This window comes from Schistocerca cancellata, chromosome 6 (assembly GCF_023864275.1).
Source record: "Schistocerca cancellata isolate TAMUIC-IGC-003103 chromosome 6, iqSchCanc2.1, whole genome shotgun sequence".
NCBI classification, from domain to species: Eukaryota; Metazoa; Arthropoda; class Insecta; order Orthoptera; family Acrididae; genus Schistocerca; species Schistocerca cancellata.
The window spans coordinates 398,948,110-399,236,467 of record NC_064631.1 but is presented as its reverse complement, the minus strand read 5'-3'; the positions used below and the strand labels follow the sequence as shown (position 1 = coordinate 399,236,467).

At 44.0% G+C, this 288,358-nt stretch overlaps 1 protein-coding gene across 1 annotated transcript; it reads right to left on the bottom strand.

The window, feature by feature from the left end:
• Nucleotides 1-21,109: 21,109 nt before the first annotated feature.
• LOC126088347 (uncharacterized) lies at nt 21,110-33,276 on the bottom strand. Its single transcript, XM_049906483.1, has 2 exons — nt 33,123-33,276; nt 21,110-21,456 (listed from the first exon to the last, which is right to left on the bottom strand). The coding sequence occupies exons 1-2, from the start codon at nt 33,274-33,276 to the stop codon at nt 21,110-21,112; spliced, it is 501 nt and encodes a 166-aa protein (XP_049762440.1).
• Between the last annotated feature and the right edge of the window lie 255,082 nt (nt 33,277-288,358).

The following is a 288,358-nucleotide window of genomic DNA, read 5'->3' as shown; positions in this document are numbered from 1 at the left end:
AACAAGGTGTGCAAGCCTCCTCCATGATAAGCACGACCACACCATAAACACCACCGCCTCCGAATTTTACTGTTGGTACTACACACGCTGGCAGATTACGTTCACCGGACGTTCGCCATACCCACACCCTGCCATCGGATCGCCATATTGTGTACCGTGATTTGTCATTCCACACAACGTTTTTCCATTGTTCAGTCGTCCAATGTTTACGCTCCTGAACACCAAGCGAAGCGTCGTTTGGCATTTACCGGCGTGATGTGTGGCTTATGAGCAGCCGCTCGACTATGAAATCCAAGTTTTCTCACCTCTCGCCTAACTCAAAATGGTTCAAATGCCTCTAAGCAGTATGGGAGTGAACATCTGAGGTCATCAGTTCCCTAGACTTAGAACTACTTAAACCTAACTAACCTAAGGACATCACACACATCCATGCCGGAGGCAGGATTCGAACCTGCGACTGTAGCAGCAGCGCGGTTCTGGACTGAAGCGCCCAAAACCGCTGTCACAACGGCCGGATCCCGCCTGTAATAGTACTTGCAGTGGATCCTGATGCAGTTTGGAATTCGTGTGTGATGTTCTGGACAGATGTCTGCCTATCACACATTACAACCCTCTTCAACTGTCAGCTGTCTCTTTCAGTCAACAGACGAGGTCGGCCTGTGCGTTTTGTGCTGTACGTGTCCCTTGACGTTTCCACCTCACTATCTCATCGGAAAGAGTGGACCTAGGGATGTTTAGGATGTGGAAATCTCGCGTACAGAGAATGACACAAGTGACACCCAATCGCCTGACCACGTTCGAAGTCGTGAGTTCCGTGGAGCACCCCATTCTGCTCTCTCACGATGTCTAATGACTACTGAGGTCGCTGATATGGAGAATCTGGCAGTAGATGGCAGCACAATTCACCTAATATGAAAAACGTATGTTTTCGGGGGTGTCTGGATACTTTTGATCACATAGCGTATGTATGTTCCATATCTCCTCCTAAAACACTGGACCGATTTTAATCAAACGTGGTACACATCTCACTTACTGTCTAGAAAGAATCGCTGAGGGGATATGAACCACCTACGTACCAAAGCGATGGAGGTAGGGGTGAAAAGAAAGAGTAGGCCTCGACATGCGAATACCCAGACTGCATTCATCCAGTATTTCAGAACGAAGTTCTTACTGAATTGCAACAAACTTTACACGCTATTTCACATCTTTACGACACTTTTTATCGCTGATAGTCCCCATAAAATGATGAAAAGTTGGAAGTTTATAGCTTATTATATTTTCGCTGTTCAGGCAGTAAAACTGTCGCATTAGACATCTACATCTACATGGATACTCTGCAAATCACATTTAAGTGCCTGGCAGAGGGTTCATCGAACTTGTTTGCTACTAGCTCTACTCTCAACAAACTTCGCGGACAGTATCCACATAAGCCGCTGAATGTACCTGCAAAATTATATCATTTTACAGCTCATAGTTCAGGAGATGTGTCGTCATAAACATTGAGCTGTGTGAAAACGAAGCTGCTACAGATAAAGGTCAATCACGTGTATATATATGTGTGAAATATGTTAAATGTATGTGACATGTTCGTACGTGAACAAAGCCACTGATAAGAAGCTCCTCCTGAACTCCTGGATCGAATTCACTGAATTTGGTACACATACTACTTACCACAGGGAAACAAATACTGTGGTGGTAAGAACCAGCAACGTCCTATTGGAAGAGAAATGGTGACAAGAACACGGAAAAATAGAGAGGGGGAAGGAGGAATTGGGCACAGATGGGGAGGAGGAGACATGGAGAGAGTGGAGGGAGAAATTGACTGAAAGGTAAGAGGAGGACCAGAGAGAAGGAGAGGAGGAGGTGGACAGAGAAAGGAAAGAGGAGGAGATAGGTGGAGACAGGTGGAGAGGGGGAAGAAATGGATGGAGAGAAGGGAGGAGGAGATGGGTTAAGTCAGGGGGAGGAGCATATGGGCCTAGAGGATGTGAGAAGCAGATGTTGGTGGAGGAGAAGATTGACTTAGAGGGTAGGTGGACATGGGCAGAGGGGGAGATGGACTTAGAAGGGGTGTGGAGGAGATAGAGAGGGAAAGGTGATTGACTTGGAGGGGGGCAGGAGGAGAAGATGGATTAATATAAGATTAGAATAAACACGTAGCTGTGCAATGAATCAGTGTATTCTAACAGAATGCCGAACAAAGGAAAGCGAGAAAGTTCTGCTTAGTAAGTGAAGGTTCAGAAGAATGGATGAGGTGCCACTGACGCGCAGAAGAGCTCGTGCCGCAGGAGGTGGTGTTTGCAGCAGGTGAGAGGCCGGAGCGGCCGCATTGGCGGTGGGGGCAGCAAGGCCGCGGATTCCTGCAGCTGCGCATACCGCTACGACCCGGTTATTGTCCGCACCGACCGACCGCCTGCCGGCTTTCCCGGCAGAAGTCGCCTCTCGAGGAGGGGCTCACCAGGCGTGCCACAGGGTTCCGCTTACGGTCTTCTGCTGTGCGCTCCGTAAACGGCGGGCTATAAAGCCTCTTCTATAACGACCGGCTTTCGTGTCTGAAGCGTTACTTACTTGTAGCAAGAAAGTATTCTGTTGCACTCTGACGTAATATTCCTTACTGGAAAACACTTGTGGTCAGTTTTTTACACGTCGGCGCGGAAATCGCGTGTACTGTGAGAGCTGCCTTTTGTGTAATTTGGCACCTGACCGGTGACGGTGAAGCAATGGGAAACCGTGCTTCTTTCAGAAATTCGAAATATTGCAACAGCAATAAGGAACTAGCAACAATAATAGACTTTGTCAAGGACTAAAGTAAAATTCGTGTTGAACCTCCCAGACGATATTCGCATGGAAAACTGTGCACAGTGATGAGTAGTGAAAGAATAGGAAACAGCTCAAAATCCCGAGACTGTTTTGCTCGAAAATATATACCTACAAAAACATTCCACAAAAGAATTAAAGTATAACTTTTTAGAAGCACCGTAACTGTCTCCCGTTTAGAAGCATAAATTAGAAATATGTATCAAAGGTGCCTACAACCTTCCTCTGTTCTGCTGCAAAAGCGTTGTGCCTCACGACGTCACCCTCTGACTCGGCGAGGCTTCGGGCAACAGGGCGTCGACACAGGCGAGAAAAAATCCACAGCTCACAAGCTCATCTGACATTTCAAGTGGGTTAATGATATCACATTGGCACCAAATTTCACCACAGTTCTTCCCAACGCCACCTGGATGTGTCACACAACGGGAAGGTCGTCACCGACTCTCTTATTCACATTTCACCTCCTCTTTTGACACCTCTGCGATGGAGATCAGAACCGCGACGCCCAGAGTTGAAATCGCGTGATTTTTTTTTATGGGTAACCGAGAAAAATGTTTCACGACACACCGCCGCTCAGAATTGGCACGTCAACGACGCAGAGTGTGGGAAGAAGGGCATCAATGACACCAGTCCTTTCCTCGGGACTTTGATTCCCACACACTTCGCGGTCGAAAACGACATTTCGCAGTGCGACGATCAATAGGAAGACGTTCTTGACGCTGCTGACACCCCTGTGTGCAACAACCCCTCTCTACGGACATTGTGGTGCTGCATCCCCATTGAACACGATCTTACGCCTTTGGATTCTAGTGCGGCCGCAATCTTTGCACTAGAATACAGGATGGAACCATTAGGGACCATTCAAAATCATTCGGGGAAATTTGAATGCGATCCGAAGCAGCAAAGGGTGTTTGTGCTTTTTCAGTGCTCCTTTTTCACGCCCTCCTGTGGCGTGACCGAGAAGGGGTGCGACATTGACATATGTCTGAATAAAAGGGCAAAGTATCTCTCTAAGACCCACATTTCGACAACAGCCTCGTTGGCATCACCCACGTTTACCGGAAATCTTAAAAATGTGCCTGGATTTTATGTATGTCCTGTAGTTTTCTCGCACTCGTCATCTGAAGTCTTGGAAGTACTACTGAATAACACTATATCTGTACACAACTTAGGCCTTTTCTCTTGCCGGGTAACGTAAAACCCAGATAACCTTTCGCTTTCAGGTGTTTGATCTCTTTGGCAGGAGAAAAGTCGCAGAATGGACAATCGAGCCCTCACGAAACGTTTCACTAAACAAAGTTACCAATCAAATGAAGATGAAACCCGTTTGGGAAAAGACGATGGTTCGTACGGGAGAAAAGACACAAAATCCACTATAACATTGGTAAGCGCGTCGAGTGTTTGTTAAATTTCGATGTTATAGCAGACAACGCCTGAATTCCTCCCTTGTGCCACCCTCTTCAACCTTTGCATTTGCACCCAGCGTCGTAAATTATTTATTGGATGTATTTAAATCTCTATTATCCCCTACAGATTTTACCCCGTACCGCTCTCTGTAGTACCATGGAAGTTATTTCTTGAGGTCTTAACACATGTCCTGTCATCCAGTATCTTCTCCTTGTTAGTGTTTTCCACACGTTCCTCTCCTCTCTGTAGTACCATGGAAGTTATTTATTGATATCTTACCACATGTCCTGACATCCAGTACCTTCTCCGTGTTAGTGCTTTCCACACGTTTCTCCCCTCGTTGATTCTGCGGAGAACTTCCCCATCATTCCAACTAATTTTCATGACCTTTTAATAGCACTACTTTTGAATCTCTTCGATTCTGTTCTTTTCGATTATCCACAGTCCATGACTCACTTCCATACAATGCTGTACTCCAAAGGTACATACTGAGAAACTTCTTCCTCAAATTATGCCCGATGTCTTACACTAGTAGACTTATTTTGCCTGTGCTAGTCTGTTCGTATGTCCTCCTTGTTCTGTCCATCATTTGTTATTTTGCTTCCAAGGTACCAGAGTTCATTCACTTAGTCTACTTCGTACTCCTGAATTTTGATGTTAAGTTTGTCGTTAATCTCATTCTCCTACACCTCATTACTTTCGTCTCTCGTTGATTCACTTTCAATTCACTTACTGTACTCATCAGACTGTTCATTCCATTCACCAGACCTATAATTCTTCTTCACTTTTACTGAGGATAGCAATGTCATCAACGAATCTTATCATTGATATCATTTCATCCTGAATTTACTCCTACTCTTGAATCTTTCTTTTATTTCCGTCATTGCTACTTCGATGAATAGATTGAATAGTAGGGACGAAACACAGCTTCCCTGTCTAATACACTTCTTAATTCGAGCACTTTGTTCTTGCTCTTCCATTATTATTGTTCCCTCTTGGTTCTTACAAATATTGTATATTACCAGTCTTTTTCACTTTAGCTTAGTCCTGTTTTTCTTAGAATATCAAACATCTTGTCCCATTTTGCATTACCAAACGGTTTTTCTAGGTCCACAAATTCAATGAAAGTGTCTTGATTTTTCTTAAGTCTTGCGTTCATTAACAATGGCAACATCGCAACTGCCTATCTGGTGCTTTCTATTTCCTGCAGTCAGATTATTCGTCACGAAAGATATCCTCAGTTTTCTTTTCAATTATTCTGCATATTATTCTTTTGAGCAACTTGGATGCATGATAATGTGGAATAGTTTTCACATTTATCTGCCCTTGCTATAAGGATTGCGTGGTTGACATTTTTTCGAAATTCACAGATTCTACCACCAATTTGAATAGTCCTTTCGTTGCCAGTACCCATGATAATTTTAGAAATTCCGAAGGAATGTTAACTGTGCCTTTCACCTTGTTTGATCACATGTCTTCCAAAGCTCTGTTAAACTCTAATACTAAGTGAAACCCCGATGTCTTCCATATAGACTCCAATTTATTCTTGTACATGTTCCCAATTCTTTTTCTTTATTTTGAAACAATCCTTCCGTCAATCATTTCTTTTTCGATGTCTTCACACTTTTTATGTAGCCACATCACATTCTCATTCCTCATGCCCTATTTACTTCATTGCTAAGTGAGTTATACTGCTGTATTCTTTTCCGAAACAATTTTTCACTTCCTTCTTTCGTCGATCAACTGAAGTATTTATTCCGTTATACACGGTTTCTTCGCAGTTACCTTCCTTCCACCTACATTTGTCTGTCCCTTTCTGTGACTCCCCTCTTTAGAGCTGCATATTTCTCTTCAACCGAACTGCCTGTTGTGATATTCATTACTGTAGCCTACGGACTTAGAGAACATTAAATACACCTTCCTGTAATTCACTATTTTCCACTTTGATTCTCCCAAACACATGTCTTACACTTCAGTCTGCTCTCCACCATCGGTAAATTGAGATCATAGTCTATATCTGCTTCTAGATGCGTCTTACAATCCAATAGCTGATGTCTGCCAATGATGTAATCCAGCTTGAATCTACCCATTTCTCCAGGCCTTTTGGAAGTATACCTCCTGCTCTTCTGATTTTTGAACAGAAATTTATTGTAGAACTCAGTCGGCCTTTTTCTGCTCTCTTTCTTACTACTGCGCCCATATTCTTCCTTCTCTGTCTTCTACTTTTTCCCCTATTCCAATCACCAACGATTATTAGATTTTCATCGCCTTTCACATGCTGATTTCATGTTTAATATCTTTAATATCTTAATCATCAGTGTGTGACCGCTGGCTGGTATATCTTACTACACACTTAGTTGACAAAAGTCTTGGGATAACGATATGCGCATATACAGATGGCAGTATTATCACTTACGCACGGAACTGTGAGTTTTACTCGGATGATTCGCGTGAAAAGGTTTCCGAAATGATTATGGCCGCACGACGGGAATTAGAAGACTTTGAACGCGGAATGGTAGTTAGAGCTAGACGCATGGGACTTTCCTTTACAGAAATCGTTAGGGAATTCAGTATTCCAAGACTACAGTGTCAGGAGTGTGCCGAGAGTACCAAATTTCAGGCATTACCTCTCATCATGACAATGCAGTGGCCGACGGCCTACACTTGGTAACCGAGAGCAGCGGCGTTTGCGTGGAGCTGCCAACGCTAACGGACAAGCAACACTGCGAAATAACTGCCGAAATCAGCGTGGAACGTACGACAAACGTACCCGTTGGGACAGTGCGCCGGAATCTGGCATTAATAGGCTACGGCAGAAGACGACCGACACGACTGCCTTTGCTAAAAGCACGACATCGGCTGCGGTGCCTCTCCTGGGCTCGCAACCGCATCGATTGGACCTTAGGCAACTGAAAACCGTGGCCTGGTCAGATAAGTCCCGATTTCAGATGTTAAGAGCTGATGTTAGGGTTCAAATGTGGCGCAGACCCCACGAAGCCATGGACCCAAGTTGTCAACAACGTGCTGTGAAAGCTGGTGATGGTTCTGTAGTGGTGTGGTCTGTGTTTACATGGAATATAGTGCGTTCTTTGGTAGATCTGAACCGATAATTGACTGGAAATGGTTATGTTCGCCTTCTTAGAGACCAGTTTCAGCCATTCATGGATTTCATGTTCCCAAACAACGATGGAATTTTAATGGACGACAATGCGCCATGTCACCGGGCCCCAGTTGTTCGCCATTGTTTTGGGGAACATTCTGGACATTCCGAGCGAATAATTTGGCCACCCAGATCACCTGACATGGGACATAATCGAGAGGTCAATTCGGGCACAAAATTATACACCGGCAACACTTTCGCAATTATGGACGGCTTTAGAGGCTGCATGGCTCTGTATTAAAAAAAAATGGCTCTGTGCACTATGGGACTTAACATCTATGGCCATCTGTCCCCTAGAACTTAGAACTACTTAAACCTAACTAACCTAAGGACATCACACAACACCCAGTCATCACGAGGCAGGGAAAATCCCTGACCCCGCCGGAAATCGAACCCGGGAACCCGGGCGCGGGTAGCGAGAACGCTACCGCACGACCACGAGCTGCGGACTCCTCGGTATTTCTGCAGGGAACTTCTAACGACATGCTGAGTACTTGCCACGTCAATCTGCGGCACTACGCCGGGCAGAAAGAGGTCCGACACGATGTTAGGAGTAAGCGCAAGGCCTTTGTCACCTCAGTGTATACCTGATGAGTTGAAATGCGAGTGAGGTCGCCCCACACTAGTTCTCAAAATGAAATAAATTCATAAACGGAAATGGCCTCTTGCTGGGCACTATAAGTTTATGAAAAATTCTAATTAATAATAAATACATGGAAGTATTTACATTTATTATTATAATCTTGCTTTCACAAATCATGAATACGAATATAAACTCAGGACCAGATTGAATGGGCGTAGGCATGGCTCAGTAATTGGCCATATTTGGGGGAGGGGGATTAACCACTTTATCTTACCACGTGATGGAATGACCATTACGTGGATGCAGGGGCGGCTGGTATAATGTTGACGAGACGTGTCGATTTCCTGCCGAATGTCTTTTTACCTCAAATGTCTGCTGGTTGACAGGTGGCAGCCTTAATTTCTGTGTTCCGACGCATTAAAATGCTTTTCCAGGCAGCTTAACTCTTTCATTCCACACTCCCGGCCTAATCTGCCTCCATCTGAGTGCTGCGCAACGGCATAAGCGGCGTTTCTGTCCTCGCTCACGGCGTCTGTTGCCTGCACTTATTAGCTCGCACAGATGTTGTCGACGTTATAATCGGAAGCTGATGTCAGAAAAGGAAACACAAATTGATACTTCAAGAATTGGCCCTTAAGAAGGATCAATGAAACAGAATGGAAAATGAGAGCGTCACAAAAGTGGCGATAGACACCAGAACGGTGCACAAATCCGACTCACAGTCTGAAAATTGAGTAGACAACAGGTTGACATGCCTCCAGAAGGAACGATCATTACCCTTTATGCAAAAAGCATGACGCATAACGCTTCATGAGCATCTTCTGAAAGGTTCTCCTGCGCAACTCTCAAGTCACTTCAAAATGAACCTGTATTCATCTCTGAAGCAGAGTCTGTGTGGGTACGGACATCAGTCCCGTCCCGGACAGGTCGAATCTACTCTTAAGCACCTTTGTTCCAGCGAGTTAGCGTCACTGACGGGGAAGTCACATTGTACTAGAAGGGAGTAGTATGATACCCGCCGCTTGGTTTGGCGCGGAATTAAGTGAGTCGAGTCTGACCAAATCTGAGGACAGATCCCGCATGCTCGCATTCTGCGCGTTCATGAGAAAGAGTGAGATAATTCGTGGCAAGATTAATACTACTGACGTAATACCATCTCCATGTTAACTGAGAGCTAATTAGAGTTCAGCCTGAGCCTTCATAAAGGAAGGGTCGCAATGTGCGCGATCCGGTGTAAAAGTTATTACTTTGTAGAAATAAGGTTATTTAGCAAGAAAGGGATAAACTATTAAATTAAAGCCGATTGTAAAGAACCTATGACCAATGGCAAACTCGATACAAACGGTGTTAAGCGGATGAATGTGATTGGAGAGCAATTGTGACTAGGCTCATAGGTATACTCTTGCTAGTGTTAAAAGTACAGCGTGTCCCACTCAAACCTCCCTGATTTCACTGTCGTATCTACTGTTGTTTTTCTCTCCTGGGCTCTTGAAATCAGCGAGATTTTAGTGGGACACCCTGTATAATATACTGAACAACCAAACAAACTGGTACACCTGCCTAATATCGTGTAGGGCCCTCGCAAGCACGCAGAAGTGCCGCAACACGACATGGCATGGACTCCACTAATGTCTCAAGTAGTGCTGGAGGGAATTAACACCATGAATCCTGTAGGGTTGTTCATAAATCGGTTAGAGAACGAGGGGTGGAGATCCCTTCTGAACAGCACGTTGCAAGGCATCCCAGATATGCTCAGTAATGTTCATGACTGGGGAGTGTTTAAACTCACAAGAGTGTTCCTGGAATCACTCTGTAGCAATTCTGGACGTGTGGGGTGTCGCATTGTCCTGCTGGAATTGGCCAAGTCCGACGTAATGCACAATGGACACGAGAGGATGCAGGTGATCAGACAGAATACTTACGCACTTGCTACCTGTCAGAGTCGTATCTAGACATGTCAGGGGTCCCGTATTACTCCAACTACACACGCCCTTCACCATTAGAGAGTCTCCACTAGCTTGAACAGTCCCCTGCTGACATGCAGAGTCCATAGATTCATGAGGTTGTCTCCATACCCGTACGCGTCCATCCGCTCGATACAATTTGACACCAGACTCGTCCGACCAGGCAACATGTTTCCAATCATCAACAGTCCAATATCGGTGTTGACGGCCTCAGGCGAGGCGTAAAGCTTTGTGTCGTGCAGTTATCAAGGGTAAACGAGTGGACCTTCGGCTCCGAAAGCCCTTATCGATGATGTTTCGTTGAATGGTTCGCACGCTGACACTTGCTGATGACCCAGAATTGAAATCTGCAGCAATTTGCGGCAGGGTTGCACTTCCGTCACGTTGAACGATTCTCTTCGGTCGTCATTGGTCCCATTCTTGCTGGATCTTTTTCCGACCGCAGCGATGCCGGAGATTTAATATTCACGCTACACTCTTGAAATGGTCGTACGGGAAAATGCCCACTCATCGCTACCTCGGAGATGCTGTCTCCCATCGCTCGTGCGTCGCCTATAACACCACGTTCAAACTCGTTCAGATCTTGATAACCAGCCATTGTAGCAGGAGTAATCGATGTAACAACTGCGCCTGACACTTGTTGTCTTATATAGGTATTGCTGGCCCTAGCACCGTATTCTGCCTGTTTACATGTCTCTATATATGAATACGCCGGCCGGAGTGGCCGAGCGGTTCTAGGCGCCTCAGTCTGAAACCGTGCGACCGCTACGGTCGCAGGTTCGAATCCTGCCTCGGGCATGGATGTGTGTGATGTCCTTAGGTTAGTTAGGTTTAAGTAGTTCTAAGTTCTAGGGGACTGATGACCTCAATTGTTAAGTCCCATAGTGCTCAGAGCCATTTGAACCAGTTTTATATATGAATACACATGCCTATGCCAGTTACTTTGGCGCTCCAGTGTAGCTCGAGTGCTGTCAAATCAGTGTGAACTCCATTGAAACTCGTCATATTAATGATAGTACTTTGGTGGAAATTTTGATCGGAATTGTTGGAGTGGTAGATATGGCACGCATCAGCAGGCACACGGCTAAGAACTTTCTGTACATGGCGGATGTACCGTGGATGAAAGTTCACCCCCTATGCTGTCAACCAACATCGATTGTTTACTAACATTCAAACACGCAAAAATACGCAGACTGCCTTAATAAAAAGAAGGAGGGACTTACAGTGCTCATATATGAACTCCAAATGCTTCGACTGGTCGATTCATCTCATTCTACAACTCACTGATTGATCCATTTTGCTGCAGTTTTTGGCTGACTTCTTCCTCATTGTTACCCAACTGATTGCTCCCAAGGCTGTCACTAACTGGAAGTTTTGTTCATTTCCCTTCACTCTGTCCTTTAGGGTGCCAAATTTCTTGTTTTATCGGTAATGTCATTGGTGGGCTAAATTTTTAATGTAAGTCAACGAACGATTGAGGCTGGTTACCCACCTCTCCCCGTCTACGTACAGGACGCCAAAGTCTCTGACCTCCCGGATTAAAAAAAAAAAAAAATTGTTCAAATGGCTCTGAGCACTATGGGACTTAACTGCTGTGGTCGTCAGTCCCCTAGAACTTAGAACTACTTAAACCTGTAACTTAAGGACATCACACACATCTATGCCCGAGGCAGGATTCGAACCTGCGACGTAGCGGTCGCGCGGTTCCAGATTGTAGTGCCTAGAACCGATCGGCCACTCCGGCCGGCCCGGATTCAAAAGCCACAGGGCGGCGGCTAGCCTGTGACATGGTAATTCACGCTGTCCCTGCTGCGGCTGTTCTTACCGTTAGCTTTTGGTTCCCAAGTGGATTACAAAAATTTTATTTATGTGATTTTAATTGGCATACATGATCTATGAAATACAAATAACTTCTCAGTATGTTATTCTGGATAGCTGGCTTATCTGATGCTGTTTTTTCTGCTGGTGGTCTCGGATTTTCGCCTAACCTAAAAATATAACATGTGCGTTCCATACGTACTTTGCCACTTGAGCGTCCGTTTCTGGTATTTAACACTTTTCTGTCTTATGCACGACGGCTTTGCAAGTCTGGTGCTTAGAGCAGATCGAGAAATTTACAGAACCGGGGATATATGGTTTCGACTCTCCACTAGGCTCCAGAACAGAAGATCCTACACAGTCTTCAGAACGAAGCTGGAAATCTTCAGCTTTGCCCAGACCACAAAGGTGAGACTATACTCTGTTTTCATCTTCACTACTTTTTCCAGTTTCAGGACAGAGCCGCTGACAGTATCATATCCCAGACAGCGACGCTGGTACCGATAAGAGCGACGACTTGCAGCTGACCTCAACCTGTGCTCTTGTTTTCACCTGGGATCTCCTCCTCGTGGACAATTTCTCCTGGTATACTCACCGAGTGCACTGTAGGTTCCTTCCCATGACTTAATGTCATTTCCCTAAAAGGGACGATACCTACCACTGGAAATGCTCAAATTGATATTGCTGAACATTTTGGGAAGATGTTTGACAGAAGATGAGCTTCCAAAATGGAACACATAGGGTTACTACGAGTTTTTACTTTAAATTGTGTTTTTATTTTATTTTATGCCAACCACAGTGTTAAAGAAGGTAAACTCTTTAATATAAATTTTTTAATTATTTTAGAAGCCCTCTGAGTCTATCGAGGAGTTACACAACTTGTCCCACTTAAAAATAACGATAATTACGTCAAACAGGAAGAGGCTAATATGCTGAAGAGAAAGATTAGAACTGGACTGAGGTATCGTAGTTGGATTGTGCGTTCATAATTACAGAGCCGTAATGGATTTACAAGATAATACTGTAACAGCGTAACGAACACTTGTAGTGTAGTAATTTGTTTGGACATTTTTTAATGTCTCATATCGCAGTCGTGATGGTAGAAACAGGGGTAAGGTCCAGTGACATAAATGCGAGCCGAGTTTGTTGTTGAAAGACTTGAAGCGATCTTTGTTGCATGTTGCTCGTCTTACTATGCGCTTTCAGTTTCTGAAAATAACTGCGCTAGTTGTACTTTCATTTTACGTTGTGAACGAACTGCGAAACGTTTGAAAATTTTTGCGTAGCTTAAAAATAAGTGATCTATCTCATCATGTTTGTCTTCTGAGTTTCGTTTATTTTCCTAGGAACTGGTTGTTCATAGATCACACACTCGCCTTTTTAAATCTTTATTGACGGCAGCTTCATCTGCCACGACGTGAATGGTAGCAAAATGTTTTGTGCACAGTCGTGCTACGATGGCATTTCGGTGTCAGATGATAGCGATCGTGCTGAAGAAACAGCTTCAGATGCTGGCGATGGTCTGATCGAGTTTCGCTGTTACCGGTACAGTATGGCCAGCATTAAGGAGGATCATTTGATTTCGTCGGTCACGCTTCAAGTATACAGTCCTAAAAATTCATATTTTTGGGTCCAGTGTCATGATTTGTATCTAATCACACTCTTGGTCGTAGCACCTTAAGCAGTCCTTTTGTATTTCAAGTACACTTCACTACAGTTCCTCCTCTTGATTTTTACAGTCTCAGCTGCAAAGAAACAATATATCAACAGCATATGCTCTTGTTGTTGTTGTTGTTGTGGTCTTTAGTCCTGAGACTGGTTTGATGCAGCTCTCCATGCTACCCTATCCTGTGCAAGCTTCTTCATCTCCCAGTACTTATTGAACCTACATACTTCTGAATCTGCTTAGTGTATTCATCTCTTGGACTCCCTCTACGATTTTTACCCTCCATGCTGCCCTCCAACGCTACATTTGTGATCCCTTGATGCCTCAGAACATGCCCTAACAACCGGTCCCTTCTTTTTGTCAAGTTGTGCCACAAACTCCTCTTCTCCACAATTCTATTCAATACTTCATCATTAGTTATGTGATCTACCCATCTAATCTTCGGCACTCTTCTGTAGCACCACATTTCAAAGGCTTCTATTCTCTTCTTGTCCAAACTATTTATCGTCCATGTTTCACTTCCATACATGGCTACACTCTATTCTTCAGAAACACTTTCCTTGCCATTCCCAGTCTACATTTTATATCCTCTCTACTTCGACCATCATCAGTTATTTTGCTCCCCAAATAGCAAAACTTCTTTACTACTTTAAGTGTCTCATTTCCTAATCTAATTCCCTCAGCATCACCCGACTTAATTCGACTACATTCCATCATCCTCGTTTTGCTTTTCTTAATGTTAATATTATATCCTCCTTTCAAGACACTGTCCATTCCGTTCAACTGCTCTTCCAAGTCCTTTGCTGTCTCTGACAGAATTACAATCTCATCGGTGAACCTGAAAGTTTTTATTTCTTCTCCATGGATTTTAATACCTTCTCCGAATTTTTCTTTTGTTTCCTTTACTGCTTGCTCAATATACAGATTGAATAACATCGGGGAGAGGCTACAACCCTGTCTCACTCCCTTCCCAACCTCTGCTTCCCTTTCATGTCCCTCGACTCTTATAACTGCCATCTGGTTTTTGTACAAATTGTAAATAGCCTTTCGCTCCCCGTATTTTACCCCTGACACCTTTAGAATTTGAAAGAGAGTATTCCAGTCAACATTGTCAAAAGCTTTCTCTAGTCTACAAATGCTAGAAATGTAGGTTTGCCTTTCCTTAATCTTTCTTCTAAGATAAGTCGTAGAGTCAGTATTGCCTCACGTGTTCCAATATTTCTACGGAATCCAAACTGATCTTCCCCGAGGTCGGCTTCTACCAGTTTTTGCATTCGTCTATAAAGAATTCGCGTTAGTATTTTGCAGCAGTGACTTATTAAACTGATAGTTCGGTAATTTTCACATCTGTTAACACCTGCTTTCTTTGGGATTGGAATTATTATATTCTTCTTGAAGTCTGAGGGTATTTCGCCTGTCTAATACATCTTGCTCACCAGATGGTAGAGTTTTGTCAGAACTGGCTCTCCCAAGGCCGTCAGTAGTTCTAATGGAATGTTGTCTACTCCCGGGGCCTTGTTTCGACTCATGTCTTTCAGTGCTCTGTCAAACTCTTCAGGCAGTATCATATTTCCAATTTCATCTTCATCTACACCCTCTATCATTTCCATAATATTGTCCTCAAGTACATCGCCCTTGTATAGACCCTCTATATACTCCTTCCACCTTTCTGCTTTCCCTTCTTTGCTTAGAACTGGGTTTTCATCTGAGCTCTTGATATTCATACAAGGGGTTCTCCTTTCTGCAAAGGTCTCTGCAGAATTTTCCTGTCGGCAGTATCTATCTTACCCCTAGTGAGATAAGCCTCTACATTCTTACATTTATCCTCTAGCCATCCTTGCTTAGCCATTTTGCACTTCCTGTCGATCTCATTTTTGAGACGTTGGTATTCCTTTTTGCCTGCTTCATTTACTGCATTTTTATATTTTCTCCTTTCATCAATTAAATTCAATATTTCTTCTGTTACCCAACGATTTCTACTTACCCTCGTCTTTTTACCTACGTGATCCTCTGCTGCCTTCACTACTTCATCCCTCAAAGCTATCCATTCTTTTTCTACTGTACTTCTTTCCCCCATTCCTGTCAATTGTTCCGTTATGCTGTCCCTGAAAGTCTGTACAACTGCTGGTTTAGTCAGTTTATCCAGATCCCATCCCCTTAAGTTCCCACCTTTTTGCAGTTTCTTCACTTTTAATCTACAGTTCATAACCAATAGATTGTGGTCAGAGTCCACATCTGTCCCTGGAAATTTCTTACAATTTAGAACCTGGTTCCCAAATCTCTGTCTTACCATTATGCAATCTATCTGAAACCAGTCAGTATCTCCAGGCTTCTTCCATGTATACAACCTTCTTTCATGATTGTTGAACCAAGTGTTAGCTATGATTAAGTTATGCTCTGTGCAAAACTCTACCAGGTTGCTTCCTCTTTCATTTCTTAGCCCCAATCCATATTCACCTACTATGTTTCCTTCTCTCCCTTTTCCTACTCTCGAATTCCAGTCGCCCATGCCTATTAAATTTTCGTCTCCCTTCACTACCTGAATAATTTCTTTTATCTCATCATACATTTCATCAATTTCTTCATCATCTGCAGAGCAAGTTGGCATATAAACTTGTACTACTGTAGTAGGCGTGGGCTTCGTGTCTAATTTGGCCACAATAATGCGTTCACTATGCTGTTTGTGGTAGCTTACCCGCACTCGTATTTTTTTATTCATCATTAAACCTACTCCTGCATTACCCCTATTTGATTTTGTATTTATAATCCTATATTCACCTGACCAAAAGTCTTGTTCCTCCTGCCACCGAACTTCACTAATTCCCACTATATCTAACTTTAACCTATCCATTTCCCTTTGTAAATTTTCTAACCTACCTGCCCGATTAAGGGATCTGACATTCCATGCTCCGATCCGTAATACGCCAGTTTTCTTTCTCCTGACAATGACGTCCTCTTGAGTAGTCCCCGCCCGGAGATCCGAATGGGGGACTATTTTACCTCCGGAATATTTTATCCAAGAGGTCGCCACTATCATTTAACCATACAGTAAAGCTACATGCCCTCGGGAAAAAGTACTGCTGTAGTTTCCCCTTGCTTTCAGCCGTTGGCAGTACCAGCACAACAAGGCCATTTTGGTTAGTGTTACAAGGCCGGATCGGTCAATCATCCAGACTGTTGCCTCTGCAACTACTGAAAAGGCTGCTGCCCCTCTTCAGGAACCACACGTTTGTCTGGCCTCTCAACAGATACCCCTCCGTCGTGGTCCCACCTATGGTACGGCCATCTCTATCGCTGAGGCACGCAAGCCTCCCCACCAACGGCAAGGTCCATGGTTCATGGGGGGGGGGGGTCATATTCTCTTATTAAACACGAAAAACCAAAGTATTTAATGATTGGAAATGGTGGCTTAAGGAGAAATATCAATTTAAAAATCTTGAACATGGTTGGACGCAGCGTAGAATGCAATCATAGTGAAGAAAATGTGACAAACAACCAAATCAGTTGCAATGGTAAAAAGGTTTATTAAAACTCCTTGACCTAGTTTTCGACTCATTACAAAACGCCTGCTTCAGAAGGATCCATGTTTGACACCTAAAATAGCTAAAATTATGTACATGTTAAATATGGGTATAAAATAGCAGTGACAACAAATCACTGACTTACTAAGGCTATTGGTTACATAATGTTGTGGAGATAAAAATGTAGCCATAAGGCACAAACGAAGATAAAATTCACCTCCATAAAAATAAAATCGCAACATATCGTGCTGACTGGCATTAGAAAGTGCTCCACAACAGAACCTGGTGAACTGACGTCGATGTCTCTTGAGTTGAAGTAAATTTAGGAAGCGAGAGGGCAGTACATGTATGTGTTATTATATAGGCCAGACGATGAGATATTTTAAAGTAAGATACAAAGAACACTTGCTAGATAATGGACGTGGAATTGTATTCAGTTCTTTGCCGATAATTTGCTACTTCTCGAACATTCGCTGCAAAACTTAAAAGATTTAGTCCTCTTACATAGCATGTTAAAAACTACAAATCTGATTTGTTGGGGGAATTGGCAACCTTTAAACATTTCGCTCAGAAAGACGGTTTTATTTTAAATGAACAGGCGCAACCTAAAAACAAGGATTTTTTAGATAGTTTCAAGCCCTTATTTTTGACAACTGGGTGGCTTCTAGTCATGCAGGCTGTAATGAATATGTCATTTTCCTCTTTATCCGTTTTCCTGGTATTGTTGCTTCTTGCATCGAGATGTTCGTCAAATAAAATTTTTGGTTTGGACCTGTAGTACTTATTCCTTTTGTGTAGAACATCATATTTCAATCTTTGCAGTATACCGCAGATTACATGATACTTAATTTTTGTTGATGTATATTTATGATATTTTTATCCTAACTTTCGTATATATTTTGTGAATTTTTACTACGAAATTTTTCCTCCCTCTTTCCCCTCTTTTTTCGATCTTTTCCCATCATTTCTATTACGTTCACCCTTCAACCTTCCGTCTTTTTTTTCCCTTTATCACTTACAAATAAGGTATTGCAAGTTATTTTATATTTGACTAATTTCATTGGTCCCAAAAAATAAAATAGAAATTGTGCGACGAACAGTGCGTTTAATTCCTCTACTTTTGTGCGCTTATTCCACGCATCATGTACTCTCGCATTCTAAATTTTCCTAACTCAAGAGACACCAGGGTGATGTCAGTTCACTAGGTGAGGTTATGAAACACCTTCTCATGCCAATCAGCACATATTTTGCGATTTTATCATTATGGACGTAAATTTTAACTTCGTTTGTGCCTTATTCCTGCATTTTCAACGTATCTCAACAACATTAGTAGCCAGTAAGTACAAAAATGCTTTTTTAAGTCAGTGATTTGTCACTTTTACTTTATACTTATATTTTAACATATATACAGGGTGTTACAAAAAGGTACGGCCAAACTTTCAGGAAACATTCCTCACACACAAAGAAAGAAAATATGTTATGTGGACATGTGTCCGGAAACGCTTACTTTCCATGTTAGAGCTCATTTTATTACTTCTCTTCAAATCACATTAATCATGGAATGGGAACACACAGCAACAGAATGTACCAGCGTGACTTCAAACACTTTGTTACAGGAAATGCTCAAAATGTCCTCCGTTAGGGAGGATACATGCATGCACCCTCCGTCGCATGGAATCCCTGATGCGCTGATGTACCCCTGGAGAATGGCGCATTGTATCACAGCCGTCCACAACACGAGCACGAAGAGTCTCTACATTTGGTATCGCGGTTGCGTAGACAAGAGCTTTCAAATGCCCCCAAAAATGAAAGTCAAGATTGTTGAGGTCAGGAGAGCGTGGAGCCCATGGTATTGGTCCACCTCTACCAATCCATCGGTCACCGAATCTGTTGTTGAGAAGCGTACGAACACTTCGACTGAAATGTGCAGGAACTCCATCGTGCATGAACCACATGTTGTGTCGTACATGTAAAGACACATGTTCTAGCAGCACAGGTAGGGTATCCCGTATGAAATCATGATAACGTGCTCCATTGAGCGTAGGTGGAAGAACATGGGGTCCAATCAAGACATCACCAACAATGCCTGCCCAAACGTTCACAGAAAATCTGTGTTGATGACGCGATTGCACAATTGCGTGCGGATTCTCGTCAGCCCACACATGTTGATTGTGAAACTTTACAATTTGATCACGTTGGAATGAAGCCTCATCCGTAAAGAGAACATTTGCACTGAAATGAGGATTGACACATTGTTGGATGAACCATTCGCAGAAGTGTACCCGTGGAGGCCAATCAGCTGCTGATAGTGCCTGCACACGCTGTACTTGGTTCGGAAACAACTGGTTCTCTCGTAGCACTCTCCATACAGTGACGTGGTCAACGTTACCTTGTAGAGCAGCAACTTCTCTGACGCTGACATTAGGGTTATCGTCAACTGCACGAAGAATTGCCTCGTCCATTGCAGGTGTCCTCGTCGTTCTAGGTCTTCCCCTGTCGCAAGTTATAGGCTGGAATGTTCCGTGCTCCCTAAGATGCCGATCAATTACTTCGCATGTCTTCCTGTCGGGACACCTTCGTTCTGGAAATCTGTCTCGATACAAACGTACCGCGCCACGGCTATTGCCCCGTGCTAATCCATACATCAAATGGGCATCTGCCAACTCCGCATTTGTAAACATTGCACTGACTGCAAAACCACGTTCGTGATGAACACTAACCTGTTGATGCGACGTACTGATGTGCTTGATGCTAGTACTGTAGAGCAATGAGTCGCATGTTAACACAAGCACCGAAGTCAACATTACCTCCCTTCAATTGGGCCAACTGGCGGTGAATCGAGGAAGTACAGTACACACTGACGAAACTAAAATGAGCTCTAACATGGAAATTAAGCGTTTCCGGACACATGTCCACATGACATCTTTTCTTTATTTGTGTGTGAGGAATGTTTCCTGAAAGTTTGGCCGTACCTTTTTGTAACACCCTGTATAACGTTAACCACAAGGGTGAGACTATATTCTGTCTTCATCTTCACTACTTTTTCCAATACAGGACAGAGCCGATGACAGTCTCATATCCCAGACAGCGACGCTGGTACCGATAAGAGCGACGACTTGCAGCTGACCTCAACCTGTGCTCTTGTTTTCTCTTGGGATTTCCTCCTCGTGGACAATTTCTCCTGGTATACTCACCGAGTGCACTGTAGGTTCCTTCCCGTGACTTAATGTCATTTCCGTAAAAGGGACGATACCCACCACTGGAAATGCTCGAATTGAAATTGCTGAACATTTTGGGAACATGTTTGACAGAAGATGAGTTTCGAAAATGGAACACATAGTTACTACGGGTTTTTATTTTAAATTGTGTTTTTATTTTATTTTATGTCCAACACAGTGTTAAAGAAGGTAAGCTCTTTAGTATCCATTTTTTAATTATTTTAGAAGCCCTCTGAGTCTATCGAGGAGTTACACAACTTCTCCCACTTAAAAATAACGATAATTACGTCAAACAGGAAGAGGCCAATATGTTGAACAGAAAGATTAGAACTGGACTGAGGTATGGTAGTTGGATTGTGCGTTCATAATTACAGAGCCGTAATGGATCTACAAGATAATACTCTAACAGCGTAACGAACACTTGTAGTGTAATAATTTATTTTGACAGTTTTTATGTCTCAAATCGCAGTCGTTCAAAATGGCTCTGAGCACTGTGCGACTTAACTTCTAAGGTCATCAGTCGCCTAGAACTTAGAACTAATTAAACCTAACTAAGCTAAGGACATCACACACATCCATGCCCGAGGCAGGATTCGAACCTGCGACCGTAGCGGTCGCTCGGTTCCAGACTGTAGCGCCTAGAACCGCACGGCCACTAAATCGCAGTCGTGTTGATAGAAACAGGGGTAAGGTCCAGTGACATAAGTGCGAGCCGAGTTTGTTGTTGAAAGACTTGAAGCGATCTGTGTTGCATGTTGCTCGTCTTATTCTGCGCTTTCAGTTTCTGAAAATAACTGCGGTAGTTGTAGTTTCATTTTACGTTGTGAACGGACTGCGAAACGTTTGAAAATTTTTGCGTAGCTTAAAAATAAGTGATCTATCTCATCATGTTTGTCTTCTGAGTTTCGTTTATTTTCCGAGGAACTGGTTGCTCATAGATCACACACTCGCTTTTTTAAATCTTTCTTGACGGCAGCTTCATCTGCCACGACGTGAATGGTAGCAAAATGTTCTCTGCACAGTCGTCCTGCAATGGAACTTCAGTGTCAGATGACAGTGACCCTGCTGAAGAGAGAGGTTTAGGTGCTGTTCGTCCCTCTGATCGACTTTCACTGTCACTTGAAGGAGAATCATTTGATTTTGCCAATCGTGCTTCAAGTATACGGTCCATAAACTTCATATTTTTAGAATAAGGCCATGATTTGTACATAGTCACACTCTGGCCCGTAGCACCTTTGACAGACTTTTTGTGTTTCAAGTATGCATCCCTACAGTTGTTCCACTTCACTTTTACAGTCTCAGCTGCAGAGAAAGAATATATCAGGAACATACTTTGTTGTTAACAACGAAAAGTCAAAGTTATTAATGACTGGATAAGATGGCTTAAGCATAAACATGAAAGATAATTATTTGGTTTTAGATGCTCTATTAATAGGACTCAAGGGAAAGGATAAATTGTACTTAATAAGCAGTTAATTTCATAGCTTCATTAAGCCAATAACACTGGTCTACCCTCATAATCCGTCCGAGTTAAAATGTTTAATTCTTCTTCATTTCGATGTGAAATATACGAATATCATGTTTAAAATGTTTTATTAGATGTCATTCCCTTGAATAAACAGGAATTAATTTTATGGAAGAGGGAAATTTTGCAATGTTGGTACCTTGTTATTGTTACATATAGAGGCTGTCCACACGGGGCATGCCATATTTTGCTCCTAGAGAAGCCATGTGTTTACAGAAATGTTCTTTGCTGGGCTTAGAAAATCTGTCTGTTCTTCTTTCTTAGTAATTTCCTTTGTTGGAAGTTACATTTTTACAGGTAAATAAGAAATCAAGCACAAAACTTTATTTATATTCTTGGATGTAAAAGTCATATTCATAACCTATATTTTTCTTAGCAAATTTATTTCATTTACATTTCAGATAAATTCACCTTCAAGATGCCACGAGAGTCTGTTAAGATCGCGAGTAATTTTTGCTATGTGTGCAGTGAAGTGACTTTTGCTTCTCAGAAACGTGAATTCAGTCCATTAATAAAGACAGCATATTACCATTACTTTGACTGTAAAATAGATGAGGATAAACCCTGCGAACCAAACATTTGCTGCAATTCATGTGCAGTATATCTGCGTTGTTGGTTAAACAAAACAGTAAAGTCATTGCCATCTATAGTTCCCAAGACATGACGAGAAGCTTCAAATCATGTCAGTGATTGTTATTTTTGTATGGTGGCTCCCTTTAAACATGCAATGTAGACAAAGAAAAAGCGGGCCATCGTGTTTCCAACATGACATCAGCTATACGATCAGTACTGCATTGAGAAGGTCTGTCTGTTCCTATCACTCCAGAACACTGAGTACTACAATACCATGCAGACATAAAGGGCGAATGAAAGCAAAACCTTGTCTTTACATCAGAATCGATATCGCCCAGTAGCCGGCCGCGGTAGTCTAGCGGTTCAGGCGCTCAGTCCGGAACCGCACGACTACTACGGTCGCAGGTTCGAATCCTGCCTCGGGCATGGATGTGTGTGATGTCTGTAGATTAGTTAGGTTTAAGTAGTTCTAAGTTCTAGGGGACTGATGACCGCAGATATTAAGTCCCATAGTGCTCAGAGCCATTTGAACCATTTTGAACCATATCGCCCAGTAGGCTACACAGAATTTCTCAAGAAGAACGTCTTGATTTAATTCGTGATCTGGAGTTATCAAAAAGCTAGACCAAACTTCTGGGCTAGTGAACATGCCTCTATACAGACATCGGGAAAGAGACTTAATGTCACTTTATGTAATGGAAAACAACCTTTTGGAATAGATGATGTAAATGGTCTGATGGTATATTTGAGAATGGAGCATAGTCCCGAGGACTGGAGACTTCTCATTAACTCCTCTAATTTAAGCTCGAAAGCTGTTCTGTTTCACAACAGAAACGCGTTGCCATCTATTCCTGTAGGTCTTGCTGTAAACGTGAGGGAGTGATGCGGTTCAAATGGTTCAAATGCCTCTAAGCACTATGGGACTTAACATCTGAGGTCATCAGTCCCCTAGACTTAGAACTACTTAAACCTAACTAACCTAAGGACATCACACACATTCATGCCCGAGGCAGGATTCGAACCTGCGACCGCAGCAGCGTGGGTCCGCACTGAAAAGCCTAGAACCGCTCGGCCACACCGGCCCGCAGTACTATGAAAATGTAATATTGTTTCTTGAAAAATTAAATTATAAAGACCATCAATGGCAGATATGTCGCGATCTGAAGGTTATTACTATGATATTCGAAATGCAGTTAGGATATACCTAGGACTGCTGATGGTAGTGAGTCACTGAGCATTCTAGCAGAATGTGCTGACTCAGCATAGGTGAGCACTTTTTCTACATCTACATGGCTACTCTGCAAATCACACTTAAGTGCCTGGTAGAGAGTTCATCAGACCACCGTCACACTAATTTCTATTATTTCAATCTCGAACAGTTCATGAAAAAAAGAACATGCAGGCTCTGATTTCGCTTATTTTATTATGATGATCGTTTCTCCCAATGTAGATCGGCGTCAAAAAATATCTTCGCGTTTGGAGGAGATAGTTGGTGATTGAAATTTCTTGAAAAGATCCTGCAACAACGAAAAACTCCTTTGTTTCAAAGATTTCCTCTCCAAATCCTGTATCATGTTCGTGACACTCTTTCGCCTATTTCTTGATAATACAAAATGTGCTGCCTTTCTCTGAACATTTTCGATGTACTCTGTTAATCCTATCTGGTAAGGATCCCACACAATGCAGTAGTATTCCGAAAGAGGAAAGACACCATAGTATAAGCAATCTCTTTAGCAGATCTGTTGCATCTTCTAAGTGTTCTGCCAGTAAAACGCAGTCTTCAGTTTACCTTTGCCACAACATTTTCTATGTGTTCTTTCCAATTTAAGTTGTACGTATTATAATTCCTGAATATTTAATTGAATTTATGGCCTTTGGATTTGGTTGATTTATCGTGTTACCTAAATATAACAGATTAGTTTTAGCACTCATGTGGATGACCTCACACTTTTCATTATTTAGGGTCAGTTGCCAATTTTCGCACCATGCAGATATCTTATCAAAATTATTTTCTGGTGACTTTACTAGACCAGCATTATCTGCAAACAATCTAGGACAGCTGCTCAGATTGTTTCTGAAATAGTTTATATAGATAAGAACAGCAGAGGGCCTATAACTCTACCTTTGGGAATGGCAGAAATCACATCTGTTATTACTCGATGACTTTCTGTCACTTACTATTAACTATGACCTCTCTGACATGAAATTATGAATCGAGTCACATAACTGAGATGATATTCCATAAGCAGACAATAGGTTATAAGCCACTTGTGAAGTACAGGTCAAAATCGTTCTGGAAATCTAGAAAAATGGAATCAATTTGAAATCCCTTGTCGATAGCACTCAACACTTCGTGTGAGTAAAGGGCTGTTGTATTTCAAAGGAACTATATTTTCTAAATCCATATCGATTAAGCGTGAATAGACCTTTCTCTTCCAGGTAATTCATAGTGTTCGAACACAATGTATGTTCCAGAATGCTTCTGCATATCGACGTTAATAACACGGGCCTGCAATTTAGAGGATTAGTGCTGTTGTTTTCCTGGAATATGGGTATGACCTGTGCAAATTTACAGAATTTGATTATGCATCTTACAGCGAATGAATGGTGGTATATGACTCTTAAACATGAAATTATTGCATCAGCGTACTCTGAAAGGAACCTAACTGCTATACGATCTGGACCAGAAGACTTCCTTTTATTAGGTGATTTAAGTTGTTTCACTACTCCAAAGATATGTATCTCTAAGTTACTTTTGTTGACAGCTTTCTTGATTCTAATTCTGGAATATTTACTTCGTCTTCTTTGGTGAAGGAAATTCGGAAGGCTGTGTTTAGTAACTCTGCTTTGGCAACACTGTCATCGATAGTCTTTCCATTGCTGTTGCACAGAGGAGGTAGTAATTGTGTCTTGCTGCTAGCACACTTTACATACAACCAGAATCTCTTTGGATTTTCTGCCAGGTTTCGAGACAAAGTTTCGTTGTGGAAACTATTATATGCATCTCCCATTGAAGTCAAGTTCAACTTTCGAGCTTCTGCAAAAGATCACCAGTCTTAGGGATTTTGGGTTTGTTTAAAATTTGGCATGCTTTTTTTGTTGTTTCTGCAACAGTGTTATGACATGTTTTGTGTACCATGGGTAATCAGCTCCATCTTTTGTTAATTTATTTCGTATGAATCTCTCAATTGCTGCTGATACTATTTCTTTGAATTTAAGCTACATCTGGTCTACACTTACATTGTTGATTTGGAAGGAGTGGAGATTGTCTCCCAGGAAGGGCTTCAACCGAATCTGCATTTTTGAACAAATGTATTATTCGTTTCTTTTTGGTGGGTTCAGGAGTTACAGTATTCAGTCTTGCTACAACAACCCTGGGTTCATTAATCCTTGTATCCGGTTTGATGCTCATTGTTAGCTCAGTATTATTTGTTGCTAAGAGGTTAAATGTATTTTCACAACTGTTTACTATTCGAGTGGGCTCATGAACTAGTTGTTCGAATTAGTTTTCAGAGAATGCGGTTAGCACAATGTCGGATGATGTTTTGTATGTATCTCCAGATTAAAACACTTATTTTCGCCAACATATCGAGGGAAAGTTGAAGTCGCCACTAACTATAAATGTAAGAGTCGGATATGTGTTTGAAGTTAGACTCAAGTTTACTTTGAATCTTTCAGCAATTATATTATCTGAGTTGGGATGTTGGTAAAAAGTTCCTATTGTTATTTTACTCCAGTTGCCAAGATTAACCTCTATCTGTACTAACTCGCAGGAACTATCTACTTCAATTTCGCTACAAGATAAACTACTTCTAACAGCAACAAACACGCCGCCACCAAGTGTATGTAGCCTATCCTCTCTGAACATCGGTCCTTTGCGAAAAATTTCGGCTGAACTCATTTCTGGCATTAGCCAGCTTTCAGTGCCTATAGCGACTCTAGCAACAGTACTTCTATTAGCACTTGGTGCGCTGGTACTTTCCTAACACAACTGTGACAATTTATAACTATTATACCGATGGTACCTAGAATGACGTTCTTTCTGTGTTTGAGATTGAAGCCCTTTTTATGTTTCTCCAGGACCTCTAACCTAAAAACCGTCCAGTCCATGCTGCACAGCCCCAGCTATCCGTGTAGTTGCTTCCTGCGTGTAATGGACTCCTGATCTACACTCCTGGAAATGGAAAAAAGAACACATTGACACCGGTGTGTCAGACCCACCATACTTGCTCCGGACACTGCGAGAGGGCTGTACAAGCAATGATCACACGCACGGCACAGCGGACACACCAGGAACCGCGGTGTTGGCCGTCGAATGGCGCTAGCTGCGCAGCATTTGTGCACCGCCGCCGTCAGTGTCAGCCAGTTTGCCGTGGCATACGGAGCTCCATCGCAGTCTTTAACACTGGTAGCATGCCGCGACAGCGTGGACGTGAACCGTATGTGCAGTTGGCGGACTTTGAGCGAGGGCGTATAGTGGGCATGCGGGAGGCCGGATGGACGTACCGCCGAATTGCTCAACACGTGGGGCGTGAGGTCTCCACAGTACATCGATGTTGTCGCCAGTGGTCGGCGGAAGGTGCACGTGCCCGTCGCCCTGGGACCGGACCGCAGCGACGCACGGATGCACGCCAAGACCGTAGGATCCTACGCAGTGCCGTAGGGGACCGCACCGCCACTTCCCAGCAAATTATGGACACTGTTGCTCCTGGGGTATCGGCAAGGACCATTCGCAACCGTCTCCATGAAGCTGGGCTACGGTCCCGCACACCGTTAGGCCGTCTTCCGCTCACGCCTCAACATCGTGCAGCCCGCCTCCAGTGGTGTCGCGACAGGCGTGAATGGAGGGACGAATGGAGACGTGTCGTCTTCAGCGATGAGAGTCGCTTCTGCCTTGGTGCCAGTGATGGTCGTATGCGTGTTTGGCGCCGTGCAGGTGAACGCCACAATCAGGACTGCATACGACCGAGGCACACAGGGCCAACACCCGGCATCATGGTGTGGGGAGCGATCTCCTACACTGGCCGTACACCACTGGTGATCGTCGAGGGGACACTGAATAGTGCACGGTACATCCAAACCGTCATCGAACCCATCGTTCTACCATTCCTAGACCGGCAAGGGAACTTGCTGTTCCAACAGGACAATGCACGTCCGCATGTATCCCGTGCCACCCAACGTGCTCTAGAAGGTGTAAGTCAACTACCCTGGCCAGCAAGATCTCCGAATCTGTCCCCCATTGAGCATGTTTGGGACTGGATGAAGCGTCGTCTCACGCGGTCTGCACGTCCAGCACGAACGCTGGTCCAACTGAGGCGCCAGGTGGAAATGGCATGGCAAGCCGTTCCACAGGACTACATCCAGCATCTCTACGATCGTCTCCATGGGAGAATAGCAGCCTGCATTGCTGCGAAAGGTGGATATACACTGTACTAGTGCCGACATTGTGCATGCTCTGTTGCCTGTGTCTATGTGCCTGTGGTTCTGTCAGTGTGATCATGTGATGTATCTGACCCCAGGAATGTGTCAATAAAGTTTCCCCTTCCTGGGACAATGAATTCACGGTGTTCTTATTTCAATTTCCAGGAGTGTATAAAAGATTCCACTGACAGACATCGAACCGATCTGGAACCTCAAAACCATTAGAAGACACATCAGACGATGCTGGAATACTACTGTCACGTTTACGAATTTCAGAAAAAGCTCACTATTGTTCAAATGTTCAAATGAGTGTGAAATCTAATGGGACTTAACTGCTAAGGTCATCAGTCCCTAAGCTTAAACACTACTTAACCTACATTATCCTAAGGACAAACACACACACCCATGCCAGAGGGAGGACTCGAACATCCGCCGGGACCAGCCGCACAGTCCATTACTGCAGCGCCTAAGACCGCTCGGCTAATCCTGCGCGGTAGCTCACTATTCTGATGACAGACAAATCCTAGTAGAAGTAAAAGTTGATAGAAAAATTAGGACTGTCATCCAGGAAACATGATCGGAAACAACCTCAAAAGTGAAATTCATGTGAGAAATCTGAAACTCATTCATCGTTCACACAGCAGTCTGACAAGAAGATGGCTTATTCCCACTTTTGTTCACCATCATGCTGGAAAAAATAATCAGAAAAAGGGAAAAACGTGTAAAAAGCATCCAAATTGGAAAGGAGAAGGAAAAAAAGTCACTGAAATTCTGGGCGTCTGCAGATGACCTGGCTATATTCACGAACAACAAAGATGAAACCCAATTAGCACTAGATAATCTGCATGAAATCTCCTGTAAAACTGAACTCCCTCTTGTTAGTAGGAACCTTCTCACTGAGAAGACAGTTTGAAAAAATGTGAGAGTTCACTCACTTTAAGTATTTAGGAGAAACCATCCACCCCTCAGGACTGAATACAATTTGCAACATGGAAAGAATATTCAAACAGCGAAAGACATGCTGACATGGAACCGCTACAGAAAAAGAATGCAAAACTAAGATACTACAGCAAGGTTTGTTTCACCGGAAGCCTTGTAAGCGAGAGAAACCACAGTTATTAGAGGGATGGCAGAAATTCACGACATCGAGAAACAAGAACGAAAAATCCTTAGAAAATTCCACGACGCTGTTCTTCCAGACGGAACTTGGGTCAGACGACCTACAAAGCAACTCGACGAAAACACAGACGTTGTTACATTAAGTTAGGAAAGGACGCCTACAGTTCTGCGTACACCAATGTAGAATGGATGAAAACAGACGCACTAAATAATTATAACATCGTTGACGCAAGTAAATTAAAGACCACTAGGTGAAAGTCCAGAAACAAACAGATTAAACCAGTTTCAAACGAAGAAAATAGAGAGAAAAAAGGAAGAAAAAACACAGTGAATTAATGAAGAGTTTTCCCGTTGAACAGAAGAGAGGAAAAGGGAGTGAACCTGTGAATGGCTGATGTTTACATGCTCTTCTAGAGGAGAATAATCGAAAATAAAACATCACGGATGAGCCAAAACATTACGACCAGTGCCCACCGCGAGGCTGAATGCCTCCTGGTGTTGTTGCGGGCACGTGACGCAGCAATGATAGAACGTAAGCGTAAGAGAGACGAACTGGCAACCGAAGATACGTACCGCAAATGCGGAGGTCCACTGATTCACATGGTTTTGACAAAAGGCACAATGTTATGACGTTGCGGCTGGAAACGGGACTGTCTGAAACGGCGAAACTGGTCGCCTGTTGGCGTACTGCTATCGTGAGCATCTATGGAAAGGGTTGAAGGACGGTGAAGAACGAGTTGGTCGTGTGGTTTTGGACGACCACGTCCCACCATAAATATCATCCTTACCATATCAGTCTCCGCCAAGAATTAACTGGTGCAGATTGTACGTCTCGCATTGAATTCTGCCTATGGGCTCAAATTCAGATTCAGAGGGATGACACATTTATTAATTTGATTGTATTTACTGACGAGGCTACATTCACGAACCGTGGGAATCATAATTTGCATTATTGGGCAACTGAAAATCCATGTTGGCTGCGGCAAGTTGCACACCAAAAGCCGTGGTCGGTGAATGTATGGAGTGGGGTTCTGGAGTACAGAATTATAGGCCCCTATTTCATCGAAGAAAATCTGAATGGTAAGAAGTACACCTTATTCCTGTAAGAAATATTAGGTCTGTTATTGGAAGAAATACATTTAGGAGCAAGGAACAGAATGTGGTATCAACACGATGGGTCTCGGGCACATTTTTCGCTGATGGCTAGAAATGAGTTGCAGACACAATTCCCAAATCGTTGGATTGGACGCAGAGGAGATGTGTCGTGGCCAGCTCGTTCGCCAGACTTGACGCCTCTGGATTTTTTCTTGTGGGGATTCGTAAAAGATGTTTATAAAGTCGTTCCAAATACGCCTAAAGATATGCGAGAGAGAATTGTCAGAGCATGTGCTTCGATAAGTGCCGATGCGATAAGGAATATCATTTAATCCATGATAAGAAGATTGCAGCACTGCATTGATACCAATGGTCATCACTTCGAGCACGTTCTGTAAATAGATGTTCATGCCACTTTTGTGACCTTCGTTGACCTTCAAAGATCTTACAATTACACATCACTGGATTCGTCTCGATACCCGCTATCAGAAAATAAGTACCAAACTATAGCAACCAATTTTAAAAAATAAAGTTGACCTTCATATCTCTGAAGCAACCCCACCTAGCAACAAAAAACGAACGTCATATTATGGCCCCGGTTGTCCCATGCAATGTTTGTCCCACAAACTTTTCAGCTCCTATCATACTTTCGGAGTTATTCTAGGTGGCAATAGTTAGTGACTCAGCCTGTATGTGGAGTTAGAAAAAGCGAAATCGTCAGCTCCCGGCTGGGAGAGAAGGCCAAATTTCCGCCGAACGCGACACGCCAGTGTTTGGGTCACTAACAGTCAAAATCACGCAGACTCAAAAGGAATTGAAATCCCTACCCTAAATAACAGCCGGCCGGTGTGCCCGAGCGGTTCTAGGCGCTTCAATCTGGAACCGCGCGACCGCTACGGTCGCAGGTTCGAATCCTGCCTCGGGCATCGATGTGTGTGATGTCCTTAGGTTAGTTAGGTTTAAGTAGTTCTAAGCTCTAGGGGACTGATGACCACAGCAGTTAAGTCCCATAGTGCTCAGAGCCTAAATAACATTCCAATCAAATAATTGATAGTTTTCCCCCTCGTCTCGACTCGACTCGACAGTGACATGTTACACACATAATTATAGAACTAAAAGCTCGATTTTTACAAAGGAGGTTGTCCTTTCCCTTTCCTTTTTCCGTTCCTCTGATTTACGTTTTTTGGTGGGTTCATCATGTTATACTTGCAGTAACCGATAATAACATTCTGACATAGCAATCTTATTGGAAGAGAATAATTCAGTTTAATACCTCATACTGAGTTAACTTTACAGATGGAAATGCAAGAAAGTAGCCGAATTAAATCAAGCGATGGCCTTCTCCAATCTAGGACACTTTCGTAGCTATATCTGCGGTTGTGTTTTGTCACCTGAAGCCCTTGCGCGCTGTCAGTCACTTCTGTTGCTTCCGTAGGAAGGTACGAGCACATGGAATAAGTTCACAGATAAGTGAGTGGCTCGAAGACGTCTTACGTAATAGAACCCAATATGTTTTCCACGACGGCGAATGTTCGTCAGAGACAAAAGTATCGTCAGGAGTGCCGCAGGGAAGTGTGACAGGCCCGCTGTCGTTCTCAATATGACTTAGCGGACAGGGTGGGCAGCAGTCTGCGGTTGTTTGCCGATGATGCTGTGGTGCAGGGTAAGGTGTCGAAGCTGAGCAACTATAGGAAGATACAAGACGACTCAGACAAAATTTCCAGTTGGTGCGATGAATGGCAGTTAGGTCTAAGTGTGGAAAAATGCAAGTTATGTGGATGAATGGGAAGAACAAACGTGTAACGTTCTGTTACAATACTATTAGTTTCCTGCTTGGCACAATCAAGTCGTTTAAATATCTGGGCGTAACGTTGAAAAGCGATATGAAATGGAGCGAGCGTGTGAGAACTGTGTTAGGGAAGTGGTATGATCGACTTTGGTTTATTGGGGGAATTTTAAGAAAGAGTGATTCACCTGTAAAGGAGACTGCATATGTCGCGCAGGATTAGCCGAGCGGTCTATGGCGCTCCAGTCATGGACTACGCGGCTGGTTCCGGCGGAGGTTCGAGTCCTCCCTCTGGCAGGGGTGTGTGTGTTTGTCTTTAGGATAATTTAGGTTAAGTAGTGTGTAAGCTTAGGGACTGATGACCTTAGCAGTTAAGTCCCATAGGATTTCACACATTAAAAAAGAAAGACTGCATATGGGTCGCTGGTGCGACCTGTTTTAAGTACTACTCAAGTTCAGTCGGATTGCAAGAAGACATCGAAGTAATTCAGAGGTGGGCTGCTAGATTTGTTACCGGTAGGTTCGAACAACTCGAAAGTGTTATGGCTATGCTTCGGGAACTTAAACGGGAATGCCTGGAGGGAAGGCGACGTTCTTTTCGAGAAAATTTAGAGAACCAGCATTTGAAACTCACTGCCGAACGATTTCACTGTCGTCAACATACATTGCGTGAAATTAGGGTTCGTACGGAGGCATACAGGCAGTCATTTTTCCCCCACTTTATTTGCGAGTGGAAGAGGAACGGAAATGACCGGTAGTGGTACAGTGTATCCTCCGCCATGCACCTTACGGTGGTTTGCGGAGTATGTGTGTAGATGTAGAATTCAGTATAGACTCTGACAGGGATTCCATCAGGCCCTGGAGCTTTTTTCAACTTTAACGATTTCAGCTGTTTCTGAACACCACTAATACTTATTTCACTCGTCTTTTCTGTGGCACGAGGATTAAATTGGGGCAATTCTCCTGGATTTTCCTCTGTAAAGTAACGTGGGAAGACAAAGTGGCTGCGCCTTGTCGGCGGCCAGTCTCGCCAAATCCTCAGTACGGCCCTGCAGGAGTGTAGCCTTGCAGTGGACAAGTAGTTCTGACAAGAAAAGAATAGGAGCTTTTGAAATGTGGTGATACACAGGAGTAACTAATGAGGAGACACTGAGCCGAACTGGAAGAAAAAGAAATTTATGGCACAACTTGACTAAGAGAATGGATTGTCGCAGGGCGCATCCCGAGGCATCCAGGTATCTCGTCATTTTGGCAATGAAAGGAAAGAAGGTAGGTAAAAGTGGTGATGGACACCAAGGCTTGAAAACACAGCAGGATCGGATGGATATGGGTTGCAGCAGGCTGGCACGGATGAAGACGGATGCACGGGATACTCTAGCCCGGAGCGCTGCACCAAACCACTTTTCTTACCGAAGACCACAACTACAACATCAAAAGAAAAGTACTTACGGTCTTCGTTGAGTTTCTTGGCAATATCTCTCCACGTCTCGGCCTTCTTCAGAATGTTCTTGTACTCTGCGTCGCGAGTGTACAGAAAGCTGTACTTGTTCACCTCTGCGATCACTTTCTCGGTTGCGACGTTCCCAGTCACCAGTCGCGGCATAGCTCTCCCGCGTAATCGCCAGGCCGCTTCCCTTGCGCCGGCAAGAATTGTCTTTGGAAATCTTTTTAAAACGATTAAAGATAAATGATATTTAGTTTGATTGTGTGTGTGTGTGTGTGTGTGTGTGTGTGTGTGCGTGCGTGCGTGCTACACTGAAGCGCCAAAGACACTGGGATAGACATGAGTATTCAAATACAAAGATACTGTATGTAAACAGACAGAATACGGCACTGCGGTCGGCAACGCCTGTATGAGACAAGTGTCTCGAGCTGTTAGATCGGTTACTACTGCTACAATGGCTTTAAGATTTAAATGAGTTTGAACGTTGCGCTATAGTCGGCGCACGAGCGATGGGGCACAACCTCTGCGGGGCAACGATAAAGTGGGGATTTTCCCGTACGACCATTTCAAGAGTGTACCGTGAATATCAGGAATCCGGCAAAGCATCAAATCTCCGACATCGCTGCCGCCAGAAAAAGATGCAAGAACAGGACCAACAACAGCAGAAGAGAATCCTTCAATGTGACAGAAGTGCAACACTTCAGCAAATTGTTGCAGATTTCAATTCTGGGTCATCAGCAAGTGTCAGCGTGCGAATCATTGAATGAAACATCATCGATAAGGGCTTTCGGGGCCGAAGGCCCACTCGTGTATCTACATCTACATCTACATGACTGCTCTGCAATTCACATTTAAGTGCTTGGCAGAGGGTTCATCTACCATTCCACTCCCGAACAGCGCGCGGGAAAAACGAACACCTAAACCTTTCTGTTCGAGCTCTGATTTCTCTCATTTTATTTTGATGATCATTCCTACCTATGTAGGTTCGGCTCAACAAAATATTTTCGCATTCGGAAGAGAAAGTTGGTGACTGAAATTTCGTAAATAGATCTCGCCGCGACGAAAAACGTCTTTGCTTTAATGACTTCCATCCCAACTCGCGTATCATATCTGCCACACTCTATCCCCTATTACGTAATAATACAAAACGAGCTGCCCTTTTTTGCACCCTTTCGTTGTCCTCCGTCAATCCCACCTGGTAAGGATCCCACACCGCGCAGCAATATTCTAACAGAGGACGAACGAGTGTAGTGTAAGCTGTCTCTTTAATGGACTTGTTGCACCTTCTACGTGTCCTGCCAATGAAACGCAACCTTTGGCTCGCCTTCCCCACAATATTATCTATGTGGTCTTTCCAACTGAAGTTGTTCGTAATTTTAACACCCAGGTACTTAGTTGAATAGACAGCCTTGAGAATTGTACTATTTATCGAGTAATCGAATTCCAACGGCTTTCTTTTGGAACTCATGTGGATCACCTCACACTTTTCGTTATTTAGGGTCCACTGCCACCTGCCACACCATACAGCAATCTTTTCTAAATCGCTTTGCAACTGATACTGGTCTTCGGATGACCTTACTAGACGGTAAATTACAGCATCATCTGCGAACAACCTAAGAGAATTGCTCAGATTGTCACCCAGATTATTTATATTGATCAGGAACAGCAGAGGTCCCAGTACGCTTTGCTGGGGAACACCTGATATCACTTCAGTTTTACTCGATGATTTGCCGTCTATTACTACGAACTGCGACCTTCCTGACAGGAAATCACGAATCCAGTCGCACAACTGAGACGATACCCCATAGGCCCGCAGCTTGATTAGAAGTCGCTTGTGAGGAACGGTGTCAAAAGCTTTCCGGAAATCTAGAAATACGAAATCAACTTGAGATCCCCTGTCGATAGCGGCCATTACTTCGTGCGAATAAAGAGCGTTGCACAAGAACGATGTTTTCTGAAACCATGCTCATTACGTATCAATAGATCGTTCCCTTCGAGGTGATGCATAATGTTTGAATACAGTATATGCTCCAAAACCCTACTGCAAACCGACGTCAATGATATAGGTCTGTAGTTCGATGGATGACTCCTAATACCCTTCTTAAACACTGGTGTGACCTGCGCAATTTTCCAATCTGTAGGTACAGATGTATCGGTGAGCGAGCGGTTGTATATGATTGCTAAATAGGGAGCTATTGTATCAGAGTAATCTGAAAGGAACCAATTCGGTATACAATCTGGACCTGAAGACTTGCCCGTATCAAGCGATTTGAGTTGCTTCGCAACCCCTAAGGTATCTACTTCTAAGAAACTCATGCTAGCAGCTGTTCGTGTTTCAACTTCTGGAATATTCCATTCGTCTTCCCTGGTGAAGGAATTTCGGAAAACTGTGTTCAATAACTCTGCTTTAGCGGCACAGTCGTCGGTAACAGTACCATCGGCACTGTGCAGCGAAGGTATTGACTGCGTCTTGCCGCTTGTGTACTTTACATACGACCAGAATTTCTTCGGATTTTCTACCAAATTTCGAGACAATGTTTCGTTGTGGAACCTATTAAAGGCATCTCGCATTGAAGTCCGTGCCAAATTTCGCGCGTCTGTAAATTTTAGCCAGTCTTCGGGATTTCGCGTTCTTCTGAACTTCGCATGCTTTTTCTGTTGCCTCTGCAACAGCGTTCGGCCCTTTTTTGTGTACCACGGGGGATCAGTTCCATCTCTTACCAATTTATGAGATATGACTCTTTCAATTGCTGTTGCTACTATATCTTTGAATTTGAGCCACATCTCGTTTACATTTGCACAGTCAGTTCGGAAGGAATGGAGATTGTCTCTTAGGAAGGCTTCTAGTGACACTTTATTCGCTTTTTTAAATAAAATTATTTTGCGTTTGTTTCTGGTGGATTTGGAAGAAACGGTATTGAGCCTAGCTACAACGACCTTGTGATCACTAATCCCTGTATCAGTCATGATGCTCTCTATCAGCTCTGGATTGTTTGTGGCTAAGAGGTCAAGTGTGTTTTCGCAACCATTTACAATTCGCGTGGGTTCGTGGATTAACTGCTCGAAATAATTTTCGGAGAAAGCATTTAGGACAATCTCGGAAGATGTTTTCTGCCTACCACCGGTTTTGAACAAGTATTTTTGCCAACATATCGAGGGAAGGTTGAGGTCCCCACCAACTATAACCGTATGAGAGGGGTATTTATTTGTTACGAGACTCAAATTTTCTCTGAACTGTTCAGCAACTATATCATCGGAGTCTGGGGGTCGGTAGAAGGAGCCAACTATTAACTTAGTTCGGCTATTAAGTATAACCTCCACCTATACCAATTCGCACGGAGTATCTACTTCGACTCCACTACAAGATAAACCACTACTGACAGACACAAACACTCCACCACCAATTCTGCCTAATCTATCATTCCTGAACAACGTCTGAGACTTCGTAAAAATTTCTGCAGAACTTATTTCAGGCTTTAGCCAGCTTTCTGTACCTACAACGATTTCAGCTTCTGTGCTTTCTATTAGCGCTTGAAGCTCAGGGACTTTCCCAGCACAACTACAACAATTTAGAACTACAATTCCGACTGTTCCGTGATCCAAGCACGTCCTGTATTTGCCATGCACCCTTTGAGATTGCAGCCCACCCCGTACTTTCCCGAGGCCTTCTAATGTAAAAAACCGCCCAGTCCACGCCACACAGCCTCCGCTACCCGCGTAGCCGCCAGCTGAGTGTAGTGAACTCCTGACCTATTCAGCGGAACCCGAAACCCCACCACCCTATGGCGCAAGTCAAGTATCCTTGATGACCACACGACACAAAGCTTTACGCCTCGTCAACACCGACATCGGACTGATGACTGTAAGCATGTTGCCTGGTCGGACGGATCTCGTTTCAGATGTATCTAGCGTATAGACGTGTGCAGGTGTGGAGACAAGTTCATGAATCCATGTACCCTGCATGTCAGCAGGGAACTGCTCAAACTGGTGAAGGCTCTGTAATGGTGTGGGGCTGTGGGGCGTGTGCAGTTGGAGTGATATGGGACCACTGATACGTCTAGATACGACTCTGACAGGTGACATGTACGTAAGCAACCTATCTGATCACCTGCATCCATTCATATCCATTATGCATTGCGTCGAACTTGGGAAATTCCAGCAGGACAAAGCGACACCCCACACGTCCAGAATTGCTACAGAGTGGCTACATGAATACTCTTCTGAGTTTAAACAGTCCCACTGGCGACCAAACTCCCCAGACATGAACACTATTAAGCATCTCTGGGATGCCTTGCAACGTACTGTTCAGAAGAGATCTCCACCCCCTCGTACTTTTACGGATTTATGGACAGCCCTGCAGGATTCATAGTGTCAGTTCCCTCTAGCACTACTTCAGACATTAGTCGAGTGCATGCCACGTCGTGTTGCGGCATTTCTGCGTGCTCGCGGGTACCCTACAAGATATTAGACAGGTGTAGCAGTTTGTTTGGCTCTTCAGTGTAGTTTGGTGTAATGAACCATTGGCGCATGGTAGTACAGTTGACAGGAATAGTCTAGCCGGGATCGAGGAATTCTCCGGTTCGTCACAGAATATACACTCCTGGAAATGGAAAAAAGAACACACTGACTCCGGTGTGTCAGACCCACCATACTTGCTCCGGACACTGCGAGAGGGCTGTACAAGCAATGATCACACGCACGGCACAGCGGACACACCAGGAACTGCGGTGTTGGCCGTCGAATGGCGGTAGCTGCGCAGCATTTGTGCACCGCCGCCGTCAGTGTCAGCCAGTTTGCCGTGGCATACGGAGCTCCATCGCAGTCTTTAACACTGGTAGCATGCCGCGACAGCGTGGACGTGAACCGTATGTGCAGTTGACGGACTTTGAGCGAGGGCGTATAGTGGGCATGCGGGAGGCCGGGTGGACGTACCGCCGAATTGCTCAACACGTGGGGCATGAGGTCTCCACAGTACATCGATGTTGTCGCCAGTGGTCGGCGGAAGGTGCACATGCCCGTCGACCTGGGACCGGACCGCAGCGACGCACGGATGCACGCCAAGACCGTAGGGGACAGCACCGCCACTTCCCAGCAAATTAGGGACAATGTTGCTCCTGGGGTATCGGCGAGGACCATTCGCAACCGTCTCCATGAAGCTGGGCTACGGTCCCGCACACCGTTAGGCCGTCTTCCGCTCACGCCCCAACATCGTGCAGCCCGCCTCCAGTGGTGTCGCGACAGGCGTGAATGGAGGGACGAATGGAGACGTGTCGTCTTCAGCGATGAGAGTCGCTTCTGCCTTGGTGCCAATGATGGTCGTATGCGTGTTTGGCGCCGTGCAGGTGAGCGCCACAATCAGGACTGCATACGACCGAGGCACACAGGGCCAGCACCCGGCATCATGGTGTGGGGAGCGATCTCCTACACTGGCCGTACACCACTGGTGATCGTCGAGGGGACACTGAATAGTGCACGGTACATCCAAACCGTCATCGAACCCATCGTTCTACCATTCCTAGACCGGCAAGGGAACTTGCTGTTCCAACAGGACAATGCACGTCCGCATGTATCCCGTGCCACCCAACGTGCTCTAGAAGGTGTAAGTCAACTACCCTGGCCAGCAAGATCTCCGGATCTGTCCCCCATTGAGCATGTTTGGGACTGGATGGAGCGTCGTCTCACGCGGTCTGCACGTCCAGCACGAACGCTGGTCCAAATGAGGCGCCAGGTGGAAATGGCATGGCAAGCCGTTCCACAGGACTACATCCAGCATCTCTACGATCGTCTCCATGGGAGAATAGCAGCCTGCATTGCTGCGAAATGTGGATATACACTGTACTAGTGCCGACATTGTGCATGCTCTGTTGCCTGTGTCTATGTGCCTGTGGTTCTGTCAGTGTGATCATGTGATGTATCTGACCCCAGGAATGTGTCAATAAAGTTTCCCCTTCCTGGGACAATGAATTCACGGTGTCCTTATTTCAATTTCCAGGAGTGTAGATCCGCGGGCGGCCGCAGCGGCTGCGTGCTCTTGCTGGCGACTTGACCGCAGTGTGTAGAGAGGCGGCTCTGTCTCACAGCGATACACAAGCGAGCTGCTAACGAGTTTTGGCAGCTTCCACTGCGTGGCGTGATAGCTGATGCAGCAACAGCGTCCGCTGACGCCTGCCGCGCCGCTCTGGGCTGTGTGGCGTCCCCCGCCGCTGTACGTCCTGGCCAACGTAACGGCCCGAGCCCTAAACGCCAGGCCGTGTTCTGTTACACTATACCGTCTGTGTGTCAGTGTTATTGATCTGTTTGATAGACGCAATCAAGAATCTGCGACGTTGATGTACTTATTTGTCCTCTTTTTTTTTTGACCAAGTTCCTTGAGAAAACATTACCTTACAATGAAGCGTAGCTTCTCGAGCATCTAGATCGGAACCGCGGGATTGGAGCCATGTTAACTTGTCTCCGGGATGAGATCAGAGCGTTGTACAACCAAGAGAAATGTCTTAAAATAGTTCGGCCAGAAAAGGGCAATTATACGTTATATGTGGTAATTGTGAAAGCCTTTTTATAAGTTACTAGCTGACCCGGTGAACTTTGTTCCGCCTTAAAGCCAATAAATAATCAGATTTTGGATGTTTAAGTTCAATTTTTTATTAGGAAATACAAATAAAAAATTAAGTATTTTAATGAATCTTTCTTCTTTATGCTTTTTGGTGCATAGCTTCCACTTTTCAATTAAGTACCTTGTGACACACGACATTTTTTTTTTTATTATCAGGCGCAAGAACAAACAACGCAGATGGTCTTCTGACCCGTGAGCATGCCACATACAACTGACCATATGAAAAACATGGATATTCCAGATTTAAACCACAAACTTTCAAGCATTGGCCTTGCGATTTGCTAATGGTCATGGCGAATGCAAGACGGATCGGAAATTGAAGTCTTTCAAACTCAAACGGCATGTCGGTTGGGATTATCGGAATCCTCGGAATGAGAACATCCTCACCTTCGAATTTTCCTTTGAGTATCGTCGCGTAAATAACATTGTTCATCAGTTTACTTACCACCGAACGCGTACCGTTGTACAGTTTTGGTTGGTTTATGTTTCAAAGCATGATTACTACGGAGCCAACTTTTAGGCGTAAATTGCGCTGTGGTAACCCAGGCACATCCAAGGAGTTTAAAAATTCAATTTGATAGTTGGTGGCTTATTCTTCATTTGTTACACACTCAATAGATTTGAATGAATCCATTTTACCAATGATCTCATTCTGAATTATGTAGTTTAGGTCATCTACATCTTTATTCTTAGCCTCTAAAATTGCTCGCTCACTCAACCATTCATTAATTTTGTAGTTAATGATATTTGGGATTACTTTGTTGATAAGTTCGTCTTTCGATACAAATTATTTCTTTAAATTTTTAATTAATGATATATACTGATACTTAACCATAGACGTTTAGCTGTCATTTACGTTTTGTTATTCCATGTCAGATGCGTTTTTGTTATACCACGTTTTATAGTGACGTTTAGCTGACATTTTCGTTTTGTTATTCCATGCCAGTTGCGTTTTTGTTATGCCACGTTTTATAGCTGTCGAACGGGATAAAAAGTATCCTATGTCCGTCTCCTGGTTCTAAGCTACCTCTCCACCAATTTTCCGCCAAATCGGTCCAGCCGTTCTTGAGTTATAAATAGTATAACTAACACGACTTTCTTTTATATAAATAGATAGCACAAGAAACATAACTCGCCTGAGAGCGGGCCTGACTCTTAGAACTCTAGCGCTACGTTACTCTGTGAACAATATGTCCTTGCTATGTTAATGTTACAAACAGACTCACTTTTGTCTTGGGATCTCGCTCGAGAGAGCTTTAGTCTCATTTTGTGGTATAATCGCACTGTTGGCGGCAGCTATTAAGGGTTCTCGGAAGTTGATTCAGTTACAACGGCGAAATTACTTCGCCCCCAGACTTATGCAAGGGTTTCAAGAATATACACTATGTGATCAAAAGTATACGGACACCTGGCTGAAAATGGCTTATAAGTTCGTGGCGCCCTGCATCGTGGAATTCAATATGGTGTTGGCCCACCCTAAGCCTCGTTGACAGCTTCCACTCTCGCAAGCATACGTTCAATGAGGTGCTGAAAGGTTTCTTGGGCAATGACAGCCCATTCTTCAGCGAGTGGTGCACTGAGGAGAGATATCGATGTCGGTCTGTGAGGCCTGGCACAAAGTCGGCTCTCCAAAACATCTGTGGGAATTTCGCGTACAAACGTATGACGCAAATGACACCCAATCACCTGACCACGTTCCAAGTCCGTGAGTTCTGCGGAGCTCCCAACTCTGCTCTCTCACGATTTCTAATGGCTACTGAGGTCGCTGATATGGAGTATCTGGCAGTAGGTGGCAGCACATGCATCTAATATGAAAAACGTATGTTTTTGGGGGTGTCCGGATACTTTTGATCACATAGTGTACTCGTATATTTATGTAGTGAAAAGCTATAGAACAGTTTTTTTCTGAAACAATGACCGATATTCACTGAGGTGACTAAAGACATGGGATAGCGATATGCATGTATACAGATTCAGGTAGTATCGCGTACACAAAGCATAAAAGGGCAGCTGTCATCTCCACTCAGCTGATTCCTGTGTAAAGCTTTCCGAAGCGGTTAAGGCCGCACGACGGGAATTAACATGCTTCGAATGTGGAATTGCAAATAGACCTAACAGCATGGGACATTCCATTTCGTAAATCGTTAGTGAACTCAATATTCCGAGATCGTCAGTGTCAAGAGCGTACGTAGAAGACCAAATGCAAGCCATTACCTCTCACCACGGACAACGCATTGGCCGATGGCCTTAACTTAACGACCGAGAGCAGCGGTGTTTGCGTAGAGCTGTCAGTGCTAACAGAAACAACGCTGCGTGAAATAACAACAGAAATTAATGTGGATCGTACGACGAACGTACCCGTTACGACAGTGAGGCGAAATTTAGAGTTAATGGGCTGTGGCAGCAGATGATCGACGCGAGTGCCTTTGCGAATAGCACAACTTCGCCTGCAACTCTTCTCCTAGGCTCGAGACTATATCGGTTGGACTCTAGACGACTGGAAAACCGTGGCCAGGTCATACGTGCCCGATTTCAGTTGGTAGAGTTCGAATTTAACGCAGACTCCACGTAGCCAAGGACCCAAGCTGTCAACAAGGTACTTTCCTAGCTGGCAGTTACTCATAATCGTTTGGACTGTGTTTACGCGGAATGGACTGAGTCCACTGGCCCAATTGAACTGATCATTGACTGGAAATGGCTATGTTCGGCTACTTGGAAACCATTTGCAGCCATTCATGGGCTTCAAGTCGGCAAAAAACGATGGAATTTTTACGGACGACAGTGCGCTACGCCAGCCGAAGTGCCCGTGCGGTTCTAGGCGCTGCAGTCTGGAACTGCGAGACCGCTACGGTCGCAGATTCGATCCTGCCTCGGGCATGGATATGTGTGATGTCCTTAGGTTAGTTAGGTTTAATCAGTTCTAAGTTCTAGGGGACTAATGACCTCAGAAGTTGAGTCCCATAGTGCTCAGAGCCATTTGAACAGTGCGCTATGTCGGGCCACAATCACTGATTAGTGATTTGAAGAAGATTGTGGACAAGTCTAGAGAGCCGGCCGGAGTAGCCGTGCGGTTCTAGGCGCTACAGTCTGGAACCGAGCGAGCGCTACGGTCGCAGGTTCGAATCCTGCCTTGGGCATTGATGTGTGTGATGTCCTTAGGTTAGTAAGGTTTAATTAGTTCTCAGTTCTGGGCGTCTGATGACCTCAGAAGTTAAGTCGCATAGTGCTCAGAGCCATTTGAACCATTTTTGAACGCTAGAGAATGGTTTCGCCACCCAGATCATCCGAAATGAATCCCAACGAACATTTATGGGACGTAATCGAGAGCTCAGTTCGTGCACAAAACCCTGCCCGAACAACACTTTCGCAGTTATGGACGGCTATAGAGGCAGCTTAGCTGAATATTTCTGTGGGAGACTTCCAACGACTTGTTGAGCCCATCCCACGGCGAGTTGCTGCGCTACTGCGGGCAAAAGGATGTCCGACGCAATATTACGAGGAATCCCTTAATTTTTGTCGGGTCACTTTACTAGTGTGCGTATAGACAACGCCTGCAGGATCTCCGGAACGATGTTGGTTGGATGTTTCAACGGCCGAATCTGCACGCTCGGCCGCAGGTTCGAATCCTACCTCGGGCATGGATGTGTGTGACGTCCTTAGGTTAGTTAGGTTTAATTAGTTCTAAGTTCTAGGCGACTGATGACCTCAGAAGTTAAGACGTATAGTGCTCAGAGCCATCTGAACCATTTTTGAACCCTAGAGAATGGTTAGGCCACCCAGATCATTATTATCACGTTTCCTGATTTTATAAAATCCTACGCTGCTGTAAAGATGATCCAATCTCATTGTAGACTTTAATTGCACACATACGAACTCCATTCATTCTATATGGACAAACAAGTAAAGTATCTTTCTATATTACAGACGACCGGAGAATTTATTTAGCGGAGTCGCTGCTGAAGTATGAGATCTTCGGTATCAACGCGGCGATTTCTAGCTAGTTTTCGAATACGTGAGCTTCATTAAAAGCACTTTATCATTAAACACATTAATGCACTTTGTATCGTCCCCTTAGAAAAATTTCTGAGTTACTGTGCTGATAAACCTCTTACATTATTTGCTTTTCAAACAGCTGAGCAAAACTGAACGTACTCAAACATTCACTAAAGTGACACACAATATTTTTAGCGCAACGCAATCTGACTTTCAAAAATCCCTACAAAAGAATGGCCCTGACTAACATTAACCTATACCTTTCACAAATCACTTACCTGACCAAAAATCTTCGTTACTCGAACTACTGCAATACAGCGAGCGCCACTACTGCCAGCTAAATAAAAGATTCAAACTACTGAAGGCACTAACTACTGATAGGCATAGTTAGCAAAATAAAAGATTTTGATAGAGAACAAACAATGTATTTACCTTAATAGTGTTCAAAAGTCATAATATATATAGCAGTTCATGACATCCAGTCTTACAAATTTCTAAATTCCGCCATTTCTCTCCCCACATCCACCACTGCTGGCGGCTCACCTCCAACTGCGCAACGGTACGCGCTGTTCACATCCAGCTGCCCAACACTACAATGGCAGACAACAATGCAAACTAGCCACAGACTGCACACAGCACAGCCAGTGATTTTCATACAGAGCGCCACGTAACTTTGCCAATAAGAAAACATAAACAGCCTACTTACATAGCCCCCATGCTCCCCACAAAAAATTTTACAAATTGTTTTGGGCAGTGGCCAATACAGATTTGAAAAAATTTTTCATAATTACAACAACAAAGAAATCAAATGCATACACTTATTGATACAATGTTGGTCAAAAGTAGAAGATTTCCATGCAGTCTTGAAGAAGTAGTGTTGTCCTTCCAACAGAAAGACATTGCTGACTCTTGACATGCAGACAGGTAATGGGCCACAACAGAGCAAACCCACAGCAGAGACAGTCGAAGTTTTGAAGAATATTGGTAGGTAGGTCATCACAGAGCAGACCCACTGTAGTCCTGGTAGAGATTGTGGTATTGGTGGGCCACCAGAGGTGCAGACCAACTGCAGTCCTTGTAGAAATAATGGTACTGGTGAGTCAGCAAAGGTGTAGACCCACTGTAGTCCTTGTAGAAATAATGGTATTGGTGAGTCAGCAAAGATGTAGACCCACTGTAGTCCTTGTAGAAATAATGGTATTGGTGAGTCAGCAAAGGTTTAGACCCACTGTAGTCCTTGTAAAAATAATGGTATTGGTGAGTCAGCAAAGGTGTAGACCCACTGTAGTCCTTGTAGAAATAATGGTATTGGTGGGTCATCAAAGATGCAGACCTACTGTAGTCCTTGTAGAGATGGCTAGCAGCCATCCGTTGCGACTGTGCAGGTGCACAATCACCATCAAAGAGTCTTACAGACAATATAGCAAGTCCATAAACCACCATTTGTGCACTCACAAAGTTTTTGGAATTGTCCTTAGAACCAGCAATGCTGTTATCCAGTCCCTTGCTGAATCATTAACACACGTGCAAACACTATCAGTCCCTACTTCTCACATATTGTTCATATACTATGACCATCAGAAACATGTGCAGTGAAATGTAACTTACAAGTTACTTAATTTGATGAACTGGTGTCAATTACAATTTTATAACATAAGAATACAATAACAAAGGTACAAAATACATCATTAAAGAATATAACAATACAGATAATATTTGTAGTAATAGGGGCTTTACAAAAGAATAGAAATAAACAATACATCAGTGTTAAAGGAATTATGACATAAGTAAATACATAAAATATCAGAATAACTTTCGAAACATCAACTTCACACATGGGCATTAAAAAAAAACAGAACAAATAATGTCTAAACATCTTTACAAAGTAAATAACATAGTATTAGAAAAATTCTACAACATAACAATATCAGCTAACCACATAAAGACAGGAAAAACACAAATACACAAGGGTACACAAACACATAGAGGGATAAGATAAAAGGAAAGGACAGGCTTTGTTTTACTGCAGTATTTTGCATGGAGATCTCCCTTCGTTCATCATTATTCTCAAAAAGTCCAATCTAAGCCTGCTTTCTGTATTCTGTTCACATCCTCTTTCAAAAATAGTTTTTCTCCACTGTACACAACTTTTTTGGCCAAACCATTTTCTTATAGATTCTCAATGCATTTCTTCCAATTCATCATAGTTAGTTTCTTACATAGTCTACCCCCTCTTAAGCTAACTTAAATCTACTGAGCTCAGATGCTAAACTAAGGGATGAGGCAATGCAGCAGCACAAAACAATTAATACAAACAGCAATGACAAAAAAATGCAAATTGGCAAAGCAAGCAGCAGCAAATGCAATAACTTATATTTAAACATGACAAAGCTCAAGCAGAAAAAATATTACAGTAAAAATGGCCATGTTTAATACCTATGTCACATCTTAACACTAGAGTGATGCATCACAAGAACTTACTCTAGCAGTCAAGTTACCAAATCGTTAAAAAATTATTTATGCAGTTCCTGTGAAGGGAAATGTCTATTTGTGCTCTCTTTTCTAAGAAAGTATATCATAAACGTATTCTTTACTGGGTCTGTAGACAGAAAATAGTGATATTAGTACATCTATTAAATTTTACTTTAACCAATGCTGCATTGCAGCTAGAAACTAGATATTAAACGAAATGAGCAAATATATATATATGAAGCAACATCTGAAACGTGATTCACTAGGCAAATGGCGTCTCCAAAGGCAAAAAAAAAAATCTCTCAACTAGAAAGACAATAGATGTAAAGTGTTGCTCATCATTTCATTAGGTATTTTACTAATTATCATAAATTAAGAGCTCCACAGTGTAATCATATCTTTTCAAGTTTCAGCGTGTCGTATTTGTGATGCTTTCTACAAAGAAATGTCAATAGCGAGGATAATGGCCTCTTTTTTTTCTCCACCGGTGCCTCTGAAAGGCACACACTAATGACTTTTTTCCAGGTGACTATAGTTCGGATGGGCCTCCACGGCACATTACATGAAGGTCATCTACCTTTTTTACCGAAATATTTACGGCAGCAGTTTCCAGTACAGTGACAGTCTCATATACAATAAAAAAAATCAAAGGTTAGAAATTTACATTAGAAGTGTGTAGAAACAAAATCTCATATATAACAGTGTCCAAAAAATTTTCGCCGGCATTGTGATACATTCACTGATTTACACACATTTCATAACTCTTAAAGTATGATTCTTGGTTTCCAACATCCTTTTTCACACATCAGAGTCCCTAACCACTACTCATTACTCCTTACCTTATTATACATATACATATTCGTCGACACTTCTTCAATATTTCATCATAAGAAATACGTAGCCTAATCAAATTCCTCATATATGGTAGCATCATCTTATTGATCATAAACATATCTCAACAACATAACACACATCGTCGTCGTAAGAATATCATAACATCTCAGTCAATTCTCAAAATCGTCATAGCTTCCTCCAATAATTTCAAAACCTAAAAAAAATTCTCTGCTTATTTCAATAGTGTCATCTACCTCAAACGTACTTTAAAAATCATGATCCCATACCAAATACATCATTCAAAGCTCTCATAGTATCACAATGGTTCCGAAAAAATATCAACAGTTCACAAAGTACAGACAAAATATAATTTCATAAGTGTGAAGTTATCCAGCTGTGTAATTGCGTAAACATGTGTCACTGATGTAGTAAAATAAATGTTGGTCTCTCTCAGTTAAATGATCAGTTAGCTGTGTAATTTATGTGTTAGAGAAATATGGTACCGATGTGTAATGTTGTATAAGCAAATACCATATTAGCTAGGGCTCCTTGTGCTTGCCAAACACATGGTACACCAAGTAAGCGTGTACCCCCCTGAGAATTAATGTAATTATACCCTCAGATGTTACAGATTACAGCAATGGAATGAAATGTATCACGGAAAACCTTTGTATCATTGTAATTCAAAAATCTTTAAAAATAAATGTTTTAAGTACAAAATTAATCACTCAAATGCATGTCCTGTAGCGCTAAATTGTGTGTCTTGTTGTTACATAATCTCTGTCAATACTTAAGGGTAAAAAATGTGCCAAGTGTCGTAATTATCGTCGTCCGTAAGCAAAGTTCTGTGGAAGTCAATGTACTTACCTCATGATAAACGAAAGTGAAATGCTTTGCTTATAGATATCTTACTTATTACGCTTATTGCCGTGATGAACAAAGTATTGTGCTGTAACATATTGTTGTGCTACGGAAAAGGCTGTCTCATTGTAGCTATACCACAAAAGTTACTACTAAAACATGTTTTACTTTCCAGAATAATACAGAAAAACAGTGCAGATATAAAACAAATACAGTGCAAAAGCAATAATATAAATTGTGTCACTCATTAGTAGCAGCGTGATATAATGGTGTAGCTGCCAAAGAAACCAAATACTAAGTCATCTTTAATCTCACAGAAAGTACTTCAAATAAAGAATGTCTTTTCAACTAAACCAAAATGTTGCATTAAAATCTCATTAACAGTATATGTTCTAAGTATGTAAGCTGTATATTCGTTACGTAATCATGCAACTAATAAGGAAGAATGTACAAATAACAACACTGTGTCATCTGTTCACTAAACAATGCATTCGTAATTACTTGTCTAAGTTCCCTAGGTTTTTGACTGGATAGTTAACTTTAAAACATTGTTGTATGTTAACAGTTTCTCAGTGTGACAAATTCTAGTAGCGTGAAGTGAAAAGTTTTATGGCAAAGACTAAGTTAAAAAGCAGATTATCTTTCAATAAACGGTTTTACATGTGAAATGTGGTGCAATCTTTTACCCTTTCAACTTGAATGCAATTATCATGCGGTATACGTCGGTAAGGAATACTGGAATTTTTCTCAAGGTTAGCGTCTATGTTATTTTCCTCAAGCCGAGCCGGCGCACGTAGCTGCCTGTGCTGCAAGTCATTGTCTGTTTCTTTGTTGGCGCGTGTCGTTATTGGGATTTAGAGGTCTAACTTCTACAAATTCACATTGTCGAGAGGGCCCTGCCCTGTTTGAAACCTGCCAGTTCTGATGAAATTCAGGTCTATCGTTATGATTATATCGTCTGTCGTCATGTCGGTAGTTCCTGTAGTTTCTTTCTTGTCCGTTAAGTGGTGGAGAATTTCTCCCAGAATTATCACTGCATGGTGGACCGTTGCGTCTGAAGTTATTCTGTCTCCCGTGATAATAATAGTTCTGGTTGCCATATTGTCTGTTTCTATGAGTGTCTCTGTAATATTCATTATTATCGAAATGTGATCTTTCTCTGTAATTATTACTACCCTGCCAACGGTTGTCATAGGGGTAGTGTCTGTTTTGGTCACGATTTGTGTTGTGAGAATAGCCTTGTCGTGTCCAGTTATTATTTCTTTCATCACGAAATTGTGACGGATGTGACCTGTAATTGTTGTACTCCTGTTTTCGCGTTCTGCGATTGTCAATGTCAATTTCCAATTCTTGTAACAGTCCCTGAAAAGCTTCAATGTCGTCTTTGCAACGTCCTGCAAAATTGATATGTCGTAAATGTTCAGGCAATTTGATTAAGCAAATGCAGATGAGTTCTGAGAGGCTGTATGGGTTTGACAGGTACTGATTCTTGTGCAACATGTCTTCAAAATATTTCACAAGACTGGAAAATTCAGATTGTTCGAAATGTTTCGTCATTATGATGCTATGTTTTACTCGGTCTTGTGTAGCTTGAGACCAATATGCTGAGAGGAAGGCATGATAAAATTCTCCTTCACTGTGACAATCGTGAATGACCGATCGCATTCTTACAGCTGGTTCATTCTCTAAGTAACTACACATAAATTCTAATCTGTGCTACAATGGCCAGTTGGGAGGAAAACAATGAGAGAATTGATGGAGCCACGCTTGTGGATGAATGTCGTTGCCAGAATTCTTAAATGTTTTAAATTTACGTGTAGTAATGAACAGCTTATAGTCAAAATCATCATGTCGGCGAGTCGCATATCGGTCATTGTTACGTCGTTTCGGCGGTTCCATTTCAAAATTCGGTGCACCTTGCCAATTTCTTTCATAATTTCCAAAATGCGCTGTGTTATTATTTTGTGGCTGTTCCGTATTTCTATGTCCCTCTTCCCGTATTGGAGCGCGAGAGTCCTCTGAAATACGTAATTCTTGTATTACCTGTGTCAGCTGATCTTGTACTTCCCGGATTTCTCTTTGGTGTTGCGTATTAATTTGATTCTGATTTTGTTTGAATTTCCTAATTTGTTTGCACTCTTCTGTGTCATTAAAGACTACCGGTTTTGTGTCATTCAGATTATCAACTACCTTCGTAGATACATTATTTAGCTGATCCGAAAGTTCAACTACTTTATCTGATAATGAACTAATTTCCTCCATGTGTCTTTCTGAACCAATTTTCAGAGTATCTACTGTGTCCTTTAAGTTTTCCTGAGTTTTTGCAAGTTGCATAACTGAATCAGTCCATGCAACTGACTCAATTTTAGCTTGTAAGGTCTCATGATTTTCATGAACAATAGTTTGCAGTTCTTTTATGGCTGCTTCGTGATTCTGTAATGCATTTTCATGCCGCGAAAGTATAGGTTGAAAATGCTCACAAATTTGTGTTTTTACGTCATTACAGACATTTTGATTCAATATAATGTAACTCAGTAGTTAAATCTTCAAGTGTTTGTTCAAGCGTGGTGTCTAACTTCCGAAGATTTTGTTCCATTGTGTCTAACTTTTGAAGATTTTGTTCCATTGTGTCTAACTTTTGAAGATTTTGTCCCATTTGTTTCTGATTTTGTTCAAGCGTTGTGTCTAACTTTTGTAGCCTTTGTCCCATTTGTTGCATTAACTGTAAAAACAATGCACTGGTGTCTGAAACATGTTCCTCAGTGCTTTTCGGCAGTGAATTTGCACCGGCAAAATTCACATTTTGACAAGCAGAAAATGTGTCTTGACTTATTTGAGAAAACGGTGATGACCCAAAACCTGAATCTATAGTATTTACGAGATTGTGTCCTGTCATTTCGGATTCCTGAGGCGAGCTATTGCCGACCGATCGATCGATAATGCTTCCCTGTTCACTAATTGTTTCACTTTCTATGCCATTATTTGCCAAACGCTCCATTTCCCTGTGCACAATTACCAAATTACTAGTTTGAACATTAGTTTATTCATTACACGGAGGTGCTAACACACTGCTTTCGTCTTCACTGTCATTTCTCAGTTAACTTTGGAGCCTAGTATTACGTTTTTCACACGCCATTATTGTCACAATATTTCACACGATAACACAGAAAAGCACAATTTGAAGAGCAAAAATAAGAGAACACATTAACATAGCACTGAAAATAATATCTCGTTAATTGCAAGCGCAGCTGCGAAATACTTGGTGAAAAACTACATGCATGCCACAACTGTTATACTGTACAACAATGAAAGACTGCAACTACAAAGGAGATTCTCTCTACAATTACGCACTAGCAATAAACAAAAGCTACACTAATTACACAAACTACAAGAAAAAATCAGAAGATTCCAGTGAGGTATCCTCGGCTAAGGATCGTCATATGAAACGTCCCCTTAGAAAAATTTCTGAATTACTGTGCTGATAAACCTCTTACATTATTTGCTTTTCAAACAGCTGAGCAAAACTGAACGTACTCAAACATTCACTAAAGTGGCACACAATATTTTTAGCGCAACGCAATCTGACTTTCAAAAATCCCTACAAAAGAATGGCCCTGACTAACATTAACCTATACCTTTCACAAATCACTTACCTCACCAAAAATCTTCGTTTCTCGAACTATTGCAATACAGCGAGCGCCACTACTGTCATCTAAATAAAATATTCAAACTACTGAAGGCACTAACTACTGATAGGCATAGTTAGCAAAATGAAAGACTTTGATAGAGAACAAACAATGTATTTACCTTAATAGTGTTCAAAAGTCATAATATATATAGCAGTTCATGACATCCAGTCTTACAAATTTCTAAATTCCGCCATTTCTCTCCCCACATCCACCACTGCTGGCGGCTCACCTCCAACTGCGCAACGGTACGCGCTGTTCACATCCAGCTGCCCAACACTACAATGGCAGACAACAATGCAAACTAGCCACAGACTGCACACAGCACAGCTAGTGATTTTCATACAGAGCGCTACGTAACGTTGCCAATAAGAAAACATAAACAGCCTACTGAAGTGTCAACAAACTGTAGCGAGTTCAAAATGCTATCCAGTTCGCTTTTTGTTCCTGTCCTGGGATACAGGGAATATCATTCTTCCCGGACATCATAACCGCTGCTCTAAGCATGCTTCTTAGGGAGATAATCTTCTGTTGTACTTTATTTGTTAAGGACCAGTACATGCAAGATTACAAGCGACAGAGAAGATTAGCAACATTAACTAACATCATTTTGAAGGGAAGAAGGGAATTATAAAGCTATTTAAGTTTGAATTAAAGACAGTTGTGAAGACATGGTCCTGAAGCTGTAGGGAAACACAAACTGACCTAAGGATACTGATTTACAGAATGGAGGTAAGATCATGAGCATAGGAAAGTTAAAAGTGTTGTAATTTTTGCTGCAATGGAGTTATGTAAAAGAGGGGTAACTACTCAAAGCTGTCAGGCGAAAATGTATTTGTCGTTGTTACTTAGCACACACAATGTAACTACAAGTATCAGGTGTCCAAAATTTTTTTTATGACGGAACGCATTTTGTCCACCGTAGTGGAACGAATATTACGCTGTAATCTTACAAATTGTTTCATAAAACCACTTTTTTTCATGGCCTCAATTGATTTGGAGAAGTGATGCCCACCTTTAGTTGGCTCAGTTTATGTCTCACACTAGATTTTTACTCGCGGCTTCGTACGCGTACACGTATTTCACATATATTGCACACAACGCCTGCTCCCCCCCCCCCTTCAGTCCATCTGCTCTTTCCCCTTTTTCCTGTCTGTCTACTCCTCCTCCTGTCTCTGTTCGTTTCCCACCCACTACTCTATCTGTCCATCTTCTCCCTTCCCTTCCCTCTCTCTGTCCATCTCCTACGTGGGCCATTTTCACTCCCAACCCCGTCCTTGTTGGAGGCCATTCTTACCCATACAGCACTTCTTCCAGACAGTAAGTGGTATGTGTAATATCTGAAAAAAATTGAAAAATAGCATTTATAGTGTACCGCTTCAAAATGAGCCATGTTCGAAAGTGGTAACAATACATAAAAAATAATAAATAAAATATATAAAAATCACCTGTGGTGGACTATAATTACGATGTATTTCATACAATTTCGGCTGCACAGCAGCACACAAAATAAATATTCAGTACATACATCCCTTTTTACAAGGTTCATTCAAGTTCTAAGGCCTCCGATTATTTTTTCTCCAGATTGGAAAGAGATAGAAACATGCGCATTGTTTTAAAATGAGGCCGCGTTCATTGTCAATACGTCCCAGAGATGGCAGCACCGTACGGCCGATAGAATTTTACCGCCAGCGGCGAGAATTAGAACTGTTTTAAATACTTAAAATGGCGACGTTTTCCTTACTTGAACAGCGTGCAATCATTCGTTTCCTGAATTTGCGTGGTGTGAAACCAATTGAAATTCATCGACAGTTGAAGGAGACATTTGGTGATGGAGTTATGGATGTGTCGAAAGTGCGTTCGTGGGTGCGACAGTTTAATGAAGGCAGAACATCATGTGACAACAAACCGAAACAACCTCGGGCTCGCACAAGCCGGTCTGACGACATGATCGAGAAAGTGGAGAGAATTGTTTTGGGGGATCGCCGAATGACTGTTGAACAGATCGCCTCCAGAGTTGGCATTTCTGTGGGTTCTGTGCACACAATCCTGCATGACGACCTGAAAATGCGAAAAGTGTCATCCAGGTGGATGCCACGAATGCTGACGGACGACCACATGGCTGCCCGTGTGGCATGCTGCCGAGCAATGTTGACGCGCAACGACAGCATGAATGGGACTTTCTTTTCGTCGGTTGTGACAATGGATGAGACATGGATGCCATTTTTCAATCCAGAAACAAAGCGCCAGTCAGCTCAATGGAAGCACACAGATTCACCGCCACCAAAAAAATTTCGGGTAACCGCCAGTGCTGAAAAAATGATGGTGTCCATGTTCTTGGACAGCGAGGGCCTAATCCTTACCCATTGCGTTCCAAAGGTAACAGGTGCATCCTACTAAACTGTTTTGAATAACAAATTCCTTCCTGCACTGCAACAAAAACGTCCGGGAAGGGCTGCGCGTGTGCTGTTTCACCAAGACAATGCACCCGCACATCGAGCTAACGTTACGCAACAGCTTCTTCGTTATAATAACTTTGAAGTGATTCCTCATGCTCCCTACTCACCTGACCTGGCTCCTAGTGACTTTCGGCTTTTTCCAACAATGAAAGACACTCTCCGTGGCCGCACGTTCACCAGCCGTGCTGCTACTGCCTCAACGATTTTCCAGTGGTCAAAACAGACTCCTAAAGAAGCCTTCGCCGCTGCCATGGAATCATGGCGTCAGCGTTGTGAAAAATGAGGACGTTTGCAGGGCGATTACGTCGAGAAGTAACGCCAGTTTCATCGATTTCGGGTGAGTAGTTAATTAGAAAAAAAAAAAAAAATCGGAGGCCTTAGAACTTGAATGCACCTCGTATATAATATGTAGATATACCACGTGTAGAAGTATGAAACCGCAGTTTCCCTATAGATGGTGCTATCGGTCAGTGTAGTCGCCCGTGAGGCCTGATCTGCAGCGCCATCTGCTTCCTGTAACGGCTGACGACCAATGTCAACACACAGTAATCCACGTTCCATCCATTGGTATCCGTTTCAAACGCGTAAACATGTCGAGTTTTGCGTCTAAGAACTACGATTTGCGGACAGCACTGGTTTTTGTTCTCATTTGAAGAAAACTGCAACAGAATCGCATCGAATGCTTGTCTGAGCTTACGGCAAACACACTCTTGGGAAAACAGAGTGTTTCGAATGATTAAAAAAATTCAAAAGTGGTGATTTTGCCGTGAGAAACGACGAGCGCGGAAAACCACCGGAACAGTTCGAAGACAACGAATTGCAGGCCTTATTGGATGAATATGATACTCGAACTCAACAGGAACTCGCGGAACAATTGAATGTGACGCTGGAAGCTATGAGAAAGGTGCAGAAAGTGGGAAAATTGAAGTCATGTGAACAGCCGTCTGATGATGAACTTGCCAGTTCGAAACCGGTAACGGCGCTATTTACCTAAATAAATAGCAGTATTAATAGTGGCTGGTTGTTGTCTTCTTCTTTGTAATCACCGTGTCAGTTTTAGACCAAAAACACAGTTTTAACCTGCCAGGAAGTTTCATATCAGTGCACACTCCGCTGCAGAGTGAAAATCTCATTACAGTACAGTGCTGTTAATTAGGATACGAAGCAGAATGATGATGATGATGTTTGGTTTGTGGGGCGCTCAACTGCGTGGTTATCAGCGCCCGTACAATTACCCAATCTTTGCTCAGTCCAATTTCGCCACTTTCCTGGATGATGATGAAATGATGAGGATAACACAAACACCCAGTCATCTCAAGGCAGGTGAAAATCCCTGACCCCGCCGGGAATCGAACCCGGGACCCCGTGCTCGGGAAGCGAGAACGCTACCGCGAGACCACGAGCGGCGGACGCGAAGCAGAATGGTGCCCTTATTTGGGACTGAGCCACAACACTTCGGCTGGACAGGGACGAAAGTGAGAATTTCATCCTCTGTGCGCACTACACGCAGCAGGCAGCACTTGCAGTGCAGAGGATCCTGCTGTTGCTGAATCCGCAGCTCATCCTTTCGACTCTTGAAACTTTGTAAGTTTTGGCAGCAAGGGGAGGCAAGATGTTAGTGATGAGGCAGGGGTAGGTACGTTTTCAATTAATGCATGGGTGATCTCATTTGGAAAGACCCTCTGGCAGTCGACAGACCCAGTTATTTGTGTTCCTAAATGTACTTTACTAATTCCATCCAAACAATGCCGTCATAATCTCAGATGAGAAACCGTCTATTTAATCTGCTTGAATGATCTCGCGAGCTAGTTGTCGGACTAATTTCTTCCCTTCCTCGCCGACTTTCCTGCTCAGTTTCTGGCAACTATTTAACTGTATGGGTTTCATGTTACGATTTTTGCTCATTCCCAGTATGTGAGAGTTAACTATTACGTCGTTGTATCATGTAATGTTCCTCCTGTGGAATATATTGTAATAAACGATGGTGCAAGTTACCGCTATGGTGTAAGTTACCGCTTTTCTCTTCAGTATTTGGAGATGAACCCTTGGCCCCTATTATCTCTATTAACTCCAACAAGAACCACACCCACAGCTCATTTGTCAGAGCGACCCCTTCTCTTCGGTTTCCACGCATGCAGTTTATTAAATACATCTGAGTCACAGAAAGGCGAACTGCATATCGAACAGATTCATTGGATGCAGATCAAAGGCCTTGTTTATTTTCGGGTGTAGCTCAGTGGCGTCTTGTAATAATAAGATTAAAACTGTATGGAATTTTGTCAAACAGGAGACAGAAAGCCAGTCCGTGAACACGATACCATAACAGTTAAACTAAACCTCAATGTTGTGACTAATAATTCTCAAGTTACAAGTACTTTTAACAATAACTTTCTATATGCACCAGTAAAAATAGGATTTAATGGTTCCGCTGAAGTAGCGAGAGTCTATTTTAAAAATTATTCCACAAAACCTAAACAACCAGAAGTAGCACCAATATCCTTCACTGAAACTAATAGAAATATTAAAATTCTAAAAAACAAAGGCTCATATGATAAGGATGGAATGTCAAACAGAATTCTGAAAAGCTGTTCTGACTTAATAAGCAGTATCCTTAGTAATATACGTAATGCATCACCGAAAAAGGGAATGTTTGCAGACAGGTTGATATATATGCAACTCTTAAGCCTCTTTATAAGAAACGTGACAAGAATGACGTAAATAATTGTTGTCCAATTTTCTTGCTGTTATCTTTTACCAAAATATTAGAAAAAATATTTTATTAAAGAGAAGTCTCACAATTAAGCAGAAACGATTTATTTAGCATTTCACAATTTGGATTCCAAAAGGTTGCTCAACCGAGGATGCTACTTAGAAATTGACCCACCAAATATTACGAGCCTCAAATAATAAAATCTCGCCACTTGTTGTTTTTTGTGATCTTTCCGATGGGTTTGATTGTGTAGCTCGTTTTACACTCCTGGGAAAACTTAAGTTTTATGGAATTTATAGCATTACACACAATTGGTTTTAATCATACTTAACAATCAGAATTCAAAAAGTTGCGCAGAATAATCAGAGCAATGTTGGAAAGGTGGAAAATTTTAGTGACTGGGTATAAATCACAATGGGACAGTGTTCAATTGTCGGTCCACTGCTATACGTTATATATGTGAACGACCTTCCACTTAATAGTCAACAAGCAGAATTGGTACTTTTTGTGGGTGATACTAGTGTTATAAAAAATCCCATTAGAGAGGAAGCAACAGCAGAGATTGTTAATGACGTTTTATAAAAAATTATTAAGTGGTTCTCTGAAAATGGACTGAGCGTAAATTTGCAGTGAAAACACTGTATTCCTTTCTTTACAACAAATAGAGTTATAACAGCAGTTGATGTAACACATGAACAGGAGTCTGTATATAGGGTAGAATGCTCCACATATTTAGATGCACTTATTGATGAAAACTTGAACTGGAAGAAACATATTAATGAGATTCTCAAACAATTAAGTTCAGTTACTTTTACTCTTCGTATAATTGCTAATCTTGAAAACAAACAAGTCAGCATCCTGACATGCTTTACATATTTCCACTCAGTAACGCCTTATGAAATAATTTGTGGAGTAGCTCGCACCCAAAAAGAAACTATTGATTGCACAGATGCGAGCGATAAGAATAACATGTGGTGAAGATCACATGCTATTCTTATCGCTCGCATTTGTGCAATCAATGGTTTCTGTGGTCATCATGTATGTCCCTCTTCAAGGGATTGGACATTTTTAAGTGTACCTAAATCTATCTCAATTTAAAAAAGGTTAGTGATATCGATACGTACAAGTCTAGAGGAAAAGATAACATTTATTACGCAATATTAAAAGCTGACCATGGCTCAGGAATGAGTTCAGTATGCAGAAATAAAAGTTTTGTTTTTTGCCCAATACCATAAAATATCTGACAGGTAGCAAAGCAAGTTTTAAAGGCGACCTAAAATCATTTCTCCTAGCAACTCCCTCTGTTCTCTGGATGAATTTCTATTTACAAACTGGTAACATGTAAACAACAAGCCTAGTTTTTTCGGTGTAGCGGCGTGAGTAGGACTAAACAAAACTTAACAGCATTCATATTAACTGAATCATTCGATAAAAGAATCGTTTAAATGGTCTATGGAACATGTTATTAATTACGACCGAACAGGGTTTTCTGTTTCGCAACTGAAAAACATGGCTGTTCTTTGAGAGGAAGTATGGCTTGGCATATATCTGCCACGTCCTTTGCTTTTTTGAATACATTAACATTTTTCAATTCTTCTGTTTCAGAGTAAGACATTTTAATGGCTATTTGAGATGGTTGACTATGAGCCACTGCATATGGAAATCTTCTACGCTTGCATTGACGACAATGTGTCAGCAGCATTGTTAAAATCAAAGAAGTTAGTTGTACGCATTAGAATTATGTGGAATGGGTTCGTAGCTTTAGCCGACTCAACAACTTTGTGTAAAACTTAAGGATCAAAGACTTTGACACATGGCACTTGGAAACTCTGAGAGAAGCACTGCATGGCACAAAGACCATGCACCTTCTAGTAAATGCCTTTGTAAAATAGTGGCAAAACACGCTTGTGACAACCAGGCCCAAATAACTGTTTAAATAATATTTAACGACGATCTGTTGCCATTTATCGTGAGCGCACTTGTGCAAGAATACTGGCTTATTTATTTACGGACAAATCTATGTTTATATTTGTAACGGCCTTGCCGCAGTGGATACACCGGTTCCCGTGAGATCACCGAAGTTAAGCGCTCTCGGGCGTGGTCGGCACTTGGATGGGTGACCATCCAGCTGCCATGCACTGTTGCCATTTTTCGGGGTGCACTCAGCCTCGAGATGCCAATTGAGGAGCTACTCGACCGAATAGTAGCGGCTCCGGACAAAGAAAACTATCGTAACGACCGGGAGAGCGGTGTGCTGACCACACGCCCCTCCTATCCGCATCCTCAACTGAGGATGATACGGCCGTCGGATGGTCCCGATGGGCCACTTGTGGCCTGAAGACGGAGTGCTTTTATGTTTATATTTATTGTTAATGGTCTGTGTGTAACTGAATTTTCTTTACTTAAATATCGTCGTAATCCATTAGTCTCGGAAGTGGTCAAATTGAGTCAAATTGTGTCTGTAGAACCTAAGAACGATGCTTTATTGCTGGGAACAGATTTCAACAACTGAAAAAGCAGACTTCAGCGGAACACTGCGGGAGTCAAGTGGAGACTGGGACGTTTTCGAGTTAAGAGTTCAAGACAGCGATTCTGGACACTTTAACGCAAGTTCTGGGAGGTAGACATGCCTTTGGTCACGAGTGGTATTCGATCATGGAGGTATTCGATTCTGAGTGGTGATCGGGCACGAACTTCTGAAGGGAGTTTTTATTTTGAGAGGTCTGAATGTGCTACAGAGTAAGACTCAAAGTTTCGTGCTTGTATTATGGAACTGAAGATAGACAGAGTATGAGATGAGTTACTATTCTTGTTTCGCAAATGATAATTTGTAAATCACCTTGTTGAACACTGAACTGTTTTTAGCTGGTGGATGTTTCGTGTATTGTGATTGTGCAATGGACTTAGTTTTTGCGTATCTTTGATTAAAATTTAGTTCACGGGTTTTGCTACCAGTCTCTCAACGTTACGTTATTGCGTTTGATAAGGGTATTTTCTGTCTGCACTGTAACTAAATATCGTAGGACCACTTCCCGTTTATTTGAGACACCCTTTCTTGAACAAACATTATTCAACATAATTCTCTGTCGTCTGCATCAATTGCAGATGTTGGAATAGAACACTTGCTATTAAATTATTCATTTAACTTTTATTTTTTACTTCTGTGTATTTTATTAACTCGCAATTCTAACCAATGCATAGACTATTTGACTTCAGGATCACAGCTACAGGTTATTTTTTGCACTGAATTGGCTGAGGGCAAGAAAGCAGACATGCCCGAATCGACGGTATGACTACATTGAGCTTTTCTTTTTAAACAGAGCCGTGCTCAGCCCAAGTGCCTAAAATACGAGTGACCACGGGTAAAGATGTAACTGGTTTGCTAGTATGGGATTCTGTTAGGAAGAGCAACTCAGCAGCAGAAAACTGTTAGGTATCGTCGCACCATGTCCTTCTTCCCCTCTCTATGCTCATTTCCCCCTCCCTCTGTGTCCATTTCCTCTCCCCCCCCCCCCACCACCACTCCAATCCCCTCTCTGTCTTTGAGCTTTCTTTATTGTTATTGCAAAGGAAACCTTGATTGGAAACTGAAGTCACTCAAAATGAATGCATATATCGGTTTGGATCATTGGTATACGGCGTTTGAGAGAGACCTCTCCAACTACCGTATCTGTGAGGATAGTAGTCTCAATGACAGCATACAGGGTGGTCCACTGATCGTGACCGGGCCAAATATCTCACGAAATACGCGCCAAAAAAAAAAAAAAAAAAAAAAAAAAAAAAAAAAAAAAAAAAAAAAAAAACCGGAGTTGATATCCGTTTGACCTAAGGCAGCGCCATCTAGCGGGCCAACCATAGTGCCATCTGGTTTTTCGTTTGATGCTTATTTCGTGAGATATTTGGCCCGGTCACTATCAACGGACCACCCTGTTTTAATTTGCGATCGGGTAGGATTACAAAGTTTCGGACTTTCAGATTTCGTGATTGTGGTAAGTTTATACGGGACGAAACTGCTGAGGTCATCGGTCCCTAGGCTTACACACTACTTAATCTAACGTAAACTAATTCACGCTAAGGACAAACGCACACGGCCATGCCCGAGGGAGGACTCGAGCCTCCGGCAGGGGGAGCCGCGCGAACTGTGGCGAACTGTGGTAAGGCCCCTAGGCCACACGCGTACCCCGCGCGTCTTCAGATTCCGTGGAAGTAGTCTAAAGATAAGCCGATGAGCCGTAATACAACTTCTTGTTTTTAGTTTAAACCGACTATCAGGAGTAAATCGAAACAGCACATTGTTGTGTATGCGAGTTTTTTTTTTTAAACTGCGGATAAGAAGAAAATATATATAGGAAAAATAATTTGCCTAATGGTTTCTATGTCCTGATATCGTAGTTAAAATTGACTGACAGAAAGAAAATACATATTTTCACAGCACAGTACAGCATTTTTTTTGTCGTAGTCGGTTTTAACAGGAAACTTCTACACTCCTGTTTAAATACAATACACAGCTGACGTTCGTCCAAATGTCTACTACAGTATTGTAAAAAAATGTGAAGTAAACTGGTCAATAACTTTTAGTGATTTTTGCTAATATCATTTCTCTGTTATTATTATTATTATTGTTGTTGTTATCGTTAATTCCCCCTTAAGGAGAGCGCTAAAACACATTTTTCATGAAATTTTTTTCTGCCTCTTTCTTTTTCTTCCAAAACACCTCTCATATGGTCATTTTGTTTCGTCTTATTCTCGTCTGTCCACTTATTTCCTGGTTTCTTCTCTTTCGGCGTTTGCTCAAATTTTGTTTTCTAATTTTTTTACTCTGTATTTTTCCCTATCTGCCATGTCTTCTATGGAGATGTTCCATATCTTGAGGTCTCCCACTTTCCTTTACCCAATCTTTTACACGGTGTCAGTTGTCACTGTGTTCAAAACCTTTTTGGTCTATCTGTTTTCGTTCATCCTATGAGTGTCCTAAGAACTTTGACCTTCTTTCCCTGATGCTGTTTGTAATCGTTTGTGTCGATTCGTACAGTTCTTTTGTCCGTTTCTTTATGAAGATCCGCTCTTTCTGAATCGGCTGCTAGAGCTTTCTCAATATTTTCCTCTCTTGTTTTTCCATCTCCTTGATTTTCATTCTTCCCTTGATTACCGTTGTTCCTCACGCATACAAGACCTCTGGGAACACGGTTGTACTACAGTGTCTAAATCTGATGTTCACTTCTTTTGTTGTAATGGCTGTATATAAATCTGCATGCTTTTTATAGTTCTGTGATCCTTTCTTCATTGGATGTCGAGTCCAGTTCTGTTTCTGTATAGTCTCTCCCAAGTATTTGAAACTTTCTTCTTGTATTATCTTCCCATACTTCCATACCTGTGGGTGCTTATCCGTGGATTTTGTGTCCACGTTCTGCGTTTTTTGATACGAGATTTGTAGCCCAGTTTTGGCTGAGATTTCGTGTAGTGGGTATAGAGCTTCTTTGGCTCCTGTGTGGTAGCTCTATCATCATCAAAGGCCGGACGTTTTATGTTGGCGGTTCTAGCCTTGTGTCTTCCCTTCTGTACCCCATTGACTCCTTTGTCCAGTGTGCTGATCATTTTCTCCAAAACCGAGTTAAATAGATTGGATGACAGGCGATCTCCTTGTCTCATTCCTGTCTTGATCTCGATTGGTTCCGAGATCTCTGGCATAATTGGTTCGTCTCAATATCCTTTATAACCTGGTCCTCCAAATCTGGTGCACGCGCTGTCCGCCACTTCTGCGTTCGTCTGTCTGAAAGGACCGATGATCACACAAACGTCCAAAAAGGGCTTGAAATGTCGTGTGGTGTGGTTGGTGTCTGTGAGGGCACCTGTTTTGGTACAGCCGTGCTGCCTCTCGACCGTTCCGATCTGCTTGGCCACACATAAACACCGTCTCGGCCTGGTCCCGGCATGAATACCGGACCGTACTACTGCTTACACAATGCTGCGTCAATCGCACAGCGTGCAACACCAAAGAACACATGGCACGTGGTCAGAGGATCTTTCATTCGTCGTCACCGTCCACCTTGGCAACGATGTATTGGCCCGCATCTCGTGGTCGTGCGGTAGCGTTCTCGCTTCCCACGCCCGGGTTCCCGGGTTCGATTCCCGGCGGGGTCAGGGATTTTCTCTGCCTCGTGATGGCTGGGTGTTGTGTGCTGTCCTCAGGGTAGTTAGGTTTAAGTAGTTCTAAGTGCTAGGGGACTGATGAACATAGCTGCTAAGCCCCATAGTGCTCAGAGCCATTCAACGATGTATTACCGGACAAATGTTCTAAGGAATTTTTCTTTTAACATTTCCACTGAGGAATTCGTCCCTGCAGTTTGTCGGTTTTATTAATGTAACTATGTATATAGAGATAGATTTCCCTGTGCGATGCTGAGGAACGCGAAGACGTTTCCTTGCCCTGTGCAAAGTACAGTGGTACCTGACGCACTCGCTGAGGGGGCGGCCCCGTTTGCGTGGGGGGCGGGGGCGTCGGTTAGTCACGGCTGTGCCGTCGCTGACGTCAAATTGGCGGCGCCTCGCCTATTATTAGGGCGGCCGGTGCGCACCGGTATATCGGTCGCCCACCGCCCGGCGGGCTTATTCGCGCGATTAAACTTAGCCCTCCCTCACAAGGCCGGCGGCTTGTCGTGGGCGCTACGGCTTTCTGTTCAAATTAAGCCGCTTAGCCGGCCTGCTCTTACCGCAACACCGGTCGACGTGGCGAATGACGCGTACCCGGGAGCATGGTGGTTCAAATCACCGTCCGGCTACCCACATTTAGGTCTTCGGCGATTTTCCGAAATCGCTTAAGCTGAATGCCGGGCTCGTTCCTTCGAAATGGCACCTCCATCCCCTTTTCATTCCGTGTTCCTTCCCTAATCTTCTTTCCTTCCTCATCCAAATATCCAATCCACTGATTTACATTGTTGCTATGTTGGGAAAAGCTTACAAGATGTGAGTTCCTGTCAGAAAGGTCATGGTTTAAAGTAATTGACGGAAAGTGCTATAAATCCTCTGCTGTTTCTGATCTACATAAACGACAAATTAGACAATCTGAGCAGTCCTTTTACATTGTTCACAGATGGTGCTGTCATTTTAGCCGGCCGCTATGGCCGAGCGGTTCTAGGCGCTTCAGTCTGGAACAGCGCGACCGCTACGGTCGCAGGTTCGAATCCTGCCTCGGGCATGGGTGTGTGTGATGTCCTTAGGTTAGTTAGGTTTAAGTAGTTCTAAGTTCTAGGGGACTGATGACCTCAGATATTAAGTCCCATAGTGCTCAGAACCAATTTTTTGCTGTCATTTACCGTCTTGTAAAGTTATCACATGATCGAAACCAATTGCAAAACGATCTAAACATGATATCTGTACGGTCCGAAAAATGACAGTTGACTCTAAATAATGAAAAGTGTGAAGTCATCCACATGAGAACTGAAAGAAATCCGCTTAATTTCGGTTACACGAAAAACTACACAAAGGTACTGGCTGTAAATTCAAAAATGGCTCTAAGCACTATGGGATTTAACATCTGAGCTCATCAATCCCCTAGACTTAGAACTACTTAAACTAACTACCCTAAGGATATCACACACACCCATGCCCGACGCATGATTCGAACCTGCAACCGTAGCAGCAGCGCGGTTCCGGACTGAAGCGCCTAGAACCGCTCGGCCACACACGGCCGGCACTGTAAATTCAACTAAATACATAGGGATTACAATTACGAATAATGTAATATGGAGCGAACGCGTAGATAATGCTGTGAGAAAGCAAACCAAATATTGTGATTTGTTGGCAGAACACTTCGAAAGTGCAGCAGTTTTGCTGTGCGGTGTGGGATCCACATCAGATCGGGCAGACGGAGGACACCGAAAAATACATGAAATGTATTCGCATTTGCGAATATAGACAACCACCTGCTGTATATGTAATGAAATGAGGACACTGAAAGTTTTTGCCGAACCGGGACTCGAACCCGCATTTCCTGCTTATCGTGCCCGGTCGCCGTACCACCAGGCTATCCAAGCACGACTCGCAGCCCGGCGCAGGCTTATATATGTCATCAACCATGTGTGTGCAACCTCTAACCGTAAATTCCTTATGTATATCCCCGTACAGCGGGGACATGTCCGAAGTAACGTTGCATCGTAATTTGGAATAACACAGGCACTACAATATCTCATCGTACACATCGAAGAACTTCAAAGAAGGACAGCTTGTTTTGCATTATCCTGAACTAGGTGAGAGAGTGCCACGGTCATGATACATGAATTAAGGTGGCAGTCATTAAAGCAAAGGCGTTCTTGGGGGTGGCCGAGCGGTTCTAGGCGCTACAGTCTGGAACCGCGCGACCGAAACGGTCGCAGGTTCGAATCCTGCCTTGGACATGGATGTGTGTGATGTCCTTAGGTTAGTTAGGCTTAAGTAGTTCTAAGTTCTAGGGGACTGATGACCTTAGAAGTTAAGTCCCATAGTGCTCAGAGCCATTTGAACCAAAGGCGTTCTTGATTAGGGCGAGATCCTTTCACGAAATTTCAATCACCAACATTCTCCTCCGATTGCGAAACTATTTTTTGGTGTCAACCTACGAAGGGAGAAATCATTCCTCATAATAAAATAAGAGAAATAAGAGCTCTCGTGGAAGGACTTACCTCCTTGCTTTTCCCGCGCGCCGTTCGAGAGTGAAACGATAGAGAAGTAGCTTGAAGGTTGTTCCGCCACGCATTCAATTGTGAATTATGTGAATTACAGAGCAATCGTGTAGATGTAGAAATAGAACGTTCTCCGAATTACCATTAGTATCCGAAAGGCAAGCAATAAGAAGCTTTTCTCGAGCTCCTTAAATACCCTTCTTTCGACAAATAAGGGTAAATGATAATACCACATTAACCCAGGGAAAACATACAACACTTCACGGAGAAAATGTCATGCTAATGGCGCCCAAGATTATCAAATAGCCGGCCGTTGTAGCCGATCGGTTCTAGGCGCTTCAGTCCGGAACCGCGCTGCTGCTCCGGTCGCCTCCGGTGTGTTGGTGAATGCCTGCGACTGTAAAAACAAAGGGTTTGTTTACAATACAACTTTTCTGCAACCAGTCATGATTTTTTTAAAAATGTATACCGGCTGTTACCTGAATATCAGTAGTTTCGATATGATAAGTGATGGTGAGTAAGTAAGCTATTGTATGTGCAGTAACGTCAGCTGCCCTCTCATGTCTGCTCCCTCCCCACCCAACTGCCCCAATTCATGACACGGAGGTACAACGCAGGTTCGCTGCCAAGGGGTGTATGTAGAGTGGCGTCGGCAGAAGCGTGCAGCTATACACCATGCTCTGAAGTGGTTAGCTATATACATAGCATGTACATTATGCAACAAAGTTAATATTTATTTAACATGGTTTACGTTCACTAATGAAAATGAAATCCATTCTTTACTTCATCCTCTTAGGGTTTGATTTTTAGTTACTTTCTAAAATAGCCTCTTTCTCCCTTATGGTTCAATCTATCTCCATACCAAATTTAATCAAAACTGATTCAGCAGTTTAGTCGTGAAAACATAACAGACAGAATTATTTTCACATTTAAAAATATTATTATAGAAGTATGGCTTAAACGCGTTGAGTATTGTATAAGCGTAGTATTCATTAGGTGAAATCGTATTTTCATAAGTATGATAAAGTTCAAAGGTCAAAGAAGAAGAAGTTTTTTTGAAGAGTAGTTATTTTTCGCTAAATCGCGTAATATTCTTCAAATTAATATATATCTTGTACTACACAGTATCTGAAGTGAGCCAATTTCTTTCTCAGGTTTCAAACTATCTCCATATCAGAGTTCATCGAAATCGGTTCAGTGGTTTAGTCTTCAAAACATAACAGACTTACTTTCGCATTTATAATATGAGTATGTATTGAGCACGACGCCTTTCGTGAAATGACTTCCATCTTCAAGTGCGAGGCCTTAAAATGGATCCTCTGGAAGAACTGGAAGCATAGTCACATCATGAAAAAGAAAGAAGACAAACTTACATTAAAAAGCTGGAAAGTAATTCAATGAATTAGTATACTTAAAATAAAAACACATAAATAAGTACCTTTGTAAAAAAAATATATAGAAGTAAATAATGATACAGATTATTATGATAAATACCCTCTGTACGAAAGAACAGTACAATATACTCTGCAGACGAGCTATAGTATCTTTGCTGAGTATCTATATGTACGTCTACATCCATACTCTGCAAACCACCGTGAGGTGCATGGCAGAAGGTACGTCCAACTGTGCCGGTTATCAGGGTTTCTAAATGTTCCATTCACGAATGGAACGTGGGAAGAATGATTGTTTGAATGCCTCTGTGTGTGCAGTAATTATTCTAATCTCATTCTCACGATCCCTATGTGAGCGGTACGTAGGGGATTGTAGTACGTTCCTAAAGCCAGCATTTAAAGCCGGTTCTTGAAACTTTGTTAATCGACTTTCTCAAGAAAGTCTATGCCTATCTTCAAGAGACTTCCAGTTCAATTCTTTCAGTATCTCTGTGGCACACTTCCGCGGAGTGACCATTCGTACTGCGCTTCTCTTTGTACGTCCTAATCCCCTTTTATTCCTATCTGGTAAGGGTCCCACATACTTGAGCAATATTCTACAACCGGTCGACAAGTGATTTGTAAACAATCTCCTTTGTAGACTGATTTCACTTCTCACTATTCTCTCAATAAATCGAAGTCTACCATCTACTTTACCCACGACTCTGCCTATGTGTTCATTCCATTTTATATCCCTACTAGGTGTTACACTCAGATATTTGTATGAGCTGGCCGACTCCAACAGTGACTCACTGAAATTATAGGATACTACGTCTTTTCGTTTTGTGAAGCACAAAATTTTACATTTCTGAACATCTAGAGCAAGTTGCCAATCCCTGCACCATTTTGAAATCTTTTCTTTATAGATAACTGCATCATCTGTGAAGTGCCTGATTTTGTGCGTAAAAATGTCTTTACATCTGTTTTGTTCTTATGTAACTGTTTTGTTCTTGTTCATTTGCTATTTTCATTGCGTTCTACCCACAGTAAATTGTGTCTAATGTCGTTTATGTGTGAGTTTCTGCTCAAAGGGACGACAATAGGATCGTTGGAAGAAGTTCCTTCCAAATCCTCCATTAACTCCATACAAAGAACGATCAGTAATTAAAGATTGCACGTCGAAAGGATCGCGAAGAAATGGCATAGCACACGAAAACGAAAACGGGAATCATTTCCCGAAATGGGTCGTACGAAATATACATAAAAAGGAAAATCGTGATTGGTAGCAGAAACGTTATTTGTCAAACAAACACGGAAAGAGGACTTGAGTAGACAGGGACGCGTGAGTGAACCGTGAGTGCAGACAGCTACTAGGGGAGCTGAGCCGCGGTTCCTCCGCGGTCAGGCTGCGGTCGCGGCAGCGAGTGCGCATGCGCACGCCTGCCACAGATCGCGTCCTTGCCCGCCGCCGGCGAGGCCGAACGGCCGCCGTACCGCCTACCGACACGCCCCCTTTTTGTGCTGCAGGAATGCCTCGTCCGCTTCACCGACCAGAAAGCTCCTTATCCCAACGGAGATGGTCCACTGAGCGAGCTAACACCACGAAATCAAAGGCTAGTGTACCAACTACGACCCACCGGTTTCTGCACTGTAGGTTAAAAGAGTAAACCATGCACATTGTCCAGGTAACGTGCTGTCTTATACAATACTGTCTTCGCCTCTCTAGCGGTTCTGGCGCTGCAGTCCGGAACCGCGGGACTGCTACGGTCGCAGGTTCGAATCCTGCCTCGGGCATGGGTGTGTGTGATGTCCTTAGGTTAGTTAGGTTTAAGTAGTTCTAAGTTCTAGGGGACTTATGACCTAAGAGGTTGAGTCCCATAGTGCTCAGAGCCACTGTCTTCGTCTTAAGAATAAACCTGATGTAAACATTACGCCATTAATCTTCCGCGTTTGCTAGAATCTCATTAGATTTCGTTTCACGTGGAGATGACTTCAGTACAGTCGAGTACGATAATAAGGACGCTTTTTATGATGTGCATTACGCGTACATCGACTGAAGGATAATATAGGACAACAGCTATACCGGCGCATCTGACGTAGACAGTACTAGCTAGCCAGCTGGTCCAACTAACCTGCATGATGTAAGAAGTTGCGGTTAACGACGTACAAAGAGACGAGCAAAGCAATAGTATCGCTTTGAATCTCATTTAATCTTAAAAGACAATAAAATAATATTTGACAAAACTCCAGCAACACCGCACGCTCCTTAGTGGACCAGACGGGAAGCGTAACGTGCTCTCGTTCTTAGGTAACATAGTACTGTAACAAAAAACAAGAGTGATGAAAATTCCTAACTTAAACACAGGGTGATCGTTCTGCGCGAGGTATGTGTCACGCAAAACCGTATTGCGGTGATTTCACCGTATGCCACGGGAGGTATTACCTACATTCAGTAGTCTGGTATTCTCTCAAATCTTTCCATATGCGAATGCGACAAATACATTTCAATACTGGAACAGTCACCTGCTAAAATGACAACAAGTAGGTCAACAATGAAACCCACGAAATCAACCAAACGCCATATTTTCTCCTTTTATGATGTGCCGTTCCGTATCACGCCAGCGTTCGGCACTGATGTGTGACAAACCTTCGTGCATTACTTCCAATACGTCTGACAGTTTAAATGTGTCGTTATTTCTCTCGACAAATCCCGTAACTTGGCTCCAGATTAGTTCTGCTGGGTTCATATTGGAGTATAAATGCCGCATTTAAGTGGTTTTTTCAATTATTGTTGTCCATTTTTCACTAGGCTTGTCACTTTGACTCGTGTGAGACCGCATCTCTGGAATAAAACGCTGGAAATAGCTCAAATAAAGAGATTTGATTTTTATTTTTGTCGTAAAAATTTACTTTTTTAAGTTTTTTAAAATTTAAAAAATCTTTATTAACAATCGTTTATAAAACATTGATAATTAAGAATTCGTATTAGCAAGGAAAACTCGAACTTTGCGCTCAGTATGTAAAGCAATTACAAACAAGAAGATGTGAATTTTTTTTACATTTAAAAGATGTAGATGTTCCAACTACAACGAAAAAAAGACGACACAGCGAGATCTTAACCCTCGATCAATGAATTGGATTACAATGCTACCGATTCACCTATGCACTCCATGTTCACAATGTCCATCTCTTTAATAAAAACGGTTCTTCTGAAAAGTTCAAAGCTGATTTTTTTCTGTAAATTTGTGAAAAACGCGAAGAACAACTTGTCTTTCGCCACTTTCTGACGGTGTTTCATGCGCATGTTTCACTACGGAGTAGGCAGCAGTGCGACAATCAGAGCTCAACAGCGCAGAGACTTGCGACTGTATACGAGTTTTGAAGTAAAAGCTGCGTAGCTAAAATGTGATTAAGAAATATGCTGGTGGCTGTTAATATATTAGAATGTCTTAAAGTCTCATCTACCGTAAAATAACAATAACATATGTAATACAGAAGTAGGACCTACTTCGAAGAGCCTAGCAACATCAGTGTGCTACGGCTGTTGACAACCATCGCGCTTGTGTTTGTTTACATCAGGTTTATTCTTTTGATGAACGAAGTGTAGATGTATGTGCACTTGTGATGTAATAGGTGTTTTCTCTTCAACTTACAAAATAATAGGTAAGAGGAATATTTATTTAGGTTGGTAAACATAAGAAATGTTTGTCTTTCTGCAGAGCTCTGAATGTAGTTTATTTAGTTATTTTACAGATTTGCGGCACTGTCTTATAATTTTTTTAAAATAGAACATTTTTTTTATTATGTGGCTGATGTATTTAAACCAACTGTATACAGACCAGTTAAAATCTACATCTACTTCCACAAGACTACTTCAGAGCTTGGCACAGGATTCATAGAAACACTTTCACACTATTTCTCGATCGTTCCACTCTCGAACAGTACTATGAGTGAGGTAGCGCAGTGGTTACCACACTGAGCTTGTATTCGGGAGGACAACGGTTCAAATTCACATCCAGCCATCTTGATTTTGGTTTCCGTGATTTCACTAAATCACTTAAGGCAAATGCTGGGATGGTTCCTTTGAAAGAACAAGGCCAATTTCTTTCCCCATACTTCCTCAATCTGAGCTTGTGCTCCTTCTCTAATGACCTCGAAGTCTATGGGACGTTAAACCCTAATCTTCCTCGCTTCTTTTCGAACAGCAGATAGGAAAAATAAACGCTTAAATCTTTCTGTGAGAGCTGTCATTTTTTTTTTTATCACGATGGTCCTTCCTCCCTATGTAGGTGGGAGTCAACAACATATTCTCGCATTCGGAGGAATAAATTGATGATTTAAATTTCGTGAAAAGATATCGCCGCTACGATAAACACCATTGTTTCAATGATTTTCACCCCAACTCACTTGTTTCATTCGTGACACTCTATCCCTGTTTCGCGGTAATACGAAACCTGCCCTTCTTTGGACTTTCTCAACAGCAAAGGGCCCATGACATTCCCCAGAGGAGCCCCAGTTTTCATTTCTGTTTCACTCGATGACTTCCCGTCATTTACTACGACCTTTCTGACAGGAAATTACAAATCCGGCCGCACACCATTTGATTAGAAGACGTCTGTGAGGAAATCTATAAATATGGAATCAACTTGAGAGTCCCTGTCGATAGAACTCATTACTTCGTGAGAATGAAGAACTAGTTATGTTTCTCAAGAACGAAATTTTCTGAATCCGTTCTATCTATGTGCCAATAGATCGTTTTTTTATTTTTTTTGAAATATCTCATAATGTTCAAACATACTGTATGATTCAAAATCCTATTGCAAATAGACGTCAGTGATATCGGTCTATAATTTAGCGGACTACTTCTGTTTTCTTTCTTATGTAGACGTGTGCAATTTTCCAGTCTTTAGGTATTGATCTTTCGTCGAGCAAGCGTTTTTATATGACTGCTAAAAATGGAGCTGTTTCATCAGCATACTCCAAAGGGAATCTAGCTGATGTACTGGCTGGACCGCAAGAGATGCCGTTATTGAATTAAGTTACTTCACTACACTGAGGGTATCTACTTCTAAATTAATCTGTCTGGTAGCTGTTCTTGATTTGAATGCTAATCAGTTTTACTTAAGGAGCTAGAGACTTTGAAGGTTTTAGGGGTGGTTGCAACATGTACGTAATTGGCTGTTGCCTGATGGATGTCCTGATGGCGGAATGTTCACTTAAGTGAGGTGTTCAAACGAATGGCATTCGGGAGAGCGCCGGTTCGTACCCGCATCCGGCCATCCAGATTTATGTTTTCCGCGATTTCCCTAAATCGCTTCAGGCAAATGCCGAGATGTTTACTTTGAAAGAGCACGGCCGATTTTCTTCCGCATCCTTCACTAATACGCGCTTGTACTCCGTCTCTAATAACATTGTTGTCAACGAGACGTTAAACACTAATCTCTTCGTCCCCCTTCAAGCGAATGCCTATTTTCCTGGATTCACAACTCATTGCACCTTCAAAACGACCTAAGAATGAGATTTAAAGCTGCTCTTTATAATAAACCCGTACTCCCAGCTGACTTTAAATGCCGCACCGGGGTAACTTGTTGCTCTGTGACGCCAGAAGCTGTGCATTTCGTAAACCATATCAGTTGTGTATTTTACTCCACAGGAAGAGTAACGACTGTTACGTTCATCTGTAAAAATGAAGATTCTTTTCACTGGCGTTACAGAGAAAAACAACACACCTGAAACACCATGTATAAAATAACACATAGTGCACGTGAGAAAGTTGAGCTGCGTGTGAAACTGAATCATCCCTCCCCTTAGAACGCTGGTGAACTGATGCTAGAGACAAAAAAAAAGAAAAATGATAGAGACAGGAGGCGCCAAAAAAACCTCACAGTGGACCCATAGGGATCGGAATGCATTGTGTAATGTGAAAAAGGACGAGTCAATACAAATTGTAAATATAATGTGGATGCACTGTGTGTATGTGTGTTGCACATCTCCTCCCATCTCACTGGACCAATTTCAAGTAAACCTGGCATAAATATCATTTACTGTCTGGAAAGAATCGCTGTGGGGTGTAAGAAACACTCACCTGTCAAAAGGGTGGGGGTAAAAAAGCAGTAAAACTAACGACGCGAGAATCCCTGTTCTCCAGTCATGCAGTATATAAGAGTGAGAATACTTCGAGACTTACAACAAACTTTACACATAATTTCAAAGCTTTATTAACTTTTTCTTCCTGACGACCGCCACAAAATGATGAAAGTAAACATTTTGTCGCATACTACCGGGTGATCAAAAAGTCGGTATAAATTTGAAAACTGAATAAATCACGTAATAATGTAGCTAGAGAGGTACAAATTGACACACATCCTTAGAATGTCATGGAGTTTTATTATAACAAAAAAAAAAAAAAATACAAAAGTTCAAAAAATGTTCGACAGATGGCGCTTCATCTGATCAGAATAGCAATAATTAGCATAACAAAGTAAGACAAAGCAAAGATGACGTTCTTTACAGGAAATGCTCAATATGTCCACCATCATTCCTCAGCAATAGCTGTAGTCGAGGAATAATGTTGTGAACAGCACTGTAAAGCATGTCCGGAGTTATGGTGAGGCATTGGCGTCGGATGTTGTCTTTCAGCATCCCTAGAGATGTCGGTCGATCACGATACACTTGCGACTTCAGGTAAACCCAAAGCCAATAATCGCACGGACTGAGGTCTGGAGACCTAGGAGGCCAAGCATGACGATAGTGGCGGCTGAGCACACGATCATCACCAAACGACGCGCGCAAGAGATCTTTCATGCGTCTAGCAATACGTTGTTTTTTTTTGGTTCTAAAACCCCATGTCATTCCAAGCATGTGTGTCAATTTTTACTTCTCTATCTACATTATTCCGTGGTTTATTAAGTTTTCAAATTTATACTGACATTTTGGTCACCTGGTATATTTGCGCTGTTCATGCAGTGAAACTGCACATGAAGCGTGAGGTTTTAATTTACTACTGTTTTATTATTAATTGTATTCATTACACAGTCTACAGACAGTATTCACGTATATCAATAATTTTACCAGCTAAATTACATCGTTGTACAACACGTAGTTCAGGAGATATGGCGTGATAAGCTCTGAGATGCGCGAGGCAGTGTTGCATCATGCATTACGTCTTATTTTGTTATTTCTTTACTGCCTACTCTGTGCATAAAAATTTCAGAGACAGTATTCACATAAATCAGAGAATGTACCACAAAAATTGCATCATTGTACGACACACAGACCACGAAATGAGTCAGTGCGGATTGCATAAAACTCATAGGTAGAACAGCTGAATGACCCCGAGTAAGCGTCTTGATTACAGCATTATCGAAGGAGAAGAGAAAGTAGCTCTACAGAAATTTTCAGACGTAAAAATAACTTCCAGTGTGCTTTAATGAACTGTAATAGGTCCATTACTGTACAGAAAATATGTAAACGACTGGATTGCGTCGGAAGCTCTATAAGGCTGTTCGTGCATGATTCTGATGTATATACAGGGTGTTTCACAATTCCTATTAAAGGCTTCTAGGGGACGTAGAGGGAACTTAGTTGACAGTGGAACGGGTACACAAAACTACATCTACATCTACATCCATACTCCGCAAGCCACCTGACGGTGTGTGGCGGAGGGTACCTTGAGTACCTCTATCGGTTCTCCCTTCTATTCCAGTCGCGTATTGTTCGTGGAAAGAAGGGTTGTCGGTATGCCTCTGTGTGGGCTCTAATCTCTCTGATTTTATCCTCATGGTCTCTTCGCGAGATATACGTAGGAGGGAGCAATATACTGCTTGACTCTTCGGTGAAGGTATGTTCTCGAAACTTCAACAAAAACCCGTACCGAGCTACTGAGCGTCTCTCCTGCAGAGACTTCCACTGGAGTTTATCTATCATCTCCGTAACGCTTTCGCGATTACTAAATGATCCTGTAACGAAGCGCGCTGCTCTCCGTTGGATCTTCTCTATATCTTCTATCAACCCTATCTGGTACGGATCCCACACTGCTGAGCAGTATTCAAGCAGTGGGCGAACAAGCGTACTGTAACCTACTTCCTTTGTTTTCGGATTGCATTTCCTTAGGATTCTTCCAATGAATCTCAGTCTGGCATCTGCTTTACCGACGATCAACATTATATGATCATTCCATTTTAAATCACTCCTAATGCGTACTCCCAGATAATTTATGGTATTAACTGCTTCCAGTTGCTGACCTGCTATTTTGTAGCTAAATGATAAAGAATCTATCTTTCTGTGTATTCGCAGCACATTACACTTGTCTACATTGAGATTCAATTGCCATTCCCTGCACCATGCGTCAATTCGCTGCAGATCCTCCTGCATTTCAGTGCAATTTTCCATTGTTACAACCTCTCGATACACCACAGCATCATCTGCAAAAAGCCTCAGTGAACTTCCGATGTCATCCACCAGGTCATTTATGTATATTGTGAATAGCAACGGTCCTATGACACTCCCCTGCGGCACACCTGAAATCACTCTTACTTCGGAAGACTTCTCTCCATTGAAAATGACATGCTGCGTCCTGTTATCTAGGAACTCCTCAACCCAATCACACAATTGGTCTGACAGTCCATATGCTCTTACTTTGTTCATTAAACGACTGTGGGGAACTGTATCGACCAACTAGTCGTAGCAAAGGCAACTGCCAGGCCGATTCACTGGCAGAAGGCTCGGAAAGGATATAATATACAAAACCCTCGTTTGGCCAATATATAAGTATTGCTCGTCGGTCTCAGACCTTTACCAGGTAAGATTTATAGAGAACGTAGAGCAGCGCACATACTCACTGGTTCATTTAGTATCCTCAAAAGAGCCACTGAGATGCTCGTCCAGGGCCAAAGGCAGATGCTAAACGTAATGCGTTGGACATCACATTGTGATTAACTATCAACTATTAGAAAGCGATTGTTCATAGAAGAGTCAGTGTGAATACACTATTGGCCACTAAAATTGCTACACCAAGAAGAAATGCAGAGGATAGACGAGTATTCATTGGACAAATATATTATACTAGAACTGACATGTGATTACATTTTCACGCAATTTGGGTGCATAGATCCTAAGAAATCGGTACCCAGAACAACCACCTCTGGCCGTAATAACGGCCTTGATACGCCTGGGCACTGAGTCAAAGAGAGCTTGGATGGCGTGTACAGTTACAGCTGCCCATGCAGCTTCAACATGATACCACAGTTCATCGAAAGCAGTGACTGGCGTATTGTGACGAGCCAGTTGCTCGGCCACCATTGAGCAGACGTTTTCAATTGGTGAGAGATCTGGAGAATGTGCTGGCCAGAGCAGCCTTCGAACATTTTCTGTATCCAGAAAGGCCCGTAGAGGACCTGCACCATGCGGTCGTGCATTATCCTGCTGAAACGTAGGGTTTCGCAGGGATCGAATGAAGGGTAGAGCCACGGGTCGTAACACATCTGAAATGCAACGTCCACTGTTCAAAGTGCCGTCAGTGCGAACAAGATGTGACCGAGACGAGTAACCAATGGCACCCCATACCATCACGACGGGTGATAGGCCAATATGGCGATGACGATTACACGCTTCCAATGTGCCTTCATTGCGATGTCGCCATACACGAATGCGACCATCATGGTGCTGTAAATAGAGCCTGGATTCATCCGAAAAACTGACGTTTTGTCATTCGTGCACCCAGGTTCGTCATTGAGTACACCATCGCAGGCGCTCCTGTGTGTGATGCAGCGTCAAGGGTAACCGCAGCCACGATCCGAAACAGCCATTCGGATAAGATGCCTGTCATCTAGACTGTTAGTGATACGAGGCCGTTGGAATCCAGCACGGCGTTCCGTACTACCCTCCTGAACCCACCGATTCCATATTCTGCGAACAGTAATTGGACCTCGGCCAACGCGAGCAGCAATGTCGCGATACGATAAACCGCAATCGCGATAGGCTACAATCCGACCTTTATCAAAGTCGGAAACGTGATGGTACGCATTTCCCCTCCTTACACGAGGCATCACAACAACGTTTCATCAGGCAACGCCGGTCAACTGCTGTTTGTGTATGAGAAATCGGTTGGAAACATTCCTCATGTCAGCACGTTGTAGGTGTCGCCACCGGCACCTACCTTGTGTGAATGCTCTGAAAAGCTAATCATTTGCATATCACAGCATCTCCTTCCTGTCGGTTAAATTTCGCGTCTGTAGCACGTCATTTATGTGGTGTAGTAATTTTAATGGCCAGTAGTGTATGAGAAAGCGAATGTTCGTAAAAAAATCAGTGTAAATATTCCTTTCCATGACATAAATCCCATGAAAAGACCATGAACTAAAATGAGAGAGATCCAAGCTTACGTGGAAGCTTGCCAACAATCCTTCCCTTCCCGCAGCTTTCTCGACTGGAAAAAGAAGGACAGGAAACATTAGTACACAAGTCAGCCACCGCCACACACCATAAGACGGCTTGCAGCCTTAATATGTAGATGTAGAACATCAAGTGGGTTATACGATACTGCCAAAATATTTTGACACAGAACTGAAATTTCTAAGTCGAAATAACGCACCTGGAGTAGATGACATCCCATCAGAATTATTAAGGTCCTCAGGAAACACAGTAACAAAATTTCTTTATTTGTGTGGCTACAGTGTCCGAAGTCATCTTTCAGTTGTGAAAGCTATTTAAAAACCTTGTTTGCAAGCCAGATTATTGACAAAGAGTGTGGTGCAGAGGAGACAGACAGAGAGATGTGGAAGAGTCCCACTTGAGTTGGAGTAATGAATGAGGCTGGCCTCCCCGATCGACTGGCGTCTTGAGTCGAATCGCGACTGGCATGGAACTTGATGCATCATTCCACAAATGTGGCTTTCTATAGACATGCTGCTTCATAAACATTTATCATTCTCCGATGCATATGTAGGGTCATGACTTTGGCGTTGTCTTAACTTGAATCGTGCTGGGTTTCATATACACTGCAGCAAAGCCCTCAAACCGAAACTTTTGATCACCCGTTATAATTTTCTTGTTTCTGCATTTGCATGATTCGGCAAAGGTGCAGGGCGAGTAGAGACATGTTGATTTTGAGTTGGATATTTATTTCCATTCTTTTTACCTCTGAATCACACGCATGACTCTTGACTAACGCACTCAAATTCACTCAGTGTTACCGCAGCTCAGCTGAAGTCCCGCTCCGCTCAGCAGGTCGTGCCAAGGTTGGAGATCTCTCGCTGCAGCAGAACGGATTGAGGTAACCGTTGCCAGCGCCACCGGTGCCAGGGTGCCAAGAAGCGGCCCGCCGCATTGACTGTGGGCAGGTCTGTCGCGGAGCAGCGAGCACCTAGGAAGACACTGGCGGTTCGCAGCCGACAGCACACGGATATGGCCGCCGAATGCACGGAAGACAGGCTGGCCGGGGTTGTCTTGTCCCCGACAAGACTATTCTACATCTACATTTACACTGAAGATACAAAGAAACCTGTCGAATATCGTGTAGGGCTCCCGCGAGCATGCAGAAGTGCCACAACATGACATGGCATTGACACGACTAATGTCTAAAGTAGTGCAGGAGGGAATTGACACCATGAATCCTGCAGGCCTGTCCATAAATCCGTAAGAGTACGTGGGGATGGAGGTCTCTTCTAAACAGCATGTTGCAAGGTACCGCGGATATGCGCAATAATGTTCATGTCTGGAGAGTCTGATGCCCAGTGGACGTATTTAAACTCAGAAGATTGTTCCTGGAGCCACTCTGTAGCTATTTTGGACGCGTGGGGCGTCGCACTGTCCTGCTGGAATTGCCCAAGTCCGTCGGAATGCTCAATGGACATGAATAGGTGCAGGTGGTCAGACAGGATGCTTAAGTACGTGTCAGCTGACAGAGTCGTATCTAGACGTATCAGGGGTCCCATAACACTCAAACTGCACACGTCCCACACCATTAAAGAGCCTTCACCATCTCGAGCAGCCCCCTGCTGACATGCAGGGTCCATGGATTCGTGAGGTTGTCTCTATACCCGTACACGTCCTTCCGCTCGATACAATTTGAAACGAGACTAGTCCTGCCAGGAACCTGTTTCCAGTCATCAACAGTCCAATGTCGGCGTTGACGGACCCAGGCGAGACATAAAGCTTTGTTTCATGCAGTCATCAAAGGTACACGAGTGGGTTTTCGGTTTCGAAACCCATATCGATGATGTTTCGTTGAATCGTTCGCACGTTGACACCTGTTAATGGCCCTGCATTGAAATCAGCATCGGTTTGCGGAAGGGTTGCACTTCTGCCACGCTGAACGATTCTCTTCAGTCGTCGTTGATCCCGTTCTTGCAGGATCTTTTCCTGGCCGCAATGTTGTCGGAGACTTGATGTTTTACCGGATTCCAGATATTCACTGTACACTCGTGAAATGGTCGCACAGTAAAATCCCCACTTCATCGCTACCTCGGAGATGCTGTGTCCCATCGCTCGTTCGCCGACTGTAGCACCACGTTCAAACTCACTTAAATCTTGATAATCTGCTATTGTAGCAGCGATAACCGATCCAATAACTGCGCCAGATACTTGTTGCCTTATAAAGACGTTTCCGATTGCAGCGCTGTATTCTGCCTGTTTACATATCTCTATACTTGAACACGCATGCCTATACCAGTTTCTTTGGTGCTTCACTATATATTCTGTAAGCCACCTTGCGGTGTGTCATGGAGGGTACTTTGTCTGCCACTGTCACTCCCCCATTTCCTATTCTAGTCGCGAATGGTTCTCGGGGAGAGTGATTGGTGGTAAGCCGCCTTGTGGGCTCGAATCTCCCTAATTTTATCGTCGCGGTATTTTCGCGAGATATATTATGGAAATGGAAGAGGATGTAGATGAAGATGAAATGGGAGATACGATACTGCGTGAAGAGTTTGACAGAGCACTAAAAGACCTGAGTCGAAACAAGGCCCCCGGAGTAGACAACATTCCATTGGAACTACTGACGACCTTGGGAGAGCCAATCCTGACAAAACTCTACTATCTGGTGAGCAAGATGTATGAAACAGGCGAAATACCCTCAGACTTCAAGAAGAATATAATAATTCCAATCCCAAAGAAAGCAGGTGTTGACAGATGTGAAAATTACCGAACAATCAGTTTAATAAGCCACAGCTGCAAAATACTAACACGAATTCTTTACAGACGAATGGAAAAACTAGTAGAAGCCGACCTCGGGGAAGATCAGTTTGGATTCCGTAGAAATACTGGAAAACGTGAGGCAATACTGACCTTACGACTTATCTTAGAAGAAAGATTAAGGAAAGGCAAACCTACGTTTCTAGCATTTGTAGACTTAGAGAAAGCTTTTGACAATGTTGACTGGAATACACTCTTTCAAATTCTATAGGTAGCAGGGGTAAAATACGGGGAGCGAAAGGCTATTTACAATTTGTACAGAAACCAAATGGCAGTTATAAGAGTCGAGGGACATGAAAGGGAAGCAGTGGTTGGGAAGGGAGTGAGACAGGTTTGTAGCCTCTCCCCGATGTTATTCAATCTGTATATTGAGCAAGCAGTAAAGGAAACAAAAGAAAAATTCGGAGTAGGTATTAAAATCCATGGAGAGGAAATAAAAACTTTGGCGTTCGCCGATGTCATTGTAATTCTGTCAGAGACAGCAAAGGACTTGGAAGAGCAGTTGAACGGAATGGACGGTGTCTTGAAGGGAGGATATAAGATGAACAGCAGCAAAAGCAAAACGAGGATAATCGAATGTAGTCGAATTAAGTCGGTTGATGTTGAGGGTATTAGATCAGGAAATGAGACACTTAAAGTAGTAAAGGAGTTTTGCTATTTGGGGAGCAAAATAACTGTTGATGGTCGAAGTAGAGAGGATATAAAATGTAGACTGGCAATGGCAAGGAAAGCGTTTCTGAAGAAGAGAAATTTGTTAACATCGAGTATAGATTTAAGTGTCAGGAAGTCGTTTCTGAAAGTATTTGCATGGAGTGTAGCCATGTATGGAAGTGAAACATGGACGGTAAATAGTTTGGACAAGAAGAGAGTAGAAGCTTTCGAAATGTGGTGCTACAGAAGAATGCTGAAGATTAGATGGGTGGATCACATAACTAATGAGGAAGTATTGAATAGGATTAGTGAGAAGAGAAGTTTGTGGCACAACTTGACCAGAAGAAGGGATCGGTTGGTAGGACATGTTCTGAGGCATCAAGGGATCACCAATTTAGTATTGGAGGGCAGCTTGGAGGGTAAAAATCGTAGGGGGAGACCAAGAGATGAATACACTAAGCAGATTCAGAAGGATGTAGGTTGCAGTAGGTACTGGGAGATGAAGAAGCTTGCACAGGATAGAGTAGCATGGAGAGCTGCATCAAACCAGTCTCAGGACTGAAGACCACAACAACATATGTAGGTGGAAAGAATATTTTTGTTGATTACCCTGGGAACGTACGCTCTCGGAACTTAAACAATAAACGACGCCTCTACTGCAGCCCCTATCACTGGTGTTGATTGATCATCTCTGTAACGCTTTCGTGCTTATTAAACGAAACGCGACACTCTTCTTTCCCCTATCAGTCCTACCTGGTACGGATCACACACAGATGAGCAATATTAACGTATTGTTTCAGTGAGTGTTTTGTAAGCTACTTCCTTTGCTAATGGACTACATTTCCTGAGGATTGTTCTAGTGAATCTCAGTCTGGTATCTTCCTTACTCGCTATTAATTTTACACCGAAGCGCCAAAGAAACTGGTATAGGCACACGTATTCAAATAGAGACATATTTAAACAAGCAGAATACGGCGCTGTGGTCGGCAACGCCTGTATAAGACAACAAGTGTCTGGCGCAGTTGTTAGATAAGTTAGTGCTGCTACAATGGCAGGTTATCAAGATTTTAGTGAGTTTGAACATGGTTTTTTCGTCGTCACACGAGCGATGGGACACAGTATCTCAGAGGTTGCGTTGAAGTGGGGATTTTCCTGCACGATCATTTCACGAGTGTACCTTGAATATCAGGAATCCGATTATACATCAAATCTCCGACATCGCTGCGAGCGGAAAAAGATCCTGCAAGAGCGGGATGGACGAAGACTGCAGAGAATCGTTCACCGAGACAGAAGTGTAGCCCTTCGGCAAATTGCTGCCGATTTCAATGCTGGGCCATCAAGTGACAGCGGGCGAACCATTCAACGAAACATCATCGATATGGGCTTTCGGAGTCGAATGCTCACTCGTGTACCCTTGATGACTACACGACACAAAGCTTTACGCCTCGCCTGGGCCCGTCAACACCGATATTGAACTGTTGATAACTGGAGACGTGTTGCCTGATCGAAGAACGAATCTCGTTTCAAATTGTATCCAGCGGACGTGTACGGGTATGGAGACAACCTCATGAATCCAAGGACCCTGCATGTCAGTAGGGGATTGTTCAGACTTGCGGAGGCTCTGTAATGGTGTGGGGCATGTGCAGTTGCAGTGATATGGGATCCCTGATACATCTAGATACGAGTCTAACAGGTGATATTGTGTGATAACCTGCATCCATTCATGTTCGTTGTCCATTCCGCTGGCCACCAAACTCCCCAGACACGAACATTATTGAGCATGTCCGTAATGCCTTACAACGTCTTACGAATTTATGAACAGCCCTGCAGGACGCATTGTGTCTGTTCCCTCCTGCACTACTTCAGACGTTACACGATTCAATGGCACGTCGTGTTGCGGCACTTCTGCTTGCTCGCGGGAACGCTACACGATATTAGGCTGGTGTACCACTTTCTTTGGGTCTTCAGTGTATATGGTCGTCGCATTTCAGGTCGCCTCTTGCACCTACACCTAGATAATTTACGGAAGTAACTGCTTGCAGGTATTTTTATAGAATTACAGAATGAAGGTCCTTTCTGCCTACTTTTACACAATACTTTGCATTTATTTATGCTGAGAGTGAAAGCCGGCCGGAGTGACCGTGCGGTTCTGGGCGCTACAGTCTGGAACCGAGCGACCGCTACGGTCGCAGGTTCGAATCCTGCCTCGGGCATGGATGTGTGTGATGTCCTTAGGTTAGTTAGGTTTAATCAGTTCTAAGTTCTAGGCGACTGATGACCTCAGAAGTTGAGTCGCATAGTGCTCAGAGCCATTTGAACCATTTGAACCTGAGAGTGAATTGCCACTCCATGCACCAGGCATCGATTCTCTGTAAGTTTTCCTACGTTTTGCTACAAATTTCTATCGTCGTGTTTTCTCTGTATACAACAGCATAAACCGCGAAAGCCTCATTTGATTATCCAGTGTTATCTACTAGGACATTTATACATATCTTGAAAAGTAAAGGTTCCACAATACTCTCCTGTGGCACGCCTGAAGTTACATGTACGTCTGAAGATTTATTTCCGTTCAGAACGACAAGCTGTGATATGTTTGTTAGAAATTCTTCAGTCCAGTCACACAGTGTGGTCTGATATTCCGTACTCTTGTAATGTGTTCATTAGGCGGCAGGGAGGAAATGTTTCGAATGTCTTCTGGAAGTCAATACCTCGTGTGTCTCCTGGTTTCTGGATCTCGTGGACGAATAGATTGAGATAGGTCTCACACGATCGTAGTTTTCGGAGCGCACGTTTGTTCCTACTGTTCCTGGAGTGCACACACAGTGACTGCCCCTTGTGCTGTGTACCCGGTTGTAGGGTGACGGTTGTGGTTGAGTACATAACCCTATATTGCACAGGACCAAACTTCTGTGACCAACATAGTGACAAATTAATTGAAAACAAAGATACTGTCGCGCAAGAGAAAATGTCTTACTTGAATGTGTATTAGTATGGATGGCCCAATTAAGCATGAAACAAATGATTATCAGACCATTGACACAGATATATTAAAGGGAGGAGGGAACTATGAGTGGAGGCAAATGGGCACTATAAAAATAAGATTTATTACCTTTAAACATGAGAATTACCCACTGACATTCATAACGAACCATTGACAAATGAACAGGGGGATGTAACTGTAAAGTATAACACTGGCACAGGGCCAGTGAACCCAAACGTTGTTGGTTACTGAAAGCACTCGGAAAGATAGGAGTGAACACTATAAGATTGTCAAAGTGCCCATTGAGAGCAACAAGCTCGATGCGTGACTTTAAGATGGCATCTCGGCTCCTGAAGGGAGCGAATTAACTTCGCTTCTGAATGATGGCCGCGCGTGCGACGATGGTCCATGTTACGAAAACTCACTGAGTGTGAGTATAGTAGCTGGCGGCAACAGTTAGTGGAGAATACGATTTCTTCACTCTCTTCGTACGTAGTGCTTAAGTACAGACATTCTTTTTGTGGCAACAGTTGGTGCTTAAGTAGAGACATCCTTCTAACGGCAGCTCTTGGTGCCTTAGTACAGACATTCTTTTAGTGGCAGCGCTTAGTGCCCTAGTGCCGACATCCTTCTAGTGGTAGCGTTTAATACTTAATTACAGACAACCTTCTAGTGCAGTACTTAGTGCTTTAGTATAGACATGCTCTTAGTCGCAGCATTTAGTGCCTTAGTTTAGACATCCTTCTACTTTCAACGCTAATGCTTAAGTACAGACATCCTTATAGTGGCAGCACTTAGTGCCTTAGTATAGACATCCTTCTAGTGGCAGCGCTTAGTGCTTAAGTACTAATATCCTTCTAGTGCCAACACTCAGTGTTTAAGTTCAGACATTCTTCTAAATGGCAGCACTGAGTGCCTTACGTACAGATATCCTTCTAGTGGCAGCACTTACAAGGGCACCTCCCCATCGCACCCCCCCCCCCCCTCAGATTTAGTTATAAGTTGGCACAGTGGATAGGCCTTGAAAAACTGAACACAGATCAATAGAGAAAACAGGAAGAAGTTGTGTGGAACTATGAAAAAATAAGCAAAATATACAAACTGAGTAGTCCATGCGAAAGATAGGCAGCATCAAGGATAGTGTCAGCTCAGGAGCGCCGTGGTCCCGTGGTTAGCGTGAGTAGCTGTGGAATGAGAGGTCCTTGGTTCAAGTCTTCCCTCGAGTGAAAAGTTTACTTTCCTTTATTTTCGCAAAGTTAAGGTCTTTCGTTCACTGACGTCTCTGTTCACTGTAATAAGTTTAGTGTCTGTGATTTGCGACCGTACCGCAAAACCGTGCGATTAGTAGACGAAAGGACGTGCCTCTCCAATAGGGACCGAAATCATTTGATCGCAAGGTCATAGGTCAACCGATTCCTCCAAAGGAAAACACGTCTGATATATTCTATACGACACTGGTGACGGCATGTGCCTCACATGACAGGAATATGTTGTCGACCCACCTAACTTGTACACTTGGCGAATGGGTAAAAAGATTCTTCTACCTTGCCCGATTTAGATTTTCTTGTGGATGTGATAATCACTCTCAAAAAAGTGATGAAAATATAAGAGTTTGTCACATAAACTGAAAATAAAAAGTTAAACTACTCACTCGAGGGAAGACTTGAACCAAGGACTTCTCGTTCCGCAGCTGCTCACGCTAACCACGAGACCACGGCGCTCCTGAGCTCAAAGTCTCCATGATGTTGCTTATCTTGCGCATTGACTACTCAGTTTGTATATTTTGCTTATTTTTTCATAGTTCCACACAACTTCTTCCTGTTTTCTCGATTGATCTGTGTTCAGTTTTTCAAGGCCTATCCACTGTGCCAACTTATAACTAAATCTGATGGGGGTGTGATGGGGAGGTTCCCTTGTTAGTGTCTTAGTATAGACATCCTTCTAGTGACAGGGCTTAGTGTTTAAGTACAGACAGCCTTCTAGTAGCAGCAAGGCTTGTGTCGTCAATCCTCTCTTTTCCTAAGCTGAAGTCTTAACTCTCCAAAAATCAAAAGTGAAGTCATTACTCTGCAAAAGCCTAGTGTGAAGTTATTATTCTGCAAAGCTTAGACCAAAGTGTTTTCTCTCCGAAAGCCTAAAAAGAAATGTGCTCCTTCTGACTGCTGTGGAACTTTGCTGTTTTTCGTCAGAGCAGGTATTTGCTGCCAGTGTTGGCAAAGACTGCGAATGCCAACCAGTAAAACTCAAATGAAGATGTCAAACAACCTCCTCATCTCTTATATTTTCTCTACGTTGAACCGATAGGGCACCTAGGTGTGGAGGAAGGCCATAAATCTCTCTCACACCATGGCACAATTCTGAAAAGAACCTGTCCGATGCTCTGCATACAGGTACAGCGATAAGCCACGGGCTCTCCGGAAAACAGCAGAGTGACCCAATCAGAAAGTTGGATTTTGAACGATTAATTCAAACGTTATTCCGAGATGCCATAACGAAAATTCACACTTGCCTACAGAGCTCTCATCTTGCTAAAAGCCTTCTGCGAAGAGTTCCATATTTCCTTAGGCAGAAAAATGCGTGTCCCATGTCCCTTCTGAAGAGTAAGGGCTGGAGGCGAGGATGGAAGCCGACGCCGGTCTGTATGCCTGAGACTGCATCTCTGCCTACGGCCCAAGAGTTGTAAGACGGAAAATTCCTCTTAAAATTACTCTTATCTCGCGCAGCTGGCTTAAAAGCTTTCAGCTCTTCGAAATCTCCACCGTACTATATAGGAAAGACAGAACAAGAAACAGTGCAAAGATATCAGCCATTGGCGGTGCTAACTCAGAATTACTATTGCAGAGTAGTGTAAATGAACGACCACTTGATAAAGAGGATTTGCATATCATGCTCTGAAATACAAAGCGAATCACTTAAAACTTGCACCGGAAATACACTACTGGCCATTAAAATTGATACACCACGAAGATGCCGTGCTACAGACGCGAAATTTAACCGACAGGAAGCAGATACTGTGATATGCAAATGATTAGCTTCTCAGAGCATTCACACAAGGTTGGCACCGGTGGAGACACCTACAACGTGCTGACATGAGGAAAGTTTCCAACCGATTTCTCATACACAAACAGCAGTTGACCGGCGTTGCCTGGTGAAACGTTATTGTGATGCCTCGTGTAAGGAGGAGAAATGCGTACAATCACGTTTCCCACTTTGATAAAGGTCGGATTGTAGCCTATCGCGACTGCGGTTTATCGTATCGCGACATTGCTGCTCGCGTTGGTCGAGATCCAATGACTGTCAGCAGAATATGGAATCGTTGGGTTCAGGAGGGTAATACGGAACGCCGTGCTGGATCCCAACGGCCTCGTACCACTAGCAGTGGAGATGACAGGCATCTTATCCGCATGGCTGTAACGGATCCTGCAGCCACGTCTCGATCCCTGAGTCAAGAGATGGGGACGTTTGCAAGACAACAACCATCTGCACGAACAGATCGGCGAAGTTTGCAGCAGCATGGACTATCAGCTCGGAGACCATGGCTGCGGTTACCCTTGACGCTGCATCACATACAGGAGCGCCTGGATGGTGTTCTCAACGGCGAACCTGGGTGCACGAATGGCAAAACGTCAGTTTTTCAGATGAATCCAGGTTCTGTTTACAGCATCATGATGGTCGCATCTGTGTTTGGCAACATCGCGGTGAATGCACATTGAAAGCGTGTATTCGTCATCGCCATACTAGCGTATCACCCGGCGTGATGGTATGGGGTGCCATTGGTTTATACGTCTCGGTCACCTCTTGTTCGCATTGACGGCACTTTGAACAGTGGACGTTACATTTCAGATGTGTTACGACCCGTGGCTCTACCATTCATTCGATACCTGCGAAACCCTACATTTCAGCAGGATAATGGACGTCCGCATGTTGCAGGTCCTGTACGGGCCTTCCTGGATACAGAAAGTGTTCGACTGCTGTCCTGGCCAGCACATTCTCCAGATCTCTCACCAATTGAAAACGTCTGGTCAATGGTGGCCGAGCAACTGGCTCGTCACAATACGCCAGTCACTAGTCTTGACGAACTGTGGTATCGTATTGAAGCTGCGTGGGCAGCTGTACCTGTACACGCCATCCAAGCTGTGTTTGGCTCAATGCCCAGCCGTATCAAGGCCATTATTACGGCCAGAGGTGGTTGTTCTGGGTACTGATTTCTCAGGATCTATGCACCCAAATTGCGTGAAAATGTAATCACATGTCAGTTCTAGTATAATATATTTGTCCAAAGAATACCCGTTTATCATCTGCATTTCTTCTTGGTGTAGCAATTTTAATGGCCAGAGTGTATTTTGAATAGCTGTGGCGTGTTTAGGTTTCGTTTGCGTTATTGACAAATGTGGGCGCTGTCTGGTAGCGAACGATGACACACTGCTGGAAGCTGTGACTCGGGCGGCTGTGCTGTTGGCAGCAGGGAGCACGCTCCGCGGCGCGCTGTCCTTCTCGCGGCCTTGTGGTGACTCGGCCAGCCTTCAGTCCTCCTCCCACAGCGCGCCGGTACTGCGTCGGAGCGCCGGCCTGAGGTCACCACGCAGTATAAGCCCTTCTAAGCTTTCTCTTGTAAATTATACACTAGGGATATATAGTTCGTGAACGAACTACTTCAAATGAACTTTTCCGGGAAAGCAAGTGTTCGCAGCCGGCCTTCTTTTGGCAGACTGTCGTTCTTTTACTGGACGCTTCTCCTACCTACTGGAAATTACAATGCGCAGGTACGAATCTTCCCTTCATTGATACTGAATACTGTATCGCCATTCTTCTTTTATTTAAGTGTGTCGATAATTTTTTTGTATGGGATTTCACACGTTCGTATGAACGGCTAGTTTTACATGCGAGCAACAATGAAATGTGCTACGTAGGCGAAAACAGATTGAATTAGAGCTTTGCGAAAGTTCGCTTCTTAACAGAAATGCGCTCCAATCATTTACCATACACGTAGCTTCTCGAACAGGCCGACTCGTTTGTAAAACAACTAGTGTCTGGCGCAGTTATTGGATCAGTTGCTCCTGCTACAGTGACAAGTTATCAAGGTTTAAGTGAGTCTGAAAGCGATGTTATAGTCGGCACCAGAGCGATGAGATACAGCATCTCCGAGGTAGCAATGAAGTGGGTATTTTCACGCACGACCATTTCACGAGTGTGCCTTGAATATCAGGAATCCTGTAAAACGTCAAATCTCCGACATACCTCCGGCCGGAAAAAGATCCTGCAAGAACAGGACCATCGACAATTGAAGACAATCGTTCAACGTGACAGAAGTGCAACCCTTCCTCGGATTGTTGCAGATTTCAATGCTGGGCCATCAACAAGTGTCAGCGTGTGAACCATCCAACGAAACATCATCGATACGGGTTTTCGGAGCCGAAGGCCCACTCATGTACCCTTCATGACTGCACGACACAAAGCTTACGCATCGCCCAACACCGGCATTGGACTGTTGATGACTGGAAACATGTTGCCTGGTCAGACGAGTCTCGTTTCAAATTGTATCGAACAGATGGACGTGTACAGGTATGGAGTCAATCTCATGAATCCACGGATCCGGAAGTCAGCAGGGGACTGCCCAAGCTGGTGGAGGTTCTGGAATGGTGAGGGGCGCGTGCAGTTGGAGTGATATGCGATCCCTGATACGTCTAGATGTCGGTCTGACGGGTGACACGTACGTAAGCATCCTGTCTGATCACCTGCGTCCATTCACGTCCGTTGTGCATTCCGACAAACTTGGGCAATACCAGCTGGACAATGCGACACCCCAAACGTCCAGAATTGTTACAGAGTGGCTCCAGGAAAACTCTTCTGAGCTTAAACACTTCCACTGGCCATCAGTCTCCCCGGACATGAATATTGTTTAGCGTATGTAGGACGTCTTGCAACGTGATCTTCAGAAGTCTGCACCCGCATGTACTCTTACGGATTTACGGACAGCCCTGCAGGATTCATGGTGTCAGTTCCCTCCAGCACTACGTCAGACATTAGTCGAGTCCATGCCATCTCATGTAGCGGCACTTCTGCGTGCTCTCGAGGGCCCTACATGATATTAAGCAGGTGTACCAATTTGCTTTGCTCTTCAGTGTATTTCCCAGAATAAAACAATGATACGAGGAGAGACGATACATCCACCTACGTAGTATATTGTTGCAATGGTAATAGTAATATCCTTTTCTAACCTGGTTTTAGGGGTTAATTCTTTTCGATAACTTCATAAACATTAAATTCCCTTTTTAATGAAAGCGGTTACCTTAGTCTTGTTGAGCAAAGATGTTAATGCTGACACGGGCTAAAGCTTTGAAATTTATTCTTACTTAATTCAAACTGTAATCAGCCTGGCTTAAATGTAATAGCTTTCAAATGTTAAGCAGAACTGTTTAAAGTTATTTCCTTTGTTTATTTTGTCAATGGCTGCCTGTGCCCCATCACGACAAACGAAAGATATATAGGCAAAAGAATATCTATACGACATTTCTCATATTATTATCTTGTTAATTATCTCATATGGAGGGAGATGAAACACACAGATACGTTTAATATATACAATGGGAAAATACTCTACATACATCGAACTCTGCAAGAAAATTTTGGTTCAAATGGTTCAAATGGCTCTGAGCACTATGCGACTTAACTTCTGAGGTAATCAGTCCCCTAGAACTTAGAACTACTTAAACCTAACTAACCTAAGGACATCACACACATCCATGCCCGAGGCAAGATTCGAACCTGCGACCGTAGCGGTCGCGCGTATCCAGACTGTAGCGCCTAGAACCTCTCGGCCACCCCGGCCGGCCATTTGCAAGTAACTGACGAAAAAGATATTACGGAATTTTGTGTCGCAGTCAATAGCGTTAATTGAGTTACATGAAGTTACGTGGTTGTGAGGTATAATGGATAGGAGAGTAGCTGCACATGCAGGGGGAAGTGCGTTCGAAGCTCAGCAATCACACGGAAACCATAGAACACAGGTTCAAATGCAGAGCGAGCAGGGAAATGTGGACGATAAGTAAAAAATGATTGCCCACAGCAATGAAAGCGACAAATGGTCAATAGATGTTACGCCAGTCACAAACCCCGAGACAAAACCGTTCCCCAAGGCAAAACGCTTGGCCACGATTTGGATTCTCACCATTGGAGCACACGCCATCGTCAACAAACGGCAGACGGAGGAGGTGCACTTCCTCACGGACATGTTGGAGAAACACAAGACGGTCACACAACGCGCCAAGTACCGTGAGACTTATTCCACACGCCACGACCGTCGCCCTCCCACAACACCCACGCGCCCGTCGCTCTGATGTTGTCCTCCCATCCCTCCAACTCCGCAACGTCAAAAACAGTGTAGTGTACCTAAGTGTATGTCCAAGCGTGCAGGAGTACAAAGCGAAAGTGTTCAAGTGTCATTGCCCCAAAGTGCTTCTAATATATACAATCGTAGCTCTGTAGTGCCACCTTCCTCATTGCCATATATACGAGGCTACAAAATGCCAGCCAAATTCAGTGCAAAAGAGTAGACAACAATCGTTTTCAAGGTGACAATGCGAAGTAAATAGTGTCTTTCGTGTAAAAATGTTCTCTCTCCCTCTCTCTCTCTCTTTCCTCTCCCTCCCTCCATCTCTGTCTCTCACTCTTTCTCTCCCTCTCTCAAACTCTCCCTCTCCCTCACTCATATTTTCGTTTTGTCCTCTCCATTTCTCAATTTCATACGCCTCCCCAATCGCCTAATAATAAAAGTTTATCATAAAACAATTATGTAGCTTGCTCTAGTGACATATGTGTAAATTTCTACATCTACATCTACATCCATACTCCGCAAGCCACCTGACGGTGTGTGGCGGAGGGTACCCTGAGTACCTCTATCGGTTCTCCCTTCTATTCCAGTCTCGAATTATACGTGGAAAGAAGGATTGTCGGTATGCTTCTATGTGGGCTCTAATCTCTCTGATTTTGTCCTCATGGTCTCTTCGCGAGATATACGTTGGAGGGAGCAATATACTGCTTGACTCTTCGGTGAAGGTATGTTCTTGAAACTTCAACAAAAGTCCGTACCGAGCTACTGAGCGTCTCTCCTGCAGAGTCTTCCACTGGAGTTTATCTCTCATCTCCGTAACGCTTTCGCGATTACTAAATGATCCTGTAACGAAGCGCGCTGCTCTCCGTTGGATCTTCTCTATCTCTTCTGTCAAACCTATCTGGTACGGATCCCACTCTGCTGAGCAGTATTCAAGCAGTGGGCGAACAAGCGTACTGTAACCTACTTCCTTTGTTTTCGGGTTGCATTTCCTTAGGATTCTTCCAATTAATCTCAGTCTGGCATCTGCTTTACCGACGATCAACTTTATATGATCATTCCATTTTAAATCACTCCTAATGCGTACTCTCAGATAATTTATGGAATTAACTGCTTCCAGTTGCTGACCTGCTATTTTGTAGCTAAATGGTAAGGGAACTATCTTTCTATGAATTCCCAGCACATTACACTTGTCTACATTGAGATTCAATTGCCATTCCCTGCACTATGCGTCAATTCGCTGCAGATCCTCCTGCATTTCAGTACAATTTTCCATTGTTACAACCTCTCGATACACCACAGCATCATCTGCAAAAAGCCTCAGTGAACCTCCGATGTCATCCACAAGGTCATTTATGTATATTGTGAATAGCAACGGTCCTATGACACTCCCCTGCGGTACACCTGAAATCACTCTTACTTCTGAAGACTTCTCTCCATTGAGAATGACATGCTGCGTTCTGTTATCTAGGAACTCTTCAATCCAATCACACAATTGGTCTGACAGTCCATATGCTCTTACTTTGTTCATTAAAGGACTGTGGTTCAAATGGTTCAAATGGCTCTGAGCACTATGCGACTTAACTTCTGAGGTCATCAGTCGCCTAGAACTTAGAACTAATTAAACCTAACTAACCTAAGGACACCACACACATCCATGCCCGAGGCAGGATTCGAACCTGCGACCGTAGCTGTCACGCGGTTCCAGACTGAAGCGCCTTTAACCGCACGGCCACACCGGCCGGCAAAACGACTGTGGGGAACTGTATCGAACGCCTTGCGGAAGTCAAGAAACACGGCATCTGCCTGTGAACCCGTGTCTATGGCTCTCTGAGTCTCGTGGACGAATAGCGCGAGCTGGGTTTTCACACGACCGTCTTGTCCGACGCTCGTGGTCTCGCGGTAGCGTTCTCGCTTCCCGAGCACGGGGTCCCGGGTTCGATTCCCGGCGGGGTCAGGGATTTTCACCTGCCTCGAGATGACTGGGTGTTTGTGTTGTCCTCATCATTTCATCATCATCCAGGAAAGTGGCGAAATTGGACTGAGCAAAGATTGGGTAATTGTACGGGCGCTGATAACCACGCAGTTGAGCGCCCCACAAACCAGACCAAACAAACACGACCGTCTTTTTCGAAACCCATGCTGATTCCTACAGAGTAGATTTCTAGTCTCCAGAAAAGTCATTATACTCGAACATAATACGTGTTCCAAAATTCTACAACTGATCGACGTTAGAGATATAGGTCTATAGTTCTGCACATCTGTTCGACGTCCTTTCTTGAAAACGGGGATGACCTGTGCCCTTTTCCAATCCTTTGGAACGCTACGCTCTTCTAGAGACCTACGGTACACCGCTGCAAGAAGGGGAGCAAGTTCTTTCGCGTACTCTGTGTAAAATCAAACTGGTATCCCATCAGGTCCAGCGGCCTTTCCTCTTCTGAGCGATTTTAATTGTTTCTCTATCCCTCTGTCGTCTATTTCGATATCTACCATTTTGTCATCTGTGCGACAATCTAGAGAAGGTACTACAGTGCAGTCTTCGTCTGTGAAACAGCTTTGGAAAAAGACATTTAGTATTTCGGCATTTAGTCTGTCATCCTCTGTTTCAGTACCATTTTGGTCACAGAGTGCCTGGACACTTTGTTTTGATCCACCTACCACTTTGACATAAGACCAAAATTTCTTAGGATTTTCTGCCAAGTCAGTACATAGAACTTTACTTTCGAATTCATTGAACGCCTCTCGCATAGCCCTACTCACACTACATTTCGCTTCGCGTAATTTTTGTTTGTCTGCAAGGCTTTGGTTATGTTTATGTTTGCTGTGAAGTTCCCTTCACTTCCGCAGCAGTTTCCTAACTCGGTTGTTGTACCACGGTGGCTTTTTTCCATTTCTTACGATCTTGCTTGGCACATACTCATCTAACGCATATTGTACGATGGTTTTGAACTTTGTCCACTGATCCTCAACACTATCTGTACTTGAGACAAAACTTTTGTGTTGAGCCGTCAGGTACTCTGTAATCTGCTTTCTGTCACTTTTGCTAAACAGAAAAATCTTCCTACCTTTTTTAATATTTCTATTTACGGCTGAAATCATCGATGCCGTAATCGCTTTATGGTCGCTGATTCCCTGTTCTGCGTTAACTGTTTCGAGTAGTTCGGGTCTGTTTGTCACCAGAAGATCTAATATGTTGTCGCCACGAGTCGGTTCTCTGTTTAACTGCTCAAGGTAGTTTTCATATAAAGCACTTAAAAAAATTTCACTGGATTCTTTGTCCCTGCCACCCGTTATGAACGTTTGAGTCTCCCAGTCTATATCCGGCAAATTAAAATCTCCACCCAGAACTGTAACATGGTGGGGAAATCCACTCGAAATATTATCCAAATTATCCTTCAGGTGCTCAGCCACAACAGCTGCTGAGCCAGGGGGCCTATAGAGACATCCAATTACCATGTCTGAGCCTGCTTTAACCGTGACCTTCACCCAAATTATTTCACATTTCGGATCTCCGTCAATTTCCTTCGATACTATTGCACTTCTTATCGCTATATACACGCCTCCCCCTTCACTGTCCAGCCTGTCTCTGCGGTATACATTCCAATCTGAGTTTAGGATTTCATTACTGTTTACGTCTGGTTTCAGCCAACTTTCTGTCCCTAGTACTATATGGGTGTTGTGACCGTTTATTACCGAGAGCAGTTCTGGGATCTTTCTATAGACGCTCCTGCAGTTTACTATTAGCACATTAATATTGTTATTCCCTGTTGCATTTTGCCTACTCCTACCTCCGCGTCTCAGGAGGCGTCTTGTCGGGCCTAGGGAGGGAATTCTCTAACTTAAAAAACCCCCATGTGCACTCCACATGTACTCCGCTACCCTTGTAGCCGCTTCCGGCGTGTAGTGCACGCCTGACCTATTCAGGGGGACCCTACATTTCTCCACCCGATAGCGGAGGTCGAGAAATTTGCACCCCAGACCTCCGCAGAATCGTCTGAGCCTCTGGTTTAAGCCTTCCACTCGGCTCCAAACCAGAGGACCGCGATCGGTTCTGGGAACGATACTACAAATAGTTAGCTCTGATTCCACCCCGCGACCGAGGATTTCCGCCTTCACCAGTTCCGCGGACCGCCTGTACGAACTGAGGATGACCTCTGAACCCAGACGGCAGGAGTCATTGGTGCCGACATGAGCAACAATTTGCAGTCGGGTGCACCCAGTGCTCTCTATCGCCGCCGGCAGGGCCTCCTCCACATCTCGGACGAGACCCCCCGGCAAGCAGACAGAGTGAACACTGGCCTTCTTCCCCGACCTTTCCGCTATTTCCCTAAGGGGCTCCATCACCCGCCTAACGTTGGAGCTCCCAATAACTAATAAACCCCTCCCCCCGTGTGCCTGATCGGACCTTGCTGAAGGAGCGGCCACGTGTCCACTCATCCCGGGTTCGATTCCCGGCGGGGTCAGTGATTTTCTCTGCCTCGTGATGGCTGGGTGTTGTGTGCTATCCTTAGGTTAGTTAGGTTTAAGTAGTTCTAAGTTCTAGGGGACTGATGACCATCGATGTTAAGTCCCATAGTGCTCAGAGCCATTTGAACCATTTGTCCACTCACAGGCAGAGCGAGCGATGCCACACGGCCAGCCTCCACATTGACCCTCCGCCTCGTGCGCCGTGAACGCCGCTGAACCCGCCACTCCCCTTGGGGAGAGGGTGGCCTAACCGCGCCCGGTACCCGCGAAGATGTCTCGACAGCAGGGACAGTGGGTGGAGCATGTAACACCTGGGGTGTACAATGCGACGCACCAGACTCCCCACTGCCGCTACACTCCGAGGCAGCAGCCTGAAGACGGCTGACCGCGGCCATCAACACGTTCAGCTGTTCGCGAACAGTGGCCAGCTCCTCCTGCGTCCGTACACAGCAGTCACACATCCTATCCATCCTAAGAACCAATTTATTGTAAAGAGTTAATCAACTTTTAACTAGACTGCTAATTCACTAAAGGCGGCTGATAGTTGACTAAACTGTGGTTACTAGACAATTCTTGTGGAAAACAAACCTGTCTCTGGACTGTATTCAAAACAAACACTAGCACTACTGGCACTATGGTTGACTAAAGGGACTCTCTTTGACTGTATTCAAAACGGACACGAAATCTATGGAACACTATTACTAGCACTCGACAATTAAAGCTTCCTAAAGCAAAAACACACGGAAGAAGAAGTGACAAATAAGAAAAATACAGTTAATACTTAAATTAAGGTAGCTCGCTGCACAGCAGAGGTGACACAGACGGCAGTTACGACGACACTGACACTACTGGCACTATGGCTGACTAAAGGGACTCTCTCTGACTGTATTCAAAACAAACATGAAATCTATGGAACACTATTACTAGCACTGGACAATTAAAGCTTCCTAAAAGCAAAAACACACGGAAGAAGATGTGACAAGTAAGAAAAATACAGTTAATACTTAAATTAAGGTAGCTCGCTGCACAGCAGATGTGACAGACGGCAGTTACGATTTCTGTTCATGATGTGCACAAATGTTGTAGGTTTCGTAGTCCTTTTAGTAATCATTTGTATATTTCAACTTATATACCCATAGCCTCAGCAATACGTATGTAAAATTGATTCGTCCACCAAAATGTAGCACAGTACTACCTCTCTCCTTTGCCGCCTATCGCGACCATACCTCTAAATGTGCAGGTTCTGTGATATTGCAACATAGATGTGAAGCCTAAAAATCATTACATTCAAACTAAACAGAGGAAAGCACAAGACAATACAAGAAAACCAACAACAAGGTAATGTCTGTCTCCACGTTCATATCTGTATTTGTTAAAACCTGTACATAAGAGTTTATAAACGTTACAAAAGAGTACAGTAAATTTTTTTTATTTTTAAATTTTTACCGAAGTGACTTTGATCATCATTTTCATTCAGATGACTTATTTAAATTATTTTTTTACTGCCATTCCTTTGTCATATCATTTTAAACATAATATCAACTTCTTCATTTGCTTTCATTTTTCTTTCTCTCATTCTTTTTCCACTTGAAATGTTTGTTCATGTATCTTCCATTAAATTTATGTATTGATTTCGCTTTAATTTCTCGTGTTTTACCACCCTATTTTTTCGTCCACGTTATTGCGTTCATTGCATCTATTTCTCGTTTTGTTTCAATTTCGTTATACTTATAAACCCTTCTTTCATTTAAATCTTCATCTGCGTTATTTTGACCGTAGTGTAATAGGTATTTAGGTACTTTTTAAATATTTGTGTGACAATTATCACGCAAAAAATTGCACATCTAGTAACGAAAAATACATTTTCCACACCACTGCACAATCATTATAAATAGATTATTTGGTATTTTGTTTTTTACCTGATAGGAATTTTCAAATAATTGAATATTATAATAGATAAATGTAATTATATTCATATATACAAAAAACAGGAAAAAGAATAATATAAAAAAATAAAACAAATGAAAAAAGCTCATACGCCGATTAAAATAACGTGACAGCGGAATAGAAATAAAAAAATTTCATTTAAACCAATTAACTGAATAGAAATAATGATCAAGACCATTTTCATAAAGATTTAAAAATAAAAAAATTACTGTATATTACGAGATTCGAACTTACAACCTCTTGCATATGACGCTATTATCCTAAACAATACACCACGGAACCAAAGTATGTAATACGACTTTTTAACGTTATTGAGGATCACGCAAATTTCCGAAATTTTTTTCGTCAATTACTTGCAAACGAGGGTCCACCAGGATGAATGGCTGCAGGGTGTGATACCTGCGACCCTAACCTACAGAACTGTATATTTGGCTTCAAAAAGTCGATCCCAGCACTGGGGCCTCTCCTTGTAAGTTATATTGGAATATGTGTTGTTATAATTGAGTCTACGTGACTACCTCTAACACACTGATGGTAACTGCACTCTTACGTGAGATCTAGATCTGCAACAAAAAGGGCGAATGATTTTACGAGTGATATCGTCTTCTTTCTGTCCTAGAATGAATGTTTCTTTTTTCCAGACCTCGTCAAATAATAAAAGGAACTAAGAAGCAGATAAATGCTCTTTGTGACGATGACAATAATTTAATCTTTAGTGATACTAGTTTAATTCCTAAAGATTGCTCAGTTTGTGTAGACAATAAAATTTTGCTTTCTGATTTATTAGTTTAAGAGTTTTCCTAAGCGCTCCTATTTATTGGTAGTATAACGTTAAAAATGACCTAAGTAGTCCATTTTAACTATTTCATCGACGTAATTCAATAACTAGTTCATTGAAGTAATTCAATAAGAACTAACTCAAAAAAATGATTCCATATAAAGAACAAATTTGCCCATCTCTAGTATACACAGTACCTGGTAACCTTGTTGACTCAAGTTGACATCTGACGCAGTGGTTAAGGCGCTTGTCCCATATGCAGAAGGTGCAGAGAGATGGACGTCCGCAGAAAACTGTCCAATAGGGGGGAAGTTTCTGAAACGGCCATTTTTATACAACTAATGCGCTCAATGTGAAAAGACTCGTGCCTCAAGAAGCAAACTGTATTTGTATCTCGAACGATTGATATCCATTTAGTATTCGTAGAGTACATTACTTCCCCCATGAACCATGAACCCAGCTGAGGTGGGGTGGTTTGCGTGTCTCTACGATACAGATAGCTGTATTGCAATGGTAAATGTGGACTGGTCAGACAAACGTGTGTTTCCTGTAAAGACTCAGCAGTCCTTTCAGCTCTTACTAGAACGTTGTACTTTCTGTTGAGGCAGGCGGTTCAGCTGCGTCTGCTTTCGTGTGCACTCAGTAAACGTGCTTCCACTATGAAGTATTAGTTTCTGTTGACAATCATGCTATCGTAACTGGTACTTTATTACGGGTTCTGTGCGACAATATTGTAGAAATATAGCATAAAATACCATTGTAAAAGTAAAGCAGTTCTGTAAAAAGATAATGTTCGCACTGTGTTCCAATAGTTATTAGACCTGTTCGTGTAGACTAAAGCGTACAGCACTAGTTTGACGGCGGGTTGAGGCAATTCCTTGTACCATATTAATGTTCCTGGCTTTCGTAGATTAGTTACTATGAACAGAGTTTTAGATTGATTTAGACGAAAGTATGAGTGGTTCGTCATACAAAATACTTTAAAACACATGCTACAGCTATCGCAGACTGCTGCGTGCATAACATTCTTGCCCTGAGACATAGGTAAAACTGTGATATCAGGAATACCATACGCCCCAAAAAATATTGTATGAACAAAGAGTGGTTAACTGCAGACCATAAAAAGTGGGAGACTACAACGTAAGAAATAGTACTAGTAGATATCTTAATGCACCATCTCTTCCTGAGTCAAGCACCATTACGGGTTATTCATGCACTTCGAAACTGTATTGGAGGAAATGCTGTATGAGAAGGGTGCATTATATAGTCGTTCATACCCTTGGCGAGACTTACTTACAGGTGAGGTAAAATGAGATATCCCTTGACTTCCAGAGAAGGTCGATTTTTCGAGTATGCTTCAAATGATAAAGCTTAACAGTTGTATAGAGAGCTAAAGTGTCCACACTGAATGCCACACTGCATTTGGGAACACTTTAATTCACCGTCTGTCCGTCCAGATTTAAGTTTGCGTAGCATGCATATATCACTTAAAGCAAACGGTAGAATGTTATCTGAAAAGCTCACGGCATGTTTGGTGCACTATTTCTAATCGTGTCGTCGTCGACTGAACGTTAAATCCAAATCATGAGCGAAGAGTGACAATAGACTGGACATTGAAAAACAAGAAATGACGGAATTATACCTATGACACACAACATGATGGCCCGATAGCGATTGGGAAACAGTAATATGCAGACGGCTTTACGCCTCCCTCCACCTCGTACTGTAGTAGGAAAGAAGGAAGGAAGGAAGGTAGAAAGGAAGATAAAGGTTTAACCTACCGTCGACGCCACGGCCAATAGAGACGGAGCACAAGCTCGGAGCGAGGAAGGAAATTGGCGTTGCTCCGTCGAAGCAACCATCACGCCATTCGCCTCAAGCGAATTAGAAATCTACATCTGGATGGTCCGAAGCGTATTTTAATCATTGTCCTCCTCCCAAGGACGGGTCCAGCGTCTTACCGCTGTGTTATCGCCCTCGCAGTGGCACGGTAGGACTCGTTCCGATGGTGTTTAGTGGCTAACGATGGCAGAATACGTGGGACTAGATTACTGACTGAAATAGAGCTAAGTGTTTTTTTTTCCTTCCCTTTTTTTCTTGTTTTGATTCATCAGTATTCTAAATGTTTTGATGCGAACCTTCCACTTAACATTCAACAACAGAATAGGTACTTTTGCTGATGACACTAGTGTCATAATAAACCTCATTAGAGAGAAAGCAACAATAGAGATGTTAAATGATATTTTCCAAGGAACTGTGAAGTGGATCTCAGAAAATAGGCTCTCCCTAAATTTTGAAAATTCGCGGTATATTCAGTTCTGTTTTATGAACAGTAGCAGGAGTTAGTAAACGGGGTAGATTGCTCCAGATATATATTGATGAAAATTTGAACTGGAAGAAGCATTTTACCGATATTCTCAAACAATTAAGTTTAGGTACTTTTCCTCTTCATATAATTGCTGATCTTGGAAACAATTAATCTCCTGGAATATTTTGCATATTTCCTCACAATAATGTCTTAAGGAATAATTTTCAGGCGTAACTCGTATCTTAGAAAGAAAGTATTGATTGCACAAAAGCGAGGAGTAAGAAATATATGTGTTCATCCACAGACGTCATGTAAGTACCTCTTCAAGAATCTGGGTATTTTAACTGCGCTGTCACAATAGGTGACTATTTTCTCAAGTGAAATTCGTCATAAATGATCCATCACAATTTGAGAAGAACAGTGATGCCCATACCTACGACTCTAGAGGGAAAACTGACCTGTCTGACAGGTAGAAATGCAAGTTTTAAATCTAACTTAACATCGTTTCCCCTGAATACCTGGTTCTAAACCCCTGACGTATTTCCACTTAAAAACTAGTAGCCAGTAAAAAGCAATTAAGATTTAAGTGTAGTTGCATGAATAAGACTTAAAAAATATGGTGTTCATTAACGTTAACAATAATTATATATATATATATATATATATATATATATATATATCCTCCAAATTGACTCGTTCCACATCATTTCGATAAAAGAATCGTTCAAATGGTGTATGTAACACGTAGCTAACTAACTAACTAACTAGCTGCATAGATTTCTCTGTTTGTTACGACGCTATTACGTCAAAGTAAAAAGTTGTAAAACGACCTTCAGTGTCAGTTTCAATGATAACCTGTGCCTAAGGAGGGCGTGACCTTGACGCTTGACTTAGGCGTAAGTTTGATTGAAACTGACCGTTGCTCTACAAGTTCCAAGTTCTGTTTCCGTCGTTATAGATGAAGAATTATACTAACCAATCTAGACGGCTTTATTCGCAAAAAAAAATAAACATAAGAAATAAAAAATACAAAATAAAAAAATTAAAAAGTTTGAGAGTGATTGTGAATTATTTCAATAATAAGTAGGAGGGCAATAATTTTTTATCTTATTGAGGAACAACAGCGAATGTACTGGATATTTTTTTGAAAATGCTGTCTAGATCTCAATTTTTTTTAAATTTTGTAGTACTGGTATCCGGTTCGGTCTATAAGACCATCGTCAGACCAAAGGCACCAGATGACGTGAAGAGCCGGTGCACGGAAGTGCTGTGTAGTGCCGACTGGTATCTGTCACGAACTGTAGTTCTATTTACCAGAATAACAAAACAATTTTTTTGAGATTTCGACTGCATTATATTAAAAATCGGTGAAGTGCGTGTAGCACTCGCTCTCTGAAGCTCCTCTTGAACTTAATTGTGTATGGAGATAGCTCATCTATAGATTTTGATAAGTGAGTTGGCGAGTATGTAAATATCTGACATACATGGCAGTATCTTTTGACTGCATTGACTTAAAACCTTAGTTTTTTCACACCGAGAAGGGGTCGTAGACCTTAGTATTTCAACTTGAAACCTCTTCCCGTTCTTGAGAAAAAGGGGTCTTAACAGACGTATCCTCGGACAGACAATAAAGTGATACAATAATGATTCCGTTTTTACCGACTGAGGTACGGAAACCTAAAAATTAAAAAGAAAGAAATAGAAGGGTGATCTTAGAAGGATGCCGAGCCTCATTACCGATGGGCAGACATGTGTTGAGGCCGGCGAAGCGCGCCTGGAAAAAAGACATTCTGCAAGACTTCTAGCGGAGTTTTCGTATGGACTTGTTGTAAAGCCGGTGGTAGGTACCTCTCAGAACGCGTTTGAGCGAACAGCTTTTAATTGTTACCATGAAGACAGTTTTGATCTTAATGTGCTTAAGAAACAACTGTGAGAATCAGCAATAGTCATGAGGCGTGGTGCAACCGCTATGAACAGTCAACTTATCGCTTCGTTTGGAGTGAAGGCTGTGTTAGATGTTAAATAATTTCTTTAAATTTTCGGGGAAGCTAAACGGGCCATGAAGGTCCAACGGTACCGACCGGCCGCCGTGTCATCCCCAGACCACAGGCGTCACTGGATGCGGATATGGAGGGGCACGTGGTCAGCACACCGCTCTCCAGGCCGTATGTCAGTTTACGAGACCTGAGCCGCTTCTTCTCAATCAAGTAGCTCCTCAGTTTGCCTCACAAGGGCTGAGTACACCCCGCTTGCCAACAGCGCTCGGCAGACCGGATGGTCACCCACCCAAGTGCTAGCCCAGCCCGGCAGCGCTTCACTTCGGCGATTTGACGGGAACCAACGTTACCACTGCGGCAAGGCTGTTGGCTTAAATCTTCGACTGCCAAGAATTAATAAAGATGTTGGTAAGAGTAAACGGAGACAATAAAATAATTGTGTGACTTGTATATGAAAACTGTTTTGTAATAACAGTGCATCATGAAAGTTACTATTTTTATTGAAGGCCATAAAAAGTATAATGTTAACAAGAGAGTGAAGCGTAGTGTGCAGGACGTTTGTAAACTCTGAAACAGGGTACTGATCTGATATTTTCTTTTGTAACCAAATGCCTTGCCTCGTCGAGTACACCGTTTCCCGTCACACCACCGGAGTTACAGAGCGCCGGACATTACCGGTGCCGGGATGAGCCACACACTGTTCACTCACTCCCTTGCCTTTCCGGCTAAGGTGAGGAAGGGTGGCGGCATAGAGTTCCCGGTCGCTAGACTTCCCGCCAGTGTCCTGGATGAAACTGCAAGCCTCTCCACAGTATCTCACGTGGTAAGGGGAAATGACACCGTCCGACGGAAGCCCGACAGCCCTCTTGGGGTTATTCGAGAGCAGTAGACTACGTGGCAGCACCGGCTTTCACCTTCTCCATTCTCTCGTCATTACACAACGCAAACATGTCACTACACTGCACATACACCCCTTATAGTCCTCTACACGTATCAGATATAGGGTGACAATTATTGAACTATATGAAATAAAAGTATCATAACTTCTGGACGATTGTCATTAGGACGTTAAAACTGCACCATTGGCCGCGGGGCATGATAGGAATTTAGTACGCGCATGCACACGCCCCTTATTATTGGCGGCTATTTTCACATGAAAATGGCCGACGAAGTCTCTTCACCCTCAATGGGTGACTGTGTGGTGTGCAGTGTCCAGTCACGGAACAATCAGTGCGATATTCTTTGATGGCACGGTGACTGCCGAAGGTTTTGGAAGCTGGTTTCATCCTCATGATGTCCTGGAGGAGCAATTTGGGAGTTGCGTTCTGGCTCTGGGGTACCCAAAGGTCACTGGCATGGGCCTTGATTGGCCGCCATATGTACAAGGTGTACAGCAATAACCTCAAAACCATTTCTGAGCTGAAAACAGCCATTCAGGAGGTCATCGGCAGCATCGATGTCCCGACACTACAGCGGGTCATGCAGAATTTCGCTATTAGTCTGCCCCACATCATCGCTCAATGACAGCAGGCATATTGAACGTCTCATAACCTAAATCCGAATATCTGTAGTGTCCTTTACATGTTGAATAAAATGTGTGCACTCCGTAGTTTGTAACTAATTTACGTTTTTTTCATATAATTTAATAATTGTCACCCTCTACACTTAACACAGGATTCTCATACTTCGTGAAGGAAAGGTGCCAGTATGCGTGAAAGATAGTAAACATCTTTCCAATTAGTCGGCTGAACCTGCCCTATGTAGTCTCCCAAGCAACAATGGCCTAGGACTTTAATTTAATTTTCTTTCGTATTCAGAATGATATTGATTACAAGAAGTGGAAAAATTGTTGACCTCATCTCGCGGCCAGTAGGGAGACAGGGGCACTAGATATTGTACTGAGAGTAATGGCAGATTGGACTAGAAGCGGGTTGAGCTCTACTGCTCAAGTGCACTTCCGTCTGCGGTTGCGCCATCGCGTCAGAGCGCACTTTGCAGGCGGAAACCGTATAGCTCTCGGGGCGTCTCCCGCGACGCAGATACTGCATCGGTAAGCAGGAGTAACGCCGAGACCTTGCTGTGAGCAACAGGTCGGATTTGCGACTTGTTGATGCGTAGTGAAGTATGTGCGTTAGACATCAGACGTCCTACCACTAAACACCTGAGTTGTCCTGTGACTGCGTGTATTGCAGTTTCAGGGTACACCGTTGTTGCTTTCAAGAAGCCGTTATTTCCAGTATAAATAGCAGTTGTTTCAAAGAAAATGCCTTTTTTGCTTGCTGCACATTGAAATTTTTATTTTTATTTATGCTCCCAGACGCGTTTCGCCTGTTTTACAAGGCATCTTCAGTGGGTGTCCTGAAATATTACATGATTTGTCCATTTTTAAACATAGTTTATGGTTTCACATCTAGGTTATACATTTAAAAACAGTTCCTTAACGTTTTTTTATGAAATGGAAATGTACTTACGGGTAACTTCTAATTCATTGCATCGAAGCAAACTGCTTTTTCTCATGTGGCAACCAGGTGGACATCTTACAGTTCACTTTCGGTTCACTGTTCACATTACACATCACTGTAACTGCCATCTTTTTAATATAGAGTTTCATTTGTTTTTCTAAGTGTTTCCAACATTCTCAGTTTTCTGCATTAAACTGTTTTGCGAATGTGTGTGTGTGTGTGTGTGTGTGTGTGTGTGTGTGTGTTAGAGAGAGAGAGAGAGAGATTTTTTTAATAAAATAAGTAATATTTATTTTATTGTTATTCCTATTTTTATATACTTAAAATAATAATAATTATTATTATTATTATATTTTCCTGTATATACTTATGAGAGGAATCAGATGTGTAATCATTTGTTTGGATTTCTGTCTATTATATGATAAATCAATGTAAACAGTGAGTTGTTAGTCGTATTTACTTCGTCATTTTGTAGTTGTTTCTTTTCAGCCTTTGTTTTGTATATATGATAATTTTCCTGTAATGTTAGGAGATGTCTTTCATTATTTATTCTAATTAGTTTCATATCATTTTCTCTTGTAGTAGGTTTGTAGTTATTTTCTCTCAAATGTTCTGCAAAAGTTGAGTGGCTCGTTCCATATTTCCATGCTCTGATATGTTCTTTGTACCCGGTGTCAGATGTTCTGCTGGTTTGTACTATATACCTTCCATCACATGTGATTGGTATATTCCTGCTTTTTGGTAGATATCAGTGTTTTTTGCTATTTTTGGAATGTGCCTTTGGATTGAATTGTCTGTTTTGAATGTTATGTTTATGCCTTGTCTTTTGAAAATGTTTGTCATTTTATGTGTGAGTTTGTGCCTTATGTCATTGTGTACCATCTTGAATCTCTTTTCTTGTTTTCCAGTATTCTTTGTGTCGTTATTGTTCTGTCGCTGTTTGTGCCTGTTTGTGTAGTGTTTTGTTGTACTGTTGTTTGTGGGTGTTTATGTACTGTGTTCACTGATTGTATTTGTTTTTTAATTTTATGTTTAATTTGGTGACTAGATCCCTATTGTACCCATTGTTTTTTGCTATTTGTGTGATACTGTCTAGTTCTTTCTGGTAAATTTCTGTGCTCTGTCGTACTGTGTTGAGTCCACGAAGCATGTATCTGAGTGCTGATTGTTTCTGTTAATGTTGGCGATTAGAAGTCTGATGTATGACTGCGTCAGTTGTTGTAGGTTTACGGTAGATTTCAAAGCTATGCTGCCGGCCGCGGTGGCCGTGCGGTTCTGGCGCTGCAGTCCGGAACCGCGAGGCTGCTACGGTCGCAGGTTCGAATCCTGCCTCGGGCATGGGTGTGTGTGATGTCCTTAGGTTAGTTAGGTTTAAGTAGTTCTAAGTTCTAGGGGACTTATGACCTAAGATGTTGAGTCCCATAGTGCTCAGAGCCATTTGAACCAAAGCTATGCTGATTGTTTTCTTTAAACAAGTTTATTATTTTCGGTTAATAGGCAAGTGACGGTGTTGTCTGAAGTTAGTAAAATTATGTGGATGCTTGGTACGTAGTAGTCAATGAAACAGCAGCTGGGTGGTGTAAGAGAGAGAGGAAGTGCTTATTTGAAGGTAACTCCCTTTTGCAGGTCCCAAACTCATCACTGTGAGTAGGTGAACATAAGTCATAATTGGCTACATTGGCTGTTTCTGCTAGTTGATGTCTAACCTGGCTTGTACTACATTTTTGCTGGTATCTGTCTGATCACTGGATTTATAGGGCGAAAGAATGAATGAAAAGGTGGCTAAATAAACCGCGCGGAATGTTTAACGAGCGATCGCGCTGCAAGGCAGCTCGCTCTGAATGGTCCCCCTGTTAAGGCGCCGCCCTCGTTGCGTGGCACAGCGGGAAGGGGCGACCGGCGCGGCGCGGCGTGGGCGCCGGCGGAATGCGCCGCGTTATTTACGGCGCGGCGCGGGTTTAATTCGGGCGCGGCGAGCAGCCGGCTTTGTGGCTCGGGGAGAGGGCAGAGCCAGCCAGCAGCCGGCCGGATGCGTTTCCGCCCGGGCCCCGCACTCCGCCGGACACCTCGAGTCGGGGCAGCCCGAAGCCCGCAACTCCTCGCTACGGGTCCGTCCAAATCCCCCGATCTGTAAATGGCTCTCCCAGTCATTTACAGCGACGTACAGGTTATATACTCTATTTGAAATTTTGATTGCAGGCGTGCAGGTGCCCTGCTCCCCGACAACCACCCCTCTCTGGGTCCAGGTCCGCTGACTAGGGCCTTGTACCCACTCTTCCGCAGTAGGGAACTTAACCTGCATGCCGAGCTCCGCATCTACCGAACAGTTATCCAGCCTGCCCTCACGTATGGATCTGCTGCATGGGCCACGATAAGTGTAACCAGGATGCGGACGTTTGCACGCCCCGCCACTCACGCGAATAGTCACTCTCCACCAGGAAGCGGATATCGTCCCCCTCAAGACGACCTGAAACGTCCCCTTAGAAAAATTAATGAACTACTGTGCTGGTAAACTCCTTACGTTATTTGATTTTCAAACAGCTGAGCAAAACTGAACGTACTCAGACATTTCTCTCTTTACTTATTCTGATCATCACTAAACTGACACACAATATTTTTATCGCAACGCAATCTGACTTTCAATAATCCCTACAAAAGAATGGCCCTGACTAACAATAACCTATACCTTTCATGAATCACTTGCCTCACAAAAATCTTCATTACTCGAACTACTGAAATACAGCGAGCGCCAATACTACCAGCTAAATAGAAGATTCTAACTACTGAAGGCACTAACTACTTATAGGCATAGTTTAGCAAATGACAGATTTTGATAAAGAGCAAACAATGTATTTACCTTAATGGTGTTCAAAGGTCATAAAATATATATCAGTTCATGACATCCAGTCTTACAGATTTACTGTCTGATGGACACACGTCCAGATCATCCGCTCTCAAAACTCCGCCATCTCACTCCCCACGCCTCGTGATGACTGGGTGTTGTGTGATGTTCTTAGGTTAGTTAGGTTTAAGTAGTTCTAAGTTCTAGGGGACTGATGACCATGGATGTTAAGTCCCATAGTGCTCAGAGCCATTCATCCCCACATCCACCACTGCTGGCGGCTCACCTCCAACTGCGCAACGCTACGCGCTGTCACATCCAACTGCCCAACACTACAATAGCGACTATTCCAACAATGCCAACCAGCCACAGACTGCACACAGCACAGTCAGTGATTTTCATACAGAGCGCTACGTTCCGTTACCAATATAAAAACCTAAACAGCCTACTTACAGACCATACGCAACAACGCGCGGCTGCTCTATGACAAAGTGGATGGCTTGCGGGACACTCTCTATGGGTTACGCCACGTTGGGACCACACTTCCACGCCGCTGGCATCGACATCCGGTTCCCCTAACCATCCTAGAGGAATCGGATTCCGACCATGGCTAACAATAGCCCTGGTACGCCCACCACCGATGCATCCTTTGCCGGACCGAGCGGGGTGGCGCAGTGGTTAGACACTGGACTGGCATTCGGGAGGACGACGGTTCAATCCCGCGCCCGGCCATTCTGATTTAGGTTTTCCGTGATGTCCCTAAATGCCGGGATGGTTCCTCTGAAAGGGCACGGCCGACTTCCTTCCCAATCCTTCCCTAATCCGATGAGACTGATGACCACGCTGTCTGGTCTCCTTCCCCAAACCGACCAACCATCCTTTGGCGGGACCAGCCCCCCTTCTACGTCCAATACTTTCCCATCCTACTTGCCCACGTTAGGCTAAATTTTTCTGCCTGACTGATGTAGTACTTCACCGTCGGATGGTGGTACGCGACTCCAAGTCCCACCGCCACACCTCCAAAGTGTATTGCAGTGAAGCAGTGTCACTGCCCTGTGGATAAATTTATTACGTCACCAACACAGTTAGACCGCAAAAGACCGGTGATGCTGTATTGTAACATATCACAAAAAAAATCTGAAGGTAGCAGGCACAAAATACAAGGAGCAAGAGGCTGTTTACAACTTGCGCAGAAACCAGACGACAGCTACAAGAGTCGAGGGGTAATAAAGAGATGGTGATGGAGCATGGAGTGATACAAGGCTATAGCCTACCGCCATGTCATTCAGTCTGTACATTGAGCAAGCACTAAAGGAAACCAAAGAAAAATTTGGAGTATGAACTAATGTCCAGGTTTGCCGATGACGTCGTAATTCTTTCAGAGAAAAGCAAAGGACATGAAAGAGCAATTGAACGGAATGGACAGTGTCTTGAAATGTCGGTATAAGACGAACGTCAACAAAAGTAAAAATGGATAGTGGAATGTAGTCAAATTAAATAAGGCGATGCCGAGGGAATTTTCCGCAGCTCGTGGTGTAGTGGATAGCGTTGCTGCCTCTGGATGACGGCGTTCCAGGTTCGATTCCCGGCCGGGTCGGGGATTTTCTCCTCTCGGGGTCTGGGTGTTTGTGTTCTCCGCATCATTTCATCATCATGCGTGAAAGTGGCGACACTGGACTATGTAAAGACTGGGAATTTGAACGGACGCTGATAACAGCGCAACTGAGCGCCCCACAAACCAAATATCATCAACATCACCAAGGGAATTAGAGTAGGAAACGAGACACTTAATGTAGTAGATTAGTCTTGTTATCTGGGCTGCAAAATAACTGATGACGGCCGAAGCAGAAAGGATATAAAATATGGGAATGGCAAGAAAAGCATTTCTCAGTAACAGCGTAAGTAAGTCTTTTCTGAAAGTATTTGTATGGAGTATAGGCATCTATGAAAGTGAAACATGGACGATAAACAAATAATCGGAATAAAGAGAGTAGAAGCTTTTCAAATGTGGAGCTCCAGAGGGGTGCTGAAGATTAGATGGGTAGATCACGTAATTAATGAGTAAGTACTGAATAGAAACGGGGAGAAAAGAAATTCGTGGCACAACCTGAATAGAAGAAGGGATCGGTTGATACGACACATTCTGAGACATCAAGGGATCACCAATTCAGTACTGGATTGAATTAAGGGCAATAAAAATCGTAGAGGGAGGCCAAGAGATGAAAAAAGTAAGCAGATTCAGAAGCATGTCAGTTGCAATAGTTTTTGGGAAATGGAGAGACTTGCATAGGTGTAAGTAGGCTGTTTATGTTTTCTTATTGGCAACGTTACGTAGTGCTCTATATGAAAATCACTGGCTGTGCTGTGTGCAGTCTGTGGCTAGTTTGCATTGTTGTCTGCCATTGTAGTGTTGGGCAGCTGGATGTGAACAGCGCGTAGCGTTGCGCAGTTGGAGGTGAGCCGCCAGCAGTGGTGGATGTGGGAAATGAGATGGCGAATTTTTGAGTACAGAATGGATATTATGAACTGCTATGTATATTATGCTTTTTCAACACTATTAAGGTAAATACATTGTTTGTTCTCTACAAAAATCTTTCATTTGCTAACTATGCCTATCAGTAGTTAGTGCCTTCAGTAGTTTGAATCTTTTATTTAGCTGGCAGTAGTGGCGCTCGCTGTATTGCAGTAGTTCGAGTAATGAAGATTTTTGTGAGGTAAGTGATTTGTGAAAGGTATAGATTAATGTTAGTCAGGGCCATTCTTTTGTAGGGATTTTTGAAAGTCAGATTGCGTTGCGCTAAAAATATTGTGTGTCAGTTTAAGCACAGTCTTGTATAAATTTTTCTAAGGGGACGTTTCATAGGATACAGCAGCATGGAGAGATGCATCAGACCAATCTTCGGATTGAAGACCATAACAGCAACACAGTTTGTCCCATGAGGAACGTTCAGTGTTCACAAAAAAGTCTGGTAAACATGACTTCAAAAATACATACCTTAAGAGCTATGAGCAATTGTTCAGTGGAAGAGATGTGTTTCACAGTAGCGAAGGCGAAGTACGACGTGCATTCAAGTTCTAAGGCCTCCAATTTTTTTTCTCCAGACTGGAAAGAGATAGAAACATGCACATTGTTTTAAAATGAGGCCGCTTTCATTGTCAATACATCCCAGAGATGGCAGCACCGTACAGCAGATGGAATTTTACCGCCAGCGGCGAGAATGAGGACTGTTTTAAATACTTAAAATGGCAACGTTTTCCTTACTTGAATAGCGTGCAATCATTCGTTTTCTGAATTTGCCTAGTGTGAAACCAATTGAAATTCATCGACAGTTGAAGGAGACATGTGGTGATGGAGTTGTGGATGTGTCGAAAGCGCGTTCGTGGGTGCGACAGTTTAATGAAGGCAGAACATCGTGTGACAACAAACCGAAACAACCTCGGGCTCGCACAAGCCGGTCTGACGACATGATCGAGAAAGTGGAGAGAATTGTTTTGGGGGATCGCCGAATGACTGTTGAACAGATCGCCTCCAGAGTTGGCATTTCTGTGGGTTCTGTGCACACAATCCTGCATGACGACCTGAAAATGCGAGAAGTGTCATCCAGGTGGGTGCCACGAATGCTGATGGACGACCACATGGCTGCCCGTGTGGAATGTTGCCAAGCAATGTTGACGCGCAATGACAGCATGAATGGGACTTTCTTTTCGTCGGTTGTGACAATGGATGAGACGTGGATGCCATTTTTCAATCCAGAAACAGAGCGCCAGTCAGCTCAATGGAAGCACACAGATTCGCCACCACCCAAAAAATTTCGGGTAACCGCCAGTGCTGAAAAAATGATGGTGTCCATGTTCTGGGACAGCGAGAGCGTAATCCTTACCCATTGCGTTCCAAAGGGCACTATGCTAACAGGTGCATCCTACGGAAATATTTTGAAGAACAAATTCCTTCCTGCACTGCAATAAAAACGTCCGGGAAGGGCTGTGCGTGTGCTGTTTTACCAAGACAACGCACCCGCACATCGAGCTAACGTTACGCAACAGTTTCTTCGTGATAACAACTTTGAAGTGATTCCTCATGCTCCCTACTCACCTGACCTGGCTCCTAGTGACTTTTGGCTTTTTCCATCAATGAAAGACACTCTCCGTGGCCGCACATTCACCAGCCGTGCTGCTATTGCCTCAGCGATTTTCCAGTGGTCAAAACAGACTCCTAAAGAAGCCTTCGCCGCTGCCATGGAATCATGGCGTCAGCGTTGTGAAAAATGTGTACGTCTGCAGGGCGATTACGTCGAGAAGTAACGCCATTTTCATCGATTTCGGGTGAGTAGTTAATTAGAAAAAAAATCGGAGGCCTTAGAACTTGAATGCACCTCGTAATACTACTCATAGCTCCCAAGGTATAAATTTAAAAGGGCCCACGTTTACTGGATTCTTTTTTCTTATTTTCGTCCATACTACCGGCTCTCAAAACATGGAAGTCAAAGAGCTTGCAGCAGAAGAGATTGATTTCTTTCACAGTGTCGAAGATTAAGTAGCCCTCGCAGCTCAAAGGCGTGCATTTTTGAGCCCATATTTAGTAGATTTTGCTTTCAAGGATATGTCCTGCCATTTCCCTGGATGTTTACAGTTCCTACTGGGATACCCTGTGTGACACCAATTTCTAGAAGACATACACTAATTCATAAAAAATCTGACACACATGTATAATGCGGAATTGACCGGTGGATACCACGAGACGGCCACCCGCCAGTACAAAAGGACAACGTTTCAACCCCTCTGAAGCTGCCCAAGTCGAATTTTGGCGACGTTATTGCGTAGTGGAAACGTGAAGGAACAACCAAAGCTAAACAAAGACAGGCAGATCTCATGCACTGACGGACAGCGACCACCGACATTGCGGAAGGTTGTTGTAAAAAATCGCTTGAAATCGGCGGAAGTAACCATTCACGGACTCCAAAGCGCTAACAGCAGTCCAGCGAGCACAATGACTGTGTATACTGAGTTAAAAAGAATGAGGAACAATGACCGAAAAGCTCCTCATCAGCCCCACATTACTGCAGTTGATGCTAAGCGACGCTTGACGTGATAAAAGGTCGGCGCCACAGGGTGGTGTATGGCTGGAAACGAGTTATTTGAAGTGGTAACACTGTGGCAGTCTGATGAGGGGATTTGGGTTTGGCGAATGCCTGGAGAACGTTTTGTGCCATTACGTGTAGAGCGTAGACCGAAGTACAGAGTGGGTAGCCTTACGGTATGGGGGTATTTTTCGCTGATTGGGCGCGGTCCCCCTATTGCACTTGAGAAGACGCTAAATACTCTTTACAACACAGTCTGCTGCGTATGGTAGAGGAAGAACAATTCGCTGGCGGTGACTATATCGGCACGACAATGCTCATTGGCATGAAGGAGCTTCTGTGGGGCAGTGGTTCCTGGAAATAATAGTCCTGAAGTGGGCTGGGCTGCCCAGAATATCGAACTGAATCCAGTGGAACATCTTTGGGATGGAACGTCGACTACGCTCTAGCCTCGGCGTACAACATCACTACCTTCTATGGTTCCAAATCTTGAGGAAGCAGGGCCTGTCATTAATCCACAGACGATCAGACACCTCACTGAAAGTGTCACCGGCCGTGCCGAAGCCTCATATAGTCGAAAGGTTCACAAACCTCGTACTTATGTCCACTAATATACTGAAGGGGCAAAGAAACTAGTACACCTACTTAATATCGTGTAGGGCGCCGCCAGCACGCAGAAGTGCCGCAAAGCGATGTGGCATGGACACGACTAATGTCTGAAGTAGTGCTGGAGGGAAGTGACACCATGAATCCTGCACGGCTGTCCATAAATTCATAAGAGAACGAGGGGGTGGAGAGCTCTTCTGAACAGCACGTTGCAAGGGATCCAAGATATGCTCAATACTGTTCATGTCTGGCTAGTTTGGTGGCAGCGGAAGCTTTCAAACTCTGAAGAGTGTTCCTGGAGCCACTCTGTAGCAATTCTGGACGTGTGGGGTGTCGCATTGTCCTGCTGGAATTGCCCAAGTCCATCGAATGCACAATGGACATGAATGGATGCAGGTGATCAGACAGTATGCTTACATACGCGTCGCCTATCAGTGTCGTATCTATACGTATCAGGGGTCCTATATCACTTCAACTGCTCATGCCCCACACCATTACAGAGCCTCCACCAGCTTGAACAGTCTCCTGCTAACATGTAGGATCCATGGATGAGGTTGTCTCCATACCCATGCACATCCATCCGCACGATACAATTTGAAACGAGACTGGTCCGATCAGGCAACATATTTCCAGTCATCAACAGTCCAGTTTCGGTGTTGACGTGCCCAGGCGATGCGTAAAGTTTTGTGTCGTACAGTTATCAAGGGTATACGAGTACGCCTTCGGCTCCATTTCGATTATGTTTTTTTGAATGGTTTTCAAGCTGACACTTGTTGACGGCCCAACACTAAAATCTCCAGCAATTTGCGGAAGGGTTGCACTTCTGTCGGGTTGAACGATTCTATTCAGTCGTCGTTGGTCCCGTTCGTACGGGATCTTTTTCCGGTCGCAGCGACGTCGGAGATTTGATGTTTTCCCGGATTACTGATATTTACGGCATACTCGTGAAATGGCCGCACGGGAAAATCCCCACTTCATCGCTACCTCGGAGATGCTGTGCGCTGACTATAACACCACGTTCAAACTCACTTAAATCTTGATAACCTGCCATTGCAGCAGCAGTAACCGATCTAACAACTGCGCCTGACACTCGTCTTTTTACAGAGGCGTCGCCGACAGCAGCGGTGTATTCAATCTGTTTACATATCTCTGTATTTGAATATACATGCCTATACGAGTTTCTTTGGCGCTTCGGTGTATGAGTCTGGATACTTTTGATGACATAGTATGCAGTGTGTGCAATAAATCAGTTTAGTTGCAAAGGTTGAACAGTATTACTGTGTATGACACAATATCAGCAGGAAGTGTGTATCGAAATCATTATAGGCCAATCAAATCCCTTTCTTCACCATCTCTTCCTTTAACAGTTAAGGTTTTAAATAAATTTTTTCGTCGTTTCTACAAAACTGGGAACTGTTGCGAAATCTGAAAATTATATTTTTCAGGTCAATCGTAATGGATTCTCAATTGAATCAACGAGTTGCTTTACCTTTTACCACTTTTCAAATACCTCGTTGCTAACACGTGATCCTAAGAATGAGATTTTCACTCTTCAGCCGAGTGTGCGCTGATATGAAGCTTCCTGGCAGATTAAAACTGTGTGCCAGACCAAGACTCGAACTCGGGACCTTTGCCTTTCGCGGGCAAGTGCTCTACCGAGTTCGAGTCTCGGTCGGGCACACAGTTTTAATCTTCCAGGAAGTTTCATATCAGCGCACACTCCGCTGCAGAGTGAAAATCTCATTATGGAAACATCCCCCAGGCTGTGGCTAAGCCATGTCTCCTCAATATCCTTTTTTTCAGGAGTGCTAGTTGTGCAAGTTTCGCAGGAGAGCACCTGTTAAGTTTGGAAGGTAGGAGACGAGGTACTGGTAGAAGTAAAGCTGTGAGGACGGGGCGTGAGTCGTGCTTGGGTAGCTCAGTTGGTAGAGCACTTGCCCGCGAAAGGCAAAGGTCCTGAGTTCGAGTCTCGGTCGGGCACACAGTTTTAATCTTCCAGGAAGTTTCATATCAGCGCACACTCCGCTGCAGAGTGAAAATCTCATTCTTAGGATCACGTGTTAGCAACGAGGTATTTGAAAAGTGGTAAAAGGTAAAGCAACTCGTTGATTCAATTGAGAATCCATTACGATTGACCTGTCTGCGAGGAAGAGCTTTTGGGCAGGTCATCCACTTCGAAAACGAACAGGAGCATCGAGACATCTAGCGAATGATTTGTGATTATTGTCGTGCCAGAACTGATGATATTGCACACTAGTCGAGCACTGGTGACGAGTCAGCGTTTGTAGTTGTTCATGAATCCCTCAACTATCGCGAAGTTTGTGCTCGTTGGGTACCATATCATCTGACACAAAGAGGAAACTTTCAAAATGTCGAATTTAGGGCGTTTTGAAGAGCAAAGAGAGCACTTTCTCAGTCGATTAGTAGTCGATGATGAGACGTGGGTCCATCAGTACGGACCACAGAGGAAGACGGTAGAGCTTGTTGTGCAAACAGCCATCTTCTGCTACATGAAAAAAATTTAAAAACCAAGCTCCTGCAGGAAAGTTGATGACGGCTGTATTTTGGGATACCAAAGCTCCATTGTTGATTCTGCGCACTCCAAAAGGTCAAATAGTGAACAGTGATAGCTACAACGAGATCTGAAACAAAAACTCAAAACGAAGACTAAAGAAAAGCTTTCAGAAGCATCATTGTAATGTTCGACCGCATCCAATTGAGTAAACAGCCCAGTACACCCCGAATCTTAGCTTGGAATGCTAGAGTAACGACCATTCAGTCGTGACCCAGCTCCAAGTGATTTTAACCGTTTCCGTACGCTGTCTTAGGACCAGCGTGAATGCAAGTTTTCATCACATGACGAGATTGTAAGAGTGGGTGTGCACTTCCAGGATGGGATTAAAAAATTGTCAAGAGGAGAAAAATGACATAGGAGTTGAGAGAGATTATGTAGAGAAAATGACGTGAAAATGGCGTTATTTACAAAGTTGTTTTCCCGATAAAATTGTCGTTACTTTTTAACTTACTCTGTTATCTATTAAAGCGTAAAGTGAACGAATCTTTTTGTTACGCCAGTAATTCTCCGATATGCATACCTTGAAGGGTGAATGGAAAACTGACGGACTGAAGTGCCCTCTGTGTTTACCAAACTCTATTACAATATGTGGATATCAGGAACTTCTCCAGAAATCGGGGTAAGAGCGAGAAGAAACTTCAGCCATTTCTGAATTGAATAAACATTTAGTTATAATGGAGCATTTGTGAGGTGGTAAGTTAATTGCACGGTCCAGTCAGATTAATGTGACCAACGACCACGTTTGACGTCAACTTACAATAACCACTCATATACGCCAGGTGGTAGCAGTAGCACTGAAAGGTACACACCTCAACAAAAGTTTGGAGTATCAGAGAGTTTACTACAATGACTTTTTATAGTACACCCACTGATGTTCGTATAATACTTTATTAACAAAATAAACATACTTCTTTCTGAAAACAACGACTTTTGTTAGTTACAAAAAATCATTACAAAACAAAGCAGACTCTCTCCTAAGTGTACATCTTAAAAACAAAAACAGTGAAAATCTTTATTTCATGATGACGATTATCAGTATATAGTAATGAGTGAGTATGGCCTTCTCGCACGCGGATGAGTTCCTCCATTTTCCGAGCCATGCTCTGAATTAGATCATCAAGGTTATCTTGGGATATGAGGTGCCACTCCTCAATGGAAATTTCGCTCAGATCTTGAAGATTGTCAGGTCGATTCGGATGTTGGACAACCACCACCTTCAACAGGTCCCGTGCATGCTCAGTTGCATTCATGTCTGTGGACTGTGCTGGCCAATGCTTTTGATAGATGTTGCATCTTTACAGATACGGAGACACTGCTACAGTACGGTGCGGTCTTTCATTGTCATCGACTAGGACATCTGTAGGACCTTACAGTCGTTTGTAGGACCTCTTGGAGGTATCGGGCATCAGTCAAACTGGCGTAGATGGGAATTATCATCCTTATTGCCGCACACATTACACTTCCACCTGCAGATGAATGGACTTCCTGATCGTATCAGCGTTCCTGGTGAGTCTAACGCTTCTCCAAGTCCTAACACGTCTATTGTCCGGTCGCAAACCAATCCTGGTCTCGTCAGCAAACATAAAACTACTCCATTCTGCAATGGTCTAATGTTGCTGTGGAAGAGCCCAGGTCCCTCGACTGCATCGGGTTCCTTTCGTTCGGTGCAAAACTTCTCATTGGTCTTCTGTAATGAAGACCACCCTGATGAAATATTTTACACTGTTTGGTCTGAGATACGAATTCCTTTTCCCTGGCTGAAGTCATTTCCAATTTTGATTGTAGTTGATGTTGGGCGCCTGCGAGCCGTCAGTTGGAGGAAACGATCCTGCATTGGTGTTGTCATACGAGGACGACCACTGCAAGGTCTATCGTTCATATTTCCGGTCTCTCTGAACTGTCTCCGCACCTTAGACACACCACTTTGAGTGACATGTAATCGATCGGCAAAATCTTGCTTTGTATGACCTGCTGAAAGTAAAGCCACTATCGTGACTGTCAAAGTGTTGTATGCCTCTACGTGGCATGTTACTGCAGTGCTGAACACAAACTGAATGAAGCTGTTGTTGACACTGGACTGCTCGCCGTGTGCCGCTGCGGCAGCGGTATGTTTACGTCACTGGGAAACGGCCATAAAACATGCCAGTAGTAAACACCGTCCAGTATATGGGCTCTAATTGATAATGCATGAAGTGCCTAGGTCGATGAGATCTCTAGTATTGTATTCCAAAGTTATGTTGAACAAGGTATATAAAAAGTGCCAGTGGGACGCGGAAAAAATGCAGTCGTTGTCGTATTACGGAAACAGAGCGATTTACCTGACGTCTAGAAGGGCATGAGCATTGGCTTTCCAGTTCATAAACTGGTCGCGTGTCGCAGTGCTTAAACTACACCGTGGAGAGCAAAATGGTGCTATCCAATGTCCAAGCAACGGTGGTGCAGCACGGAACATAGATTAAACGGGTGAACAGTCGCTACGGAGATGTGTACGGGAGAATAGACGTGCAGTTGTTCAGCAACAGACTGCCCAGATGAACAAAGGGGCTACCAATAGAGTATCCTCAAAGACCTTCCAGAGAATGTTGCTGCGTATTGGCCTCCTCTGCAGGAGCCTCGTTCATGCGCCCATGCTGACTGCTGTTCATCGGCGACGAAGGCTGAAATTTGCGCACCAGTACCGCAGCTGGAAGGTCCTGTGGATCAAAAGAAGTATGCCTCTGTCCTTGGGGACCATGTCCACCCCTATATGCAATTTGCTTTTCCTCAAAACGATGGTATCCACCAGCAGGACAACGCAAGATTTCTAATAGCGTGGTTTGAAGAGTATGAGGATGAGTTTGCCGCACTCGTCTGGCCACCAAACTCACTGGATTTAAACCCTATCGGGAATCTGTGGGACCACCTCCATCGTGCTGTTCGCGCCATTGATCGTTGATCAAGAAACCCAGCACACCTGACCACGGTACTGGAGTCGGCATGGCTTCACATCCCTGTCGGTGTCTTTCAGAACTTCGTTGATTCACTTCCTGCAGCGGTCCACAGGTTTCTGGTAGGTGGTCACGTTAATGTGACTGGACAGCCCAGTTCTACTTTTCTGTTAAGGGTCACATTTATTTATTTTATATTTGATTTAAGATATTTTAACTTGTTTGAAGCGTATGTTGCTTATTATCAGGGGGTTTATGAATAAAGATGAAATGTCCTGATCTAAGTTAATATAGAAACATTTCTGCTGCTGGAGTTTTTGGCTATTGCGGTACTTTGAGGGAAAGGGGGGAGGGAACAGTGGGTTGCCAGAAATCGATATCCAGTGGTGCTGGCATGGAGCTGTCCCTCTTTTTTTATTGTTATTGATGTCGCAGCCTGTATGAGATGCAGGTTGGTTTGCATCAGATGCTGTTGTGCAATAAATGCGTGATACACCTTTAATACACCGAAGTGCCAAAGAAACTCGTATAAGCATGCGTATTCAGATACAGAGACATGTAAGCAGGCAGAACATGGCGCTGCGGTCGGCAACGCCTATGTAAGACAACAAGTGTCTGGCGCAGTTGTTACTTCGGTTACTGCCTCTACAATGGCAAGTTATCAAGATGTAAGTGAGTTCGAACGTGATGTTATAGTCGCCGCAGGAGCGATGGGACACAACATCTACGAGGTAGCGATGAAGTGGGGATTTTCCCATACGACCATTTTACGATTGTACCGTGAGTATCACGAATCCGGTAAAACATCAAATCTCCGACATCGCTGCGGCCGGAAAAAGATCCTGCAAGAACGGGACCAACGACGACTGAAGAGAATCATTCAACGTGACACAAGTGCAACACTTCCACAAATTGCTGCAGATTTCAATATTGGGCGATCAACAAGTGTCAGCGTGTGAACCATTCGACGAAAAATCATCGATGTGGGCTTTCGGCACCGAAGGCCCACTCGCCCAATCTCCATGAATGCACGACACAAATCTTCACTCCTCGCCTGGGCCCGTCAACACCGACATTGGGGTGTTGATGAATGGAAACATGTTGCCTGATCGGACCAGTCTCGTTTCAAATTGTATCGAGCGGATGGACGTGTATGGGTATGGAGGCAACTTCACGAATCCACGGAGCCTGCATGTTACAGGGGACTGTTCAAGCTGGTAGAGGCTCTGTAATGGTATGGGACGTGTGCAGTTGGTGTGATATGGGACCCCTGACACATCTAGATACGACTCTGACAGCTGACACATACGTGAGCATCCTGTCTAATCACCTGCATCCATTCATGTCCATTGTGCATTCCGACGGACGTGGCAATTCCAGCAGGACAAATCGACGTAATACACGTCCAGAATCGCCACAGAGTGGCTGCAGGAATGCTCTTCAGAGTTTGAACGCTTCCGTAGCCACCAAACTCCCCAGACATGAACATTATTGAGCATATCTGGGATGCCTTGTAACGTGCTCTTCAGAAGTGATCTCCAACTCCTCGGACTCTTACGTATTTATGAACAACCCTGCAGGATTCATCGTGTCAGTTCCCTCCAGCATTGCTTCAGACATTAGTAAAGTTCTTGCCACGTCGTGTTGCGGCAGTTCTTTGTGCTCGCGGGGGCGTTATTCGATATTAGGCAGGTGTACGAGTTTATTTTGCTCTTCGGTGTATGTCAATCGTTCACTTACCATTTGAGCTCCTCAAAGTTCCAGTCGCTTCGATAGCGAAGCTGTTTTATAACATTACACTTTTGCACTGCTTAATCTAACACTCATTTGGACGTACTTCAAGGACAAAACGCTTCTACATATAAACAGTACAGACTTATTACAATATAGCGGGCTTTCGGTGTGTGGATGAGACCGACAATCGCTATTTTACAGGGATCTTGTCGCATGTGTCTTACTGGCACATCTAAAATGTACTGCATTAGAACTAGCTTGTGGCTACTGAAGAATTTTGAGCTTTGAGTTCACTTATTTCATGAAGGATATTATTTCCATCTTTTGTGTTGCGAAGGAATATTTCCTTTTCTTCCGTGATATCCATTCTGTTGGTTTTCCGATTTTGTGCAGAATTTAGTTTGCCTTCGATTTTTATAGGGTGATTTGCGTCTATAAGGTGTGCTGCTACTGTTGATCTGTAATATTGCTGCAGTCTGTAACAGTTTATATCTGTTTTAAGTCGAGTTATTAAATTTCTACCACTCTGCCAGTCTGGAATTTATTGCATTGGCTGCAAGTAATTTTACGAATGCCAGATGTGTCAAGGCGTTTATCTGACGGTATTATATTGTTAATAAGCTTTACTACTTAGGCTGGTGGTGGTTCTGAAGCTGACTTTTACTTCTGTGTTTTTGAATAACCTAGCTAATTTACCAGACATTCACCCAAATTGTGGGATTTTTACATATTTAACTGCTGGAGTAGTGTCATTTGTTACTGTAGATTGCTGTTGTTTGCTCAATTTTTATTTTTATCTATTGCGGTGTGGAGTATTAAAAGAGTGAAGGAACAGATCCACTGTTTATTGCGGTGCAGTCTATGGTTTCTATTTCCTGTTGGAATTCTGGATGTTGAAGTGGAACCTTGTGGGCTCTCTACAGCATTAATCTACAGTGAAGAGCCAAAGAAACTGGTATACCTACCTAATATCGTTTAGGATCGCCGCGAGCACGCAGGAATGCCGCAGCAAGACGTGGCATGGGCTTGACGAATGTCTGAAGTAGTGCTGGAGGGAAATGATACCATGAATCCTGCAGGGCTGTCCATAAATCCGTAAAAGTACGAGGGGATGGAGATCCCCTCTGAACAGCACGTTGCAAGGCATTCCAGATATGCTCAATAATGCTCATGTCTGGGGAGCTTGCTGGGCAGCAGAAGTTTTTAAACGCAGAAGTGTGTCCTTGTAGTCACTCTGTAGCAATTCTGGACATGGGGGGTGGGGGGGGGGGTGTCACATCGTCCTGCTGGAATTGCCGAAGTCCGTCGGAATGCATAGTGGTCATGAATGGATGCAGGTGATCAGACAGGATGCTTGCGTACGTGTCACCTTTCACAGTGGTATTGAGACGGGTCAGGGGTCCCGTATCACTCCAACTGCACACCCCAGGCCATTACAAAGACTACACCAGCTTGAACAGTACCCTGCTGGCATGCAGGATCGATAGATTCATGAAGTTGTCTCCGTACCCTACATGTCCATCCGCTCGGTACAATTCGGACCGAGACTGGTCCGACCAGGCAACATGCTTACAGTCATCAACAGTCCAATACAGGTGTTGATGGGCCCAGGCGAGGAGTGAAGATTTGCGTCTTGCATTCATGAAGATTACACGAGTGGGCCTTCGGTGCCGAAATCCCATATGGATGATGTTTCGTGGAATGGTTCGCACGCTGTCACTTGTCGATGGCCCAGTATTGAAGTCAGCAGCAATTTGCGGAAGTGTTGCACTTCTGTCACGCTGAACGATTCTCTTCAAATATCGATGGTCCCGTTGTTGCAGGATCTTTTTCCGGCTGCAGCGATGTCGGAGATGTGATGTTTTACCGCTTTCTTGATATACACGGTACGCTCGTGAAATTGTCGTACGGGAAAATCCCCACTTCATCGCTACCTCGGAGATGCTGTGTCTCATAGCTCGTGCGCCGACTATAACACCACGTTCAAACTTACTTAAATATTGATACCTTGCCATTGTAGCAGCAGTAACCGATCTAACAACTGCGCCAGACACTTGTTGTCTTGTATAGGCGTTGCCGACCTTTTTTTTTTTTTCGCGCTTCAGTGTGTATGCATCTTTTCTTGTGGGAGGCGGGATGTGTAGAAGAGCTTGGTATACTGGTGACTACAGCAGTAGGTTTTCCGTTAACATTGAAAGACAACTGCTAGTACTGTTTCGAAATTTTCATTTATAAAAAGTTATGGTGTTGTTCTCTTCGTACTGAGGGACCGCAATTAAGGAAGTGGTGCGTGTTCAAGCGAGGAAAGTGTGGGTCACCGGCAGACACCACACTTGCTAGGTGGTAGCCTTTAAATCGGCCGCGATCCGTTAGTATACGTCGGACCCGCGTGCCGCCCCTATCAGTGATTGCAGACCGAGCGCCGCCACACGGCAGGTCTAGTCTAGAGAGACTCCCTAGCACTCGCCCCAGTGTACAACAGAGTTTGCTAGCGATGGTTCACTGACTACATACGCTCTCATTTGCAGAGACGACAGTTTAGCATAGCCCTCAGCTACGACATTTGCTACGACCTAGCAAGGCACCATATTCAATTACTACGAATGTATTCTGAACAGATAATGTTGTGAATCATGTACCGTCAAGAGCGACGTTCACCATTAATGGATTAAAGTTAAGTATCAAACTAAAGACGTCCGCTTTCTGAATTCTCATTCCTTGTCATGTTCCAGACCTCACGTCAGTATAGTCCTTCCCTCCTCACGCTAGCCTGCTTGAGCTAAAACGCGTGCATTTCGGCCTCCACTCGTAACACGGTGTTGGCTCTTCTGCTAACACAAAATAAAGAGTCGCGGGAACAGGTAGGGACCAGCGAGAGCGTTAGAGGGGACCCCGTAATAAGCAAGCAGGGACGCCGCCGCCACAGAATGTAAGCGCTGGTGGCCGGTGAGCAGGTGTGTGGAGTGCCGCAGGGTGTGTGGCAGCGGTGCAGCGGCGACGCGGCCTCGTTCTTGCCCCGGTTCTGCAGAGGACGGCGGCCGGCGAGCGGCCTTGCCCCGCTGTCACAGCCCCGCAGCAGTCGCCGGGACACGTAAGCCGCGACTCATCCGACACAAATGCCTGCAACAGATGGTTCAAATGGCTCTGAGCACTATGGGACTTAACATCTGAGGTCATCAGCCCCCTAGAACTTAGAACTACTTAAACCTACCGACGTAACGATAAAAGCAACTTGGCTTAGCTGGAGCAATGTTCAAGGCGATGTCGTCAAATTTTTCCATAAAAAGGTTGGCTATGGATAGAGCTAATGGGCACTTTTAACATAGGCCCCCATGGTCGTGAGAAACTGGGAGAATTCTTAGAACACTTGAACAGCATCCACCACGGCCACATCGAGTTGAAACGTGCCCTTTAGAAAAATTAATGAATTACTATGCTGGTAAACCCCTTACGTTATTTGATTTTTAACCAGCTGAGCAAAACTGAACGTAGTCAGACATTTCTCTCTTCACTTATTCTGATCATCACCAGACACAATATTTTTAGCGCAACGCAATCTGACTTTCAATGATCCATACAAAAGAATGGCCCTGACTAACAACAACCTATACCTTTCATGAATCACTTCCCTCACAAAAATCGTCGTTACTCGAACTACTGCAACACAGCAAGCGCCAATACTGAAAGCAAAGTAAAAGATTCTAACTACTGAAGCCACTAACTACTGATAGGCATATTAAGCAAATGAAAGATTCTGATAGAGAACAAACAATGTATTTACCTGAATAGTGTTCAAAACCGGGTGATCAAAAAGTCAGTATAAATTTGAAAACTGAATAAATCACGGTATAGTGTAGATAGAGAGGTACAAATTGACACACATGCTTGGAATGACATGGGGTTTTATTAGAACCAAAACAATACAAACGTTCAAAAAATGTCCGACAGATGGCACTTCATCTGATCAGAATAGCAATAATTAGCATAACAAAGTAAGACAAAGCAGAGATGATGTTCTTTACAGGAAATGCTCAATATGTCCACCATCATTCCTCAACAATAGCTGAAATCGAGGAATAATGTTGTGAACAGCACTATAAAGCATGTCCGGAGTTATGGTGATGCATTGGCGTCAGATGTTGTCTTTCAGCATCCCTAGAGATGTCGGTCGATCACGATACACTTGCGACTTCAGGTAAACCCAAAGCCAATAATCGCACGGACTGAGGTCTGGAGACCTAGGAGGCCAAGCATGACGAAAGTGGCGGCTGAGCACACGATCATCACCAAACGACGCGCGCAAGAGATCTTTCACGCGTCTAGCAATATGGGGTGGAGTGCCATCCTGCATAAACATCGTACGTTCCAGCAGGTGTTTATCAGCCAAGCTGGGGATGATGCGATTCTGTAACGTATCGGCGTACCTCTCGCCCTTAATGGTAGCAGTTTTGCTGTCCAGCGCCATATGTCGGAAATTTTGTGAACTATGTTTTTTTTGTTCTAATAAAACCCCATGTCATTTCAAGCATGTGTGTCAATTTTTACCTCTCTATCTACATTATTGTCCACCCCTCGTGGTCTCGCGGTAGCGTTCTCGCTTCCCGAGCACGGGGTCCCGGGTTCGATTCCCGGCGGGGTCAGGGATTTTTCCTGCCTCGAGATGACTGGGTGTTGTTCTGTCGTCTTCATCATCATCATCATTCATCCCATTACGGTCGGAGGAAGGCAACGGCAAACCACCTCCATTAGGACCTTGCCTAGTAAGGCGGTGCGGGTCTCCCGCATCGTTCCCCTACGCTCTGTAAAGAAGCATGGGACTTCATTTCACATTTCATCTACATTTCCGTGGTTTATTAAGTTTTCAAATTTATACTGACTTTTTGATCACCCTGTATATATCAGTTCATGAGATCCAGTCTTACAAATTTACTGTCTCTGATGGACACACGTCCACATCATCCGCTCTCAAAACTCCGCCATCTCACTCCCCACATCCACCACTGCTGGCGGCTCACCTCCAACTGCGCAACGCTATGCGCTGTTAACAGCCGCCGGCCGTGGTGGTCTCGAGGTTCTAGGCGTGCAGTCCGGAACCGTGCGACTGCTACGGTCCCGAATCCTGCCTCGGGCATGGATGTTTGTGATGTCCTTAGGTTAGTTAGGTTTAAGTAGTTCTAAGTTCTAGGGGACTGATGACCACAGCTGTTAAGTCCCATAGTGCTCAGAGCCATTTGAACCATTTTGAACCATTTGTTAACAGCCAACTGCCTAACACTACAATAACAAATTCTAACAATGCAAACCAGCCACAGACTGCACACAGCAAAGTCAGTGATTTTCATACAGAGCGCTACGTGACGTTACCAACATAAAAACCTAAACAGCCTACTTACAAAGTTTACGATGGAAGTCGAGGCAGATGGTACATTGCCCTTTTTCCTTGTCGTCCTCGTTCGACGGAAAACCAATGGCCACCTCAGCCACAGTGTCTACAGGAAACCGACACACACAGATTGGTATCTGAACGCTCTCAGCCACCACCATCCGGCACGAAAACGCGGCGTTCTGAATATCCTCGTCCATCGTGCTAAAGTCGTCTCAGACGCAGAAACTCTGCCACTAGAGATAAGCCATCTTCGAAAAGTCTTCCGGGAAAACGGGCACAGCCATGGACAGGTGTCACAGGATATATCTTGTGTGACACGCAAGAAACACACCAACAGAGAAGAGAACACCATCGAGGAAGAAAGCAAGAAACTTGTGTTTTTGCCTTTCTGTGGTACAGTGTCAGTGTTCAGGCCCACAGCAAAAATTGGACAGCTCATGAGGCCAGTGAAGGATGATCTAGGGCTTAGAAGGCCTGGAGTGTACAAGATACCATGTCAGTATGACTGTTACTACGTCGGCCAAATAGTACGCACTGTGGAGCAACGCCGGACGGAACACGAGAGATGCTTATGCCTAACCTACCTAGAAAAATCATCCGTGGCAGAACACGCCTTAGAAAATGGACACCGAATTCTATTCGACGAAACATCTGTCGTTATGAGGACGAAGGGATTATGGGACAGCGTCATAAAAGAAGCTATTGAAATAAAAACCTCTGAAAACACCATCAACAAGGACGGCGGTTTGCAGCTCAGCACAGCCTGGGACCCGACCATCGCGAGGTTAAAACCGGCGCGACGGACGCGGGATGAAAACATTGCCATATATGGCGAGGAAAAGAGCACTAGTGACGTCACAGCCAGCAGTGCGGCTATATAACGACGCGGCCACGGAGACACAGCAGTCAGTCTTACCACTTGACAATGACTGGGGAGAGCTCGGTCGAAAGCTCGTGGGATTTTAATCACCTGACGCGGCTGGAAGCCCGAGAAAATTTTATTAATTCATATCGCCGCGAAACCGTGCATTCATACATATGTAGAAGTAATGTCTTCATGTCAGGGAAGATTAAGCAACGGATGGCACCGTAAGCGTCTTGACGTAAATGGTGTCGGCTGCAAATGACAGATGAATCTCAATACATCTATGGTTTGAATTGCTCGTTACACCATCCGCGCTGTTCAACGTGCATGACTGCATAAGTTCCGCAGTCAACTGTTGTGGCACTGTTGGTTAGGTACGGCCATCCACCACGGCAGTATCGTACCACAGCCAATGGGAAAAATCGGGTTTTAATTGTCGTGAAGCCAAAAACCGCATAGAAAGTAAGACGACATCGGTTTCTAACTGTCGAGAGACTGGTGCAAGACATATTCAATAGTCTGTCCACCGTTTTCTGCCACAAGTTGGAGTTGAGAAACAGTATGTTCCACAACAGATCGGAGTGTCTCTGGGGACGGGTTCAGAAAGCGTTGCGCACTGCATGTACAGCTACGCTCATAACTGGAGCACTCAACACAACATCTTTCAGATAACCGCACAACCAGAAGTCACACGGATTAAGATCAGGTGATCTGGACAGCCACGCTGTAGGAAAACGACAGCACATAATTCCAGCATTTCCGAAATGCTTTTCCAGCAGCCGCTTCACTGTTTGTGCAATGTGCGCAGTAGCGCCATCTTGCCTAAAAACGATCCTACCCATACATCTATGTTGTTTAACCGTTGGAATGACGTTTTTGAGCAAAAGACTCTCATAGTGTTTACCAGTGACGGTACAGGTAACAGGACCAGCAGCAATCATTCCCCGGAGAAAAATTGCTGTCATAGCCCTAGACTAAAAGATTCGTGAAGACAAATCACAATTTCAGCTTCAGGTCTGTATTCAGAATGTGGGAATAACAACTTTTCACAAGATCGCCTTTAAAAAGTTGCAATTTTGCAAACTATGTGTACGTTGGGTTTCCAGGATACTTTAAAAAAATTTTAAAAAAATGGAAAGAATCGCTTGTGCTCTTGATTTTTGGACCATTGTGATAAGGAAAATAATAAAATCTTAGAGAACGTCGTCGCATGGGACAAGACATGGGTTTCTCACATGATCCGAGAGTCTAAACATCAGTTAATGGAATGGTGTCACACAACTTCACCAGTCAATGTCAGGGCCGAGCAGACAAACATACAAGATCATGGCGACCGTGTTTCGAAATAGACATGGAGTTTTGTAAGTCGAGTTTATGCAACAACAGACAACAATAAAAACAGGTGCTTACTGCGCTACTATAACTAAACTTCGTCGTGCAATACAGAATAAGCGACGTGGCCTTCTGACGTCTGGAGTTCTGTTGCACCATGACAGTGCTGGACCCCATTCTGCCTTTCACACACAAAATCTGACCAGATCTTTTGGATGGTAACAGTTCGTCCATGCACTGTATAGTCGAGGTTTGCCACCGAGAGATTTGACTTGTTCTGCTACCTAAAGAAGTTTCTCGGCGGCAAGCGCTTTCCAACAGATGACGAGCTGAAATAAACAGTTGAAGACTGGTTGTCCTCAGAGGCGGCAGACGTCTATGACTTAGTGGTACAAAAGCTTGTAAAACGTTATGAAAAATGTTTCAACAAATATGAAAACCATGTAGAAAAATAGAGAAACGTGTAAGGAATTAAATAAAAACAGTTCTCTAAAAAAAATCTTTCGCGGTGTATGTTTTCAAAGAAATCGGACCTTACTTTCTGAATAAGTCTCGAAAAATATTGTCAAGCGTGTGAGGTCGATTTTAAATCGTGAACTACACTGCCAATAGTCTAAATAGTGAATTAAAGAGTTCATTTGAAAATAAAAATCACTTCCTCGTCATTCTCTCTTATACAGGGTGAATATTAATAAAACCGAGAAACTTCAAGGACGGACTCCTGACTGGAAACGTCCTGTAAAACTGTGTCTGTAAATAGACGGTGTGCGTGCAACGACAACAGATCGTTCCGGAACACAGTACAGAGCTGCCTCGTATCCACGTTACAACAGGTGTTCAAAGTGGCCTCCATGGGATTGCAGCATACACATAATCGTACTTTGGCTTATATCAGGTTGGCAGACCACTTGCCCGGAGAGTATCCTGAGGTTCGTCTCAACAGCCTGTAGAACTCGGTGCTCCAAATCTGGTGTACGCTCAGTCCGCCGCCTCCCTACACGTTCGTCTGACTGAAAGGAAGCATGATCACACAAACGTCAAAAAAGGGCTTTGAAAAGTCCACTTAGAAAAATTATACGTGACTGTGCTTAAACTGACACACAATATTTTTACCGCAACGCAATCTGACTTTTAATAATCCCTACAAAAGAATGGCCCTGACTAACATTAACCTATGCCTTTCACACATCACTTACCTCACAAAAATCTTCGTTACTCAAGCTACTGCAATACAGCGAGCGCCACTACTGACAGCTAAATAAAAGATTCTAACTATTGAAGGCACTAACTACTGATAGGCATAGTTAGCAAATGAAAGATTTTGATAGAGAACAAACAATGTATTTACCTTAATAGTGTTCAAAAGTATATATATATACACTCCTGGAAATGGAAAAAAGAACACATTGACACCGGTGTGTCAGACCCACCATACTTGCTCCGGACACTGCGAGAGGGCTGTACAAGCAATGATCACACGCACGGCACAGCGGACACACCAGGAACCGCGGTGTTGGCCGTCGAATGGCGCTAGCTGCGCAGCATTTGTGCACCGCCGCCGTCAGTGTCAGCCAGTTTACCGTGGCATACGGAGCTGCATCGCAGTCTTTAACACTGGTACCATGCCGCGACAGCGTGGACGTGAACCGTATGTGCAGTTGACGGACTTTGAGCGAGGGCGTATAGTGGGCATGCGGGAGGCCGGGTGGACGTACCGCCGAATTGCTCAACACGTGGGGCGTGAGGTCTCCACAGTACATCGATGTTGTCGCCAGTGGCCGGCGGAAGGTGCACGTGCCCGTCGACCTGGGGGGACCGGACCGCAGCGACGCACGGATGCACGCCAAGACCGTAGGATCCTACGCAGTGCCGTAGGAGACCGCACCGCCACTTCCCAGCAAATTAGGGACACTGTTGCTCCTGGGCTATCGGCGAGGACCATTCGCAACCGTCCCCATGAAGCTGGGCTACGGTCCCGCACACCGTTAGGCCGTCTTCCGCTCACGCCCCAACATCGTGCAGCCCGCCTCCAGTAGTGTCGCGACAGGCGTGAATGGAGGGACGAATGGAGACGTGTCGTCTTCAGCGATGAGAGTCGCTTCTGCCTTGGTGCCAATGATGGTCGTATGCGAGTTTGGCGCCGTGCAGGTGAGCGCCACAATCAGGACTGCATACGACCGAGGCACACAGGGCCAACACCCGGCATCATGGTGTGGGGAGCGATCTCCTACACTGGCCGTACACCACTGGTGATCGTCGAGGGGACACTGAATAGTGCACGGTACATCCAAACCGTCATCGAACCCATCGTTCTACCATTCCTAGACCGGCAAGGGAACTTGCTGTTCCAACAGGACAATGCACGTCCGCATGTATCCCGTGCCACCCAACGTGCTCTAGAAGGTCTAAGTCAACTACCCTGGCCAGCAAGATCTCCGGATCTGTCCCCCATTGAGCATGTTTGGGACTGGATGAAGCGTCGTCTCACGCTGTCTGCACGTCCAGCACGAACGCTGGTCCAACTGAGGCGCCAGGTGGAAATGGCATGGCAAGCCGTTCCACAGGACTACATCCAGCATCTCTACGATCGTCTCCATGGGAGAATAGCAGCCTGCATTGCTGCGAAAGGTGGATATACACTGTACTAGTGCCGACATTGTGCATGCTCTGTTGCCTGTGTCTATGTGCCTGTGGGTCTGTCAGTGTGATCATGTGATGTATCTGACCCCAGGAATGTGTCAATAAAGTTTCCCCTTCCTGGGACAATGAATTCACGGTGTTCTTATTTCAATTTCCAGGAGTGTATATATATATATACATATATATATATATATATATATATATATATATATATATATATATATCAGTTCATGATATGCAGCCTTACAAATGTACTGTCTCTGTCCACATCATCCGCTCTCAAAACTCCGCCATCTCACTCCCCATATCCACCACTGCTGGCAGCTCATCTCCAACTGCGCAACGCTACGCGCTGTTCACAGCCAACTGCCCAACACTACAATGGCAGGCAACAATGCAAACTAGCCACAGACTGCACACAGCACAGCCAGTGATTTTCATACAGAGCGCTACGTGACGGTGGCGTTACCAATATGAGAACCTAAACAGCCTACTTACAGCTTGAAATGTTGTGTGATGTGGTTGATATCTGTGGGGATACCTGTTTTGAAACAACCCTGCTGCCTCTCGACCGTTTCCATCTGCTTGCCCATAAACAAACACCATCTCGGCTTGTTCCCGACATGAATACCGGACCATTCTGTTGCGTACAGTGTGCTACGTTAATCACACAGCCTGCAACACGCAAGTAAAACACGGCACATGGCCAAAGGTGCTTCCATTCGTCAGCGCCATCTACCGTGGCCACGACTCATTTTCACGGGACCTTTTTTCCTCCATTTTCAGTTAGGAGTCCGACACTGTAGAATGTCGGTTTTATTAATGTTCACCCTGTAAGTACCAGAAAAATTCTTTAATGTACGTATTTTTGAAATAGTGGATTTAAAAGCGATAAAACATCGACGATATGAAAATACAACATGCTAGGTGAGAATAATAGTCATGACAAAAAATTTGCCGGCCGGAGTGGCCGAGCGGTTCTAGGCGCTACAGTCTGGACCCGTGCGACCGCTTCGGTCGCAGGTTCGAATCCTGCCTCGGGCATGGATGTGTGTGATTGTCCTTAGGTTGGTTAGGTTTAAGTAGTTCTGAGTTCTAGAGGACTTATGACCTGAGAAGTTAAGTCCTATAGTGCTCAGAGCCATTTGAACCATTTTTGAACAAAAAATTTAATGGTAACGATACTATTATGAAAGAAACTTCGTGATAATCATTAATCATGAATTACACTCTACTGCTTGGTAGCACTAGCACTATATATTCAAGAATTAGGCTACAAGAAAAGTAACTATATGAAGATCAGGTTATTACGACAGCTGATATTATCCGTGGAAATGGTCAGTTGACTTGCATTATGGATAGGCAGATAATACTGGATAGAATGTGTCAGTATGACGAAAGGTCACCTATGAGAGGCTTCACTGTGGTGTTTCCACTCTGAGGAATACATTGGCATGACAAAGTATTGGCATACCTACCATTATATATGCATCACAAACAAGTAAAGGTGATGCCAAGGCACTGTTATAGTTATTTAAATATACAGTAGAAAACATAAGGTTCTTCGAGTATAACTGGTTTCTTACAACAAAAATATTATTTTGCAGAGATAAACCATATGGTCGATACACCAAAAAAGTATTGGCGCACTTACACAAAAATGAAGTTAAATTCTCTATAATTCACGTAGCTCAACATTAGTAGCCTGTGTGCATACCGTTGGCACCGATGAAAGTTTGTAGACGTGTTGGCATGGAGTAAACCAAGTTGCGAGTAATATCTGGTGAGATCTTCGGCCATTCCTCTAACATCATCGGACCTCCCGCTTCTCTGTAGAACGATGTGTTCGAACCTTTGTATCCATGTGTGTCCAATGATGCTCTGTCGGTTTAAGATCAAGGCTCTGTGATGGAATGAAAATCCTTCTTGGAGCAGTATGTAATAACACTCCCGGGCTCTCGGAGCCGTATGTTTAGGGTCGTTGTCTTGCTTAAAATAAAAGGTATCATCAAGACCGGGTTTCTGTTCGCTGCTACTTAAAAGGACTCGCAACAGATCGATACATTCACGATGATCACTGACACGTTCAATAATTGCCGAGTCACCAAAACCAGAAGCAACCATGCAATCCCAAACCATTATGCTCCCTTCCCCATCTTTTATGCTATCATTGGAGCTCTATATTTGGTTTGCGCCACACTTTTCCATTTCCGTCACATCCAACCAAGTTGAATTTGGATTCGTCAGAAAATAGAACACAGTATTACAAAAGTCAGCCGCGCGGTCTTGGGCGCCTTGTCACGGTACGCGCGGCTCCCCCCCCCCCCCTCCCTGCCCCCATCGGAGGTTCGAGTCCTCCCTCGGGGATGGGTGGTGTGTTGTTGTTAGCGTAACTTACTTTAAGTTAGATTAAGTAGTGGGTAAGTTTAGGGACTGATGACCTCAGTAGTTTGGTCCCCCAAATTTCCAGATTCTAAAAGTCAATCGATTTATTGACATAATCTTTGGCGAATTGCAAGTGTTTCCTCCGATTAACTTCCGAAATAAATGCTCTCTCTCTCTGGGAGGTCTGCCTTGAATATCAACTACGTTCAAAACATTTCTAATACTTTGAGCACCGACCTGTTTGTTTGACGTTGACTGGATGTCCGAAACAAGCGACCCTGCACTTTTTAAAGGGCTCTTTTTGTGCAAGAGGAACTATCCTCCGACGCTCACTACATGTAAGAATTCTTGGACGTCCGGATCTGCGTTTATTAACTGTTGTACCATTCTGGTGAAATTTCTTTATGATTGCCCGCATTTTGGTATAATTAACAGAAATTTCTTTAGCGATCTCATGGTAAGTTTTACCCTGCAAATGCAATGAAACTGCCTTGTTGTGGAGCGATACGGACTGCTACTTCACCATCGGACTCATCGTGGCAAGTGAATGCCCCTTACACTGGCCGTCAAGCAAGTAACTGAACTGTTAGTCAACTACGGTTGCACATATTTGGTATGCTCGGCGCTGTTTGTCAAGCACAATAACAAACGTCGTACAGTGTTTTTTTTTGGCAGGAGAAAAGCCTCATGTAACTGATTACATGTATTTCTGTTGCGTTGGGAAAATAATATACAAATTATTTCCTTTATTCAGTCAGAGTTAATAGCAAAAATATATTGTACATAGTATGTACACATTTTGTATTATATGCGAAACGGTGTCTGTGCCAACACTTTTTGGAGCCATTGTAGGTGAAGCACTGGAGTGTGTACCGAGCAGGGTGGCGCAGTGGTTAGACACTGGACTCGCATTCGGGAGGACGACGGTTCAATCCCGCGTCCGGCCATCCTGATTTAGGTTTTCCGTGATTTCCCTAAATCACTCCAGGCAAATGCCGGGATGGTTCCTCTGAAAGGGCACGGCCGACTTCATTCCCAATCCTTCCCTAATCCGATGAGACCGATGACCACGCTGTCTGGTCTCCTTCCGCAAACCAACCAACAAACCACTGGAGTGTGTGTTAAATTCATTGCAACCACATAGTGTCAGGTAGGGGAGATACGGTATTTCAAGACGTCTGGAGTCTTGACAACTGCCACAGAGTTGAAATAATCCAGTAGACTGGCTTCTGGGCCAGTGTTTGTTTACAAGTGTTAGCATATTTCTGAAATTTCTAAGAGATTATGGGTTTTTTGCGCTTCTGTCCAGATTTACGTTCTGAAAATACCACCTAGATTTAAAGCGCTTTATTCTTTAGTTGTTGGCTATCGATTTAGAAGAATTGGTGACACGTCTCCACTAGACTGATTACGTACGTGTTACCAGAATGAGATTTTCACTCTGCAAAGGTCCCGAGTTCGTGTCTCGGTCCACCACACAGTTTTAATCTGCCAGGATACGTGTTAGTTGAGATTTTTATGAGTTACGTATGAAGTCCAAGATTTTTTCTTATCATCATACGTAGGAGAATAGATATTGTTCGACCTGGCGTTTAAATGCATTTGAACACAGGGAACGCATAAGTGATACAAAACAAAGTCGACTTGTTGACAAAGGGGAAAAATCTATAGGCTTCGTATCTAGGTTCGTGAGCGTGCCGAAAGAGCGTAGCTCCTATACACTTTTTTTTATCACATGGTGCTGTTCTATTTCTCCGGTAACAAGTGACTACTTTGGAGACCTGCTTGAATAAATAAGCTGTGCTTTTTGGTTTCTAGGACGTCCAGACAGTTTTGCTGTACTTCGTCACGTCTAGCTCGAGTGTTATGCGCGGACATGATAAACCTGCCTGCAGTAGTGACGTCGTCTGTGCCGGGTCACAATGGGACGGCGGCACGCAACGGCCACGTGACTCGCCGTCAGTCAAGGCCGCCGTCTGCTGTGTGTCTGGGTGCGCAGTCTGCGGGCGACGCGTTCTGCGAATGACGGGACGGGCCGCCGTTTAAAAGCCCTGAGCTGCCGCACACTGGCGCGAGTCGGCTGTGGCTGCAGCGACCGGTACACGGGCAAACGGAGGCTACTGTGAAAGATTCCTGACCGTTGTGATATAATTCTATACAACCCGCCATGCTTCTCATAAATAAGAGGCCGATTGCGACCAATCGATCTATTGCAGATCGAAAGCTCCAGACGAAAACAGCTTCGATCGTCAAAACATAAATTCGACGTACTAAATTTGGTTCTCATGTAACGTAACAGACACTTTCGTCCACTACACAAAACTGCTTGAAAGTATCCATCCATTTTCATACTGAACATTTCCTTTGTATTTACCTTTATTGGCGTTCCTCGTGTGGTTTTAAACTTTCGTATTTCGTTTCTCTTTTAGATAGTATTCCCAACTTTACTAACCTGTATGGAAGAGAGTAACATCTGTTGTTCTGAGTGACTCAGCTAATCGTGTCAACTCACTACTGATCTTTCCCGTGTCACTTCTTTTAGGAAATGCTTTTGAAGCAACTGAAGTATTGCAGTCGAAGCAGGAGGTGAAAATACCTCTGTACTGACAATTAAAAACGAAGTTCTGATTACTGACATCGTCAACCTGGAGATAAGCGATCCGTTGTATAATTATTGAAGTTATGGTAGTGATTGAAAACCCATAAAGTCAAGATCGCACATGAAATCATCTTTACTTAAATTCATTACTAGTTTCGGCTAACAATCTGCCATTTTCGGATTATGAAACGAAAGCAGTTTTGCATCGTTTGTGGCCAGTCTAATTGCTTAGCGTTTCTGTTTTGCATCTACATCTACATCCATACTGCACAAGCCACCTGACGGTGTGCGGCGGAGGGTACCTTGAGTACCTCTATCGGTTCTCCCTTCTATTCCAGTCTCGAATTGTTCGTGGAAAGAAGGCTTGTCGGTATGCCTCTGTGTGGGCTCTAATCTCTCTGATTTTATCCTCATGGTCTCTTCGCGAGATATACGTAGGAGGGAGCAATATACTGCTTGACTCCTCGGTGAAGGTATGTTCTCGAAACTTCAGCAAAAGCCCGTACCGAGCTACTGAGCGTCTCTCTCGCACAGTCTTCCACTGAAGTTTATCTATCATCTCCGTAACGCTTTCGCGATTACTAAATGATCCTGTAACGAAGCGCGCTGTTCTCCGCTGGATCTTCTCTATCTCTTCTATCAACCCTGTCTGGTACGGATCCCACACCGGTGAGCAGTATTCTAGCAGTGGGCGAACAAGTGTACTGTAACCTACTTAGCCGGCCGGTGTGGCCGTGCGGTTCTAGGCGCTACAGTCTGGAACCGCGTGACCGCTACGGTCGCAGGTTCGAATCCTGCCTCGGGCATGGATGTGTGTGATGTCCTTAGGTTAGTTAGGTTTAATTAGTTCTAAGTTCTAGGCGACTGATGACCTCGAAGTTAAGTCGCATAGTGCTCAGAGCCATTTTTGTAACCTACTTCCTTTGTTTTCGAACTGCATTTCCTTAGGATTCTTCCAATGAATCTCAGTCTGGCATCTGCCTTACCGACGATCAACTTTATATGATCATTCCATTTTAAATCACTCCTAATGCGTCCACCCAGATAATTTACGGAATTAACTGCTTGTAGTTGCTGACCTGCTATATTGTAGCTAAATGATAAAGGATCTTTCTTTCTATGTATTCGCAGCACATTAAACTTGTCAACATTGAGATTCAATTGCCATTCCATGATGGTATTCCGGTTGCTATGGGTTTATTTGTCGATCGTCATTTCTATTGGTATTTCACCGTTGCTGTTTGAGTTTGTTATTTGGAGATTGTGAGTGGAGCTGTGAAAGCTAGAAAATTGAGTGCCAAGGGAGAAATCGAAACATTTCCGACATATTCTTCTTTATGAGTTCAGTAGATGGGTGGCAGCAGCGGAGGAAGCCAGAAGCATTTGCGCCATGTTTGGGGATAATGCCATTGGGCAGAGCACGGCAAGAGAATGGTTTCCTCGTTTTAATGAGGATCGTATTGACGTGACTGACTCTCACAGGAAGGCCTTCGGGGTTTGATGAAGATCGTTTAAACGCATGAATCCACAGTGATCCACGCCATTGTACTTGAGAACTGCCAAATGTGACGAACTGTGACTATTCCACCGTCGTGCGCCATTGGCATGCAGTGGGGAAGGTTCAAGAATCCGGTGTATGGATACGTCATGCTCTATGCAAAAATCACAAAAATCTATGGATGGCCGTAGGTGCAGCGCTGCTTGCTCGCTACCAATTGGCTTGTGAGTCACACCTGTCCTCTGTCGTTACTGGTTTCGAGAAGTGGTATCTTTATGCTAACATACGGAAAAGGAAGGAATGGTTGAGCCTAAACAAAGCAGCAACTCCCCGTAAAAAGATCTGCGCACATCAACAGAAGATAGCGTTATGCTTCTGGTGAAACAGCAAAGGTGTGGTGTACTACGATTTGCTTTTCCGAGGTGTAACCATCACTACTGACGCTTATTGTCAAGAAATGAGACGTCTCGGAGACACAATACTAGAGCAACGACAAGGAAGACCGCCTTGCCTCACAGTGGGACAAATATATTAACAGTTATAGCGTCTACCTTTGAAACAACAGCCGACCTCAATGTCCGAGCGGTTCTAGGCGCTTCAGTCTGGAACCCCGTGACCGCTACGGTTGCAGGTTCGAATCCTGCCTCGGGCATGGATGTGTGTGATGTCCTTATGTTAGTTAGGTTTAAGTAGTTCTAAGTTCTAGGGGACTGATGACCTCAGATATTAAGTCCCATAGTCCTCAGAGCCATTTGAACCATTTTGAAACAGCAAATAGTTTACTTACTTTTTTGCATCTATCTTATTTTGATTTGACTGCTCCTTATACAACGAAGAAGTAATGACTGACATACAAAATAAGCTAAGGATCATCATCATCATCATCATCATCATCATTTAAGACTGATTATGCCTTTCAGCGTTCAGTCTGGAGCATAGCCCCTCTTATACAGTTCCTCCATGATCCCCTATTCAGTGCTAACATTGGTGCCTCTTCTGATGTTAAACCTATTACTTCAAAATCATTCTTAGCCGAATCCAGGTACCTTCTCCTCGGTCTGCCCCGACTCCTCCTACCCTCTACTGCTGAATCCATGAGTCTCTTGGGTAACCTTGCTTCTCCCATGCGTGTAACATGACCCCACCATCTAAGCCTGTTCGCCCTGACTGCTACATCTATAGAGTTCATTCCCAGTTTTTCTTTGATTTCCTCATTGTGGACGCCCTCCTGCCATTGTTCCCATCTACTAGTACCTGCAATCATCCTAGCTACTTTCATATCCGTAACCTCAACCTTGTTGATAAGGTAACCTGAATCCACCCAGCTTTCGCTCCCATGCAATAAAGTTGGTCGAAAGATTGAACGGTGCATAGATAACTTAGTATTGGTACTGACTTCCTTCTTGCAGAAGAGAGTAGATCGTAGCTGAGCGCTCACTGCATTAGCTTTGCTACACCTCGCTTCCAGTTCTTTCACTATGTTGCCATCCTGTGAAAATATGCATCCTACGTACTTGAAACCGTCCACCTGTTCTAACTTTGTTCCTCCTATTTGGCACTCAATCCGTTTATATTTCTTTCCCACTGACATTACTTTCGTTTTGGAGATGCTAATCTTCATACCATAGTCCTTACATTTCTGATCTAGCTCTGAAATATTACTTTGCAAACTTTCAATCGAATCTGCCATCACAACTAAGTCATCCGCATATGCAAGACTGCTTATTTTGTGTTCACATATCTTAATCTCACCCAGCCAGTCTATTGTTTTCAACATATGATCCATAAATAATATGCACAACGGTGGAGACAGGTTGCAGCCTTGTCTTACCCCTGAAACTACTCTGAACCATGAACTCAATTTACCGTCAACTCTAACTGCTGCCTGACTATCCATGTAAAGACCTTTAATTGCTTGCAAAAGTTTGCCTCCTATTCCATAATCTTGTAGAACAGACAATAACTTCCTCCTAGGAACCCGGTCATATGCCTTTTCTAGATCTATAAAGCATAGATACAATTCCCTGTTCCACTCATAACACTTCTCCATTATTTGCCGTAAGCTAAAGATCTGGTCCTGACAACCTCTAAGAGGCCTAAACCCACACTGATTTTCATCCAACTGGTCCTCAACTAATACTCGCACTTTCCTTTCAACAACACCTGAGAAGATTTTACCCACAACGCTGATTAAAGAGATACCTCTGTAGTTGTTACAATCTTTTCTGTTTCCATGTTTAAAGATTGGTGTGATTACTGCTTTTGTCCAGTCTGATGGAACCTGTCCCAACTCCCAGGCCATTTCAATTATCCTGTGTAGCCATTTAAGACCTGACATTCCACTGTATGTGATGAGTTCTGACTTAATTTCATCCATAAGCTAAGGAATGGAATTAAAATTCAAGATGAACGGAAACGATAATATTCGCTCTTGCTACCCTGAGTGAGCGTGAGGAAGAATTACAGGATCTATTAAATGGAATGAACTGTTGATGAGAACAGAATACGGACTGAGAGTCTAATCAAAAACAATGGAAAAGAGTTTAACGACAAATTTAACATCAAAATTGGGTATCGCTTGGCAGATGAAGTGAAGGAATTCTGCTACCTCGGAGCAAAATAAGGAACGGCCCACGGAATCAGGAGGACATAAAAAGCAGAGTAGCACAACTAGGATGGCAGTCCTCGCTAAAAGAAGCTAATTACTATCAAACAAACATCGATTAAGAAATTTCTGAAGACATACATCTGGAGGATAGCCCTGTATGGAAGAGAATCATACACTGTTTCGGAGCACGAGCAGAGGAGCATAGACACGCTTAACCAGCGAGATGGCGCAGTGGTTAGCACACTGGACTCGCGTTCGGGAGGACAAAAGTTCAAACCTAGCTGTTTGGTCGCCTCTATAGAAAAAGGTCCTCTGGGGAGTCGGTAAGACACGAATGTTTGGAAAATACTGACAAGACGAAGGACATGCGTTAACACATCAAGCAATATCTTGCACGGTACTGGAGGGAGTTCTACAAGGTAAAACTGTAGGGGAAGAGAGATATGTTTTATTTGTTTTTGGTTTTGGGTCATCAGTCTTCTGAGTGGTCTGACATACCCGCCACAAATTCCTCTTCTGCTCCAACCTCCTTTTCTGAGAGTGCCATTTGCACCCAGCCTCTTCAGTTTTATTGGTGTATTCTGATCTCTGTCTGCCTCTATCCTTTTTAATTTCTACAGCTGCCTCTAGTATGGTGCAAATCATCTCATGGTGCCTTAACATATGTCCTGTTATGCTGTCCCTTCTTCTTGTTGCCGTTTTTCTTGTATCCCTTTCCTCGATGACAACGTAGAGAACCTCCTCATTCCTTATGGTATGAGGCTATCTAATGTTCAGCATCCTTCTGTCGAACATCCTTCTGTGTCCGGGAGGCGCAGAGATCTAGCTGCTATGGGTGTATGAATTACGCTTCACAAAATTGACATCGTCGACATGCAAGAAAAGTTCAAAACATATGATTAACTTGCACCAAGGCCACCAAATGAAAAATGGCGAGACACAATGATCACAAAGGTTCGCACCATCAAGATTGAAGGTGAATTCCTTGGGAGCTACAAACCGTGCAGCTAGGTATCCATTCTTAACGAATGCATATAGAATCATATATTGGTACAACGGAGTGATGAGAACTGGTGGAATGTGATGGCACGCAACCGAATGCGAAACAATCTGTCGTGGAGCTTATCCTGAAACTGGCTATCATTGAAGGTGCAGCTGCAGATGGTGCGATAATATGTTTTATAGGCACGGAGAAAACAAACATCCAGAGGCTGAACTTGCCCAGTGGTTCCAGGTCGTATGAATTACAATGTCACAAACTTCTCAGGAGGGGTAGTTGCTCAAAAGGAGTATGATTTTTTGTACGCAGACCAGGAAGCAAGCAAGCAAGTTGTCTTGACCAGCTATTGGCCAAAAGCTACCATGGTTGTAGTTCTCTTACGCCATTTTCCCACTCTTGCTTGTTGTCAATATTCCCTTACAAGATCACGCACACAAGAAAGAATCGTAGGTGGCAAAGCACCTCCATCTCCTTACAGCACAGTAAATAACTTTCCAGGCAGTTTACCATCCTGATTAACGCTCGGCATAACTGTATACGAATGTGTTAAGGCGTGATGTTAGCTGATCTTGATACGACTCTCTTTGTATCTCTAATTTCCTTTCATATGCGTTTCCTCGTAAAATCCCGATTGGTCGTAGCTGACAACAAAGTCCTTACTGAACGATGGGATAAGTTTCATCTATAAATTTTCTGGTCGATTCCGCAGTTTGCTGTGCGTCATCAAGTTGACACTTTGTTTGAAATTTCGTTATCTTACGTCTTCCAATTCTGTAGCACTGTTCGAAGTTATCCAGCCACCCAATGCCTCCCTTGAAATCACTGTAATCTATGTTGCGCGCAATTTGATGTGCATAACGTAGTAGGTCACTATCATGCATATACTGTAAATTGTATAGATCATCTTCGAAACGCGCATTCACCAGTTTTTGTAACAGCGAGCCTCGTCATCCCTTGAATATTCGCAGTTTTTCTTATCCACTACACCGATGTATTGCTACGGTCTTATTCGAAACCTGTTCATAATTTTTTTTAATATGCTGCGGATGATTTTCCATCTACATAATTGTGCTTAATACGACTGCCCTTTACTACGTTTAGCGGGAGATGAGATTGTGCGCCGGCCGGTGTGGCCGAGCGGTTCTAGGCGCTTCAGTCTGGAACTGCGCGACCGCTACGGTTGCAGGTTCGAATCCTGCCTCGGGCATGGATGTGTGTGATGTCCTAAGGTTAGTTAGGTTTAAGTAGTTCTAAGTTCTAGGGGACTGATGACCTCAGATGTTAAGTCCCATAGTGTTCAGAGCCATTTGGATTTTTGAGATTGTGCCCCCCCCCCCCCTGTCCGATAAAGATGATGAACTGCATGGATCGACGCCTGTTTCAGTACCACTTTCACTTGTTAGGCACCTATCGTCATCATTGTACTCCTTATCTACATAGTCCGCACAGTCGAGCGTATACGACACCACACACACCACTGACTCATTATGTAGAAACGCTAATATTTCATCTGCCGCTTCTTTCTCACTCTGCGACTTTCGGTGGGTTCCTTTCTGACGAAATGTCAACTTCGGCAACTGTTGTTGTAGATATAATGCAATGTTTGCTCGGTGTATCGTTGCCATTGCTCTGCTTTGTATTAACACCACTGGCCCTGTGGCACTATTGCAAGTTACTCGTCGACTAAGCAGTTCAGCTACGCTCCTTAACTTCATGCTCAGCTCACCGTTGGGTACCTCCAGTCTCGCCCCCTATTGCCATTAGAAGCCAAGACTCTGGTTTGCACGGTAGACGATATGTGAGGCGTCGAATGCCGTAAACATCATCGTCTTCTTGTGACGTCGCGCTCAAGGGGTTCCTTGCGAACCGCTTGGTAAGGGAGAGGATGTGTTATCGGAGCGCATCCAACCAGTCAGAAGAGAGACACAGGGAGTGTGCGGAAGCGGCGCGCTACCTCACGTGCCGGCCGGCCTGGACAAGTGTGGCAGTCTCGTGAGATAAGCGACTCGGCGGCACCTGCTGGCAGCGCGCGGCGGGGTGAACGAACGCTGACGCCTGCTGGTTTCTAGCCGAGTGAAAAGGAGCGCGGCGCGGTTATGCAGCGACGCTCCGGTCCACTTTCTCCCGGCTGCCGGCTGCTCTTTCGCTTCCACCGCACCGCACCGCACCACACCGGACCGGCCAGATTCTGTCTCGCTCCTTCGTCGGCCCGTGTTGTCACCAGGCAACGACTTCCCACACGCTATACGACCTGCCTCGGAACCCGGCCCCGTCGCAACATCGTCCAGTTACGTTTTTTGGAACACATACCGATTTGTTGTTGCTTTCTTCAGTCCGGTCACTGATCGGTTGCAGCTCTCTACATTGGCCTATCTTGTCCAAAGTTCTTCACCTCTGCATAACTACTCACAACCCTGAGACTTTTCTGAGATGTGCACTACCCAGCAGAATTAAAGTATCACTTTTTTCGAAACTCTCCCATTGCGATGCATAAGTTTGAAATCTGACTCAAAGTTGCCGGCAATCTCTCTCAGTAACGGTGCAAAAGCGTGGCGCCCTGCGACGTCATTCTCGGACTCTACGATGCTTCAGACAGCAAGGTGTGACACATGCGAAAAATAGTCCAGAGCTCAGAAGTTCATGTGATATGTGAGGTGTGTTAAGATTCACACTGGCAGCAAATTTCCCCCAATTCTTCCCAATGCCACAGTAGACGTGTCACGCGAAGGGAAAGTCGTCACGGTCACACTAACCCATATTTCACCCATTTGAAGAGGCGACCATGGAAATACACCTATGCACCCTGTGGCAAGCAACTAGCACTGTATGTGTGTCAAGTGGTTGCCTACCTGCAGGTGCCTAGCGCTACTTTGCAGATTTTCTCTGTCAAGGAACATTTTTGAAATTACCAATAAATGTGAGCGGGTGCCACCGATAGTTTTGCCAAACCAGAGGTCTCTTAGAGGGACCCTTTGCCGTCTTATTCGCGCATAAGTAAACGCCGCACTCATCTGTGACCACACCTCAGGAGGGCATGAAACAGGAGTACTGCAAAAGTGTAAGCATTCTTTGTTACATCAGAACACTTTCAAATTTCGTCGAATGGTTTTGACCAACCCTTAATGACTCCACCCTGTACACCAGAGAAAAAATTGCGATCGCACTACCCTCCAAAGAGGTCAGATCACGTTCGATGAGGTTGTAGTCGCACGATGTCCTTAGAGTAGGAGTGAAAAGCCCAGGATGTGGCAGCAGTGTCGACCGTTGTCAAGAACGTCGTCCTATTGCTCATCACACTGTGAACTTTCGTTTTCGACTGTCTAATATGTGGAAATCGACGTCCCAAGGAAATGACTGGTTTCATTGACGTCCTTTATGCCAGTCCCTGAGGCCTTTTCCTGTCGATTCTGGGTGACGGTGTGTCTGAAATGTTTTTCTTGGCCACCCACAAGAAAACCGTGTGATTTTAACGCTAGGAATCGCGGACCTGACCTCATCGCAGAGGCATCTAAAGATGGGGTGAAACGTGAGTAGACGACCTTCGCACACGTCCAAGATGGCGTTAGGCAAAACTGTGTTGAAATTTGGTGCCAATGCGGCACCATTAACCCACGTTGCTCATCACAAGAATTTCTCAGGCGTGGCCTTTTACTCGAGTGTGTCGACAGCGACAGCGTCGTCGATCCCGAGGGTGAAATGGTTCAAATGGCTCTGAGCACTATGGCACTAACATCTTAGGTCATCAGTCCCCTAGAACTTAGAACTACTTAAACCTAACTAACCTAAGGACATCACACACACCCATGCCCGAGACAGGATTCGAACCTGCGACCGTAGCAGTCCCGTGGTTCCGGACTGAAGCGCCTAGAACCGCTTGGCGACAGGGGCCGGCCCTGTGCAAATGGTGTTCTGATATGTAGAGACAGAAACAGTAGCATTCCGCGTCAACGCACAATACTGTGCTATATACAAGGTATTTATATAATACCATATAATAGCATTCACACAAGCTGGTTACTACATCTGTCAACTTCATTTGTAATATTATACGCTCATAATGCAAGGTTTATCTTTGTGTTTTAATTTTCATTAAGTTATGTTATTCTTTAAAAACAGTCATTCTGTGAAATCAAAGCAACCTGTATATTGTGATGTCTCTGAGAGAGAACGTCTCTGTTTGTAAATCTGTAATCTCTGTGATAACTTCACATGTGGCAATTTATTTTTGGTGTGTGTGTGTGTGTGTGTGTGTGTGTGTGTGTGTGTGGTGCTTTGCACAGTATGGTGATGTACAAGTTACGTAAGGGCTGGATATATTTAGGAATATGCGAAGAATACAATCTTGCAACTTCGCAACAAAATCGCGCGGAATTTTCGACGTAAGTACCACAACCACTTAACCCCACATATTTATTTAAGCCGTGTTTCAAAAATTGTTCTGAGCACTATGCGACTTAACTTCTGAGGTCATCAGTCGCCTAGAACTTAGAACTAATTAAACCTAAGGACATCACACACATCCATGCCCGAGGCAGGATTCGAACCTGCGACCGTAGTGGTCACGCGGTTCCAGACTGAAGCGTCTAAACCGCACGGCCACACAGGCCGGCTAAGCTGTATTTCATCGTTTGGAGGTTAGTTATTTTCACATAGGGCGCTTCTAACACTGTTTTTCTACCGCAGGGCAACAACACACCAAAATTACTTCGCCACAGCCGTCTGATGATGAACTTGCCAGTTCGAAACCGGTAACGGCGCTATTTACATAAATAAATAGCAGTATTAATAGTGGCTGGTTGCTGTTTTCTCCTTTGTAAGAATTAACCTACATTAACCTCACCATGTCAGTTTTAGACAAAGTAGCATAATCTCCATTCAGTGCGACGGCGTTACGCCACCTTCTTAGGTATCATGCCCAAATGGTATCACTCTACTGGTCGACGTCGGAGAGAACGTCTTGCTGCATCAATAAGCTCCCAACATCTACGTAGATTCCTCACACCAAAATAATTGCTACCACTAATCCTATCAATTCTCCAACTGTCGCGGAGCGCATTCTCCATTAGGTCATCCTTCAATGGGCCGGCAAGCAGGAGATCGGACCTTGTTGCGTTGATGACGAACGCCGCGCATGACAACTCATCGTGCTTTCCTCTGTATATCCATCTTTTTAGAGATGGTTGCGGCACTCGGCTATCCGATAGAGGATGTCAAATTAAGTACCTTTCAGCCGTCTAGTTTTCAACCTTATTTTATTTAGTAACCAGTTTCGGCGTTTTACTACGCCATCTCCAGGCACCTGGCCGACGTGTAGGAAGAATCTACGTCGGTTGTGATCAAAACAGGGTCATAAAATACTGCTATTAGTAGACTTTTGCTATGATGTTCACTTCAACCATCACCTGCCGACTGTTGATGGTTGAAGTGATCATCATAGCAAAAGTCTACTAATACCAGTATTGCCGGCCGCTGTTTTGATCACAACCGAAGTAGATTCTACACACACGTCGGTTAGGGTCCTGAAGATGGCGTAGTAAAACTCTGAAACTGGTTGCCACATTAAGTAAGGTTGGAAACTAGACGGCTGAAAGGTATTTAATTCACTGCCAGAACTCCGTACACATTCTGCTAGCGCCTATGAATATCTGCGATGCCCTGGTTTTCCACCAAAAAATGCCGGCCGCGGTGGTCTAGCGGTTATGGCGCTGTAGTCCGGAACCGCGGGACTGCTACGGTCGCAGGTTCGAATCCTGCCTCGGGCATGGGTGTGTGTGATGTCCTTAGGTTAGTTAGGTTTAAGTAGTTCTAAGTTCTAGGGGACTTATGACCTAAGATGTTGCGTCCCATAGTGCTCAGAGCCATTTGAACCATTTGAACCACCAAAAAACTCCATTACAGACACCATTTCGAAGGTTACGTCTAGCGCCGCTATCTATTGGAACTTTATCCCACAACAGATTCCTCACTTTTTCAACCGAAACTGGCCGAAAAAAAGTGTTGCAATACTTACTGAACGCCCCTCCTATAACGACGACTTCGTCGATGGGACGTTGAACCTTAATATTCCTCCTTTCCTTCCTTCCTTCACAAGAGATGAAAATGGGAGTGCTTTTTCATGAGTTTTGCTTGGTATTCGAGCACTGTGTCAAAGTACGCCGTAAGACTCTTTCCAAGAACGGCGTTGCTGGCGAAGACGGCAGAGCGCGGTCCGAGTGCTGTTTACATCTTCCGGCGCGGTCAGTCGTCTGTACCGTACGTTCCCTTGCGGCGGAGCTCACCTTTAAAAAGAATCGATTGGTAAGGGAGTCGCATGCGGCGGCGGCGGCAGCGGTCTTGCTACACGAAATTCACCGGACGCTTCTCAAGGCGACGGCGCAGTCACTCGGCCTGCCCATCTGTGACGACTACATGGAATCCAAATTTCAAAAAACATGCCAGCGAGGAAATTTGTAGAGAGTCGCCCGCGGGAAGCTATGACATCATTTCGGCGGTCCGTATCACGTATAGTTATAGCCTCTCAGGAAGTACAATTACAGCGATCAACCTGCACGCTTTCAATCTGTGGTTAGTAACGCAGTAACAGCGCACAACTTCAGTTACGATAACCGTTCCTTGTGACGTCAAGGCATTCTGAATACTGAACATACGAGCAACGTATGCTCCACGACAAACGTCTGAAGTTTTCATTCAGAAAATGTAGCAACAAGCAGAACATTGGGCGAACAGCAATGAACGCCCAAACCAACGGACAAAAAAGCTGCAGTATCTACTTTCCACCAAGCTACCACTATCGTGCAATGATTTGCGTAGCCGATAAAGCAAAAACGGAATGGACGATGGGAGCGGATTTGTACTGCAGTATCAAAGGCACATGATAATAGGCGATACAGAAACAGATTCCACGCCACCGTTTCACAACTAAGAGGTCACGAGAAAAATTGTTACTTTTAGCAGAGACTAAGTGCAAGTCCATTAATCCTTCTGTCTCTCTCTGTACATCTCCTCCTCCTCCTCGCCCCCCCCCCCCCCCCCACTCTCTGTTCACCTCCTCCACTCACCATATCCCCGTCCATCTCCTCTTGCCCTTCTCTCTATACATCTACGCCACCACCCTCCCTCATTCCTACTCCTCCTCCTCCTCCTCTCTCATTCCAACTGCTCCCCCTCCATCATTCTCACCCCTCTGTCCATCTCATCCTACCCCTCTACCTTGTACTCACCTATCTACCTGTCCATCTCCTCCCCCATCTCCCTGATCTTCGCCTCCTCCCCCCTCTTTGTTTCCATTCCTCTAAGCCACACTTTCTGTCCATTTCCTCTGTCTCCTCTCCCTGTCCACATCCTTCTTCCCATCCTTCTGCCCTCTCCACCGCCCCTACCCCTGTTCCTCTTCCCCTCACCCTCCCTATGTTCATCTCTTTCTCCCCCTATGTGTCCAGTGGCTGTCCCAACGTCTGTCCACCTGTTGCTTGCCCTTCTGTCAATCTCATCTTCCCCTCTTTCTGCTCCTTCTCCCTCCTCACCTTCTGCTCATCCCCTGAAAGTCTCCTTCCTCATCTGTCTGTCCATCTCCACCATCCCCTCTCTCTGTCCATCTCCTCATGTTTTCCTTCCTCTGTCCATGTCTTCTTCCCCTCTCTCCCTGTCCATCTCTTCCCCTTTCTCTGTCTATTTCTTCCTCCCCCTCTCTCTATCTTCTCTTCCTCCTCCTCTCCTCCTCCCCCTCCTCCTCTCTCTCCTTCTGCCCTCATCTGTTTTCTACTCACATCCTGTCCCTCTCTTCCTTCCCCTTCTGTCTTTCCATCTCTCTCCCCTCCCCTCCCCCAATCTCTCTCCATGTTATCACCACCATTCCAATAGAAAGCTGCTGGTTCTTACCTCCACTATGTTTTTCAGCAAATAGTAATATGTGCACCTAAGCGAAACTCCATCTGAAGAGGCCTCGGAAGGCCCAATGGTACGGACCGACCGCCACATCATCTTAAACCGATAGGCGTCACTGGATGCAGATATGGAGGGGCATGTGGTCAGCACACCAGTCTCCCACCTGTTGTTAGCTTCATGACCGGAGCTGCCACTTATCAATCAGGTAGCTTCTCAATCAGCCTCACGAGGGTTGAGTGCATCCCACTTGGCAAAAGCACTCGCAGACCCGGACGGACACCCATCTAAAAGCTAGCCAAGCCGACACCGCTTAATTTCGGTGATCTGGTGGGAACCTGTGTTACCATTGTGGCAAGGTCGTTGCCAATATGTGTACCAGATTGACTGAAATCGATTCAGGAGCTTAGGAGAAATTTACCCGCAGCTTTGGCTGTATGCCCATATGTCACGTATATTTCAGATAGACAGGGTAGTCACAAACAGTTTGAAATTCTTGTAAGGGTTTTGCAAGGGAGGTTATGCTGCGTAATAACTGCTAATGAACGTTGTGCAGTTTCCGAGTTATTTAGCATTGAAATTAGCCAATCAGGACATTGCGCGAGCAAATTCAAGCACTTGCACACGTTAAAATGAGGTAATGCACAGACATTTGTGGGTCTGTGAGTTACCACTTGTTCAGATGCTCAATACCAGTTAAAATTTGCCTATTTCGAAAGTGATAAATTTAAGGTAGGCGAGCAATAGCTACATTTGTTCTGTTTGAGGAAAGCAAACTACGAACACTTTTGGCGACAGTGTCTCTGGCAGGCTAATTGACTTTGCATGCACAACGACATGGAAGGCCAACTTCAATGATAAATAGCTCGGAAACGGCGCAACGTATCGAATTTTTTCTTAACAATTAATTCTCATCACAGCTTTCCATGCAACATCCCTACGAGCTATTTGGTCTGTTTGCGACCACGCTGTATTTGTGCGCATATTTCACGTATGTATATCTCCAGCGAATTTCGCCCTGAAGTTTCGTACCCACGCAGCTCAATGTTTACGACGTCATATCTCCTGAACTATGTGTTGTACAATCATAGATTTTTGCAGGTACATTCAGTGATGCGTTTGAATACTGTTTGGGAACTGTGTTGCAAGTAGAGATCTTAGTAAAGAAGAAGTTGTAAATTAAAAGGTCTTGCCTGATGCAGCAGTTGTACAGCATGAACGGCGAAATTGTAGCAGGCGATAAATTTTTTTTCCTTTCATCATTTTTTTGGAGGTGTTAGTGAGAAGAAGACTCCTAAAGGTTTTGAAATTATGTGTAAAGTTTGTTGGAAGCCACTAACTGCTCTCATTTTCCAATACTTGATGATTATAGTCTGGCTATCTGCACGTGGTGAGCTAGGCTTCCTGTTCACCTCTCCCCTCCCCCCCCCCCCCTTTGAGGGGTAGGTCATTCTCACCGTCCACAGTGTTTCTTTCCAGGCAATATATGTGTATGAAGTTTGGTTGAAAGCGATCGAGTCGTTTAGGAGGAAATGTGCAACATATATACATACAAAAAGACGTCCACTTTTACACTGAAGAGCCAAAGAACAGGTATACCTCCCTGATATCGTGTAGGGCTCCCGCGAGCACACAGAAGTACCGCAACACGACGTAGCATGGACTCGACTAATGTCTGAAGTAGTGCTGGAGGGAACTGACACCGTGAATCCTACAGGGCTGTCCGTAAATCGGTAAGAGTACGAGGGGGTGGAGATCTCTTCTGAATAGCACATTACAAGGTTTAAACACAGAAGAGTGTTCCTGGAGCCACTCTGTAGCAGTTCTGGATGTGTGGGGTGTCGCTTTGTCCTGCTGGAATTCTCCAAGTCTGTCGGAATGCACAACGGACATGAATGGACGCAGGTGATTAGACAGGATGCTTACGTACGTGTCACCTGCCAAAGTCGTATCAGGGATCCCATATCACTCCAACTGCACACGCCCCACACCATTACAGAGGTTTCGTTGAATGGTGAACATACTGACACTTGTTGGTGTCTGAGCATTGAAATTTGCAGCAGTTTGCGAAAGGGTTGCACTTCTGTCACGTCGAACGATTCTATTCAGTCGTCATTGGTCCTGTTCTTGCAGGATCTTTTTACGCTCGTAGCGATGTCGGAGATTTGATGTTTTACCGGATTCCTGATACTCACGGTACACTCGTTAAATGGTCGCACGGGAAAATCCCCACTTTATCGCTACCTCGAAGATGCCGTGTCCCTTTGCTCGTGCGCCGACTATAACACAACGTTGAAACTCAGCAGTAGCCGATCTAACAACTGTGCCAGACACTGTAAATAGGCTGTTTAGGTTTTTTTATTGGTAACGCCATGTAGCGCTCTGTATGAAAATCACTGGCTGTGCTGTGTGCAGTCTGTGGCTAGTTTGCATTGTTGTCTGCCATTGTAGTGTTGGGCAGCTGGATGTTAACAGCGCGTAGCGTGGCGCAGTTGGAGGTGAGCCGCCAGCAGTGGTGGATGTGGGGAGAGAAATGGCGGAGTTTTGAAATTTGTAAGACTGGTTGTCATGAACCGCTATGTATATTATGATTCTTCAACACTACTAAGGTAAATACATTGCTTGTTCTCTATTAAAATTTTTCATTTGCTAACTATGCCTATCAGTAGTTAGTGCCTTCCGTAGTTTGAATCTTTTATTTAGCTGGCAGTAGTGGCGCTCGCTGTATTGCAGTAGTTCGAGTATTGAAGATTTTTGTGAGGTAAGTGATTTGTGAAAGGTATAGGTTAATGTTAGTCAGGGCCATTCTTTTGTAGGGATTTTTGAAAGTCAGATTGCGTTGCGCTAAAAATATTGTGTGTCAGTTTAAGGACAGTCATGTATAATTTTTTTTAAGGGGATGCTTCATATGTCGACCCTTAGCCGAGGATACCTCACTGGAATCTTCTGATTTTTTTCTTGTAGTTTGTGTAATTAGTGTAGCTATTGTTTATTGCTTGCACGTAATTGTAGAGAGAATCTCTTTTGTAGTTGCAGTCTTTCATTGTTGTTGTGGCATGCATGTAGACTTGCACCAAGTATTTCGCAGCTGCGCTTGCAATTGACTAGATAATATTTTCAGTGCTATGTTAATGTGTTTTCTTATTTTGCTCTTCAAATTGTGCTTTTCTGTGTTGTCGTGTGAAATATTGTGACAATAATGGCGTGTGAAAAACGTAATACTAGGCTCCAAAGTAAACTCAGAAATGACAGTGAAGACGAAAGCAGTGTGTTAGCGCCACTATGTAATGAATTAACTAATATTCAAAGTAGTAATTTGGTAATTGTGCATAGGGAAATGGAGCGGGCGGCAAATAATGGCGTAGACAGTGAAACAATTAGTGAACAGGGAAGCATTATCGATCGATCGGTCGGCAATAGCTCGCCTCAGGAATCCGAAATGACAGGACACAATCTCGCAAATACTGTAGATTCAGGTTTTGGGTCCTCACCGTTTTCTCAAATACGCCAAGACACATTTTCTGCTTGTCAAAATGTGAATGTTGCCAGTGCAAATGCACTGCCGAAAAGCATAGAGGATCAGATTCCAGACACTAATACATTATTATTGCAGTTAATACAACAAATGGGACAAACACAGCAAAAGCTTCAAAAGTTAGACATAATGGAACAAAATCTTCAAAAGTTAGACACAATGGAACAAAATCTTCGGAAGTTAGACACCACGCTTGAACAAACACGTGAAGATTTAACTTCTGAGTTACATAACATTGAATCGAAATGTCAAAAAGTCTGTAATGACGTAAAAACACAAATTTGTGAGCATTTTCAACCTATTTTTTCGCGGCATGAAAATGCATTACAGAATCACGAAGCAGCCATAAAAGAACTGCAAACTATTGTTCATGAAAATCATGAGGCCTTGCAAGCTAAAATTGACTCAGTTGCATCTACCGATTCGGTTACACAACTTGCAAAAACTCAGGAAAACTTAAAGGACACAGTAGATACTCTGAAAATTAGTTCAGAAAGACACATGGAGGAAATTAGTTCATTATCAGAGAAAGTAGTTGAACTTTCGGATCAGCTAAATAATTTATCTACGAAGGTAGATGATAATCTGAATGACACAAAACCGGTAGTCTTTAATGACGACAGAAAAGTGCGAACAAATTAGGAAATTCAAACAAAGTCAGAATGAAATTAATACGCAACACCAAAGAGAAATCCCGGAAGTACAAGATCAGCTGACACAGGTAATACAAGAATTACGTATTTCAGAGGACACTCGCGCTCCAACACTGGAAGAGAGACTTAGAAATACGGAAAAGCCACAAAATAATAGCACAGCGCATTTCGGAAATTATGAAAGAAATTGGCAAGGTGCACCGAATTTTGAGATGGAACCGCTGACACGAAGTAACAATAACCAATATGCTATTCGCCGACACGATGATTTTGACTATAAGCTGTTCATTACTACACGTAAATTCAAAACATTTAAGAATTCGGGCAACGACATTCATCCACAAGCGTGGCTCCATCAATTCTCTCATTGTTTTCCTCCCAACTGGTCATTAGAGCACAGATTACAATTTATGCGTGGCTATTTACAGAATGAACCAGCTGTAAGAATGCGATCGGTCATTCACGATTGTCACAGTGAAGGAGAATTTTACCATGCCTTCCTCTCAGTATATTGGTCTCAAGCTACACAAGACCGAGTAAAACATAGCATCATAATTATGAAACATTTCGAACAATCTGAACTTTCCATTCTTGTGAAATATTTTGAACACATGTTGCACAAGAATCAGTACCTGTCAATCCCATACAGCCCCTCAGAACTCATCCGCATTTGCTTAATCAAACTACCTGAACATTTACGACATATTATTTTGGCAGGACGTTGCAAAGACGACATTGAAGCTTTTCACGGATTGTTACAAGAATTGGAAATTGACACTGACAATCGCCGAACGTGAAAACAGGAGCACAACAATTACAGGTCACATCCGTCACAATTCCGCAATGACAGAAATAATAAATGGACACGGCAAGGCTATTCTTACAACATAAATCGTGACCAAAACAGACACCACCCATATGACAACCGTTGGTAGAGTAGTAATAATTACAGAGAAAGATCGCATTTCCATAGTAATGAATATGACAGAGACAATCATAGAAACAGACAATATGGCAACCAGAACTATTATTATCACGGGAGACAGAATAACTTGAGACGCAATGGTCCACCGTGCAGTGATTATTCAGGGAGATATTCTCCACCACTTAACGGACAAGAAAGAAACTACAGGAACTACCGACATGACGACAGACGATATAATCATAACGACAGACCTGAATTTCATCAGAACTGGCGGGATTCAAACAGGGCAGGGCCCTCTTGACAAGGTGAATTTGTAGAAGTTAGACCTCCAAATCCCAATAACGACGTGTGCCAACAAAGAAACAGACAATGACTCGCAGCGCAGGCAGCCACGTGCGCCGGCTTGGCTTGAGGAAAATAACATAGACGCTAACCTTGAGAAAAATTCCAGTATAACGCATGATAGTTGCGTTCAAGTTGAAAGGGTAAAAGATTGCACCACATTTCACATGTAAAACCGTTTATTGAGAAACAATCTGCTTTTTAACTTTGTCTTTGCCATAAAACTTTTCACTTCACGTTACTAGTACTCTATGTCACACTTAGAAACTGTTAACATGCAACAATGTTTGAAGTTAACTATCCAGCCAAGAACCAAGAGAACTTATTTAAACAGAAATTACGAATGCATTGTTATAGTGAGCAAACGACACAGTATTGTTATTTGTACATTCTTGCTTGTTAGTTGCATGATTACATAACGACTATCAGGCTTACATACTTAGAACATATACTGGTACTGCTAATGAGATTTTAATGCAACATTTTGGTTTACTTGAAAATACATTCCGGATTTAAAGTACCTTCTGTGAGATACCAGATGACACAGTGGTTAGTTTATGTGACAGCTACAAGATTTTATCACGATGCTACTAATGAGTACAATTTACAATGTTGCTTTTGCAGTGTTTCTGTTTTATATCTGCACAGTTTTTCTGTATTATTCTGGAAAGTAAAACATGTTTCAGTAGTAACTTTTGTGGTATAGCTACAATGAGACTGCCTTTTCCATAGCACAACAATACGTTACAGCACAGTACTTTCTTCATCATGGTAATAAGCGTAATAACTAAGATGTCTATACGCAAAGCATTTCACTTTTGTTTATCATGAGGTAAGTACATTTGCTTCTATGGAACGTAGCTTTCGGAGGACAATAACTACGACACTTCCACAGAGATTATCTTACAGCAAGATGCACATTTAGCACTACAGGACATGCATTTGAGTGATTAATTTTGTACTTAAACCATTTATTTTTCAAGATTTCTCAGTTACAAAGAAAGTTTTCTGTGATACATTTCATTCCATTGCTGTAATCTGTAACACCTGAGGGTATAATTACATTAATCATCAGTGGGGTACACACTTACTTTGTGTACCTAGCTAATACGGTATTTGCTTATACAACTTTACACATCGGTACCATATTTCTCTAACACACAAATTACACAGCTATCTGATCATTTAACTGAGAGACAAACATTTTTTTTACTACATCAGTGACACATGTTTACGCAATTACACAGTTGGGTAACTTCACACCTATGAAATTGTATTTTGTCTGTACTTTGTGAACTGTTCATATTTTTTCGGAACCATTGTGATACTATGAGAGCTTTGAATGATGTATTTGGTAAGGGAGCATGATTTTAAAGTACGTTTGAGGTAGATGACACTATTGAAATGAGCAGAGAATTTTTTTAAGGTTTTGACATTATTGCAGAAAGCTACGACGTTTTTGAGATTTGACTGAGGTGTTATGGTGTTATTTTTACGACGACAATGTGTATTATGCTGTTGAGGTATGTTTATGATAAGATGATGCTACCGTAAATGAGGAATTTGATTACGCTACGTATTTATTTTGATGAAATACCGAAGAAGTGTCGACGAATACGTATATGAATAATGAGTACTGTTTAGGGACTCTGATTTGTGGAAAAGGATGTTGGAAACCAAGAATCGTACTTTAAGAGTTATGAAATGTGTGTAAATGTGCGAATGTATCACAATGCCGACGAAAACTTTTTGAACACTGTTATATTTATAGGATTTTGTTTCTACATATTTGCAATGCAATATGAGACTGTCACTGTAATGCAAATTGGTGTCGTAAATATTTCAGTAAGAAAGCTAAGTGACCACCTTCACGTAATGAGTCGTGGGCACCCAGCTGCGCGACAGTCGCCTGGAAAAAAGCCATTAGTGTGTGCCTTTCAGAGGCACAGGTGGAGAAGAAAAAGGGGCCATTATCCTCACTATTGACATTCCTTTGTAGAAAGCATCGCAAATATGACACGCTCAAACTTGAAAACATATGATAACACTGTGGAGCTCTTAATTTATGATATTTACTGAAATGCCTAATGAAATGACGAGAAATATTTTTATGTCTATACACCTAATTATGACTACTGTCTTTCTAGTTGAGAGATTTTTTTTACTACCTTATGAAATGCCATATGGCTAATGAATGATGTTTCATGCCTTCCTTTGTACATATTTGCTCATTTTCTTTAATATCTAGTTTCTAGCTGCACTGCAGCATTGGTTATTATAAAATTTAATAGATGTACTAATATCACTATTTTCTGTCTACAGACCCAGTAAAGATTACGTTTATGATATACTTTCTTAGAAAAGAGAGCACAAATAGACATTTCCCTTCACAGGAATTGCATAAATAATTTTTTTGATTACTTGGTAACTTTCTTGCAGAGTAAGTTTTTGTGATGCATCACTCTAGTGTTAAGATGTGACATAGCTATTAAACATGGCCGTTTTTACTGTAATATTTTTTTTGCTTGAGCTTTGACATTTTTAGATATAAGTTATTGCATTTGCTGCTGCTGTTTGCCAGGCATACTGCTACTAAATTTCACCTTTTATTACTCTGTTAAGCCAGTTTTACTACTGATTTATTTTTCTTGTTGCTGCACATTGGCTCATATTAGTTGTAATGTTGCATTTGCTTGGTAATTTAGATTTACTGTAGCTAGCTTTGCCAATTTGCATTTTTTTCATTGTTGTTTGTATTAATTGTTTTGTGTTGCTGCATTCCCTTGTCCCTTAGTTTATGCATCTGAGCTCAGTAGATTTAAGTTAGCTTAAGATGGGGTAGGCTATATAAGAGAACGAGTTATGATGAATTGGAAGAAATGCATTGAGAAGCTGTAAGAAAATGGTTTGGCCAAAAAAGGATTTTGAAAGAGGATGAATAGAATACAGAAAGTAGGCTTAGATAGGACTTTTTGGTAATAATGATGCACGAAGGGAGATCTCCATGCAAAATATTGCAGTAAAACAAACCCTGTCCTTTCCTTTTGTGTTATCTCTCTATGTGTTTATGTATCCTTGTGTATTTGTCTTTTTCCTGTCTTTAAGTGTTTAGCTAATAAGATTTATGTTGTAGAATTTTTCAAATACTATGTTATTTACTTTGTAAAGATGTTTAGACATTATTAATTCTGTTTTGTTTTAATGCTCACGTGTGAGTTGATGTTTAGAAAGTTAATCTGACATTTTATGTATGTACTTACGTCATAATTCCTGTAACACTGATGTATATGTTATTTCGATTCTTTTGTATTACTACAAATGTTATCTGTATTGTTATGTTCTTTAATGATGTATTTTGTACCTTTGTTATTGTATTCTTATGTTATAAAATTGTAATTGACACCAGTTCATCAAATTAAGTAACTTGTAAGTTACATTTCTGTTGGTCATAGTATATGGACAATATGTGAGAAGTAGGGACTGTTAGTGTTTGCACGTGTGTTAATAATTCAGCAAGGGACTGGATAACAGTATTGCTGGTTCTAAGTGCACAAGTGGTGGTTATAGACTTGCTATAATGTCCGCAAGACTCTTCGATGGTGATTGTGCACCTGCACAGTCGCAACAGATGGCTGCTGGCCGTCTCTACAAGGACTACAGTGGGTCTGCATCTTTGATGGCCCACCAATACCATTATTTCTACAAGGACTGCAGTGGGTCTGCACCTCTGGTGGCCCACCAATACCATACACTCTACCAGGACTACAGTGGGTCCGCTCTGTGATGACCTACCTACCAATATTCTTCAACTTCGACTGACTCTGCTGTGGGTTTGCTCTGTTGTGGCCCATTAGCTGTCTGAATGTCAAGAGTCAGCACTGTCTTTCCGTTGGAAGGACAACACTACTTCTTCAAGACTGCACGGAAATCCACTACTTCCGTGTGCATTCTCTTTTACTGCTCAGACTTTGAGAAAAAAAACACTGCAATTTTACTGTGATGAATGATCAGGACTGTCTTTATGGACTCTGAGAAAATTTTAGCTTTTGACCAACATTGTATCAATAAGTGTGTGCATTTGAGTTCATTGTTTTTGTAATTGTGAAAAGTTCTTAACAAATATGTATTGGCCAGTGCCCAAAATAATTTGTAAAATTTTTTGTGGGGAAAATGGGGGCAATATAAGTAGGCTGTTTAGGTTTTTTTGATGGTAACGCCACGTAGCGCTCTGTATGAAAATCACTGGCTGTGCTGTGTGCAGTCTGTGGCTAGTTTGCATTGTTGTCTGCCATTGTAGTGTTGGGCAGCTGGATGTTAACAGCGCGTAGCGTGGCGCAGTTGGAGGTGAGCCGCCAGCAGTGGTGGATGTAGGGAGAGAAATGGCGGAGTTTTGAAATTTGTAAGACTGGATGTCATGAACTGCTATGTATATAATGATTTCTCAACACTATTAAGGTAAATACATTGTTTGTTCTCTATTAAAATTTTTCATTTGCTAACTATGCCTATCAGTAGTTTGAATCTTTTGTTTAGCTGGCAGTAGTGGCGCTCGCTGTATTGCAGTAGTTCGAGTAACGAAGATTTTTGTGAGGTAAGTGATTTGTGAAAGGTATAGGTTAATGTTAGTCAGGGCCATTCTTTTGTAGGGATTTTTGAAAGTCAGATTGCGTTGCGCTAAAAATATTGTGTGTCAGTTTAAGGACAGTCATGTATAATTGTTCAAAGGGGACGTTTCAACACTTGTTGTCTTATATAGGCGTTGCCGACCGCAGTGCCGCATTCTGCCCATTTACATATTTCTATATGTGAATATACATGCTTTTACCAGTTTCTTTGGCGCTCCAGTGTATAATATGTACGGTTTTATGCATTTCATTGTAATGATACAGTCAGAATAATGTACTTTTCAAAGTCATTGCCTCTGATGATTGTTCGCTTGTTTGTATGAGTTGTTTTCTGTGCTACATTGTGTTTTATATTTTGTAGTTAAGACAACAAATGTCTTACCGTCACGTCACACAATTGTATTTGGGCTAATAGGATTTTCTTGTATCATAAAAGAAAATAATTTGTGCACGCAAGGGGTTTACAACTTCGCAGGTGTTCCTTGCGTGTTACTTTCAAACAGTGTTTTGCCGTGCCACGTGGTGCTTTCGCTTCTGGGTTGTCATAAGAAGTGAAAGCACGCGGCGTACTTGCGAGACCGAGGATTCTCCCAGCTTCCCTTCCCCACAAATCGTCCCCCAACATCGCCGCACCCTTCGTCCTACATCACAAGACATTTCGGCAGCCTTGAGACAGGCAAGAGAACACCATAGAGTTCTGCCAAGCAATCTAGGGCCCCGTGAGCGAGTGACAGAAAGTAGTGAGTTTTTTAAAAAGTTTGATAAAGTACCCGAAGAATTCTTACAAACATTGCCATTACTGTTACTTTTTGTATGAAGCTATGGTAGTAATGTCTTAACGGAGTGACAGTTACAGATATGTAGAGGGCGCGTCATAGTTAACAGTGAAAATTGCTGCGGGTAATAGAAGTTAAAACGCTGGAGTAAACATGGGTCCGTAAACGAGCCTTTTTCGAGAAAATTGAGAATTTGTGCTTAGGAGTCCTACTGACTTCAGTATGAAATATTATTCTACTTAATTCAGACTTATTTGGAATGTAAAATGTTGTCAAGTTTCATCCATGGGCTACTTTAGTAAGAAATACAATGTTACTTTATAACTTTCCATGTTACGATTAACTGTTCACTCGAACCTGTTAATCGGAGGGCCTTCATGTATCGTCCTCGCATTCGGATACGTTCGTCTCTGAATAAGTTAAAAGTCATTTCGAACACCCCCGGAACATCTCGTCAATCCTAACAAGATTGCACAATTCGCTGTTGTAGTTCATCAGCTGTATCGGGTGTGCTATAATCTTCTGAGATGTTCCCCGATAGGAAAATCCCGATGATTGATCTTGGAAGCAGAGTTACAGGCCCTGCTCGATATATCCGTCTTGGACTGCATTGGCGAGTCAGATGCTGTCTTACATCGGCAACAAAATGGGCCGGTTTCCCATCATGCATGCATAAACTATGTTCCATGGTTAAATTCTGAGCTCAGTTAGATGGAGACGTTACTGAACAGTTTATATCTCATACACAATTTTACTAACAAGTCTTATATTTGACACTTAAGTCAGTGGCTGCGGCCGGCCAGTGTGGCCGAGCGGTTCTGGGCGCTTCAGTCTGGAACCACGCGACCGCTATGGTCGCAGGTTCGAATCCTGCCTCGGGCATGGATGTGTGTGATGTCCTTAGGTTAGTTACGTTTAAGTAGTTCTAAGTTCTAGGGGACTGATGCCATCAGAAGTTAAGTCCCATAGTGCTCAGAGCCATCTGAACCATCAGTGGCTGCTGTGTGTGTGTGTGTGTGTGTGTGAAATCTTATGAGACTTAACTGTAAGCTTACACACTACTTAACTTAAATTATTCTAAGGACAAACACACACATCCATGCCCGAGGGAGGACTCGAACCTCCGCCGGGAAGAGCCGCACAGCCCATGACTGCAGCGCCCTAGACCGCTCGGCTAATCCTGCGCAGCAGTGGCTGCTCATAGCCACCCTTTCGCAATGTGGACTCCTGCTTCTACTACAGCACAGTATGCTTAGTTAGTTAACTACATTTTCGATAGATCATTTCAGCGATTAATTTATGAAAATATTATGGAACGAGTCAGTTTACAGGGTGTGTACATGATTCGTATTAACATTAATGAACATATTATTATATTAGAGCTATTCTTGCAACTACACTTAAAAACATTGTTTTTTATTCTTTTATTTTTTTAAACTGTCTTCCAGTTTTTCAGTAGAAATTCCTCAGTGGAGTAGAAGGTGTTGTGCAGGAGAAATGATTTTATGTCAGATATCAAAGTTTGCTACCTTTAAGACATTGGGCAAAAGATCAAAGATTTTTGTAGTTGCATATTGAATTTCTTTCTGAGCCACTGACAGCTTTTATAATGGGTACTGAATGTCATCTTCCATACTAGAGTCGTAGGAATGGACATGACTGTTCTCCTCAAATTGTAATGGATTATTTATTACGAATTTCACTAGCGAATATATGTACGGAGAAGCTAAAATGCCTAGTTCTTGAGGTAACCACATTACATCCATTGGTGAATACCACATATTATTCTTACTTTCACTCGTATCAGTTTTCACTGCTAATTATGATTCATTCTATATATGTAGTTCGTCTACTCTAAGATCACATTGCATTATTTGGCACTGCCGTGTAGTTTCTTCGTTATACAGTGTGAATTTTCAATGCAATAAGAACTACCGCTTAATTTCTTTACCGTTTGTACATACATTTTTATTAGTATGCCAGAAAGCAGTAGTGACACTTCTGTGTGTAAGACCAGAAAATTACCTTAGAACTGGAAAGTTGTCATGCGTTATAAAACTTTATGAAATATAGGTAGAATATGTTTTCTTCGTAATAATCTCTCAGTCAGTATTGAAATAAGACGTTATAAGACAGTCCACCTCCTCCCGTCTTCATCGACTTCAGAAAACACAAAATCATCGTTGGTGCTTTGCAATAATATCATCTCTCATTCCCTCTTCTTGTCAGGTGGATTCTTCTTCTTTCTTCGTTCTGCCATTAGACACTTCCTGTACCATTTCTTTTCATGCTCATTTTGGATAGGTTTTAGACCACTTCCTTTTGATTGGCTCCTGAGGATCCCGGAATGTTTTCGACTTCATTTTCTTACTTACATAAAAAGTTCTAACTTCATCGTGCTCAGGTACTAGTTGTTATACGTGGGTGTCTTGCCCCTTAAGCTTCACATCACCGTCATCGCTGTTTCATTACGTTCCTCTACATCAATATCTACACTACCGACCATTAAAATTGCTACACCACGAAGATTATGTGCTACAGACGCGAAATTTAACAGACGGGAACAAGATGCTGTAATATGCAAATGATTAGCTTTTCAGAGCATTCACACAAGGTTGGCGCCGGTGGCGACACCTACAACGTGCTGACATGAGGAAAGTTTCCAACCGATCTTGCACACAAACAGCAGTTGACCGGCGTTGCCTGGTGAAACGTTGTTGCGATGCCTCGTATAAGGAGGAGAAATGCGTACCATCACGTTTCCGACTTTGATAAAGGTCGCATTGTAGCCTATCGCGATTGCGGTTTATCGTATCGCGACATTGCTGCTCGCGTTGGTCGAGATCCAATGACTGTTAGCAGAATATGGAATCGGTGGGTTCAGGAGGGTAATACGGAACGCCGTGCTGGATCCCAACATCCTCGTATCACCAGCAGTCGAGATGACAGACATCTTATCCGCTTGGCTGTAACGGATCGTGCAGCCACATCTCGATCCCTGAGTCAACAGGTGGGGACCTTTGCAAGACAACAACCATCTGCACGAACAGTTGGACGACGTTTGCAGCAGCATGGACTATCAGCTCGGAGACCACGGCTGCGGTTACCCTTGACGCTGCATCACAGACAGGAGCGCCTGCGATGGTGTACTCAACGACGAGCCTGGGTGCACGAATGGCAAAACGTCATTTTTTCGGATGAATCCAGGTTCTGTTTACAGCATCATGACGGTCGCATCCGTGTTTGGCGACACATTGGAAGCGTGTATTCGTCATCGCCATACTGGCGAATCACCCGGCGTGATAGTGTGGGGTGCCACTGGTTAGACGTCTCAGTCACCTCTAGTTCGCATTGACGGCACTTTGAACGGTGGACGTTGCGTTTCATATGTGTTACGACCCGTGGCTCTACCCTTCATTCGATCCCTGTGAAACCCTACATTTGAGCAGGATAATGCACGGCCGCATGTTGCACGTCCTGTACGGGCCTATCTGGATGCAGAAAATGTTCGACTGCTGCCCTAGCCAACACTTTCTCCAAATCTCTCTCCAACAATTCGCCAGTCACTACTCTTGATGAACTGTGGTATCGTGTTGAAGCTGCACGGGTAGCTGTACCTGTACACGCCACCCAAGCTCTGTTTGACTCAATGCTCAGGCGTATCAAGACCGTTATTACGGCCAGAGGTGGTTGTTCTGGGTACTGATTTCTCAGGATCTATGCACCCAAATTGCGTAAGAATGTAATCATATGTAGTTTCTAGTATAATGTATTTGTCCAATGAATACCCGTTTATCATCTGCATTTCTTCTTGGTGTAGCAATTTTAATGGCCAAGTAGTGTATATGCATACTCCGAAAGCCACCGTACTACACGTGGCCAAGGGTACCCCATACCGTCACCAGTCATTTCCTTTGCTGTTCCACTCGCAAAAAAGCGAAGAAAAAACGACTATCTATATGCCTCCGTACGAGCCCTAATCTCTCTAACCTTATCTCCATGGTCTTTATGCGAAATGTACGTTTTCGGCAGTAGAATCTCTCTGCAGTCAGTCTCAAATACCGGTTCTCTAAATTTTCTCAATAGTGCTCCTCAAAAAGAACGTCGCCTTCCCTCCAATGATTCACATTTGAGTTTCCGAATCATCTCCGTAATACTTGCGCGTTGTTCGAACCTACCGGTAACAAACTCTGAATAGCTTCGATGTCTTCCTTTAATCCGACCTGGAGCGGACCCCAAACACTCGTGCAGTACTCAAGAATAGGTCACACTAGCGTCCTATATGCTCTCTCCTTTACACATGAACAATATTATCGTAAAATTCTCCCAATAAACCCTTTGCCTTCTATACTACAATCCTTACAAATGGTTCAAATGACTCTGAGCACTATGGGACTTAACATCTATGGTCATCAGTCCCCGAGAACTTAGAACTACTTAAACCTAACTAACCTAAGGACAGCACACAACACCCAGCCATCACGAGGCAGAGAAAATCCCTGACCCCGCCGGGAATCGAACCCGGGAACCCGGGCGTGGGAAGCGAGAACGCTACCGCACGACCACGAGATGCGGGCTACAATCCTTACATGCACATTCCATTTCATATTGATTTTGAACGTTATGCCTAGATATCTTATCTATGTGTTCGCCTGCTTAGCTGTTTGGTAACATGCTTGGCGGCCGAACCCGAATGGGACCTCCCGGCCAACAATGCCATACGATCATTTCATTTTATATCTTATATATGTAACAGTGTCAAGCAGCATACTACTATTAGCTGTACTCGAACATGATGGGTTTGTTTTCCCTACCTATCTTAACTTACATTTTTCTGCATTTAGAACAAGCTACCGTACATCACGCCAACTAGAAATTTTGTCTAAGTCATCTTTTATCCTCCCTCAGTACTACGACATCTTCCCATTCATCACAGCATCATCAAAGAACAGGTGTGGACTGCTGCTTACCCTGTGCACCAGACCAGTTACGTATCAGGGTGTTCGAAAATTCCCGTTCCAAACTTCTAGAACTTGTGGAGGGGAGTGAGTACATAATGTTTTGAACAGGAATCCATGTCCGGAAACGTACCATTTCCGTGCAACAGCAGTTTGAATGCAAGTATGCTACGTAGCTATGCATCAGGGTATCATGATGAGGGTTGATCACGTCGGATAGGCTGTTGTCATTTGACGAGCAGTTTGAATGCAAGTATGCTACGTAGCTATGCATCAGGGTATCATGATGAGGGTTGATCACGTCGGATAGGCTGTTGTCATTTGACGTCCGTCCTACTTCTCTGATCTGGTTTGAGCCTCAGTCACGTGTCTGTGTTGAAAAATATGGCTGAGTACACGCTTGCAGAATACACCGACATTATCCTTCTGATCGGCGAAGCTCCGGTAGTGGAAGAGCTGCCCGTCGCCTTTATCAAGATAGTTATCCACAACGTCTGACTCCATCGCATAGTCTTTTCGCCACAATTACGCAACGACTTCGGGAAACAGTACCTTCACCGTCAGCAGACGTGCTCCAAGAAGGCGTCGCACATCCAAATTGCAAGACGCCGTACTGCAACATGTTGAAGAGAACCTGTGAACAAGTACACGAGCAATTTTTGGCTATTAATGAATAGAACGGTAAAACAGGCGATGTATTGACTCACTCAAATCAATTACTTGTAAAGTTATCGCGTTACCAACATTTTTCAAATGTTGCAGCACGGAAAAGTTAAGTTACCGAACATAGGATTCAGTTCGAAATATAATCTACTCACTTCCCTCTACAAGCCCGAAAAGTTTATAACAGGAATTTCGGAACAGCCTGTGTACAAAATAACAGCGGTCTCTGACGAACACTCGCCGTGGAGGACAATATACTCACATACCTGGGGACCCTATTCCGTGTGCTTGTGCTTTCGTTAACAGTCGGCAGCGTTGCGCCGTGTCAAATGCTTTATGGGAACCTCGGAATATGGAATCCATCTGTCGCTCTTCAGCCACGGTTCGCAGGATCTTATGTAAGTAAAGAGCAAGCTGGGTTTCGCAAGAACGATGCTTTCTAAAAAAGTGTTGATATGTGAACATAGGCTATTCCGTCTCAAGGAAATTTATTGTATTCGAACTGAGAAGATGATCAAAGATTCTACAGCAAACCGGTGTTAAAGATATTGGTCGTAAGGAGTCACTTGCGCTTTTTTTCGGTCGCTTGCGACTTTGCGCTGTGCGAGAGATTCGCGATAAATGGAAGCTAAGTAAAGGGCCAATGTTGTAGAGCACTCATCTTGAGATTGAAGCTCTTCTGTCCGTGTTTACTGACAAATATATTTGTTTTTGGAGAGGGCCCGCTTTGAGCAAAACACAATTGTCTTTATTTTTGTTTTTAGTTCACAGATATGTTCCGCTGAAATTTAAGCTCATAAGTGTTTTTAATAAGCTTCTATAAAACAGGAAAATGATTTTTACTTCTTATACATACATAAATTTGTATTTTTAAGACAGTATTTATATATCTGAAGAACAGACAGAATTTTGTATATATACCTTGTTATCACATGCTGTCGATTTCCTGGATTTCATGTTATTTAATGCAGTTGTTTTGTTTCACAGTATGTCATCTGAAACCATATAGAACTTATTCTAGAACACTTATTTACTTCGAAAATTTTCGGGGGCATGTTGCGGTTATGCGTACCATTAACTAATACTATGTGGAAGACTGTGTGTGTGTGTGTGTGTGTGTGTGTGTGTGTGTGTGTGTGTGGATGTGTGTTTGGAAGCAGGGTTTGGGATGTTTATGGGTTTATGTTGTCTGATATTTCTTTGAGTGCAGAGAGCAGACTTCCATTGCAGAAAACTGTGTATTCATTTATTAGTTGTTCTCCTTCAATTATGGCTTTTTGTATTTGATAGTTTTCTTCATTATCAGTTTTTGTGCGGGGTTGCTGCTGCATTTGAGAATTCTCAAGTCATGTTTCCTATTCTTACACTCGTTTTAATTTCAGGTAAAACATGAAACAGCAGAGGCATTACCGAGTTTCATGTCTGTGGAGTTACGCTGCCGAATGAAGTTTCCGTTTCTTCAGGAAATTTCTGTAAAGGACATTCAAATTGAGATTTCAAAATACTGGGGGAGAAACGTGTTCTTACGGATGGGTCAAAATCTGGGCCTGTCGTTTGAAAACTGGGTATTGTTCTGGTGAAACTGAACAGCTCAGTGGGCGATCCACAACACCAGCAGATCCAACAACAAGCGATGCTGTCAAGATGCTGATTCTTGAGTATCAGTAAACAATATCCTACAAATTGGGCAGCTTTCAGTGAAGAGGATGCCGAAACAGTATATTGTACTATGAACTTTTTAGCTTGGACGTTGACTGAGGCTGAAACTTGGCTTCACATGTATAAACCGAAATCCAAAGAACAGTTGTCAGAATGTTGCTACAGTGATCCTCGCGATCGAAGAAGTCCCGCACCCGCAAAACGACCAAAAATTCGTGGCGTCAGTGCTCTGTTGTTAGAATACCTATCCTACGGCCATATTACATGCGAATATTACTAGCCAGCCTACTTATTCAGCGGAAGGAGGGAAATAAGACGAAAAACTGTGTACCAAATGTACCCTTTTGCAGCAGGACACTGCATCTTCACACTTGTTCCAAGTTGAGGTTGCCTAACGGCAGCTACGCGTTTTAACCACTGAAGGATGGTCGTCTTGACGACAGAGAAGTCATACATGCTGTTGATAGCTGGTTTGACCATCTATCACACAATTTATTTTTAAATAATCTATAAAAGCTGCAAAGGTATAAGAAGTAGAGTAGTCTCGAGGTAAAAGGCTATGTTGAAAATTGTGTACTGTGAAAACTCTCTGATGTGCGGTGAAAAGTCTCTGACCATTCTGTGCAAAGTAAGAATCCGTTCCGCACATCATGTTAAATCTCTCATGTGGAAAAACACCAGAAATAAAAATATCAAGTCCTTGTCAATTTGCGCAAGATGTCACGAAAACAAAGCAAGTAATAAAATAAAGATTAAGTAAACATAAGAACATGGGACGATTCAGTGCAGTGTAAGAAGGTCGAAAACAGATCGAAAACTGGGCATCAATGGATCATCATGGAACGGAGTCGAATGTCAGCACCAAATGCACTGATAGGCCAAAACATTGCAACCACTGCCCACCACAAGTTTGGATGTCACCTGGTGGCGTTGCGGGAACGTGACACAGCAAGGAACGTACACTACTGGCCATTAAAATTGCTACACTACGAAGATGACGTGCTACAGACGCTAAATTTAACCGACAGGAAGAAGATGCTGTGATATGCAAATGATAAGCTTTTCAGAGCATTCACACAAGGTTGGCGCCGGTGGCGACACCTACAACGTGCTGGCATGAGGAAAGTTTCCAACCGATTTCTCATACACAAACAGCAGTTGACCGGCGTTGCCTGGTGAAACGTTGTTGTGATGTCTCGTGTAAGGAGGAGAAATGCGTACCATCACGTTTCCGACTTTGATAAAGGTCGGATTGTAGCCTATCACGTTTGCGGTTTATCTTATCGCGATATTGCTGCTCGCATTGGTCGAGATCCAATGTCTGTTAGCAGAATATGGAGTCGGTGGGTTCAGGAGGGTAATACGGAACGCCGTGCTGGATCCCAACAGCCTCGTATCACTAGCAGATCGTGCAACCACGTCTCGATCCCTGAGTCAACAGATGGGGACGTTTACTGGACAACAACATCTGCACGAACAGTTCGACGACCTTTGCAGCAGCATGGACTATCAGCTCGGAGACCATGGTTGCGTTTACCCTTGACGCTGCATCACAGACAGGAGCGCCTGCGATGGTGTACTCAACGACGAACCTGGGTGCACGAATGGCAAATGTGTTACGACCCGTGGCTCTACCCTTCATTCGATCCCTGCGAAACCCAAAATTTCAGCAGGATAATGCACGACCGCATGTTGCAGGTCCTGTACAGGCCTTTCTGGATACAGAAAATGTTCGACTGCTGCCCTGGCTAGCACATTCTCCAGATCACTCACCAATTGAAAACGTCTGGTCAATGGTGGCCGAGCAAGTGGCTGGTGACAATACGCCAGTCACTACTCTTGATGAACTGTGGTATCGTGTTGAAGCTGCATGAGCAGCTGTACCTGTACACGCCATCCAAGCCTGGGCAGGCGTATGAAGGTCGTTATTACGGCCAGAGGTGGTTGTTTGGGTACTGATTTCTCAGGATCTATGCACCCAAATTGCGTGAAAATGTGATCATATGTAATTTCTAGTATAATGTATTTGTCCAATGAATACCCGTTTATCATCTGCATTTCTTCTTGGTGTAGGAATTTTATGGCCAGTAGTGTATATAAGTGGATCAAAGACGGATGGGGAATTATTCTAACGACGACCTGGGGTGCAAATGGGGAAATCTACTGACATAAGCGACTTTGACAAACGTGATAGGCTTATTATTATTAGTCAGAGCCTGTGAACGGGTATCTCGAAAACAGCGTAGCTAGTCGAATGTTCACGTGCTACTGTAGTGAGCATCTATGGAAAGTGGTAGAACGACAGTGAAACTACCACTGGGGGATAAGTGGTTGGACGTCCACGACTCTTCACGAAACGTGAGATTTGGGGACTTGCCCGTCTCTGTGAAGCAGAATAGCTGGCGATTTGTGGAATCTCTGCCGAAAGAGCACAATGCTGGTGCGCGCATGAGTGTTTCGGAGCACACCGTTCATCGTACATTGTTGACGCCCTCAACGTGTTCACATGATGGCCCAACGACATCATCAGTTACGGGATCGTCAAGATATGACTGTGCATCAATGGAAACGTGTCGTCTCGTCGGAGGGATCGCGTGCTTGCTGCACTAGGTCGATGGTCGTCTCCACAACCTCCGTCATCGACCCGAACGGCGGTTTGAAATGTGCACCACGCCAAATTCGCAGGCTGCTGGGAACAGTATTACGCAATGTGAGACATTCTGCTGCGCTCGGATGCGACCTGCGGTAGTACTCGAAGACACGCTGACAGCTGTGAACAACCGGCACCCCTTCATGTTTGAGTCTTCCCCGCGGGCGATGTCATCTTCCAGCAGGATAATTGTGCGTGTCTCAAAGCCAGAATCTTGCTACAGTAGTTTGAGGAGCATGGTAGTATATTCACGTTGATGTCTTGGCCACGAAATTCGCTTGATGTGAACCCAATGGATCCCATTTGGATCGCCATCAGGCGCGTACATAAATCAACGGCCCGCTGTTTAAGGAAATTACATGAATTGTCCGTGGGCATACGGTGCGACATGCCTGCAGAAACCTGGCAACAAAATGTGGAATCCACGATACGCAAAATCGGTGACGTACTGCGTTCCAAAGATGGACAAACAAGTTATTAAGCAGGTAGTAGTAATGTTTTGGCCGGTCAGTGTCTGTTCACATTAGATGGAAAGTTAACATAATGTTATGTCACTCACACCTGCACTAAATAGTAAAAGTGATGTTCCGTTGCGATCCTCCGCCTTTCAGGTTGTCCGAATAAGAACTCGGCAGACCATACATGACTCAACCTCTTGAAAGACTGCTCGCACTTGCGGGCTTTCAAAACGACTACGCACCCTCCGACTCAGCATTGAAATATTAAAAGTTTTGGCTGGTTTCGTTGTCTAGGGGCTGAGATACGTAGTTGCCGCATTACAAGCCAAATACTGCTGAATCTACAGTACACGATAAGAATACACACATAAATCGAATAGTCGAAGGTTTCTATCACTCGGCAATTGCGAATTTTATAAATGAAAGATTCCAATTAAATAAAATCTGCAGGTACTATCTTAACGACTTTAAATGATGAGTGCGATAGTAGGAGTACTTTTGAGAATGTAGTATATTTCTGCAAAACACTTATTGTTGTCGATGATCCAGCAATTAAATAAAATACAAGTTGGATAACAAGGAAACAGTAGATTTCTACTGCACGTAATTAGTTATGAGCAACAACATAGCTCGCTTCTAAACGCACACTACGCCTTCACTGCAGAAGCCACGGAAATCTCACAAGTGCACAAGCCGGCACTCCGAAGTTTTTCCAACTGCCGCGACCACGCGCAAACTGCTCCACTGTCCAAGTCTTTCCGCCGACTGTCCGTCCGTCACGCCGTAGCGTCGCGGGCGCTCCGTGTCCTGTGCCGTCCTCTCTTGAACTCGCCCATCCTCTCCGGAAACGATGCTCCTCCCCACTTCCGTACAGTCTGTCCATTCACGAGTGCTGTGATTGGCTAGAGCGCACGGGCCATGTCTTCAATCCAACGTACTCTCAAAAACATAATGAAACATACTCGAAATACTGGATTTACGTTTAAATACTTGAAATTAAATAAATATTCCTACGGCTGGACCATAAACACTCTCTAACACACATGATTGGTTCAAATGGCTCTGAGCACTATGGGACTTAACTTCTGAGGTCATCAGTCCTCTCGAACTTAGAACTACTTAAACCTAACTGACCTAAGGACAACACACACATCCATGCCCGAGGCAGGATTCGAACCTGCGACCGTAGCGGTCGCGCGGTTCCAGACTAGCGCCTAGAACCGCTCATCCACTTCGGCCGGCAACACAAATAATTAAATACATAAACAATTAAATAAACATACATCAAAAGAAAAAAAGCAAAATGTAGGCCAGGAGCCTAATGTCTCCGTGCTTTCTAAAACACAGTAAATAATTGACCAGTTTCTTCATGAATAGCATATATCGGATATAAACAAAGACATATATGAATAAATATATTTATAAGCATGCTGCTACCGTTTTTTCGTGTAACTGTGGAGTACCTATGGCCTGCGCGATCTATAGTAATCGACCACTTTGACCTCCAATAACTCATCTACTACTCAAGTTACATGCCTGTAATTCATACTAATTTAGGTTAACACTAATAGCTTTCTGAAGACACGTTGTTCGACGAAATCGGATGAAGCGTTTAAATTTTGGAAATTCGTTGCTGGGTGTTACTAATATAATTTACCGCCAGATACTAAACTTTAAACTAATAAAGATATTGAAAACCTGATTACACTATCGGAATCGTCGAGCAAATAATGGTAAAGTACATGTTTCTTTTTGAGGTATCATGATTCATCTGGCTATTATTAATACCTATACGAACTGTGAAATGCCATGATAGTTTCACGAAGTCCGCCGTCTTTGCCACACTCGGCATACTAGTCTCGTTCATCGACACAAAGCACCGTCCCCGTCACAGCGGAATTCCCAGCCACGCGGCTGGACCATGCGCTGGGGCTACCCCTCTCGTCCGGCTAACGTTTGCCACCACGTGTTTTCTGCCGGGCCCCGGCTTTGACGAGCGTCCTGTGCGGCCGCCCCAATTCCGAACATATAATATTTCCAGGGCGCCACAATCGCCCGTTACCTCACACACTGGAACGACGTCGTAGAACTGGTACGAGGTGGCCATGTGACACTCTATCGCTGATCTAAATCATGGAATGGCTGTGAAGTGGCTGTATGTCCCAGTCGGTTGTTTGACGAAACCAGGTACCTCCCCCACCTCCCGCCTCGAGTGCCCCGTTAAACCACCTGCTCTTATTCCGACAGAAAATGTCTTGGGCTGTTTGGAACGGTGGCTGAAACGTAGCAACCGACATCCTCGAAAATTGGTAGCTCTACTGTTTTTAATGACCAATGTGTGGCTTCAGCTGATTGTGGCATACAGTAATAAACTTGTGGACAGTTTTACTCGGAAAATTGATACCGTTTATGAAGGCTATACACGGTATACACATAGTTTTAACGTGTTATTTACTGGCGGTGGGAAATTTTTTGTCTGGTATGTTAGTATTAGCATTAAGGACCAAGAAACGATAGTTTAATTCATTAATAGCCAAACAATATTCATAAATCGGATGTTTTTCACAGAAGTCGTAAGGTAAATTTGACAGAACTGCTTGGAACTGAAAGACTGGGAGAAGTGTTGTCCAAACATTCCGAAAAATTTGTTATTTATATACTCTAGCAAAGATATCCATGCAAATGCATGATTTAATATTTAGAAGACGGTACATCACAAAGTTCTCCTTTTTTTAAAACTGTTTTATCTCAATAGAGCTGACTTTCTCACTGTTGAAACATTTTCATTAAAACAGCTTTTCATATATAAGTATTTCCCTTGTGATTGAAGAACAGTGTAAACTTGTGATTTGTTTGGGTATCGTAAAACCGAAATAATTTTTATTTGTCAGATATTGAGTGTCTTATGTACATATATGCTCTACAAACCACACTATGGTGTGCGGCTGAAGGTACTTTCGGTACCACTACTTTTTCTTCCCTTCTCTGTTTCATTTGTGAACGAAGCTCGAGAAGAATGATTGTTTGTAAACCTTCGCAAGAGCTCTAATTTCCCTGATTTTCTCGTCGTTGTCATATCGCAAGACTTCCGTGCAAGCAAGTCATATGTTCTCCAATTCTTGTTGGAATACACGGTCTCGGAACTACAACAGTAAAACTCTCCGTGGTGCGCACGCTTCTCATGGAGTTTATCGAGCATCTCTAAAACGCTGTCGCTCCTTAATAGTCCCGTGACGAAACGTGCCGCTCTTAGTTGGACCTTCCCTCACTCTTCCAGTGTCCCAACCAAGTATGCATTCCAGACTGATGATCAGTTCTCAAGAATTGGTCCTGCAAATGTTTTGCAAGCCACTTGTTTCGTGGGTGCATTAGAGTTGCATAAGATCCTGTCAATGAATCTCGGCCTTCAACCTGCTTTTGCTAAAATATGTTTTATGCATTTTATTCACTGGGGGAGGTTACTCCTGGATATTTTACGGTATTGATGTTTCGAGCGAGAAACCCGTAGGACAGATATCAAGTCGTTATACAATATTTGCGCAATGTGTAAAAAAAAAGTGAATGCAGTTAAATGAAAACGAGAAAGATTGAAAAAAGTAAGTAAACTGGCTATCATTTCAAAAGTAATGGTGAGCCCGGCCACATGTTGCCAAAGTTCTTTCGACTACGTTGCAGAAGTTTCGCTGGGAAGCCCTTACATATTCTCCATACAGTCCTGATCTCTCCCCATGTGAATTCCATATTTTTGGAGCCCTGAAGAAAGACATCCGTGTCCGCCAATTTCCTTCGGACGGATAGATAAAAAGTGTCCCGAGCGGTATTTGTTTTACTCCTCCTCAGTCGCCATGTCTTCTGTTGTGACATGATATGGACGGGTATTAGTGTTATAGTAAAAGTTACAGCATTAGAGGTGAGCCAAGTGTACAAGGAAAACGAAACCCAAATGTGTTATCCGAAAGTGGATTTCACGCAGGAATAAAATTTGGGCACAAACACTCTTAATTTATAAGATGAAAATTCTGTCTGCTATGACAAACCAACGAATAGTTGGCTTGTAAATACGATCCGCAGACGCACCAATCTTCCTATCTTTGTAGTTTTATTGTATTCGTTACTGTAAACATTTTAAATATTTATAATTTTAGCTTTCGCAACGCCACATAAAAGCCACAGTTTCTAGCTGTGCGTGGTCTATAAAACCACGATTTTTATAGTTTTTGTTGCAAAAAAGAAAGTTGGTCTTCATCCGATTCCAGAAACTGCGGAACTGCACCTGTTAACTGCCTCCTCACATACTTTTCAATAAGAAAATGGAAACAGTGAAACTGAACGGCAACTCCGTCTACAGGCCTTGGAGGGTGCATCGGTAGCGATAGACGACCGTGGCACCCTCCGCCAATGGTGTCACAGGAGCATCGTGGGGTCTGCACTTAGCTCTCCCGGTCGTTGTAAGTTTTCGTGACCTGGAGCGGCTACTCCTCAATCGCGTAGCCCCTCAACTGGATGGTTGTTGGTTAATTTGGGGGAGGGGACCAAACAGTGAAGTCATCGGTCCCATCGGATTGGGGGAGGATGGGGAAGAAAGTTGGCCATGATCTTCCAGAGGAACCATCCCGGCATTTGCTTCAAGTGATTTAGGGAAATCACGGAAAACCCAAATCAGGATGGCCGGACACGGGTTTGACTGAAAGCAAGTCCACTGTGCTAACCACTGTCCTCAGTTGGCATCACAAGGCTGAGTGCACCACATTCCAGTCCTCTCACCAAGGAAAATTCCACGGCAGTACCGGGAATCATGTCCGGGTCCTCCTGATGGCAGTCAGCCATGCTGACTGCTTAGCTACTGAGGTGGACAAATTGAGCGGACAACAGCAGAAATTATTCCACGAAAACTGCTACAGAATGCTTGAGTCTCGAAATACAGCCACCAAGGATCAGTGAAATGATATTATTTAGTGGTGGGGGTAAGCTGGCACCGTCAACAACAAGAAGATCGCGCCTGCTCGGCGATTTCGTTCAAATTTATGGTGTAGACCGGGCTTGGCCAGAAATAAAGCGACAGAAGTGGGAGCTCCAGATGACTAAGCGTTTAGAAAAAGCAGCATTTTTGGCGCAGGTCGGGCGAGACATCAGCGATTTATGTTAGAGTAGTCGCCAGGCAGCAAGTGGCGATTATAATTAAGCTTTCGCTACTTGGCCCAGTGTAGACGGAAAAATGTTTACCATATGGTTACCGAACTTTATAGGAATGACATTAAATGTATTGACAACTGTAAATACGGACAATCATCAGCTGTGGAATGGACTGACGATAGTGAAAATTTCTGCCGCACTGGCACTCGAACCCGTATTTCCCGCTTATTGCGAGCGGCCGCCTTACCATTTGGCTACCCCTGCACGACTCACGGCCAGACCCAAAATTCCATATATCGTCAACCATGCGTCTACAACTATACTCGTATATCCATTATGTACTGGGTGACCAAAAAGTCGGTATAAATTTGAAAACTGAATAAATCAAGGAATAATGTAGATGGAGAGATACAAATTGACACACATGCTTGGAAAGACATGGGATTTTATTAGAACCACAAAAAAAAAAAAAAAAAATACAAACGTTCAAAAATGTCCGACAGATGGCGCTTCATCTGATCAGAATAGCATTAATTAGCATAACAAAGTAAGACAAAGCAAAGATGATGTTCTTTACAGGAAATGCTCAATATGTCCACCATCATTCCTCAACAATAGCTGTAGTCGAGGAATAATATTGTGAACAGCACTGTAAAGCATGTCCAGAGTTATGGTGAGGCATTGGCGTCGGATGTTGTCTTTCAACATCCTTAGAGATGTCGGTCGATCACGATACACTTGCAACTTCAGGTAGCCCCAAAGCCAATAATCGGACGGACTGAGGTCTGGGGACCTGGGAGGCCAAGCATGACGAAAGTAGCGGCTGAGCACACGCTCATCATATTCTCGCAAGAGATCTTTCACACGTCTAGGAATACTTTTTTTGTTCTAATGAAACCCCATGTCATTCCAAGAATGTGTGTCAATTTTTACCTCTCTATCTATATTATTCCGTGATTTATTAAGTTTTCAAATTTATACTGACTTTTTGATCACCCGTTATATTCCCGTAGATGTGAGACATTTTACTTGAAAGTCGCTTGTCCGCTGTCGGCGGATAAGTATGACATTACAGTGCCTGTGTTACTCTGAATTACGATGCAAAGTTCCTTTGGACATTCATGCATCGTATTATAGGAATGATATTCAGACTGTCCTCAGCAAGGTTTGCGTTGTTAGCACTGTTCGTGTCATGACCTGCCGTTAGGCTCCGGTACTGGTACGGCGACCGTGCATCAGTGTGCATTACAGCTGCGGAGCAGTCCACGTAGGTCTCGACAAGATGAGCAGGGCTTCACTCTTAAAACAGTTTCACCAAAACAACAGCATTAGTGCTGCTGCTTTTCACTAGTATTAAAGGAAAACGGAGAGGTGCTCTTTCTGCACTGGGTAAAATAAATGTAAATGTAGTGTGACTAGGGCCTCCCGTCTCGTCGAGTAGACCGTTCGCCGAGTGCAAGTCTTTCGATTTGACGCCACTTCGGTGACTTGCGCATCGATGAGGATGAAATGATGATGATTAGGACAACACAACGCCCAGTTCCGGAGAAAAATCTCCGACCCAGCCGGGAATCGAACCAGGGCCCTTAGGATTGACGTTCTGTCGCGCTGACCACTCAGCTACCGGGGGCGGACTGCTGGGGTTAAAGAACATGCTTCGGAATTTCGAACTAACTGGCGATTTAGCAGTGTGCGATCCTTAAGCAGTGCACGAGCTGCACTTCATGGTCCACCGTGGATTCGGACAGCAGTAGAGCAGTCCCCAATGCGGTTCCAGGCTGTCGTGGATGCAGATGGTCGTCACATTGAACAGCGTTCGTAATCTGGAACGTGAATATGGTACGCAATTAGCAAATGTTATCATCTATGTAGAAATTAAAAAGCGTTTTTAAACGGTTTATTCATCATTGCTCTTCCGGATGTCCTTACAAATGTTTCCACAACGTTTCATTATCCTAAGGTGACTTGTTTGTCATGGGGACCCTGTCAAGTAGCGAAAGTTTAGTTGTAACCCCCCCTCGCCCCTGTAGTACAGAAGGGTAATCCGAGTGTCGTGGTGTCGAGTGAGCGTGTGCAGATCTTTTTCTTTTTCTTTTTTATATTTTCATTATTTACTTTGCTTGCACTGAAAAAAAAAACGAAAAGAATATTCATTATATCGTAAGGCAAAGGAAAACTGGAATTGAAAATACATTTCCAGCAAGGGATTTTAATTAAGGCTACACGAGAACTTCGAATATAAATTAGGTGCTTTTATTAGTTTACATTTGACGATCTGCACGTCCTGAGGCAGTAATTTTCTTTGCACTTTGCACACATTATAAAGTCGCAATTTTACAATTACCTGGTAGATTTATAGTCTCTGTAGATAAATAATATTCTCGTTGTGTTCTCTCGATATTCTCGAACAATTACCGTTACTCAGTAACAAGATGCTACTCCGGGCAGGTGAAAACTGAATGTGCGCAACAGAAAATAATAAACGCTAAAATAATGATTTGGACCTGTCTGACTACCCCCTGAAGCAGATTTTAGGATCTCTTAATGCTCTTTTTTACATATAAACTACAATCTAAACATAAATGAATGATGAAGGCAACTAATATTACTAAATGATAAACGTTGTTGTTTAATATATCTTTATTATAGATTAAAATGAACCCTTTAAGTACAACTGTCTATATTTCCTAACTAAAATTATAAATCAATTGCTCAACTCTGCCCCTTATTATGACTACACGGTCTAATATCAATAACACGAAATGACTGACATCATCTACGTACCAAACACTAGAAGACACTACTTCAAAGATGATCTACGGTAGTGTGGAAACTCATTGGAAATAAACTAACGTGATCACAGCTGGCCGGCCGAAGTGGCCGTGCGGTTAAAGGCGCTGCAGTCTCGAACCGCAAGACCCCTACGGTCGCAGGTTCGAATCCTGCCTCGGGCATGGATGTTGGTGATGTCCTTAGGTTAGTTAGGTTTAACTAGTTCTAAGTTCTAGGGGACTAATGACCTCAGCAGTTGAGTCCCATAGTGCTCAGAGCCATTTTTTTGATCACAGCTGTTTAGCTTTTATAGCCCGAACAAGCCGAAGCAATTTGCGATATCACCATATGTACTGCATCCGGTGCATTGAAGTGATGGTTCTCGTACTCGTCTGCGACGATGGAAGAACTCCAGCCACAAATAAACGCTTTCAAACACTAGGACGCGAGAAGGCGGTCCTCTGACTAATATACTCTGTCTTATCCTCTCTGTGTTCTACAGACGAGAAACGCGAACTCCCAGCCGCAAGGACGGAGTTCAGATAACGTCTCAATGTAAGTATAGGCAGAAGAAGTTCTCTCAATTACTGAACGCTGTGTACTCAACGACAACTTCCAACCCGGAGGTGAAGTGCAGAATCGTATAGGTTCGCAACAGTGCAGTGCCTAACTGTTCTAACTACGAACTATACTGAGAGCAAAGACAGCAAGTCCGTCTGTACCAACAAAGCTGATACCGTCACACACGGGCGCTCACAACGGAAGACTTCATCTCTTCACTGCTGGCTTCCCAGCAAGGCTCGGCTCCCCACCCTCGTAATTTCGAAAACGAATCATGTTCCCGAAAAAAAAAAAATGGTTCAAATGGCTCTGAGCACTATGGGACTTAACATCTATGGTCATCAGTCCCCTAGAACTTAGAACTACTTAAACCTAACTAACCTAAGGACATCACACAACACCCAGTCATCACAAGGCAGAGAAAATCCCTGACCCCGCCGGGAATCGAACCCGGGAACCCGGGCGTGGGAAGCGAGAACGCTACCTCACGACCACGAGCTGCGGACCTGTTCCCGAAACCGCGGAATATTCTCCCTCTCTACAGATTCTTCCAAACGCCGACGAACCATATTTTAGCCTTTTGTCCCCCAGCGCGAAAAGTTTGCAAGGAAAAACCTATACTCGTACAATGGTGTGGTTCTGAGCAAAAATCCTTGGAAATAACCCAGCCTGCGTGGATTCCAAGGTGACGCTTCTTCTCTCTTCCCACCTGCGTCCAAGATTTGCAGAGTTCCCGGTTATCCTTCCGGTCCTGCCACAATAGCGGTCGGCCGTCACCGTATTGTGCTCCAGAGCGTAGGTGCCATGACGTCCATCTAGCTACTTCCTGTTTTTAAGCAGGACCAACACCTGTGCGGGCCTTCCACTCAGAGCTTGAATTCCGCCGGCCGTTTCATCTCCACTGGCGTTCCAACCTCTACTAGTATAGGCAATTATTCATTACGCCGTTCTGTTAGTAAACACACTCCGTCATCTTTCATGCAATAAGCGCTAACAATTGTTTACAAGGCATACGTGACAATGTCAGTATCCTTTAAATATTCATATATACAATGGGCAACCTATCAAATGACATCTAATTGTGGTTGTAGTTCATGGCAAAGTATGTGGATGAGTGTTTGTAAGGTGCGAAATTATAGCCGCCTTACCCAGTTTGGAGCTAGCGAACGCAAAATTCTCGTAGCCGTAGCTAACATTGTCACCAACGGTAGGTGGGTCCATTTTGCCTGCACCGAGAACGTATTGTCCACGTCAAGCTGCCGCCGGCTGCTCTAACGTCAAAATGAAACTAGTAGAATACGAAGTCACGCACGCGTTAATTACGATCCCTTCTCGAAAACTTATTTTCGGAGTCCTCGTAGACGCTGTAAGTACATACTTTTCTGGGAAATATGTCTGCAATATAAAATTTTCGATTGCAATTCCTTATCATGCCTTTTATGAAAATATTAATAAGTAGAATACACTGAGCATTATTTCCGTTTATTTGCAATGCAACTTGCGTAAAAAATCGAAATGAAAAGCAAGTTTCCGAGTACGGACTCGTATCCACAACATTCGGATTACCGTGCTGTGCTCTTACTGCTGCGCCAATCGCTACCTGGAAATTACGTAAACATAAGTGGGTCATGAGTGATGCGCCCGACGCACGCCAGAAACGGCATATTTTTCTAAACGCTTTGCCATCTGGAGTTCCCACTTATGCCACTTACATTTCTGGCCATCCCCTACATGTACTCGGCGAAATTGGCGATGCTGAGTAGTCGCAATCTGCTTGAGAGTACACGGGGCAGTCAAATGAAAGCGAGTCAGATGGGAAAAAAAGTAAGTAATCACCATAGCTGCTACTGCATTTACCGCACTGCGAGACAAGACGGGCAATGCCTTGATCGAAGAATCAGAAGCAAATCGACGGCTACGGAAGTCTTTCTTCAGGGCTCCAAAAATATGGGATTCGCATGCGACTGTATGGAGGATGTGTCAGAGCTTCACAGAGAAACTTCTGCAGCTTAGTCGAAAGAATGTTGGTAACATGTCGGAGGGCCACAATGGGATAAAAGTACCTAATGGCCAAAAAAATAGCTGCACCAAGAAGAAATGCAGGTGATAAACGGGTATTCATTGGATGGCTCTGAGCACTACGCAACTTAACTTCTGAGGTCATCAGTCGCCTAGAACTTAGAACTAATTAAACCTAAAAAATCCAAGGACATCACACACATCCATGCCCGAGGCAGGATGCGAACCTGCGACCGTAGCGGTCGCTCGGTTCCAGACTGTAGCGCCTAGAACCGCACGGCCACTCCGGCCGGCGTATTCATTGGACAAATACTACAACTGAATGGGATTACATTTTCACGCAATTTGGGGTGCATAGATACTGAGAAATCAGTATCCAGAACAACCACCTGTGGCCGTAATAACGGCCTTGATACGCCTGGCCATTGAGTCAAACAGAGCTTGGATGGCGTGTACAGGTACAGCTACCCATGCAGCTTCAGCACTATACTACAGTTCATCAAGAGTAGTGACTGGCGTATAGTGACGAACCTGATGCTCAGCCACCATTGACCAGACGTTTACAGTTGGTGAGAGATCTGGAGAATGTGCTGGCCAGGGCAGCAGTCGAACATTTTCTGTATACAGAAAGGCCCGTACAGGACGTGCAACATGCGGTCGTGCATTATCCTGCTGAAATGTAGGGTTTTGCAGGGATCGAATGAAGGGTAGAGCCACGGGTCGTAACACATCTGAAACGCAACGTCCACCGTTCAAATTGCCGTCAATGCGAACAAGATGTGACTGAGACGTGTAACCAATGACACCCCATACCGTCACGCCGGGTGATACGCCAGTATGGCAAAGACGCATACACGCTTCCAATGTGCGTTCACCGCGATGTCGCCAAACACGGATGCGACCATCATGATGCTGTAAACAAAAACTGGATTCAACCGAAAAAAATGACGTTTTATCATTCGTGCACCCAGGTTCGTCGTTGAGAACACCATCGCAGGCGCTCCTGTCTGTGATGGAGTATCAAGGGTAACCGGAGCCATGGTCTCCGAGCTGATAGTCCATGCTGCTGAAAACGTGGTCGAACTGTTCGTGCAGATGGTTGTTGTATTGGAAATGTCCCAATCTGTTGACTCATGGATCGAGAAGTGGCTGCACGATCCGTTATAGCCATGCGGGTAAGATGCCTGTCATCTCGACTGCTAGTGATACGAGGCCGTTGGGATCCAACACGGCGTTCCGTATTACCCTCCCGAACCCACCGACTCCATATTCTGCTAACAGTCATTGGATCTCGACCAACGCGAGCAGCAATGTCGCGATACGATAAACCGCAATCGCGATAGGCTACAATCCGACCTTTATCAAAGTCGGAAACGTGATGGTACGCGTTTTTCCTCCTTACACGGGGCATCACAACAACGTTTGACCAGGCAACGCCGGTCAACTGCTGTCTGTGTATGAGAAATCGGTTGGAAACTTTCCTCATGTCAGCACGTTGTAGGTGTCGCCACCGGCGCCAACCTTGTGTGAATACTCTGAAAAGCAAATCATTGGCATATCATAGCATCTTCTTCCTGTCGGTTAAATTTCGCGTCTGTAGCAGGTCATCTTCGTGGTGTAACAATTTTAATGGCCAGTAGTGTATTAAGAGTTATGAGCATTACTTTCGAAATAATAAGCAGGTTACTTACATTTCAGGGCTCGGTGACTCAATCTGTAAAAACGGAACCCCTAAAGCATCGCTTTGTTGTTCTGTCTGCTGTCTGTCCGATTGCTAAGAACACTGTCCCTCAGGAACGAGTAGATGTATAAAGTTCAAATTTATGTCACACATTTAGATCTATGGGTCCTTGTCAGTGTGAAAATTTCAAGATTCTAAGTCAATGCAATCAAAAGATACGGCCATTTATCTCACATATTGCGATACTCGAAAACGCACTCATCAAAACCTGTAGGGTGCTTCCCGTTGACCTAGAATCATGAAACTTGGCAAGAGGCAAGGATCCACAGTACAAATAAAGGGAAAAATCCGAAACTGATAATCTTTAATTATATCAGTCGCAAAAAAGATTTCTTTTGTCATTTGTTATCCGACTTGAGACTTGAAGTTAAAACATTCTCTAAAGTCTTGGAATTCCTGGTCCCGTCATCGCGCCCGTATTGAAAGAAGTTTACTGGGGTACACTTACATATCGCACCGGAATATTCTAATGACAGTAATGTAAACTAAAATGAAATTATTATATTGTAAACTATATATGTCTCTGATGGGCGCTATAAAGCGGATCGGTGAATTTGCGCGACCGCAGAGCCAAATACACTGCTTCTGGTCTGACATTGTAGTGTTGGAGTAAGAGAGCGCTTGACGCACAGCAGTGTGTATAGTCTATGAGCGGAGGAAGATGTAGTAGGCAGTTTTTTGTGGTATGTTCTGTAATGCCACCAAGTGTTAGATTACAATGTAGGAATTTTCGCATACCAATATTTTGTATTACACCGGTTGTATAATAGGTAGTTAAAAATGATGAATGGTTTTATAATGGAATCTAAATTTATGTGTTGAAATGTAAATTTAATTTTGACAAGAAAGGAATACTGGAGTGGTATCACAAAACAGCTTTACGAGTACGTGTATAATTGGAAATATAAATGCGGAAGCAGAAGTCTTCTCGCAGTTAAGGTAAAGATGTTAATTTTTTATTACTTTCCTTTTGCCAGTGCATTAGTGTACACGAGTTGGCTGTAATTGGTAACAGTGACTTCTGTGTTGAGTAACCCCAGAATCTACGTAAACAGATTTGATGTATAGGCTAGTTAGATATTTGCCTTTTGTAATGTTTCTAAGATTTGTTAACACAGGTATATGTAATTTGATGATTTGTCTTTATGCTTTTTAGTGATGTTAGATAATACTTGCTGTGCAAATCACGTTGTTTGTGACTACGCCAGCAAGGAAAGGTTTCCATTTAGTAAAAAGAATGTAATTTTTTCTGAGTAATGTAATTTCAATGGACAGATGTTTTGAAAAGCCAAACTTAACTTCGAGTGCAACTTCATTGTTGAAAAAGTCAGTGTTAGTAATTCATCCAAATCGCTACCGCCTCACTGTCCAGGTCGTATGTTTTTTTTAAAGATAGGATAAGGTGGGTAAATCCGACCGTGTGGGTAAACCAGACCGCCCTCTATTTGTGAGAAACGGCAAAGCGCAGCGATTTCGCATTAGTGTTACCATATAGAGGATTCTAAATAACGACAATGTCATCTTGACAGCTTTGCCGCATTTGACATTTAGACATTCAAAAGACAACAAGTGTGTTTTTGATTGTTTCAGTTTAATTTTTGTGCAAAATGCATCACTAGATTTACCTTATTAAATAAAACGATCGCAAAACAAACGGTAAGAGATTTTGTAGTGCATTTAGTGACCTATTCAGTGTATTTATCCTTTTTGTTGCAAATTTCGTGTAAATTGTTTCTGTGTGTGTTAAATGAAAAATAGCATGGTGGGGTAAATGAGACGGCATATTTTTATCGTTTATGTGTATGGCATTATTTATTTATGGAAACAAAGTGAATTCTTGTTTATTTTTAGGAAAATGGTACGAAACTACAAACGAGAAACGACAAAACGCAATCAAAACGATATTCGCCGAGCAACTGCTGCAATGCAAATGGGAATGTGCTTACGAGCTGTCGCTCGTGATTTTAACATTCCGAGATCGACATTGCTGTCGCATCGCCGTGCAATGAAATCATCTTTTTTCAATTAAAATTTACATCCATGTAACTTGTTCATTTATGTAAAAACATAATTGCATATTATTATTTGCCAAAAAAAACCTTCATTTAGAACTATTTCTATGCAAAATCAGCCAAACAAAAAGGGGTTTGGATTTACCGCACCATTTTTGCAAATGGAAAAAATGGACAATTCTTAAAGTACAGATATCTCAAAAACTATTGATGGTATAACAAAAATATTTTGCAAACAGTTGATCCTTTATATTACCTATAATTTAACGTATATAACGTTAAGATCCGACCTCGGATAAGCGTTTTATAGCCACAAGAAATTACTAGGTCGGATTTACCCCACCTTACCCTACTGAACTTTTCTTAAATGTTTTCCATTTTCAGATAAAAGGATTTCATGTGTATTTCAAAGCGCTGCATACCGCTGAGCCTGTAGCTTGTATATTTTATTTCACCTTCATGAGAGTACAGAATATAACGCGATCCACCGTTGCTGCTTTAGAGGCAAGACAATAGTGTTTATTTGCACAGGGACCAAAGTTATTAGTATGGATCAGGGCCAGAGGAATCAGTACCTAAGGGGCTGAATGTACTTTGCAATGGCTGCAATATCGTTATTGGCATTGGGAGTTGAATTGCCCAATCAGTTCGTATAAAGTTTTGCTAACAATAAAACAGAGTAAGGACACCACTTGCAGTTACAACACGCTACACGATAATACCAGTTTTGTATGCATTCCCAGTTCAGGCATTCATTTAAGTAATTTCGACAAATTTAAAGAACGTTACAGTATCAGTGTCGGTAACAGGAAAAAGTCGTCAATGTCCTCGATTCCCGGAGTGGATAAGTTGTCTGTATACATATTTACGCTACTGGCCATTAAAATGGCTACACCACGAAGAAGGCGTGCTACGGACGCGAAATTTAACCGACAGGAAGAAGATGCTGTGATATGCAAATGATTAGCTTTTCAGAGCATTCACACAAGGCTGGCGCCGGTGGCGACACCTACAACGTGCTGACATGAGGAAAGTTTCCAACCGATCTCTCACACAAACAGCAGTTGACCGGCGTTGCCTGGTGAAAAGTTGTTGTGATGCCTCGTGTAAGGAGGAAAAACGCGTACCATCACGTTTCCGACTTTGATAAAGGTCGGATTGCAGCCTATCGCGATTGCGGTTTATCGTATCGCGACATTGCTGCTCGCGTTGTTCGAGATACAATGACTGTTAGTAGAATATGGAATCGGTGGGTTCAGGAGGGTAATACGGAACGCCGTGCTGGATCCCAACGGCCTCGTATCACTAGCAGTCGAGATGACAGGCATCTTATCCGCATGGCTATAACGGATCGAGCAGCCACGTCTAGATCCCTGAGTCAACAGATGGGGACGTTTACTGGACAACAACCATCTGCACGAGCAGTTCGAACACGTTTTCAGCAGCATGGACTGTCAGCTCGGAGACCACGGCTGCGGTTACCCTTGATGCTGCATCACAGACAGGAGCGCCTGCGATGGTGTACTCAACGACGAACCTAGGTGCACGAGTGGCAAAACGTCATTTTTTCGGATGAATCCAGGTTCTGTTTACAGCATCATGATGGTCGCATCCGTGTTTGGCGACATCGCGGTGAACGCACATTGGAAGCGTGTATTCGTCATCGCCATACTGGCGTATCACCCGGCGTGATGGTATGGGGTGCCACTGGTTAGACGTCTCGGTCACCTCTTGTTCGCATTGACGGCACTTTTAACAGTGGACGTTACATTTCAGATGTGTTACGACCCGTGGCTCTACCCTTCATTCGATCCCTGCGAAACCCTAATTTCAGCAGGATAATGCACGACCGCATGTTGCACGTCCTGTATGGGCCTTTCTGGATACAGAAAATGTACTACTGCTGCCCTGGCCAGCACATTCTCCAGATCTCTCACCAATTGAAAACGTCTGGTCAATGGAGGCCGAGCAACTGGTTCGTCACAATACGCCAGTCACTACTCTTGATGAACTGTGATATCGTGTTGAAGCTGCATGGGCAACTGGACCTCTACACACCATCCAAGCTCTGTTTGACTCAATGCCCAGGCCTATCAAGGCCGTTATTACGGCCAGAGGAGTTTGTTCTGGGTACTAATTTGTCAGGGTCTGTGCACCCAAATTGCGTGAAAATGTGATCACATGTCAGTTCTAATGTAATGTATTTGTTGAATGAATACCCGTTTATCATTTTCATTGCTCCTTGGCGTAGCAACTTTAATGGCTAGTAGTGTAGGTCTGTACAGAACCCTCAGTGCACAAGTCCTGCTCGCACATAGCCTTTTTTTTTTTTTTTTTTTTTTTTTGCATATTTGTCGTTTCCATTTGACTGTCCTTTATACAGCAGACTTCAGCTTTCAGTGGAATGGCAGACAACGGCATCTCTGAGGTAATGCCACCTAATAATTTGTGTCCACTTATGCAACTGCGGAACCAGTGCAATATGCCACTAGCAATGGCGTCACTTTTGTTGCGCGTATGGGGTCTCGAAGTGAAGAGCAGCCGCACGGTGAAGGTTGAGTTTTGAGTCAGCCAGCGGTGAGGCAGCGGGGACAGGCTGTGCAGGTGTTCTCGAGCAGAGGCGAGGCCAGGCCAGCTCAGCCGGCGCGCGTCCTTGTGAAAGCGCGTGACCCGCTTCCCCGCAGACGGCGGGCGGTCGCCGGCGCCGGCTTCCAGGTCGCAGGCGAGCCGCGTGGCGCCGTTCGATAGCCCGCCCACGCGCCGCTCCCGAGAGCCGCCGCTGTGGGGCCTGAGCTGAGGAAGCCGCTCAACCTACTCGCGTGGTAGAGGCGCGCTTCCAGAGATCACTTATCTGCTTCTCTCTCTCTCTGTGTGTTTGTGTGTGTATGAGTGAGTGAGTGTGTGTGTGTGTGTGTGTGTGTGTGAGTGTGTGTGTGTGAGAGGAGATTGGGGGGGGGGGGGAGGTACAGCTTCCACATAATTAAAGCGAATTTAAAAATACGAAGGGCTGGCAAGAGTTTCAGTTACAACCTCGGAAAAAAACTCAGCCTGCGTCCACGAAACTTGGTGACGATGTTTGTCCTTCTCTATGTACTCATCCACCAATGCGACACTATTTTACACGAATGACGGGTGACTTGCCGGAGACTTTGGTTGTAGAAGTCTGCATTTTGGATACGCAGAAAACGTTTCACCTGGAGAATCACCTCGTTGTCATTCTAGAAATTTGTGGCACGCAGTGTTCCCTTCATCCGAAGAAAGTGTAAGTAGACTGTTAGGTTTTTATGTTGGTAACGCCACGTACCGCTCTGTATGAAAATCACTGGCAGTGCTGTGTGCAGTCTGTGGCTGCTTTGCATTGTTGGAATATTCGCTATTCTAGTGTTGGGCAGTTGGCTGTGAACTGCGCGTAGCACTGCACAGTTGGAGGAGAGCCGCCAGCAGTGGTGGTGGTGGGGAGAGAGATGGCGGAGTTTTGAGAGCGGATGATCTGGACGTGTGTCCATCAGAGACATTAAATTTGTAAGACTGGATGTCATGAACTGATAGACATATATTATGACTTTTGAACACTATTAAGGTAAATACATTGTCTGTTCTCTATCAAAATCTTTCATTTGCTAACTATACATATCAGTAGTTAGTGCCTTCAGTAGTTACAATCCTTTATTTAGCTGGCAGTATTGGCGCTCGCTGTATTGCAGTAGTTCGAGTAACGAACATTTTTGTGAGGTTAGTGATTCATGAAAGGTATAGGTTATTGTTAGTCAGGGCCATTCTTTTGTAGGGATTATTGAAAGTCAGATTGCATTGCGCTAAACATATTGTGTGTCAGTTTAGCGTTGATCAGAATAAGTAAAGAGGGAAATGTCTGAGTACGTTCAGTTCTGCTCAGCTGTTTGAAAATCAAATAACGTAAGAGGTTTTCCAGAACTGCCATTTTTAAATTTTTGAAAGGGGACGTTTCATAAAAGGGGTAGGCGTCACTCGGTGCCGAGTCGGGAGAATACAAGGAAAAATTTTGATATCACAAAGAAATAGCTTGTATGATTTCAGCTACAGTGGCTCGTTTCGGGTCGATCCATCGCTGCTTGCGTATCTTTGGTTCGCTGCCGCGCCGGGTGGTGCTCCGGGCCCGGAAGGTAAGCTAAGCGAGGGTTGGCGTAGCAGCGGTGAGGCGAGTGCAATGAGCTTGGCAAGACCGTTTATGAGGAAGCTCGCGCTGTTGGGCGTGCTACACGCCGATGGCAGCTCCGCGGGCTGTGGAGGCTGCCAGCATTTTGCAGTGGTCACTATCCTATTAGTAATGCCGTATTTCGGGTGCACGTTGGCCGACGGGCAGGACATATTTTTGGCGCATTCCGTTCATCCATTAAGGTCATATTTGCGGAGAACGAAGCCGAACTCTAGATCTAAGCATTGTAAATGCTTCCTTCTGCATTTGTATTTCCAGCGTGTCTGAGAGCTGGATTGAGATTGTATTTCAACAGACTGCCTTCACCTGCTTTGGTTCCGACTGTGTGTAATAAACATTGTTTAAGTTTACATGTGAGCGATTTGTTTTAGATTCGTGCATTTGTTTGTATTGAAGATTCATGGAAATCTTGGTGTGTTGTAGTATTGCCCACGTGGACTACTAACTTCAAACTACGGTTACGTCACTGGTCGCTGCTTCAACTGTGGTAAACTGTAAGCTATTGAAGCTTGACTACCGCTCGGGATTAGCCGAGCGGTCTAGGGCGCTGCAGTCATGGACTGTGCGGTTGGTCCCGGCGGAGGTTCGAGTTCTCCCTCGGGCATTGGTGTGTGTGTTTGTCCTTGGGATAATTTACAGGGTGTTTCAAAAATGACCGGTATATTTGAAACGGCAATAAAAACTAAACGAGCAGCGATAGAAATACACCGTTTGTTGCAATATGCTTGGGACAACAGTACATTTTCAGGCAGACAAACTTTCGAAATTACAGTAGTTACAATTTTCAACAATAGATGGCGCTGCGGTCTGGGAAACTCTATAGTACGATATTTTCCACATATCCACCATGCGCAGCAATAATATGACGTAGTCTCTGAATGAAATTACCCGAAACCTTTGACAACTTGTCTGGCGGAATGGCTTCACATGCAGATGAGATGTACTGCTTCAGCTGTTCAATTGTTTCTGGATTCTGGCGGTACACCTGGTCTTTCAAGTGTCCCCACAGAAAGAAGTCACAGGGGTTCATGTCTGGCGCATAGGGAGGCCAATCCACGCCGCCTCCTGTATGTTTCGGATAGCCCAAAGCAATCACACGATCATCGAAATATTCATTCAGGAAATTAAAGACGTCGGCCGTGCGATGTGACCGGGCACCATCTTGCATAAACCACGAGGTGTTCGCAGTGTCGTCTAAGGCAGTTTGTACCGCCACAAATTCACGAAGAATGTCCAGATAGCGTGATGCAGTAATCGTTTCGGATCTGAAAAATGGGCCAATGATTCCTTTGGAAGAAATGGCGGCCCAGACCAGTACTTTTTGAGGATGCAGGGACGATGGGACTGCAACATGGGGCTTTTCGGTTCCCTATATGCGCCAGTTCTGTTTATTGACGAAGCCGTCCAGGTAAAAATAAGCTTCGTCAGTAAACCAAATGCTGCCCACATGCATATCGCCGTCATCAATCCTGTGCACTATATCGTTAGCGAATGTCCCTCGTGCAGCAATGGTAGCGGCGCTGAGGGGTTGCCGCGTTTGAATTTTGTATGGATAGAGGTGTAAATTCTGGCGCATGAGACGATACGTGGACGTTGGCGTCATTTGGACCGCAGCTGCAACACGGCGAACGGAAACCTGAGGCCGCTGTTGGATCACCTGCTGCACTAGCTGCGCGTTGCCCTCTGTGGTTGCCGTACGCGGTCGCCCTACCTTTCCAGCACGTTCATCCTTCACGTTCCCAGTCCGTTGAAATTTTTCAAACAGATCCTTTATTGTATCGCTTTTCGGTCCTTTGGTTACATTAAACCTCCGTTGAAAACTTCGTCTTGTTGCAACAACACTGTGTTCTAGGCGGTGGAATTCCAACACCAGAAAAATCCTCTGTTCTAAGGAATAAACCATGTTGTCTACAGCACACTTGCACGTTGTGAACAGCACACGCTTACAGCAGAAAGACGACGTACAGAATGGCGCACCCACAGACTGCGTTGTCTTCTATATCTTTCACATCACTTGCAGCGCCATCTGTTGTTGAAAATTGTAACTACTGTAATTTCGAAAGTTTGTCCGCCTGAAAATGTACTGTTGTCCCAAGCATATTGCAACAAACGGTGTATTTCTATCGCTGCTCATTTAGTTTTTATTGCCGTTTCAAATATACCAGTCATTTTTGAAACACCCTGTAGGTTAAGTAGTGTGCAAGCTTAGGGACTGATGACCTTAGCAGTTACGTCCCATAAGATTTCACACACATTTGAACATTTTTTTGACGCTTGATTCGCCTTGATTTAAGTTTTGGAATCTTACGTGCATCACGCTGAACAGCAGTGCAGGTCTTGATGATGTAAATTTGTGACATAGTTTGCAAATCATAACGGTTAATTTTTCCACCGTGTACAAACTCTGGGAACTGATCGATGAGAGGATACGGAACAAAAATCTAATGATGTCCGGAAATGCATGGTTTCCATGCTAGAGACCATTTATCTAGTCATTCTTTGTTACAGAGACTGCCGTCTAATACGCGCTGTGCCATGAAGCCACAGTTATAGCATGTGTTGAAAATGGGATCCATGTGCCTCAACGCATGCGTTCTGTCTCACACTTTTACATCGGCCAGCCTGCATCCGAACAGTGTCAAAGGCAGCATGAATATGCTACTCCAGTGTCTCCATATCTGGAATGGGCTCTACATACACGATACTTTTGAGGTGGCCCCATAACCAGAAATCGCACGGGCTGAGATTCAATGAACAAGCAGGCCATGCAACTGAACACCTCATCCGATCCATCAACCAGGGAAGACACAATTGAGATGCGTCCGGACGTTAACGGCGAAGTGGGCTGGAGCAACATCATGTAGCAGCCAGATAGCTCTTCGAATCATCAATGGCACTTCTTCCAGCAGAGAAGACGAAGCCACCTGCAAGAAACGCCGATAGTTCCGGCCTGTTAGGCGACGTGGAAGGAAGACTGAACCCAAAATACGGTCGCCAATTATCGCGACCCACACATTCCGGCTGCACCGATGCAAATGTTTTCCTGTCACCAAGCCATGGTAATTCTCAATACTATCCCGCAGATGACTGCCTTAAAAGTTGTAGATACCACTCCGCGTAAAGGTGGCCTCATCTGTGAATAGGGTGGATGACACAAATTCCGGAATCGAGGTTGTCTGGTGAAGAAACCAGTGACAAACTTCTCCCGATGTGGGAAGTCTGTCGCTAGTAAGCCCTGCACACGCTGTAAGTCATAAAGTTACTAACAGTTGTCATGGAGAATGTTCCACATGGTCTTCTGGCTGTCTTACCCTGTACTGGCGGGCCAACTGCCTAGTACTGACGTGGCGGTCGCCTTTCCACAGTGTTAATTACATTCTCTTCGAAGTCTGGTGCCCGAAGATTTGGGGTACGTCCATCATGATTTCCTGCTTCCTGCCTCAGACGAATGACGAAATACTGTTACAAACATTGAATTCCATGGTTGTCGGCAGGGATAAGTCTCCTGTTACAACCTCGCTGCCTGACGCCCGTTGCCATTTGCCTTTCCGCAAGTAAACGCCATGTCGGTGAGCTGTCAACTGTGTACAACGCTGTATTACATCCAATACAAGGTGAGTCAGCAAGAGAAGTGAACCAGACACAACATTACCAATTATTACGCCAGGAGAGTTCGCTAGGGCATGCTTGCTGTAACTGTGGCTGCATGGTACAGCGCGTATTGGACCGTTTGTAATGTCTCTTGCAGCGGTCTCTCCGCGATATTTTCAGAAATTTTATAAATTATATAACTCAGTACATATCTCGAAATATCTCTTCTTATCTTACCGATTATCAATGCAAAGAAGTTTCAAGCCCAATTATTCCTTGGAGCGTCCATTTACTCCATGGAATAGCTTCTCTGCTATCTATGTTTTCTCTTATGAAAAGAATAGGGGACTTCTTGCCAATTAGTCGTGAAAGAAGGATGTATATGTATGTATTGTTGGGCTAGTCGCCATATTGATGAGATTCTGTATGAGAAGGAATTTAATACCTGAACTAAACTAAAGTAAGTGTGTTCGCGTATTATTTAACTGATTATTATTGACAGTGTCTGCTTACTACGCTGTGTTGCACGGGATCAGTGGGGAACGTTTGATTTACACTGGACGAACCTGCCGTTTTGTATGCTCAAGATATCCAGTTACTTCAAATAAATAGGCTAACACGGTCTTACCAGCAGATCTCCGGTCTTCCCCATGTGATCACCGAAAGTTAATAATTATTACAAATGTTTCCAGAAGATCGACTGACAATTTTCGTCACACCGAGACTTCGAAATTGCTTCACTGCCTTATGGAATTTAAGTTAAGCTCAATTTAATCAGGATAGAACAGTATTGAACTGTGTGAATGTGATAAGCCTGCTTTGTTAATGAAAATTCCCTTAATATGCGCATGTTTTTACTATCCTGATCAGTGAAGCTAAATCAGGCCGGTGTGAGAGAGGTTTTTAAATTTTGGATCCCACACAAAATATATTAAATTTGGCTTCACTGTGACAGGACTCATTTTTGAGCATTACTTAAACATTGTGTGAATTTTATGTTGCATGTGCACGAGAGAAAAGAAGACGAGGCCTGTTCCAGAAGTCACAATTTCGCCACAACCTACGAGAACGTCGTTCAGGCCAGACAATATTAAATTTTTGTAGATAGGAATTTATAATAACTATTTAAATGTCTATCGGTTTGAATCAGATTGATTGGGTTGAACTTTAGATAGGAAGTGTTTATTATAAGTGAGTATTATGCAAAGTTTAGGTCAGTGACATCATTAACTCAGATGCAAGTGACTTAATATATTTGTTTTTCTGTGTATTAATGGTTCTTACTAGGGCGGCTTATAAAATGGCAATGCAACAGCAGAGCGAATCACAACAGCCGTCATCTGTTTCTGAGGTTAGTAAAACATTAGACGCTAGCTTAACTGAAGTAGTGCCTAGCGGCAGCATTAGTCAGGCCCCACAACAAAGCTTAAGTGTTTCGATGCCATCTGAGCAGGACGAAATAAACCCATTGACTGTAATCATGCAGCAGTTAACACTGTTAGCCAAAAATGTAACAGACTTAACGAAAGCGCAAATAGAGACTAAAAGGGAATTAACTAAAGCGCAAATAGACACTCTGTACCAAAGTGTGATTGAATAAATGGTCTCCAGCATGGAAACCATGCATTTCCGGACATAAGTTCATTAGATCTTTTTTGTTCCATACCTTCTAATCGATCAATCCCTAGAGTTTGTACACGATGGAAAAAATCACCATGCATATTTAAGATTTCCGTAAATTTCTTGTGCTGTCTGGTCTACATATTAATTGTATTTGTCTTTGCAACTCTGTTCATGTTATTGAGGTTTCAAGATATCAGGGCGCAAACATTTCCGGCGATTGCTTAAATTAGTGTCTGTCGCGAGCATAGTGGGATGGTACAAGGTTTTGCTAAGGAAAATTTAATATTGACGCTGTAGTTCAAATTTGGCCTACCCGTCTGTGCAGTTAACAGGATTTTTCCCTCTTGTATCACGACTAATAAGTTTTTGTGTCCTAGATCTGCCTCCCATCCTATTTGTTAATTTATTTGCTTGTGTGGGGCTATCTTGCTTGGGTTAATCGTCCACGCTTAGGGCGTTGGGTGGGTTGCGCTGGCCAGTCCCCGCATCTGCGATCCGGAAGGGACACCTAGACATGGGGCGACACATCTTGTTGTGTATAACCATTCTAGAGGGACTGCGTCTGTACACTGTGCTTGTTGCGGCTAGTTCACGCAACTAATTGGCAAAGTTAAGTTGTTGTTCTTTGTGCTTGCACCTTAACATTTCATACTATAACTCAACTTTGTTTTTCAACTTCCAAGAAGTTCCTTACTGCACTGTTTGATGTTCTTACATCTGACCCGTTACTAAGTTAACTAATAGTTTCATGGGTCTAGTCTTCCCTTGATTTTATGTTATTCATGACTCTCATTTCTCTAAGGCAACATTATTGATGTTGTTGTAGTGGTCTTCAGTCCAGAGACTGGTTTGATGCAGCTTTCCATGCTACTATACACTGTGCAAGGTTCTTCATCTTCCAGTACCTACTGCAACCTACATCCTTCTGAATCTGCTTAGTGTATTCATCTCTTGGTCTCCCTCTGCTATTGTTACCCTCCAATACTAAATTGGTGGTCCCTTGATGCCTCAGAATATGCTCTACCAACCGATCCCTTCTTCTAGTCAAGTTGTGCCACAAATTTTTCTCTCCAATTCTATTCAGTACCTCCTCATTAGTTATGTGATCTACCCATCTAATCTTCAGCATTCTTCTGTAGCACTACATTTCGAAAGCTTCTTTTCTATTCTTGTCTAAACTAGTTATCGTCCTATTATTGATAAAATGTAATTTTCATCCATTTAATTTTCTTGAAGGGTGCAACTTTTTATTCAACTAGTTACATTTAAGGGGCTGTTCCCTGTAGTAAATGAAGTTGGTTTTTTTTTTTCAAGAAAAAAATTTAATTTACAGTTTTATTCTATTAGCCAGCCTGTGAACCTTGATTTTGATGCTAATAATTAGTGTTACATTACATAATATTGAGATTGGTAAAGCAAATTCTGGATTATTTGGTGGTTTAAAGTAACCTACTTTTAACTAATTAATTGTTTAATTAAATTGTTGTTTTCTGAATGGTTATGATAAATATATGTTTGTTCCATTAAGTTTAGGGTGTGCAGCCGCAAGAATTCTCCTTCTTAATAGTTTCACGGGCCTAGTCTTCCCTTGAATTTATATTATACTGACTCCCATTTCTCTAAGGCAACATTATTGATAAAATGTTTGTTATTCTTGTAATTTTCATCCATTTAATTTTCTGAAAGGGTGCAAGAAGGAGAATTCTTGCGGTTGCACACCCGAAACTTAATGGAACAGTCATTGCGCCGCCAAAACCTGAAGATTCATAATATATGTTTGTGTTTGAAATTAGTCGGTGAATGCTGTTGAACAACCTTGGAGTCAAGACTTTCCACGTAAGTGTTTTCGTAGAAATTCCTTGGAACATAATTTTCCCATTCCATAACTGCGTTCTGTACAGGATGAGCTGGGAGTTCTCGTGGAGAAAAACATCCCTTTGGAAAGCTTTCTGTAACGCTTCGTCTTCACAGCCTCCCGTAACCTCGTCAGGAGTTTTCGGTCGTATCTTCCTGTGACAGTGTTATGTTCACAAAAGTTCCTGGTGCCAAACGCAAGCAAGTTGCAGGAAGAGAAACCTGTACCACTGAAAGTAGTTGGTGTTATGTGGAGGCTCGCTTGCACGCAGCGTCTATATAATGTGGTCACAGGATCAGAGAGGGTTAGGCAATATATATATGGCTAAATGACAGCAACACAGATGAGGCACAATTTACAATAATTTATCAATATAAAGTTTATAATACTTAACTGTAGTAAGAAGATAAGGCATGGAAAACATTCACTGCTCACTTATTGTCTTTAACTCTGGCCTACTCCTGAATCCAGTGACCGATAACTACAAATGGTTCAAATGACTCTGAGCACTAGGGGGCATGTGTGCCCTAGAACTTAGAACTACTTAAGCCTGACTAACCTAAGGACATCACACACATCCATGCCCGAGGCAGGATTCGAACCTGCGGCCGTAGCGGTCGCGCAGTTCCAGACTGAAGCGCCTAGAAAAGCTCGGCCACACCGGCCGGCATAACTACAATCACTTATAGAACTCCTAGGTTGGCTCTTCTTGGAGGTGACTGTAGACATGGTAGTGATGCTGTGTTTAGGTACATTTTATGATGTCCAGATACTACACTCCTGGAAATGGAAAAAAGAACACATTGACACCGGTGTGTCAGACCCACCATACTTGCTTCGGACACTGCGAGAGGGCTGTACAAGCAATGATCACACGCACGGCACAGCGGACACACCAGGAACCGCGGTGTTGGCCGTCGAATGGCGCTAGCTGCGCAGCATTTGTGCACCGCCGCCGTCAGTGTCAGCCAGTTTGCCGTGGCATACGGAGCTCCATCGCAGTCTTTAACACTGGTAGCATGCCGCGACAGCGTGGACGTGAACCGTATGTGCAGTTGACGGACTTTGAGCGAGGGCGTATAGTGGGCATGCGGGAGGCCGGGTGGACGTACCGCCGAATTGCTCAACACGTGGGGCGTGAGGTCTCCACAGTACATCGATGTTGTCGCCAGTGGTCGGCGGAAGGTGCACGTGCCCGTCGACCTGGGACCGGACCGCAGCGACGCACGGATGCACGCCAAGACCGTAGGATCCTACGCAGTGCCGTAGGGGACCGCACCGCCACTTCCCAGCAAATTAGGGACACTGTTGCTCCTGGGGTATCGGCGAGGACCATTCGCAACCGTCTCCATGAAGCTGGGCTACGGTCCCGCACACCGTTAGGCCGTCTTCCGCTCACGCCCCAACATCGTGCAGCCCGCCTCCAGTGGTGTCGCGACAGGCGTGAATGGAGGGACGAATGGAGACGTGTCGTCTTCAGCGATGAGAGTCGCTTCTGCCTTGGTGCCAATGATGGTCGTATGCGTGTTTGGCGCCGTGCAGGTGAGCGCCACAATCAGGACTGCATACGACCGAGGCACACAGGGCCAACACCCGGCATCATGGTGTGGGGAGCGATCTCCTACACTGGCCGTACACCACTGGTGATCGTCGAGGGGACACTGAATAGTGCACGGTACATCCAAACAGTCATCGAACCCATCGTTCTACCATTCCTAGACCGGCAAGGGAACTTGCTGTTCCAACAGGACACTGCACGTCCGCATGTATCCCGTGCCACCCAACGTGCTCTAGAAGGTGTAAGTCAACTACCCTGGCCAGCAAGATCTCCGGATCTGTTCCCCATTGAGCATGTTTGCGACTGGATGAAGCGTCGTCTCACGCGGTCTGCACGTCCAGCACGAACGTTGGTCCAACTGAGGCGCCAGGTGGAAATGGCATGGCAAGCCGTTCCACAGGACTACATCCAGCATCTCTACGATCGTCTCCATGGGAGAATAGCAGCCTGCATTGCTGCGAAAGGTGGATATACACTGTACTAGTGCCGACATTGTGCATGCTCAGTTGGCTGTGTCTATGTGCCTGTGGTTCTGTCAGTGTGATCATGTGATGTATCTGACCCCAGGAATGTGTCAATAAAGTTTCCCCTTCCTGGGACAATGAATTCACGGTGTTCTAATTTCAATTTCCAGGAGTGTATTATTGCTAATACTGAGTTGATTGGGAACATGTGTCAGCTTATATCTCCTTTTGGCGGAGTTATTGGGGCGATTTATAGCGGAAGCACAAACACTGTCCAGTCACATTAATGCGACCACCTGTAAAGACGTGGACCACTCTTCCTGCATGTCATTGACGTTCTGGAAGGTACTGACAGTGCCATGACCAGCTGCGCTAAGTTGAGGGTCCATGACGTGAACAGTCCCACAGATTGTCGATTGGGTTTAAATCTGGGGAGTTTGGTAGGCAGGATAGGACAGTAAACTCAGACTGTTGTTATTAGAATCACGCATATACACTGTGATCTGCGTGACACGTTGCATTATCCCGCTGATAGATGCCACCTTGCAGAGGAAAAACAAATGCATATAGTGCTGGACAATGTCCCCAAGGACAGATGCATATCTGTGTTGATCCACAATGACGAGACCACGCAGCGGATGTCATGAAAACTTTCCACATACCCTAATGTATCCTCCTTCGGCCTGGAATCTTCTGGCGACTGTTGCAGGGTGTTTGCTTACAGACATCTCACGCTGTCATCTGAAAAGGACACCTGTCGTCGTTCAGTGGAAGTCCTGTTGCTGTACTGGCAAATTCCAGCCTTCGTCGGCGGTGAACAGCAGTCAGCATGAGTGCATGGACCAGGCGCCTGCCGGCCGGTGTGGCCGAGCGGTTCTAGGCGCTACAGTCTGGAACCACGCGACCGCTACGGTCGCAGGTTCGAATCCGGCCTCGGGCATGGGTGTGTGTGATGTCCTTAGGTTAGTTAGGTTTAAGTAGTTCTAAGTTCTAGGGGACTGCTGAACTCAGAAGTTAAGTCCCATAGTGCTCAGAGCCATTTGAATCATTTTTTGAACCAGGCGCCTGCTGCAGAAGTCTGTAAGTAACAACGCTCGCTGAACGGTCGTTGAGGGTGCACCAGTTGGAGGCTATGTGGGTGGTCAGATGCTCGACAGTTGCACATCTATTCGGCCGTACACATCTCCACAGCCGTCGTACACCACTGTCATCTACGGCCCGCGGTGCACCACAGTTGTCTCAGGCCCGTTTTTGGATAGTACCAGCTTCCCACCAGTTTAACCACGACGGGGTGCGGATAGTTTACAAACTTAGCCTTTTCGGAAATGCTTCCACCCTTGGCCCGAAAGCCAACGATCATGGCCTTTTGTACATCAGATAAATCTCTCCATTTCCTTATTACGACAATGACGGCACTGTTTTTCCGCGCCCTCTCCCTCCTCCCGACATGCTTTATATAGACACCACTGCCTGTGCCGCCATCTCCCCTTTGTGAGTGGTTAGAGTACGTTGAAGTCGAAATAGGCGGTGGTTACATTAATGGGATTGGATTGTGTAAATGTTCATACTTTCTATGCCCTCTGTGGAAGATTAGCATTAATTCAATTGCACCTCAGTACTATGCAACTCAGCATTGTTCTACGCATTCCTCTTTCAGTATCTTCTGTAGGACGCTGCAGACTGTTTGCCCTTTAGGAACATAATCTGTTACCACCACACTTTAGGAGTCCCAGATACACACCGAGCATCACCTTGTCCGATGATGGCTACGTCTTCATCTTTTTAAGCTGCTGTATCGACACGTTTCCATTGCTTGCTTTTCTCCTTTGTCTCGTGGTCACAACGGTACACCCAGCACCTGTCCATGCCGCTTAGGCTGCTATAGAAGTCTCCTGAATTGGTCCGCTACAGCTACAGCAGTTCCGTTGCTGCCTCCGTTCGGTGTGCTCTTTGAATGATTGTCAGCAGTCGCGGAACCCAGCGGGCCGTGATTTCCGTTATGTTCAAAATTTTTTGCAAAATGTTGAAAACAAGCCCGTGATTGATACTCACTTTTTTCATTGGCGCTTTTATTACGATACGGTGGTCTTCGAGCGCCAAGGCCTCCACATCTCTTGCAGTTCTCGTTTCTTAGCAGAGCAATGGTCTGCAACCTCGTTCGCCGTCCTTCAGAGTTGTTCGTCAGCATTGGAGGCGTCTACGCACTCGAGCACTGTGTTGCATGAAGATGCGTTGTTGCAGTATACATCCACAAACTCAGCGTGGATACTGTATATGAAATAGGGTGGATGGGAAACTGGTGATTTCCAGCCGCACAGGGCGTTATGGAAATGCAGTGGCGCAAGTTGAAAATTTGTACCGGGCCGGAACTTTAAGCCAGATTTAGCGCTTCTCATGACCGGCTGCTTTAACCGTTTCGGCCATCTGGACACGGTTCCTTACCGACCCAAATTTCCAACTTATCGCACGGTGCAATGCAGCATTTCTAGTCAGATAACAACCTGTTCGCAAATTATTGATGCCCTAGGGAGCTAGGACGGTATTAGTTCATCCACACTGAGGGAAATATGGAGCCGTCACGTTATCTCACATATATCTGTGTGTGTGTGTGTGTTTGTGTGTGTGTGTGTGTGTGTGTGTGACAATGTGACGGCTTCATATATAGTGTTGAGTAGTGTCTGTTCTGTCGGATATGTTCAACAGAACACTCACTGCTCATTAACATGGATGGTAGCACCGTCCTCTCTCTTCAAAGGCAGCAAACGAGTTATCACGCAACACTTTATTTTTATCAGTGTTGTCCGTCATTTTGTTTTCGCTCCTCTAGCGGCTTAGTGTGGTACTGCGGCTTGAGAATTTCTGTGTGTTCCAAGAATGCAGACATGTAGTTATATACAACGAGCAGATTAATTACGTAATTCCATTTTTTCGAGGTGATAATTGAAACTTTATCCCTTGTGTGCTTTATCTGTATTATACCTTGAGAGGGAACGCCTATTAAGTCAATTAACTGGCAGTAATTATAAGTGTGGAGTGAGCAGGTAATGAGAAACTACACCGAGGATGAGTCGGAAAACGCACCAGTGGTCTACTGCAGGTACGAGGTTTGTGAGTGTATAAATGCGTCACTAACTGCACAGTGTAGGATGGGAAGAACAGTTTTAAATTGATTCCTCTGTAAATATAATTTATTCATTAGTTGTACTCAAGAACAAATTGCATAAAATCTTAGTATCAAAGTGTTCAGATGTGATTGGAATAAGGCATCTAATACGCAATCTGATCTCAAATTAGAATTAACGGCTCCTCATATCCAGTCCTACATTAAAAGGTTAAAGATTCTCGAAGTACAACGTGAGTACAAAGTAGATCAATCAAGCATCAAGCACTCAAAAAACGCTGTCTGACTGTAAAGTTAAATTGGCACCTGTAATTGCTTGTGAAGACAGTGGGAAACAACTAATTGAATCTAACTCGCAACTCTGAGATGAATCTCTTGAAAATACATCGGACAAACTGTAGTTGAAGTCAAGTCATTAGCAAATGCAAGTCTGAACCTGGGTTTCAAACTGGTATAAGTGAAACTCACTGAGCATTGCTCGTCGAGTAATATTCCTTACACCCTAATTGCTGCTGGTTCGGTCTCGCCTTGTTATCTGTTGAGACGCCGCAGCATGGGATGGCTGCAAATTATGAAGTATTACGCCGTTTAGTGCGAACTTACAATCTTGCGAGCGCTGCGCTGGATCACGGCAGCAGACAGCTAGGGGTAGGCGTAGCAGAGCGGCGCTTCTCAGACGAGGTCAGCCACAACAGTCTTACTCGACGGCAGCAACAGCAAGACTCATTTGTGTTTTCGGTTCGGTTTATGTTGGGCGAACTGCCTGTCAGCTTAGGAGCGGTGGACTTCAGCGAATCAGAATTGTTGTTACTTTTATCACCTTCTCCATCCTATACTTCAGTTTATTGTGGTTAACCACTAGTTTTTCAGGGCTAGAAACATCCTCTCCACTCCCACTTCGCTGTCTCTAGCAAGTGGTGCGTTTCGTTTCAAGTTCTAACATTTACTTTTCTCCTGAAACGTCCCCTTAGAACAAATTATACACGACTGTGCTTAAACTGACACACAATATTTTTAGCGCAACGCAATCTGACTATCAAAGATCCCTGCAAAAGAATGGCCCTGAGTAACATTAAACTATACCTTTCACAAATAACTTATCTCACAAAAATCTTCATTACTCGAACTACTGCAATACAGAGAGCGCCACTACTGCCAGCTAAATAAAAGATTCAAACTACGGAAGTCACTAACTACTGATAGGGATAGTTAGCAAATGAAAGATTTTAATAGAGAACAAACACTGTATTTACCTTAATAATCATAATATATATAGCAGTTCAATTTCAAAACTTCCGCCATCTCTCTCCCCACATCCACCACTGCTGGCGGCTCACCTCCAACTGTGCAACGCTACGCGCTGTACACATCCAGCTGCCGCTGCCCAACACTACAATGGCAGACAACAATGCAAACTAGCCACATACTGCACACAGCACAGCCAGTGATTTTCATATAGAGCGCTACGTAACGTTGCCAATAAGAAAACATAAACAGCCTACTTACATAAAGAAAACATAAACAGCCTACTTACACTCCCTACCACCACTTCTCTCGGTAACAACAATTTTTCGTCTCCCTCTGACTATCTCCATCGCTCTCTACTCGACAGTTCGTTGGGAAGCTTGCATTTCTAGTGAAAAACTCCCCGGTTTCTGGTTTCCTTTTCACGCGGCTTAAAGTGGGAAAATTCTGTGTTTTGGGGGAAACTGCTCCCTCAACAGGCTTCAGGTGGTTACGTCTCGCAGTCTTACGGCTTTCGCATTTCCTTACAGTAAACTGGGGAAGCGAACTTTGCTTCGGACCAGAGTGGTTTCCGTAACCGTTCCAGCGCGCACTGTGCCCGAAGGCGCTGGGATGGACGCGCCGGCTTCGCGCTTCCGACTTGAGCCCAGGTTCAAAATGGCTCTAAGCACTATAGGACTTAACACCTGAGGTCATCAGTCCCCTAGACTTAGAACTACTTAAGCCTAACATCACACACATCCATGCCCGAGGCAGGATTCGAACCTAATACTGTAGCAGCAGCGCGGTTCCGGACTGAAGCGCCTAGAACCGCTCCGCCACTTGAACCCAGGGAATGTATGCGTCTGTGGCCGCACAGCCAAGGTGGGGCTCCCAACATGAATTCGCAGACTACTGCTAATTGGAACTTCAAGTGATATAAATGAATGGTAATGCTGTGTACTGCAATTCTAACTGATCTCGTATCAAGCCAGGTTGCACAGCATTCCTCTCAGTTTCGTGTAACTTCACAGCACTAGGACAGAATAACAGTCTCTGATTACCATGTTCTCGGGATTTATCCGTGGAATTACTGTAGGAATAGCTGTGACGCCACAATTGCAAAAATAAGACTCCGCACTTGTGTATAAAAACGTTCAACTTGTTCAAAGGTAGCCCAAAAACGATCACGCACGAGTGGCGACCAGAGCAACAGGCCAAACACCTCCCATCTACCACATAAATAAGGGACCTTACAGCCTAACTGGATGTCTGCCTAGCTTCGATCTTGAAAAAATCCAAGCACAGAAACTACATAATTCACTTGCACTGGTACAGAAGTTAGAACGACCGCACCAGAAGTAGGCTGGTCATCAGCCAGAACAGCTTTACCTTGTAGGAGAGCGACGGAGCGTCCGCAGCGTCTCTTCCGGCCAAGGAAGGACACGTTTGCTTGCATGCGTCGATGGAACAGTATGTGGATGGTAAGATGTGGGTCAGAATGGTGGTACAAAATAATTGGTTGCTAGCTTGGTGCCTCAGCTATGGTATCAATAATCATTACATTAATTCATTGTTGCTTAAGATGAGTGTATTGTCCACTTGGAGTGATATAGTCGACCCACCAGGCCGGTGAATAGCTATCTGTCGAAGGATGCTCCTCTTGGTTGCTAGCTCACTTCCTACACCTAGGATAGCGAAACTGATTTCATTAATTCACCGTAGACTTAGGATAATTAAGCTCGGTTTGCAATCGTGTGCTGTATTGCTTGAGTGACCCCTCAGGCTGACGGAGTAAATCCACAGCAAAAATGTTGCACTTCCCGTCTAATACTCTGATAAATCTGATCATCTAGGTGTTGTCAGTTAATATTACTTCTGGGCAGAGTCGGGTGGGAACTCTTCAGGGTTGCCAACTGTTAATGTGTTGCTTTTGGTTCATTCCTTTTGTGTCACAGAGATCAAAACAACGTGACATATCTCTGAGAATGTATGTGGACGGACTACCTGGAGCCATAAAAAATTCCTCACAAAATCTCGTGTCCGAGCAACTCCAAATACTTTTACCGTTGTTCAATATGCAGATTAGCAGGCTACTTTCACACCGTCCATATCCATTGTCTATCCCCACAAATACTGCTGCCCCTGCCCCCCCCCCCCCCCCCCCCCGTTTTGACAAATTTAAATTACCATCACCTCCTGTTTCAACGAGACACAATTGCCTGAAATTTTAATAGTAATAGTAATAATAGTGAAATACACAACCTTTTTAGTCCAGTAACAATAGTAAATATTATAAAAGTTCTTTGTGCAATATTCTGAATAACTTCTAAGAAATTGTAGTTAAGAGAAATAATCTGGAAAGTTCTCAGCCGGAAATATTAAGAAGTATGTTTTCTACGCCATTGATTTAAGTACTATAATATAAACAAACTCTCAGAATTTTACCAACGTGTTACTTACACCATATACGACCGAAGAGGGTACGTATTAACTACTGTGGAGTTCAAGAGATCCAGCAAGGATAAAATAACATTGAATAAATTATTGGCTGATGAAGTTTGGTGTCACACAGACGTTGATTACGGATCAGGCACTAACTTCATGTCAGAGATAATGCAACTTTATCATTAGTAACAAGCATGTTACATCCCAGGCAAATGAAAGAATGGAACAGGTTTATTGGGCAACAGGAAATATATTGAATCAATATATGAATAGTCATCATAACGATTGGAATATGTGCTGTTACCCTATAATATGGTAGCATATGATTCTAGGTTCAAGAGAGTATGCATCTACCACCTTATGAGGTGGTGTATTGCTGGACGATGCCACCCCCGTCTGTTGTAGTGAAGCATACTTCTTGTATGCATGCAGTTGTTACTATGAGAGGCACCCACATGCCTTGCTCATACTGTGGCATCAAGCAGTCAGGCCTGCAAAATGAGTGGTCTACCAAGCGAGTGGACTCATTCTCATTTATCGAGTAACATGAACTCTAGTGCTCACAATTAAGTTACAAGATATTCTCCTGTTTGAATATTACGCAACGAGTACGGAAACGCACATCTGACTATTAGTAATTTACACAACTTGTAACCTCCCCCTCACTTATCGAACTTAATGACAGTGAAAAATTTAACCGCGTGTACCTAGTGGAAATTTGGGAAAAGCAATCGTCACCGAAGTTAATTTGTCGGTAAAGAGGGAGGAAAGGGTTACATCTAAATGAAAGGAAAAATGCAAATGAAACTGGTGGAAATTAATTTTGAAAAGGGATAAAGTTAATAAAGAAAGTAAATGTGCGGCCGTTACGTTAACAGTTAACTAGCGGTAATTAGATATTTGAGATTTGGGGGAAATTTCGGTCGCCAGTCCTAAGGACAATTACTATAGTAACTGAAAAAGAAAGATTATTACACATATAATTAGCACTATAAGCATGGCAACTGAAGGTTGACAAGTGTAGTGTGAAAACTGAAAGTTTGTCAGAAGTAATAAATTTCGCTACACTCTGACTTAATTTAGCAAGAGAATTAATAAAACCGGAAAATCGAAAGTTAATTTAGTGACTGAAGTTAATGGTGAGCTTTCTTTCTGAAGCAAATCGAAATTCAGTAAAATACGGTTAGTCTTGGACTACCTCAACAATCATTCCAAAAGCTACTTGAATCTACGCAATTTAGAAATAAGAAATTTAACTTTGAACTTGAATTAAATGATTCTGAACAATTAACAATAGTAAAATTTAGTACGTACCAAGCTGAGCTGCAGTCACAGGTAAGCTAAAATATGGTAACAAAACTCGCACTCTTAATTTGTGCTTGTGCAATCTAAATACTGTAGCCAGCTATGAATACCTTAACTGAACTTTGAAATTAAAGCAGTGAAATAAAATGATGCTGGTGTTTGAATTTCAACGACACTCGGGTTCATTCCGGAAAAGGAAGGGACCCTGTTTGGTAATGCAATTGGGACAATGAGCAACAAATGTTCATGCTAAGTTGCTGTTACAAACTCTGACTGTTCACTACGCACTGGCAATACCACATTTTCTTTCTTATTTAACGGCTTTGTTCAACACGTGGCCATTGCACTGAATATGAATATCGCACACTTTATAAATTCTGGGTATCGTGACAACATACTATTCGAAGGAAAAGGCCACCAATCTTTTTCTTTTCACTATCTTATTTATTCCGATAAATTCTATAACCTAAACACACAAATTCTGTAACATACAACAATAACACATGAGAAATTCCGCCCAGTGGGCATGGTTTTACATTGGTGATTCTCTATCTTACGGTCTCGTAATTATTTAACGCTACAGTGCACTTTCTGGATAGGATGGTGGATCTTTTTCTATATCTCACACTTCGACTCTCACACCCATCATTACGAAAATTTCCTCCAGACCGAGCGGTACAAAAAGGAACATGCGTAACCCACTGCCTTTGAAACTATCTTGTTACTCTCCCATGCCAACCACACATACTTAAATTTCATGAAATACATCACACTGCCAACATACAATACAAAGAATAGTCACAACGTTATAATCACATCACTTTCAGCTTTCCCACTTCAATTAGTATTTATCCCAGTTTCACACGACACTGCCCCACTTCTTAATTTTTCTTTCCTACTATGAACTCTGGAGGATATATGCACGTCTTCCTGTGCAATGCAAGCCAGGTGGCATTGCTGGATAGACGGCTGACTCACCTTGCTTCTCTCTCAGAGTATTATAGTTTGAATCAAGCGTCACACGGAAACATAACACGCAAAGTAATATTAAGAACAGATTCATCACACACGCGAGTCCTCAACTGATACCATGGACGAGTACTTCTCTTTATCCTTTGTCTCATACATAGATTGAGACTCACACAGTATTCACCACGTGGAAGTACTCGTCTCTAATTTCAAGACCTGCACACGCCATTTCTTAAATATATCCAACTTATAGTACACACGCTAGTAATTCAGCTTAACTTAAGCACTCAGAAATATTTCAACTTATTGTTACACGTGGTTTCATTGCGACCGTTGGTCACTTCCGAAGATTACTACGATCCCCTTAATATTACCTGCCTGACATTTAATTCTCCCCACAAAAGTTCTTGAAATAGAGAAATTATTATTCCAATCTACTCTTAAGTATTTCACATGCATACCATACTCTTTTGTCTTTACAGAGCACACCTAAGACAGGTCTTACCAACACTAGATCCAGCGGCAGAGTGCTGAAACATGGCCGTTCTTCAGGTCCTCTCGCACCTCTGCCGAAGTGGGGGAGCACCTCGCTACCGTATTGGTCAGCCACATTTCAGGTGCTCAAAGCTCTGGTAAATTTCATCTCTTTCGTTCCACCAAAGGTGGCCAAAGGATCGTCTCAAAGATGATCATATATTCACATTCACTATCTGCGGTTAGCAGACGACCATACATTCATTCATTTCACAGATCTCACCAAACTGGATGTAGGGATTTATTTTGTGGGAGCGCACATGTGATCAATTAAATAAATAAATTGTCATTCTTTCCCACACTGGTATCCGGCTTCGGTGTATTAAGTGAAATTGAGTTATTATTAGAAAACATATGTTGTACTGACAAGAATAACGAAGAATGTTGTACCTATTTTCAATGTCGGGCGGTACTGTAACCTTTCCACTATACCTCCTAACAGTATACGTCATAGCAAAGCCTTCCACAATAACCACAAACATTGTCTCTGAAAATGCAGTAATCCATGTGAAAAAGACGTGCACTGTTGCATAAAAGAACACCGTCATTTCATCCCTTAACACTTCAACGATAACAAAAGAAAAACTACTCTTGTGGCTAATCACAGCAGTCCAGTCTTCGCAACCTGTCGAGGGGTGTGCGGGCGAGCCGCCTGTGAAATCCTTTTGCTGGGAACTAGACTATGGCTGGGCATAGCATTATGCAATACAGCAGTCTGCCTAGCGGTGGCTTGGACTTCAGTAGATGGACTCTGGTCACAACACAGTGGGTGAGAGTGACTATAAATGCACGCTTCCCAGCCATTAGCTACATGCTATCCATGTTCCGTTTGTTGGGCAAGTATGTGGTTACCTCTAATGAAGTTCTCCATCTGAATATTTCTATGACACAGAATCACCCCTTAATTGCGCTACTGTAGATTTAAACGCAACGGAATCTAAATGCGAATGACAAAAGTATTTAGCGCTGAACAGTGAAGGACACATAACTATTCTGTTTAATAAAATAAAGTGTTTACTGATGTATGTTTGACAAAGTTGGTTCAAATGGTTCAAATGGCTCTGAGCACTATGGGACTTAACTTCTATGGTCATCAGTCCCCTAGAACTTAGAACTACTTAAACCTAACTAACCTAAAGACAGCACACAACACCCAGCCATCACGAGGCAGAGAAAATCCCTGACCCCCCCGGGAATCGAACCCGGGACAAAGTTGGAACTCTGTACGAGACCAATGGTAGAAACCGACTGCACGGTCGTCACTGGACGCAGACGTGGAGGGGCATGTGGTCAGCATACCACATTACCAGCTGCTCCCAGTTTTCGTGACTGGAACCGCTACTTCCCAGTCAGGTAGCTCCTCAATTGTTACCTCCTCAATTGGCCTCACAAGAGCTGAGTGCACCCTGCTTGCCAATAGCGCTCGGCAGACTTGGACGGCTACCCATTCTGATGCTAGCCAATCCCCACAGCACTTAACTTTGATGATCTGATGGAACCGGTGTTACCGATGCGCCAATGTCATTGGCCAACAAAGTTGGAGAGGGAGTGGAAAATTGACTCTAATTCCGATATTAATTATCACAGTGACTTTGAACTGCTAGTCAGAAAGCTTTCACAATGTGCCTAAATCTGACAGCAACTGCTGTTGCTGTAAGAACGCCATGCAGTTGGTGGAATTCATCTTACAGATTTATTATGCCGATGATACAAAATGCTCACTATATGCATATAGATGTCTAGTCTGTGGTGACCATTCCACCTCTGTGCCAGCTCAAATGGTGGACCTCTGTCTCCTTCTCTCATCTGGATCCACTGCCGCCTTCTCTCATCTGGATCCACCTTTACGCCCTCAGTCCGAATCGATCTCGTTCGTAGCCACAACCCGAATCTGCTCTACGTCACCCTTCTTTCATTTATGGCAATCTCACGAATTCTGGCTTCTCCACGCTCCACTCACGTCCACGAAACACTTCATGTGAAGTATGCGCTGAAAAGCTAAAAGTCACCAATCGGAAACAGTGGCAGTTGCATATATCTCCAGATACCGCAGTACCTCCCTCCAGAAGATGGGCAAAATCCATTCCTCCAAACCTATCACATCTCATGGGATTGTACATGAATCTACTGGCACCCTTTATGACATCACAGCCAGTGTTTCCGCTCAAAACACTGTTGTTTTGTGCACTCGGGGATTAGCGCATCTTGGGTACCTATGTGAGCCCGGGTGACATGTTATTGGGCGCCCTACAATGCCAGTCCATTTTGGCCACCGAAACAAAATGTTTTCTCAAGCCTAACAGACATTTATCTCGCAGGAAAATCACGGGAAACATCATGAAGACACCTACAGAATCAGAGAAATGGCTGGCCGGTGTGGACGTGCGGTTCTAGACGCTTCAGTCTGGAACCGCTTGACCGCTACGGTCACAGGTTCGTATCCTGCCTCGGGCATGGATGTGTGTGATGTTCTTAGGTTAGTTAGGTTTATGTAGTTCTAAGTTCCAGGGGACTGATGACCACAGATGTTAAGTACCATAGCGCTCAGAACCATTTGAACCATTTTTTTTCAGAGAAATGCACTCCCCTTAGCCAAAAACAATTACCTGGGTACCACTCCTTCTCATTGTGGTGAAAGCAGTTGTAAATAGTTCTCCTGCTGACCTCTGGGACATTGCACCATAGCCTGCTAGGAGTTCTGGTTCAAATGGCTCTAAGGACTATGGCACTTAACATCTGAGATCATCAGTCCCCTAGACTTAGAACTACATAAACCTAACTAACCTAAGGTCACCACACACATTCGGACCTGCGACCGTAGCAGCACCGCGGTTCTGGACTGAAGTGTCTAGAACCACTCGACAACTGCGGACGGCACTATGAGCTCTCCCCTGCCTGTGGCTAGTGGACTCCCTGCAGTTCGGGCCATGTCCTCCACATTGCCTTTTGTTGTGTGGAAGTGCCAGCCCGTGCCTCATTTGGCTCGGGCGATATACCTGCTCCCATGCCCCTCTAGATTCTCCATTCCCAGCAAGAGCTGTGACTGTCCAACAAAACATGCTTTTGGTCCCATCTATTCTCATTCCTTCATGCAACAGACTATCACTGAATTCACTATGACGATCATTGTCACCCCTGTTTAATAAGTATAGAGCCTTCTTAACCTAATGAAGATGCTCTAATTGTATATGTCTGCCTGACTCGATACATTAAGTGGAAGAAAGGCGAGTCCCAAGGACTCAACGTGTCCTATGAATGGTTCTTGGACTCCTGACTACTGCTGACACTATGACAGTCTCCACAACAGTCGTCAGTACAATGTGGAGCTGAGCAGCTTCAACTTCATGTGGTAGCATTATCAGCTTTTCGCTGAGCTACTGGTCGCCTCTAGATGAGATGGTTCCAGACCTCGAGCTAGTGTCACTGAGTGAAGGCCACCTCTAGGGCGCCTTCCCCCAGCACTCCAGAGACTCCGAGGGTCCCAGGTTTGGTGCAGGGTGTATGTGTGCCTGACCTGCTATTCAAAACAGTATCAGCTTGCCAGCTGTCAAGTGACACCTTCCTTGTGTCAGTGCCGCCACTCCATCGGTCACTGCTCTTCCGCTGAGGCAGCAACCCACTGCATAATGTACACATTCGTTGCCGCAGGGCCAGTGGCACTGTTGGGAGTAATGCTCAAGTAGCACATCACTGCCTAGATGACCGCCTATGCTCCTGGGACACTGATAACAATCTCTTATATGGAAGACATTTTGGATAAAGAATGTTTATACCAAATGAGCTGCCCTGACTGCACTTCCTGCAGTACTGGTGAAACATACAAAAAGATGTTTTCAGATTGTGCGAATTCCTAATTTGTACAGGGAATGATCATGTCTATTAATGCAAACCAAACTTGTAAATAGTCCTCACTTGTTAGAGGTATTGACAAGATCCTTTTTTTCCCTTTATTGAAATTTCATTCCCCTGCCCCATATGGGCAGTAAAGGGAGATGACGGGAGTTACAATATACACTAACATGGGGACATGCACTGGAAACAGTTAAAAAGTCGACAGTGAGTTAAAAGAACACAGCTGGCAAATCAAAGTGCATTTAAAAACCACTGGAGGCAAACACAAGTTAAAAGTCGGCCACAGGATAAAATCACACAGGCAAGACACTTAAAAAAACCACTGGAAATGACAGAGCACTCATGAAGAATATAAAACCGCTGATAGGGACCTGCCGAGGGACTGGAGGCTGGAGAGGAGGAAAAAAGAGGGGAGGAAGCTGCAGTGGGGGAGCTAGTTGGATGGGAAGAAGAAGAAGAAAAGGGGGCAGGTGACATGAGGCGCACCAGGAGGCAGGAGACGGGCAGAGCGTGAGATGAAGAGGGAAGACAAGGCAGGAGGGAGTGCAGAGACACTGAAGGGGAGCACAGGAGGGAGTGCAGAGACACTGAAGGGGAGCACAGGAGAGGAAGGGGGTGTAGGAAGGGGAAAGCCACTCAGGAAAAGGGAGGGGGATGAGAGGGAGTCCTGAGGAGGAAGCAGGAGGAAGGTAGGGTTAGAGTTGGTAGGAGGGGTAGACGTCAGGGCGAAGCTCATCATCTGGGAGGGTTAGCAGCTGGAAGTTGCGTTGGGAAAGGAGATGGAGATTGTGGAAATGGAGAGAGGCGGGACACAACAGTGAAGGCGCGGCAATGGGCTGGGAGTGGACAGGAAGACGAACACCAGGGGATGTGGGGATCGAGTTGGCGGACAATATACAGGGTGCAGATGTGTTCAAGGAAAAGGAGAAGGTAGGGGAAGGGGAAGGGGATGAGGTTGTAGAGGATGTGCATGGGGGACAGAAGGCGGATACGGAAGGTGAAGCTGAGTGCATGGCATTCTATGTTTTGGAGGGCTTTATAGAACATGGGAGTGGCGAAAATCAAGCGATGCTGGCATAACAATGGATGGGGCAGATCGAGGATTTGTAGGTGTGAAGGATGGTGGAAGGATGTGGACAGGAATTTCAGGAGACAGAGTCTGTTGTGGGCTTTGTGTTGGATTGTAAGAAGATGGGGAGTCCAGGTGAGGTGGCTGTTGAGGGTGAGGCAAAGGTATTTGAGGATAGGAGTGAGGTGGATAGAATGGCCATAAATGGTTAGGTAGAAATCGGAGATGGAAGGAGCAGGTGGTGTGGCCTATCATGATCACCTGGGTCTTGGAGAGGTTGATACAAAGGAACCACTGGTTGCACCAAGTGGTGAACTGGTCAAGGTGGGTTTGGAGGGTACATTGGGACCACTGAAGTGTAGGATAAAGGGCTAGGAACGTGGTGTCATCAGCAACTTGGAGGAGATGAACAGGTGGGGGAGGTTTGGCCATATCAGTAGTGTACAGGAGATAGAGGAGAGGGGAAAGGACAGAGCCTTGGGGCACGCTGTTGGAGGAATATAAGGTATGAGAGTTGGATAGTGAGATAGGAGGGATGATGGGAGAGGAAGGAAGCAACGAGATGGAGGAAATTGATAGGGAGAGCATAGGTCTGGAGTTTGAAGACTAGCCCGGGATGTCAGACACAGACAGAGGCGTTCTGGAGGTCAAGGAAAACAAAAATAGTGGAGCGATGGGTGTTAAGTTGGAGGGAAAGAAGATTGGTAAGGTTAAGAAGCTGATCGTCAGCTGAGAAGAAAGGACATAAGCCACACTGGATAAGGGGAAGGAGATGGTGCTGGTTAAGGTGGCGGTGAAAACGATAGGAGAGGATGGTCTTGAAGCCCTTACTGAACATGGAGGTGAGGCAGATGGGACAGTAGGAAGGGGTATCAGAGGGGGGTTTGTGGAGTTTAGCGAACAGCAGGACACAGGAAGTCTTTCACAGGTCTGGGTAAGAGCCAGTAGAGAGGAGGACAATGTACAGTGTAGCATGGATAGCCAGGAAGTACAGGAGGATTCCTTGAGGTGGCAGTAGGTGACACCATCATGACCAGGAGCAGTGTTGCATTTGGAGCGGAGGACAAGTGTGATGTCATGTGTGGTGATGGGAGTGTTGATGTCTGCGGGGGGTAACTGATCCAAGTACTGGAAACTAGGGGCGATTGATGGAACAGAGGTATCAGTGCAGCCAAGGATGGTAGGGAAGAAGGAGCAATCAAAATGGGAATCGTCAGGAATGGAGAGGACCTCAGAGAGTTGGGAAGCAAAATGGTTAGCCTTACTGAGGTTGTCATAAAAGGGGCAATTGTCGTACAGAATAGGGTAATGCGAGATGGGATGGCTATCAGTAAGGTGGTAGAAGGTTGACAATACTTGGCGAAGTTGACAGGGAGGATGTAATTGAGGCATGTGCATGTCTGGCGCCAGTTACAGTGTTTCTTTGCTGTAAGGAGGTTCCGGATGTCTAGCTGTAATTGCTGGTGGCAGATGAGTGTATCCTGGTCATGGGTGCAGAGGAAGGAGCAGTAAAACCCGAGGGATTCATGAAGAAGAAGGACAGCCTGTGGAGGAAGTGTAAGATGGTGAGGGTGGATGAGTTTGGTAGGGACACGGGCCTCCACAGTGTCAACACGGGCCTCCACAGTGTCAGTGATGGTCTTCTGGAGGAAGGAAGAGGCATGGGTGATGTCAGCAGGATGGTGAAAGGTGAGGGGGTGGGTTGCAACCTGGGAGGCAATGGATTCCCAGGAGGCACCCAGTTGGCATGGTAGTAGTCGTGGACAGACTTTAGAGGGGCAGCTGGGTGGGGGACTGCAGGGGGCACCATGGGCAGAGGAAACATTGAGGAGGATGAGGAGGTGGTCACTGCCAACAGAATCGAGGATGCCCATGTCGATACAACCAAGGAGGTTGGGGTATGCAAGGATAACATCTGGAGTGGAGTTACTTTCAGGGCAGATGTGTTGTGGGAGAGGAATGAGGTCATCATGGAGGGTGGCAAGGAACTGCTGCCACTGTCGAAGGGTGGCAGGTCACAGCTGTGGATGTTGAGGTTGGTGGCAATCACACAGGTGGAGAAGGTAGGCCAACATGGGAAATGAAGTCGTAGGGGAGAGGAGCTGCAGGATGGATATAGATAGTGGCACAGGTAATGGTGAGGGATGGAAAAAAGATGCTGAGGAAAAGGTATTCAGTCGGGTCATTGAGTAGGGGTTGTGGCCAGACAGGGAGATGCTTGAGGTGGGCTATAGCGACTCCACCTCAGGCGAGGGTAAGTGATTGTCAGTGAGGTGAAGGAGATAAAGAGAGGTGCAGATAACATGGTGAGGTTGGATGAAGGTTTCATTAAGGATGAAGGAGTCAACCTGGTGCTGGAATGGGGTATGCATGAAGAGGTATTTGTTGGCAGGGGGAGAGTGTATGTTGAGGTAAACGATACTGGTGACATACCAGGAGGTTGGAGGGGGGAAGGAAGTGGGGTGAGGAGAGAGGGGCTTAAATGAGGGTATCTAGGTGGGTGAAGGTAAAGTGGTCCTGGTTGTGGGAGTATGTAGCATAGGTATTTAAACGGAAAACAGAGCGGGCAGCAAGGGAAATCTACTGGTGGGTGTGTGAGCACTGGAAGGTGTGGATGTTCTGCGGGATGATGGTTAGGAATCGGATGATATCTTCTGCCATAGGGGGAGGGTGGAGGGAATTGTTAGGGTGGATGGGTGGGTCAATGGGGTGAATGGGGACAGTGAGTTCAGGGTTGGTGGGAGGGGGTTTTGCTTTGCATTTGGAGGAGTAGGTGGTGTGGGGTTCATTGTAAGTGTTGCAGGAAGGGGGGAGAAGCGGGGTTAGGACACAGTTTAAGGAAGTGGGAGGCTTTACAATGTGGTCATGTGGGGGGTTCTAGCAGTTTTGGGTGAGGTGGTCATTGTGTAGGAGACAGTGCCGGCAGCGGTAGGATTGAGGAGGGGAATGTGTTGGGTCAATGGGGTGGCAGCAGTTGAAAATCAGGGCTCCTTTTGTGAGGAGGTGATCTATGTATGAGGCAGCCTCAGTAAAGATATGAATGAGGAAGGCAGAGCCAGAGGAGTTGTAAATACGGCAGCCCGAGTGAATTTCCAGGGTGGGGTCAGTGTTTAGTTCTGCCAACACCTCTGGCTCCCTGATCACAGGGCTGAGTTTTGTGATCACAGTGGTGAGGGTTGACAGACAGTGGGGGGGGGGGGGTTGGGGCTGACGAGGAGAGGAGGATGTAAGGGAAGGGGTGAGGGATGCCTGGGAGCCAAAGGCGATGTGGGGAAGGTGCTGGAGGAGAGCAGTATGGAAAGAGGGAGAGGAGAACTTGATGAGAACAGTCTCTGCGAGGGATAAGTTGGGTAATGGGTGCACTGAAGATGTATTTTCAGATTTCAAAAGTGGGGGTGTGGGCATCTAGCAATTCCGGATCAGGGTTGCCAAGGAGAAAGGTATTCATTCTGGGGGCTGGGGAGGTGGGAGGAGCTGTGGTATTCATGGTGGGATCAGAGGGAAGCAGGTTGGGCATTGGTTTTTTGGAGGATTGGGTGGAGGTGAAGTCTACACTAGGGTGCTTGGGAGGGTTTTTGGCAGGTGTGGCCTAGGAGGAGGGATTAGGGACTGGATGGATAGGGAGATGGTGGGAGGCAGGCCCCTCTTGTGATGTGGCGGCACTTGGTATGGGGGTGGGGCACTCTGTGGTGGCGACTGTGATGCAGCGGGTGGCTACTTGAGTGGGGGAAGCAGAAGTAGTTGTAGCTGGGCGGGTGGGAAGGGGAGGAAGTCATCTCAGTGGGCGACAGCAGTGGGAGGGGGGACAGGAGGGGCAGGAGCAGGGGAAGCAGCAGGGGAAGGAGGGGTAAGGAGCAGTATACAGGTGGGGATGCAGGGATGAGGAGGAGGTAGAAGGGGAGGAGACTGTGAGTAAGGGAGGTGGATGAGACAGGTTTAGCCCAGAGGAAGCACTCCATGAGGTTACAGTGGGGGCAGGGGAAGGGGAGGTGTAGATGATGGTGGTAGGGGGGAGGGTCCATGATTGAAGGCAGCGTCCACTGGCGGCAGGAGTCACCGAAGTGCGAAAAGAACTAAAAAGGGCCGGCGGTGGCGGCAGTGGCGAGCACCAGGCGGCGGCGACGGCGGAAGCCGGGCGGCAGCGAACACTGGGACGCCGCGACAGCGACGACCGGGCGGCGGCGGTGTAGGTGGTGGCGGCGACCACCGTGCGGCGGGCAGCAGCGACGGCGTGCAGACGGACGAAAGGACGACTGCGGCCAGCAGACAGACGGACGGACGGACTGACGGACGGACAGGCGGCAACGGCCCCGGCTCTTCAAAGCGGCAATTACACCCTGAGTGTAGCTCAGACAGCGTAATTTCTCGACTTGGAACTGAAGGGATCCAACCCTCGAATGCCCACAAGATCCTAGTACGAACGACAGTGCATGGAATCTATTGTGCTTCTCTACTATGAGAATGGGGAGCAAAGAGAACAGGTGAAATGTATAATATCGATAAACAAGTGAGTAATCGGATGCAATACTGCGATATCACCTGAGGAGGCAAAGTGGTTCTGCAGACGCAACCGCTGATAAACCTCAATTTGAATTTTGGGCTGCTGAAAAACCAACTGAAATCTCACTGGCCGAAGCTGCTTGTGTTACTGACAGTACGGCGCAAGTTGGCGTGCTGATGATGGCTGCTACTCGTGATCGGATCTGCTACAGAGAGAACGGCTCCGCCTTGGAGACTGAAAAAAAAGATAAGTGTTTGTGAGGGTGGTCGAACAGGTGAAACTACGAGTGAAATTACTCTGCAGCAAGGGTGACAAAGTCGAGAGCGACTTCTGTGGTGGGCAGGAACCAACTCCCTCAAATTCTCTTCTGACCCATGCCCAGTAAGCGACGGTTCTGCTGTGCCACCACTCGGCCAATCGTCGCCGACAAACAAAGCCTTACAACAAAACTGTCTAGCCTCCAACTACCGTCCCCGTACACTTATGGACATGCCCGTTGTAGTTGGTGGGAATTCAACCAGCCAAAATTCATGATATGTTTGTCTTATTGCAATTTTCACAGGAATTAAAAACTACGGAAAATAGCATTTCACAAACTGCGACATGGTCGCAGCGATCCAGAAAGTGTAGAATAAATTTCTTTATTTCATGTCAATGATCACAAACTTAGGTCCTTAGACCTAGTAGTATCCCTTCACGTAAGAGGTCATTAGAGACGGAGTTTAGAACTAGGTTTAATTTGGTGAGAAAGATATGACCATCGAGTGTAGTATCCAAAAAATAGACAGATGTATGAGATGTTCCAGTGCATTTTGCTTTTTCGGATCTAGGTAGTAAACTCAGGCATAACGAAAAAGCTGTCGTAAATAAGCACAATAGAACGGGCCAATACTACATTAAATGCAATGATTGTCCTAAGAAATACGTGGGGCAAACTGATAAGTCATTTCGGAAAATATTTCAAGAATACCCTAACTTATATAACCCCGATCTGCATTAACAAAGCACTTACGCGAAGCAAGCCCCTTAGAAAATTTAAAAATACTACATAAAAATAGTTCATGCAAAGAATCAGTTATGCTTCCAGGAAGGATTAACATATCGAGGAAAGTATTCTGAATAAAGGAGCAGCAGACTATGATTTAAAAACACATCGACAGTGAGACCATAAGCATCAAGACCTCTTATTGGGAAATAATGAAATAAATGGGGGCGTCCCTTTCAAAGGACCTTCCCAGCTTTCGCCACATTCGATTTAGAGAAATTACAGAAAACTTTAGTTGAGTATAACCATTGAACTGCTGTCTGTAGACATTGAGAAAGTCTTCATCAATATAAGATTGGGAGAGGTGTGTGGATGTAAAGAACATGATGTACTAACACAGAAGCACAATTTATGATGTTTGCGAATTTATGATGACAATGTTAAAAACACACATGACGTATAATGCTATTACAATTCCTTTGAAGACAGTTTATCATTGGTAATGATTATTTTTCTGCCAATGAAGCAATGAAGAAAGGGAAACAAGTGTTCAGAACAAAGGTATCATTAAAACAAACTATATGGTTCCAGAGACGTTGTCAAGTCTCAAAAATCTATGATATATATATGCAGGCTGAAGCAACAAATGAAAATTTGTACCAAGACTGGGGTACAAACCTCAGGGGGAAATGTCAAGTGGGCTGAGGCGAGAATGTGAATTTGGGTTGAGGAGGGAGTCGTGCTAGGGTTGTCCATGCAGTTGTTCAAAGCCAGAGTGACGTAGTGGTTAGCTCATCTAACTAATGAGTAGGAAACCCTGGTCCGACACCCAGCCTTGGTACAAATTTTCATTCATCACTTCAGTTTGCGTATATATACGAGGTGCGACAATAAAGTAATGAGACTGATGTGAAAAAAATGTTGCTTACCGTTTTAGTCAAGTTTAGTGTTGTCTCCTTCAAAGTTGTTCCCTTCTGATTGCAAACACTTTTTCCAGCGTTTCTGCCATTGATGGTAACATTTCCTGAACTCATCTTCTGTAATATCCTACAAGACCCTCGTCACAGCTTTTTGGACAATTTGCGTTGTTTGAAAATGATGTCCCTGACCGCCGTTTTGACTCTTGGAAATAGAAAAAAGTCGCACTGTGCGATATCTGGTGAATAAGGTGGCTGTGGTAGTACTGAAATTTGTTTTGAGGCTAAAAATTGCAGTACTGACAGGGCAGTATGGGAGGCAGCATTATCGTGATGCAGAATCCAATTATCAACAATGTTGACACGGACACAAAGAACTATTTTACGAAGTCTTTCTAAAATTTCTTTGTAGTAATATTGGTTAACTGTTTTTCCAGGAGGCATCCTCTCTTTATGAACAATTCCCTTGGAATCAAAGAAGCACACAAGCATGCATTTCACTTTTAAATTTGACATGCAAGCTTTTTTTGGTCTGGGTGATCCCTTTGAGCACCATTGCGAACTTTGGCGTTTTGTCTCTGGATTGTACTGAAAAAAAAAAAACAACTTTCAGCAGCAATGATAACACGGCTCAACAATTCTGGATTGATATCCATTTCCTCTAACAGATCGGCTGCCATATTTTTCTGTGTTTCTCGCTGTTGTGGTGTGAGATTTTTGGGGACCATTTTTGCACAAATCTTTCTCATACCAAGATCTTCAGCTATTATTAGACGAACCGTTTCTCGATTGATGTTCAGTTCTTCTGCAACCGTTTTCACGGATAATCTTCAATCAGATTGTACGAGTTCACGCGCCCTGGCCAAGTTGACATCTGTCCGTGAGGTTGATGGTCGTCCACTGCAGACTTCATCTTCAACATTCGTTCTGCTTCACTAAACATGTTATGCCAACGTAAAACTTGAGCTCTTGACATAACCTCATCTTCAAAACCCATCTGAAGCTTACCATAAGTTGTCGTCTCCTTTTTACCCAATTTAACGCAAAAAGAAATGGCATACCGTTGCGAAATATTATGCGGTTCAATTTCCGTGACGAGAGACACAAACACGTTTAACTTATTACAGCACAACTCACGACTGAGCAGTTGCATCGATGTGCTACTTGGACTAGAAGCAGCTTATAGACCAAGGTTGAAGATATTGCGCCTACGCAAACCTGAAGGGTTGCCACATCTTGCAAATAAAATCAGTCTCTTTACTTTATTGTCACACCTCGTATATCAAGGGTATCATTGACTGGGAAAGGTGTAAGGTTTCTGCATCTAGCGCCAATATTAAGACAGACATATTGATTTTATATCGAAAATGCATTTTATTGATGTTAAGCTAAACTATTTTTGAGCATAGCTCATTATTATACACCATAATAACATTAAAGTACAGATCTGATATCGATACAGTTAGCATCTGGAATTAGATTATACTTAACATTTCTTTGTACACTAAAAGTACAGGACATAAATGAGCAAATTAACTGACTGGTACAATAATTAGGTGATACAATAAAAATCAAAAAGTGATGAAGAGTAACAATAAAATTGTAATGGCATATTAAAACTCACTGAGAGACGCAATAGAAGAATGGAGCCAACTATGCATATCCGTAACTCCCATTTACAAGCTGGCATAGTCATTGATAGATTTTGTGAGCAAAATGTTTTCACTGATTTGCTGCAGTATCTGTGCATTAGTCCGAAAAAGTTCTTAGACTATTACTTTAACTGTTCTTCTCTTCATCGTATGTTCTTCTATGATTTTTGTCTGCTGCCATGATTGACACAGCATATAATAACAGTTGCACTAGTGTGATTTTATGTTCTTACTGATTAGATATTTACTATTTCACAAAACGTTACATCGTTTCATTCTCTTAGGAACTTGTGCTGTTTCATTACTGATCAGAGTTAACAAACTAAAGTAATAGTCCTGTGGTGTAAAAATTCAGTCACTTTCCCATTAAAGGAACTTACAAGTTTAGCTGCTGCAGTTAGTTTCATACATGTATGGCATCGCTGTAGTGTTGTGCTCGTTATTGTCCGTAGGCATGTCCCTTTGTGATGATTGTTACAATGCGTTCAAAAGATGCAATCACTTTACAAATAGAAATTTCAATGGTATTTAGAGCATCTGGTTTATGTATGTCAGGTGTACACATACAACGTCATATTCACCCATTCCCTTCATCACATTGTGTCATTTCAAATTACTTTCAGTTGACAACATTTCAGTGAGAATGTTTAGCGACAGTAAAGTATTCAACTGCGTGTACAAGTTTTAAATAATTAAATAAAAATAGCGCACACAGCTGATGGTATTATGTTAATGTAAATAAATAAAACAGTTGCTGTCCCATCATCCAGTTAAAGATGAATATATGGTACTCTTAGTGGCAAGCTCTTTGCCTCAGTCGGCTTCAGATCTGACATTCCCTTTTAACGTGAACCTATGGCCAATTTAGTAGGGTTTTATTTTCATTGGGTTACACTTCCACTTTCGTATACAAAGTGCTAGTAAAATTTTAGGAAGGAAACCCACAACTGCATAATTTGTGAATTTTCTGCCCTTGAGAAGGCTATGGTATCAATGAAATTAGTTTGTACTCTGGTCGAACATGTTTCCCAAAAACGCGAGTCAAGTGTCAACTTGGTCTACAGAATAGCATCCTTTTAACAGGTGCATGAAAAAGCTGATGCTACTGGCGAATCAGAAGAAAGAGAACACTACGTCTGGCATGGTCAGGTAACAGGATACTGGTGAAATGTAGGTGTCTCAGCTGTTGATTGCTGGCAAGCATGTTTCAAAACGAATTTAGAATAGATGCCTGGACCGTTTGAAAAAAGAATCCAATTGAAATTGTGCGACAGTTTGTTGCTGTAGATGTTACGTAGGTGCCCCAATTTAGGCCAAAGTTGAAACATAAAAGGCATGGGTGGGAGCGTACAACAAAAAGAGAGAGTTGATCTACTGGGTCGGTTTTTCTGGGGTGCAAGAGGATTCTTCTTTTTGATTATGTTCGAAAGGATTATACATTAACTGGTCAAAACTATGCACATCTTCTGCAGTAAGAGGATTTAAAACCATGTGGCGCTACACTTACACACAAGACAACTTTCGCAAGACAGAAACCGAATTTTGGGAGCCATTTTTCACTGCGATGTTTACATGTTGAGGCCCGAATCAATTTTGATAACCCAGAAAAATATTTTTCTTGTTTTGCACGAATAGTCCAAGGAAATCAGTTGTTCATATTTTCCGATTTAGTTTGCACAATGCATGTCTTATTCATCATAGGAGACAGATAAAGTTTCGCTCAATTTAATATTTCCCCTTCTCCTTCGCTGCATAGTAAGACACTCCACTCGAATTAGAACGCAGTTTTAAAAACAATATCGAACATGACATCCCAAGCACGTTTCAAAGACGATTGAGTGTTTACATGAGAGTGAAAATCAGCTGTGGAATAGGAAAATCGGCAGCTATAACCGCATTTACAAATCGATATTGAGAACGTTTGCACGACCAGTCAGAAGCGATACTGGAGAATCGATTTACAAAACCAGTACTGGGTGCGTCATGTAAATGTACTACACATCAAAAAAAGTTTTGCATCACCTCGGTTCCAAGAGTTCCGGAAACTGTACAGAAAATTGGAACAGTGATCAACATAAACTTCATTTACGCCCTTTTTATTGCTCATAAAAACCACACATGTTGTACCTCCATACAGCGAGACCATCAGAGGTGGTGGTCCAGAATCCTATATACACCGGTACCTCTAATACCCAGTAGCACGTCCTCTTGCATTGATACATGCTTGTATTCGCTGTAGCATACTATCCACAAGTTCCTCAAGGCACTGTTGGTCCAGATTGTCCCACTCCTCAACGGCGGTTCGGCGTAGATACCTCAGAGTGGTTGGTGAGTCATGTCGTCCATAACCAGCCCTTTTCAATCTATCACAGGCATGTTCGATAGGGTTCATGTCTGGAGAACATGCTGGCCACTCTAGTCGAGCGATGTCGTTATCCTGAAGGAAGTCACTCACAAGATGTGCACGATGGAGGCGCGAATTGTCGTCCAAGATTACGAATGCCTCGCCAATATGCTGCCGATATGGTTGCACTATCGGTCGGAGGATGGCATTCACATATCGAACAGCGGCGTACGTCGGCCCCACACAATGCCACCCCAAAACAGCAGGGAACCTCCACCTTGCTGCACTCGCTGGACAGTGTGTTTAAGGCGGTCAGCCTGACCGGGTTGCCTCCAAACACGTCTCTGACGATTGTCTGGTTGAAGGCATATGCGACATTCATCGGTGAAGAGAACGTGATGGCAATCCTGAGCGATCCATTCGGCATGTTGTTGGGTCCATCTGTACCGTGCTGCGTGGTCTCGTGGTTGCAAAGATGGATCTCGCCATGGAAAAATGGCTCTGAGCACTATGGGAATTAACATCTATGGTTATCAGTCCCCTAGAACTTAGAACTACTGAAACCTAACTAACCTAAGGACATCACACAACACCCAGTCATCCTCGCCATGGACGTCGGGAGTGAAGTTGCGCATCATGCAGCCTATTGCCCACAGTTTGAGTTGTAACACGACGTCCTGTGGCTGCACGAAAAGCATTATTCAACATGGTGGCGTTGCTGTCAGGGTTCCTCCGAGCCATAATCCGTAGGTAGCGGTCATCCACTGCAGTAGTAGTCCTTGGGCGGCCTGAGCGAGGCACGTCATTGACAGTTCCTGTCTCTCTATACCACCTCCTTGTCCGAACAACATTGCTTTGGTTCACTCTGAGAAGCCTGGACACTTCCTTTGTTGAAAGCCCTTCCAGGCACAAAGTAACGGCGGTATTGACCGTCTAGGCACGGTTTAACTACAGACAACACGAGCCATGTACCGCCTTCCTGGTGGAATGACTGGAACTGATTGGCTGTCGGATTCAGCGCAAGCCAGAGAAAGACAAAGCTAATGAGATGCAGCAGAAATGAGAACACAAGCCAGATAAAGACAAAGATAATGAGATGCAGTAGAAATTTTGGATAACGAAGCAGGCAGAGTTAAGGAAGTTTGATACTCTAGATCCTCTCCCATGATTGACGAAGCAAGGAGGTTAAAAAAAAAAAAAAAAAAGCAGACTATCACAGACACAGAGGGGATTCCTGGCCAAGCGTGGTCTATTGGTATCAAACATTGGCCTTAATTTGAGGAATACATTCCTGGGAATGTATGTTTGGAGTGTAGCATTGTATGGTAGCAAATTACGGACAGTGAAAAAACCAGAGCAGAAGAGAATCGAAGCTTTTGAGAAGTGGTGCTACAGATGAATGTTGAAAATCAGCTGGACTGATAAGATGAGGAATGAGGAGTTTCTCAGCAGAATCGACGAAGGAAGGAAGATATTTGAATCTCTGACAAGAAGATGGGACAGGATGATAGGACGTATGTTAAGACATCAGGGAACGATCTTTAGGTTCCTAGAGGGAGCTGTAGAGGGTAAAAACTGTAGGGGAAGATTTGAGTACAACCAACAAATAACTATGGATGTGGAAAAGTGCTAGATGAAGAGGTTAACGTGAGAGAGGCAATGGTGGCAGGCCGCATCAAACGAATTAGAAAAAATATATCCTTGGGATTTGAAGAAACTGAAACAAAAAATAAATAAAAACCGAAGGCTGAAGTATCCTGTTATATTTAGAAAGGATGTATTCATCTGGAATACGCTGTTATGGACGTGACTCACGTTTTGTTGCCAGTAGACGAGCTGTGTAATTTGGAGCATGCTGTCTATACAAGGTGCTTCAGCTGCCCGTACCTATGGGTTTTATGCAACATTTAACGCCTTCAAAATCCACGAGTGAGATTTTCATATTTTCTCACTCACTACATGAAAACTATTAGTCCTACAGGACTTTTTTGTAGGAAAGTTAATGTAGTTAAATTTTGAACTGAGATATGCTTACGCTGGAGGACCCGGTTTTCGATTTATTCGAGAAAAACATAAATGGCATTAAAACGCCATTTTTCTTGAATAACTCGAAAACTGTGGCATCCCGCGTAAGACTATCCCAGTTTATAATTTAACTACATTAAATTTCGTACAGAGAAGTCTTGTTAATTTTTTCTGTAGGCCCAACAGTTTGCACATAGTGAGCGAGAGAATATGAAAACCTCTCGACTGGTTTTTGAATACATTGTGGGTTTCATAAAAACTATCGGCAGGGCAGCTGAATCAGCCTGTATAAGAGACACGATGTTTTCCTTGGTAGAAGAAGAGAGTGGAGACGAGGTGATATAGGAACGCATCATCACGAACACCGAGACACTGAAATGCTTAAGATGTTATTAGAGTATGCATTACCAAATTTGTTTTAATACACCGTTAAATAAAACCTGGCATTGGGAAGAAAGCAAATGAAAAACAGAAACAAGAAAATAACTGAATGATTTTTTTCACGGAAGTGAACTGAAAGTAAGTAATACGAAATACAGAGTGTTTTTAACTGTAACTTCTTCATTTGTGTGGTCATACTGTCCGTAGCTGCTTTACAGTTCTTGAGGGTGTTTTCGTTCTGTAGTTACAATGACAGGACGAAAATATCCTTACGAATTTTAAGTGTAATTTTGTAAGTAAGTTCTGTTTCTGGCGAATAGAGTATAATTAATTCAGTGGTTTTCAAATATGACATGTATCATATTTTGTAAATATAGTAAATAGCAGTTTCAGGTAGAAATATGTGTATCCTTAATTATCTGTGTATTTCGGTTATCCGTGCAATATCGAGCCGCATTAAACCGGGTAATCGCGAGTTTACTGAACACCTTTTTTTAATCAAAGCAATGGCGATGTTTTGAATTGTTTGACCGATACTGTACCTCTTTCTGTTCTCAGCCGAAAAATTTACTGTACGATCTTTCTCAGGAACATTCATTATCAATTTTTCTTCGGCCATTGTTGCTAGTTCTTTAATTCTGATACCATATTTCGCATTTTAGTCTCATGGATGGTACCTCATAACCTCACTTGAAGAACTGAGTCGTGTAGTGCGTTTAAAATTAGTTGCTACTTTTGACTTTTGGCTGACCGGAGGGGGACGTGACGCCGTTGCCCGGGTAACACCAATAGCAAACCGGCTTTCCCTACCACGCCGCCAGCGGTTCTGCTGGTAAAGCGCCGCTGTTGCTACACCACGAATAAACAGTACCACGTGATGTCAAGCACTAGATGCATCAATGTTCGTCAGCTCTCGTTAAAAGTTGTATTTTCTGGCGTTAAAGCGTTCTGTAGTCGTCAAGTATTGTGAACAAGTTTTATGCTGGCGTTGCATTAATAACAACAGTGCAGTACATCTGGATACGTGATGTGCAATAAAAGTGTCGTCCAAGAACACTTTAACCGGCTGCAAAACATTCCTCGGAATTCGACAATAGTAATAGACGAAACGCCATATCACTGTCTTGTGATGCATTAAGCTCCAACAATGCATTGGAAGAAAGCGGATATTTTGCTCTGGGTACAAAGAAATATTCCACGAGATAAAGCTGAACCTAGCATTTATAAGGTGAAGTCAATAGAACTTGCACTGCTGTATAAGCCACGCTACCAGGTCGACGAACAGGCTAACGGTACACACTTTAATCAGGCCTTCTCCCTATCATACTCGTTTAAATCCGACTGAGAATATATGGTCCTAGATGAAAAGTAATGTGGCAAAACACAGCAAGACGTTTACGCTCTCTGAGATTGGAATGCCGAGATAAGAAGCCACTGCAAATTTTACACGATAGGACTAGTTTTGAGCTGCCTGTCATAACCAAGAAAATAGCTGAGGACATTCATGAAGGACTGTGACAGGTTTTGAGGAATACGCAGCTTCTGTTGTTGCCATGTTAAAATCGCCTTTTGTCGAAACACAGCAGAGTTTAGAAAAACTCATCTCACTAACATTCTAATGTAGTTGAAATTGCCACAGTATCGTGAAGTAGTGTATTAGTAAACTAGCAACTGATTGCGAGTCAGGTCAATTGTATATCAAATGGCCCATTCTCAATATAAAAACAAACATCTAACTTCTCTTATACACTCCTGGAAATTGAAATAAGAACACCGTGAATTCATTGTCCCAGGAAGGGGAAACTTTATTGACACATTCCTGGGGTCAGATACATCACATGATCACACTGACAGAACCACAGGCACATAGACACAGGCAACAGAGCATGCACAATGTCGGCACTAGTACAGTGTATATCCACCTTTCGCAGCAATGCAGGCTGCTATTCTCCCATGGAGACGATCGTAGAGATGCTGGGTGTAGTCCTGTGGAACGGCTTGCCATGCCATTTCCACCTGGCGCCTCAGTTGGACCAGCGTTCGTGCTGGACGTGCAGACCGCGTGAGACGACGCTTCATCCAGTCCCAAACATGCTCAATGGGGGACAGATCCGGAGATCTTGCTGGCCAGGGTAGTTGACTTACACCTTCTAGAGCACGTTGAGTGGCACGGGATACATGCGGACGTGCATTTTCCTGTTGGAACAGCAAGTTCCCTTGCCGGTCTAGGAATGGTAGAACGATGGGTTCGATGACGGTTTGGATGTACCGTGCACTATTCAGTGTCCCCTCGACGATCACCAGTGGTGTACGGCCAGTGTAGGAGATCGCTCCCCACACCATGATGCCGGGTGTTGGCCCTGTGTGCCTCGGTCGTATGCAGTCCTGATTGTGGCGCTCACCTGCACGGCGCCAAACACGCATACGACCATCATTGGCACCAAGGCAGAAGCGACTCTCATCGCTGAAGACGACACGTCTCCATTCGTCCCTCCATTCACGCCTGTCGCGACACCACTGGAGGCGGGCTGCACGATGTTGGGGCGTGAGCGGAAGACGGCCTAACGGCGTGCGGGACCGTAGCCCAGCTTCATGGAGACGGTTGAGAATGGTCCTCGCCGATACCCCAGGAGCAACAGTGTCCCTAATTTGCTGGGAAGTGGCGGTGCGGTCCCCTACGGCACTGCGTAGGATCCTACGGTCTTGGCGTGCATCCGTGCGTCGCTGCGGTCCGGTCCCAGGTCGACGGGCACGTGCACCTTCCGCCGACCACTGGCGACAACATCGATGTACTGTGGAGACCTCACGCCCCACGTGTTGAGCAATTCGGCGGTACGTCCACCCGGCCTCCCGCATGCCCACTATACGCCCTCGCTCAAAGTCCGTCAACTGCACATACGGTTCACGTCCACGCTGTCGCGGCATGCTACCAGTGTTAAAGACTGCGATGGAGCTCCGTATGCCACGGCAAACTGGCTGACACTGACGGCGGCGGTGCACAAATGCTGCGCAGCTAGCGCCATTCGACGGCCAACACCGCGGTTCCTGGTGTGTCCGCTGTGCCGTGCGTGTGATCATTGCTTGTACAGCCCTCTCGCAGTGTCCGGAGCAAGTATGGTGGGTCTGACACACCGGTGTCAATGTGTTCTTTTTTCCATTTCCAGGAGTGTATTATTACGAAACCCACAGTAGTTCTCATTTCAGCCGACCGGGGTGGCCGAGCGGTTCTAGGCACTACAGTCTGGAACCGCGCGACCGCTACGGTCGCAGGTTCGAATCCTGCCTCGGGCATGGATGTGTGTGATGTCCTTAGGTTAGTTCGGTTTAAGTAGTTCTAAGTTCTAGGGGACTGATGACCTCAGAAGTTAAGTCCCATAGTGTTCAGAGCCGTTTGAACCATTTTTTTTTGACTTAGTAAGGCACTGAATTCTCTATTGCGGTTTCAACAGAATTTTGGTAACTCTGGAACAACTTTCTTCTTTATCAAACCAATGGAAAGCCCACAGCCTTGCCGCAGCTATCAATTGCCCTCAATAGTTACATTATTTCATTCGAAAGATCCGTAGACGCTTGAATATCTCAATAGATACGGAAGTTTCGCATATTAAAGATACGGCAAAACACCCTCCTCTTTGCGCGCTATCATTTGCCAAAATCTTGTTTCAACGTCTATCACCATTTGTGAGATACGAGAGGAAACTATGAATATTTCATTCTTTTTTTGTTTTTTCACTGATCACTAGTTCGTGACGGAGAGCTTTACACACATTTCATTTTCTCGAGACTGGAAACCGACAGTGATACCACTCCTACTTTAAAGAATGATTCAGTCTATTATCTTTATTTAATACTGTGCAACATGTAATCTAACACGCACCAAACACAAATTCATAGCGGACCTATTTTTCACTTCAAACTAAGAATTTCTAGCAGTAGTTACCTAATAACGAAATATCACAATAACTGTGACTACTAAAGAAATGATAGGGTTTTCATCATGAAGCTGACTATTATTAAACTTTAAGATGAATGAGAATGAGAGTTTGTCACCGACTGGTTTCTTTAAAAAGCGTTTGAGAAAGATCGCAGCACGCAGTCAAGCGAGCCTGCCATAATAGTGTGGCCATCTACATACGTGCTAAGCACACGCTGACAACTATGCTACCCTCGACTCGCTCCGCTCCGAACTGTCAGAAGCCGCAACTAATTTTAAACGCACTATAGGCTAAGTAAGCGAAATGGCGTTATATTGATCTTTCTAGTATGGACACACCTCCATTTGACGGCGACAATCCTTTGCATTTCGTTGACGTTGTGTAAATCGACCATACGATAAAGGAAATTTGGAGAATTCTGAGAGCCGGTTTGTATATCTTTCTTCCGACGTGCTTTGCTCACAGCGTGGCTGTGTCGCAGCCACACTCTTTTCAAGTGGCGTACCGTCTCGCCTGGCAGGCGGCCAAAGCTCTTCCGCCTGCCGCTATCGCCACTGCGCCTCTTCCCCTCCGTTACCCCCTCTACTGCGGCCCAATCCCCGTCCACAACACACACACACACATACGTCTCTCGGAAACTGCGCCTCGCTGTTCGTAGTAGGCGGGAGGGCGAAGCTCATCCCGCACACAGCGCGATACGCTTAGCGTCACAGCCTCTGAAGAGTGACGCGAATTCTCTGAACATGGGTCGCACGTCTGTTACAACAAACACACACACACACACACACACAGAGACGGGGGGGGGGGGGGGGACGGCGGACGCCCTATAAGTAGTGCCCGAATGCAGGAAAACCTTTGTCGACGTGCATACACACATAGGTTCTCAAGTCAATTTAAACAGCTATATTTCTTCCATGTGAAATGTGCTGCGAGTATAGAGTAATTTTCCGCTGCACGAAACGTGGATCCGATCTAAATAACAGAGGAATTCACAGCCTTGGATAAGCACTAGACTCACTAGTCGGGAGGAAAGTAAATCAACCCTTGTTATCGTGATTTCCCTACAGTAATTAACGTTGAAACTTCAGAATGAGATTTTCACTCTGTGTGTGCGCTGATATGAAACTTCCTGGCAGATTAAAACTGTGTGCCGGACCGAGACTCGAAGTCGGGACCTTTGGCTTTTGCGGGCAAGTGCTCTGCCAACTGAGCTACCCAAGCACGACTCACGCCCCATCCTCACAGCAGTACTTCTGCCAGTACCTCGTCTCCTACCTTCCTAACTTTCCAGAAGCTCTCCTGCGAAACTTAATTAACGTTGTACATCAGAGTGCGCAGTTCGCTGTGAGTTCTTCTAGAGGTCTGTTGATAACAGTCTTGGATGTCCAAAACGTTAGGACTAATTAGTCAACCACATTCGTAGAAACTAGACTTGGAGTGAAAAGGGCATTAATTCGTGAATAGCGTATAGGAAATTTGCTGAAAACGAAGTGCCGTAGCACTCATTCATGTCAAGCCATATGTTTTACACGTTTATTATTTTTAAATGAACGCAACTGCGACTGATACAAAAAATGGTTCAAATGGCTCTGAGCACAATGGGACTTAACTGCTGAGGTCATCAGTCCCCTAGAACTTAGAACTATTTGAACCTAACTAACCTAAGGACATCACACACATCCATGCCCGAGGCAGGATTCGAATCTGCGACCGTAGGAGTCGCGCGGTTCCAGACTATAGCGCCTAAAACCGCTCGGCCACACCGGCCGGCTGCGACTGATACAGTTTGTTGCATAAATAAAAGTCATTAAACAGACAAGGCGGAATACCTTGTTTGGCGTTCTTTTGTAAATGACGCACGTTTAAGTATTTGCACCGCAGCTGATGGACTGAAAAACTGCAATTGTTGTCTGCTTCGAATGAAAGTATGAAACTTAGTTTCACCCGAACTGCATATCAAACGAGCGTCTTCCAAAATCTTTTCCTAACCATCGCACAAGGGAGGTTACTCCTCCCGGCTCGGACATTGTTCTACTCCACACTGTAATTTTTATCCGTTCCACTTTGTTATTAAGTGTTTATCACTAGATTAATTAGGTCGTAAATAATACACGAGTTAAGCAGTGCAGAAGTGGTGGAATTGCGTGTTACTCTTCATTTGCTTCTGCTTATGTTTATGTAATTATAGCCTTATTGAAGTTGAGCGACTGATTAAGTCATTTCTTTTTGCTCCCTTCATGTCCTCGCTTTAGTACTTCACTATAACAGTTTGTAGTCACCTGTCCTTCAGTGTAGCTCGAAGCAAATGATCAGAAAAGACGTTTTAAAAGGGAATATTTCTGAGCTTCTTTCGTATTAGGGTTCTGTTCGGATTGGTGCTGATTAACATTATTTTGTACAAGAAACTAGAAGCTTTCCCGTTAGTTATGTTCCCTTAGTGTTTTATAGTGTTAACTCTTGTTTCATAATGGTACTCGTCTCTTCAGACAATATAACCCGTTGCGGTATTAAGGCATACACATTCCACATCTTCATCACGGTTATCGGTTTTCGCTTGATTTTGTGCCGAGACGGTATTAACGGTGCGACTTCAGTCCAAAATATAGTTTCACTTTCAGACGGTTGACCAGTCCTACATAAAAGTGCAAATTTTCGTTACATCAGGGCGTGGCGTAACAAGCAACGCGACCATCCCACCTATCGTTCTATAAACGAAGTAATGCCTCGAATATTATCTTATCCGTATCAGCATCAAAACCTGTCGACACTACGCTGAATCTCAGCTGACGTAAATAGTAATTCAGTATTTGGGTAACTCCACGATGATATGACTGGCGTGGTAACACAGAGAATCACTCCCTTGGGCGGTCGTTGCAAGGATGTGAAACTGTAAACGATTAAAGAACGTAGCGATGCGTCGGAGCTGGGGTGTAAGCTGCTGTGTTCCACAACGCGCAGATATATCTCTCCGGCAATAGCTGGCTGCGTGCTAACGTGGCACGTGCCCGCTGGCGCCAAAACCTTGACGTGACGTAGGCAGCTCATGGATGAGTAAGCGCCAAAAACCTTGGCAGCGTGCGAAGTGCGCCACTCGAAATACTGGCGCTGCCATCTAGCGGATTAAAGGGCGAACTACGTCTACCGGCCAGTGTAGGGCAGTTTAAACGCGCGCATGCGCTGTAGTGACAGGATTACGTGACATTCGTCGCGGAATGAAAGCCGTAAGCACCACGCACGGTCTAAAATCAATGTTTTGTTACCCACCGGCGCGCTGCATAATGTTACATAATGGAGCGTGTGCTACGGTCCTTCAGCGACAAATGGCACGTGATGCAGCGAGTAGAATAGTACCAAACATTTTTACTGTGCCAGAATTGAGCGCACAAGTGATCAGTTGCCTTTCACAAATATACCTGTCGTTTATCTGTGATTACATGTTTCTGTAGTCTGGTACGAACAGCGTACAAGATTGGTGTAAGTGACACAATTAGACGGGAACCTTTTTGCGATCTGTACTCCAGACAGTAACGCATTTCTCTGACACGGTCACGCAAATACAGTGGCGGGCCATTTTCTTATATACGGTGTAAGCAGCAAACACAGTGCACTGAAATTGTCTAACATGCGCAATGAAATGCGGAAGAATTGCAATAGGTTAACATTACGAGTACGTACCAAGAGAGAGAGGCAGTCTTGAAAATAAGGAAAAAAAATAGAAATACATCTTTCACTGATCATAAAAGTTTCATTGTTGTTTACAAAGTTGTCGATTAGTGGTGGTTATCAAATACACCTTTTAAATCTCTGAAATGCTCTCGCATGAGTAATACACCATTTATAAGCAAATTCATTGTGTTGTCTTCACTTAGCAAACGCTGCCTGTGTTATATTCGTTTCTAGCGAAAACTCCCTCACTACCTGTTACTAATAACGTTTTTTGGTTCTCTTTGAATCTCCCGTTTTCCGTTTACTTACGCATTTTTGTAATAAAGTTGTGTTAATCTGTAACTGAAGGACATGCACATGATTAGCCTTACCGTGTTTTCTGAAAAGGTAACTATGGTGGCAACTGGTTGAAACGATTGTAGTCTTTTACAAAATAAACAACTAATGCATGTTCCGAAAGTCTTTTAGCAACTTTCTTGCCACAATCATTGCCATACTTACACAAAAATATTCATTGCACAAAAAAATGCTTCACGTGATGTACATTGCCGGCCGCGGTGGTCTAGCGGTTCTGGCGCTGCAGTCCGGAACCGCGGGACTGCTACGGTCGCAGGTTCGAATCCTGTCTCGGGCATGGGTATGTGTGATGTCCTTAGGTTAGTTAGGTTTAGGTAGTTCTAAGTTCTAGGGGACTTATGACCTACGATGTTGAGTCCCATAGTGCTCAGAGCTATTTGAACCATTTTGATGTACATCCTGAAGCTTCATGCAGGCAAATGTTATAAAAAGACATCCTTGAGCTTTATACAGGCAACCGTTATAAAAAGAAAATAATTAATTTGAGTTTAAGAACTAGGACTAATCTGAAAGTAATAGTGGAACACATAAACAACATCACTCTTGCGCAAAATGTATGAAGCCGTAATAATATTTATCCAGCGCCGTTGTGAATTAAGGATAATAAGAGACAATGAAAACAGTTTCTTAAAAATAATGTAAATCATTTTGATGATTTAGATCATTCTGTTTCATGAATTTTCGAATAAATCCTGTTAAAAAATTTAAATATAAATGATGATACAAGGATTATGCATACATTTAAACTAAACTATGGATACGTCTTTCAAAGTTGCTGTTATTGCGTAAAATACTTATTGATTTAGAGAGTCAAATGTAACACAGAAATATCTAGCGATATGGTGACGCGAATAAGACACTGACGGTGAAGGAAAGGCGTACAAATCCTTATCCGGACATCACGATTCCAGCTTTGCACTGATGCACGCGTGTGGAATGCCCGAATGGTTCCCTGAGAAATGCACAGATCTGATTTACTGCTCCATCTTCGCCCAGTTGTGATTGTGCTGCGTCTCTAATTACCTATATTTTCTGCTGACAGACCCTAACCTCGCTTTTTCGCTTCGTCGCGAGGGCGCTATTAAGCCGCGCTTACGGGCAGAGCCTGCAGAAAATCGCGGCGGCAACCCGCTCGGCAGTCGCGCCACTTGTAGCGTGACGTCATGGGATGTTGCTCAAGGTCGCACGCGACCGCTGGCTGGTACGCGCTTGTCCGCACTGCCGTGTCGCGCAGACAGCGGGCGCGTGGCTCGGTATGGACACAGCAGATAAGCGCCATCGAAATAGAACCCGGCCAGCCTTGTGTGTACCCAGAGGACGTCAAACTGCAGTCACTTGCCAAACTGGTACTGCTGAATGGCGCAGCTGGTGGCTCGCCTGCAAATATCATGCACGTGCGAGGAAACGTCCCACATTTCTAAGGCAAATAAAAATCAAACTGAGCAAGCTACACAAAGGTTCTTTTCCGTTCAAGAAGTTTCGTTTCACAGGATTTTCCGCTCTATGAATGGAGTCGTGGGTTGTTTGGCTTCCAATTTTGGGTCGGATTAGCGCAAATTATAACCTTGCTAATTCCCCAATGTTCTTATATTCTTTCTGCCGTTGGGAGTGAAATTCCACTATCGAGACCTATGACTGGGTTTTACCTCCGACTGCAGCAGGATGCTACTATCCCGCAGGTTGCTACTATCCGGAGACAGAGAGACTGGCATTTTTTCGACGACGTTGTTATCCCTTCTCCTATTCCTATCCCATCTTACGGAAAATTTGAACCTGAGCGTGAGACAGGCCATCAGATATTTACTTCCTATGCAAGAAGACCATTCTGGTTCAGAAATGGTTCAAATGGCTCTGAGCACTATGGGACTTAACTTCTGATGTCATCAGTCCCCTAGATCTTAGAACTACTTAAACCTAACTAACCTAAGGACATCACACACATCCATGCCCGAGGCTGGTTTCGAACCTGCGACCGTAGCGGTCGCGCGGTTCCAGACTAGCGCCTAGAACGCTCGGCCACTCCGGCCGGCGACCATTGTGGCATGGATAAAGAAAGGAGTGATCTAGATTCCCAAGTTTTACAAACAAGAATATAAAAGAAACACCTACAAAATTTAGAAAGCCGTCAGACTGAAGGATGAGCAGAAGGGTGCATCCAGGGTGTTTTTCTTTCTTTTTTTTTTTGGGGTGCATCCAGGGTGTTGCTTTTTTTTTTAATGTGATGTATTCCTTCAGGAGTTGGTTTTGGTCAAAATTAGAAGTTTCTGTGATGATATACTAATTCGGAAACCAATGCCTGCTGAGTTATGGGCCAATCTAATTCCCGTCTGTTACTTGGAAATAGACGCTATAGGTAGTGCAGCACGTTGTCACACCGCATCCTTTAACCTTTGTTCGCAGTGAGTCACGTACTGTTTTCGAATACACTTGGCTCCATTCGGATGCAATGGTCACACGCTCCTGTCACGTCCACACATTGCCGACGGAGTGGGCATACACCGATGCTTTTAAATGTTTAACAAGGAAAATCGCCAAACAGCAGTGCAATTTGAGGAGCTATTTTATTTTATTTTCACAAACAGTTGCGGCAATTCAATATGCCTTCTTGTGGCCTATGGCTGTTGTTTTGAAATATCGATATATCGAAAATTTTCCAAAAAAGTATCGGTAAATTCCGGCGATATTTTCTTTTCTGATATATCGAAATATCGATATCAAAATGGCAATATCAGGTGTCGATATCTTTATTTTATGTTATATTTGTTCGCAATTATCGGTAAACATTTGAATTGTTCTTGTGTGAAGGAGTCTTACTACTTTTTGAGCTTTCATGACGTCCAGTCCTTCTCTTTGACTGTGTGAAGCAAGTGTAGGTGGCGCAAAGAAGAAGTCCGATTGCACTGGGGGTGGCGGTGTGAACAGAATAACAACATTTCAGATTTGTTGAAAAAGCACGCCACTTGCGTTAAGAAACAATTTTCAACGCAACCATTGTCCTGTTTCCTCACACTGGCATTCTTCAAAAACAGTTACTGAAAATGACGAACAAAAATCTAAATGAGAAGATTGGGCTTTGTAGTGGGCGGAGACGAGTGAAGGAAAATGCTGACGTAATCGGCCCTCGGCGTTGCTGAGAAAAACTTCAACGATTAACTTCACCACACGGTTTTGACACTACAGCTATTAGGTCTCTGGCGTTTGTAGGAATGAGAAGAACTGGGAAGTCGACACGAAGTGTTTCAGATAAATATGATATTTGAAACTGAACGACGGACCCATCGGGCACCTTTTTATTGTGCCATTTACATACAGTTTTAATTGTTAGCAAAGTGGTTATTGCCAAGCATTAACGTGCATCGTTTTCCTTTCAGTTCTTGCTCTAAGGGGGATAAGCAGGCTGCTAGCTTGTTGATGTACAGAATATCTAGTAATAGACCAATACTTAAATATACAGCCGGCCAGAGTGGCCGAGCGGTTCTAGGCGCTACAGTCTGGAAACGCACGACCGTTACGGTCGCAGGTTCGAATCTTGCCTCGGGCATGGATGTGTGTGATGTCCTTAGGTTAGTTAGGTTTAAGTAGCTCTAAGTTCTAGGTGACTGATGACCTCAGAAGTTAAGTCCCATAGTGCTCAGAGCCATTTGAACCATTTGAACTTAAATAGCTCTGAAAGCGGCAGTATATTTTCAATGTGCAGCCGATATTTTTTTAGGACTGCTTGTCGATATATTATTCGACGATGTATCGATATATGTATACTTTTCTTTGGTATATCGGGGGCCGATAGCGATACTTTTTAAATATCGATACACCGATTGCCCGATATTTTTAAAAATATCAACAGTCCTAAATCTGGCCCCGTATGCACTTTATGTATAAACACTCAGGCGTATCGATATTAGTATACTGGAGCCATCAGTTTGTCGATGTCGCGAATTCTTATTTCAAGTGCTTACTCCTAAGACTTGACAAGTTGTTATCAAGTGTTCGAAGGAAGAACTTGAAATACGAAACCTTGACAAGTGTTTGATTTGCGGAAACTAGTTATGAAAATAAAATAAAATACTTTCTCAAATTGCAGGCTGTTTGGTGATTTTCGTTGTAAAATATTTGACCAGCCGCTGTTCCGCGTCTACAATGGACCAACAGAGAATGCTTTTCTGTGTCCACATAGCCAGAAGTACAACCGATTCAGATCTGGTGAGTTGGGAAGCCATACTACCGGGCCAATAGATCGCCCTTGAGACGCTGCGATGAGGTAGTGCTTCAATTCGAAGAAAATAGAGTGGTGGTTCAGCGGGCATGAACCACAGTCGTTGCCTTTCTGCAAGGGTAACGTTCTCCAACACTACTGGTAATTCATCGCGCAGAAATCGATCATACAGAGCACCTGTTGATCTGTGTGGTAAAGTGTATGGCCCTATGAGTCTATTACCGTCATCAGAACACCGAATAAAGTTTCAACCGCTAAGATCGCTGAAATTGTTTATTCCCATAGATTAGCAGAGTCGGCAATTCTCTGTTGCCATCTTCAGATCTTCGTTTGCATCATTACACAATCTTCTCCTTCAGTACAGTTGGAAATTTTTGGTAAGTTCCTATGGGACCAAACTGCTGAGGTCGTCGGTCCCCAGGCTTACACACTACTTAAACTAACTTACTCTAAGGACAACAAACACACCCATGCCCGAGGGAGCACTCGACCCTCCGACGGGGGGAGCCGCGCGAACCGTGGCAAGGCGCCTCAAACCGAGCGTCTACCACGCGCGGATTCAGTACAGTAAGTGGTGTATTACAATGCATGTTCTTGTTGGTATCGTGCCGTACCCGGTAGTTTATTTGAGTAAATGATTTTTGCGATTTTGACAACTGAAAAATTATTCACTATTCAGATCGCTCCCACACTGACGACGTCAGAAGTACATACCGTCAATTGATGCTCATGCATTGATGATGGAGCGATCTTTGTGCCTCACCTCCATGATTGCTCTGGACATCTGCTCACTAGTTCTTATTGTGGTAATTTACTATGCCATCTCTTGTGAGTCCATCCTCAAGTGTAAATAAAAAGCAGTATGTGAGCAGCGGATCTTCAACGGCCCATATCTCAACAGTTATCTGTTTCCAGACTAACCATTACAGGAACTTTTTTTCCAGTTTTGACCGGTGCTGTTGGAATATGTTTTTTAAACACCCTTTGAATGCAATCAACAGTCATTTGGTATCCACTACTGCATGAAGTGGTCCTCTAGAATTCTCCACGAAATAACGACCTTCACCCATTCGCGTGTGTGTTCCCTAAAGTCGTCTATTAACTTTCCTTTATTCGTAATTTTTGAATATGGCAGTGTGTTTCACTCGTTCATCTAACGTCTACTCGTCGGGCTGTATATACTGGCCACTTCCATTTCACTTTCATTGTTGACAAAATTGCTATTTCACTCCAGATGTTCTTTGACCAGTTTGTTTTCCCGTCTGTTGCAATTGTCAAAAAGCATCTCTCCATTAATAGCTCAGTAACCCTGAGTTTATGAATGCTTGATGCGTTGACAGTGTGTGCCTCATTGTCGTAGCTCAAATTTGGTAATACAGACTATAATCTTTCATTTTCATCATTCACATCTTTTCCACACTATCTGTACTCTTTGGTTTGCACACGACATATTGTAGGGGGAAGGGGACCGGCAAACTGGGGGGTGGGATGAAGTATGTTCAGTATTTTGGAAGACGAATGGCGACTTGTAAGTAGGCATAAAAAAGTTCCAGTTCCGACCCTGTTAAAAACCTGCTTAATGCCGACTTTTAAATCATTTTCTTGAAAGAAAACCGCCTGACTACACTATATTTTTCTCCTTCCCCGAAACGTTGGGGTTGGGGGGGGGAGGGAGTGGGGGCATGCTCCCTCGTATAGGCACCCTTGGTTTATGCGTATACTTAACAAGGCCGGCTCGAGAACATTTTTCCACACGAGCAACAATATCTTAAAAATGTCTTAATCTGTTGGTCCTGGAAATACTAGTACGTTACTTTTTTTCTTTAAAATAAGTACTAAAATACATTCATCCATAACAGAATTTAATTTCTAATACGTATTCCAGTGCTAAATAGTAAAAGAAGAAATAATACATTTCCATTCATGGTAATTCCTGTGGTCTTTTCAGTGCAGCACTTCGTGAACAATGGGCTGTCATTCCCCAAGAAATGTTCCAGCACCTGACTGAACGTGTGCCTGCGAGAGTGGAAGCTATCTTCAAGGCTAAGGGTGGGCCAACACCATATTGAATTCCAACCTTACCGATGGAGGGCGTCACGAACGTGTAAGTAATTTTCAGCCAGGTGTCCGGATACATTCGATCACATAGTGTAAGTTGCGAGCAATGTAGGGGAATAAGATACCGAACAATGTATGACTGCCTCCGTCGTCCACTGGCTGCTAAATAGTTTGATGACGAGGATTGACTGTTTCATGTTGCGGAGGTTCTGTGACACAAAGCATTCAACTTACAATGAAAGCATCAGAGGCGAGGAATGTTAAGTGTACAACAAATTCATAAGCAAAATACTACGAGTGCGTAAAAAATGACGGCTTTTAATGGCAAATAGAGAACACATAAGGCTGTGTGAGTGAGTACGATACAGTATCTGCTGATGTTGCATGTGTGACCCTCAACTTAAACAAACGTAATCTATTGCGAATATGTAGCCGGCCGGGGTGGCCGAGCGGTTCTAGGCGCTACAGTCTGGAACCGCGCGACTGCTACGGTCGCAGGTTCGAATCCTGCCTCGGGCATGGATGTGTGTGATGTCCTTAAGTTAGTTAGGTTTAAGTAGTTCTAAGTTCTAGGGAAGTGATGACCTCAGAAGTTAAGTCCCATAGTGCTCAGGGCCATTTGAACCATTTTGCGAATACATAGGCAGAAAGATCCTTTATTGTACGATTAAAAAGTTGCAGAGAAATTATTGAAAGCAGTTACTTCCATAAGCCCGCCCGGTTAGCCGTTCGGTCTAACGCACGGCTTTCCGGACTGGGAAGGAGCGCCTGATTCTCGGCACGAATCCGCCCGGCGGATTTGTGTCGCGGTCCGGTGAGCCGGCCAGTCTGTGGATGGCTTTTAGGCGGTTTTCCATCTGCCTCGGCGAATGCGGGATGGTTCCCCTTATTTCGCCTCAGCTACACTATGTCGGCGATTGCTGCGCAAATAAGTTCTCCACGTACGCGTACACCACCATTACTCTACCACGCAAACATAGGGGCTACACTCGTCTGGTGTGAGACGTTCACTGGTGGGAGGGGTCCACAGGGGGCCGAACCGCACAATAACCCTGGATTCGGTGTGGGGCGGCAGAGGGGTGAAGTGGACTGCGGTAGTCGTCGTGGGGTTGTAGACCACTGCGGCTGCGGCGGGGACGGAGCCTCTCCATCGTTTCTAGGCCCCTGGTTAACACACAATACAATACAATACATGCATAAAATATTTAGGAGTGTGCGTACGGAGTGATTTGAAGTGGGAAGACTGCATAAAATTAATCGCGAGTAATGCAGATGCCATACTGAGATTCATCGCAAAAATCCTCAGGAAATGTAGTCCACCGACAAAGGATATAGCTTACAAACACTCGTTCGATAAGTACTTGACTATTGCTTGTTAGTATGTGATCCTTACGAGATAGGGCTGATAGAGGAACTAGAGCAGATCCAAAGAAGAGCATCATTTTTCGTTCCGGTTCATTTAATATGCACGAAAGCGTCACGGAGACGGTCAATCAACCCAGTGGCAGACGCTGTGAGAGAGGTGTTCTCCATCACGTTATGGTCTTCTGTTCAAGTTCTGAGAGCGTACATTCCTAGAAGAACCAACCAACATATTGCTGCCTCCTACGCATATTTGGAGAAAGGACCATGAAGATAACATTATGGATCAAGAAAAGGGGGAAGTGACACCAGTTCTCAAAGCACCCGCTGCCACACACCATAAGGTGGCTATCGGATTCTAGATGTAGATGTGTCTTTTAGCATATGTCTGTGGGCAGCAAAATTTTAACTGCATCCTACTGCAGCCCACCAACTTGCTAGTTTAAGCCTGATGTCTCTCTCAACCATGACAATTTGCACTAAGCATCGGATATCTGTTGAAATGTGACACGGCAGACATAACCGAGGGTAAAGTTTGGCTGCTGATTGCCAGCAGAACGCCACCTTACAACCGTTTATCCTTTTCCGCCCGTGCGTGGTAGGTAAGAACAGAAGAACCTTGGTGCGAACAACAACGGCTGAAGATCCCGCGTCAGCCGCGACAGACCTGCTGCCGGCCGCGGTGGCCGAGTGGTTCTAGGCGCTCAGTCCGGGACCGCGCGACTGCTACGGTCGCAGGTTCGAATCCTGCCTCGGGCATGGATGTGTGTGATGTCCTTAGGTGCAAATGGTTCAAATGGCTCTGAGCACCATGGGACTCAACTGCTGTGGTCATAAGTCCCCTAGAACTTAGAACTACTTAAACCTAACTAACCTAAGGACATCACACACATCCATGCCCGAGGCAGGATTCGAACCTGCGACCGTAGCGGTCGTGCGGTTCCAGACTGTAGCGCCTTTAACCGCTCGGCCACGATGTCCTTAGGTTAGTTACGTTTAAGTAGTTCTAAGTTCTAGGGGACTGATGACCACAGATGTTAAGTCCCATAGTGCTCAGAGCCATTTGAACCATTTTTGAACAGACCTGCTGACAGCTCCATCCTCTTGGCAGCTGCAGACTGCTCAGGCCACGTGCGTCCGCTTATCCCCTCCGCGTCTCTGTGGACACGGAGTCTTAACGGGGCGCGGCCTTGACATTCGTGGTTCGCCGAAGCGGCCACCGCTTGCGGTCCACACAGTAATCCCCGGTGACTACACAGACAGATTGTATCCGGGATTTTGTCAGCCAGGCTCTCGGAAATCCTTAGTCGCGGGCGTTACGTTTGAGCGCTGAGGTTCACTCGCACGTGTTACGTAGTTTGAAACAACTTGGTAACAGGTACAGTACAGACCTAAGACCGTGGGAACACGGGCTGTTGCCATCGGACTTCAACGTTGAGCGCGCCGAGTTCAACGTGCTGGTGAACGCTCAGAAACAATGCGACTTGTGCGTACGGTAGGTGGGCCCCAACGTGGTGTGCGCTATCTCAGTGCGCTCCAATGGCAGTTGTACGCTGTCTGGCTCGCAAATAGCACTGTTTACGAAATGGACGGACGCAGAATTCAAACGTTATCCCTCTTAAACGCACATTTCCTCAGCTGTCCACGTGCTAGTCATGTTGTTCTTTCTGTAGTAGACGTAAATAAAAACTTCAATATCCATGGACATGTTATCAGGCAAAAAGGAAATTACCGTATCCAATCCGTGAGGACATGAGCTTATAAAAGCTCCATTACAAACAATGCGATACAAATTTACAGTAGTTCTCCACGTAGGATAAAAGTTGTTTCATCACTCTCACTTTTTAGTAAGATCCTGAGGTAATTCTTACTTTATCACAGTTCCTATTCGGCAATAAACTTTACTGTATCTGAAATACAAAACGTAACACCAGAAAGTGCAAAATATCTTACTGCAATTAGTGCAAGCTATCTTGTAGATCAAGCCAATCGAACAAACTCACTCCTCGGGAAGAGTGCACTTATATTTACATAATTTTGAATGTTATAGAAAATGCTTTTATGAAACTAACAAGAAAGTACACTGAAGTGCTCAAAGAAACTGGTATAGGCGTGCGCATTCAAATACAGAGATATGTAAACAGTCAGAATATGGCGCTGCGGTTGGCAACCCCTATATAAGACATCAAGTGTCTGGCGCAGTTATTGGACCGGTTACTACTGCAACAGTGGTAGGTTATCAAGATCTAAGTGAGTTTGAACGTGGTGTTGTAGTCGGCGCACAAGCGTTGGGACGCAGCATCTCTGAGACAGCGGCGAAGTGGGGATTTCCCCGTGCGACGATTTCACGAGTGTACCGTGAATATCAAGAATCCGGTATGGCATCAAATCTCCGACATCGCTGCAGCTGGAAAAAGATCCTGCAGGAACGGGACCAACGACGACTGAAGAGTATCGTTCAACGTGACAGAAGTGCAACTGTTCTGCAGACTGCTGCAGATTTCAATGCTGGGCCATCAACGAGTGCCGGCCGGTGTGGCCGTGCGGTTCTAGGCGCCTCAGTCTGGAACCGCGTGACCGCTACGGTCGCAGGTTCGAATCCTGCCTCGGGCATGGATCTGTGTGATGTCCTTAGGTTAGTTAGGTTTAAGTAGTTCTAAGTTCTAGGAGACTGATGACCTGCGATGTTAAGTCCCATAGTGCTCAGAGCCATTTGAACCATTTTTGAACCATCAACAAGTGTCGGCGTGTGAACCATTTAACGAAACATCATTGATATGGGCTTTCGGAGCCGATGGCTCACTCGTGTATCCTTGATGACTGCACGACACAAAACTTTACGCCTCGGCTAGACCCGTCAACGCTGACATTGGACTGTTGATGACTGGTAACTTTTTGCCTGATCGGACGAGTCTCGTTTCAAATTGTATCTAGCGTGTGCAGTTGGAGTGATACCCCTGATACGTCTAGGTACGAGTCTGACAGGTGACACGTTCGTAAGCGTCCTGTCTGATCACCTGCATCCATCCATGTTCATTGTGTATTCCGTCGGACTAGGGCAATTCCAGCACGACAATGCGACACCTAACACGACCAGAATTGCTGCAGAGTGGCTCCAGGAACATTCTTCCGAGATTGAACACTTCCGCTGGCCACCAAGCTTCCCAGACATGTACGTTACTGAGCATACCTAGCATGCCTTGCAACGTGCTGTTCAGAAGAGATCTACACCCCTGATATTCTTACGGATTTATGGACAGCCCTGCAGGATTTATGATGTCAGTTCCCTCCAACATTACTTCAGACATTAGTCGAGTCCATGCCACGTCATGTTGTGCCACTCCTGCATGCTCACGGGGGCCCTACACTATATCAGGCAGATGTACCAGTTTTTTTTTTTTTTTTTGGCTCTTCAGTGTATCAGGACCTATAAGAAAACGCGAAAGCTAGTAAAAAAATCTGGTTGCAATGAAACGCAAACCAGCAGCACATCACCCGATAGCTCACAGTACTATGACTCTTCTCATTTTTTTTTTCTCTGCACCAACCATGAGGGTTACCCGACCATACTTTGAATCTTGCCGTCTCCTGAAAACTTAAATCGTAGATTTATTAACTGAAAGCTTTAATCGTAGATACTTTATTAACTGACATTTAATTATAGCAAATTGTAACAAGAACTTTGCATTTCTTACGGATTCTCAGTGTGCTGTCGCCGTGAAACAGCGTGCTTTATAATAATTCTTTATCCACCATTATGACGTTCCCCATTAATTATAACAAATCATACAATTAACACGGGGTTTTCTGCAGACCCTAAATTTTCTGATGCTTAGACACAGCATGTACGCATGGCCTTCAACTGAAAGCCAATATGACGTCATGTACGCATGGGCTTCAACTGAAAGCCAAAATGGCGTCTCGCGACTCTGCACTGAAGAGAGATGGCGTGCTTGTGGCCTAGGTGGCGTTCTTCCATCTAATTGGTCAACGTTCAAACGCAGTTCAGAATACCTGTCACGCTAGATATTGCTCTGCACGTACGGGAAGTCTCCCGAACGTGCTTTCTCCACGCTATGACGTCAAAAACTCGGCACGGTCAATGTTCATCGTTCGAATGCACGGTCCGTGCGCCGGCGGCTTAACTGTCTGACGGTCATGTATCTGAGCTCACAAGACCAGTGTACTGTAACGACAGAAACCCGTAACTGGGCAGCTACGTCGGCCATATATGCGCTTTCGTATTTCCTTCTTTTTAGTAGTGATGCTAGGTGCTTGGATTGAAAAAGTTTGCTTAACGTTGGAATGAAAGCTGCTAGTGGGGGCTAATCAATTTATATCGATTGTTACGGAAATCTGTTTCATGCCGTGTAACGCGTCGCCAAACAGTGTTTCAATCGCCGGCCGGAGTGGTCGAGCGGTTCTAGGCGCTTCAGTCTGGAACCGCGCGACCGCTGCGGTCTCAGGTTAGAATCCTGCCTCGGGCATGGATGTATGTCCTTAGGTTAGTTAGGTTTAAGTAGTTCTGAGTTCTAGGGGACTGATGACCTCCGATGTTAAGTCCCATAGTGCTCGGAGCCATTTTTTGATTTGAAGTGTTTCAACCTGCCAGGGAATGGAGTACCTGGACTGAGGACGCTTGAGCGGTGCCGGCAGCACAATTATCACTCGAGCAGCACAGCACTTACAGAGGCCGTCGTTGAGCTAAACGCAGATTATCCAATAATTTGTAAAACATCAGTCATTGGGCTGTGGTCATTCGATACCGATGGTAACCTTTTGTTGCGCCAGGTCAGATTTTTTAGCACTGAAACTGAATGGATCATTTAAAAGATACAAGATTACAAGGCTCATTGATTGTAAATGTTGTTTCAGAATACATGCAATAAATGTGATGAACCTAAACGAAATCTACTGCAGTTAATGAATGTTAACGTTTTAAGGGGGAGATACAGAGAACTTACTACGAAGTGCTTTCTTTTCATGCAAGTATTGGTTTCGCAAGGAACTACCGCCCTTAGCAGAGTTCTACTTGTATGCTTTGTCTTTGTGCTAGTACGTCGTAACTTCTACAAATTTAAGGTGCTTCTGCACGTCCTGCAGCAACAGCTTAGTGAAGATGACTATCTAGACGCTCGCTCCATTCAACCAAGGCATAAGGAATGTGAAAATTTTAGATGGCAAACTAGTAACATGGCCATCCTGAAGACAGGTTTACATAGATGTGTCTAAACAAAAAGACAGGCAGGAAGTGCATTCACAAATGGAAAGACAATCAAGGATTAAAATTCAAGTTCCCTAAAATAGCATGGGTACTCAGTACAGGCCTTATACCCGTTTTAGAAAAGTTCAAGAAGAAACGATCATAATTTTAGCAGATTCGCGCTGAGCTTTGATGCTGTTAAAATGCCATGACATCTTATGCCTAATCTCCCGTAACGTTCTTGGTACAAAAACCCCAGATACAGTAGAAATTTTATAGTGAGAATGGTACGACTTCGATTCAGTTATGGGAGATTCCAGCAATGTCTCTACCGCCTCAACATGAGCATTTTTTTTTTTTTTTTTTTGATGTGGCAGTTAGAAAGATGATAATCACATCTTCTTCGGCTGCGATAGAAGGTGTCAAAGAACTACTAAACTAATACTGCGTCTGATGGCTTCTGGAAATGCTCTACCTACGAACACCGAAACACTTTTAGCAACGGAAGACATGAACCATAGGGAAAGAAATTTTTTTAAATGTTTTCTATATTGTAATATAGTAAATATGTTAATTTCCGCCGGCCGAAGTGGCCGTGCGGTTAAAGGCGCTGCAGTCTGGAACCGCAAGACCGCTACGGTCGCAGGTTCGAATCCTGCCTCGGGCATGGATGTTTGTGATGTCCTTAGGTTAGTTAGGTTTAACTAGTTCTAAGTTCTAGGGGACTAATGACCTCAGCAGTTGAGTCCCATAGTGCTCAGAGCCATTTGAACCATTTTTTTGTTAATTTCCTTATATCACTGACTTTAGTTCAGTTTAAATTGATGTAACAGGTAACGTTGTCTTTTTATGGTTCTAAGGCTAGCAGGGTGATGCCCAAAAGCCATTAGTAAATTTAAAAAAAGGGGGAACGATAATTATTCTTTGATTGTGGTGTTTACTCCTGGGCGACGGAACTTATGCTATTGTAGCACGTACGTGAATGTAGGCAGATAATTTAGGGACCCAATAAGAATTTAAGTACTTATCCGTTTCAAATAATTGGGAATATTTAAGTGTGGCCACTTTTAAATACGGTTCACCCGAGCCACAACATCAGAACTGGTGGAAGACAGCGCTCGAGAACTGGAATTTGGACTTATATCTGTAGATCCCAGTGTTTCAGTCCACTGAATGAGAGAACTGCCACAAGTGTACACTCGTTTTTGAAATAATGCAGAAACTTAGAAAGAAATATTCGAGAGATTAAAGGGAATTACAAAAGAATACACGCAAAAAGTACTCTTCAAAACATTTATTTACACAGATTCCTTGCGGCGCATGGCAATGCTGCAAGCCGTTATCTAGCATGATTTTCAATACCTGTGTTTACAATCCAAGGAACCTTGTCGGGCGATGGTCTGATTCAAACTGAGCTCCTCCCTCCCTTAATAATAGTCGCAAAAACCGCATTCAGCGCGGCAATATTTGCCTTCACTCAGCGCTTGCGTGCATTTGTGTATGCTCCATATCTATCAGTTCAGTATCAGTTGAACATGTAACGGATACCGACTAGTAGGAACAGTACCAGAGCGATTTGTCGTTAAACTTTAAAATCGAATTCGTTGTTCACTGCGGAACTGACGTGGATTCTCCACATCCCCCTGCCCCCTGGCTCAGACCATGGATACCCTCTTGTTCATAGGCTACGTTTGTTGATTTCTGGAGCTTACGGAGGCAGGACAATGGAAATTTTTCTTTGTTTCCAGCACTCTGATTGAAAATACGGCTTTATGAATACATGCTTATAACTTAATGTAATTAAATTATAAGCGATCTTTTACCTTACATTGTAAAAGCTTTCAAAAATGTTGCTATGAGTTTTCTCTCTCATTTTTGTGGTCAAATGGGGTGTGAACTATGTTGGCAGTTAAGCACGGATATTGTTTGAATGTGTGCGTCAGTGTTGTAAAATACACTGAGGTGAAAAACGTCATGAGTTTCCTCATAATATCTTGTGAGAAGTGCTTTGCCCGGCCTACTGCAGCAACTCAACGTGGCATAGACTGAACAAGTCGTTGGAAGTTCCCTGCAGGAATACTGAGCCACGCTGCCTCTAAAGTCGTCGATAACTGCGAAAGTGTTGCCGGTGCAGGATTTTATGTCAGAGCTGTCTTCTCGATTATGTCTCACAAATGCTCGATGGGATTTATGCCGGCCGATCTTGGTGGCTAAATCATTCGCTCGAATTGTCCAGAACCAGTTACAAACAACTGTAGTACGGTTACATGGCATTTTGAGACGTGGTTGTATGGACCGAAACAAGAAAAATGTATCCAGTGAACACGGTTCTAAAGTGCATACTTTAACAGCACTTGTTCATCTTCGCTACTGTGAAACGTGTCTCTCTACTGGACAAGGCCCATAGCTTTTCAACTTTGAATTTTAGAGACCATGTTTACCAAACGGTGTTTTCTCCTTCCAAAATATGAAAAGTAAAGAACTTGAAGTAACACAGATTTGTTTCAAAGTATCGAAGACTGATAAGTGGCCATAGTTCTTAAGGTATGCATTGTAGAGGTCTTCCTTGCTAGATTTTTTTTTGCTACTAATCATGGTTGCTGTCACATCCGGAATATTGACCATTGGTGCTGCTACACCCTGTATAGGTGCTATACTCGGCTGTTGACAACGAACACGCTACGGATTACTGCGAACATGCATCGATATACCTTGTAACCTCCCAACATGTAAATCTCGTAACCTCCCAATAGAAAAGTGACTGATATATAACCTTTCAAAAGAAATCTCGTAATGTAACCTTTCAATAATTAACTGACTGTGAATCTAAACTGGTAAATTTGGATGTCAGCAGTGCTGTGTCATGGCCCTGAAAAATCATTCTGAATAAATTGAAAATTCTTACCTCAATGATGGCGTCGGATAACGCGTATATATCTGCTCCTATAAGAAATTTTTCTGGCACAGTCCAGTGCAATTCTGGCCACTAGATTTTGTTATGTATGAAAAACAAATGGTTTTTCTTTACGATAATCGGCATGACTATGGATAGGAGAAATTAGTAAAATCTTTAAATTCAGATGAATTATTGTCAAAAGTTATCTTTAAAAGAAGGATTATTATTACAAGGTGTTTAAAAACATTTACATGGGACTTGATATAATAGCCGGCCGGGGTGGCCGTGCGGTTCTAGGCGCTACAGTCTGGAACCGCGAGCCGCTACGGTCGCAGGTTCGAATCCTGCCTCGGGCATGGTTGTGTGTGATGTCCTTAGGTTAGTTAGGTTTAAGTAGTTCTAAGTTCTAGGGGACTGATGACCTCAGATGTTAAGTCCCATAGTGCTCAGAGCCATTTGAACCATTTGAACTTGATATAATAATAGTACAAAATCAGTTGTAGCAAATAACATTTGCGCGCGGCGATAAATAACAATAACTTTTGCTTTTACCTTATACTACATAGCTCAGGCACCGCCATCGTTCTCCACTACCAGCGACCTGACCCAACCGCCCGATTGCGAGCTACTACTACTACTACTACTACTACTACTACTGCTGCCGACGCTGCTCTCTGGTCTGCGATTCCATTGTAGCTTAAATATTGCAGGCAGCGCATGAGCAATCCATCGAAGTTACATCTTCTCGAGTGCGCTAGCAATAAATTCCTTAGTCATGGATCTCTTACAACCTCTTATTTCCTATTTTCCATACAGCGGAGATGCTGAGTCGCATTCAATCCTGGATTTTGCATTGTTTAATTATTTCCTATTTTTACACTTTTCATTTTTTCGCTAATATTTTCCTTTCATTATTTTGGATGCCTTGATACTCTTCTATCCTCGGGGCACCGAGCAACTGCCCCAGTTGCCTAGCCCAGTTACTCCCCTGCCGTGGGTTCCGTATTGCTTCGCATCCTTCTTCGTTCGCCGGAACCCAAACCGATCTTTCATCAGGTCTGCTTCTACCAGTCTTTCGATCCTTCTGTGCAAAATTCCTGTTAGTATTTTACACCTATGACTGTGGCTGTGACCAAGCGTTCCTCGTACAGTGCCCTCAGTGACGGAATCAACAGAGCCGCGACCGCGACGGGCGTCAGCTTTGACGTGCTCGGTATTAATAGGCAAGGCCGTTTATAGAAGTTTGCCATTTCGTGACCCGCGCTACTTTGGGCTCGGCGCCTTCCACGCCGCCCACGCGCGGCGATAAGGGTGTCGCCGGGGAGGGGGCGGAGCTGGAGGCGCCACCTGTTCTGCCTGCGGCCTTGGCGGCGTCGCGCCAACCCCACCTGCCGCCCACGCGCTACGTCACTGCTGCGCCCACGCCGCACTCTGACGTCACGGCCCACGCGCGCGCCGCTGCCGGGGCTGCAACGCCCACGCTCGCCCGAGACTCCCGCCAACGCACGGCTCGCCCCCTGATAGGCTCCCGGCAAATGCCACGCGCCATGTGAGCACTACGTCACACGTGGAGGAAAGTCCCGCCATAGCTCATAGCGTAGCTATGAGGCTGCCACGTGGTTTCGAGCAGACATATAACGACTGTAACCTTCTGCTGTATACCCGTCCAAATATTATTACAGCCCCGACATCTACTGCAACTGGAGGTTAAGCTACGAACGCGCAGAAACTTGAACGTATGAGAACCTACAAAACGAAGAACGTAGCATAAGTACATAGGCTTCCACCCCCGCTGTCAATTTCATTATAATCCTCTTGCTATAAGGCGGCGTTAACTTATAAAATACGCTGCCTGAAAAAATAAGTTAGATGCATCCAGAAGGGGAGGAGGAAATTAAACGGATTTTACCCTCTGGTCTGGACGCGTGCACTGATTTGGTTATGACGGGTGGAATAAAACTGGCCCACAGTTGCTGAACCTTTGATATCATCGGTACTAACACCGGCACAGGTTTGACGTCCGAGCTGGTCCCAAAAATTTCCTATCGGGGACAGACCTGGGGTCTTCCTGGCCACAGGAGTACCTCAGTATCATGCAAACGGTTCATAGAAACACGTGACACGTGTGGACGAGCATCTGGGGATGCAGGCTGTTCGTGACATACCGTTGTGCGTCACAGTTCTCTCAATCACTCCCAGCCGTGACATGAAATCGTACCCGATGGCTCTCCACACCACGGCGCCAGGAGTAACATGGCTTCTTTTTATTTTTTCTGACTGGTTTGATGCAGCCCGACACGAATTCCTCTCATGTGCCAACCTCTTCATCTCAGATTAGCACTTGCAACCTACGTCCTCAAATGGTTCAAATGGCTCTGAGCACTATGGCACTTAACTTCTGAGGTCATCAGTCCCCTAGAACCTAACTAACCTAAGAACATCACACACTTCCATGCCCGAGGCAGGATTCGAACCTGCGACCGTAGCGGTCGTCCGGTTCCAGACTGTAGCGCCTAGAACCGCTCGGCCACTCCGGCCGGCCCCTACGTCCTCAATTATTTGTTGGATGTATAGCAATCTCTGTCTTCCTCTACAGTTTTTACCCTCTACAGCTCCTTCTAGTACCATGGAAGTCATTCCCTGATGTCTTAACTGACGTCCTACCATCTTGTCCCTTCTTCTTGTCAGTATCTTCCACATATTCCTTCCTCGCCGATTCTGCGGAGAACCTCTTCATTCCTTGCCGTATCAGCCCACTTAATTTTCATCATTCGTCTGTAGCACTACATCTCCAATGTTTCTGTTTTTCTCTTTTCCGGTTTTCCCACAGTCCATGTTTCACAACACGCTGTGCTCCAATCGTACCTTCTCAGAAATTTCTTTCTCAAATTAAGGCCTATATTTGATATGAGTAGAGTTCTCTTAGCCAGGAATGCCCCTTTTGCCTGTGCTAATCTGCTTTTTATGTCCTTCTTACTCCGTCCATCATTGATTATTTTGCTGCCTAGTTAGTAGAATTCATTACCTTCATGTACTTTGTGTCCGTGAATTCTGACGTTAAGTTTCTCACTGTTCTCATTTCTGCTACTTCTCATTATTTTCATCTTTCTTCGATGTACTCTTAATCCATATTCTGTACTCATTAGACTGTTCACTCTGTCCAACAGATCCTGTAATTCTTCTTCACTTTCACTGAGGATAGCAATGTCATCAGCAAATCTTATCATTCATATCCTTTCAACTTGAATTTCAGTTCCATTTTCGAACCCTTCTTTTATTTACATTAGCACTGACGAAATGCTGTGAAAAAGAAACAAAAAGAGAACTACACTCATGCTATAAGACTTGTATCAACTTCGATTGTAGAACATTGTAATATTCAGATGTCTCATGCTAAACTGATCTCGATAGCGTCTTTCAGGATGTTAACTGTCAACTAGAGAAGCAATATGAGTAAATATGTCCCAAAAGCACAATGCAGTTTTTGCAATGAGCAACTATAGGTAGTGGACAAGAAAATGGAAACACCAAAAATGCAACACATTTCCGTGCCTAATATTGTGTAGGCGACCCGTTGGCACTCAAAACAGGTTCCAGACTTTTGGGGATGGATAAATAATGGTCCTGCATGGTTTTCAAAGCAATCTTTTGCAATTTTTTTCGCAAAATAGGGCAAACACGGGCAAAGATAATGGAGGTGGATAGGGATGACACCTCCTTCTCTCTCAAGTAAATCGCAGAACCTCAATAATGTTGAGATCTTGTGACAGTGGTGGCAAGGGGAGATGCGAAAAGTCATCCTCGTGCTCACAAAAACAGTCCTGGACGATCTGTGCTAAGCGAATGCTTGGTAGTGATGTTACATTGCAGAGTATCCATGGGGCCCGTGGAATACTAAGAATGGCAGCCCAAATCATTGCCGAACCTCCGCCGCGCCTCACTATTGGAACGTAAACTCGGCCAGAAGTTGGAAACTGTATGTAACGAGACTCATTCGACCAAATGAGTTTCTTCCACTACTCCCTAGCCCAGGGTTTATGTCTTCGGCATCATATTTTCCTGTTACGGCATTTACATCACTGATGTGTGATTTTGGAATTCCATCTCGCCCTGCAGTTCCCAACCTTCCTGTTGTCCTGGTGCTGACAGGGGTCGTGTGGGCAACATCCAGTTCTGCAGTGACTTTTGCAGCTACAGTCCTCTTATTTTTCGTTACACTCCTCTTCAATAACTGTCAGATCAGCCAACACCTGTCCGCGTTGTGACTTAGCGGATGACTTTTTTCCACTTTCCCTACATACGGTACAAATCTTGGATATGGTGCCCGTACAAAGCCTACCCACTTCATGTATTTTAGTTACGGAAGCATCCAGCATAAGAGAACCAACAATTTGCCCACTTCCAAATTCACTTAGCTCCGACATAAACAATCACAACTAGACAGTACACGTTCTGACCACGACTGGCGCTTGCGGAGTGTTGAGGACATCACACAGGTGCGATTTGTGGTCAAATGCAACAGCGCAACCTGCAGGCTTCGCTAGCATCTCCGTTTAGGTTCAAGCATGCATTTCGCTCGGAGCTTCCATATGTTTGGCCAGCCCTTTTAGTGCGTGCGCCGTTAGAAGGCAGGGAAAGTCCAACCCCTTTATGAGTGCTGACAGACTCCAAGCAGCCTATCTCGCTTTTTCCATTAGCAATTCGTATAGCACTGCCATTACGACGTTTTCTCTTTTCAGAAATGAGAACATTAGATCTTGCACGGTACGAAAAGGAACCTTCATTCAGGTCGCTAGAAACGAGGTGCGTTTGGAGAAGGACGGAGACAAAAATAAGGGGATTTCTGCGAACGAATCTTTTAGCCTCTAGTGATGGGACCACAGGAAGTCAAGACAGAGCGGTATTGATACATGGTGCCGCGCGGAGTGGCCGCGCGGTTTGAGGCGTCATGTCACGGACTGCGCGGCCCCTCCCGCCGGAGGTTCAAGTCCTCCCTCGGGCATGGGTCGTTCTTAGCATAAGTTAGTTTCAATACTGTGTAAGACTAGGGGCCGATGACCTCAGTAGTTTGGTCCCTTAGGAATTCACACACACTTGAACATTTTGAGACACGGTTTAAGTCCCTTATTAGCGGCAGTTTCTTCAGTTTCCTTATTGTCAACTTTTATTATTATTTTTGTGTCCTTATATAAGATATTCATAGCTTCAATAAGATAGGATATCCAGCTTGAGTAATTATATCCTGTGATTTCTTTCTGTCCACATTGTCAAAGGCTTTTTCCGAAGTCAGGTATAAGCTATATATGTCTCTAAATTGACTTCTCGTCATTTCTTCAAAATTATTTTTATGATATTTTTCACTGCATGGAAGGCCTTTTTGGAAACATTTTTTTTCCTGTAATAGGACAATCTCTGTTACAATGAGGGTTACAATGAGGGTCTCTCTTATAACAATAAAAGATGACAATAATAAAAGTGAAATATTTGAGAGAAATTATCTAAGAAAATGGCTTAGAAAAATTCGCTATAGAAGAGAGAGTACATAAAATGGAGAGAGTTTGTGGAATAACTACGAATGTCTACAACAAAGATACAGCACTACAACGCAGTAGTAAAACCAGAATGTTTAGTACCAGAATGTTTAGTACTGAACTACAAATTACACAAACTTGAAGTCCTAGAAAGAAAAATAATTCGAAAGATACTTGGACAACCAAAAAATACAGAGGTATTGAAATTAAGAAACAATGAAGAAGTTTTATTGCAACATAGAAAACATAAATGAAACACTACGAAAGAGGCGTCTGCTATGTTTTGGGCACTTATACAGAATGAACAGCAACAGGCTAACCAAACAGATTTTTAAATATCTTTGGGACAAGAAGTCAACAATAGCCTGGATTCAAGAAGTTAGGAATGATTTGGAAAGAAACAACATAGTGAAAAGATGCAACGGAAACAGAGATTTTCAAGAGGAAAGTGTTAAAAATGGAAGGATTCCAAGGCAAGAGGGAGAAGAAGACGGAGTCAAAATCGTCCGAGGAGAGAAAAAGGATACATAGTGAAAAGATGAGAGAATACTGGAGGAAAAAGAAAGAACAACAAAGAAGGAAGGAATGAAATTGCTGCGTGGTCCTTAGATGACCCAAACGGAGAAAGAAAGAAAGAAAGAAAACTGAAGATATGACTGTCAATAAGGGACTTAAACAAGGCTGTAGCGTGTAACCAACCTCATTTAATGTGTATATAAATCGTTTGATTAAGAACTGGAGACTGGAATAAACCCGGATATACAGATTTATAAAAAATAAATGTGTTAATATGTGTATGTAGGCAGATGATATAACATTTTTGGAAGAAAGTGAAGATGAACTACAAAAAGCGGTGTATAAAGAACATCAATCACGGAAAGAGAAAATAACCTTCTTATATCAATAGAGAGATCTACAATCATAGCTCACCATAGGCAAAACCTCACCCGATCAAAAATAATGCTACTCGTAGATAATAGCTCTCCTGAGCAGGTCTCTAGCTTTAATTGGCATGGTGCCATATAAGAAATTATATGGACCTGGATACAGAAAATAACATTCACAATTATCAATTAGTATGCGGAATGATAGACAGATCACTACAAAACAAAATACGGAAGGGAACAAAATTAAATTTGTAGCACCGTAGCTATGGAATGTTTTCCTTAGAAAACGTGATAAAAGTAAATTACAAACAGCAGAAATGAGATTTCTCCTCAAAATGTGAGTTATTACCAGGGAAGACCGTATAAGAATTGAGGATGTTAGGAACAAAGTAATATTTATAGTATTAATGAAAAGACAGAAGAACATAAAACATTATAGAAACATCACCAGCAAAGCATGAGTGCAGAGAGAATCTCACGTCAGGCCATGGTAAACCATCCAAGAGGAAGAAGGGCCGTACGAAGATCTAGAAGGAACCGCCAGTGAAAAGTGAAGACTGGGCAGGCAAAACTGCCTGAACCTTGAAGAGCAGAAGAAGAGAAAGATTGATACACAGTACCTTAAGAATATCATTCTAGTGTGGTGGAGTGAATACTGCAGATGGTTCAGGCTGTAACTTTTCTCATTTTTTCTAACATTTTTGGGGCTGCTTGCTTGTTACTACTATAAGAAGACTACAGCAGGAAGGGTGATGACAAGTGGCTGTTATTGGTCCTAAAGAATGAGGTTAAATAAACATCATACACGAATATAATCCATTTTCGGCCACATCGCATTTCATTATGTCGAAATGACGCAGACTTTGGTGATAAAGAAACTGCAGTTTTCTCAGACCAAGTATCACTTAAATCGTATAGTATCTTTATAGAGTGGTGCTATGATTTTGAGAAGCAGTGATAAATGAAGTACATCTTTAAAAACGGACAGGAGAGCGGATTTTACGCGGTTTGTCACGCGTGCCTCCGACTGCTGTCGGTTCGCCCGCGCTTTACGTCACAGCTACGCCCACACCACTGTGCGCCGACGTCGCCCACACCCCTTCGCTTGCCGATATACAACGCCCACGCACTCTGAACATTTCCCTCCGCTGTGTTGGCTTTACACGTATACTCGATTGTTACATGCACTGAACTACACTGCTGACCGTTAAAATTTCATTCCCAGGAAGTACGACACATAATGAAATTTTATTTATTGTGCGTGTAATAGAAACAAAATATGATTAAATTTGTAGGTAATTTAGTACACAGAACTGCCACCTGTTGTCTAACAGTAATTCTAACTAGGGCTGTTGACATTTTTAAAAATATCGGGAATCCGATATATCGATATTAAAATGTGCCCTTATCGACTATAAATATATCGAAGAAAAGCGTCGACATAAAGACGTCTCGACGAAAAAATATCGTCCTAACGGAATGTAGAAATATAGACTGCACATTGTAAATGTACTGCCATTTTAAAGCTGTATAATTAAGTACTGATCTTGACGATAACCACTTTGCTAACAATGGTAACTGGAGCTAAGTGGCGCAATAAAAGGTGTCCGATGGGTCCGCCGTTTGGAACACTTCTCATCGACTTCCTGTTTTTTCATTTCTGCAAACGCCAGCGATCTAGTGAAAATTGAGTGGTGAAATTAAACGTTGTAGTTTGTATTAGTAGCAGCGAGCGCCGATTACGTCAGCAGTTCCCCTCACACGCCTCCGTTCACAGCAAAGACCAAGCTTGTCATACAGATTTTTGTTCATCATTTTTAGAAACTGTTTTTGAAGAATGCCGATGTGAAAAAATAGCTCACTAGTTGCTTTAAAAATTCTTGGTGTGCTATTTCTTCACAATGGAAATCTTGTTATTTCATTCACCGCCACGCCAAGTGCGATTGGACTTCTTTATGCCACGTATACTTGCTTCACACAGTCAAAGAGAAAGAATGGATGTGATGAAAGCTCAAAAAGTTGTAGGACTCCTTCACACAGTGAAAGTAAAATTATGTTCTACTACAATTTCAAAAGAATAATTTCAGATATTTACGGAAAATTGCGAAAAAATATAATATAAAATAAAAATTCGGCTGTTGACTAAATATCGATTTACAGGCAAATCGATACTTTATTATGGGAGACGTCGGTAATTAGTTGCTCTGTTCTTCTCATCGATTTATCGTTATGGAAATTGCAATATCGATTACCGATATTTTTATTTTATATTACTAAATTTTTTCGAAATTTTCGATAAATATTTGAAGCTGTTTCTTTTGACATTGTAGTAATATAAATTTTTAACTTCACTGTATGGAGTCTGACTACTTTTTGACCTTTCATCACGCCCAGTCTCTCTCTTTGGCTGTGTGAAATAAGTATAGATGGCACAAAGAAGAAGTGTGATTGCACGGGGGGGGGGGGGGGGGGAGGTGGGGGGATGGTGAAGGGTGTGAATGGGTGAATGGAATAACAAGATGTACGATGTGAAGAAATAGCTCACCAGTTGCGTTAAAAATTTTTACATACTTACAAATTTACATACATACAGTTACCACTGTTAGCAAGTGGTTATCGACAAGCGTTAACGTGCATCGTTTTCCTTTCAGTTCTTGCTCTAAGAGGGATAATCAGGCTGCTAGCTTGTTGATGTACAGAATATCTAATAATAACTCAATACTTAAATATACAACTCTATAACCGGCAGTGTATTTACAAGGCACAGCAGAAATGTTGTTTTGGTGCGTACGTCGATTTTTTCGTCGATATATCGATAACATTTTACGATATATCGAAGCGGATGACGACATTTTTTTAAAATATTGATTTATCGGATTCTCGATATTTTTAAAAATATCAACAGCCCTAGTGGCCGAGATAACTGTATGTAGCCGTCGCGTCGTTCCACTGTCTTCGTGGACATTTGTCTTCCTGCAAAGCGAAGAACATTTTTGTCATCGCGTGCCGCTGAGATATTCAACGACGATGAGTATCGCCTCCAAATTCGCATGAAAGTGGTGGGATCCCGACCAACGGGACGGGCAATATTGTGCAACGATAAACTGTCGTCCCGATAGGCGACAATTCTCATGCAAACGTAAGCCTATATGTGATTGTCGACGTTCTTCCTTCTTGCAAGTGGCGGAACATGGTATTCTCACAAACAACCAACATTCAAATGATAATTCTAAATGAGAAACTATTCGCATAGCCTTTCCCTACCAGCAACCCACCCTCCATCCCCGATTCTTTAAAGAATCGAACTCTCTTGTATATAACAGATCCAAATGTCTGATTACTTTATGTTTACGATGTCATATCTCATAAATTATATGTCACACAATGATATAATTTTGAAGGTACTTTCAGCGGTATATGTGAATACCGTATCCAAAATGTGTTGCGATAAGAGGTGGTAGTAAAGAAGTAATAAATGAAAACATAGTGCCTGACGGTCAAGTTTTGCTGCGTGAAGCGCAAAAATGTAGTATGCGATGAAATTTTTTCCTTTCATTATTTTGTGCGATGCTTCAGCGAACAAGGTTAAAAATGTTTGAAATTATGTGGAAAGTTTGTTGGAAGTCGCAAAGTGCTCTCGCTTTCAAAAACTCGGTGAACTATCATGTAGGGTACTACGTGCTTGGATATGCAAGTGATTAATATTTCGGTATGACCGTTCCAAGCGACTAACGCTGTTTATACAGGGTGTTACAAAAAGGTACGGCCAAACTTTCAGGAAACATTCCTCACACACACATAAAGAAAAGATGTTATGTGGACATGTGTCCGGAAACGCTTAATTTCCATGTTAGAGCTCATTTTAGTTTCGTCAGTATGTACTGTACTTCCTCGATTGGCACAATTGAAGAAAGGTAATGTTGACTTCGGTGCTTGTGTTGACATGCGACTCATTTCTCTACAGTACTAGCATCAAGCTCATCAGTATGTAGCATCAACAGGTTAGTGTTCATCACGAACCTGGTTTTACAGTCAGTGCAATGTTTACAAATGCGGAGTTCGCAGATGCCCATTTGATGTATGGATTAGCACGGGGCAATAGCCGTGGCGCGGTACTTTTGTATCGAGACAGATTTCTAGAACGAAGGTGTCCCGACAGGAAGACGTTCGAAGCAATTGATCGGCGTCTTAGGGAGCACGGAACATTCCAGTCTATGACTTGCGACTGGGGAAGACCTAGAACGACGAGGACACCTGCAATGGACGAGGCAATTCTTCGTGCAGTTGACGATAACCCTAATGTCAGCGTCAGAGAAGTTGTTGCTGTACAAGGTACTGTATGGAGAGTGCTACGGGAGAACCAGTTGTTACCGTACCATGTACAGCGTGTGCAGGCACTATCAGCAGCTGATTGGCCTCCACGGGTACACTTCTGCGAATGGTTCATCCAACAATGTGTCAATTCTCATTTCAGTGCAAATGTTCTCTTTACGGATGAGGCTTCATTCCAACGTGATCAAATTGTAAATTTTCACAATCAACACGTGTGGGCTGACGAGAATCCGCACGCAATTGTGCAATCACGTCATCAACACAGATTTTCTGTGAACGTTTGGGCAGGCATTGTTGGTGATGTCTTGATGGGGCCCCATGTTCTTCCACCTACGCTCAATGGAGCACGTTATCATGATTTCATACAGGATACTCTAACTGTGCTGCTAGAACATGTGTCTTTACAAGTACGACACAACATGTGGTTCATGCACGCTGGAGCTCCTGCACATTTTAGTCGAAGTGTTCGTACGCTTCTCAACAACAGATTCGGTGACCGATGGATTGGTAGAGGCGGACCAATTCCATGGCCTCCACGCTCTCCTGACCTCAACCCTCTTGACTTTCATTTATGGGGGCATTTGAAAGCTCTTGTCTACGCAACCCCGGTACCAAATGTAGAGACTCTTCGTGCTCGTATTGTGGACGGCTGTGATACAATACGCCATTCTCCAGGGCTGCATCAGCGCATCAGGGATTCCATGCGACGGAGGGTGGAGGCATGTATCCTCGCTAACGTAGGACATTTTGAACATTTCCTGTAACAAAGTGTTTGAAGTCACGCTGGTACGTTCTGTTGCTGTGTGTTTCCATTCCATGATTAATGTGATTTAAAGAGAAGTAATAAAATGAGCTCTAACATGGAAAGTAAGCGTTTCCGGACACATGTCCACGTAACATATTTCTTTCTTTGTGTGTGAGGAAAGTTTACTGAAAGTTTGGCCGTACCTTTTTGTAACACCCTGTATAAAATAGGCGTGTCACATCACTATATGAAATATTTGCATTAGAGTAAGTACCTGCAATAATTTTATTTCTTCTTTATTCTAAGATACAACAAGCAAATATAAATCCTTGGGGTGAAGGACTGATATTCTTTACGTAGCTAGCAAACTCTCCTCGGTATGCAGAGCTAATGATGGAGGGTTGAGTTGAATTAGAAAAACTGCTTGTGCGCAGGACATCTTGCAACGCGTCCCGATGAAAGAAATTAATTTTGGTTTTAGCTGGAATCTCCTCATCCTCCGTGAGAGGTCTTAATATAGGAACTAAGGAAGAGAAAAAGTTTTACCCATGCCTCTTAAAGGAAGTCGACAATCGGGTCATTTATCATAATCCTTTTGTGCTCTAAAAATTCTCCTAGATACCATGTTACTCTTTGGGATCGGCTTAAGATACATGCTCTTAACTGAACAATAGTGCGTTTCATACATTGGCTGTGCTTTTTGACGTTTCTTGTCCCTCAGAAGTGTTGTGCGTAATTCGGAAAGAAATGTTATTGAGGGGTGTAAATGTCAGTTAGAACTTCAGACCTTTTTTCGTTTTTTTGAAAGGACCTGGAGATCTGTACCATGGTAGGTAATCTGACAAACCCAGAAGTACCGTATAGTTAACGTAATGTTACAGTAATATAGCTAGGTCTCAGCTTACAGATAAAGCTTGCACTCACATTTTTTTTTCCTTTTCGGCATCATCAGAATAATCTAGAATTGGTTTTAAATATAGGGCATGCCTATTTTCTCTACTCTCCATAAGTATCTCAGTGTAACTGTTGACGGATTAACACCATTTTTAGAGCATTCACAAGGGATATGACTGTTAAAATAGCTCTGAACTGCACTCGATCGATTGTTTAGTTGAATGTATGTCACCGCCAGTATACGATAACGGACATACACCTGTAAAAAATTCAAGAGACGGTCAGTTTGGTTTTGTGGTGCCTCAAATGATTGTTACACTTGTTATCCAAAGCCGTTCTTTATCTAGTTTTACCGAAAGTGTCCTTCTGTAATGACGTCTCTGTCGGTCGGGTATTAAAGCCAAACACAAGGAAGACGCTGCTAGAGTTACACCGTCGGATTACAGAATTACATTCTACACAAGAGAAGTATAAACCTTCTAAGAAGGCAAACTCTGTAAACACTGTAGAAAATATTTGCTATTTTCATCCGAGGTCTACAGCGTTTGCCATCTACTATTTATAGTCATCTGCGTACATTTACATTTGGAAAATGCGTTCACTTTGTGTCGCGAGACTGAAGCCGAATTCCCAAAATTATGCATCTAATGTCTTTTAATAGTTTTTAAATTGTTGACGTCTTCCTGAACGTCTATCGGTGACCAAAACGTACAAATCACATACATGAGGATAGAAAATCACTTTGCAACTGATTATTTATCGAAAACCGTGGTCCCTACGTTAAAATGGTTTGGGAATTGATGTGTTGGACATAGTGTGTACTTCAGGCGCGCTTCCGGAATGACGATGATTTGTTGTGGTCAGCACTGCTGTGTAGTCGCACGAAATGGCCTTGCTCATCTCCACCTTGCTCCGTCGGATGCTGCCATCTGGCGGAGAGCGCAGCATTTGCTAGCGAACAGCGTGCAGCGCGCAGCTTCCACTTTAAGCTTCCGGAGAAGCTAGCTCTGCTGTACAGATGGCGTATGCGTTGCTGCAGTGATGACATGGAGGCGCGGATGCCGACAGCTCACTTTGTCATGCCCTCCCCATTCATATGTCACTAGACGATGCTAGAGATATTAAATAAGATGACATATGTAAAGCGTTTCAGTGGCTTGGCTCTATGGCGTGTATTGATAAACAGAACTGAGGAACATTTCAAAGAGTCAGAAGAGTAAACGGATTTAAAGCCGATCGGTCATGTGCAGACGGTAGTTTCGCAGCTGATAGGAAATGGGGGGAAGGAGAAAATTCTGGTCCTAAAATCGTTAAGCGAGTCTAAGGCTTGCTTCCATTTACTCGTTGACCAGTCTGATGTGGTAACTGAAGATGGTAAAACGAAAGGTTTGGCCACCGCACAGAGTCCTGTAGGGTCGACGCAGTAATAAGCATCCCAGGCGTACAGAAAGAAATGAAAGAACTGAAAACAAGCAAGTGGCTACGTCCGGATGGAATCCCAGTTCGATTTTACAAAGAGTGCTCTACTGCTTTAGCCTCTTACCTAGCTTGCATTTATCATGAATCTTTCCCTGGCGCAAAGTCCCAAGCGATTGGTAGAAAGCGCAGGTGACTGCTGTACGTAAGAAGAGTAAAAGAACGAACAGCAAAATTACAAGTCAATATTCTTAACATCGGTGTGCTGCAGAATTGTAGAATACATTCTGAGCTCGAATATAATAGATTCCATAGAGACCGAAAAGGTTATGTCCAGGAATCACACGGTTTTAGAAAGCATTACTCGTGTGAAACTCAGCTTGCCGTTTTCTCACGTGATATAACTGTGAGCTATGACTGAAGGGCAACAGGCGGATTCCATTTTTCTAGTTTTCCGAAAAGCATTTGACACAGTGACTCATTGTAGGCTGCCAACGAAAGTGCGAGCTTATGGAATAGATTGCCAGATATGTGAGTGACTCGAAGACTTCTTAAATGGTAGAGCCTAATATTTTGTCCTCTACCGAAGTGGCCGAGCGGTTCTAGGCGCTACAGTCTGGAACCGCGCGACCGCTACGGTCGCAGGTTCGAATCCTGCCTCGGGCATGGATGTGTGTGATGTCGTTAGGTTAGCTAGGTTTAAGTAGTTCCAAGTTCTAGGGGACTGATGACTCCAGAAATTAAGTCCCATAGTGCTCAGAGCCATGGTTTTTTTCCCCCTCTGCAGAAACCTGTAAGTTATACTCAAATGGGAATCACAAGAGGGGAGGTTACGTTCTTTTCGAAAAACACAACTGAGAAAATTTAGGCAATTGGCATTTGAAACTGACTGCAAAACGGTGTGTGTCCTCCGCCACGAATCGAATGGTGGCTTGCGGGGTGTAGATGTAGATGTAGCATAAGATGTAGCGCGAACAATTTAATATTCGTAGACCTAGAAAAGGAATATGAGACGGTGCCATTAAATTAGTTGTGACTGAGCATGAGGAATAATGGTGTCTCAAAACCTTAACGTAGTTAGGGCCTTATATTGTGGACTCAACAGTTGAATGAAAGTGGATAATGTACTATCAGAGGAATTAAAAATTAGGAAAAGGTTTCGACAACGTTGTCTACTGGCTCCACTGCTGTTTAAAATTTGTCTGGAAGAAGTATTAAACACAAGCGTAGTTGATATAACTCACGGGAATGTCAGTAGGAGACGATAAACGGTAATGTCTGCTTTGTTGGTAAAATCGTCACTGTCAAACAATAAACTAATTAAAACGCCGACATTTCGATCGTCTTGTAGCGGTCTTCCTCAAGGCTTGATTATTGGATTCTGGTGACGGACTGCCCCTACGTACGGTCTTGTTTGTAGTCCTGCTGGTAAATCTGAGTTACGTGGAGCTACTGGCTGACGAACACACGCGGCCCGATGGGCTGGGATCGGAGGCAGCCGGGCCGCTGGCAACTTGTAACCGTCCTCTCTGTTCATGCTGTTAGAGTTTATAGGGTTTCGCCCTAGCCTCTCTTATCTTTCGTTGCTACATCCAAGGCTGCCGAGCAAGCAGACGAGGTGCATGAAAGTTAACAGGTCGGCCACAGTTCTGATGGTGTTCAGCTATAGCTGTTTTTTTTTTTTTTTTTTTTTTTTTTTTTTTTTTTTTTTTTTTTTTTTTTTTTTTTGCCGTTCTATTCGCACAGTGCATGACAGGTGTGTGGAACATCGCCGTCATACGAGGCTACAACAGACAACAGCCGGAAAAATCGGCCGTAGCAGAACACTGCCTAAATGAGGGACACAAAATGAAATTTGAGGAAACTGTTGTGATTGCCAACATTTCCGGTTTTTGGAACAGTGTCTATAAAGAGGCGATTGAAATTAGGTTGGCTGATAATTTAATCAACAGAGACAATGGGTTTCCTCTTAGCAAAACGTGGAATCCCGTATTATCTTGCATCAAACCTGAACGTTCTTCGGTGCGGCATGGATTGCGATATATCGCTGCCAGCAGTGTTTCACTAAGGGCGGCGCCACCTCCCTGTTTTGTAAGGCAGAAACCGTGATGGGCGGCGCATGCGCCGTGTACTGAACGGTGGCCTATATAGGACGTCGAATTGCGATCTTGCGTCAGTTCTCAGCGGGACTCATCAGCAGAAGCAGCATTTCCTGAAGATGGCGAACAGTTGGATCGCCGAAATATTGAGTCAAGTTTATTTTAGGATCCGGCAGCAAACCCGAAGAGACTTTCAAGACTTATTACGCCGGGAAAGCCTATGTAATCACATATAGCTGATTTGCTGGATTACCCCAATCGTGTGTAGTGTACATGCTTTGACTTGCGAGTGCTAATCTGCTCTGCCGGTTCCACCAACGTAGACTTCACGGGAGTCCTTCGTGGACCTCAACGGATCTCGGATCTTGTGTCTTGTTTATAATACTGGTTTAAATCTTCCGCGGCGCAGTAACTGGCCTACACGGTCACTGACAACGGGACGAGGTTCCCCCGTTCCTTTGCCTGTTTTATCTTCACTGCATATCATAACTAGTTGTATATTGTTGTTGCCATATCCACTCACACGGAATGTAGTCCGCGGCTCGTTCAGTTCATGTCGGAACGTCGCTAGCCAGTGAACTCTGGGCGTCCGCGTACGTAGCGTAGAGGTCTTTTGTGGTGGATGGCGGTGCGATTCCGCATGCATTCCTTTACACCCTGTATTCTAGTTGGTGCTAGAGTTTCTGTGCACTTCTATATCCAGATAAAACGCGACGTTATTTTCTACTTTTAGAGTGAAGCGTATGTTTTTGTGTAAGCTACTGAGATGCTGATGAAATCTACATTTCCGATGCGGTTGTGTGACAATTAACACTGGCCGTGGAAGCCAACGATCATATCCGTTTGGCCGATGCTCAGTTAATAATTGCTAAACAACTTGACGACTTTAGCTATAGGCTAAGTAAGCTAAACAATAACACGTATAAGATTTAAAAATAAACACAAAATAAACTGATGATATGACAGCGGTTAGTGACGAACAGCACGATTTGGATGCTGGCAATTTTGCTATTAAATGTTCAAGTGGCTCTAAGCACTATGAACATCTGAGGTCATCAGTCCCCTAGACTTAGAACTACTTAAACCTAACTAACCTAAGGGCATCACACATATCCATGCCCGAGGCAGGATTCGAACCTGCGACCGTAGCAACAGCGCGGTTCCGGACGCTATTAAATGTACTTCTACTTTTAAAATATAGAATTTTTGAATTAACAACATTATTAAAGTAAAACGATTATGTAGAACTAAATAGTTGAAATTGTATGTGTATATTGGTCAGAAGTTCGGGAAGTAATAAAGAGAGAAAAAGATTAATTGCTATCCTTTTCGATGTCCTGGAAACTCGGGATTAGATCTTATAGAGATGAAGTAACATTAGAAAATTTATGGTAATAGAAGGGAACCTCATAGGCGCTGTTTGAGGGGTATGGTAATTCAGAACGAATGGATGGTAGTAGATCGTCAGAGGTATGAAGTATGTGGGTGACAGATGTCATGGAAGCTGTTGACTCCAGAAATCTCGAAGAGGGGATGAGGAGGACTATTAGGCTGAGAGCGACAAACAACTCATAATTGTGAGATATTTCGTATGGGCCATACTCTATGGGCTAAAATCGTTTATCATACCCATTTCATGATTACAGAGTGTTTCTAAACAACACAAAGCAACTTTTAGTGATGGAAATAAATAAAGGCATGGTTATAGGTATGCCTGCTTATCCCTGCCCGGCTTAAGACAATCTCTCTTCTGTCCACTATAAACAAGTGCAGCTTTCAGTTTCGTCTACTTCCGTTATTTCATGTTCTCTGCAGTGACCAATTGTTATCATAGCAACTAACTATGGTTTTTGTTTTTCTATTTCCGGCAGTTGGAAGCCAGCCTTTGGTTCAAATGGCTCTGGGCACTATGGGACTCAACTTCTGAGGTAACCAGTCCCCTAGAACTTAGAACTACTTAAACCTAACTAACCTAAGGACATCACACACATGCATACCCGAGGCAGGATTCGAACCTGCGACCGTAGCGGTCTTGCGTTTCCAGACTGTAGCGCCTAGAACCGCTCGGCCACTACGACCGGCTAAGCCAGCCTTTTACATTGTCTGCAGCTATTTATGTTGTTCGTCCTTCGTGTTAATCTTGTGAAGCACAATTTGCAAGGTCAGTCACTTGGTATGTACTGAAGTTTGCCTAACATGAGGTTATACATTCGGCTGAACGTTCGAATGATGCTGTTCGTGTTGAAGCTGTCTGTCTGTGGGCCCTTGCTGTCAGAATTTGTCACTCACAGAAAACGAGCAAACAACGGACACCCTGTTTGGGCGCTGACTGCCCGCGGTTCCAATTAGATCTCGACACTCTTGGCTTTGTACGCCATAGTGCGATTACTCCACGCGAATGCTCCGTGCGAGACAAAACGTGTTCGTTCTCATATCCTATCCAGTGTGGATTAGGAGCTCAGCGTATATTTACAAGTTAAGCATGGCAATATCTATAACAATACCTTGAATTCCGACACAATGAAGAGTGTCGGTTGCCTGTTTAAAACGAATAAACAATGTCTTGCGATAAACTTACAAATCAAACAAAACCGGTAATGCTATAATCTTTCATTTTATATCAATAAAGATATAGTAAATTTTACACATGTTTATGACAGTGTTACTAGTACTACAGCAAACGAATGGATCACTACATCTTTATTTCTTCTTCTTTCCCTTTGTCTGAAGTTTCCTATGTCTCCAGTGGTCCATTACGTATCTGCTGAATTGATTACTTTGTTGTTCTGTCCAAGTTCGGCCAGTTCTTCTAGGTCTTCCCTCAGCTTGAAACATTTGGGTCTCTGTGAAGTCCGACTTTCTAAAACTTCCTTTATCCGTATTGTAGTGTTGTTTTTTCTTCTTCCAATTAGATGAATATCTATTTGGTTAAACCATTTTCGTGCACCCAGTTTACGTGACCAATAAACGTCAGCCTCCACGTTTTTAAAACGCAAAAAATGCTCACGAAGTGTTACAAAAGATCATGGTGTAGTTTTTCTGCGAGAAATTCTTTGTTATTCATTATATCGAAAATCATATCTAATTTCTAAATCTCGAGCTGTTCATAGTATGTTGTATTTGGACAGGTGTTTCAAGACTTCACCAACAATGAATAACCATAAACAAAAGTCACAAAGAGGGTCTTTTCCTTAGAAGGAACATACCATTTCCAATCAGTCGTTAATGCGTGAGGTGGATTAGTCACAGTACGCAACACACCACAGGCAACACCTTCTTACTTTGTTTTTCCTGACAGTTGGTTCACTGCAGCTCGTATGAAACGCAGGAAGTTCATTTTTGGCGAATAAAATGTCGACATTGCCTACATAAGATTTATATTTTAATTTTATACGACAGACCGGTATCGTGTCACATCCGTATCTTCGGCGGCACACTACAGTATGTGATCAAAAGTATCCGGACACCTGGCTGAAAATGACTTACAAGTTCGTGGCGCCCTCATCGGTAATGCTGGAATTCAGTATGGTGTTGGCCCACCCTTAGCCTTGATGACAGCTTCCACTCTCGCAGGCATACGTTCAGTCAGGTGCTGGAAGGTTTCTTATGGAATGGCAGCCCATTCTTCACGGAATGCTGCACTGAGGAGAGGTATGGATGTCGGTCGGTGAGGCCTGGCATGAAGCTGGCGTTCCAAAACGTCCGAAAGGTGTCCTATAGGATTAAGGTCAGGATTCTGTGCAGGCCAGTCCATTACAGGGATGTTACTGTCGTCTAACCACTCCGCCACAGGCCGTGCATTACGAACAGGTGCTCGATCGTGTTAAAAGATGTAGTCACCATCTCCGAATTTATCTTCAACAGTGGGAAGCAAAAAGGTGCTTAAAACATCAATGTAGGCCTGTGCTGTGATAATGCCACGCAAAACACCAAGGGGTGCAAGCCCCCTCCATGAATAACACGACTGCACCCTAAAACCACCGTCTACGAATTTTACTGTTGGCACAACACACGCTGGCAGATGACGTTCATTGGGCATTCGCCATACCCACACCCTGCCATCGGATCGCCACATTATGTTCCGTGATCCGTCACTTCAGATGTTTTTCCACTCCTTACACCAAGCGAGGCATCGTTTGGCATTTACCGACTTGATGTGTGGGTTATGAGCAGGCGCTCGACCATGAAATCCAAGTTTTCTCACCTCCCGCCTAACTGTCATAGTACTGGCAGTGGATCTTGATGCAGTTTGGAATTCCTGTGTCTTGGTCTGGATAGATGTCTGCCTATTAAACATTACGACTCTCTTCAACTGTCGGCGGTCTCTGTCAGTCGACAGACGAGTTCGGTCTGTACGCTTTTGTGTGGTACGTATCACTTCACGTTTCCACATCACTATCACATCGCAACTAGTGGACCTAGGGATGTTCAGGAGTGTGGAACTCTCGTGTACAGACGTATGACACAAGTGACACCCAATGACCTGACCACGTTCGAAGTCCGTGAGTTCCGCAGAGCGCTCATTCTGCTCTCTCTCGATGTCTAATGACAACTGAGATCGCTGGTATGGAGTACCTGGCAGTAGGTGGCAGTATAATCCACCTAATATGAAAAAGTATGTTTTTGGGGGTGTCCGGACACTTTTGATCACATAGTGTATCTCGTTATGGCATATGAAAGGTCATACGAAAGACACCTACTACAAACGATCGTATGTATGCGTATGGCTGTACGTGCTTCGTGCTGTTGAAATCAGAGACCAAACTGCACGAATGTCCACAGATTAACTAAGCCCAGACATATTATGCTTTTTCCAGTGTGCTTACCACGAAGGAGTACACGATGGACACATGAAAAACTTAACAGCCCCTCCGTACCATGCTCTGCCGGTTACTGGGTGCTTCGTAATGTTGGTCTCACGTCTCATCGACGGGCTTGTGTATATTTTCGTCATTTCCAAACGTTCGTGTTTGTGGTTGTCGGTTAGTTGACGTGGAACGCAAGGAGCACACGGTTAGTGATAATTTAGAGTTTTGCTGAACTTTCTGAACCTTTGCTAGCGTTCATCTCATGCGCAAAAAATCAATTCGTAAATTTTCTGTTTTCTAAAACAGCTATCGCCATACGGCAGCTGCATTCTGCGAATATTCTCCACAGCTTTACTCTCTTCAGAGCATAGGGAAAGAATGACTCCCTACATTTCTTTTAGTGTATATTGACAACAGGATACTGATAACAAAATAACAAAAAATGCTTATTATCAACCGGAATTCACTTTCCCGATCCATACCGAATCCAGGTATAGAACAAGAGCAAAAGAAGGGATACACGAGATGGCGAACAATGGAAGTATAGCAGCTAGGACGTTATAGTGGATATGTACCATTAGAAAACAGATGCGTCAGGATGTCAACTTGTTGTTGTTGACTCGTATATACAGTGGGATTTGCTAAATGACGACGAACTACAGTAAACGACTTCTGAGAGAATAAGAAACAAAGAAGTTCATATGAACACATGGAGGAAATGCGTTGCAAGGGAAGTACACCCAGTTGTAGCGGGAGATGAAAGATCTTTGACAGCGCAGGTTTCAGTGACTGAAGACACAAGTAAGAAAACGCCAGGAAATTTGGAGTGTTCTATTGTTTTTTAGCTCCACACTTAAGATGGCAGTGAGCTGGAACACCGTTATGTAGTGACAGCATTACTCTTCGTGCCACCAGTGGCACGTCTTCCAGCAGGGCAGGCAAGGTCACCCGCAGGGAGTGCAGACACGCCTCCCCTTTGAGGCGTTGTGGGAGGATGACTGGCCGTACGGTAATAATTACCGCCCACACTCTGAGATTGAACCGGTGTTAATATAATTGCGAACCGGTGTTGATGGTCCGCTGTCTTCATACCATGGAGATTCGCTGTAACCCACAGGTGGGTGCAGTGTAGATAGACGTGTAACATCTCACATGCTGTCCGCGTTCCACCGTGCATGGAAATTATATTCGTGAAGTATTTATCAAAATGTTGAGATTAATTCAGCGATTAATCTCGGCTTGAGATAATGTTCGCCACAAATAAGGTAGAGCGCACATCACTGCCTTCTTTCTTATGTTTCTTCTTTTCATAGGAAAAGGCGAAGATTATCAGTTATTGGCGATAAGGGGGGGGGGAGGAAGTTGGTGAGAAAGCTGGCAGAGATGTATGTATGTATTTGCCAGGAATACCGCACAAGACTTTATTGATAATTTCTTTGTCGCACTGACAAAGAGTTTAATCTAAAAACACCAATAATTTAGAACACCCATGAAAATTTAAAAAAATGAATGACTGATCACGCTGAAGGCTATCAAATGAACAAGAAGCCACTGGAATTTCAATAACAACTATACGAGAAATGTTAGATAAGGAAAAAAACAATACTTTTAAAGACAACTTCAGTTGGATGCACATTTCCCAAGGTTTGAGCAGAAGATGACTTACTGCATTGAATAATTATGTTATGAATATAACAAATAGATACAGATAACTTAGTCAACCGCGGTTTTTAGAAGGAAAAATAGCAGAGATACCAAACAGCTCGACGAAATACCAAGTTGCATCAAGCCTGCACGTAAAATGCCTTAACTAAATAAGGACGAAAATTTATTTTTTTTAACTGCAAAACCATTCAGATCCCAGTCACCATAAACTGCTTTCCACTTGTTGCTGACCATCTAGGAACTTCAGTCGAGTACATGGAGCCCAGTCAACAGCCTTTAAGAGTTTATTGACTGGGACTTCGATGGCGAGCCAGCAAGGCCCTAAAAAACAGTAATTATAAAGCTAGATAATAGGGGCCGGTACTACAACAAACAAAACACACAATTAGGCATAGCCTTAAGATCTACAGTCTTAAACGCTATATATAAAACGACAAACCGGGGCAAGCACATACATCTAGCTAGTACAAGATAACCATTAAATCTATGAGTTATCCTTAGAATATCGGAGAATACTGTTAACTTGGTACAGAGAATAATGGTACTACCAGAAGAGCCCAAGTACAGTCTCTCCCTTTCCAAACTCTTCAACTTGACATTCAAGCTCGCTGAAGTCTAATTCCTATGACGGCGACTATAAAAGTCTGTCGTGGAGAACCTCACTAACCACCTCCGACAACACAGGAACTGCACAGTTTACAAAGTGCTCAGCATGCAGTTTTTGTCGGCGGTGCCCAGTCCACATTCGTAACAGACGTAGACCAACATTTATAAAGCCGGGCTGCCTTCCCTCCGAGAAACTATTTCACATAAACAGCTCAGCTTGAGTATCAACACTAATGTGGATCAACGCGCCGCCTCACAGACAGCCACCGCCAAAGCCGTCTTTCGGTGTTGTGAGCAGTCAGTAGGCACGAAGAAAACTGCTCATACTCGCTGTAGTCTCAGACTTCCTCTTTCAAACCGGCGGAGCCGCTTGAATCGCCTTCAGCGCCAATGCCCGCTCTTGTCTGGTCAGGGAAGTCGCACATCTCGCTCAGCATAGGAAGGTGAGCGTAATGACCATTGGTACTTGTTCTTACACGGTTCAGTCTTTGCCGCCTTAAAGTAAAGGTGAGAGAGGGGACTTTTTGCAGCTGACCAAGGATCGAGCCTGTACTTAACCCCTGTTGGATCTTACGTGTCTTCTCAGTCTTCAGAAGAATCTTCACTACAAAACTAACAGGAACGGGCTTTTCAGCAGCCTGGGATGGACCTATGAAACGTGGAAGCATTCCTGGCTGAGATGTTCTTATCTCTGTTGCTGTGCGCTCACAGGTCCTTAATACACTCATGCTCATAAGTTAAGGATAATGCTGAAACATGTTGAAACAACGCTCTGGTGGGCGGTTTGCGGGTTTAAATCACCTCGGGGTATGACCATGCGGTGCATTTGACCTGCGGTCGTCGCACGGTGGCGCTGGCAGCAGTCCACATACGCAGACATGTGTTGGTGCATATCCGAGTACGATGCAGCGAGTATGTGTGCAGACGTTTTCAGACATGCTACGGTGACTGTGTGTTGAAAATGGCTCAAAGAACACATATTGATGACGTTATGAGGGGTAGAATACTAGGGCGACTGGAGGCTAGTCAAACACAGCAGGTCGTAGCAAGGGCCCTCTGTATGCCACAAAGTGTGATCTCAGGATTATGGCAACGATTCCAGCAGACAGGAAACGTGTCCAGGCACTACAGTATGGGACGTCCACAGTGTACAACACCACACGAAGACCGATATCTCACCATCAGTGCCCGTAGACGGCCACTGAGTACTGCAGGTAGCCTTGCTCGGAACCTTACTGCAGCCACTGGAGCAGTTGTCTCCAGACACAAAGTCTACAGACGACTGAACAGACATGGTTTATTCGCCCAGAGACCTGCAAGGTGCATTGCTCTGACCCCTGGTCACAGGAGAGCCCGTAAAGCCTGGAGTCAAGAACACAGTACATGGTGATTGGAACAGTAGTCCCAGGTTATGTTCACGGACGAGTCCAATTATAGTCAGAAAAGCTATTCTCGCCGGGTTTTCATCTGGCGTGAACCAGGAACCAGATACCAATCCCATAATGTCCTTGAAAGGGACCTTTATGGAGGTCGTGGTTTGATGGTGTGGGGTGGGATTATGATTGGTGCACGTACACCACTGCATGTCTTTGCCAGAGGAACTGTAACAGGTCAGGTGTATCGGGATGTCACTTTGCACTAGTATGTCGCCTTTTCAGGGGTGCAGTGGGTCCCACCTTCCTCCTGATGGATGATAACGCACCGAGCTGCCATCATGGAGGAGTACCTTGAACCAGAAGATATCAGGTGAATGGAGTGGCCTGCCTGTTCTACAGACCTAAACCCCACCGAGCACGTCTGGGATGCTCTCGGTCGACGTATAGCTGCACGTCTTCAAACCGCTACGACACTTCAGGGGCTCCGACAGGCACTGGTGCAAGAATGGGAGGCTATACCCCAGCAGCTGCTCGCCCACCTGATCCAGAGTATATCAATCCGCTGTGCGACCTGTATACGTGTGCATGGTGATCATATCCCATACTGATGTCGGGGTACATGCGTAGGAAACAGTGGCGTTTTGTAGCAAATGTGTTTCGGGACGGTTTTCTCAACTTATCCCCAATACCGTGGACTTACACATCTGTGTCGTGTGCGTTCCCTATGTGCCTATTCTATTAGTGCCAGTTTTGTGTAGTGCCACATTGTGTGGCACCACATTTTGCAGTTATCCTTAATTTATGACCATGAGTGTATTAACTCGATCTCCCAGGCGCAACAGAGGCGGCCGCCTCCTTGTTGTACCTCTGAGCACTCCGCCGATGTGCTGAGCGGATGTCGATGATAGCCCTGTTCCAGTTCTGCTTCATAGTATCATTTCATCCAGAAGGAGGTCGTTAATTGTCCAGAGGCTGCAAATAGGGAAATTTAAAGGATATGCGAAAATAAGTTTGGTTGGCATCGAGTTCCTATTCAGTCGCTCAGCAAAGGTGGGGTGGGGGCAGTACGGGATGGTTGTAATGTGATTTACGGCATTCCCAAAGCAAAACTTGTTACACTGCCTTGATGTGAAAATAGTGGCGTTATCACTGACGGAAACCCTAAGTGGGCCAAAATAGGAAAAGATCTTACTGTAATGGGGAATAGTCAAACCTGCTACCATCGCTTAGTCAAACACGAAGCTGGTAAACATATCGACCACCACTATTTTTCGTCCTCGTTTGGTCGTTGTAAGTGGACCTTTATAATCAACGGACAGTTTCTCCATAGGCCTCTCCTTCCTGCTGGACTGGAGCAAACCATGGTGAGTACTGGGATTAGGTTTAGTGGCCTGACATTGCTGGCACTGACCTACCAGTTTTCTTACATCTGAATTTAATCAGGACCATATGTGAGTTTGTTTAATCTTCATTTCAAATTCCCAAATGGCCACCACGAGGGGAAGAATGAAAATAGTGAAATACAGAGGGAAGCACTTCTTAGGGAAGGCAAGTATTGAGCTGTCTGCCATATTTCGTGTGACGGCATACTGCCTCTTTGTTTGAACAATGGATTGAGCATCTAGCCCTTGACGCAACTGATCCTTCATGACGGCAGTCCTGGAATCCTAACCCTGTTTTTCCCTGATATTCTGGAAGAGAGCGTGTATCTGAGTCAACAGGGTGCTTATAAACTCCGACTTCCTTTCTTCCCAGAATTGTTCCTCTTTCTCATGTCTCCCGATAAAAAACCCGACTTAACGCATCCACACTACCTGGTCCCTATTTCCCTTTAAAGGCTGCACAGAAAAACTAAAGGCTGAGATTCAGACTGCACAGCGATCTATCCGTCCAGTTTTGTGGGGGCGAGCCAACATCCAGTTTAGGCTCTAATTATCAGTTTCTAAATGAAAGTTTTGGTGTTCGAGCTAAAACTTAAACTTTTCAAGTCCTAAAAGCACGGTCAATGCCTCAAGTTCGTATACACAATATTTCAGCTCCCCAGCAAAGAGCACATCATCAAGCTACGGTCCCCTTGGTACTCTTGTAGTAAGACCTCAGCCCTTCCGGAATTAGAGACATCAGATTGTAACATAAATTTGCGCTGAAAATCCGGGATAGCGAATACGGGAGCATTACTCAAGGCGATTTACTTGGCATCAAAAGCAGCTTGTTGCCTTTGTCCCCAAATGCCTTAGATGGTTACGGGGTGCCGCGATCGGGGCAAAACCAGAAATAAAGTTCCTAAAGAAATTTATCATGCCAATAAATCTTGCTACACCCTTCTTATGATGAGGAAAATCCTGAATATCTCCATTCCGCTCATGATCGATCTTAACCCTTTCTGCTGAAACGAGATGGCCAAAAAGAATATTTCAGCATGTGCAAGACTGACTTTACTAGTTCTATCAATGGGACCTGCCTCCCTAAGATGACCTAGTACCTGACGAAGATGCTCCAAGAGCTGGGAAAATGATTGCCTACAAATCACACCATCTTAGTAACTGAAACTTCCTGGCGGATTAAATCTGTGTGCCAGACGGAAAGTCGAACTCGGGACCTTTGCCTTTAGCGAGCAAGTGCTCTACTGGCTGAGCTCTCGAAGCACAGTTCACGAGCCGTCCTCACAGCTTTACGTCTGGCAGTACTTCGTCTCAAATGGTTCAAAAGGCTCTGAGCACTATGGGACTTAACAGCTATGGTCATCAGTCCCCTAGAATTTAGAACTACTTAAACCTAACTAACCTAAGGACATCACACAACACCCAGTCATCACGAGGCAGAGAAAATCCCTGACCCCGCCGGGAATCGAACCCGGGAACCCGGGTGCGGGAAGCGAGAACGCTACCGCAAGACCACGAGCTGCGGACAGTACTTCGTCTCCTACCATCCAAACTTCACAGAAGTTGTCGTGCGAAACTTTCAAGAGTTGCACTCTTGGAAAAAAGGATACTACGCAGACATGGATTAGCCACAGCTTGGGAGATGTTTCCAGAATGAAATTTTCACTCTGCAGTGGCCTGGGCGTGTAACCAGCGACAGACCGTCGCCATCCGCGATGTAAGTGACACGGATAGTGGGAGCTATTGCAGAGAATGTTCCACATGGTCGTCTGGCTGCTGCCGATACCAGAGTCACTATGAAAGATGGGTGTGTCTCCCTGGGAACGCGTTTCCAGCCATATGTCTGTATGACCTTTTTTTGCGCCTTGTCGTCTCAGGGACCGTTTTCTTGAACCTGTTCATCATTATCATCATCATTTATTGCACATGAACAGGCCATGCACATGGCAAAGACAAATATAAACAAATTCATAAACATAAATCATAACGAAATGATGAAATGCATGAGTCATTATTAAATAGGATTGTAACATCACAAAAATAGATTTCATATATTTGTCTACTTACTTCTGTTTCGGGCATCCTCAATACTGGCTGTTGCACCTGCTTCTTCCAACGTCATTTGACCTGTCATTCCATCTGGTACGCGGACCACTTTCTGGATGTCTACCAGTTGGCTGATGTACCAATACTCTTTTCTAGGGAGAGTTCTCTCTGCTCGGGGAACATGTCCTGCGAACTATAGTCTTCCTCTTGCAATCACTCTCCCAATATGAGCTTTCTTAAACCACCGATACAGATCTTCATTGCACCTTCTTTCTTATCTTCCAGTTTCTGTATTGTATACAGGACAATAAATTTTCCTTAAAATCCTCCCCTCAAATCCATGGACACACTCTTAATTGTCTGTGTACTTGCCCATGTCTTAGAACTATATAATATAACCGGTCACAATAATGACATGTGCAGTTGTATATTCCTTTATTCTGCCCTCTTGGGATACATGGGTGGAGTGGAGGTGGTTTAAACTGTAGTGCACCCTGTTCGCATTTGTTATTCTTTGTCGAATTTCCTTCTGTATCCCACTTTTATTCGACTGTATTAATCCTAGGTAACTGAATGTTTCGATACTTTCCTGACGTACGCATGGCGCTGATTCCACAGTTACTGACGAGTGTGCCGGCCGGTGTGGCCGAGCGGTTCTAGGCGCTACAGTCTGGAACCGCGTGACCGGTACGGTCGCTGGTTCGGATCCTGCCTCGGACATGGATGTGTGTGATGTCCTTAGGTTAGTTAGGTTTAAGTAGTTCTAAGTTCTAGGGGACTGATGACCTCAGATGTTAAGTCCCATAGTGCTCAGAGCCATTTGAACCATTTGAACTGACGAGTGATGACATACTCCCCATCTCCCCAGGAGCCGCACGGTACACCCAGCGGAACACATGCGCGCCTAGTGACAACTCCTCAGCTGACTGCGGCAGCGTGATTGCCACGGACGGGTACCCGCCTCATTCAGCACGGACACCCGCCCAGCCGTTCACAGACGCAGCGGGTGCAGCACGCAGCGGCGAGCATGCGGTAGGTCGCGTGGCGTGGGCTGTGCCAGAGCGGAACGCTAATTTTAGTCCCGCCACGCTGCCAGCCGCGTCACATGCCTGTAATAGGGACGCAGCTACTAGATGTCTGGTTGCTCTCTCTCACGAGGCACCAAAATAATGCGAAGTTATGACATTGCAGCACAATAATTACTACACTAAAGCGCCAAAGAAACTGGTATAGGCATGCTTATTCAAATACAATGTAAACAGGCAGAACACGGCGCTGCTGTCGGAGACGCCTGTATAAGAGAAAAAGTGTCTGGCGCAGTTGTTAGATCGGCTACTGCTGCTACAATCGCAGATAATCAAGATTTAAGTGAGTTTGAACGTGGTGTAAAAGTCAGCGAACGAGCGATGTGACGCAGCATCTCCGAGGTAGCGATGAAGTGGCTATTTCCCCATACGACCATTTCACGAGTGTACCGTGAATATCAGGCATCCGGTAAAACATTAACTCTCCGACATAGATGCGGACGGAAAAAGAACCTGCAAGAGTGGGACCAACGACAACTGAAGAGAATCGTTCAACGTGGCAGAAGTACAAATTGCTGCAAATTTCAATGCTGGGCCATCAACAAGTGTCGGCGTGCGATCCATTCAACGAAACAGCATCGATATGGGCTTTCGGAGCCGAAGGCCCACTCATGTGCCCTTGATGACTGCACGACACAAAGCTTTACGCCTCGCCTGGACCCGTCAACACCGACATTGGACTGATGATGACGGGAAACATGCTGCCTGGTCGGACGAGTCTCGTTCCAAATTGTGTCGAGCGGATGGTCGTGTACGGGTATGGAGACATCATGAATCCATAGGCCCTGTATGTAAGCAGGGGACTGTTCAAGCTGGTGGAGACTCTGTAATGGTGTGGGGGGTGTGGAGTTGGAGCGATGTGGGATCCCTGATATGTCTAGATACGATTCTGACATGTGACACGTACACAAGCATCCTGTCTGATCACCTGCATTTATTCATGTCCACTGTGCATTCCGACGAACTTGGGCAATTCCAGCCGGACAATGCGACACACCACACGTCCAGAACTGCTACAGGGTGGCTCCAGGAACACTCTTATCAGTTTAAACACTTCCGCTGGCCACCAAACTCTCAAGACGTGAACATTATTGAGCATATCTGGAATGCCTTGGAACGTGCTGTTCAGAAGAATCTCCAACCTCTCGTACTCTATGTACATGTGACAGCTATGCAGGATTCATGGTGTCAGTTCCCTCCAGCACTGCTTCAGACATTAGTCGAGTCCATGCCACGTCGTGGTGGGCACTTCTGCGTGCTTGCGGGGGCCCTACACAATATTAGGCAGGTGCATCTTTGGCTCTTCAGTATATAATGCACGTTGTCGTGTTATTTCTCTTGCTTAAACCCGGGGCGCCGTTTTCTTACTATATGAAGGTTATTATAAAAACCAATGAAGTCTAGTGTTATATTCCGTTATAGCCGCAATGTATTAACAAGATGCTAACGAGGCTTTAAGAAGGATAGTTAGTCGCTAGCTTCCCTATGTAATAACAGACTTTACGCTATATATACACTGTAAGACAAAAAAAGACACACCACGAAGGAATTATCAGACTGAGACGGTAACCGTAGGTGTGGATGCACATGTACAGACAAGCAAATGGTAAGAATTAAAAGAAATGGTTGATTTATATAAGAGAAAGGGCTTCACAAATGGGGCAAGTCAGTAACGCGCTGGTGCACCTCTGCCCCTTTTGCAAATAGTTATTCTGCTTGGCATCGTTTGGTAGAGTTTTTGGGTGTTCTCGTGAGAGCTGTCGTACCACATTTGGTCCAATTACTGCGTTAAATTGTCAGAATCCTGAGCTGGTCGGAGGACCCTGCACATAATGCTGCAAATGTTCTCAATTGGGGGTAAGCCGGCGACCTTGCCGGCCAAGGTAAGGTACGGCAAGCACGAAGACACGCAGCAGAAACTCTCGCCGTGTACGGGCGGGCATTATCTTGCTGAAATACAAGCCCAGGATTGCTTGCCATGAAGGACAGCAAAACGGGGATAGAATATCTTCCACTCCCTGCTGTGCTGTAATGGTGCCGCTCATTCCAACTCATTACTTTCGAGAAGGGTGCTAAGGCTCTGTACAACTGTTTACTAATCACCAGACATACAAATCCTAGTACTTTAAAATGTGGACTTACACAACTGATCAGTAAAATTATTGAAACTCCATAAAGGTGGCACGTAACAAACTTGAAATTAGTGTGAGATGTACTATATGCTTGGAGATGGAAGAGATTCGCATTGAAATGCAACCATACAAAGTAAGTAGGAGTAATGCCATCTACTTTCTGTATACAAGGAAAGATTACACAGTGGGTATCTCATTCATAAATTGCAAGTTGTTTATCCATATGATTCTCATGCAAAGAGGAACTTCTGCCACCACATGTAGGGTTACAACAGGTGGATGATTGTCGCCTATTGAGGCAGTGGTTTGCCGATCGTTGTGGCCGAGCGGTTCTAGGCGCTTCAGTCTGGAGCCGCGCGACCGCTACGGTCGCAGGTTAGAATCCTGCCTCGGGCATGGAGGTGTGTGATGTCCTTAGGTTAGTTAGGTTTAAGTAGTTCTAAGTTCTAGGGGATTGATGACCTCAGATGTTAAGTCCCATAACGCTCAGAGCCATTTTGAGGCAGTGGTTTATCCATATGCGGTATTGCTGCTCGCATTGATTGGTTCCGATGATGTTGTGTTGAAAGGCAGCAAGATTTTGCGAGCATCCATTTAATTTTCTGAATATTCTTTTCGATTTATATTTATATTTGACCACAGTTCATGATGCACAATCAGAACATTAATCATTTCATTGGCTGATACTGGCTAGAATTAATTACTAACAATTTCTGTAGCACTGCATGTCTATCGGCTATAGAGAAGAGACTTGTCACGTCCTGGAGGGGTGGGCATTTACTGCCCTGTCAGGGAGGAGGCGGCGGTTTACAATGCTGGAGGCCGCGGATCCCCTGCAGTGCGAATAGCGTATCTGGAGAAAGTGTGTCAGCTGTGGAACAAGACATCCTTTTAGTACAAAGGAATACACGGGGTTACAAACGATGTTCGTGATCTGACCTTCAAGGAATTTGTGAGACCTTAACTTTTCCCGGCGAATTGAATGTTCAAATAACTTACGGGTTTGCTGACGGGTGACGTCGTCGACCACCGCCGATATTTCGACGGAGCACACCCTGCCATTCTCAAAGCACAAATGCAAAGAGGAAGAAATGTGCAGTAAGATTTAATACCTCGCTTCACAGAGGAGAAACAAGGAAGATACCACACGCAGAACAAGTGTCAACACAAACAAAGATAACCAACATCAGAAATATCGATAGTGACTATTAATCAACAGGTGAGGTAGCACTAATTCTGTTCCTCTGTTTTTTGATGAGAGACAGAACCGGATTCTAAGCAGCATTTAAACAAAATCCACCATCTCTGTTAATAAGGTTGCTTGATAGTTTTATTTCAACAGCTTCCTTAATAACACTATCCCAATAGCTGGACGTGCAAACCAGAATCTCCGTGTTGTTGTATTCCATTGGATGACCGGTGTCAAGGCAATGTTCTTCAATAGCGGATTTGCTCGGCTGTTGTAAGCGTGTGTGACGCTTATGTTCAATTCACCGGTCTTCCACAGTCCTAATTGTCTGACCTATATATGACATGCCACAACTGCAAGGAATACGATAGACCCCAGCCTTACGCAAGCCAAGACCATCTTTTACGGACGCAACAGTGCCTTAATCTTAGAAGGTGGTCGAAAAACACATTTCGCATCATATTTCCGCAAAATACGGCCAATCCTGTTGGAAATGCTTCCTGAGTAAGGCATAAAGGCCGTAGCCTTAGGTGCCACTTCGTTGCTGTCGTCACTCACCCGTTGCACAGAAGGCTGATAGCGCAACGCACGTTTGATCTGCCTCTCACTATAACCATTCTGACGAAAGGTGACTTTCAGATGTGCTAGCACAGCTGCCAAACTTTCAGGGTCTGAGATAACGTGAGCCCTGTGCACCAAGGTACGAAGTACTCCTTCACGCTGAGTTGGATGGTGACATCTATCAGCTCGCAGATACAAGTCAGTGTGAGTGGGCTTCCTATAAACAGAATGTCCCAACGTACCATCAGTCTTCCTTTTGACCAACACATAAAGAAAGGGAAGACACCCATTCTTTTCTACCTCCATAGTGAACTGAACATGCGGGTGGATTGAATTAAAATGTTTCAAAAACCGGTTTAAATTCTCACTACCATGAGGCCTAACAACAAACGTATCGTCTACATTGCCCCGGAAGAGGTTAGGAGGGAAGCTTGTCGTGTGCTGACTGGGGCCCGTCCACCCAAGTGTAACGTTACAGCAGATGAGGCGGCTGCTTTACGTTCACTCAGAATGGATCCTGATATTGTTATTTTACCTGTGGACAAGGGAAACGCCACCGTTTTGTTGAACAAGCACGATTACATTCAAAAGATACAGTGTCTACTTTCTGATTCTGCGTATCGCAAGATCGGTGCTGGCCCTACTAAGAGTGTTGAGAGAAAGACAAATAACCTCCTGAAGAAAAGTTCTTTGTCACAGGAGACTATCAAGAGTCTTAATTCTTACTGTGCTGTACCACCTAGATTATATGGCCTCCCTAAGGTCCATAAAGAGGCTGTCCCGTTGAGGCCTATTGTTTCTAATATTGGTGCTCCGACTTATCGTGTAGCTAAACATCTTGCTAGTTTGTTGAGCCAACTAGTAGGTAGTTGTGAATGCCACATTAAGAACTCTGCAGATTTCTTACGTCGATTGCAGGGATTGCATTTGAATGACCCTGATATTTTAGTCAGTTTTGATGTGGTTTCTCTTTTCACTCGCGTTCCTCTCTCTGATTCGTTGCAGCTAGTTGAGGTTAAGTTTGGTGGCGAGTTAACAAATCTGTTTCGACATGTGCCGACTTACACTTACTTTTTATTCAATGGTCAGTACTATAACAGACTGATGGGGTTGCAATGGGAAGCCCGTTGTCACCTATTGTGGCGAATTTGATTATGGAGGACTTTGAGGAACGTGCATTGGAGTCAGCGACCTTGAAACCTGCGTGTTTTTTCAGATATGTAGACGACACTTTTGTTGTTTGGCCTGATGGTAGTGAGAATTTAAACCGGTTTTTGAAACATCTGAATTCAATCCACCCGAATGTTCAGTTCACTATGGAGGTAGAAAAGAATGGGTGTCTTCCCTTCCTTGATGTGTTGGTCAAAAGGAAGACTGATGGTACGTTGGGAGATTCTGTTTATAGAAAGCCCACTCACACTGACTTGTATCTGCGAGCTGATAGTTGTCACCATCCAGCTCAGCGTGAAGGAGTACTTCGCACCTTGGTGCACAGGGCTCACGTTATCTCAGACCCTGAAAGTTTGGCAGCTGTGCTAGCACATCTGAAAGTCACCTTTCGTCAGAATGGTTATAGTGAGAGGCAGATCAAACGTGCGTTGCGCTATCAGCCTTCTGTGCAACGGGTGAGTGACGACAGCAACGAAGTGGCACCTAAGGCTACGGCCTTTATGCCTTACGCAGGAAGCATTTCCAACAGGATTGGCCGTATTTTGCGGAAATATAATGTGAAATGTGTTTCTCGACCACCTTCTAAGATTAAGGCACTGTTGGCGTCCGTAAAAGATGGTCTTGGCTTGCGTAAGGCTGGGGTCTATCGTATTCCTTGCAGTTGTGGCATGTCATATATAGGTCAGACAATTAGGACTGTGGAAGACCGGTGAATTGAACATAAGCGTCACACACGCTTACAACAGCCGAGCAAATCCGCTATTGAAGAACATTGCCTTGACGCCGGTCATCCAATGGAATACAACAACACGGAGATTCTGGCTTGCACGTCCAGCTATTGGGATAGTGTTATTAAGGAAGCTGTTGAAATAAAACTATCAAGCAACCTTATTAACAGAGATGATGGATTTTGTTTAAATACTGCTTGGAATCCGGCTCTGTCTCTCATCAAAAAACAGAGGGACAGAATTAGTGCTACCTCACCTGTTGATTAATAGTCACTATCGATATTTCTGATGTTGGTTATCTTTGTTTGTGTTAACACTTGTTCTGCGTGTGGTATCTTCCTTGTTTCTCCTCTGTGAACCGAGGTATTAAATTTTCTTGCACATTTCTTCCTCTTTGCATTTGTGCCTTGCGAATGGCAGGGTGTGCTCCTGTCGAAATATTGGCGGTGGTCGACGACGTCACCCGGCACCAAACCCGTAAATTATTTGAACATGCAAGGAATTTTATCATGGGAAGTACTGGAGCACACTTCCCGCCGAATGCGCATCAGCTTTCCGCAGGCAGTTCACGTCACGTTCTAGAGACAAGGAGAAGCTCTCAGTTGATTTTATTTGTTTGTTCCACGAGAGATGAAAGGGGATATGAAACGGATGCCAAGATTGAGCATAGAAGGCGCAATGCCATCGCTCTGAAAATTTCCCAACAGATGATGAAAAACACGTTACTCGTATTGGTCATTGTTGTTAATAATAATAAAAACGGAAAGAGATCGCACTTTGGTTTCCCTTAAGTGATGGACACTGAAGAACCAAAGAAACCGGTACACCTGCCTAACATCCTGTAGGGCCCCTGCGATCACGCTGAAGTGCCACAACACGACTTGGCACGCACTCGACTAATGTATGAAGTAGTGTTGGAGGGAATCGACACCATGAATCCTGCAGGACTGTCCATAAATATGTAAGAGTACGAGGGATGGAGATCTCTTATGAATGGCACGTTGTACGGCATCCCAGATATGCTCAATAATGTTCATGTCTGGGGAGTGGGCGTCGGAAGTGTCTAAACTCAGAAGGGTGTTTCCGGAGCCACTCTGTATCAATTCTGAATGTGCGGGGTGCCGCATTGGTCTGCTGGAAATGCTCAAGTCTTTCGGAATGCACTATGGACATGAATGGATGCAGGTGATCAGACAGGATGCTTACGTACGTGTCACATGTTAGTGTCGTAACTAGATGTACCAGGGGTCCCATATCACACCAACTGCTCATCAGCGGTCACATATCACACCAACTGCACATGCCCCATACCATTACAGAGCCTCCACCAGCATGAACAGCCCCTGCTAATATGCTGGGTCCATGGATTCATGAGGATGGCTCCCTAACCGTACGCGTCCTTCCGCTCGATACGCTTTGAAACGAGACTCGTCCAGTCATCGACAGTCCAATGTCAGTGTTGATGGGCACAGGCGAGGCGTAAAGCTTTGTGTCGTGCAGTCATCTAGCTTAAACACAAGTGGTCTTTCTGCTCCGAAAACCCATACGATGATGTTTCGTTGAATGGTTCCCACGCTGGCACTTGTTGATGGTCCAAAATTGAAATCTGCAGCAATTCGCGGAAGGGTTGCACTTCTGTCACTTTGAACGATTCCCTTCAGTCGTCGTTAGTCCCGTTCTTGCAGGATCTTCTTCTGGCCGCAGCGATATCGGAGAATGTTTTACCGAATTCCTGATATTCACGGTACATGCGTGAAATGGTCGTACGGGAAAATCCCCACTTCATCGCCACCTCCGAAATGCTGTTTCCCATCGCTCCTACGCCGACTTTAACACCACGTTCAAACTCACTGAAGTCTTGATAAGCTGCAATTGTAGCGGCAGTAACCGATCTAACAATTCGCCAGACACTCGATGTCTTGTGTAGGCGTTGCCGACTGCAGTGGCGGATTCTGTCTGTTTACATATCTGTGTATTTGGATAAGCATGCCTATACCAGTTTCTTTGGCGCTTTAGTGCATATTTTCTGCCAGTCTCTCAGTTACATGTAGAGTAGAACCTGACATTGTGAACTTTGTATTTTGCACCCTACATGTTTATCTGAGACAACTTACGGTATAAAATTGTGATTCATTCTATCATCCCGATAGAAACGATTGATTTTATTGTGCTAAACTGAAGTGAAGTAAAACCAGAACATGATATTTCGTTTTCTGGAAATCCCTAGGTGTAGACTGTCAATGGCAGGGTCACTTTAATCATTTGTAGGCAAGATAATTTCATTGTGGAAACAATATTAGGCAACCACACTCTATATGTTGCATACACCACAGGGGTTAACAATGTGAATCTGCAATCAAAGGATGCAGGGGGCCATACTCGACACTCTGCAGGATAGCAGCATCCCCTATCGACTGGCACCCAAGAGGACTGGACGCTTCACTCGGGAGTGCGGAATCCGACAGTCATGTCACTCACGTACCTTTAGTCAGACAAGTATCCTCTATGCGACGACGTCTCTACTACAACAGACTGTCAGCATAGTGACCACTGATGAGTCTTTCCTTGATGCAGCAGCAGAAAGAGAAAGGCCCACTGACAATGCTACATCGACCGACAACACCGGAGACAGGAATAGTAACATGTCGTCTTTTCAAGCGAGTCCAGGTTCTGCGTACGGCGGCACGAATCATGTGGGCCCAGCACCTGATCTGATGGTAAGGCATTTGGTACCTAACACGGATCACCTGTAGTCTTGTAACATGGACAGTAGCCATTACATTTCTGACATGATAAGTGCGGTGGCTGTGTTCTATTTTTGAGGGCTTGGTGATGTAATCCTTGAACAAACAGACGCAAGATTGTCAAGTTGTGGAGGTCCATCGTTCTCGCGGGCAGCGGCTGATTATCTACATATATAAAAAAAGAGTGTCTGTTTGTTTGTTTGTAATTAATACAAAACTACAATTTTATTCCGACCTTCATTAAATTTGGCACACATTACCTTCAAGACAAAATGAAGATCACTGTCTATATAATATTTCGTAATCTGATTTGAAATATTTGTGTATCTAATCTATAAAGGGGAAAGGCTGTTACCAAATTCTCTACAAATTCTTGGCCAATTTACTTCAAATATCTACACGATCCCCTAATGAGCTTTATCCCCCTTCTATCGTTATTTCATAACCCTGCGACATGTGAATAGGAGTGGGCAGCCAGCGGCACAATTCGCAGCTCTTCAGCTAAGGCACTACATAAAATAACACAGGAGAAACGGTACATACATAAAATATGGGGATCAAAGATAAGTTTACACATGAGAAGTGGAAACATTGAGACTTAAAACATACAAAAAAGTGGCAGCACGAAGAGCAAAATTCAAAAACTGCGATCGCAATAATGAGAGCCACATGGGACAACGACACACAAAACTGATGTTACATACACAACAATATAACTGGATTAAAATCGGAAGGACCTGCCACGGGAGAGGAGGTCAGAGAGGAGGGAGAGAGGAAAGATAGAAGGAGGTCGGCAGAGCATGGGGGCAGGAAGGGTCAGAAGTGGTGAAGCCGGTAGCACACTAAGGGCCGGGAGACAGGGAGGGTGGGGGAGGTGGGGGAGCAGCGTAGGAGGGAGTGCAAGACTGGTGGTGGTAAGTTCCTATAGGACCAAACTGCGGAGGGCATTGGTCCCTAGGCTTACACACTACTTAATCTATCTTAAGCTAACTTACGCTAAGGACAAAACACGCACCCATGTCCAAGGGAGGATTCGAACTTCCGATGGGGGGAGCTGCGCCTCAGGACGTACGGCTACCCCAAGCTGCTGCAAGGACTGGAGAGGAGAAGTGAGAAGGGTGGGCAGGGGTAAGCGGGAGGAAACAGCAGAGGGGTAAGGCGAAGGAGAGAACCCCAAGGGAGCAGTGGAGGGGAAGAGGAGGGTCACAGTTGGAAGGTATAATACTGGGGTGAAGCACATCATCCAGGATAGGGAGACGGAAGCTCCATTGGGAAAGGAGGTGCAGGGTGTGGAGACTGAGGGAGAGTGGGACACATCGGTAAAGGTGTGGCAGCAGGGAGGGAGTAGAGAGGAAAGGAGACACTAAGGGGTGAGGCGGATCGAGGCAGTGGTTGGTGTAGAGGATAAGGATGTGTTCAAGGAAAAGGAGGAGATGTGGGAAGGGAATGAGGTCGTAGAGGATCCTTGTGGGGGACGGGAGATGGATGAGTGCATGGCGTTAAAGGATTTGGAAGGTTTTATAGAATTTAGGAGGGGCAGAGATTCAGGCATCACTGGTATAACAAGCGATGGGATGTATCAAGGATTTGTAGTTATGAAGGATGGTAGAAGGATGCAATCCACATGCCTGGCCAGACAGGAGTTTCAGGAGGTAGAGTCTACTGTAGGCTTTGCATTGGATGGTAAGGAGGTGGGGAGTTCAGGTGAGGTGATGGTCAAGATGAGGCCAAGGAATTTCAAGATGGGGATAAGTTGGATAGGGCGATCATAGATGGTGAGGTAGGAATCATGGAGCCAGAAGAAGGCGGTGGTATGTCCTATAGTGACTGGCTGGGTTTTGGAAGGATTGGCTCGAAGGAGCAACTGGTTGCCACAAGCAGTTAACTGCTTTAGGTGGGTATGGAGGGAACACTGGGACCGTTGAAGGGTAGCATAGAGGACAAGGAAGGCGGTGTCATCAGAATATTGAAGGAGATGGACAGGTAGGGGTGGTTTTGGCACATCAGCGGTGTACATGAGATATAGGAGAAGAGAAAGGATGGAGCCCTGGGGCGCACCTGCGGTAGAAAGGTACGGGAATTGCTGCTATGAATGGTGACATAGGAAGGACGGTTGGAGAGAAAGGAGGCAGTGAGACAGATGAAGCTTATAGGAAGGGCGTAGATCTAGAGCTTGAGAAGGAGCCCAGAATGCTATACACGGTCAAAGGTGTTCTGGGGAGAGGGAGAGAGAGCGAGAAAAGAAAAAGGAAGAGGAGAAACATTATTGCCAAACATCTTGAAAAGTTCTGGCCGCTTTACTTCAAAGTTTTTGGCCGATTTACTTCAAATTTCTACA

Coding starts and splice junctions, on each gene's coding strand:
- LOC126088347 (XM_049906483.1), bottom strand. CDS start 33,276: ATGCCGCGACTGGTGACTGGGAACGTCGCAACCGAGAAAGTGATCGCA. Junction 21,457..33,122: donor CAAGAAACTCAACGAAGACC/GTAAGTACTTTT, acceptor CTTTCTCTGCAG/CTGAGACTGTAAAAGTGAAG.